We start from the raw sequence: 251602 nt of genomic DNA on the forward strand, positions 1-251602 counted from the left end.
ACACCATCGGGGTAATACACACCCTACGTGGGTCCACACTATTACTGTTGCTCACCTATACACAACACTAACCGTCTAACAATGATGGTGCTGAACCGAGACCACCAACAACTATCTAGCAGCGCAATATCGAGTGAAGACGACAGCGACGATGGCGACGAGATGGTAACGGCGCTCTTGAACAGCACGACGGGGATCTCACTCCAACAACAGCCCCGAGGTCCTTCACAGGGGCCCTTCTTATACTCTCAGCGTGGCCTCGCTCCGCCCCGGCCACGCCCCCTCTCTTGAACCTTCCAGCAGGTTCCTGAGGCTTCCAGATGGGCCATACTTCACCACGCTGGTCAATGTGGAATGGGGAGCACAAACGTGTGGGCAAAGAAGTACAGTACAAAAATGAATGTATTCAACTAACATTCTACGTGACTTTACCGAAACTACAAGAAACGTCTGACCTCTGTGATTGCCAACAAGGGTTTTGCCACCAAGTACTAAGTCATGTTTGCAGAGGGGTCAAATACTTATTTCCCTGATTAAAATGCAAATCAATTCATACACATTTTGACATGCGTTTTTCTGGATTTTGTTGTTATTCTGTCTCTCACTGTTCAAATAACCCTACCATTAAAATTATAGACTGATCCTTTCTTTGTCAGTGGGCAAACGTACAAAATCAGCAGGGGATCAAATACTTTTTCCCTCACTATATAATCTTCTCGGGTTCTGGTGTATTAGTTAATTCACTGATTATGTCTTTTAAGTGGATGCTGTACCTAGGAATGCCAACTGTTCTGGCTTTCCAAAGGTCGCATTCTTTTGAAGGAGGTATAGATTAGCTGCTGTCCTCGGACATTGCAAGTCTACTCGAGACATTAAAAATTTAACCCGTAAAAACAAAGTTTTTCACTATAAATCCTTTATATGCGTGGCGGCTACAGTCCTCTCGTCCTCTGGCTTGAGATGGCTGCCACCTATGGGTCAGATGATTGCCTGCCACCATTAAGCAATTGGTAATTAAATATAATTATTAATTTCCTAAAAAGTGTACAATTTTGGAAAAAAGATTTCAGGAAAATTAATTGTCACGCACAACGAGTATGTGTGCAAAATGTCAGCTCGATTGGATCACGGGAAGTGGGTTAAAAAACGACCGAAAGATTTGCACGGTCGTAAGCGCGCAAGCAAGCAAGCAAGTGAACTTAATATAAAGGATTTAAAAAGGCCAGCCTCTTGTCAGTTGCAGAATAATACACCACCACTCTGGAAAATACATTTACATGTACAAGTAGTTCTGGGTTTTTTGTAGCTTAGAGGTGGCAACCCCTGCCTGTAACAGAGTGGTATCTCACCTACAGCAAACAAGTTCACGGACATGGGCAATACATCCCTTACATTCCTGGCCACGCACGCAACAATCTGTCCTTAAGTCTATCGAGTGACGATGCGTGGTGACTACGGCTGGTAAGTGGCAAGGTTCAGGGACATGCTTAAACATTGTGGGAAATGAACATTTGAGCCGTTAGGGTTCCACCCACCACTCACACAGAGGCCCAACCCACCCATCCACTGCGCCCACCACCACGCACAGCAAAATTATATCCTTCAGGGAGCTCCTGCGGTGCTGTCTGGTCATGCCGAATCGGTTCCTTGTCAGGCCTACGTAGCGGAACCTCTAGTAGATGGTGGATTGCATCAAATTATTGTACGAGGGAGCGTGTGGAGCAAGCGGGGAGACGAGAGTGGTTGCAGGGCAGGGGGAGGCGAAGGCCTGGGGCTTGAGCACAGAACGACTAAGGCGGCGCAAAATTCAAAATCAGTGTCACGTCGACATTTTGTTGTTGCAATGCGGGCTCTGCCACGTATTTGATCTTTGGGAAAATGAAAGCAATTGTAATTTATTAAAAGTTAGAAAAAAACAGTTTGCATAAATATTTAGTTATGGTTTAACATTTACCGTCTACACCCCAACCTCCAATCCTCAACATTTTTACCGCGACTATTACCCCGCTGGTATTGCAGGTGTTACTCTAATACACCCTTTGTGTCGTTCCTTTGAAGGATGGGGATAATTGAACAAGTAGGTTATGCCCCACTGCTTGATCTCGACAGATTTGTTTCTTGTAGCCCGTAGTGGCCTCCGCAGGTGCACCACCACCACCGTGTCTCCATGTCCCTGCAGTGTCTCCTAATCCCGGGGGATTAGGAGACACTGCAGCTGCTGCTACCTTCACAAGACAGCAGCACTGCCACTGAGACAAACCGAGCGAATTATAGTGCATTCCCGAGAACTATAAACTAATTTTAGTTGACCAGGTAAGACCCACTGAGCTGTATATCTTTAATAAGCGACCTGGCCACACATGTCTACAGGAAAAGTCCCATGGGACACTCTTCTACAGGAAAGCCACCCATACTGATGCCTACCTAAAACCTGACTCCCACCACCATCCATCCCAGAAGAATTCCCTCATCAAAACTCTACACCGTAGAACTCGATGTGTTTCCAGCCGTCATCACCTAGCCAGTGAACTGAAACACGTACACCAATCCCTCAAGATGAATGGATATTCAGACTACACAATCCGTAAAGCTATCACCCCAACCATGGTGAAAGAACCATCTGAGGACCCAATCTAAACCATCACCTTGCCATACATAGCAGGGGTCACTAAAAAGATTTCCAAAATCATGAGCAAACACAAGATCCACGTTCGATTTAACACAGTACATACAATTCGTGATCTGATCCCATCTGTGAAGGATGTGATCCCTGACATACAATACCCCGGCGTCTACAAACTAAGCTGTGTCTGCGGCAGTAGTTACATTGGGGAAACTAAGCGACATGTCTCGGACCGTGTTCTTGAACACAAGGCAGATCTGAAACATGGTAGGACCAATACCTCGGCCGTGGCTGATCATTGTTTTAATGCGGTGGGCTCACACGAAATTGATTTCGCTAAGATGAAGGTACTTTGCAAGCCCGCTGGATATCAATAAAGATTCGTTCATGAAGCCATCCAGATATATGTAGAAACAGACACAATTTCAACCGAGAAGATGAGTACAATCTGAGCATTCATTGGAAGGACGTTATCAACCAGTTTAAATCATAACTGGATATGATGTTCCCATCCTACCACCTTTCGATGTTAGTTGTGCTTTACGCCCATTTCAAACTTGCGCTGTCAAAGCCACTTCGCTAATCTCTCTTTAACATGCTAATTTCCCATTAACATGCTAATCTCTCTTTAACATGCTAATCTCTCTTTAACATGCTAATTTTCACCTGGCAGCCCTTTGATTGGTGGAAAACCAACCACCGTCGGGTTGGCTGCCTACCACTCACATTATCATTGGCTGGTGACATTTGGGCTACGCCCATTTCAAAACCTTATAAACAGTTTACCTTGGAAGCTAACCCCCCTTTTCCTGAAGACGACCCCTTGTGTTTCGATCGAAACGTCGTCGTTTTTTTATTTGAACCTATCTACATGACTTTACCGAAAGACCCAAGAATATCTGTGAACGTTGTTATGGAAATGCTAGAGTGTCACCTATGGATATTTTTGAGAACTGTAACAAGAATATGTTTGCATAGGCCGTTAAAGGCATGGAACAGCTGACCCGTGGCCTCAAATCTTCAAAAGTTTTGCTAATGTTCTACCGTGAGCACAAATGGACAGGCAGGAAGACAAACGGAGTCAGCAGATAGACAAACATAGAAAATTACATAAAGACAGATTGGCTGAAGGACAGACAGGTAAACACAAGTCAAAGTGACATTTTGCTTAAGTGAGCGTTAAGGTGGTGCTCTTCTCTCGCATTCTTATGTTAGGGGTGAGTCTACCCACAATCTCGCAGGGATGATTGGCTGGGCGGCTTAACATAACCTGTTAGTTGATTTTATTTTTGCCTTATGGTGGCCAGAAAAAGGCCTGCTATGTTAGTCTTGTGTTGGGCCTACAGAGCATAAGAGCAAGGTAGAATAATCTAATGAAATGAGATAAGCCCTGCTATCTCAGGTAAAAGGCTCATAGCTGACCTTACTGAAGTTTTAGAACAAGCACATGTGCTACATACTTTTAGTTCTTTCGGTAAAGTCATGTAGGTAAAAAATGAAATTAATAAAAATAAAACAATAAAATCACGACGTTTCGGAGGCAACACAAGTCTCCGTCATCAGGTGAGACCGTCACTGCATCACTTGATGCAGCAAATCTGGCTGTGACGGTCCCACCTGATGACGGAGACTTGTGTTGCCTCCGAAACGTCGTGATTTTATTGTTTTATTTTTATTAATTTTAATTTCATTTTTTACCTACGTGACTTTACCGAAAGAATTAAGAGTATGAATCATTGCAGTCACGAAAGCTTCAAATCTAGAACACATGTGCTACATTTCAATATTTTACGAGATATTTGTTTTTTAAGTCTCCGAATGAGATTTCAATTCTGCTATTTGCATCATGGCATGAGACGAGAGATGCTTCCACTGAAAAGCGACAGATCGCAGTACATCGCCCAATGTCAGTGTAAAACACCTTTTAATGCCATGCAGAAATTAATTTTCTGATGAAAATCACACTGAAGTTTGTTTGTTAAGTCTCAGACTTGGAACAAAATAAATGAAGTGATTTTTAAAAATATATATTAACCTAATGATTTTTTTTGTGCGGTCATTGGTGACTGGGCTTAGACCATCAAGTCCATTACACTTGAGAACCCACTTTAATCACAATGTTATTTCCTGATTGTGTTATCCTATTTAATATGCATAGAGCGTTTTTCCTCAAGGCGCTTAACATAGTTTAGAAAACTGTACACTGTGATAAAAGAATGACTTAGAAGATAGAGGCGTGCTAGGGCTGAGGAATGGATGACCGTAATAGAGGGTGTGTGGGGGTTAGGGGAGGGATTGGAAGACGTGGAGGGGCGAGGGAAGAGGAAGAGAATGGGCAATGGAAAATAGGTGTGGCTGCAAGAGAGGAACAGAAGGAGGTTAATGTAGAGGGAGAGTTTTTTTTTCTAGTTGGATGCAAGAAAGGGGGACCGAAAACGAGATGGGGCACATAAAGAAAGAACAGAGAGACACAAAGAAGACTGGGAATGAAGAGGACGAGAGGGGAAATAGGAGACGAGAGAGGCAAGATAAGGTGGGGCTATGCTCTGGTGAGATTTAAATACCAGCGTCAGGTATTTAAAAGACAGCAGTCCCAGCTCAGCACTGATCCCTGAACAGATTCTGCTGGGCCTCGTGAGAACACATCCTCGACTTGTCGAGGATGTGTTGCTCACACGATGCAGCAGGGGGCACTCGTCACTCGTAATTAGTGGCAGCACAGCGATGCGTTGCACCACCGGCACTAAACTTCGTTTTTGTTGCGTCTCAATCTTCTAATTACAGACATGGTAATGCACTCTTTTACGACTCAAATTCTATTTTCAATTAGAAAATTAGACCTACATAGCAATGTTAACTTAACACGTATGGATCAAAGCCAAATTGATGCCTGGTTTACATATGAACGGAATAGTCACAAATGGAGACGAGACAGAGATTAAATGCTGGCGCTCTGATAGGTAATACAGTCACTGTTTTAATTCACTATAAATGCAGGCCTAGATGCATATTCAGAATAAACACTATCCTAACTATATATTTCTTATTATTTATATTTTACCAGGTAAGGCCCACTGAGCCATATAGGTGTTTTTCAGACGCGACCTGGCCACTAATGATAGTTCAACAAAGTGGCTCATCATCGTGTGGAAATGTATAGCGGCCAAATACTCTAAACGCATGATGTTGACCCTCCATGCAGAGGGAGAAACTGGAGGACTCGGAGAAAAATCCACATGACCACGGGAAGAACATACAAATATACAACAGGTGTCAGGGTCGGGATTAAACCCACAACCTCCTGTATAGCAGGCGAAGTAGTCAACATCTCGCCACAGCGGTGAACTCCTGCCACAACGGTGTTATGCATAGAGGAAATTAGTGTGGTTGCAATGTGGTCATGCTCGTCAGCCGAGCAGTAATTAGTGTGTCTATCTGGTGGTGGCCTCTCTAAGAGTGACTCAACATAAGATGAATATCGGTCAAGGTGTGTCAACGCCAGCACGAGCTAGGAAAGACAAAGAAAGGCTGGTCATGCGTGGTGACAGTTCCGCCGCCGCTTTTTTGCAGACATCATGAATACACAGTCCATCAATCCACTTCTGGATGAGGTCCTATCAATGCCTTGCATGTCGCGGAGGCTATTTGACCATACTTCACCACATGGATCAGTGCAGGCTACGGGGGGAGCATATGTTGAGGACCATAGTACCGTCCAACAAAGGCTTTTGCTGCACTGCCCTACGGCACCTGTTTCATGTACGACAGTCTCCCACTATAGCCTTTGTGCATAACCACTTTAAAAAAAACCATTAAACACATTTGCCACAACGTCCTTCAGACGCCCTGTTGAGCTGACTTGCTTCCAATTGCTTGAGGACTTTGGGATCCCTAAACGCTGTTTAAATTGTTGGACGATTTTTTGTCAGCGACATGGCCTAATTACAGTGCAGCGCGCGCCAACAATTCATACCTTATGCCCTCCATACAACCAAAGCTGACTTCTGTAAAGGTTGCTCTTAATTTAGCATGACATGGCACCTGAGCGCATAAATATACCTAATATATAGGTTCTCCGTTTCCCGATTCGAGGTCATCATTGATAACAACTTCATACTCTAGAATCCTTGACATTAACACAAGCTCTAAAAGCCTCATGGCTTGAACTAAATAATAATGGGGAGATGTAAGCTTAAAGTAGTTAGTAGGCCATTATAATGGAAAACGTGAGAATTAAATGCTCATTTTGTTAATGCATATTGAAATATAATAAAAATTGATAGTACATATAAACCAAACTATGTTTATTTTACCAGGTAAGGCCCACAGAGATATATAGCTCTCTTTCAGAAGCGACCTGGCCACAAATGATAGCTCAAGTGGCTTATCACATGGAAATTTATCCCAGCCAAATAATTGCATGTTTCTAAATGTGGAGGGAAAACACAGAGGATCCAGAGAAAAATCCATGCAATTATGGAGAAAAAAACATGCAAACTCCAAATACACAGGCATCAGGGTTGGGATTGAATCTATGACGTCCTGTATACCAGGCAAGATAGTTAACATATCGCTACTGTGGCACCCTTGACTGTTAACCAAAACGCAGACAAACCCCCACATAGGGAGGGCTATGACATTTTTCTGTGTCTGTTTTCATCTTATAATTAGAATCTTTATTTATCCTGGAGAAATCTGATGAGCTATGAAGCTCTTTTTTCACAGATGTCCAGTAGGGGCGGGTCATAAGGTTGCAAAAAGTCGCTCCAAGTGTCAGGCAACGAGGGCAAGCAGCTGAACAAGCCACTTACACGTTTGGAGATCTGAATTCTTTTTTCAAAGATGCTGATAAAAGTGACAGGATTTCACCGGAAAAATCAAATCAAGTTCTTTTCATGACGACTCGACACGCTGCAGACCTGCTGCCGCTTCCTGGTTGACCCAGGAATGTGAGTCAGCCCTTTAGTAGTTGCGTGAATCTTTAGAGCCGGCTATGATCGAATTAGCTGCTCAAATGTGTGTGTTTTGTTGTTGTTTCTGTCTGCAATCACGAAGAACTGATTATTGAGGGCCTTCAAAATATGATGCACTCAAGAATACGTTTTAGGTTCCGCATAACACTGCTCATTTTCCCACTGGTCCCCTTCAAAACGTCTGTTCCAACGCTAATGGCTTCGCCCTCCACACATGCACCTTTGCTGGTGAATGCTCCCAGTGTTATTAGTTTTATCCCATCAGTGTCGATCTTTGCCTTTAAACGCAGCTATCAAAGTGTGGGGTCGTACTGTTGCGTAACCAACATCTGCGGCTGAGAGTTTTTGTTACATACATAGAGTAGAGATGTACGCAGTGCGCGCAGCTGAGCGGGTGCAATCTAGGACGAGCAGGTGTGCGAGAGGTGCCGTGGAGGCGACAGCTTACGTGGGGAGCATGTGAGGACTCGGAATGAGGAGGGGTATATAAGCGGTAGTGTGCGTGAGCAAAGTTGAGTTGTTCGGGGACCAAGAGAGAAGACATCTCGCCGCTGCCGCTCGAGCCGTCAACGGGACCTCGCCCCTCACGCCTTCGCCGGGCGGTGTTGGCTGAACCCCCTGCCCGGGACAGACGGGTGAGTGGGTACGGGGCAGCGTAGGAGAGGGCAGCGGCGAGATAGGATAGAGTAGGTGAAATGCAGAGTGGGTGAGGTGCGGAGTAGGTGAGGTGCGGAGTAGATGAGAGCGGGTAGTAGGAGAAGCAGAGTGTGTGGTGACAGTGGAAGGCAGTCATAGGAGTGCCTACAACGGGTGCGAGAATAGGGTTAATAAAGTGTGAGCAGGTGACCTGTTACTCCGTGACACTACACATATAAGACTGCCTTTTCAAACAAGTACAATACAATCACGATGTGGATTAAGTGCTTGAATTGGATTAAACTTGTTTTTTTTTTATCAATGCCGTAATTGGACTTGCAGCAGAAACAGAGGCAATGCTGAATTGCAATCACCGTTCATAATTTTTTTGGCATGGAGAGAAAAGTTTAATTGATTCTAAATATACATTATTTATTGGGCCAATATGCTTGAATGTGTAGCGACATCAGGGATGTTACTGTATGGTGCCGGCCCGGGAGGGCCATGATGTGCGATGCACCATCATCGCGTACACCCCGTAGGTGGGTGTAGTACCAGCCCTATTGGGGCTTGGTGAGCGCTGGGGGATAGCGCAGGCACCGCGCACAGCACGCAGTGCGGGCTCACACAGAGTGTCAGCCCAGGGGCAGGGTTGCCCCAGGCCATGGCACTCTGGTTGACCCCGTAGACACGTGATCTGGATTGTCCACAGAGGAGGCTCCAGGTGGGGGGCTAGGGGGTGATCACGTGTCCAGGGAGAACTCTCGAGAGGGATCGAGAGGGAGCTGGAACGCTCGAGAAGGTGGGCGGGGCCTGGGCGGAGCCGGCCCCGACCCGGGAGGATATAAGGTGGGTCCCTGAGAGGGACCGGGGTCACTTCGTTCTACAAGCTGGAGGCTCCACGTCTACAAGCTGGAAGCTCCACGTCTACAAGCTGGAGCTCCACGTCTACAAGCTGGAAGCTCCACGTCTACAAGCTGGAAGCTACACGTCTACAAGCTGGAGCTCCACGTCTACAAGCTGGAAGCTCCACGTCTACAAGCTGGAAGCTCCACGTCTACAAGCTGGAAGCTCCACGTCTACAAGCTGGAAGCTCCACGTCTACAAGCTGGAAGCTCCACGTCTACAAGCTGGAAGCTCCACGTCTACAAGCTGGAGCTCCACGTCTACAAGCTGGAAGCTCCACGTCTACAAGCTGGAAGCTCCACGTCTACAAGCTGGAAGCTCCACGTCTACAAGCTGGAAGCTCCATGTCTACAAGCTGGAAGCTCCACGTCTACAAGCTGGAAGCTCCACGTCTACAAGCTGGAAGCTCCACGTCTACAAGCTGGAAGCTCCACGTCTACAAGCTGGAAGCTCCACGTCTACAAGCTGGAAGCTCCACGTCTACAAGCTGGAGCTCCACGTCTACAAGCTGGAAGCTACACGTCTACAAGCTGGAAGCTCCACGTCTACAAGCTGGAAGCTCCACGTCTACAAGCTGGAAGCTCCACGTCTACAAGCTGGAAGCTACACGTCTACAAGCTGGAAGCACCACGTCTACAAGTTGGAAGCTCCACATTTTCCAAGCTGCAAGCTCCACGTCTGTGAGCTGCAAGCTCTACGTCTACAAGCTGGAAGCTCCACGTCTACAAGCTGGAAGCTCCACGTCGACAAGCTGGAAGCTCCACTTCGACAAGCTGGAAGCTCCACGTCTACAAGCTGGAAGCTCCACGTCTACAAGCTGGAAGCTCCACGTCGACAAGCTGGAAGCTCTACATCCTACATCTGAAGAGGCATCAACACGTGGTCGGGGACCCGAGTGAGGGTCCGACCCTTCGTAGCTGTAACCCCTACGTATAGTGTAGTTAGCTGGGTGGTCACCACCCCAGGCTGTATCTGGTAAAGGGGCAGTAACCTCTTTGTATAGACGCGTTACAATAAATGTGTTGCCTCTGAAGAATAACGTCTGCGACTCAGTTGGACTCACTTCAAATGCATTCAAATATCATGCTTGTGTATTCCCAGCCATCAGCAGGGAAAATGCCTGATTGATTAATTTTGAGAATTAGCTGGATAAGAGGTATTTTTGCATTGGCAGTCATTACGTTGAATGTATGGGGTTTGTTTTGGAACACTGGAATTAAAACTCCAGGCCCCGAATGCTAGAGGTAATTTAGACAGTGTTTTTAATTAAAGAGAACACATCACGTAGTTCCTACATTTGTACATGTACCCGTAGAGCCCCCTTTTCAATTCATTGCTGGACAATGTCCTCACTACACTATGCTGTGCAGATGATTGTTGATCCCATACTTCACCATGTCGGTAGGTTGGTGAAGGCGTGGAGCAGAGACATTGGATATTAGCAAAGTGCACTTTGTTCACAATGTAGCCACACAGCAGGCTACTACAACTGTGTTATGTATGTATGTTGAATTTCTTTCACACCGTACGTAGCCAACCGTGCTAATCGGATGTGCGGGGGAAGGACAACAAACTAAACTGTGTGTGTAAGTCTATTTCAATTTAGATTTTAAAATGCATAGCTCCAGCGGCTTCCTAATATTGGAAGAAAGAGAGTTCCAGACAGCCACAGAACCACATCTGAAAGCAATGACCTTCTTTGTTCAATGGTTAGCTAAAAGCTGCTTCGAGGATGACTGGAGTTTGTATGATGGTTTATGCTCCTTGACGAGATCAGCAAGGTATTGTGGTTCATTTGTGGCAAGCACTCTGTGTGTAATGAGCGAGACGTTATGTATTCGTTCAGCAACTGGAAGCCATAAACAGTCCTGGTCGAGTATGGTGCCAAGGCTCTTTAGAGGAATATAAAATTGAATCCTGGAGTCTGCGACCGCCAAACCTTACCCTTCCATAAATGTGTTCGCCTGAGCCCGAGTGCCAACCAGCAGAGCCTCCGATTTTTCTGGTTTAAGCAGCATCTCGTTTCGTGCAAACCACACGTGCACCGCTCGCCTGCAATCTTCGAGGTTACCGAGGCTCTCCATATCTTACTTTCACTGCATTGTAAAATTGCATATCATCAGCGTATTGATAGAAGTTGATGTCATGCGATGAGATGACAGCAGCGATTGGAGAGACGTATTTGAAAACAGTAAGGGCCAGAGGAAGGACCTCTGTGGTATGCCAACTAGGCACGGCATAGGTAATGACTCTTTGTCTTCCAGCATGATGAACTGTGAACAGCCATGTAGGCATGATTCAATCCACCCCAGTGCCGTACCCTATCCACCGAACCTTGACCTTAGCTCTTTATGTACGTCAGTCACCCATCCACGCACTATCCATGCTCTGAAATGTGATGAAATTGGGTACATTTCTCACGATTTAGTCATCGGCGCCTATATTTAATATAACTGTAGGGGTGTCAGGGGAAGGATTCCCACCAATAGGAGGGGGAGTGGGACGGTGACAGGAGAAGGGGGAGGAGCAAGCGAGGAGATACAGTATAAGGGAGAGAACGGGCGGGAAGAGGGGTTGGTTGGCGGGAACGAGAATGGGACGGCTGGGGACAGGTGTGGATGGGAGAAAAGGAATAAAAGACGAACCCCCTGCAACCTTGTGTCGGCTCTCCTTTACAACTGTAACAGGAGTTTGTATTACATCAAAGTATAATTGAATAAAATGTTAACTCATTTTCATAAGGGTCTGAATGTATGACAGCTTCTCTTTTATAGTATTCTTACAAGTGGGATAAAATTGTCGTGCCTGGAGAAACTACTCAGGACAACAGTCAAAACTCCACAGAGAGCAAATTTGCTGTACTGCCTCCGACAAGCAACACATCATTGCTCTGCAGAAGGTCATGTTGTGCACATCCCAACTAATTTTTTTGCATGATTCACTAACCTCATCTCCAGGTTTTTTGTATGCCAGGTGTATGTGTGTGTGCGCACGCCACTACACATGGCACATCTAATTATTTTTTTCCTCCTACTCATTCTTTCATCTCAGGTTGGGTTCAAGAGTTTTGACCTTCATTGATTCACAATAATGATGCGGCCGTTTCGATGGCACTGAATTCTGCAGCTTGTAAAATAGCACGTGTCTTTATGCAATGGCCACCGAAAACACACCCAACCCCACACACGTGAAAAGTGTCTGGTGGTCAGCTGTGGTCGCTGTAGTCAGGTGATGATGCTCAAGAGGCACTTTCTGTAGGCTGCGGCGATAACAGCGCGAGTCGAAATTAGGTAAAATGCCGCACTATAACACATTCCTGCGGAGGGAGCTGGTAGGAACGTTGGGTTGCTCGGTCAATGGCCAGGGTCAACGGCGGCGTGGTGTATTCCGCAAATATGGCCGACTGTGAGGGCGGGCACAAGCCGGTGTGAGTAGGTTAAACGTTGAGTTTTATAAGGGCACCACGGGGTGACCAGCCCCTCCCCACCCATCCCTCCCACCCCTACCCAGCCCCACCCTCCCCACGCAGCCCCTCTCCACCCTCCCCTCTCCACCCAGCCCCACCCCTCCCATTTTTGGATGCACGACGGACGGACGGACACAATAATCCCCTGTGGGCTGGTGGAACCAGGTGGTTCCTACCAGTATAAGAATAAACCAATACTGCAAAGCTTTCTTAGCTTGTGTGTACAGTATTGTATTTATTTAGGTTAGTGCGCACATCTTTACGTGTTTGTCACACCACAGCAAACACAACCTTCCTAATAAATAAAAGTTCAAATTGGTGACGTGGACGCGTAAGTTATGAGTCTGAAATACCTTGTGTTTTCACACTATAAACGATATTGCGTGTCACAGGGCTTGATTGCAATTTATTTGCTGATGACTTCCCATATGTCCTGGATAAATGAAAATCATCTGGAATTATCATAATGACTGGGAGGAGACTGCGGGTTCAAATCCCAGCCAGGGCTAACGCAGCATCCATCACCATCATCAGCGTCCTGCTGAAGTCGGTACAATAATTACCACGTGGTGAGGCTTGCCACTGTTTCGGAAATCAACAGTGGGCGTCCACGAGCGATACTGGGAGCTGCGCCAAATTGTTATTGAAGACAGCCAGAGCCCTTGTAAATTCAGGGTTTAGCTCCGAGAAATGGTGAGAGATTTGGGTGAGCACCAATATAGCCAACAAGCACTTGATCGCCAATCCCACCAAAGAACCTACAGGATTTAATCTACCTCGACAATAATGGTACACATTCAATTTAATCTGCAATTATCACACCACATCTGCCCAGTATGACCTTCACAAGTGGTAAATCAAAGAAAACCTGGCATGCGAACTCTAATTTTATTCCTGTTTTTTTTTACGGAAGCATTGAAGCAATCCACAGCAAATGCAATGTAGCCATTCCCTCGCTATAGGTTGCTATTATTCAACCCATGCAAGAGAGTCTATGCCCCATGGTTGCTGCTGCTGTGATGACCACTGCCCCAATTTAGATTTCAGCAGGGGTAGACCTTGACTAGACTAGACGAAACTCGTTTATTTACAACTAGCATGAAGTACCCGGCGTTGCCCGGGCAAAACATATATTTCAAAACTGCTCTTAAAAACATAACATACATTCACAAATACAGAAAAGTGTAATGTATGTAAGCTTGAAATCAAGATTGTAATGTATGTATAAAGTATTTGTGTATACATTTTATGTGTTTAGGAGAATACAATGTAGTGCAACAAGTCCCCACTGGCCATGTTACTACTCATCGCAGCAAGTTCTCATTTAAAGCTGATTAGACATCGGGGAGGCACAGGACCGGGTTAGATAATCGTCACCGGTGTTGGCCGTAAGCGGGAATCGAACTCGGGTCGCCGGGTTCGTGGTGCAGCGCGCTTACCACTACACCACTGAGACACACACACATCAACTTACACACACACACACACATGGACTTACACACACACATCGACGTAAACATAAACATACATACAATTGCACACACACATATGGACTTAAACACACACATATGGACTAACACACACACATGGACTTACACAACAACAATTGCCATTCGCCACTAAGTGACGGTGACGTCACCACGACGTTTGTGCCAGGCCATATGCACCTTGAGGCCATGTGAAGTGTCGAACACCCGCTGGCAGGAGGTCATGGGGCAGAACCAGGTGCTACGGGTCGACTGACTGAGATGACTGAGATGACTGGCTGATGCACCACCTGTGCCCCCTACTGTGCCAACTTGCTGTGCTTTAGCCACCCAGCGCTCCGCTCGTTGTTGTGAGCGTCGCTCCTCCGCCCTCCATTGTTGTTGGAGGGCGACTGCCTCCAACTGCCCAGTAGCGTCCTTCACGAGCCTCCTCCACTGAGGCCGATCTTGACACCGCTGGTACCAGTCATCGGCAAGTCCACTCAGATCCACATCCTCCTGTACCACATCACTCCATCTCTTTCTAGCCCGTGCCGCGCCCGTTTAGCCCCCTCGATCTGCCCAAACAATAGCTGTTTAGGCATGCGGTGGCTGGGCATGCGGGCTACATGACCCAGCCAACGCAGCCTTGTCTGCCGGAGGGGCTCACCAATGGGACTTTTCCCAGATCTTTCAAGGATTTATGAGCTCCTCACACAATCCAGCCTGGTTAAACCGAGGATGGATCGTAGGCAAGCCAGCCTAAATGTTTCTAACCGGCGCAGATGCTCCATTAGGGGGGTCCACGTTTCGCAAGCGTAGAGAAGGGAGGGAATGACTGTGACCGAGAAGACCTGAAGCTTCGTGCGGAGCGACAGACCAGGTAGCTGCTGTTAAACTGGAGCCGGTCATAAGCACACTGCCCAGGTATGGGAAACGCTCCACTCTCTCCACAACTGCCCCATCACCGATTGAGAGTTGTGGGGGTGGATTGTCCGATGGTACAAAATACCCAGGCAGGTGCTTAGTTTTGGTGGGGGTGATAGTAAGGCCCCACCTCTTAGTGGCACGCTCCAGTCTCAGCAGCAGCGTCTCCAACTCTTCCTCTGAATGAGCAGCTATTACCAAATCATCGGCATACATAACGTGGTTGACCAATAGGGAGCCATCCCTTGATCGCACCCGGGCATCGATCAGCCTCCCATTATATCTGTACCAAATGGAAATCCCCCCGGTACAGCTATTGAAGGCTTCACGAACTACGTGGTCAAAATAGATGTTAAATAATGTGGGAGCCAGAAGAGATCCCTGTCGCACCCCAAGGTGTACAGGGAATGGCTCTGACTCCCGGCCACATCGACGTACACACACATCGACTTACACACAGACATATCGACTTACACTGAACACAGAAACTCACACACACACATAGTCACACATACATGGATGTACACACACACAGCGACTTACACACACATACATGGACTTACACACGCATACACATAGCAACTGACACACACACATCGACTTACACACACACATGGACACGAACACACATATCGACTGGCACACACATATCGACTTACACACACACATCGACTCACACACACACATATCGACTGACACTTACACATCCACTTACACAGACACACATCGACTTACACACACATAGAGCGACTTACACACACACACATGGCCTTACACATACATACATGGACTTACACACACACATATTGACTCACGCACATATTGACGCACACACATATATGGACTCACACGCACACATCGACGTACGCACGCACACTATTACTTTTATATTAACTAAGTTTTTTAATAATACTTTTATATGTATGTGACTTTAGCGAAAGAAGCAAGGGAGAGGGGAAATGCACGCATGTATAATAAGTAAGTAATTAAGAGCGACGACGAGGTTGTTCCGCCATTTTAGTGCAAACATTTGCTGCGAGCAAAAGCGTTAAATAAATAAAAGGCGACGAATAATAAATAAACCTGTCCTACCTGTAACTATGACGAGTTGCGCACCAATGAAGCGTAATTGACATGACGTCACTGCTCAACCCCCCTACTGAGGGGGCAAGTGTAAATATGTTAGAATGAAGACGTAATAGCAATGAGTATTTTGTATTGGTTTGCCCCTGTGCAGTAAGTGATATTCTGTGGCTGCTGATGCCTCAGGAGTACAGAAAACGGCGATGCTTCCCCTCAAACTTGTTTTTTGTGAGCAGGGCAGTGATATTTAGAAATGTACCTATTTTCAAAGAGAAAACGTGTGCATAAGTGTCATTCTCTCACATAAAGACGTGGTTGCTAAAGCATAGTTTGTGGGGAATAACAGGCATTTTGTATATAACAATTTAAAAGTAGCACTAAGTATTTGTACCTGATGATGGTTGCTTGTATTGCAATCGAAACGTCGTATTCTATTATTATTTAATTTCTTTCTACGTGACTTTACCGAAAGAAACAGAGACTAATTCGAATCTCGTTTTAGCACTAAGTACTCAGGGAGAAAGATCGTGTCACTTAGGGTAACTGTAATCAAACATTGGTTAATCCCTGCCATAAAATAGTTCATAACAGGAATAGTAATGAGTAAACAGTCATGGTAATACAAGTTTGAAGTGAGCTGTAAATCTTTGTGTCACCTTGTGCAGTGTCCACATGAAAGAGAATTCCCCTCTCACCCCCACGGAACGCGTGTGACTTGGTAGGGGGGCCCTCCCCACACCGTGTGACTTGGTAGGGGTGAGCATGCACAGACGCGTGCTTTGGCGCGTGCTCGGAGGCACGACGTAATAAATAAATAACCAAAATCAGCACTATATTGCTCATTAAAGTAGTTCAAAGGACGCGAAATCGGATAGCGCTGGCTCACCACGGGGCTTATGGCGTGCTACCTGGGTACTTGTTTTAAATCGTTAACCCCACGGTTCGCGAGCCAAATCCCTTGCAAGTGTTGGCCACACACAGACATGCCTTTTATTGGTCAAACAAAAGATATGCTAAGGGCCATGTCACTGCAGTTCTTTCTCATTGCTTTAATTTCTTCTCCAGGCTTAGACACAACTGCCAGTTATCCCTGAAGGTTATTCTGGTGAGAAGTATCTGCAGCCAAAGCCTCCCGTGAGTCAGAAAAACGATAGATGGTGACGACACCCCGAGCGAATTCATAAATTAGACATACTGCATTAATTTAAGGAGCTCAAATGTATTGGCCTCAAAGGAAGCATTGTGTCAGATGCCCTTAGCAGGGTGATTTATGAGTGTTGAAAGTTTCGGTCTGAGTTCTGCAGTTGAGATTACAGAAACTAGCACGCATCTTGAAGGAGGGAGGACCCTTCTAATTTAAATGGCAGTATATATAAAGCTTATTTCATCACTCCATCTTCTGGGTGGTCTTCCTCCCAAGCATATTTCCTTCTTTGGCTGCCATTCCATCACCAGCTTCATCTCATGGTCACCATCCTTTCTCGCTATGTGTCCTGCACAGTGAATAACATGTCAATAATTTGCATTTGTTCTCAAATCCACGTGTTCTTCTTTCTATCTCTCAGTGTACATTCAAGAATGCACCTCTCCATACTCTTTTTTTTATCTTTTGTTCAATTTGCTTGGTCACGGTCCATGTTTTCAATACCCACGGCATAGCAGGTCACATGCACTTATTGAAAATGTTCTTGTTGAGGCACATTGGTGCATTGCTTTTCACGATCAAATGCAATTTTCCAAAAGTGCTTCATTCTGCCCTTATTTACCTCTTCATGTAATCACGTTCATGCAGTCAATATTTGCCCTAGGTATACACATGCGGCTGTTTTTCAGGTTGTGTCCAGACAACATATACTTCCTTTTATTCGGCTTGCTTGTTTAACACGACTTTTGTTTCCATCATATTTTAGCTCCACTTTGCAGCCTTTGTTCGGTTATTCCCTAATTTCCTGTCAGTCACTTCTATTGGTGGTGGTAATAACGATGTCGTCAACAAATCCCAGATGGTCACTCCTTTTTCCATTCATGTCTATTTCTCTATTTGATTAATTTATATACGTGATCTTTGTGTAGAGTTTCCATGATTACAAACGTTTTGATAATTATGTATATTTTATGAAGCTCTTGTTTCGTGAGAGTTTGGAAGACTTAACCAGTTTCCACTACATCATATGCGTTTTCATAGGCGTAATGATATTTGATAATCATTTGTCTGTATGCATGTGGTCCACCATAGAAACATCTTTTATAAATTGTTCATTATTCAATTCACTATGATATTTGTGACCAATTTGCTACATGTTCAATTTTACAGACTCATTACCCTTCTCATCTGTAATAATCACAATGACAGGTTCTATAGTGGTGCCGTAACGTGGCAAGCCGTTACAAGAGCGCTGATAAGACGGTAAAACTGCACCTCTGAAATGTCTTGCTCATGCCACTGCCGGATGGAGTACCCGCACTTTACATGGCCTAATCTTCCACGCTATCAGAGATCTTGGAATAGGTGAGAGTACCCACACTTTACCCCACCACGCGCGACCTGCCGGTCAACTCTAGTGTGCTTAATTATACTTCTGGGCGGACAAAGGTGACGGGGCGGGGGGGGTCCGGGGCAGGTTAAGAAACCTGGATATTTGTTTCAACTGCCAGGAGGTCGAATTGAACCGGCAACCTCTAGATTACAAGTATGGTGTACTCACCCTTACAACCATGGTAGCATCTCATATATAGTATTACTGCATATAGGTCCAATTGCATAATGCTGCAGAGTGAAGTTCTAGTCAATGGCAGACACCTCCTGCAGACAACTGAGACAATTGTACAGCCACAGTGGACAAATTATACGTAGTGACGTTAAGGGTGTCACTACGGCGCCAGGCACTGTCATCAGAGTGCGACTGGGCGCCTGGAACCTCTCTCTGGGGCCAGAGTGAGTGCGACATGCGAGCAGGCCCGAGGGGGCATAGTCCTGGTGACGGCCTCAGAGAGGTCAAGTCAGGACATGGTAGTCTGGGTGAACCCGAGAGGACACGTGACCAGGACAGGGTAGTGAGGGGGGGCTCCGAGGGGACTTGAGGGAAACGTGATGCTCGGTCGAGATCTTTCGGGATAGGTCTCGAAGGGGGCGTGGCCGAAGGCGGAGTGAGGCCTCGCTCAGGAGCATAAAGAGGCAGTCCCAAGAGCGTTCTTGGCTGTCTCCTGGAATCATCCCGTCATGCTACGTCTCGTCGGTCTGCGGTCTTCAGTCTTTGCGCTCGGCATCGTGGGTCAGGCAACGTGTTAGCTGACTGACCCGGTTATGTAGTTACCCCGTTGGGGTCTAGTTAATTGTGATCGCTGTAACGTTTATGTACCCCTGTTGGGGCCGTGTAATAAAAGTGTTGCCTCCAAGTCGAGGTGTGTGCCTCCGTGTTCAACACTCCACGTGTACAAAATCCATAGCCGTATGTTTGGTATCCTAATTCTTATATTTTATATACAAAACACCTTGGTTTTGCATGGTCTCAAAACACACCACGTGATCTCTAGGCAAAGTACAGAATGGACAGCATTAAAGTATGAAAAACCACCATTATATTTACAAGCAAATACAATTAAAGATACTTCCGAAAAAGGGAACGTTATAAAAAACTAAAACCTTTAGTGTATATGCATTGCCAATGAAGAGGACCCCTTATATAATTTAACTTTGTTAAAAATTCCGTGCAGTGATAACTTTTCCTTCATAGGCAGTACAGTAGTTATATTTTCACGCTGTTATATTTATACATGCATTTATCCTGGATTAATTTCTAAGAAATATATCTCAAGGATCTCTTAGCCCTAATTAAAATAAATAGAGGAAATAATAAATTAATGAGTAAATATGAATTATATATTTAAAACACTTTTTTAAAACGCAAGAGCCCTGACGTTTAAACGTATAGTGGTGCAAATTTAGTACTGGTGTAGTGGTGATACGCGCTGGGGTAGGGATCGTGTACCAGCGCGTAGTGATTGGCTGTGTGTGTTGGTGACGCGCGCTGACGGTGAAGGATCAGGGGTCAGCGCGGGGTCGGGGGTTATGAGGCAGTGATTGGTTGGGTATCAGTGACGCGCGCTGACAGCGATGGGATCCTGGGGCAAGCGCGCGGGGATTGGTCAACTAAGGGGGATGCTCACGTCGAGGTCCGCATACGCTCCGTCTCCCGTGAGCGGGGGCTATATAAGGTGGTGCGCACAGGCGCACGGGGAGCGAGTGACCAGCGAAGACTGAAGACGGAGGAGGAAGAGATAGGCCCCTGGGGTACCTAGTCCCGCTGTCCTGTAGGGGCCGGGGCTCTGTGTTACCCAGAGGCAGAACCCTGGGACCCGGGGCCGAGCGTCCGTGAGAGGGCCGGCCCTTGGGACTCAGAGGTTGTGGCCCACGCCCAAGCTGGGGTGGGCCTGTAGGCTCCACGGACGTTACGGGGCGGAGTGCAGTGTGAGCATGCAGTGTGAGCCATAGTAACTACACGTGTCAAGTGAAGTGTGTGTAGTCAGAGGCATAGTAACTACACGTGTCAAGTGAAGTGTGTGTAGTCAGAGGAATAGTGACCACACGTGTCAAGTGAAGTGTGTGTAGTCAGAGGAATAGTGACCACACGTTGTATCGTGACAAGTCAAGGTTTAATAAAAAGTGTGCTACCCGTCAAGTGGTTTCCTGCCGTCATTCCAATACTTCACTGGTAATACTGAGCAAATAAAACAAAAATCCACATTTTTTGATAGGGCCAGTCCATCCGTAGGACAATAGAGGTTTTTTGGGTTAAATCGCTTATATTTAAGTAATTTCAATGTTCTATTTTCGATGTCTATTAGATGAATGCCACTATCTTTTCGGTTGTCATAAGCACGTGACATTTTCACCAATGGTGCAGGGCCATCAACAGTGATGAGGGACATTGTTTAGGGGCCATCCATTTAGTAGGTACGCAAACATCTGTCAAAACTTGACCCCTCCCCCCCTCCCTGTACGCACGCGTACTTTTTACACACACCCCCCCTCACCTGCGTATTTACGCTTGACGCACCCCCCCCCCCCCCTACAAATCCTGTAGAACGGCCGATATTTAATCGACGCGGAAACGATTACTAATATTAACGTGTTTCAGCAAACAGATAGTCCACCGCCGGACTATCTAACTCATTTGAAGGCCAATGTAGACAAATTATTATCGAGGCTTAATTCCCCCCCCCCCCCCCATTTCCTAAGCGTATGTACATTGTCAGTAGACCCCACATACGCAAGCGTACACATTTGGATTAACCGCCCCCTCCATGTGTACATACTAAATGGATGGCCCCTTATTTGGGCACATTTTCTCTGCCTCGGTTTGATATGCAATTGGAGCAAGCACAAAACAAAGAGCCCCTGTGTAGACTACGTAGACTGTTGGGGCACGTGGTGTTAGCGAGTACTCTACCTATCAAGGCCTTAACCGGGCATATACAAGTGTAGTGGCGTAAAAGGGGTCACATTGTCATTAGCGGCAACTGCTCTCACGAGAGTGGAAATGCACGTCGGGAGGTCTCTCTCTGCCACCAGAATAGGGTTGACATGGAAGCGGGCCATAGGGGGCATAGTTCTGGTGAGGGTCGGAGAAAGAGCAAGTGAGGACGTGATACTTTGTGTAAACCCGAGAGGGCACGTGACCGGGACATGGTAGCGAGGGGGCCCGAAAGGGGGCTCGGGGGACACGTGATGAGGGCCGAGAAGCTTCTGGAGAGAGCGGGGCAAGGCCACGCTGAGTGGCATAAAGCCAGGGTCCTGAGAGCGACCGAGGCTCTCTGGGGGAGGTCGGCGCGTCCTACAGTCTTCGGCCCTTGCTCTTCGGTCTTCACTCTGGGTCGTCGGTTGCATACGAGACGGGATGATCGCCAGTACGTTACCGACAGACCTTGTTATGTAGCTGCCCTGTTGGGATCTAGTTGAGTCATAACCCTGTTGGAAAGCCACCTATACTGATGCCTACCTAAAACCTGACACCCACCACCCCAACCGTTGGGAAAGAACCATCTGAGGACCCAATCAAAACCATCACCTTGCCATACATAGCAGGAGTCACAATTTTTTTTCCAAAATCATGAGCAAACACAAGATCCAGGTTCGATTTAACACAGTAAATAAAATTCGTGATCTGATCCCATCTGTGCAGGATGTGATCCCTGACATGCGATACCCCGGCGTCTACAAACTAAGCTGTGTCTGCGGCAGTAGTTACATTGGAGAAACTAAGTGGCATGTCTCGGACCGTGTTCGTGAACATAAGGCAGATCTGAAACACGGTAGGACCAATACCTCGGCCGTGGCTGATCATTGTTGTAATGCGGTGGGCTCACGCGAAATTGATTTATCTAAGACGAAGGTACTTTGCAAGCCCACTGGCTATCATCAAAGATTCGTTCATGACACAGACACAATTTCAACCAAGAAGATGGGTACAAACTGAGGAATCATTGGAAGGACGTTATCAACCAGTTTAAGTCATAATTGGCTATGATGTTCCCATCCTACTACCTTCCGATGTTAGTTGCGCTTACGCCCATTTCAAACTTGCACTTTCACAGGGTTCACACCAACAGTCACTTCGAGCACCGACCGCTGGGTTGCGGCTCGGCGATCTCCCATTAACATGCTAATTTATCTTTAACATGCTAATCTCCCATTAACATGCTAATCTCTCTTTAACATGCTCATCTTCACCTGGCAGCCTTTTGATTGGAGGAAAACCAACCACCGTCGGATTGGCTGCCCACCACTGACATTATCATTGGCTGCTGACATTTGGGCAACGCCCATTTCAAAACCTTATAGACAGTTTGCTTTGGAAGCTAACCCCCCTTTTCCTGAAGACGACTGCTTGTGTTTCGATCGAAACGTCGTCGTTTTTTGTTATTTTTTGTTATTTTTTTTACCTATCTACACGACTTTACCAAAAGACCCAAGAATATAACACTACACAAGTACATACACTGCACATAAAGCACTGGGCGAACACAATGTGCACCCACATGCAGGGAGGACACACACAAAGACAAACAAATCTCTATATATCCGCACATAATGTTGGGGAAAGTACTATTTCGATAATTTACGAAGGCCAGCACTATACATGAGGGGTGGGTGGCCAGCACCACGCCCGACCGCCTTTGTCTCCCTAATGGCGATGTTTACACTCCACACCAAGTACTCAATTGAGGCTGAGTCGACCTATGGGGGGGCTCAGGACCGGTTCAGATAATCGTCACTCATGTTGGCCGTGAGAACAAAGACAAAGATCCCCTGTATAGCCTTAACAGACTGTTGGGGCAAGTGCTGTGAGCGAGCACCACGCATTGAGAACATGCACACACACGCAGGCATGTGCGCACAACCCGAGTGTGTGCCCATCCCTGAGCCTGTGTGCGTCACAGTTCCAACCGGCAGGGGGGAGGGAAGGATGGGGGTGAAGGGAGGGATGGGGCCCACGTCATTCCTGACTCTCTCTCTGGTCGCCCCAGCACCGCACGCACACACACACAGAGAGAGCGCACACTGCGTGCAAGCAGCTCATCAGCACTCCACTTAGCAGCAGCAGCAGCAGCATTCTAAACCAGCACAGCACATAGAGTCTGCGTGTCAAGGGCACCATACTGAGCATAGCCTGCTATTACGCGTGTCTGTGGTTACAGCAGCTGCAACATAGCTGAAGTTATAGAATTGCAAGATTTTTGTATGAATAGCATATCCGTCGTGTTTGTATTGGAGTTTCCACAGCATACTGTATCTAGGTGTATATCTCAGGAGCGTAGCATACTTTAATCTGTGCAGTGTACACACAAGTAGCAGCATAGCCCATTCACATGCAAAGAGTAATTCAGCAGGATAACGTAATGAGTGTGGTCGGAATAGTGATATACATGCATGTCTTGTAACGGCGTAGGCTAGAGCATATTAAACAGAACCACCATTGTCTATAGATTTTGTATATTCAAGATATGAGGCTCAATATACCCGTGACTTGTTGACAGTTTTATTCCGCTGTATACATCTGGACCAGCATTTTGTAGAGGTCAATCTCTCAGGAACAAGTGTAGCGTATGTGTGTGTATAACGCATTACATGTCTGCATCAGTGCAGCCTAATCCTCTGTGTATGTTCGCTACGAAGGCAGGGATAGCCGACTGCCTGCTGCTGCTGCTGGTGGTGGATAGTGGCTACATAGCAGCTTGAAGCAAATGAGCCTCAAGACCAAGCGGGGAGGAGGAGGAGGAGGAACATCCATGCGCTCATCTTCATGTAATAAGTTTGTGTCATTTATTATCTCACGATTTGTCTCGTAGTACTTCGTTGTATTTATTGAGTGTGCGTTTCGTTGATGTGTTATCCACTCGTAGATATATATTTTTTTCCATACATTAAAATACTGCAATGATTGAGTGGTGGTGGGATAATTGTACCTAAGCAACATCGTCATCGGGTGAATGCTATTGTACGGTAAATAGTGTGTACATAAATGCGCTGTTTAATTGTGTATATATGTACGTGTCACTTAATGTACACATTGCGTATATTACTTGCACGATATATAAATAGTCCGAACAGAATAGCATATGCACTGCATGAGGAGTAGTGTCATTATATATTGCACAGAGCGACGTGATTTGTGCATGTAAATGTCACTCCACGTGCAGTCTATGAAACACGACGATTGCGGCTCTGTCTGTCCACGGCACAAGCCCCATGTGCAGACCTGCCGCGTGTGCATGCCGCGTGTGCATGCCGTGTGTGTACAGGTCGTGTGTGTGCCACTATCCATACACTTACACTGCATAGCACTTGACTCTGCATGTGCCATATACATCACAATACATTCACATAAACGCAGTATCGTACCCTACTATTTATACTACTTTTGCGTTGTACGATTCAACCAATTGGTCAAGCGGTCACTGTGAATGTTCCTTATTAACGCCTTACCTCTCAGCCTAATCCGGGTCTATGGCCCCCTCCAGTGGCTAGGTATCAACGTTGTTGTTGTTATCTCAACGTCGTCGTCGTTGTTGTTACCTTGGCATTGCGTTCGCGATTGCCATAGATTTGTACATCTTGTGCCAACACCCCCGTTCGCAACCCAGTCGCCGGCATACACACGGTGGGTGCACAGGAGTGTGCGTAGCGGAGTGGCGGCAGCAGCAGCAGCAGCTCTAGACACAGACACAGAGGTGGAGCTATGGCAGAAGGGAGCAGTGGAGGAGCAGCAGCAGCAGCCGCTGGATACAACTCAAGCACAGAAGCCGCCGCCGCTGTCGCTGCTGCTGCGATTGACGATCCCCCGAACATGATCGTTTACCGCAAGGTGAGATACGTGCACCCGCATTGCATTTACATAGAACAAGGCTCGGTGTTGTTGTTGTTGTTGTGCTGCTTATAATATAGTGGCGGCTACGTCGCTCGCGATATATAATACCACTGTCGTGTTAATGTGTGCGCGTCTTAAGTCGAGAGTGAACGCCACGAACAACGTGAACATGTGACACCCCGTCGCCTATTGTGCGTGTGCTGCTGATGACATTGACATGCGGGACACATCGTTTATTATTTATTTAACATGTACAGTGTACATACGTACACGTGCATGCACTTATACACACTCGCACTGACACACACACTGCAATAGCTTACACGCGTGTGCATGGATGCACGCACTGACACACGCACATACAAAGACAAAGGTCCCCCAGTACAGCCGTAATGGACTTAGGGCAAGTGCTGTTTGCGAGCACCTGTGAAGGCCGGTACGGCACGCGAGAGGATGGGTGGTCAGCACCACGCCCGGCCGCCTTTGTCTCCCCAATGGCGATGTTTACACGCCTCAACAGGTACCCATTTGAGGCTGAGTCGACCTTGGAGAGGCCCAGAACGGTTCAGATAATGGTCACGTGTAGGTGGCCGTGAGCTGGAATGGAACTCGAATCGCAGGGTTCGGAGTGCAGCGCAGCGCGCGATGCGCTCCACCACGGCCCCCACTACGATGCGTCGTGACACCGTGAGACGATGCACGCAGTTCCATGCACATCGCTACAGCCACACACCACGGCGGAGGAGGCGATGCGCGGATGACAACACCGCTACCCATCAATGGGAGGAGCGGTGGCGCAGTGGCGAGCGCACTCTGCCGACACGGCAGCATGCGCCGTGACCACGCCGTGACCACGCTGTGACCACGCCGTGACCACGCTGTGACCACGCTGTGACCACGCCGTGACCACGCTGTGACCACGCCGTGACCACGCCGTGACCACGCTGTGACCACGCCGTGACCACGCTGTGACCACGCCGGTCAAGGGGACTTCAGCACCGACTCTGATGTCACTCGCCACTGATGTTTGCCGTTGCCCGAGAATCGAACCTGGGTTGCCGGGTTCATAGCGCAGTGTTAGCACCACGGCCAGCACCACCGCTACACTCGTACGGAAATACCGGTTTGTTTAATTCTCTCGGCTATATTGACTTACATAGCAAAGTTAAGCAGCAGCATTTATTTAAGCACACAAACCCTCGGACGGGTTCTCTCTTCTGGTGATCATCAACAGCGCTCTGTGATACATTAATATTTTATTCTATATTGGGTTTGTTCGCGCCGACGGCCCATGGCAGGGCACTGACCAATGGCATCTGGTACATCAGCAGTGTTTGCTTTGCATGCCTGACTGCTGATGAGACCTCGTGAAATTAAACTAGTCCAGGGTCTGTGTTTAAACAAATTCTGCTGGTGAGCACATGTGTTTGGAAGGCCAATAAACTAAGAGGCTAAATTGTGTTATTGTTTGGGATGTCACATGGACTTGAAGGTTATGGTTATGCAGTCGCTTAAGCAAATGTCGGACATATGAACCTTATGGCGGGACTCCGGGGTCCCGAAATAAACGGGAGTCAAAATCGTAATTAATGTATTTATTTTGACGACTCCGTCCCACCGCGCACATCAACGCCGTGACCCACCTGGCGCGGATCATTCTGTTGTCATGTCATGTCCAAGCACAGCGAGGACGAATGCGCAGAATATACAAAACTTTGATGAGCGCATCGTGTAGAGCTCGTCGAGAGGAATAGAATCCCGTATCGTTCGCCTTCAACAGACATAAAATTACGTCGCAACGCAGTTTATGCGAGAGCCGGGGGTTTATGGGACCCCGGTGTCCCGCCATAAGGTTCATATTATGGTGAATTGTATTTCCAAACGCATTTTAATGGTCAACTAATACACGAACAATTATTAATAATACTGTACTGGAGTGATACGTGATTTACACAGGTTTGTTTTTCAAAAGAATACAGTTCTAGAATTCACCTTTGGGTCAACCGGTTATTAAGATTGATGATTTGCACGAATAACTGCAAAAAAACCCTGGATGGCAGATTTTAGCAAGATTCATACTCTTAGTACTCATAGCTGGTTAAACAATCGCCAAAGTGCATTCATATATATTGTGGGCAAGAACTAAGCGTACAAAATGGAGCCATTTGAAAATAAATAACTATTAAAGCTACAAAATGTCTTGAAGGCTCAACCAGGGCACGTGTTCAGCTGGCAGCCCCTCTCCTGTCAGTTCTTCCCACTTTTCAATCACCACGTCCACTCAGCCACTAGCCAAGCCGCTCGCAGCGAGTGGCTTGGCTCATGGTGATGCTGACCACACCCATCAGTCATCGGCCAATGGCTTCTCCACTGCCAACCATAAGTCAAGGATGCGGCTAAAAATCACAATATTTCACAAAAGCATTGGGACACCTGGAGCAGCTATTCTGAAAGCACTTTCCCGGCCTAACTCATACGTTCGGTAGTTTTAATTAATGCATGTTTGACTACCGAACAGCATTTTGATCTTAATGTTACCATTCTCAATATTAATAATCTCTCATGAACTGCATTCTATGGAGGGACTGGCTCCCACCATATGAATAAGGAATTTCCCTTCCTGGCTCATGGATAGGCATTTCCACTTTGAGCAGAGTAACACTTTGACCTTTTACACAAATACATTCTATATAAACTGCTACTGTGTACTGTACTGTGTAATCTATAAATAGGTCAATAGTTTATTTTAAGCGAGGATAATTACCTTATAACTTGCTATACTTTATGACGACAGTACAGAGATATGCTTTGACAGTAATTGGTGAAGCTGCTGCATTAGGAGTGGTGCATAAATTGTGCTATAAAGAAGGGCCATTGCCTAAAACGTCGCTGATTACTTTTACTTTGTAGCCAATGTTAGTGACAAATGTGTATAGTTTATATTTTACACAATATCAGTTTGACAGACTAGTCAATTTTGTGCGTCACTCTTTTGTTTGTACTGTACAATAGTCCTAAACGTGCATTCATAAAATTGCGTTTCATATCACCTGCTGGTTTTAATTAATTTACCAAAGAAACAGATTAATTCCATCTCAATAGTCAAGTAATACAATTTATAAAATTGGCAATTCAAGAAAATTGTGTAATAAGTATAATCAGATGCATTTCATTCGTATATTCTTGTGTTTTATTCAAAATCAGAATCATTATTTGTCCTGAAGGAATCCAATGCGCTATCGAGCTCTTTTTCATAAACTCACACAGAGCTGGCCTCTTGAACGACCTGTGCTGACTCTTGTGTGGCCGCCAATATACACTTGCACAGTGAGCTACATGACAAACATACCTGTAGAAAAAAGTACTGGTATTAGGATTCTTAACGGTATATATTGTAGCTTTGATTTCAGAATCCAGGCGCTGTATAGGACGCGTAAGTGTGAACGATAGATTGAGCCAAAACCACATTTTGGAAGTGTTTAACTTAAAAGCTAAAGATGCAGCCCGAAAGTTATTTGTTCACACCACTGCTGGCAAACGTTCCTCCCTGAGAGTGTTTGTTGGCTGATTGATCAATGCTGAGTATCATTTTCATAAATAAAGAGTTTTAGTCACATGTGGCATTTCCTTGGAAAATAATTGTTGTGTTAAAGTCTTATCACAAATGTTTGTATTCTGGACACTATCGTGTTTTCTGCATAGAAATTATAAGAGTAAACTGATATATTAACAGATGCCTTTCTGTGGGGTGCAACAGTGCCTTTAGCGTTCTGTACTATGAACCCGCCAACCTGAGTTTGATTCCCGGCCATGACGAGCATCGGTGGCGTGTGATAACTGAACGGGAGAGTGCACGCAGCAGCAGCACAGTACACGGTATACGGGTTCACCGCAGTAAGCAGGTCGCGTGGTGGTGGGGTATTGTGTGGTTACTGCCATCTCTTGAAATACGTCTTTTCAGCGTGGTAAGGAAGGACAAATGCACTCTGGAGGGGCTCTCCAGAGCTCCGTGTATTGGAGGCCCTTCTGCCGTTCGTGTGACCCTACCCCTGAATTATCCCGGTGTTTCAAGGACACTATTTAAGCAAATGCTTCTACTGTAGTAAACATGGAATGATGGTCCTTTGGGAGGCATGATGATTGTCTCTGAAAACTACTGGGGCTGCGTTTATTAATTAGGGTACGATAATGTCTATATGTGACTCCCATTTCATCAACGCAGAGCGATATATTTAATTTGCAGGTAATTGTTGTCTGCTCCTTGTTTTATTTATCAGCCGCACAAGACCAAGTTGATTAAATCCAGGTGAGAATGAGTTCAGTGTTCTGGCTGCTGCCTCCAACGCGATGGCATAGGTATGGGCAATAAATAAAACACTAACCCTGTTTTCCAAAAAGGGTCTCTCTTCACACCTCTGCTTTCACTCGCCCCCGTGTGCCCCTGAGTGCACACAGCTGGCAGGTCTGCGTGTCCTTGCGGGTCGTGCTTTTAGGGGCGAATGTTGAGCCTTTTGTGTCTTGGGACAATCACCCCACATGAAATTGCAATTTTAAACAAACAGAATTTCCACCACCGCTGAGACCAAATACACGGGGGACGTGTTTGCCTGCCGGAAGATCAAAGATTCCCCTTCACACAAAAAGACCAAAAAAAATCTGAACAGCGATGACTTAACAGACGGCAGCAGCAAGGCATAAACAATTACTGAGGGTTGGAGATGAAATAATCCATATTTAGTTATAGTGTACGTCGGTGGAAGTGGAGAGTGTATAAGAGGTATGTACTGTTGTAGCACGTACAAGTCATAATTGTTAAAACACGAATGCAGAGTTTGCTTGTTTAACGATGGTAAAAGTGTCAGGTTGAGGTGCAGCCCTCCAATTTCCTGCTCACGCTATTGCTGGCAGAAAGGCCTCCACTAGAGGTAGCTCTGGAGAGCCCCTCAACGGGATATATTTGGTTCAGTCTTCAACACTGGCCAGACGTCTTAGAAAAAGTGGAAGTCCCCACACTTTGCCGTGTCACGTGCGACCTGCCGATTGATAAACGGTGGTGAACCAATTTATATAATGCATGGTCGACAGACGCAGGGTAATTTAAGACATTTGCACCATTGTTTCAACTGGCGCGCTGTACACACGTAATATAAAGAGTACAGTGCTATACTATTGTGCTCTGCTTATTGCTGGCTTTTCTCTCTGTCCCAAATGTGATCATATTTTGATTGCATCGTGGGCTTTGTTATCCTTTCACAGCTAAACTCCCACTACACCGCTCACTTTCTCCAACCCCAACCACCAATGCAATGCCTATCCTGTCATGTACAGCATCAAAACACAATATACAGCTGAATCGAGATGCTTTATGAATCCAAGTTCTGTTTTATTGTGTTGCTGTGTGTGATAGTCTAAATGGCATTGATAATATAGAAGAGTACCATAGAATACAATTCATTCTCATCAGTTTATATTTTTTACGCGTGCATTTCTTTTCTGGTGAGGCTCCCTTCGTCTGGGACAGTCCTGGTGTCAGCAAGGTTATCTCAGTGTCAGCAAGGTTATCACAGTGTCCTGAAGCATTTTCTAAAATAGGGATTCTGTCCTTGTTGACAATTTTCAGGCTTCAAGTTCACTCACGATATGGGCAAAGGGCGAGGCTACCTGGGATATGGGTGGGGTTGGCAGTGAAATGGGCAGGGTCTATGGACGATAGGTGGGGGCCAGCATCAGGAATGTCGAGGAGGCCACTCACTGAGTGGGGGGGCTAGTGGTTGAGTAGGTGTGGCTAAAGTCGGCATGGCTAATTGAGGTAGGGGCTCACAGCTCACCACGTCTCCTGTTTGAGCCTCCCAGTAATTTGGTCGCTCTAGGTTTGAGCGGTGCAGTGGTTTGATGAGGGTACACTTTGGAATCGCGAGGATTTGGGTTCAAATCTAAGTTTGAATTTGACTTGGCCCGTTTTTATACTTCCAGAGCTAATTAATTGAATACTGAACCACTTTGTGGGAAGTCGCTAGTGGTTGTACTGTGGATTGACTTGCCTTTGCCATAAGATGCGGTAAACAGAATTTGACAACGTGCCTTTGAGTGGGAAAGCACTTTGACTTCGATACATTTGTAAGCGTGCTAAGCTGATTTTCAGACAGATGTTGTTTTTTGCGAGCTGAACAGCCACAAGTCAGCAAAACCACAAGGATGAATAAACGAAACAGAATTAAAAACGTACACAAACTGTATAATAAAAAGACAACCCCCCCCAAATATGGCGTCAATAAATACAGTATTCATATAAACAAGGAATCAGGTACGTTAATGATCAGATAAACACATCATACTAGGCTCTATAAAACATCATCTAAATATTAGTCACACTTTTCTTTTTTTGTCAAACCTGATCAACAGTCAGGCACCATCTCTGAATCATTCATGATATTGTCACAGCATCCCTTATGAACTTATTTACCCACACCCGAAGCAATCCACTCACCTTCCTATTGTCCGTGCACCACCAATTCCCGGTTAGCTGAAGCCATTGCGTGGATAAGAGGAAGTGACCAAGAAGTGGCAGAACATTATTCGCACTGTATGGGCCATGTTATACAGAATATATAAGTAACCAAAATGCCCGGTGAACCAGTCCAGTGGGCCGATATGTGTGGGGAAATTGGAAATATGATCAGAGTATTTTATTTTATGTCAAATATTTTATTACTACTCATTTGTAAGCTTCATTGCTTACTTATGCCCTCAGTTGGCATTGGTTCCTCATATTCGGCAGCCCCAAAGATTTTTCCTCACCGGTTTCCTTTTTTTGTATATCCAACAGAGGACGCAGTTGATTAATAGGTCACAGGTTTTGTGGCCAGTGTTTTACAAATAAGCTAAACATACCATTTTGAGTGGCTCTCTAGATCTTCCTCGAGTGGAGTTGCAGGCCTGCATCTTCACATATTATCCTGTGAATATATAAATTATTCTAATGCATTGTCACATACGGTGTGTGTCACAATATTGGAGCTGGAAGGTGAATGTGTGTTTACTGAAACAGCAAATTCTAAGGGTTTGATGGCTGCATTCAGCAACTGTCACTTGGCCTCGACAGAGCACACTTTTACAGCCCCTAAATAGCAATAGATTGGTGATATGGCCTAGATTTGAAAAATAACTGCAAATACAAAATCGTGGTAACACATTAGTGTAATAATAAAAGCATTCCCCCCTAGGCACATGTCAGGCCTGGATTGAGGTCACCCTGGTCTCTTCCTCCCATACCTAGACAAGTGGCGGCACCAGGCACAAGCAAACCCAAGCAAAAGATTCGGGCACCAAGTAGCTCAAGGCATCCCGGATTGATGAAAAAATAGGGGCACATGAATTATTAGCTCAAATTCAAATCCTAATAAGTAAAACAAAATACAGAATTAACTTGAAACAGAAAAACATCTCTCATCTCTATCTTGAATGCATCTCTCTTTTCTTATCTCACTCACACATTTTTCTTATCTCACTGCATTTTTGTCGTCTATATATTTTCTGTCACCTCACCAGGAGTTTATACATTGAAGGGGGGGGGGGGCGGGGACTCCCCAAATACATTTCTGCTGAGGGCCCCCAATGGATTATACTTTCACCACTGCTGTGCCTGTGGATCTGTGCTTACCCAACCTAACCTGAGCACAAGGCCCTTAAGCAGCAGCCAGGCCTGATGGCTGATCGACTCATCAGGCCTTGACCGGCATGGCTTGCGAAAGCCTCACTCTTGTTGCTCGGAGCTCATCATTGAGGTGGACAGTGTGAGAGGCCCGAAGCTGTTCTACTTTGGGGCCCCAGGAGAGTCAGGCCCTGCGCTAAAACGGCAAACTCAGAATAAATGGAAAATCCTCGCCTATGCTCACCAGGGTAGGGATCCCCCTGTGATGAGTGAGGAAGAGTTATTCTCTCAGCCAAGGCAATTATTCGCATACAGCAGATGAGATGAGATTATCCGGTCATGTGGCTTTTTAAAGTGGAATTGGTTTTACGTTTCGACGAGTGATGCCGTTGCCGTGTGCGGAAGGAGATTTCCACAATTGAACAACTCGGGCGATACACGTAGTAGGAGTGGGCAGTGATGGGGGGTGGCGTGTGGAAAATGGAACAAGCGCAAGCGTTGGCTGCGACGAGCAGGAGCATTATGGAGTGTACTAACTCAAGGTAAAAGGGTTTTGTGATACCGTTGTACAGGTTTTCGCAGACGAGCCTCACATCTCTCCGATGTGTTTACGGGTTCCACCATGTGCTGTTCGGCGCTCCTGGAGACGCTCCCAGCTCATGGAGTGAAACGTTGGACACATGGTACAACCCGAAAACCCATCAGAGGGCTCTTAGATATTTGAAGAAGTGGAGTACAGATCAGCATTCCGAGAAATTGACTCTTTGTTTCCTTTTTGTAATTCTCGTCGTTGTTTGTTTGCAAAATGTTGCTCGGAAATTATTTTTGTTAATTATTGTTTCATAAAATTATATTCGTGGCAATGCATTGACGGGGAGGGTGCTTGAGTGCCCATGTCTCATTACCGTTCAATGAAAAGTCACTCCCACTCTTGTCAATTACGATGCTTGAGCAGTTACTGCACACTAATTTCCCTTAAACGATAATGTGCTTGCATAATAAAACGGTATATTTTTTTCCTGAGCTGCAAATGTCATAATGTGCTAATGTCGACTGTTCTGTGAATAACAAAAACCATGTAAAGTAGGTGAACGCCTGCCCTGCGTACACTCCTCTGCAGGTGCAGGTCAGTTCCATTGGAGGGCATTTGACATTTCGCCTTTCCATGCAGGCCACGCCCATTCCTAACCCCACCACAGAAAATCTGCCAGACATCATTACTCAACAGTGGCCCCAGAATACCTACCAACATCAAATTGACTCGCAAATTAACTCATGACTGTACCTCAGAATTGTGATGAAAGTGTGCAAGCTTGAACAGCAAGCAGCAAATAACACAAGTGTGTTTAATAGTAATAATGCATGCATGCTTGCAAATATTAAAGCTCTGTCGCAAAGTTGTTTACACTCTCTATAAGGTTCGATTCCGACCCCGACGCATGTATATTTGGAGATTGCATGTTCTCGCCGTGACATTTTCTCCGGGTCCTCTGGTTTATCTCTCCACATTTAGAAACATGCGTTTAGAGTATTTGGTTGCTAAACATTTCTACGTAATAAGCCATGTCTTTGAGCTATCATTTGTGGCCACGTCGCTTCTGAAGAAGAGCCACATAGCTCTGTGCGCCCTAACTGGTAAAAAAGAAAATAGTATCCAATTTATTCGGAGGGGTTGCAAAAAACTTGCCCTGTTGTGTCTACTGCAGCTGAATTGCAGATCCAGTGTGCGAACCATTGCACCACGGCATCGTCAGTCTGTATAATGTTGCGAAAGAATACATAACCATAAATGCATGAAATATAAAAATAAATGTTTCTCGCAAAATCATACATATGTGTCAAGAAAGAGAATGGTTGTGCTGTACTAGTGACGAATTGGCACGTTCTGTTTACGTGACAACCCTTACTAGTTGGCTGTGTCGGGTGGTGGCGGGTTTTAACGACACATTTATATATTTACGCGATCTAACCCAAAAACCTCTATTATGGATTATTTAACATTCTGTTACCAAGCAATTCACCACAGCTCATTGTTCTTGCAAATGGTAATGTCACATTCCTCAGGTTGCTCATGCAATGCTGTGGCTGCGAGTGCCCATTATAGAATAATTTAACTTTCATGTGGAGGTTTGTTGTGAAAAAATTCCAATGCATTTGCCGTTGACCTTTGCACGAATCGCGGTAGATGTCTCTGCTGAAATTATTAATCGTGTAGGAATTTCATGGATTGCAGGGTCAGCAATACAGAATGTGTGGGAATTGCAGGAATCTCAGAAATGTTAGCATTTACAGAGTAATTGCAGAGCAATTTCACAATATAATTGAATTACTTTCAATCTGAACTTAAACATATTAAATACAAATTGGAAGTAAAAACAAATGCTAGTTGATCAGAAAAAGGGTCTTTGAAATAATTAATATTTAGCGGCAACGTGGTTAAGAATGTGAAATATAGTTTTTTTTATTTACTGGAGGAAATCGCTGTTGCAGACAACACTGTAGAAGGCACGTGGACGGTTTCTGCACTCATCACGCAGCTTGAGCGGTGACTTTGACTATCAAAATCAGTTTCCCTAAACAGTGCAGAGAATAAAAGACTTGAGGGGGGAAAGGCACTTACGCCCAGTCGAGTCCAGCGATGTTTTGTATGATCTGAAGAATAGAATTGACCCAGCCGAGGAACATCCTGTATTTGATAATGCCTGCAAACACGCTTGCGCACACTGAACAAAACAGCACATCCATAGCGGGATCCGGTAGAAAAGCCATACAAGCAGGTTGTCTCTCCTCACCATTGCATGAATGTTTATGTCCATCGCACTTGTTGGCCTGATCCACAAGTGTCGCCTTAGTCGGCATAGATACCTCAACTGCGGATTGTAAGAATAACAGCCCTGGTTGCCAAATAAATAAAAACATTACAAATTAGCCAAGTGGCCATCTATGCAAGTAAATAAATAACTAACTGTTTAGTCCACGAGCCTATGCGTCTTTTGGAGCAGTGTCTTCCCACTGCAATGATGCACTCACGCCATGGGCCTGTTTTACAAAAAACGGCAAAACCGTTAACGAAACTAATTATGTGCCTTTATAGAGGATTATGGGTAATGTATACATAAACAGACAAAAATCCTCTCTCTGTGTATAAATAAAATAATCCGCATCAATGATTTCCAGCAACGTTAATTTAAGCTGGTAATACTCTGGACTAATTTTATCTGAAAAACATACACAGCTGAGTTTCCACAGTTGCAATAACTACCAACCATTCTTTTAAACTTCCATTAATTAAATTGTGTTTCTTTCTAGGAACACATTGAACAAATAAAACGTCCATCCTGAAGAGGTATTTTTCAGGTTTGCAACCTTCGCTTTTTACAGTTCCAACATGGCCGACGCACGTGGGAAACTCATTCTAGAAATTAGTGGCGAATTTGCGACTGTTCGATAACGACAATTCCTGCATCGGTCATTCGCTAGCAGCGTCTCAAGACATTCACAGCATTGCTCAGGAAGCCATCCACTGGCTCGTTAACCTCAGCATCTACAGATAATGTTGCCCATGAAGCCTTTATTCTGAAAAATCTCCTTTAATATATAGAGATCCTCATCCGTGGTGACGTGGGGGACTAATATTACAGATCTTATTATCTGTGCAGTTATCCACAGTTTTACTCACATGGAAAAAATGCGCATAATCGTGTATAACAGAAGAATAGGGTCAAGGATAATAGGAGTTTTTAAGGACCAAACAGATTATAGCATTCACAGGTAATCGGGTATAGGGTTGCTGATATGAGTTCTCCTGTATCACTGCATTCAATCGAGCAATTTCGCAGCACCCGTTTCCCAAGTCATTGGTGGAAGTTACACATTACCATGGCAGGGCCCAATATTGTAGGATGAGCTCAATTTCCACAAAGCGCTGCATCATATTATGAACCCCTATAAATGATGGGTTGGGTTGACTCGTAGCCAGGAATTTAACTCGCAACCTTCCTATTATGAGTCAAGCCTTCTCACCCCGTAGTGCCACCCAACTGACATTTGAAATACAAAAACAATGTAAGCATATAGAGTAGAGATTTTAAATCGTAAATGCTGTGCACAGAACATACCGTTTTACAAGCGGACTTTGGGTTTACATTTGCTCTTTCCTGCGTAGCCCCACATATTATCACTCAGGCGGATGAGGTCTGCGAATGATGATTTTTCAGACATTACGCTTGTAGGGATTTGCCTAAAATATGCCGGAATTATCTCCCCGCAGAAGGATATCTCGCAGTGGAGCTTGGCTTAGCTTATGAGTGAGTCATGTTGCTATGTTTCGTTAACCCTTTATCCAACGGTATCCTGTTATACTGTGATTGTACATACGCGTCATCATCAGTGATACATGTTAACTTATCAGGTTGTTTTATGTCTATGTTTCTGTCAGTCTATATTGCAGAGCTACAGTATTCTGTCTATAAATCTGTTGCAAAGATGAACACACATTTATTTTCCCTTCTATTGTTAATGCGTTGAAAATGTTTCACCTAATGTGTTTTGTTTGTATGGGGGGGACGGGGACGTGAATTTAAGCTATTTTAAGCCATGTCTTAAAGTTGCTTCCTAATAAAAGAGTGTAATTGTTTATACATCATCAAGTTTATTTACCTCACCTTCCGGTACTCTTAGCACCTGTGTGCGCTAGCTGGCATAGACGCAACATCCACCTATAAACCAGCTTAGCACCACATTGCCTCTGCACTCGTACATACCTCGACAGCACATGTCCTAGAATCACACAGGGCACAGCAATGTTTAACTATGGGCGCGCTTCATCCACCAGCACCGCTTGTTTTTATTGTACCTTTCCCACTCATCGTTAATGTAAATTGGCACAAGAGATAATGAGAAACAATAACACGAATAATTTACAAATTATAATTTACAACAAACGGGAAGTGATGTAAAGCAATGAGACCACAAATAATTGCTTCAAGGCTTTATTTAAATGTTTTTTTAAATTATGAAATAAGCACAGGTATTGACTTGATAGCTGTTATGGGAAAATTCCACTAATTCCAAGACTTGCACGGGAAATATCTGAAGCGAATACTTGGATTAGAGGACCAGACTTCCAAATGCATTGAATTTGCCGATTGAGAAAGCCTGCCAGCTTGCTAATCGCAAAGATCGTCGCGTGAATATTGACAGCCTGAGGCGGCATCACAGATACGAAGGGTGAAATAAAGAATCTCAAATGCGTTTCTGGATGCAATGGAAAGCCGGTGGTGCCTTATTAACGAGAGGCTGACATGGTGTGATCTCAAAGCATTTTAACGCGAGCTTTCTGCTGAGATTTAAGTTTTACGTACGTGCAGAGGCGTAGCTAGGATATTTTGCGCCCGGGGACGAACTATAAAATTGGCGCCCCCCCCCCCCCCGTTTAATCACATTTTCCTATTACATCGAATAAGGAATAACAATTTAAATTTTAATGAAACATTGTATTTAAAGAAGCAAATTTATAGAAATTATATTACATGGCTCACTCAGTCACTGTCATAGACTGGTTGACATAGTCTACAAAAGATACATTTTTCTTGATTTCACTGTCGCAAACTGGTCAATCACGTAATCAAATCTGTTTTTTCCCATGTTTCTCTTTCAACGCTAAGAAGAGCAAGATCGCTGAGACGATCTTGTCCCATTGAAGCACGCAAATACGACAAAATAAGTTTCAATTTGCTGAACGACCGCTCACAGCTTGCAATTGAAACTGCTATTGTTAATAAAATTTGCAGAGAAATTCGCAAATTCGGAAATGTCGTCTCCATAAAACACAATAAAACTAAGAAGATCCAAAGAAGTTTCTGGTAGAACTTCATTCCGGTTACTGAGCAGCATTTTGCAATCTCCAATTTCTGTGAAAAGTTCGTGGTCATTGATGTCGGTGTCATGGAAATTTCCAAAATCTGCAATTTCGGCGAATTGCATCGACATCTGTGTCGGATAGAAGAGTTTTGACGTCCAGCAGAAATCCATATTTTGTGTTCAGGTCTTTTAGTCGTAAAAACCATGTTGACATCTCCTGTTGAAGTCGATAAAGTATGCTCTTCATAACGCGCACAATTTCTTCTTCTGCTGAAAGTCCTGCATCTCTTGCCAGTTTTCCTGGCATCTTCTTCTGTCCACATTTATCCCCCAGGCTGTGCATCTTGTTTTGGCGTTTTCTACAGCAACTTGGCTCAAATAATCACGAAGCTTGACAAATTCATGCTCCAAAGATTCAAGATCAGTTGCTGCTTCCTTGAAGTTCATAGTAGGATCCTGTTGTATCTATGCCCCGTTTTCCAAAAATTCCTGTAAGCGCTTCTGAACACGATACATTTTTCCAAGAATGACATTCTAGAAATGTAATAAAACTATGAAGTTACAATTGAATACGTATGCCTGTAACTGTTCTGCATCGCTTCTGGTTTCAGACGTCTAGTTACGTCCTTCGATAATGTGTCTAGCAGCCCTACTAGTTCATCCAGTTCTTCATAGATAGCTTTAACAGCTTCTGATCGTGCACTCCAGCATGTTTCAGACTCCCGCTTTACTGTGATGGGCACATCTTTTTTTAACTCTTCCCAACGAATTGTTGAACGAGAGAAAAACAAATATATACTTTCAACTGTTCCAAAAAATGTGACGAAATGTGGATCCTGTTTAGCTGAGTGTACTCCTGCTAAGTTTAAGCTGTGGTTGTCACAGTTGACAAACAATGCTCTGTGATTTTTGTCACATATTCGTTGTTGAAGGCCGGATATATGCCCAGTCATCACAGCAGCATTGTCATAACATTGTGCCCGACAGTCGGCTAGAGGTATGTTGTCAGATTTTAGTCTTTCGACGATGACTCTTTCTAGGCTTGCTGCATCTTTTGCATGTATATCGATATAACCTAAAAAAATTATTTGATAGTTACTTTTTTAGTTTGAAAATCCACATCCACAAATCTTATGACCTGAGAAAGCTGTTCACGATGTCCTAGATCAGGAGTTGAGTCAAGTAAGATACTGTAGTACTTGTTTTTCCTGATATCACTCAACAATTGGCTCTTTACAGTCGACGCAAGTATGTGGATAAATTCATTCTGGATTTCCGGTGACAAATAAGAAACTGATCCCGGATTTTCTCCTGCGTGCTGTACGTGTTTTGCTAACAATGGGTCATACTGCGCAACGAGTTTGATTAGTGCGATAATTTTTCCAACATTTTTATCCTCATCCGCATTCAAATTTTCCTCATGGCCACGTAGTGCCAAATTTTGTGAAACCAGAAACTTAATACAGGTGAGTATTCTTTGCAATATATCTCGCCAACGTTGTTTTTCCAAATGAATCTGAGCTTGAACCACTGCGTCAATTCCAGTACCACCAATTATCCTTCATTCGGCTTCCTTCCATGCAGTAAAAGCTGTGCGGTGGCTAGGATTGTTTTCATGAGAATTTAGTTTTTCTGGCTTTCTCCACTTGTTGAAACCGTTTGTTAACTCAAACGAAGCTCGTGAGTTTGAACTCGATGATGTAAATAATAGACAACAAAAACAGTAAGCAGCTTTATTGATTGGTGAATATAATAGCCACGAACGATTCACTTCCTCTCCGTTCGCTAGTCGGCGTTTAAACCATGATGATGTAATTGAACGAGCGTGGGCTGCTCCGGCTGCTGCAACCGCCTGGAGCGTGGTGGTGTCACTAATAAGAACTAAAAATAGGCCGTCGTAGTTTCTGCCACCAAAAAACAGGCTAGTGACTAAGCCTGAAAGACTGCGCCTGTCTGTTGTTTGGGACGTTCTTCCATGTAAGTTCTTAATAGGCGCGCGTACCAAAATGTAATTACATGAAATGTAGGCTGTGTGTAGCGGCATATATAAACTTTTAGGTTGAGGTGTAGATTTGTGCAGTAGTTTCAGGCTGCCGCGCCCGCCGCAATAGGTTATAATGTAACGTTGTAAGCCTCATTTTGGCGCCCCTTTACCTTGGCGCCCGGGGACATATGTACCCCCCTGCCCCCCCCCTAGCTACGCCTCTGCGTACGTGGATATCACAGCCACCGAGTAACGAGTTATTACAAATAATCATCATGGCAGGAAATGTTTCAAATTGCTCTTTTTTGTGAGGTGCTTCCTTGATATGGGCATTGTCTCGTGGGCTTCGCATTGCTATAATGTTCTCCGCTGTCAATCAAGGCGGCGTTTGCAGAAACGTGGTGCATGCAAGTGCTCCCCACACCGAGGCTGCTTTGTCAAATGCGTTGGTCAGGGGTGGACGTGTGGGGCCAGGTGCATTGCTGGCAAGATCAATATCAAGGTCAAGAGGTCACTACTCCCACTTTCATTGATGCCACAGCACCTTGCCATTGTTTCCTTTTCTTTTTTGTTAGAGCTCACCGCTCTTACAAAGTTAACACCTGTATGTTTGTATGTTGCCCCCATTGATTTCTGGGCTCTAGGTGTGTGATGATGTGAAAGAGAATCCCCCCCCCCTCTCATTGACATAGTTTGTCCAGTGTGTGTATGGTGGTAGGATTTGGAGCATGCCAATGCATGTGAGAAAATTTGGAAGAAATCTGGGCGCGGCCCATTCCACATATCATTCAGATCAGATCCCCTTTAGCTTATGCAAATGAGGGTGGTATACAAGGTCGCAGAAATAACACTACAGGGGCAGAAGGAGGAAGGCAGACTCGCATGGCAGGAATCAGCCACAACCCATCGGCGAGAAGGCCTGATCCACTGCTGGATGATGCAGCAAGAAGGCCTGATCCACTGCTGGATGATGCAGCAAGAAGGCCTGATCCACTGCTGGATGATACAGCAAGAAGGGCTGATCCACTGCTGGATGATGCAGCAAGAAGGGCTGATCTACTGCTGGATGATGCAGCAAGAAGGCCTGATCCACTGCTGGATGATACAGCAAGAAGGGCTGATCTACTGCTGGATGATGCAGCAAGAAGGCCTGATCTACTGCTGGCGTGTGCAGCAAGAAGGCCTGATCCACTGCTGGATGATACAGCAAGAAGGCCTGATCCACTGCTGGATGATACAGCAACAAGGCCTGATCTACTGCTGGATGATACAGCAAGAAGGCCTGATCTACTGCTGGCGTGTGGAGCAAGAAGGCCTGATCCACTGCTGGATGATGCAGCAAGAAGGCCTGATCCACTGCTGGATGATACAGCAAGAAGGCCTGATCCACTGCTGGATGATACAGCAAGAAGGCCTGATCTACTGCTGGATGATGCAGCAAGAAGGCCTGATCTACTGCTGGCGTGTGGAGCAAGAAGGCCTGATCCACTGCTGGATGATGCAGCAAGAAGGCCTGATCCACTGCTGGATGATACAGCAAGAAGGCCTGATCCACTGCTGGATGATGCAGCAAGAAGGCCTGATCTACTGCTGGATGATACAGCAAGAAGGCCTGATCCACTGCTGGATGATGCAGCAAGAAGGCCTGATCTACTGCTGGATGATACAGCAAGAAGGCCTGATCCACTGCTGGATGATACAGCAAGAAGGCCTGATCCACTGCTGGATGATGCAGCAAGAAGGCCTGATCTACTGCTGGATGATACAGCAAGAAGGCCTGATCTACTGCTGGATGATACAGCAAGAAGGCCTGATCCACTGCTGGCGTGTGGAGCAAGAAGGGCTGATCCACTGCTGGCGTGTGGAGCAGCCACACCGAGGGCAGCAAGAGTCTCGAGCAGTGCTGCCCCAGAAACTGCGAGTGCTGTACCTGGAGCTGAGTACTGTATTGAGAGGTGTGGATGCAGTGTCTACTGCTGGAGTGCTCGGACACGCAATACCAAGGGCCATGCCACACCAAGAACAACAAGGACATCAACAGCTGCAAGAGCCTCATCAGGGAGACGGACCACGCCAGGAGCGGTGAATGCTCTTTCTTCTGTTAGTTGTGAGAAGACCACGCCAAAAGTTACGAATGCTCTATCTATTGGTAGAAGACCACACTGAGGGCCAGGGGAGCCTCGTCCACTCGTGTGGGAACACAAGTACATGAAGAACTGTGAGTTGCAGTGCTCCCCGGTCCTGAGTGTTGTGTGCCGAGAGTTGTGTGCCGTGTGCCGAGAGTCGTGTGCCGTGTGTCGTGTGCCGTGAGCCGTGTGCCGTGTGTTGTGGGGCCAGTCAGTGGGTTCGTCAAGTCGGTTGGGACATAATAAATGTTTCTTATGGTTTGCGGTTATATATACTACTTTTTGTAAAGAGCTGTAAAAGAGTACCGACACTTGATTCAGTAAGTGTATGGTACACACAGATCACGAGGGTACCTGGGAGCCAGGGTCATGGTGAAGCGCTGGTTCACCAATGGAACCCATTAAACTTGTAATGCCACAGCTGAAGCAATATTTTATAAAGATTTCAAAAGCTATACATCACGTTTTGTTGGTTATTCCTTTGCACGGGGACCACACCTCCCAACCTGCACTAAACTATATTCTGATTCGATAATAGTTTTTTTACCCTTTTATCTGGCAACAAAACTGACACCTTTTTTTACAAGGAGTCATGTTTGCATTGACCACAATACCTGCGGTCGGAATGCAAACAAAAAACACAACTCTGATAATGTATGCACTGTCCTTGAAATTGATTGGTCCACACCCGAGACAGCTTTTCTTATAGCCTAGTCTCACATGGTCCTTGAAGTTGATTGGTCCACACCCGAGACAGCTTTCCTTAGAGCCCAGTCTCACATGGTGTTGGACCAGATGACGCCAAAAGGGCGCACAACAAAGACAATGCAGAGTATGAGAGCTCGGGGTAAGCATTTACACCAGATAAAAGGGTAAAAAAACTATTATCATATTTTGCTACTGGCAAAGGAGGTTCCAATGGTGTAAATGCTTACCCCGAGCTCTCATACTCTGATGGTGCATTGTCTTTGAGTTGTGCGCCTTTTGGCGTCATCTGGTCCAACACCATGTGAGACTAGGCTCTAAGGAAAGCTGTCTCGAGTGTGGACCAACCAACTTCAAGGACAGTGCATACATTATCAGAGTTGTGTTTTTTGTTTGCATTCCGACCGCAGGTATTGTGGTCAATGCAAACATGACTCCTTGTAAAAAAAGGTGTCAGTATTGTTGCCAGATAAAAGGGTAAAAAATCAATTATCATATTTTGCTACTGGCCAAGGAGGTTCCAATGGTATATTCTGATTCGTTAGAAGGTGCTACTGCATTTGTAAGAAATATTAAGTGCAAGGTGGAAAATGTAAAATGTTCTAGGGCAGGTAAACTCTGCTTGTCATCCCACTGGGGCCGATAAGTCACCAGCGGACCAGTGGCCATCTTAAGGATAAACTGGCCCTGTCATGGGAATGAGGAATTTCTAGCACAGGCCCTGCACTGTCAATAGAGATGAGCACTGCCCAATTGCTCAGTTAGGCAGGGAAATACTTTGACTGTTTGATTATTACACTGTCATCAACATCTGCCGTGATCAGTCCACTGCTGAATTGAAGGCGTGCCCAGACCATTACTATCTCTCACGGTACTACACTGTATGCAAGGATAAATATAACACTGAGCAGACAGCACTGTCGCCTTTAAACTAGGCTCCAACGTCACTGCTCCAATGTCACTGCTGAACATTTGATTTCTGGGAGAAATCAAGCCAACCCAGTCACTGTCTTCGAATTACAGTAATACAATAAGAGCTGTGAGATATTACATGATGTGGAGTTTACTTCTAAATCTGAGATCCTGCCAATATTGGGTCCTTTGAAAAAAAATAGCTTCATTTTCTTCTTCCCGTCATTATTACAAATGTTCTCGTGGAAACTGCCGCATATATTCGCCACTGCCGCAAGACAAATTACATTCTCGTACCCTCCTTCTTGCAATACCGCTGGGAGATTTCTACAGGAATTACATTCGATTAACGTATAATCGCTTTTGATTCCTGTGACGTTTTCCTCGCCAAATGCTGCATGAATCACAATTATTTGGTGGGTGATGAGTTTTGGATATGTACTGTATGTAAAAAAAAAATTGGATAAAATAAATGTTTATTTTCAGGCCCAATTTGCAGATTTTATTTATTATTTTCAGATATTAATTTATTACATTTTACGTTTCCTGCACTAAATGTAACAATATAACATCTGTTATAATATTTTAAAACATTAATCAGTGAATGTACATTCTTAAAATTTACATCACCAAAATGTTTTATCGTGGATGTTTTTTTATGTGATCATGTAAGCAAACGTCACGTCATGTATCATCAAAATTACTTCACTTGGTGGCGCGTGTGGTGATAAAAGCAGAGGTCACATTATGGAAGTGATGACTTCCAGTGACGTCACACTCTTGGCACAACTGAAACATTGTGTTTTTTTGGATGTTGTGAAATTCTGTATGCTGGCCCAATTTTGGTATTTTCAGATTAATCGGAAAATCGAGAACATGTACCTAATCTATATACATGGATGCATGCTTGCATGTGTATACATTCAATAGTGTGCATCCAATTATGTAATTGCCCCAGTGGTCTGCGTGGTGTCCTGGTGGACCTGCTGGCAGTCCCAGTGGTCTGCGTGACAGTCCTGGTGGATTCGGTAGTGGCTGTGCAGTCCTGATGGTCTAAGTGGTACCCAGAAATGCTGGTAGTCCAAGTATTAGTTCTGGAAGTTTCAGTGTTCCAAGTGTTAGTCCATGTAGCTGCAGTGGGCCAACAACGTATTGATTCATTGACGGGGAATCTTAAGATCACGATACATATATTGAATTGCGCGTGTAAGACTTTATAGGTTGTTTTCCATTCTCATGTATGTAGGGGGTTCACAAGATCCCTACAGGGAGAGAGAGTGATGGTGACGTAGGTGTCAGTGGCTGACCTCTTTACCTTGACCATCTCTATTAGTGATTCTGAGCCAACATTCTGAGCCAGAATTACCACTGCATTTCATAAATGTCTTCATACGGCTCATGTACCTTTTACATAGCCTTGTGTTCAAGACTTTCATGGTACAATGTATCATACTAGCTACAGATAGACTTGTAACAGCTTATAACCTCATACGCTGTATATAGAGCATGTGTTTTCATGATAATATATAGTATTCTTTAGGTGGTTTGTAGGTGGTGATAGAGTGAGTGGGAATAATGGAGGGAGAAAGATATAGAGTGTGAGAGAGTGTCGAGAAAGGCGCGGTAATTTATTTACCAAAAAAAAATCAACCAGCCAATAACATCGGCTTTCTCTCAGAAACAAGGGAGCCCCTCTATTTTCACCAACGCATTAACCACATGGCACCCAATGTATCCCCAGTGGACAGGTTCAAGGCTTTAGCCGATGACACGGTGAAATATGGGCAGGCACCTCAAGTGATGGCCTGCCTTCACTACTCAGATTAAGCACCCGGGTTCGGGCAGTGTACATCTATTTCAGGGCATTGCTTTTAACAGAATGCATCTTTTTTTTAACCATTCAATCTGAGCACAACTTTACGCAAAATTCTTCCACCACTCCACGTACAGGGACAGTAATCATCTCCAAACGTTGTTTTAATCACTTCTGCCACTTTACCACTTCTTTGTACAGCTGATGGAGGTGTAGAGCAACACCTGTAATTTTAAATTGAGGTGGTTGAGCCAGATAATCGCATCAGGAGTCATGGAGTGCATCATCGCTGTGATGGTACCTCCTTCGTATTTGTGAAGAGGGCAATTAGTTGTTATTTTTTCCATGGTTCTGTTCTGGGTGAACACAGTCCTTGGACACTGCCGGAGAGTTTTTAATTTTCCATTTATGCGTTTAAGTGTCTGCAGCTGCTGCCATGGTTTGTGTGGATGTGGTGGTTTAGGGTTGTGGGTCAGAAGCTTCGTGGAAGATATTTGACGAGGTGGGCTGGTGGACGCATAACTCGGCTTTCCTTCTGCAGTGGATAGACAATGCTCGCTATATGTATGTTGAACTTATTTTCGCACCGTACCTAGCCAACCACGCTAATTCGAGGTGCGGGGGAAGGACGGCAAACAATACAAAAAGCAGTTCTAAAGAAATACGTTTTCAATATAATAGTGTCTGTTTGACGCCAAAACCTAGGTTCTTAGTGTTGCCGTGGTAGCTCCTGACACTGCTTTTGATCAGCGAGCTGCTCAGCCAGCCCTCAGTTTGAATATTACGCAAGGCTGGATAATGCATAAAGCATCATAATGAGCTAATGTAAAACAGAGAGCGAATTCACACGAATTATAGCATTGGTCACTTTCCAAGTGGTTAATATGCTTGTCACTGAGATGTCAGATTGAGACAGTACGGTAGTTAAAATCTCAATAATTTATAACAAAACATTCAAAAAAATGGCCCATTTTGCTCTTAAGGTAGGAGATTAAAGACCCTACGTTAATCTGATCCTTCTGGGCAAGATGAAACGTAATTGCAGCCACCAGTGCAAAACTAATCTCATTCCCTTATTGTAAATATATTGCTGGCTGAAACTATGAGTGTGCTATCCTAAAGAACCTGGGTTAATCACAGTTAGCTAAAACAAATCTTTAAACCCAGGATCTTGGTGATGTCTGATCAGTGTTTGGTTACAGCCATAATGAGCCCCATGGGCCAAAAGGCCAGGTTATCAGATGACGGACGTGATTCATGTAAAGGTTTTTTTTGCCTCTACATGTGAGAAAAAATGGAGCAAATTCACAATTTGCAATTCGTATAGGGACCATTTGGCACTGCAAAGACACCAATCTGGCACTTGCCATTCTGCAATTGTGGAATGGCTGAGCAGCCATTCCACAATTGCCGTCAAGTACGCTCTTGGGGCGTAGTTTGTGCAGGGAGAGTTGAGAGGGCATGTTGGCCAATTCTACTTGAATTCAAGTGCAAGTTAGATGCCTCCATTCTGCAACATTTTCCAATTTTTCGATTTAAAGCTTTCGTGACTGCAGGGATTCATCTTCTTGATTCTTTCGGTAATGTTTGAATACGCTGTCTCCCCGACAGACCTGGTCTTCACCTGATGACGGCTGCTTGCGTTGTGGCCGAAACGTCGTGAGAATTATTTTATTATGTTTTATTTTTATTATTTTATTACTTCCCTTCTACGTGACTTTACCGAAAGAACCAAGAAGAATTTTCCAATTTTTTGCTGCTAAAAATATAGCCAAAATTTCTAAATTTAGGTAAACATTGCCAAGAGGAAGACGACGGCGATGAGAAACATGAAGATGATGCACAATAATATGATGATGCAAATGATGTTGCAGATATTGAATATGTGATGATGATAATGATGTTAAAAACTCTGATTGCTGGGACCGCCGTTGTTGCCGCTGATATTGCTTCTTCTGTTGACGGACATTAAGATTGTGCGGAACAAGCAGTGTATTGTCAAGGTAGAACAACCATACGGTCCACCGAATTGCATTACACAACATGCGCACAAGCAACAACGTTCGTTTGCGATGCAACACGACGACTGTTCGACCCGGGTTCCGCCGTTTAAACGTAATCTGGAAACTGCCACAGCTTGGCGGGTTTTTTCCCTCTTCTTCTCAAATCCGTTGCCACGGCGACGCTGCATGGCGGCTTGACGCTCAGCTGTTGGCCCTCGTGGCCTGGAGCCTGTTTTAAAAAAAATCTGGCATGGAAAGATAAAGGCTTTGCAGGAAACAGCAGCTCAAACGCAGGCGCTCAGAGCTTCAGTTAGGCTTAGGGCCAGGTAATCCTGACCAAATACACACAGAGAGACGCCACCTGGCCCATAGAGACACACACACAGAGACAGAGAGGGCTGCGTACCTGTTAAACACTGCTGCCTCTCGGGGTCGCTGTCACTGTGGGTGTCATGGGTGCACGGGCCCCCCCAACCCACCCCACCCCAACGTTGACATGCATAGCTAAGAGACACCGCAACATTTTTGCACAACAATTCTGGACTTCTGGGCCCGCGACATTTGCCCCCCGTTCGACAAAGTCGGTGATGAACGCTGCTAGTGCCAACGTGACAGCCTTTAAAACACTGTACCCGGTAGGCTCAGTAGAGTACCGACTCGGGGTTTGTTTTGTATTCTCTGTGTACGGAACTGGATAATTGATGTGCAGCGTTGTGGGATGCAATTGCATGAATGACGCTTAATGAAATGATTATTAGATGTAATACAGTAATGCAGAATTATCCGGTTTTATGTGACGCTCCGGAAAGTAAAACTCACCATGTGTCAAAAAAGTTATCAAATCCGCATGCACGCACCCTCATGATTGTACGATACACCCCCGACCTTACATTTCCATTTGTTTTAAAATTTCATCTTATAAACCGGAAGAGTACGGTAACATATGTTACAATAGAATTCCACTTAACCCGTGGATTTATTATAAGCGACTCCTCTGATCTCTGGCACCATAATCTAACTAATAGCTGACATGCTCAGTGTTCACACGTTTTAAATATGAACAGGATTTAATTGTCAAATGAAACCTGTGTTCATTGGGAAGATATGTTTAAAAAAATATAATAATTACTTAAATTATTTTAAATTTAAGAAATGGTGAACCGATTTTTTCTACTTAATTGTATAGAAATATGGTGATTTTATATTATTTCAAGATAACTACAAGGTTAGATTCTCACTTAAATACAGAGGGATGGCAGGGTAGCACACAGTGGCAACGATTGTGTCTTACAGCAAAGAAGGCCCTAGGTTCGATTTCTGATTGAGCACCATTTCTGGATGGAGTCTGTATGTTCCTCCACTGTTCTGCAAAGGTTTACTCCCATAACAAAAAAAACACCATACAATGTAATTGGTATGGGCTAAACATGCCAATGCTGAAAATGTACCTAAAACGTACTCGTTAGGGGTTCTAGACAGCAGAAACAAGACCCTTCTGAAAAGTCTGGAGACTTGTTGAGGCTTTCCTCGGTAAACGAGCATGATGATGATAAAAAGTACCCCATGTGCTGTGCAACTGATGTTTATGATCCTGTAAAAGCTCTCACTAAGAGCAGGTGAGAGGACTAGAACCTGACTTATTCAAGAGGCAACCTCTCCTTTGCCTATTTACCAGGTCGTGGGATCCAACTTAATGCTCACCTTCAATAATCCAGTGATAAAAAAAAAATCAAATCACAATTTGCTTAGTGCAGGCCCAATGGCCCCAAAAGCCAAGCAGCCATCAACAAACAGCACAGCACTATTGAAGGTGTAATAGATAAGAGATAATACATTGCTTGAGTTGAGTAAGGGTATTATAATTTCTTAGGAAAATAAGCGATGGGAGGGAATTGAAAAGTTGATCAGTGCGAGGGAAGAGGCAGAACCAGGAGTGTTTTCATCCGGAGTACGATGGTTGACCTACGGTTGGGCCAATCGTTTGATGGGTGTCACGGTGGCGAGATGTAAAATACCTCACCTGCTATACAGGAGGTCGTGGGTTCGACCCCGACCCCGACCCTGACGCCTGTATATTATGGAGTTTACATGTTCTCCCTGTGGGTTCGTTGATTTTCCTCTGGGTCCTCCGGTTTTCCCCTCCATATTTAGAAACGTTCGTTTAGAATATTTGGCTGCTATAAATGTCCACATGATAAGCCACTAAGTTGAGCTTTCATTTGTGACCAGTCGCTTCAGAAAAAGAGCTATATAGCTCAGTGGGTCTTACCTGGTAAAATTAAATGAAACATTTTGGCATAATACAAGGACCGGCTTATTGAGTAAATACCTAGTTGCTTAACGGCCCATACCAACCCTGTACTGGACATGTGTGACTGTAGCCCTGATTCAGTGAGGCGTCTATGTGTGTGTAGTGTCAACATGCGTTCGTACTATCTCTGCGAATGCCCGCTCATCTTACAGTCGGATTGCCTAATCGTCCACATGGCTAAAGTACTGCTGGTATCAGCGACTGCCTCTGCAGTAGCTGTTGCCGTAGCAATAGCTACTCAAGCGATACCTTGCCATCTCGGCTCGCGTTTAACGTTTTTTCTGTTCTAATTTTGTTTCTTAATTACCCGCCGAGGAACAGATTGTCTGGGGGATAGACACTCCACCGTCGATGAAGTGTGCAGTGGTGAATGCGACCCGTCACTTTGTCTTTATTTTAATTTGTAGAAGGGGCCCGCTGTAGCTGCTGTTGTGCTTGAGCTCCGCGCATGCTTCACGCAAGCAGGCGCCGTCATCTCGGGCGGCGACGGGGCTACAATTGGATTTCAGTTTAATCTGCCCTTCCTTAAATACCATTCTCCATTGCCAACAGGGCCCCCGGGAGCATCAAATGAATTTGCGTTAGGTGCTTCAGAAGTGAACATTATGAGGTTTTTTATTTATTTTGTTTATTTATACGGTTTGATTGCGTTAACGTTTCGAGGCGGTTGTGTGTGGGTGGAGTGGATGGGAAGGATTTAGACGATGACTGACCGGAGGGCGGGCGGGCGGGGGGCGCACAGGGCTATCACAGTGGGGAGAGAGGTGGGAACGTCTTGCAAGAAGAAAGCCCTTTTGTGCCCTTTTAATAGGCGAGGGCATAATCAAATCAACACACTCATTGTGGGTAATCATGCGCAAACACATGAAGGGGGAGACTATACTTTGCACTGTTATAAAAATGTATCTGGCTAACGATGATTGAGCTGTACTCTTAAGAGTACAAATTAGGTTGTCTTTGATAATTAGAGGTCTTTCAATAACATTATCTGTCACCATTGCACAGCACAATACTCAGTACACGTGTTGTAATCATGTGTACAACTTCATGACAGTTATTTGATATGTAATTGCCATTGTTTCATAAAGCGAGCAAAACAAAGTCCGTCAGTTTAAGTCAAATGACAGATACAACGTTATTCAAGATTCAAGTTTGAGATTTAAAAAGATATATACAACATACATACAAAAATATCTGTAAATGTCCATGGGTAAGAGTTGTTTTCTTATTCTGGTGCGTTAAACGTAACAAAAATACGTTGCTGAAATTCGCGTTACATGTGCGCTCGTGTGATGTATTATTAATGAAGGTGACAGCGCGTGTCCTTACACCGCTGTGGCTGTGCCGAAAGTTCGTGCTGCCGTTGTGGTGGCACTGTGCCCTGTTGTTGTTGTTTGTTGTTGTTGTTTGTTGTTGTTGTTGTTTGCTCGACGATAAGTCACAGCTGCCGTGACCTCGTGCCGCCCACTCGCAGTGGAGCCGTGCAATCGTGCGACCTTTGAATTTCTGAAATAAACCACAGCTGTCGGGACGATAATGCAACGACATTAATAACACCGCAATAAAACATGCTCACGTGCGCTGCGTCTCCTGAATGGGAATTGATGCAGTCGGCCTCTAAGGCATTTGCCCTGTCTATCTGTGTTTATATCTGGATACGCACAGTACCGCATATGTAAAAACTCACACATTCGTCAATGACACTGCTGTAAATAGTAAATATATATACATAACACGCACATTTATGGCCACGTTTTTTGACGAATGTGTTGAGTTTTTGTGCTTGCGCGAATCTGTTCACGAGGCATCGCAAATAAATGTTATGTATATTTGATGTCAAACGATCGATATTCAAGTCTTATTTATAACCACGTTAAGAGACCATTGAGATGAAATACGTCTCTCCATCAAGGTTGAACTGGGTTGGAAATTAGTTCAGCTGCTGTAAGTGTAAAGTGAAAAACAAAGGAAAGCAGAGTAGCAGCAACACTTAGCACAATGTAATCACTAATGGCACAAAAATCAAACTAATATCTAATTATAAAACAATTACTTAAAAATAGTAATCGCCTGTACTGTACTGGATATACTTTGGCGAGAAGGCAAATGCAGACTGGTAAGTATTTGGGGGATGGATAATGGATGGATGCATGAATGTACATATACTGTACAGGCCGTTATGCCAATCCACTGCTGGACAAGGACCTCCTCATGCCATGTAGGGCATTATTTGATCTTCATAATGTATGTACATTTGCAAAGCAGAACATTTGCATGGATGTTGATGGTATTTCACAACAACACTTGCTCGATACAGGATGGCATGTTCAGTGGATGCATTTTTGCATAGATCTCTGTATAAGAAATGTAATGTCATCAACCACCAGAGAATCGATATTTTTCATGAGCAAGGTAATGTTCCATCTGTCAAACATCGAAGAAACACATGGCACCGATTCACAGCTGAAGAGAGGGAAAGCTCCTGAACCAGATGGCATAACTGGGGACTCAATCAAAGAAGTGGGACCAGCTGTTGAAACAAAATCAGCTGCATTATTGAATGTGTTTACCTAGCAATGAAATGCCTCAATCATATAACAATACCATTTATCTGCTCGAAAAGGCCAACAACACGGATTTGAACAATAACAACAAATGGACACGTATACAATTTTTCACCAAAAATTCCATGGAACTGGATTTGTGGAAATTTTAGAGGTCGACAGACCGGTTTCTAGATCTTCCCCCCCACTCTATCGTTGATCACATTATCTCCTAGCAAAGACAAATGGAGTATCATATACCACTGTGCCTGGATTTGATTGATTTTGTTGACTTTCAATTTGATCAACTTTATTGATTTTTAAAAGGTATGTTTGATTTTGTGAAAACTGAAGCTATCACTCTGTCCACATAAATGATCAAACTCACTTACAAAGGAAGCATAACCCCTCCACTACATTGAGAGTCAATTAATAAAGCAGTGCAACATGAGCCGCAAAAATACGTTGTGGAGGAGATCCTCTGTCACCAAGGAGATACTCTGTCACCATGGAGATACACTGTCACCAAGGAGATACATTGTCACCTTGGAGATACACTGTCACCAAGGAGATACTCTGTCACCAAGGAGATACACTGTCACCAAGGAGATACAGTCACCAGGGAGATACTCTGCCACCATGGAGATACACTGTCACCAAGGAGATACTCTGTCACCAAGGAGATACTCTGTCACCATGGAGATACACTGTCACCAAGGAGATACACTGTCACCATGGAGATATTCTGTCACCAAGGAGATACTCTGTCACCAAGGAGATACTCTGTCACCATGGAGATACACTGTCACCATGGATATATGCTGTCACCAAGGAGATACACTGTCCCCAAGGCTATTCAAAGTAACCAGAATTTTTTTCCAAAAATTGGATATGAGAAATTGAACATGGCTGATGGAGAGAACAATTTGTTCATAATTTATCTGCGAGTTTCTATTTAGCGTTTCTGATTCTCATCGAAATCCGGAAACAACATTCATCTTCATATTTCGTGGGTTTACTCTGGGCACTCCCATTACCTTCGAAAAACTTAATTGACTGAACTTCCTAAACATTACCCTTCTGCACACGGGTCTCAAAACTTTTATGGGTGAATATAGCATGACAGTGTACCTCAATTTGTTATTACATTTGAAGTATTCGGAATGACGGCAGGAAACCACTTGACGGGTAGCACACTTTTTATTAAACCTTGACTTGTCACGATACAACGTGTGGTCACTATTCCTCTGACTACACACACTTCACTTGACACGTGTGGTCACTACCTCTCCCACTACACACTCCACCTGACACGTGTAGTTACTATGGCTCACGCTGCAGGCTCACACTGCATGCTCACACTGCATGCTCACACTGCACTCCAGCCCGTAACGTCCGTGGAGCCTACAGGCCCACCCCAGCTTGGGCGTGGGCCACAACCTCTGAGTCCCAAGGGCCGGCCCTCTCACGGACGCTCGGCCCCGGGTCCCAGGGTTCCGCCTCTGGGTCACACAGAGCCCCGGCCCCTACAGGACAGCGGGACTAGGTACCGCAGGGCCCTATCTCTTCCTCCTCCGTCTTCAGTCTTCGCTGGTCACTCGCTCCCCGTGCGCCTATGCGCACCACCTTATATAGCCCCCGCTCATGGGAGACGGAGCGTATGCGGACCTCGACGTGAGCATCCCCCTTAGTTGACCAATCCCCGCGCGCTTGCCCCAGGATCCCATCGCTGTCAGCGCGCGTCACCGATACCCAGCCAATCACTGCCTCATAACTCCCGACCCCGCGCTGACCCCTGATCCTTCACCGTCAGCGCGCGTCACCAACACACACAGCCAATCACTACGCGCTGGCACACGATCCCTACCCCAGCGCGTATCACCACTACACATTGATAGAGGAGAATGGCAAGGAAAATTGTGGTCAAGAATATAAATCGAACCAACCATCAACATGATTCCTGCTGAATTGAGCATTGAGTTGGTGCTCATATCCTGTTTACAGCCCGGAGTTGACACCCTCACAAAGTAGTCGTCTTTTTTAATTGACCTTGGAGAGAACATCGGCCAGGATTTGAACTCGCGACCTTCCGATTGCTGCCAGGCCACCTGGCTGGCTGATTTTCTTAGCAGAAATGGTTAAAGAAGGTTTGTAATTAACAAAGATACACTTGCCATCAGTATGTTGGTCTTTGATCCTACCGGGGACATATGAAGGCGAATTGCAATGCAATCACATGAACATTAAATGAAAATAACAACAAAATCCAACACACATCATTATTGCACGTTTTAATGTATCAATCAATCATGCTACCTCCTTATTCATAACCATGAATGTATTTATTCAAAGTCACCACACGATAAACTGTTGATGGTTCTTACAAAGTCATTCTGATGAATAGGATGAATTTTTTCCAATCCCTGTTGGCATGAACATTAATTAGACTTTCGTTATATTGGCTACTATTCACACTTCATTGTTAAGACACGTTCGCTGTTCAATTAGCATGGAGCCAGTGTGAAAAGAACATTATTTTCACCTTGTCATGAAGTCCGTATCGTATCCTGTTGGGATTTGTAGCAGGATAAATCACTTGTTATAGCCATGAGTTTGGAAGCTCAAAGCAACGGGGTGTTCTGACATTGTCAATGTTTTGTGTGTCTGCACGTGTATAAGTGTGTGTGTGTGTGTCTGCACCTGTGTAAGTGTGTGTATAAGTGTGTGTGTTTGCAAATGTATAAGTGTGTGTGTGTCTACACGTGTGTAAGTGTGTGTGTCTGCACGTGTGTAAGTGTGTGTGTATGCACCTGTATAAGTGTGTGTATAAGTGTGTGTGTGTTTGCACATTGTCCGGCAAAACAACCTCCTACCTCCTCGCGGTGCCGGACGGGCAACACTGTCGTGGGCAGTGCTGTGGGGGGAGGGCCAATGCCCATTGGCCTCTCCCCTCATGGCGTCTGTGACCACCACAGTGGCTAAACGGGGGCTCTGGACGGGTGCGAGGGGCTGGTAACCCCTCCACCTTCAATTAACCACCACTAAACTACGAATTAAACATAAACCTTTAACTAATAAGCTTGTGCGGAGGCCCCGGGGGGTCAGGCTTTCATGACGTCTCCTGGCCAAACCCCATTTGGCGGAGCCAGGAGATTGAATTTTCACCCTCGGGGCTCCTCCAGAAACAACGAAAAACCATTGCGGATGGCCACGTGGAATGTTCGAACGCTCACTGCGGAGGAGAGGCTGCCACTCCTCTGTCGGGAGCTGGACCGGTACCGCCTGGATCTCTGTGGCATTCAGGAGGTCCGGTGGACCGGTTCTGGATCCTGCCACCATGAGGGGTGGGCAGTCCTCTACTCGGGGCAGGAGACTGCCAAACAACAGGGTGTGGCTCTTCTTCTGAACAAAAGAATGAAGGGGGCGTGGGAGCGTGGCGGTGAGGTGTGGGAAGCTGTAAGCCCCAGGATACTTTGGGCTCGCCTTCCCATCAATCAGAGGCGAGGAGTGGTGGTCGTGGTTACTTATGCCCCCACCGAAGACGAACATTCGTGGAGGGATGCAGGCAAAGCCGATGAGTCAGACGCTTTCTATGACCTCCTGTCACAGGTGCTGGCTAAAGTGGCCACTCGGGACAGAGTCATCTTGTTGGGTGACTTCAATGCCCGAGTTGGTCATGATGCTGGCACCTGGTCTGGAGTGATTGGAAGGCATGGGCCAGATCAGCTCAATAATAACGGTAGGAGGCTGCTAGATTTTTGTGCAGCCCATGGGCTTGTAATTACCAACACGCTCTTCCGGCATCGGCGCATCCACACAACATCATGGATACATGCCGGGTCCAAGCAAGAACATCTGCTGGACTACATAGTGACGGACCAGCGGATGCGAGCCCATGTCCTTGACACCAGGACCTACCGTGGAGCTGATCTGCCCTCTGACCATCGACTAGTCATCTGTAAGATGCGCCTGCCATTCTTCCACTCCGGTGGTGGGTGTACACCCAGGATCCCATTCCAACCAAAAGTGGCCTGGTTTCAGTTAGCTGATGAAAGTTGCAAGCGAGAATTTCATCATCGCTTGCAACTGGGGTTGGCATCGTCCCCCACTCCACCTGATGTCGAGGGTAAATGGGCGAGGTTTAAGACTGTGACTCATGCAGCTGCAATGGCTGCTTTGGGTACGCGGTCCAGATCTCCCCAGAAACCCTGGCTGACAGAGGAGGTGTTCAGGTTAATTGAGAAAAAGCGACAGGCCCACTCTCATCGCCTACAGCATCCCACGTCAGAGAATGAGGAGGTTTACCACAGCCTTTGCTCGGAGGTTCGGAGAGCCGTAAGGCGCTGTAAGGATGGGTGGTGGTCACGGGTTGCTGAGGAGATGGAGTCTGCCTCAGTGGCCCGCGATCACAAATCACTATTTAGCTCCATCATAAAAGTAACCTGCAGCGCCACACCTATTACCATCATTAGAGGAAAAAACGGTGATCCAATCTCCGACCCCCAGGAACAGGTTTGCAGATTTGCTGAGCATTTCTGTGAGGTCCTGGGGGAGGGAAAATCTCTCAGCCAGGGAAACATCATGGCACAAAGTGGGGATAACCCTGCTGAGGCTGCGGTGCCTCAAATATTGGAAGAGGTCACCCCCTGTGAGTGGCTGGCTGAGGTACCAGCTGTTGAGGAAGTACTGAGGGCGATCCGGAGTCTGAGACCAGGGAAGGCACCGGGCAGAGATGATCTCCAAAGCGAAATGCTGAGGGAGGGTGGCGTTTGTGCACAGACTGCCCTATATGACATCATAACAACAGTCTGGACCACTGGACGGGTTCCGCAGGACTGGAAGGATGCCCTGGTGGTCCCCCTCTTTAAGAAGGGGGACCGTACCGACTGTAACAACGACAGGGGCATCTCACTCCTCAGTGTGCCGGGTAAGGTCCTGGCAAGGATTATTCAACATCGCCTTGCTAGGCACGCTGAGGAGAGGCTTGCGGAGCCCCAATGCGGTTTCAGGAAAGGGCGGTCCTGCACAGATGCCATATTTTCTGTCCGTCTGCTACAGCAGAGGTGTAGGGAATTCCAAAAAGACCTACATCTCTGCTTTATTGACCTGGTCAAGGCCTATGATACCATCAGTAGGACTGGGCTCTGGGTTGTTCTTCGTGCTTTCGGAGTCCCTGACCCTCTGCTCACGATCATTAAGGACCTTCATGATGGTGAGCGGGCCCGGGTAAAACTACGTGGCCGGGAGTCGGAGCCTTTCCCTGTACACCTTGGGGTGCGACAGGGATGTCCTCTGGCTCCCACATTATTTAACATCTATTTCGACTGCGTAGTTCGTGAAGCCTTCAATAGCTGTACCGGGGGAATTACCATTTGGTACAGATATAATGGGAGGCTGATCGACGCCCGGGTGCGATCAAGGGATGGCTCCCTATTGGTCAACCACGTTATGTATGCCGATGATTTGGTAATAGCTGCTCATTCAGAAGAGGAGTTGGAGACGCTGCTGCTGAGACTGGAGCGTGCCACTAAGAGGTGGGGCCTTACCATCAGCCCCACCAAAACTAAGCACCTGCCTGGGTATTTTGTACCATCGGGCACTCCACCCCCACAACTCCCAATCGGTGATGGGGCAGTTGTGGAGAGAGTGGAGAGTTTCCCATACCTGGGCAGTGTGCTTATGACCGGCTCCAGTTTATCAGCAGAGGTCTCACTCCGAATCAGTCGAGCGGCAATATCTTTTCATCGGTTGCGTAACGCTGTGTGGAAGCTACCTGGTCTGTCGCTCCGCACGAAGCTTCAGGTCTTCTCGGCCACGGTCATTCCCTCCCTTCTCTACGCTTGCGAAACGTGGACCCCCCTAGTGGAGCATCTTCGCCGGTTGGAAACATTTAGGCTGGCCTGCCTACGATCCATCCTGGGTTTAACCAGGCTGGATTGTGTGAGGAGCTCACAAGTCCTTAAAAGATCTGGGCAAAGTCCCATCAGTGAGCTCCTCCGGCAGGCAAGGCTGCGTTGGCTGGGTCATGCATGCCCAGCCACCGCATGCCTAAACAGCTTTTGTTCGGCCGGATCGAGGGGGCTAAACGGGCGCGGCACGGGCTAGAGAAGAGATGGAGTGATGTGGTACAGGATGACGTGGAGCTGAGTGGACTTGCCGATGACTGGTACCAGCGGTGTCAAGATAGGCCTCAGTGGAGGAGGCTCGTGAAGGACGCTACTGGGCAGTTGGAGGCAGTCGCCCTCCAACAACAACGGAGGGCGGAGGAGCGACGCTCACAACAACGAGCGGAGCGCCGGGTGGCTAAAGCACAGCAAGTTGGCACAGTAGGGGGCACAGGTGGTGCATCAGCCAGTCATCTCGGTCATCTCGGTCAGTCGACCCGTGGCACCTGGGTCTGCCCCGTGACCTCCTGCCAGCGGGCGTTCGACACTTCACGTGGCCTCAGGGTGCACATGGCCTGGCACAAGCGTCGTGGTGACGTCACCGCCACTTAGTGGCGAATGGCGGTTGTTGTTGTTGTTGTGTTTGCACATGTATAAGTGTGTGTGTGTCTGCACCTGTGTAAGTGTGTAAGTGTTTGTGTCTGCACCTGTGTAAGTGTGTGTATAAGTGTGTGTCTGCACATGTGTAAGTGTGTGTGTCTGCACGTGTTTAAATGTGTGTGTCTGCACCTGTATAAGTGTGTGTATAAGTGTGTGTGTGTCTACACCTGTGTAAGTGTGTATAAGTGTGTGTATTTGTGGGAAGTGGTGCTGCAGTGGTTAGCTCGCTGCACTTCGAACCTAGCCACCCGAGTTCGATTCCCGCTCATGGCCATCAACACCACTGATGATTATCTGAACCGGTCCTGGGCCTCCCCTAGGTCAACTTAGCCTCAAATTAATACCTGGTACGGTGTGTAAACATTACCACGAGGGAGACAAAGGCAGTCAGGCGTGCTGCTCGCCACACAATGCCTTCGTGTGCATTGTCGGGTTTCATAGGTGCTCGCTAATAGCCCTTGCCCCAAGAGTCTGTTAAGGCGATACTGGAGATCTTTTGACTTTGTATGTGTAGAATGCAGACCATTTAAACATGCTCCACCTGATAATGTGCGTGGATGTGAAATCGACATTAGAAACGACTTGGTCAACCAGCAATGGTTCATGAGAAATTTGCTCCTGAGCTCTTGGCAAAGGTGAAATGACCTTCGTGCAGAACAGGGTGGCATCTTAGAGAGGCCAAGCTGCGACAAGGCAATCGGTGCCGGTGGTGGTATAGACGGTGACAATGAATGTCGGGACACGAAGACAAAGATACAACAATCCCCGGTATCCCGTCAACAGACTGTTGGTACAAGTGCTGTTAGCGAGCACCTATGAAGGCCGGGATGGCACACAAGGGGGTGGGTGGCCAGCACCACGCCCGGTCGCTTTTGTCTCCCTCGTGGCGGTGCTTACACACCACAACCAGGTACTTATTTGAGGTTGAGTCGACCTAGGTGAGGCCCTGCACAGATGCAGATATTCGTCACTAGTGTTGGCCGTGAGCGTGAATCGAACTCTGTCGGAACACGCGTACGCACGAATGTATGTTGAACTTATTTCGCCCCGTACAGAGTCAAGGTGCGGGAGGACAACAAACGACGTCCATATACATATTCTTAGGTTTTTTCGGTAAAGTCACGTCGGTAAAACATCAAAATTAATGAAAATAAAATAAAAACAAAAATCACGACGTTTCGGAGGCAACACAAGTCTCCGTCATCAGGTGGGAACGTCACAGCCGAATTAGCTGCATCAAGTGAGGCAATGATTCAAGAAGTAATCCCTTATAAGCAAGTTGAAGGGGGGAGGAGAGGGGGGGGGAGCTCATCAAAATGTGGTAGCCAATGAATGGAACGTATCGGGAGGGAGGGGGGCGGGGCTCAAAGACAGCACGGAGTGCTAAGTACAACGCATCGGGAGGGGGGGGGGGCCAAAAAAATGGACGACGGCTTGGACGCGGTTGCTGCTGCACACGCCAACACAATGGACAGAGAGGGGGAGGGGAGGTCTGATACACATGATAGACAAAAGAACGAAAATGCCCATGTTTATACCAATGCTGGCTGAACAATGAAGAGAGCACTGTTAAAAAATAACTGGGGATGTTAACACTCGGTAAAGTAAAGTAAAATAGTGCCTGTCAGATAAGATGGTCCAAAAAAGTCTAATTAAGTATTTTTTGCGTGGTTGATAACATCTTTCCAATGATTACTAAGTTTGTATCCATCATCACGGTTGAAATTATGTCTGTGTTTGTATATTTGTATGGCTTCGTGTACAAACCTTTGATGGTAGCCGGGAGGTTTGCAGAGAACCTTGGTCTCGGAAAAGACAATTTCATGAGAGCCCACCGAGTTGTAGCAATGATCGGCAACGGCAGAAGAATCAGTTCTGCCGTGTTTCAGATCTGACTTGTGCTCGCGGACACGATCAGAAACATGACGTTTCGTTTCTCCAATGTAGCAATCACCACAAATGCAACTCAATTTGTAGACTCCAGGATACTGTAAGTCAGGAACGACATCCTTCACAGATGGAATCAGATCACGGATTTTATGCACTGTACTGAATCGGACTTGGATCTTATGTTTGTTTAGAATTTTGGAGATCTGTTTGGTCACGCCTGCTATGTATGGTAACGTGATGGTTTTGGTCGGAGTTTCATGTGGCTGTTTCTGTGTGGTGGGAGAGACAGCTTGGCGGATAGTACGGTCAGAGTATCCGTTCATCCTGAGGGCCCGATGTACATGTCTTAATTCACCGGTCAGGTGGTGTTTGTAAGAATGTATTCAAAGGCACTTTTAATACAAGATCGTGGCTTCCATTATTCATTTGGCATTTAGTGTCAATGAGCTGTCCATACAAGAGCAGTAGTCATGAGAAAGACCTGTCAGTCGAAACACTGAATTGTATTCCCCATTGAGGAAATGTCCCACATTTATTTATTTAAGACACACACACATATAGTATATATTTCATAAAATGTATGTCTGGGTGCTAAATTAGTAACAACTAATTTCTTCACATATTTGTTGGTAACAATACTGGTAATTCCACGAGACAATATTTTTTATATATTGGTGAAGATATAATACACTGAACACACGCGCAAATTTAAAAAATCAACACATATTAGGTTCACTCCAGAATTTGAAATGCATATCATTAACACTGTCATGGGTTCGATCCCGACCCTGACGCCTGTATATTTTGAGTTTGCATGGCTCTCTCCCCGTGGTCGCGTGGATTTTTCTCCGGGTCCTTCGGTTTTTCCCACCACATTTAGCATAAACATGCGTTTAGAGTATTTGGCTGATATAAATGTCCCCGTGATGAGCCACTTTGTTGAGCTAACGTTTGTGGCCAGGTCGCTTCTAAACAAAATACCTACATAGCTCAGTAGGCCTTACCTGGTAAAATAAAAAATAGTTTAAATAGTAAATTATACAAGCGGCATAATAGGGAACGGAATGTGACTGCGTTCACGCCGATGCCCGTGATGCCCTTCGCGTTACCTTTGTAGTGCCGCTAGTTCTCAAGAGGCTTCTCGAGAGAGAGCCCCCCCCCCCCCGTGTTCAGGCCGTGGCGGCTGAGTGCCTCGTGCGGGCGTGCTGCACTCCGACGCCTCGCAGACCATAGGGAGATGTCCCGACGCCGATAGCTAGATGAGAAAACTATTTTTGTTTGTTGGTAAAGTCGAGAAATGTCACGGTGTATCTGCGTTCATACGAGCAGTCGGATAGTGCTGTTCTCCATTTGGCTGTGCCCTGAGTGTGTGGTGGAAATTCCTCATTGGCATGGTAGGGGCCAGTATAACCTTCAAAAGGTAAAGGTGCAGCCCTGAAATTATTTGCTCACGCCCTTGCCGGTGGAGGAACTTCCACTTCAGAGAGCTCTAGAAAGCCCCTTTAGATTGTATTTGGCCTACTTTTCCATGCTGGCCAGTCGTCTTAGAAGAGGTGATAGTAGTAGCCACACCGTATCCCACCAGATGTGGCCTGCCAATCAGCTAACTGAGGTACAGCCATTTACCCTGCTGGATAGACAGAGGTGGAGGAGGATTTAATAAACTAGTACCATTGTTTCAACTGCCGTGCCTGGAGATCGAACAAACAACCTCTCGATTGCAAGTTCATTGTGCCAACCATTATATCACGGCAGCGTATTTGTCTTTACCAGTTTCTCCGTATATAATCAGCAACGTTTAAACTTCAATATCGAGGTTGGTGAGTGAGCCAATGTCCAGTGGACGTCTTTAGGAGTAGGCTGATGAATGTCTGAAATTCTGCTCGTGACCAATCGAAGCGACCAGTGGATTATAACGCTCGGCACCACAATTTGCTCAAACTCTGGAGGAATTGCGCGACATTATGTTTGAAATGCAGTGCAGGGTTGGACTGAGTCACAGCGCAATCGGATGTTCGTCCTGTGAGCTGATGCTGAAGGTTAGGCTGCCACACAAATTTGCCCAACTCAACTTGAATCATTAGCTGGCCGATTAAAGTTGGGTGCCACGGTGGCGAGATGTTATCTGCTTCGCCTCATATACAGGTCGTGGGTTTGATCCCGACCCTGGCCATGCCCGTATATTTGAAGTTTGCATGTTCTTCCCCGTGGTCGCGTGGATTTTTCTCCTGGTCCTCTGGGTTTTCCCTCCAAATTTAGAAACGTGCGTTTCGAGTATTTCCCTTCTATACATTTCCACGTGATGACAAACCACTTAGTTCAGCTATCATTTGTGGCCAGGTCGCTTGTGAAAAAGAGTTACATAGCTCAATGGGCCTTACCTGGTAAAATACATATTTTAGTTTAGAAGTTGAGATTGTCATTGGGTCAGGTTTGGTACAAATGCCCGGCTGGCCAGTAGCCCAGTCAAACCCCGGACGTGAAAACTCCATGGCATTTCTCCTGCATGCACATCCTTTTGCCAATCCACTGGTGGAGTGAGGGCCTCCCCACTTTTCTGAAGGACGTTGGGGTTTTAAAATCATACTTCTCCATCGTGCTGGTCAGTGTGGGGTTGGTAAAGGTGGGGAGCATTGATGTGGGAATATAGACGTACAGGACAACAGTGGATGTTGCTGCACTGTAATGCTCGGACCACGCAGCCCGACGGCATGCGACGAGCCGTCTGTGCGTGGTGGTCGCCCGTCCAAACGCTATCCAGGCTCAGCACTGCTTAGTTTGTGCGATCTCACGAGTTTGGGCACATTCTGAGTGGTTTCGGGGACCACTCAACGCCAAGATTTAACAACTCAGGGTGTCTGACTAAATATGACTGCTTGAGCCGACGAGACTAAGAGAATGGCTAAACGGAATCCACGGCCTAAGCGTGGGCTACAACTCCACAGCTCGTTATCGACGAGACGAAGTCGAATTCAAGAATACAAAAGCTGCCGCTTGGAAGGCGCCGCACGGGAAAACGAGTGCAGCCTCCGTGACGTCGCCCTTCGCTGACTGACAGTGAACGCCGCAGCATCATCCCCGTTGCCTCAGCCTCCCCCCCTCGTTACCATGGCAATGCGGCTGTGATCCATCTGTCAACGTAACATCATCGTCGACACCTTCCTCCCCGCGCCCTCCGCACAAACGCGCTCGCGCATGCACAATTCGACGCTTGCACGCCGCTAATTACCATCCGCAATGACATCTCTGTGCTCTGCGCCATTATTTATTTGCGTAATTTTCACTGTTATGAATTTATTATGCAAATGTGATTGTAAGGTTAAGATACGGCGTCGGGATTTAATTTTAATGGTGATAATTATGCAGTACTTGTCACACACATGCGTGCTATGCTACAATGACATACCGTCCCATTTCACCGTACACACTGCATGGACAAGCGCCGTTAGCGAGTAGCACCGATGAAGGCCGGCACGGCACACGAGGGGGTGGGGGGCCAGCACCAGGCCCGACCGCCTTTGTCTCCCTCGTGGCGGTGCTTACACACCACGCCAGCTCCTCATTCGAGAGAAGTGGTGTTCTATCTCGAACCATGTACGTCGATTTATTTTTCACCGTACGTAGCCAACCACGCTAATCAGAGGTGCACAGCGGCCTCGGTGCACTAACGGTGTTTGAATCGTCAGCTGTGCATGGCTCCTCCAGCTGACGACGCGGATGAGCCAGGCGGCATTGTCCGCTCTTTACGCAGACGCAGCCCGCCCGCCTTCCGGGCCTGGTTCACGCTGCAGCAGCCGCCAGGTGTACGGAGGTGGTTCAGGCATCGCCCGCAGATCGCCTCCCGGCTCTCCACTGCTCTCGCAGTCTCATCCTATAGCAGCTGCCGATGTTGCTTGCAAATTATACCTTTTGGCGGGCAAGCCAAAAATAATTAACAGACTTCCCCCCCGGGGATTTCTGGCACTGCTAGGACCTTCTTGGTAATGACAGAAGTGACTGAGTGCGCTAAAAATTAGAACGAGGTGGCTGCCACTGTGTTTCAAGTATTTTACTCCTCGAGTACCCAATTAGTGTGGCTCCGGTTTCGTGGCAGTGATGGATAAATATCGTTTGTGGGCCATTTGGAAGTGGCAGGGACTCTTTTGGCCATAGGCCGCGTACTTATTGACGTTGCGGGCCGTATTTGGCCCGCGGGTTCAGAGATTTTACACCCAACCTCAAGATTCACTCCAACAACAACTCCGTCACCATGGCGCTTGTGCCATGCGAGGTGCATTTTGAGGCCACGTGAAGTGTCGAACTCCTGGCGGCAGCTCTTGACAACTGCTGTCTGGCTTGACCACCTGAATGTCATATTGTAGTTGTTGCTCTGCATCTACATCAGCAGTCACGAGAAAGCAGAAGACGGCCCAGGTGCCAGGGGTTGACTGAGATACAGCAGATGCCCCCCCCCCGCCTGCCCCTCCCACACCAAGCTGGTTCCTAAACGATTCGCGCCACGAATGCAATTGCAAACTGATATAGTTTACCTTGTTCTCTTTGTACATACACTTAAACAAAAACAAATCATCAAGGGAGGTAACACAGGTGACACTGCATATGCCATTGCTTACGATGTAGACAAAGAAGATAAAATGCGTGGCAGTTTTTTGGCCTTAGATCCCGCGTGTGTCTCGCGTCCCCATGCCTGTCGTTTTCCTCCCTGTAAGATCACGGGAGGAGCGATGCCCCTTACTATTATGGAAATTGGCCTCTGAGGGAGCTCATCAGCCTGGCCTGTGGCGTTTCCTGGCAAGCAGCAGCTTGTGCTGGGTGGGAGGGTTGGGGAAGCTGACAGCAGAGGTTCATTAGCAAGGGTCAAAGGGCATCGTATTTGGGGGTCATATGTCGAACCCGCTGCCCTCCCACCAATTAAACAAAAACAAATCATGGTGAGCCATTCATGAACACTCCACTGAAGTGCTGTAATAGAAGGTAACGTTTTATTTCGAAGCCCCTACATACCTCCTGAGTGGGTGTCTGCCGAGAAGATGGAGTGATGAAATCAGTTTGTATGTGCAGGTGTTTGGTTGGATGCTTATATCCTAGCATCGTGGAGGTCTGTAAAGGCCTTCATCCAGGAGTCAATTGGCCATGGCTTATGAATATTGTACATCCCCCACCAATTTCAATAATACACTTATTAAATCTGTTAACGCCCTCTGTAAGATATTTAGCCGTCATTTTGACAATATTCCATCACCTTTTGGGAAGAAAAAGGGTAATTGGAAATCATTGGGGTGACTACAATTGGATTACTCTGTGTATTAAAATGTTCCGTTTATATATTCATGGTCACTGTAGGTCAGTCATAATTCTTTGTTTGCCTGACCCCAGTTATATGATGTGCAAATTGCCGGAGCAATCTTTAGTGGCAATAATGGGGTGGAGCAGTGATTCGTGAACTGCGCTATGAACTCGGTGACCTAAACTCGATTCCCAGCATGGCTAACATCAGTAGCGAGTGATCTCTGAACTGATTCTGGGCGTGCCACTTCACCAACCCGCACCTAGCGGGTCAGACAGCCCCGCCATGATTGACGTGGCATGGGAACTTTTATCCAAAAGTGGATTGAACAAGGGCTGTGCAATGCATGTTTTGTTTTTATATTATAATTCATATTGCGTGATCCCCTGAGAACCCCCTGTATTATGGAAGGTACAATGTATTTGTAATCGTAAATAAACGATTAAAAGTTGTATTTGACTCCACGATTACCTAAACATTTTCGGCTGCCCCCTCACCCAACTTCCTGAAGGTGGGAAACCCCCTACAAGTCACGCCCAGCGTGACGCGACTGGTGATGCCGATCATCAAGTCACACCCATCACCTCCCATCCAGCGGCACACGTGGAAAAGGGGTCAGACTTTTTTTTAGTAACCCCCAACCATTTTCGTCTGATCAGATTAGTCGATCAACCGTAACCGATTATCAGTAGAGCAATCGGTTATGGTACGGAAACCTAAGTGATCAGCCCTGCTCTAACGGCGTTCACAATGACGAGGTGAAATCGTTTGCATGAACAAGGTATGTGTGCAACAAAGTGTTTTCAAACGTATGTATCATCATACCGTTAATGTGCACCCCCGCACAGGTCTCATGTGCTAAAGGGCTGGTAATCGCACCTCCGATAAGCACGGTTGACTACGTACAGTGCGAAAAAAGTTCAACATACGTACATTTATACAATCGGTGCATTAACTGTAGCCTCGTGTTCCTGATAGCGGTCAGCAGCATTATTTGTGCAAAACGTGCGCAGCTGCAGCGGCGTCATGGGTTAATGCTTTATTGATGATTATTGATTTATATCAGCTTTTGTTTAAGTGGTTCATTCAGAGTCATGTAACAGTGACCCAAGGGAGTCCCTGCTATTGCAATACGATTAGAAAGCACTAATTCCCTCAAATAGAGCCACTACCTTTTAACTAGGTTTTTTCCATTCATCGACTCAGCGATGGTGGATTGGCAAACATTTATTTAGCCCTTATCCGTGAATAAGTGCTCAGCACAACATTCTTTTTTTCCATACAGAACAATGGCGATTCATAACAAAAGTGTGAGCAGTCACATTTCACTTTCATAGAATGTGTCCAAATGGAAGATTTGAGGTGTTTTGTTGGCATGAAATATATTCGATAACGTTTCAGCTGTTTGGGCAATTTTATTATATTATTGTATCGTGATTCACATCGCTCCGTGGGTTATTTTGTTTGCAAAGGTTCCACGAGTTTGTTGACATCCGTGCAGAGTTCTGCTGTGCGCATCGTGAGCGCTGTTGGTTCTATTTCGTTATTCAACTGCAAGATCTGACCATGTCCGTCCAGTGCTCGTCAAGCTGCATTGGCATCTGGTTGCCAAACGGATACATTTAAAGGTTGTACTCATTACACACAAAGTACTTGCCACAAATACACCACAACACCTTGCTAATCTCAAGGAGCATACGCCATCACACAAGCTCCGGGCATCCCCGCAGCGGCTTTTGGCTGGCCATCGAATTAAGACGGCCACTGCATCGCGCGCTTTCAGATGCGCTTCTGCGGTCGTCTGGAACGCTCTTCCGATATTCGGAAGCCACTGGAGCTATGCACTTTAAAATCGAGATTTAAAACCCATTTTTTTTAACTGCTTTTTGTGTTTAGTTTGTTGTCCTTCCCCCGCAGTCGGCCACGTACGGTGCGAAAAAGTTCAACATACAGTACATACGTACAGCACGGAGAGTGAGCGAGGATTTGCAGACGAAGCTTAGGAGTGGATGGAAATGTCGCTGACACACACACGCGCACACTCTCTGTAATTCTCAGTGGGTTTGCGGTGCCCGTGGTTTGTAATGCGCCGAGTGTTTGTGAGTTTCCCTCCCACCCCAGCCTTGCCACCTCTTTCTGCAGCGCGACACGACATGAAATGGAGAACATTTTAATGAACAGTTAATTAGCATCCGCCTTTGTAATAACACATTTTTTCACAAAGTGCAATTATCGGTAGCTTTCGCGGCAATTAATTTCCCTTTTAATTTATTCGTTTTATAACTGTAGAAATTAACCTACAAACAGACAATTATAGAACTTTATGCGAGAATACCACAACTGTAAGATGAAGTACGTCACATTTTCTTGCCACTGACTGCCCTGCAAAATAACTCAAACCAGACTTAAACTTCGTTTATTCGATTGACAGTCTACAGTGTAGCTAAAAGCTAAAGGTGCAGCTCTGCAATTGCTTGCTCACACCACTGCTGGTGTAAGGGGCCTCTACCAGAGCGAGCCCTTGAAAATCCCTCGAGCAGGTATTTTTGGCCTACTCTTCCATGCTGGCCAGACGTCTTGAAAGAGGTGGGGATACCCCCACGTTTCCTCACCACACCCTGACATGCCGATCGACTCACAGTGGTGGTCCCCACTAATACTGCTGGGTGGATGGGGGCGGGGGATTTAAGATTAACCTTTTCACCATTGTTTCAACTTCTAGGCTGGGCGATCGAAAGAGTGACCTCTGGATTGCAAATCCAGTGTGCAAGCAATGTTACCACTATTGCATTGCAGCCGCCTCCCTGTGTTGATATGGTCGACATCAGGGGTCGGCAATCTGCGGCTCGTTTCTACTCGGAGCAAAAACAAATGCACTCGAGTCAACAATGTTAAACACTTACTTCATGTCAGTATGTAATCACACGGAAGCGACCAAGTTATTTACTTTTCCCTTTTTATATTTTCGCGACTCGTTCCATATCTAGTAATAATACTTACATTGTATACAGCGTCATCAATGCTAATATCATTTCATAATGCTGTACATTAAATAAATAGAAGGTACAAATCCCATATACAGCCACTACTACCAGGCAAATGAAAACCCGAGTACTGCTACTACTACCAAGCACAATAAAACATTAATAAACAAATTTAGAAATGGCACCAAAACTAAAATAACAAACAAGTCATCACAACAAAGGAACAAAGACGGTCGTGTTTTGTGGGTTCTGAATGTTTGCAGGCGCTTAGGGAATAAGAGGGCGTGGATCTTGGGAGGCACTTGGCACCGTTTTTAAGAATGTAGTGAAGCAGGGTTGTTGTTGTTCTAAACACAGCTGCTGTGCACGGGCCCAAAGGCCCAATACGTTGAATAGTCAGCAACACACTTGTAATTAGACAGTCAGTTTTTTTTATATCACTTAACGACGCCTGTCTGGTATAGATCTGCCATTCAAGGGGCAGATACATCGAACATAAAAAATGCAGCAAAAATAGCTTTGTGAAAATAGAAATCTTTTTTTTATTAAACTAAAAAGCATGAAACTGATTACTTTCTTCAAACAATTCCCCGGCACGACGATCCTCGCCGCTATCATCACCACAGAGTTCATTGTTGTAGGTGAGCGATCAGATACGTGTTGGTAAGTTGTAATTTGAATCTAGTGATGGAGGAGTCAATTGAGATAATTATTGTCTCAGGGAAGTTATTCCATAGATGTGGTGCCGCAAATGAAAATAATGGCAGAATGAGCACGTTGCATGAATTAGCAAAGCTGACGAGAGCTTGCCTTCATTATCTGTGCAATTCTGATGGCACAAGGCCAGCCGTCACGAAGGCGCTGTGCTTCACAGACATCGTCTGCAGTGGGAGAGATGTTGCTTGTCTGATGTCGGCTCGAGTGGTTGAGTCATTGCCTGCACATCGCCCAAATTTGGCAAGTTTGGTCCGTAACGGCAACTCCTTTTGGAAACACCAACTCAGAATATTAAACGTCCACCGTACATTTATTCACGGCTCGTTCACCCGCAGTATTAACCAGGACTGCTGGGGGGGATTGGGCTCGAACCGTGAACCTCCGCTACAAGCGGCACACGTGCTGCCTGCCGCTGGGCCACAGGCAATCCTCGGACGTGCGTAAGTGAGCATCTGAAAACCGGCCCAAGCGTTGCCATTAAAAGCAAGGTGCTATGATTGATGTGTTCCCATAGCTACGATTGATGTATTCTTGTGGCGACGGTTGATGTATTCTCATGACCGACTGCAAAGTGTTTTGATTCATAAACCGAATACCTTTGATAGGATAAGGCATGTAAACCACTTATGCAACCCTTAGCGCAGATCGCGATGCAGCCTAATAGGCTCTTGTTAATAATTCGTTAATGTGCAATAGGCCGTAATGCGTTTATGTGTAATGCGTTTATGTGTAATGCGTTTATGTGTAATGCGTTTATGTGTAATGCGTTATAGCTGTCCAATGACGCGCCAAATGTTTCGTGCCTCGCAGCTCGTCGGTAACGCGGAAGGAAAGGCACATTGCCAGCTCTGCAGAGATTTTAACCTGTGACCTTTTTACCTACACGACTGTGACTGTCCAGTGACAGGTAGTGCGTGGATACGAAGAGTTTAAAAAAATTACTTTGCGGATAAACGAGAGAATTAAGGTAAAAGGTTGTGGTCATGTTGGCAAAGTTGCAGATTTTGCTCATAAAGAGTGTACGTTTCTCACCATTGCATGACTGTAGCAATGTAATCCTTTCATGTGACATCTATTACGGGTGAGGATGATGTAATTTTTCAGTCTTCGAAAATAAACACACACACACCTTTGAGATCACTGCTGCGTAGGTTCTCAATTGTGGATGTGCCCTACATCTTGTGAACTCTCGTGCTCTTTGTTGCTATCTGCTTGACGTTTTGACCCTTAATTTGGGCTGTGTTCTGCAACTGCGTTTACATTTTTTCTTTAATCTCCCTGATGGTTTTCTAGTGTTGTACCGCGTGCTGTTTACTATGGTGTTCGACGTTTCACTCCACGTGTTGCAAGCTACTTCAGGAACTGAAGAAGGTTCTAGCACGTGGAGCAAAACGTCGGACATTGTACCGAACAATGCGTCATACAACCCAAAAACATACCGGAGAGTTTTTGTGGGATTGTCATCTTACACGCAGAGCAAACAGACCCACACGGACAGAACATGTGAGAAACGTTTCATCACAGCAGGCATTTTCATATTAAATTAATCACACAAAGTGATGTAACAGAACCCATAGCACTATCTCGGGACACAGCTTGGGCTACAGTTAAGGTGTTAGTAAAGAGTATCTAATTTAAAACTGTAAGTTGATGCAGGCCTGTATACAACTCGATAGAGGGTCGGTGTTGCCACAGTGGTGCAATGGGTAGAACGCTGGACTTGGTGGCCGGTTCGATTCTATCTCCCGGCGCGGCAGTTGAGAAACTCTGGAGCAAGTTCATTAAACTCCCCCTCCCCACTCCTCCTCTGTCCACGCAGCAGTATAATGGGTGACACCACAGTTAGTCGACAGGCAGGTTCCGTTTGGAGGGGTAAAGTGTGGGTTTACCCAGCGTCCAACGAGCATGGAAGACTGGAAGAGTTCGCCAAACACCTCTCTGCTTACACCAGCAGGAGCAAGGCATTGCAAGGCGACACCTTAACCGGTCTTTCAGAGAGTGCGTTTGAAAGCCCTCCACTGTTCCCACTGTTTCTTACTTCAAGGGGCATTTTTATCTATGCTGCACATAAATGCGTACCTGCGATCCGTAATGGGCTGCCGTAGTGTGAACAGATTAGCGTCAGGGTCAGCTGTAAGGGTTATTTATTTGACTGGCAGCAGCTGCATAGGTTGTTTAATGGCACTGAGCGACGGACAGAGTAGCCTTCATTAAAAAAAACCTACTGACAAGTGGTGAATGTGGATGGAGGTGAGTGGAAATAAACTGGGATGTTTGGCCAAGTATAAACGGTTCTGGAGCAAAGGTTAATACATGAGCAGAATGAAACGATTGCATCTGAGCCGTCTAGCGTAGGCGTGGGGGACCTACGGTCCATGTGCCGTACCCAACCCGCGACTTCATTTCCCGTGGCCACATGAAACGGTCCACTGATAACTGTATGCCGTTAAAGCATCGTCGCCACACTAATCGGGTACTGAAGGGGAATATTTTTAAACTTTGCAACGACGCTAATTTTAGTGCACTCAGAATCAGAATCTGTATTAATCCTGGATAAATCCGATGAACTATGAAGCTCTTTTCAGTCACCTCTGTCACTGTGAGGGCCTCAGTTCCTGAATTGACTTATGTGTGTGATAATGTGTGGTGGCGCACCAAAGATATTCGAGAGTCGTATCCACCCCCCCCCAAGAAGGATTCGGTTCCCCAGTTGTGAGTTCTAATACAGCTTCGGCTTTTGACTCAGGACGTCATCCATCCGAGGTCAATCAAATCAGTGCCACTTTGTGGAACGTCAACAACAGTTGTAGTGTTGATTAAATTGACCCCAGTTATTTAAGAAGTGCCAGGGTGGCGTGATGTTATCTTCCTCGCCTGGTATCGAGGTCGGGGGTTCGATCCCCACTCTGATGACGCCTGCTGTATATTTGGAGTTTACATGTTCTACCCTTGGTCGCGTGGATTTTTTCTCCATATCCTTCGTTTTTTCCCCTCAACATTTAGAAACATGCGTTTAGATGATTTGGCTACAATAGATGTCCACATGTTAAGCCACTTCGTTGAGCTGTCATTTGTGGCCAGGTCGCTTCTGAAAAAAAGCTAATAGCTCAGTGGGCTTTACCTGGTAAAATAAAAGATTTAGTTTTTAGTGATTTGCTAACCTTTCCTATACTTTGTACTCCTATCCTGTGTTCGTATGGTTTGTTGTTGTAACGTTCTCACCCGCCCCTTCTAGAGATCTGTGAAAATTAACTTTTATCGCTCATCGTATTTCTCCAGTACAAACAAAGAGTCTGATTCTGAACGTGGATTTTCCACCTCGGTCTTTGGGCTGTGAATGTAAATGCGCCGTCTGGAAGTGCGCCAGCGATGCACTTCGCAGGAGGAGTTTAAACTATCGCTGCTGCCGGGTGCTGTCAGCTGTAGTGTCGGAGAGCAACCGGCACCGGGGAGGCGATGGAAATGTGCGTGCAGGTCGCATTCTTCCTGCGTGCTTAGTTTGTTGCCCTTCCCCCGCACCTCCAATTATCATGATTGGCTACGTACAGTGCGAAAGAAGTTCAACATACATACACACATACAAGCAACACCCCGGGCACGATCGCCATGCCACAGCCGTGCCAGCTCGTTTCTGTTTATTTGCTCCCCTCTATCCTCACGAGACGATGGCATTTTTGGAGCGCCGATGAGGCTCCGGAAATAAAAATGCGAGGCAGCGACTTGTGAGCAGTATGTGCGGTGGAATAAAGTGTGGGTACCTCCATCTCGTTAATACATTTCATCTGACCTGTGGCTCTGGGCCAGAAGAGTGTAAATTCCACATGGCTATGGCAGTCACCTGTCTGTGCTCGCTAAAGGCATGTTTTTGTCAACATTGGCTTATTTCAATGGTTAAACGCAATAAAAAAAAACTGGCCAAGGCCTCGTTCATGTAAAATATCCGTCCATTTCGAGACGCTTACGATTTGTCGGATGTGTCCGATCGTTTGTCTCCTCGTGCTGTTTGTCAGGTGCCGTCACTCGTTTCCGTGATCGCTTCTGCGTCGATGGCTGACAGCCGCCATCCCCACCGGGTTGGCGAGAACTTCCTCGTCTGTCTATGCTGCCACGAAATGCGCCGGCAGTCGCTAACCGTTCGCTCCCCGCCCTCCCCTCCCGCGTTGTCTGTCCACCCGTGTGTCTGTGTGCGACTGTGTGCATCCGTGCGTCCGCCAATTTTGCCTGTTTGTGCCGCAGATGGAAGAGATCGTGACGCGGATGCAGGACGATAAGTCCGGTGTCCCCATCCGAACGGTCAAAAGCTTCCTCTCCAAAATCCCCAGCGTCTTCACCGGTGCGTGGACCTGAGTTTGGAGGGGGGAGGAGGAAGGGGGGGGCCTCAAATGTCAAGATTTTTAAACAGGACCCTTCATTAGGAATAACAAAAAAACATTCAACGTACGTTTTCTGGTAAATGTCAATGAAATACGAATTTTCTGAGATTTCCAGGGGGTGGGCGAGATGCGGGGGGGGGGGGGGCGCAATTGCCCCCATCGCACCCCCCCCCCCCTGGATCCGCCACCGGTGTGGGCCTCGGGGGCGCAGCCATCGATGGCGGCCTGACGGACGCCTTCTTTATTGCGCGTGGGTCTGCAACGCGCACTGACCTCACGGTCACAAGGTTCTGAGACAGAGATATTAAAAGTACATACAACACGAGGGGAAAAGACGCGTTTACAGTTTAATTTCCACTCGTCATCACGTAATCCTGTTTGACAGGTACATTTTGATGGAAAGGTTTCACAATAACTGTGACGCAAATTCAGTTTTTATCTTCGGTGCAAACTTATTTTTGTAATAGCCACATTTTACATGACTTGTTTGTGTTTTTATCACAGTTTTCATCGTCTGATGTTCAGCATGCTCACGGAAAACAATTTTCTAATTAACAAAATACCCGCATGTGGTGGAGCAAGCCAATGTATTAGTTGTTTGAAATGGTTTTGTTATTTATTTATTCAATTAAATTAACACATCAAGGCCCCTCGCCTTCGCCCGAAAGGCACATTTAATTATCCATTTCAAATATATAAATAAACGAGCAAAGCATCGCAGTGCCAATCGGCTGAATGCCTTTGCGGCATGGACAAGAGCAAGTGCGACGATTCAGACTTCTGTTTGACCACTGGCCTCGTGACCTGGTTCCACAAAGAGAACATTCCGGTGTGAGCTCCTCGCTCCGCCAGTCGTGCGTTCCCGAACGCTTCCTTCGGGGACCAATCAGTGCAATTCATTTTAATGCAGTGATTTACGACCGTCTCAGTAACCTGTGCGGGGAGAGGAGCTCTCCGGCTATCCAGCGGACAAGATGACACGAGTGTGAGTCACCGGGGAATGACCGCAGGCGATAAAGCCGCGCGCAGCACTGACTGAGGCTGGTTCGTACGTTGCATATTTGTATGTTGAACATCTTTGGCACCGTACGTAGCCAACCGTGCTAACCGGAGGTGTGGGGGAAGGACAGCAAACGTAACACAAGAAATTAGTTTAGAATCTAAATTTAAAAGTGCTAAGCTCCAGTGGCTTCCGAATAGAAAACCGCAGGAGGTTCACAGGGAGAGATGTCATCGGGGTTCTTTACCTCTCCCCACCCTCTTCCTGTTCTGTCGCTTCCCACTGGACCTGTTCCACTTTCGTCATCAATTGTCAACCTTCATCCATCATCATCACAGTTGGCTCCGTACGGTGCGAAATAACATATTCATTAGAAATTCATTGCAACTTTATTACCACCTTCGTGATCCTCTGCATCATCATCATCGTCATCATCATCATCAAGTTCCAATCATCTTCAAATTCCAGTCCAACTTTGATTCATACAGCATCGAAATGTAACTGTATTTCAAGGTACTATGTAGAAAAACAGTGGAAATATTTATTTTATGGAGACAAAGCATCAGAGAAAGAGATAAAGTAATAAAATGAGCAACATCTTGAGCCTGGATGTGAACCTAGGCATGGAGCAAGGATGGCTGGAGAAGGGAGATCCAGACCTTCGGGAGCAGTAGAAGAAAATGAGCGACCTCCCACTGAGTAAAGGTAGTCTTGAAACGTTGACAGACGACCTCTGTCTCTGGAGTGGAGAGTGCATCGAAAGGAGTTGATTTGGGATGACGGGGGAGGGGTCGGCCGGAGCGAGTCCACGAAAGATCTTGAAAGATAGTAAATGCAGTCTCAAAATGGATCCTGGATTTGCTTGAGAGACAGTGGAGGGATCGAGGTGTTGGGGTGATGTGGTTCTGTTGTAGATGCTGGCGAGGATTCTCCCAGCAGCAAGATCATCTGGAGTAGCCATTCTCATAATCGATTACCGGTTCCAGTTGTCAGAAACTAGGAACCATTTCCTGTGCAATTAGCAATTAAAGCACTGGTTGGCACGCGTGGCCATCTTACAGCACCTAAACTAAACTATACAATTTTTTTAAATATTTGAACCAGGTAAGGCTCACTGAGCCATAAGCTCTTTGTCAGAAGCGACCTGGCCACAAATGAAGCTCAACGTAGTGGCTTATCACGTGGACATTTCTAGCAGCCAAATCCTCTCAACGCATGATTTTAAATGTGGAGGGAAAAACCGGAGGACTCGGAGAAAAAATCCACGTGACCACGAGGAGAGCATGTAAATTCCTGTACACCAGACGAGGTAGTTAACATCTTGCCACCATGCCTATACCCATGACAGACTTAATTGCACGTGCTGCAAAGCGGCAACAGGCTATGGGTTATTACAATGTGGTTACTGGTAATGAAAGTAAAACGGTTTTAACAGTAAAAATGTGGAGTTAGGAGCCGAGGGTTTTGGCGAGGCCGTTGAAGAGTGGCAGTGGTTGAGTGGGGATGCGATGGAGGCATGGACGACGAGGTTGCTCGCGACAGCTGGTGGAAGGAGTTGGCATATTTGGGAGATGTTGGCGCAGACTGAGGGAAAGGATGCTGCAGACTTGAGCTACGTGAGAAGAGAACGAGAAATTGGGGTCAATGACAAAAAGCTTCACGCGCTTTCGGATGCGCTTCTGCAGTCGTCTGGAACGCTCGTCCTTCCGATATTAGGAAGCCACTGGAGCCATGCACTTTTAAATCATCTAGATTGAAAACGCATTTATTTAAAACTGCTTTTTTTGTTTAGTTGTTGTCCTTCCCCCGCACCTTCGATTGCCATGGTTGGCTACGTACGGCGCGGAAGAAATTCAACATGCCTACGTCAGAGCTTAGGAAGTGCGTTATCATTCCTCGTGGTATAGTATGTGCCGGGAATGGTGAGACTGCATCATTCGGTGAGAAGTCAGCAGTGGTTTTGTTATGCTACTTGTCAGTAGTAATTTCCACCACTGACACAGGGACTGAATGCCACCAGAAACGTGTTGTCTCGTGTTGCTTTGTGAAAATGGAAACTTTGCCATGACTTGCCAAACGCTGTTAGAAAGACTGTACCACGACAATCGAGTCAGTGTCTCTGCTGCACCGAGCCACTGGGCCATGCCCGTCTCTGCTGGTGGTTGGTGTTGGACAGTGCGTTTAAGATTCCTGGCGGCCACTGCTGGAAATTCCACATTTCCATGGCAGGAAAGTTGTTCATCCTTGGTTACCGGAAGTACCAATTGTCAGTCATGAATGTGGGGCTTGTCTGCATGTCCCCAAATAAACATAACCAACGTGTACACACGAGAGCACTGAGACGTCATGATATGTGATGTCAGCGTGGCCATCCACTTGTATGGATCCGATTTGGCAGCTCTTTTAAATCTTCCTCTCTCGGACTTTCAGAGAAGCCAAAAAAATAAAAATGCAGGGATTTTTTCTCCGGCGCCATCATCGATGCGGCTGTGAGGCCGCGCTGTCGTCATTGATTGTGCACGGCGACATGCGGCGATCAAACCCCAACGCCGCCGCCTCCACGCGAAGCGCAGTCGCGCTCCACAGAATGCCGCGTTCGCTGCCGCGCCACGCAGAGATCGCTGCAGCTGCCGATGCTAGCACAAGCCAAGCGCAGCACATTTCACAGGCATTCTGTGGATTCCTATCGAAGGGGGCAATTGCAATGAATTACGTGACTTGCCTTGGCTCAGAATGAGCTGATCAAGACAGTGGCTGAAGTAATTTCAGCACCACGGTCGTCTGCTCAAGCCGATAACTTTCCAACCTCCCCCCCCCCTCACCGCCATTTGTTTGGTGCCATCCATCTGTGGGCTCCGCCGTTTCTTCTCTTCCCGATTTGTTGGTTTTGCTGCTCCGTTTATTTCCGGGGCTTTTCTTTCACAGATGGCATCTGCGGGTGGTCCGTCCTGCAGGAGGCAGCGTGTTGTTGGATCAGTGCAAGGGGCTTAGCACAGCGATGCGACGACATTTTATGAGGCGGTTATCTCCTCCAAGCTCCTGCCACCAGCCTTGCTGCCTCCGCCACTGCCACTCATCTCTGTCCGTGTTGCTCCTCCTCTCTCCTCCCTCGCGCTCGCTCGAACGGAGCCTTGCTTGTAAAAACTGGCCTTCATGCAAAGTGTTGTTCGGTATGTCCGACGTTTTACTGCACGTGCTCGGAGGCTGTTTGAGTGCCGCACAATGTGCGGTAGAACCAGACAAATGTGCCTGCGAGCTGGGCTAGACCGCATCTGGGGAGTAAACGAGTGGCGATGAGTGTGTTGGTGTTTGATTGCACTCTTAATGCTGTCCTTTGCTGCCAACAGGTGCAGACATTGTGCAGTGGCTCACAAAGAACCTGATTATTGATGATCAAGGTGGGAATACATTTTGCATTTAAATGAAAAATGATGCACCGCAGCACGATTGTGTCATGAACTAACATCCTGCGATCCTGCACACAGCTGCCTGCCTGCTTGGGCGTCCGTTGCATTGATGATGACGACCTCGGTGAGGATGTCCCCTGCTTTGTGCGCCAGTCCGAGGCTAAGCAGACTCAGCAAAGACTCGTATAGAGACCCCCAGACTCAAAAAGAGACCCATAGACTCACATGGAGACCCATAGACTCACAGAGAGACCCACAGACTCACATGGAGACCCAGAGACTCACAGAGAGACCCCAGACTCACATGGAGACCCATAGACTCACATGGAGATCCATAGACTCACAGAGAGACCCCAGACTCACATGGAGACCCATAGATTCACATGGAGACCCAGAGACTCACAGAGAGACCCATAGACTCACATAGAGACCCATACACTCACAGACCCATAACCTCATGTAGAGGGCCATGGATACACCTACAGACCCACAGACTCACATAGAGACCCCATAACCTCTTATAAAGACCAACAAACTCGCATGGAGACCCAAAGACTTGCACAAAGATGCATACTGTGATTCAGTGAAGACTAGCATACAGAATCCATAGACTCACAAAGAGATCCATAGACGCATATAGAGCACCATGGACTCACAAAGAGATCCACGCTGCAAGGTGAGCCCCAGTTCGGTGTCGAAAGCCCCTTCGTCGACGTCGCAGGTAGCAGCGGGGAGGCAATCGTCGTGAGCCGGCTCGGCGTGACGTCACTCCCTCTGGGTTCGGTGTCCGCCTCATGCTGCACAATCCCATCCGATAGCCTCCAACAATGTCCCAGAGCCGGCTCGGGTTTCACCGTGTACTTGAAACCTCATCTCGCCGAGCAAGCTTTTGTGCTGCAAAGTCTACAAAGCTGTTTGGTGCACGGGTGAACCCTTGCAGAATAAGATGTCGTGGATAATGGTGAAATGTGTGCAATGTCATTCCTGCGCTACGCAGCAGTCTGAGAACAGTCGTTCACTCGTCAGAGAAACCCTCGCCGATTCTAAAGACTACTTGCACCGAGGGTCCTGCTTGGAATACGTGTTCCCTTCCTTACACTGTTGTGCTTTGCATGTGTCAAGCAACTGTGGTGCCTGAAGAAACATTTGGGCCACCGAAGCTAAAAACACCCGCAAATCTGTACAAATCGGTCGGCATCTTGCTTGTTAAACTGCGTTTCTACCGGCGATCTGAGTCCCCCCCCCCCCCCGTGAACCACGGCCCCCCTGCTCCGGCTACACCCTCGGCAGCTCCTGCCTGCGCCACGTCGTGCCGGGTCGCTTGCTCGCGTGCCTGACGCGCGCGCGCTGCTGCTGCCGTGCAGAGGCGCTGCACGTGGGCACCCTGATGGCGGCCCACGGCTACTTCTTCCCCATCTCCGACCACGTGCTCATGCTCAAGGACGACGGCGCCTTCTACCGCTTCCAGGTGCCCCTCCACGTCCCCCTGCCGCTTCCACCGACTCTGCGGCCGCGCTATCCCCGTGGCCAGCGCTGGCTGTGGCAGGCAGACACTCGGAATCGGGAGGGTGGCAGTGTAGAATTTGTTATTTATGTCACGGAGGTTCATAGTTGGTAGAGGAGAAGGAAAAGTTGTTCCTGAGGCTGGACTTGAACCAGGGATAAGGAGTCACCAGCTCTCATAGCCGGGAGTGAGGGGGGGGGGTAAGACATCGGGGCAATAGAGAAGGAGCAACCTCCCATGAAATGAAAGTTGACTGGAGGCTGTGATGTCTGGTAGATGGAGCACACTCCCCCGTGTGACCGGAGGATGAGAGGGAAGGAGTAGACACGAGCGAATGTCTGGAGGATCTCGACAACATTGAGGGCGGACTTCAATTCGATACAAAACTTTTATAGACAGCCAGTGGCAAATCGGAGAAATATTAGTATATTACTGTATAACACGCAGGCTTTTCAAGACCGATATTGTCTCATGATAAAATTTATTGGGTTGGGTCGGGTGAATGTAAAGCTGTCGTACACCCACCTCCACCCGACACAGCCAATTAGTCAGGGTTATCACGTGAAGAAAACGTGCCAATTAGTTAATAGTTCAGCACACCGGTTGTGTTAGAGAGCAAACCCACAACACATTAACAATTGAGTACAACGTTTCGCTGGTGATTACAACCAGCATCATCAGGCGATTGCCATACAATTCTGGTAATATGTTTGTATTATATGCCAGCACTGCCACGCTGGCCTTCATGTGAGACTCTTCTAATCGGCGATTGCGCCAAAGCAAAACTATTTGCTCAAGGGAGTGGCCTTCTTTGGTGTTGCCTGCAGTGAGCTACTGCACCACAATGGGTGTTTCAATGTGGCTCTTTCTTTGATCACTCAGAATAATAATTTGCGTAGTTTTGGAGAATGTAAACAACACAAATAAATAAGCAGACAATGTTTCCTTCACATATCCTCATCTCCACGTACAACTTAAAAGTATTACTTACACAACCCATCAGCCGCACGGCCTTCTGGGAACACTGGATATATTAAATGCAGTGTCTCATCTTCTTGTTAATAGTTCTCATACCGTTGGGTCCTGGGTTTAGTTGGCGACTTTTGAGCTCTTTGCGAGCTGAGCCTTATCTGTGTTTGTTTACAGACACCATTCTTCTGGCCTTCAAACTGCTGGGATCCAGAGAACACAGACTATGGTACGTGTTCTTTCTTCTTCTGGTTCATATATTACAATTTTATTCGCAACTGTCAACTCTTTACCGAGGAGATTTCTGCTTGGAATATTTGCCAATTCTGTAAAGAGTACATTGTAGTTTGTGTGTACGAGGACAGCAGCGGTGTCTGGAGAAAATGCATGCACATGAGGGGATAACACAAACAAATGCACACATAGGGTCAGCCACATAAGCGCAAAGTAAAGTTCAAATCCATACCATGCCTCAAGTGCTGTTTGCAACTATAACACCGGGTGAATATGACACAGTGGAGGCCCTTCTGCCAGCAGTGTTGTGATCAAGAAATTGCAGGGCTGCGCCTTTGCCTTCATCAGTAATTGAGAAACGAAGGCACCACGTGGGGGCGGGGGGGGGGCTCTGCAGCTGAAGGTGCTGTAAGGCCAGTCGGAGTCCGCCTCCCCGTCCCGCTTGAACGTCCTCGCGTGCCAATCGGTGCAATCTTCGTGAACTTTCCAGAGGAAACGGTCGCCGGTTCCTGATGGTTGGAACCGGTAATGAATCATTGACCACCACTTCACACGATTGGAAAAATAAGTATTTCGCCACCGTCACCATTTGCTTGAGTGTTAAAAATAAGTCAATGCGCCAAAAAAAGCGGCATGAAATGTGCGTGCGTTTAATCTCGTGTGTCGCCACTCTCCCTCTGTGTGCGTGCAGCCGTGTATTTGTGCAAACGAACCATGCAAAACAAAGCTCGTCTCGAGCTCGCCGATTACGAAGCGGTAAGTCACCCGCAAATTTAAAATGGACAGTTATTGAAAACAGAGAATATAATTGAAACACGTCACTCTGTTTTGAGATATCTGGAACTGTTGTTGATTTCACTTGCGTAGCGCATTGTTCCCTAAATGCGTCATATTAAATACCAAATACTGCAAAGGTTCATCTATATATTGGTCCAACAGAAAACACCATCTCGCTATGGAGTAGTCAAAGTAATTTATCATAAAATGGGCATTTTACATTTTTTTATAGTTATATCACACCACCTTTTACAATATTTTGTTATCATGTTACATTATTATTAACTTGGTAATCACAGTCGTCATTTTTATAACGCAAACATTTTTAGTTTTTTTTATAGGATGTGCATGCTTTTGTATAGCTTTGTGTACGTGTAATCTCTATACAAAGTTTAAGCTTCTAATCTTTTTGTACTTAATCCAGATTTCCCTTGCAAAATAGGTATAAATGTAATTCCCATATATTGATGGCATTTTGTTATAAAAAGCCTCTTAAGGGTTCATTTAGGTCCTGCTTATGACATTGGCACTCTCATCTGCCGTTTGTGTTTTCACAGGAGAGCCTGGCGAGACTTCAGCGAGCGTTTGCCAGAAAATGGGAATTCATCTTCATGCAGGCCGAAGCGCAGGCTAAGTGAGCCTCCAGTTGGTTTTTAACATTCACATTTTACGTTCGGCCATTCCCCGGCGCGTTTCAATTTTTCCTCTCTACAGCATCTGTCTGTCGCCGCTGTGTCCATTGAATGGGGACTCATAATGGTCACGTTAGAGCACTGAGTCGGAATCAGGGCTTGCACAGTTGGCCTCAGAAGGGGGCCTCGTCTGGCATTTTACCCCAGGCCTCCAAAAACCTTTCAGCTGACACCACTGATCCTGAGTTCGAATCCAGGCATCCATCAGTGTTTAAGCTGGCTTTTCAAGAATTGTGAAGCACTGGTCTTAATACATGAGTTCAATTGTTGTATTTTCTTACTAGTTTTATCCTAACCCAGTTATGAGTGCCAACACGTGTATATTTGATGGTTGTTAAAACATTGTGACCCACGCAATACAGCGTATGAAGGAGACCCATCGCAGTAAATCTGAGAGTGGTTCTGTGGTGCCGTCTTACAGGCCCATTCAATTGATTTCAGGCTCTGCTGACTGAAGTCCTGGAAAGATATCTTTTTTTCAAATACCTTGATCACAGCAAGATTGATGGTGAAATAAAAAAAACGGTGAAACGTGATGCAGTTTTATATCCTACGGAGGAGCAGCCATTTGTTACAATTTGGCCCAAGATTAAATGACAAATAATAAATACAAAACAGTCTCCAAATTGCTTTCGGAATTCTTTTCCCCTCTGGTATAACGGCTTCATTATCTGACTATTCGTGGGTTGCTAAGCGATGCTACAAAGTCACACACATACAGTGAGGAGCAGAGCTTCTTATTAATTTATGTCAGCTCACATGGCCTCATTTTTTGCCCACAGTGTCTCTCAGTAAAGGACATTGCTCCCCCCTCACCTTGTACTTTTGTGAACATCTGACTGGCAGAAGACAATTAATAAGATATATGAGCTCACTCTAGACTCTGCCCTGCTGTGCTTTCTCAGACAAAAAACCCCCAAACATGTCACATTTCCCAAGGCCGTGGCGTTCACAACATGTGTCATTTCATCCGATTAGAGTCGACAAAAAACGGGACAAGATTGAGAGGAAGATTCTGGACAGCCAAGAGCGTGCGTTTTGGGACGTTCATAGACCAGTGGTAAGTCTTCCGTCCGTCGGGTTGATTTATGACAGGGTGGCAAGCCAGGCTGTTAATGGAGTCTCCACTTAGTTGAAAGATTCGACAGTGCAGAGCGACGTGCGCATGGAGGCATGCAAGCAAATGGACGCGTGAGCGCGCTCCCTCCCACTTCAGTTCCACGCACGTGCCAATCGTGCTTTTACTCAGGATGACATTAATTATTCAGCCCCTCTGATTGCCTGGCGGCAGAGGCAGCGGCCGGCCATCAGAAGGTCGCGAGTTCAAATCCTGGTTGGAGATTGACTCAGCAGATCATCCTTATGAGGTCGATAAAATCAGTACCACTTAGTGAGGATGTCAACAGTGGTTGTCCTCTGGATAGCCTTTCTCCTTCCACAGAAATGAGGAATTTCCACTACGAGCTCAGGGCTTTAAAGAGATGAGTACTGAGGCAGTACTATTGGTTCAGTACAAGATGCTGCTGAAATTGTGTACGCTCAGAAGGCTGTGGGGCCAATGGGTTATGTAATAAATACTTTTATTTTCATGTAGAGAGACAGAAGGAGACACATTGTTCGCTTATGTATGTTATTTATATTGCCCTAAATGAGGCTTTAGGTTATTTTGAGTTATGTTTTTACAACCAGGGTTACTGTTCCAATTAACTTCACTCAATGATTTTTATAAAGATGTTGAGGTCTGCCAGACAATTTCTGTCGTCGTGCCATTCATTTTGTGTTCAGCCACCAACACTGCATGTTGCAACAACCACTGCCTTCTGCTTCTCTCCTCGCACTGCTCGACTTCGAGTGGTTGCTACGAGTTATTGTTGCATATTTCACCTTTGGGCGTGTGGTCAAAGGCCCAAAAACGTTACCGCGATTAAACAAAGCATTTTTGGGACTGGACTGGTACAACCGCGTGGACGAACAAACTCTCCACTGTCCTTGAATCCACTTCTCATTTCTCTCCAACAGAGTTCCACTCTTTACGTTAAAAATAAATAAATCTATATCCTGCTTAAAAATAGAGTTAGACTGTGCATAATCAATTCATTAAGTGACGACGGAATGACTCCGTGTTGAGTTTCCGTTGTCACGACGACTCGGTTAAAAAGTGGTGAATTCATCTTGTGCCCAGCCTGGCTGTGTGAACACGACGGAGATGGACATCAAGAAATCGTGCCGCATGAAGAACCCACACAAAACCCGAAAGGTGAGCTCCAATCCCCTAGGGCAGCGTTCCTCACTAACTTTGAGAGAGGGCCCACTTTCTCCAACATCAGAGTGTGAGGGCCACCACACATTTGAAACCATTGGGTTTGACAGCACGATGGGGGGGGGGGGTGTTTCACATTTGTGTATTGTCGGGGACCGCCCCAAAGGCCACCAGGGGCCGCCCGTGACCCACGGGCCTTGCAATGAAGAACGCCGCCTTACACCTCAGCCAACTCCCCATTATTACATTATCCGAATTTCGGATTAACCGTGGTTTGTGATAAAATATATATATTCAAGCATGGGCTCGTTTAATTAGTAGCTGATCCTCACTCATTTATGGTCCTGTTATCTGTGGGTTTATTAGCAAAATTACTTCACGTTTCCGTGACACAAAAGTTGTGGATATCCCACGGCTAATGGGATGAATCTGTCATGTGTCTCCACTTGACCGCAAAATAAGTGCAGATGAATAGGAGACCGTTCTATGATGAGGAAAAGAGACAAAAACACGGTCAATTTGTGAAAAATATGGGGGCCCATTTTTTTCTAGACCCAATTGGTCCCATGTAAAATAGAATTCAAGGTTAATAGGGCCACGGATAAGTGGAATTCTGCTGTGTATGTCGCATATTGTCAATTCGTTGTGTACATTTGCAAGCAATGGAAGCAGCTACATTCTCCACAATGTCAACAAAGATTATCGATTCTTGAATGGAATTGCAGCCTGGATCCGTGAAATATCGATTCTAGAGAGTTGCATGCGAAGCTCTTTTACCCTAGGAATATGGAACACATTTGGCTGGGAACCCGAGACTGTTAACACCCAGATTGCTGCAGCCTGAGAGGCACGGGAGATGGATCGCACGTACACGTCGCACGGCTCACACCTTTCTGGGTCACGTCTAATGATGTCTGCTGGCCGCCTGCTGGGTGGGACACTGTTCACTAAGCCTCGCACGCAAGCCTCACAGCAAGCGATTTCGTATAACGAACGAAAACCGAGCAAAAGTAGACCCCAGAACAACTGGGAAGCAAAATGTGTATGACTCGTCGATTGCGATGTAATATCGAGGATCAGAGCTCCCTGTTGTGAAACAGTAAGGTTTGGTAATACAAACAATGTATGTATATATTGCAGTGCTGCCTGGTTTACAATATAGTGCGTTTAGAAAAAAAAAATCTACTTTAAAAAAGCAGCCTGAGGGTGATGGATCCGTCAGCCTCAATTTCGACGAATGGCTCGCGAAAATATTCAAAAGTGCCACCTATTTGATGATTAGGTCTCTTCAGAGAAAACCTTTCACCTAAATGCTCTATTGTAATTCAAATAGGGTATAGGAAATGGTAGCTGCTGTCAAATGCATGAAAATCACTGAACAAGGCGTTTTTTTTTACAATGTCACATGTCACCAAAGAAAAACGTCCAGAAAATGTTCATTCATAAATATTTTCAAGGCTGAAGCTTTTCCTTTGAATAAGAGACTGTTGATTTCAGCGCATGCAAACACACAAAATACAGAAATCCCCCGTATAGCGTTAACATACTTTTGGGGCAAGTGCTGTAAGTTAGCAGCTATGAAGGCCGGCACGGCACACAGAGAGAGGTGGGTGGTCAGCACCATGCCCGGCCGCCTTAGTCTCTTTCGTGGCGACGTTTACATACCCAAGGCACTCATTTGAGGCTGAGTCGACCCCGGGGATTCCTGAGACTGGTTCAGATAATCGTCACTGGTGTTGGTAGCCATCAGTGGGAAATAAATTCGACTCACTAGATTCGTAGTACAGTGCGCTAACCACTGCACTACCGCTCCTCCGATTAGTACGGTTGGCTACATACGGTGCAGAAAAAGTTCAACATACATACAACACACACAACAACAGCCGCCATTCCCTACTAAGTGGCAGTGACGTCAACGCGGTGCTTGTATCAGGCCAGGCGATCTTGACACCGCTGGTACCGGTCTTCGGCAAGTCCACTCAGCTCCACATCCTCCTGTAACGCATCAGTCCATCCCTTCTCAGCCCGCCGCACTAATTTTGTCCCCTCTATCCAGCCCAAAGAAGATGCTTGGGCATGCGGTGGCTGGGCATGCGGGCTACATGCAGCCTTGTGCACCGGAGGAGCTCGCTGATCGGAATGTGTCGTTTAACCCAGGATGGATCATAGGCAGGACAGCCTGAATGTTTCAATCCGGAGCAGATGTTCTATTAGAGGGGTCCACGTTTCGCAAGCAAATAAAATGGAGGGCATGACAGTGACCAAGAAGAGCCGGAGCTTTGTGTGGAGCGTCAGTTGAGATAGCTTCCATACAGCGTGGTGCTGGCCACCCACCCCCTTGTGTCCTGTGCTGGCCTTCATAGGTGCTACTCGCTTGCAGCACTTGCCCCAACAGTCTGTTAAGGCTATACCTGGGATTTTTGTCTTTTTGTGTCCCACTTGTCTTATCTAGATTTATAGAGCGCTTTAATTCAATGCTTTACAGCAATTAAGAAATGGTACATATGATAAAAGTGTTTGAGATAAAGTGTCATTATTTTGAAGTTGCGGTGGAGATTTTAGTGATTTTATTTAGCCGCTTCTCGATACCAATCGGTGTTCCATTGTATGTTAAAATGTAAATGACAAGCGACTGTCCTCGGGCGAGTTCTCATGTTTAGCCATTCAGCACGATGTCCGACACATCGCCGCACTTGCTGGTAGCTTCTTCTGGAAGTGAACGTTGATGAAATGAATGTTAAAGAAGCTCCCGGCATCTGGAGCGAAACGCTGGACATCGTGCCGCAGCGGAGAAAGGCTGCACGACACAACCATGAAACCTCACTTGGCAGTCGGCCCGTTGTCGTGTGTTTCCTGGGAGTCACCCCGTTGCCGTGTGTTTCTTCACAGTCGGTCTACGGTCTCCAAGGCGACTCGCACTCCCAGAGTCCCACGCACGCTCTGCCTGTCGACGCCAAGCCCCCCACGGAGGACGAGCTGAGGACCCAGGCGAGTGCAACCGCTATCTTCTCATTGTCTGGGTTATCGACACAGAGCACCTATCACCGAACAAGTAGGAGGGAGCATTAGATCCTGCCAGAAATAGGGGAGCCTCTTGCAGAACATTTTTTTATTATAAAATATCTTCACATGCTTTTTTATTAATAATACTTCATGTTAAAGTCCTAAAAGCTATTCAGGTCTCAGCAAACGCTGCAATACGTTGCCCACAGCCGTTAAAGAACCCTTCGTTCGCTCCCATTGGTTGGGACGATCCCCTTGCAGTGTGCTAATCTGAGATGGTCAATAGTTCAATGTGAATGTGCAGTTTTATCGAGGGACTGTGTGTTGTTGTCTTGGTGTGGTCTGGAACTGTTTTTGCTGTTGTTTTGCTGCCTTGCCAAACCTTTGGAATATATGCACTTATGCAATTTGAGCTTATATACTTTATTTACATAAATAATTTTATGTATTTATAGTGATTTTCTTAGCTTTCGTATACTTTGCACTCCTATAGATTGTGTTGTATTGTTTGTTGTTGTGACTTTATGACTCGCCCCTACTGGACATCTTTGAAAAAGAGCTTCAAGTGCTCATCGGATTTCTCGAGTCTAAATAAAGATTTTGATTCTGAGTACAGTTTACATTTATGCTGATGCCACTATGTCTCCAATGGAATTTCTGGAAAACGTCTTCTGACGTCGCTGCTGCGCGAATAGTGTTCAGTGGAGAGCGCACCTCCTCGTCTGACTCGGTGTGTAATTGGGACGTTGTTGCCACCTTCACGAAGTTGCAGCGTAAGCTGCTCTATCCACATAACTGGTTTCTGTACATTCTGAAATAAACGATTAAGCAAATAGAATATTCAGGCAGCTACATTATCCAGTCAAACACCTGCTTCATGGTCTACAAAAGCCAGCCATCATGAATGGTATTTAGTAATATGGTAATTTGATGTACAGATTAATTAAATTGAACACTCAACGAAAGATGTGGGATTCTTAACGAGTAGCAAATTAGTGTTAAAAAAGCAGAAGATAATGAAATGGTGTTTACTGAGAATGCAAAACTCTTCAAGATAAGCTTTTAAACACTTGGTAATTAATTAAACCTACACTGCTGTTGTTAACTACTCAAGACACACATCCTTGCGGGTAAACAAAATGAATAAAGTTACAATCTTGAAGGCTGAAATCCCTCTAGTTACACAGAGATATAACATCTGAGATATTTTAACATTTATTGTTTCAGTTTAGTTCTCATCTGAACGCCTTAACTTTGGCGGACCTGTTTTTCTGCTTAAACTCTGCAGATCATCTTTCTCAGGGGACAACTTGACCGACACTGCATGAAGATGTCAAAGGTTGCAGAGAGGTACGACACCGTCACACCCACACCGTCACACCCACACCGTCACACACCACACCGTCACACACACCACACCGTCACACACACCACACCGTCACGCACCACACCGTCACACCCACACCGTCACACCCACACCGTCACACCCACACCGTCACACACCACACCGTCACACACACCACACCGTCACACACACCACACCGTCACGCACCACACCGTCACACACCACACCGTCACACACCACACCGTCACACACCGCACCGTCACACACCACACCGTCACACAATGCACCGTCACACACCGCACCGTCACACACCGCGCCGTCACACACCACGCCGTCACACACCACACCGTCACACACCACACCGTCACACACCGCACCGTCACACACCACACCGTCACACACCACACCGTCACACACTATTCGGCGCACGTCCCTCTGGTCCTGCCGCTAAAGCAGCGATGGTCGCTGCTGCCGTCATCGCCGGTGTAACCACCTGCAAGCGAGGATTGTGCTTTCATAATATTATTTCGCTTTAAGTCAAGGCACGTATTATTTCATGATAATTTAATATCGCTGCACTTACGATAAAATCACTTCCCCAGTGATGGAAAGTGCCATCCAGAATGATCATATATAAATTAATGATGAAACATTATTTAAAAGGATTCATACTGTGAGTGTGAATATGCATTGTCCTTTAAAGTAAGCCAAATGATGTACAACTATGCTGCTAGACTATAGTTTCAGTTGTTCTTGTTGTTCTTATTGGCTAGAGTAGCTCACGTGCCGAAGCACTACCCTTATTGTCATCATTATTGTCATGACCATGATGCCGATTCTGACAATGGTGATGATGGTGGACATGAAGATGCTGATGATTCTCATGATGATGCCGATTATGAAGATGCAGATGGTGACATTGATTACACTATGTAACACAATTTTTGTTTGTGGGTAGTAAGTGTTATATCGTAATTGCTTATGCCTAAAAAGTATAGAAAATGGCTATTATTCCTCACAAACTTTGCTTTTGTGACCAGGACAGTGATATTTTGAAATGTACCTATTTTCAATGAGAAAACGGGCGAATGTGTGTCTTTTTGTTCACATAAAGTCAGGAATTAACAACATATGAATCAAAATTAACATGTATACTAAAGTAACACAAAAATTACTACAAAAAATGTAGAAGTGAGTAGTTTTTCGAGATTTACGATTATACTGTAAATCACTTTCACGAATCAGCCCCCAAATGTAGTCTCCCATCATGTTCTTGTTATACTGTCCTTGGTAGCGGCGTTCAAAGTCCAGTATATCCTGGTGGAAGCACTCGCCTTGCTCCTCCGAGTACGCTCCCATGTTCTCCTTGAATTTATCAAGATGAGAATCAAGGATATGGACTTTGAAGGACATCCTACAGCCCTTTGTGCCGTAGTTTTTTACCAGAATTTCAACCAGCTCCACATAGTTTTTGACCTTGTGATTGCCCAGGAAGCCACGAACCACTGCGACAAAGCTGTTCCAAGCTGCTTTCTCCTTACTAGTGAGCTTCTTGGGGAATTAATTGCACTCCAGGATCTTCTTTATCTGTGGTCCGACGAAGATACCGGCTTTGACCTTTGCCTCAGACAGCTTAGGGAAGAAGTCTTGAAGGTACTTGAAGGCTGCCGACTCCTTGACAAATTGTTTCATGAGGCCCAATTTGATGTGCAGTGGCTCCCGCCTGTGGTAGTGCGCCTTGGTGTCCCTGCTGTCCCAAAGGCAAAGATAGCAGGGAAACTTGGTAAAACCGCCTTGGAGACCCATCAGGAATGCCACCATTTTGAAGTCTCCGATGACCTCCCAGCCGTACTCATCATACTTCAAGGCGTCCAGCAAGGTCTTGATGCTGTTGTAATCCTCTTCGAGGTGCACCGAGTGAGCCAGGGGAAGAGACGGGTATTTGTTACCATTATGGAGCAGCACACCTTTGAGGCTCCTGGATGAGCTGTCAATGAAGAGGCGCCACCCATTCTGGTTACAAGCGATTCCGATGGGCTCTGCTGGCAGCAGCAGAGCCCATCTTGACGGGTGAAGAAGCTGCACAAATTCTAGATTTAAAGCTTTCGTGACTGCAAGGCATCATATTCTTAGGTTTTTTCGGTAAAGTCACGTAGGTAAAACATCATAAGCTGCAAAAAGGTTGCTGACGCTTCATCTGATCTGCGACTTGCACACTTTTATCCAACATTGGACTTGGTGGGACCAAGATTTCTGATCAAGTCGTTGTGGTCTTTTTGGTTGGGGTAGTATGGGTTTCTCTCCTCAGCTCCACCTCTGAAATTGTCATCTGGATCTACAACGTCTTCCTCGCTCTCTGACTTGCTGCTCTCTTCTAAAAGACGACTGCTCTCTCTCCGGAGGAGTGGGTACGGGGAGATCATGGCAGTATGGCACCGGGGCGATGAATGAAGGAAGGTTCGGACACGTGATAGCAGGTGCATTCTTGACAGTCCGACGTTTGGAAGGGTCCACCATGCAGAAGTAGCAGTTGCTTGAGTGGTTAGTGGGTTCCCACCAAATTCTTGGGATGGCGAACTTCATGGCTCTCTTTTCCTCTCTGTACCATCCTACAAAAAAACATTTATTTCACCCATGACTAATGTGTAAGAGATTCTCGCAACATTTCTCAATAACATTGAAAATTGTAAAACATTTAAAAATTACAAACTTTTACAATTTAAAAAATGTTAACTAATTTTATAACATAATATTTCTAGCAACAATTGTCCATCTTACCTTCCAGAGTTTTTTTTGCATTGCTCGCAGGTGAAATGAGATGCCCAGGGTTTGTCTGCATTTATACTACTATTTATATTACTGGAAAGTTCTAGAATGTTTTAGAAGTTACTCCAAGTTTACTCAGCACTGAATCTATCTGGAATGTTCTGGAAAATAGTTTTATAATGGTAATAACCTGAGTTAACCATGTTCAAGATTCAAATTCTCGACCAGGAACTCTGCTCCTTTGCCGGCTGGAACAAACACCTGAGCCAACTTATGTTACAAAACATATGTTACGTCACGTTTATTTATGTTCATGCAATATTTTCAATTTCTCATGTGACACAGCCTGTGACCCAGGTCACTTGCAAACAAGACTGTCCCGGTCTCTGACTTCTCATCTGGTCAAACAAACAAACCACTTGACTTGACCTGTTTGTTTATTGAGTTTCTGTGCCAGCTAGCCAGGATTGGGTCAAGAGACCCAGGCAACTGGAGAGAACAGAATAGATGTTTCTTGACTTATTGCTTTAGCAAGTACGCATGTGCAAGAACCCACAATAAAAAACACAATTAAGAAGATAAAAATAAACATTCATACTGTCTGGGGACATGATTCCAATATCCAACTGGGCTATTTAAAACACTGCCACTGGCATTGCTGATCCATATTTGTACTGTTGTCCTGTGTTGTATTGGTGCTGTGTTTCCACCACAGCCTCATCAGCTACAGGGAGCAGTACACGGAGTACGATCCCTTCCTGACCACGCCTGAGCCCTCCAACCCGTGGATCACGGACGACACCACGCTGTGGGAGGTGGAGGCGAGGTGAGCCCCCCTACCCCGCCCCCCTACGATCTCCGCCCCCCCTACCGTCCCCCCTGGGACGATCCCCTCACTCCCCCCTAGGATCCCCACCACCACGATCCCCACCCCCCTACGACCCCCCCCCCCGAATTATCCCCCCCTACGATCCCCCCCCCACCCATGGCCCCCGCTACAACCCCCCCACCCCCCCCACGACGCAAGTGTGTCCCTCGGAGGGCCGGCCAGCACGCACTGGGTGCAGCATGCGGCACCCTGTCACGTGCCTGCCACGTGACAGGGTGCAGCATGCGGCACCCTGTCACGTGCCTGCCACGTGCCATGCGTTCCCACCTTTGTCAGACATCTTTACTAACCTTGACTGGATAATAATTGAAATAAAAAACAACCCGAAATGCTCGACTGTTTAAGGACAGAGAACAGCAATACCCCCACCTGATACCAATGTGCCTGCCGAGTTAGCAAAATAAGTAAATGTAGGTTATATATTGAGTGAATAAATAAATTACTGGCGTTTTCTCGAGATCTCTGTGATTTGCCCATCATTTGCATTAACTAAATTTCATGACCATAAGTGGAATGTTAATGGTGAGGCCAGGCAAGGACTCGCGAAGAACATCTGTTTTAAGCAGTCTCACTACGATTAGACCAGAATGTGTGGAATATGTCAGCTGCAGCGATAAAAGCGAGCTGGCCCTTTGTGGAAGGACAATAATGTGAATGAAAAGAGGAATCCAATGAGCTACGGAGCTCTTTGACACAGACGTCCTCGCAAATCCCCCTTTGTAAGGGAGACAGATTCAGCTTCTGGGTCTCATGCTCAGGGCTCTGGCCATTCCGTAACCAAGCAAACACTCTGTGGTGCTACGGTTCCGTGGGAATTCAGATGCTCTCTCGTTACCTTAAAAACAATACCATCACCTAGGCGAAATGGACATCGTTAATTCGAAGTAGACCTAAATGCTGACAAAAATCCCCTCTCAGGGCCAGAAACTGATCAGACGACGTATTCGAGTGACTTCCTGGTCAGAAGCCCGATGAGGCATACAGAGAAGTTTCGCTCGGAGTTTGAGTCGCCAGTAGCAAAGAGCAGCACGATGCGCCACATGACGTATGTACGGATGTGTGCATGTTGACATTATTTTTGCACCGTACGTAGCCAACCGTGCAAATTGGAGGTATGGATGTTGTGAACCTGGTTTTTGTACTCACGCGTAGACTCCACTCACGTGAACCCCAAGATCAATGCTCCGATGAGGCGTTAGCTTCCTCAGCCACCTTGCCAGCGTGCTCCTCCGGTCGTGTTTTAGCTCGGAGTTTGCGACCACTCGCCGCTCACAGGAAGGTGTTCACGTCGTGCCGTGTTGCCGTCTCCTCTTCGCAGCAAAGAGCCAAGTCAGCAGAGAGTGAAGAGGTGGGGCTTCGGCATCGACGAGGCTCTCAAAGACTCGGTGGGCCGGGACCAGTTCCTGCGGTTCCTCGAGTCCGAGTTCAGCTCCGAAAATCTGAGGTGGGAATGTGACTGCAGTGCAGCAAGTAGGCTCTCGTGACGTTTAAAGGAAATGGACGAAAAGTTCCAAGAGGGACCAAAATGTTCATCATCATCTTTCTCATAAGCCATGATCTATCCACTGCTGGAGAAAGTCCCCCCCCCGATGCTGTCGCTATGAGTCATGGTTCCATGATGCAAAATTCCATCACGAGCTGATCTCATCGCTCTAATCTCTCCATTAGTGGGCGCCCTCTGAGGCATTCTCTTCTTTGGTAGCCACTAGTGGCGTGTCCTACCCAAGCCGATGTAGTTTTATATAACATGAAATACGATGTCTCTAAATTACTGTTTCATGTCTTCCTTTCTGTCTCTCAGTCTAATTTCAAGCATGCAACTCTTCATGGTTTAAAAGTCTTTAAAAAATTCTCAGCTTTTTTTCAATATAGGAATGATGGAGAGATAATTCTATTTAACAAAAATAATTCCTGTGCAAACACTAATTAAAGACATCATCGCGTGAAAAATGTGGTTAAACTAATCTAGCCACATTGAGAGATGTTGCCGGGGCTGGAATAGTTCAATGTAAACCGTGAGGCTTTCCCACACATGTCAGCGCATGTCACGACAGCGTGATAAGTTGCCAGTGATTATACATTCATGCAAATGTGTGCCGCGCTAACGGGTCAAAATATTGGGGTCATTGGCCTCATCCGTCTCAATTACACTCAGTGCTGCTCTCGCGCCCGGCTCGGTGCACGTGGGAAGGTGGTCAGGAAGAGCCGAGCATCGCACACGCGACTGGCGCACACTCGCTAACCCTGTAGGTTTAAGCACTAGGGCTGCCAAGTTTGCTTATTTTTTTTAAATGTATTTCTTTATTCACATTTTCGGATGCATGGTCCATTCCAAGGATAAACCCGGGGTTACAGGTCACGCGCGTCCTCGTGCATAGAGCTCGGAGTTGGGATTTTCCATCGTTAGCCGTGCGTTTCTTAAAATAAACAGGCGAGGGGTGCGGTAAAACGTTTGTGGTGGTGGGGGGTGAAATGGACGGGGGGGGGGGCTAGCACGTGGGAGGGTAAAGAGCTGCTGCGGCGCGCGTTGGCTGAGGGTGGCTCTCACGCGGTGAACAAGAAGTGCGTCCTGGTGTCACTGTGCCTGAGGGTTCCAGACATGGAGAGAGGGGGGTTTAAATGTTTTTTTAAAGAATGGATCCCACGATCTTTTTGAAGTCTGCCTCCTTTCCAGGCTGACGAGTTTTAAGCCCATTGAATTCGATGGCTCTCAGAAAAAGCCAAAAATGAGTTCTTTAAATATATTTTTTTTACTTTGGAAAGTGGTATGATTAGCTTTGAAAATCGGTACGTTTCAAGTCGTTTTGTTTCAATTTGAAAGTTTCCTAGCCATAGAAAAGGGTGGTGAAATCGTTCAGCGGGAGCACGTTTGTCATTGGTTGCAGAGGTTCACAGTTCAAATCCATTGGCCACCCTGATTAATACTGCAGGTGTATTCACCGTCGACATACGCTATATGCTATTTGCTTCACAGTGAACGTTACAGATCCCGTTATGTCATTTACAAGCATGGGAACATTGTGTGCTGGCATTATTGTCCAATTTTGAAAACGTTCTCACAAATTACTCATTAGGAATTTACACAGCAGTCATCGTCCCCTACTGCGAAAAACTTGCTGAACCCTCATGAGAAAGAGTCCTGAGACTCGGTGAAGCTTTCCCAGGTAAAACAAGCGTAATCATAATGTACCAGGTAAGGCCCACTGAGCTATATCGCAATTTTTCAGAAGCGACCTGGCCACAAATAATAGCTCAACGAAGTGGCTTATCACGTGGAAATTTATAGCAGCCACATACTGTAAACGCACGTTGATTCTAAATGTGGAGGGAAAAATTGGAGGACCCGGAGAAAAATCCACACGACCATAGAGAAAACACGCAGACTGCATATATATGGCAGGCGTCAGGGTCACGATCGAACCCACGACCTCCTGTATACCAGGCGAGGCAGTTAACATCTCCTAGCCACCGTGGCGCCCCTGCTCCACATGCTACTACAGCTGTGCGTGTCTGGTCGCACAGGTTCTGGCTGGCGGTGCAGGACCTCAAGTGCCGGCCCATGCGGGAGGTCCCCGAACGCGTGCAGGAGATCTGGCGCGAGTTCCTGGCGTCGGGGGCGCCCAGCGCCATCAACCTCGACTCGAAGAGCTACGACAAGACGCTGCAGAACGTCAAGGAACCCGGCCGCTACACCTTCGAGGACGCGCAGGTAGCGCACTTGCGGAAATTAGTCCGGTCGTCATCATCGCCATCGTTGTCATCACTGACAACATCGTTTCATCATCCTCGTTATTGTTGATATCTTTGTCATCGGCATCATCATTGTCACCATCGCTGTTCGTTGACACCATCGTCTCGCTGTCACCATTGACGTTACCCAAATCATCATCGCCATCGTTTTCTGCGGCAGATATCATCACGGCATTGTTATTGTCAGTATGACATGCAGTACAGCGTGCCATAAGGTGACCTAAAGGGGCAATTGTAATTAATTATTTGGTCTTCCTACACAGTCGCTCATTAGTTGTTAAACATGTAATTTGGAGATGTATATTTACTATTAACTAATTAATATAGATATAAACACACAAGGATAATGATCTCCTGCACAACAGTTTATTGGTTCTCACTGACAAGTATTGTGAGTGAGAACCAATTAAGGTCATAAACAGCATACAATCGTGACTGAAATAAATATAACATTGGATGGAAGTTGCCTTCCTCAGTGCATCCTTTAAATGACACTTCTAAAAGAGGTCCTGCCAGCTCTGTTGAAATTTAAGACCCCGTGGCCATCACTAATAAAGACCAGTGGGTGTTGACTCTGGTGGGTGTTGACTGATGGGTGGTGACTGATGGGTGTAGACTCTGGTGGGTGTTGACTGATGGGTGGTGACTCTGGTGGGTGTTGACTGGTGGGTGTTGACTGATGGGTGGTGACTCTGGTGGGTGTTGACTGGTGGGTGTTGACTGATGGGTGTTGACTGATGGGTGTTGACTGATGGGTGTTGACTGATGGGTGTTGACTGGTGGGTGTTGACTCTGGTGGGTGTTGACTGGTGGGTGTTGACTGATGGTGGTGACTGGTGGGTGTTGACTGGTAGGTGTTGACTGGTGGGTGTTGACTGATGGGTGTTGACTGGTGGGTGTTGACTGATGGGTGGTGACTGATGGGTGGTGACTGGTGGGTGTTGACTGGTGGGTGTTGACTGGTGGGTGTTGACTCTGGTGGGTGTGGATCGGTGGGTGTTGACCCTGATGGGTGGTGACTCTGGTGTCACTGACATATTCCCATGACAGCTCGATGACATCTTTGTTCAGACCGTGCTAACCGTGCTAACCGTGCTAACCGTGCTAACCGCGCTAACCGCGCTAACCGCGCTAACCGCGCTAACCGCGCTAACCGTGTTAACCGTGCTAACCGTGCTAACCGTGCTAACCGTGCTAACCGTGCTAATTGTGCTAACCGTGCTAACCGTGCTAACCGTACTAACCGTGCTAACCGTGCTAACCGTGCTAACCGTACTAACCGTGCTAACCGTGCTAACCGTGCTAACCGTACTAACCGTGCTAACCGTACTAACCGTGCTAACCGTACTAACCGTACTAACCGTGCTAACCGTACTAACCGTGCTAACCGTGCTAATTGTGCTAACCGTACTAACCGTACTAACCGTACTAACCGTGCTAACCGTGCTAATTGTACTAACCGTACTAACCGTACTAACCGTGCTAACCGTACTAACCGTGCTAACCGTGCTAACCGTACTAACCGTGCTAACCGTGCTAACCGTACTAACCGTGCTAACCATGCTAACCGTACTAACCGTACTAACCATGCTAACCGAACTAACCGTGCTAACCGTGCTTATAAAAACAGACAAAAAAGCGCCGACTATAATGTCTAGCCCTGTACTGATTAACCTTGCATGCATCACTTCATCCGTTTAATATTTTATTACTTACGATTTATTTAAGCTGTATATACATTACATGCTATTGCTACAATGAGGTTAACAGAAAGGATGAAAGTGAACATATGACGGACCAAACGAGCTTCGCAGAAAAAGCGAGACAAATTAAAACATAATCGATTCTCTAACTGAGCCATGACCTCCAATCATGACAAATCTTAAAATTGCGAGGGGGTTATAACCTGCCTAATAATGCCCTCTTACTGTTAATAAAGCGCCTGAAACCCCAAGCAAACATACGCACACATCGCTTCATAGCTTGCCCTGCAAGTCATCGATGAAGCCACTGAGAGGATATGTGGCATACTCTTCCACGCTGACCAGTTGTCCTGCAACAGGTGGGAATACCAGTTGTCCTGCAACAGGTGGGAATACCAGTTGTCCTGCAACAGGTGGGAATACCAGTTGTCCTGCAACAGGTGGGAATACCATTTGTCCTGCAACAGGTGGGAATACCAGTTGTCCTGCAACAGGTGGGAATACCAGTTGTCCTGCAACAGGTGGGAATACCAGTTGTCCTGCAACAGGTGGGAATACCAGTTGTCCTGCAACAGGTGGGAATACCAGTTGTCCTGCAACAGGTGGGAATACCAGTTGTCCTGCAACAGGTGGGAATACCAGTTGTCCTGCAACAGGTGGGAATACCAGTTGTCCTGCAACAGGTGGGAATACCAGTTGTCCTGCAACAGGTGGGAATACCAGTTGTCCTGCAACAGGTGGGAATACCAGTTGTCCTGCAACAGGTGGGAATACCAGTTGTCCTGCAACAGGTGGGAATACCAGTTGTCCTGCAACAGGTGGGAATACCAGTTGTCCTGCAACAGGTGGGAATACCAGTTGTACTGCAACAGGTGGGAATACCAGTTGTTCTGCAACAGGTGGGAATACCAGTTGTCCTGCAACAGGTGGGAATACCAGTTGTCCTGCAACAGGTGGGAATACCAGTTGTACTGCAACAGGTGGGAATACCAGTTGTACTGCAACAGGTGGGAATACCAGTTGTACTGCAACAGGTGGGAATACCAGTTGTACTGCAACAGGTGGGAATACCCACATTTGCCCCATGTGACTAATTGTCGTGTGCCAATGAATGCTGCTGGGTCGACAAAGGCGCAGCAGCGGTGGGGGTGTGGGCGGTGTGGATTTAACAAAAACCTGCAATGTTGTTTTAAACCCCCGTTTAAAAAACAAAAACTTGCATCTTAAAAATAAAACACTTTTATAGCAAGTTAAAGAAATGAAAGGAGTGACACGCACATCGGTCGTGCGCTGTCATCGCGTCAAGTGAATTCCCACCTCGTGTATTCAACCACGAGACGGGCATCTTAATTCTCGAGCATAACGACACGCTCCTCATTCTCCCGTGGCAGGAGCACATATACAAGCTGATGAAGAGTGACAGCTACGCGCGGTTCCTTCGCTCCAGCGTTTACCAGGAGCTTCTGCAAGCCAAGAAGAAGGTAAACACCACCACTGCCGTTGCTCTCGCAGCTGTAGAACATTTTACTATCACGGCGGGGGATTGGTTGTCAATTAAAACATAAAAATGGACACCATGCGGAAACATTATTAATTGATACTTGCAAATTGTTTATACAGAGCAGTGCACCTCCAGAAACTGTGATATCTTAGTCCACCAAGATGGCATGGGAATGGGCCCGAATGCGATTGAGAGTGGACAACTGTACTCTTTGGTTTTATTCGGTAAAGTCACGTAGGTAAAATATTCTATTAAAATGAAAACAACTAAATTAAATTACGACGTTTCGGGCGCAACACAAGCGTCCGTCATCAGGTGGGGACAAACACAGCGAAGACAGTTGCTGAAATATGTCAAAGAGATAGATGGCTCTAACACGGGTTTATATAGCTGAGGAGGGTGGGGGGGAACGAGGGCAGGGTGAGTATGGGGGCGGGGCGTGGGCTGGGGGAGCCAATCCCAAAGCTGGGAGAACCCGGAGGAAACCGGCGCAGAACAGGGGGTACCACTGGCTGACTCCACACAGAGAGGCTCCCGCTTGAGGAATCGAGCCCAGGGGCTTCTAGCTATGAGAATACACAAGCGTGATGACCACCACCGCGCTGCCACCAAGATGTAGCAGGCGATTAGAAGAAGCACAGCACACTGGGCTTGGGATTGTGGAGGAAGGGATGGGCAGTTATGGACGCAGCTCAATCACCACTGAAATATATTTTTTACCTTGATTTTTATTTTACCAGGTAAGGCCCATTGAGTTATGTAGCTCCTTTTCAGAAGCAACCTGGCCACAAAGCATAGCTCAACAAAGTGGATTATGTGTACATTTATATCAGGCAAATACTGCTATAAATACGCATGTTTCCAAATGTGGGGGGAAAAACTCGAGGACCCGGAGACAAATGAATACGACCAAGGGGAGAACATGCAAACTCCAAATATACCAGCATCAAGGTCGGGATCGAACCCACGACCTCCTGTATACCAGGCGAGGTAGTTAACGTCTTGTCAACGTCGCACCCTGAAGCCAAGCACCATCACATTGCAGATCCTAACAGCTACTCTACCGCTCCCCACACACACAACACAGGCTGTGAAAATGTTGTTCACATTCGACGCGTGAAAATCCGCGCTGGGAACAACTCGCCTGTTGGCACGATGCCCGGCTAATTTTTGACATGTGCCACTTGCCTCGCTGCTGCTGCTGCTGCCATTCTCGCTTCCTCGTCTTTGTTTTCACGTTAAGTTTGACTTTGAGCAAGACCACCGAACTTCGTTTGAGAAAATCACCCAAGCGGTGACGAGTGGGACAAGGCTCGGTCCGCTTCATACTCTTCACCCCACGTGGGCTGGGGAGGCGTGCAAATACAATTACCCGTTCATGCAATGCGTGCCGCTGTGCCACTTGGGACGTTCTGTATTATATATATTTTAAAAGTATATATTTAGCATTTATATTCACAAGCAAGCAGGCTTAGGTGTAAGCCACATTCACACTTACCAACAGGAAGTGATGTCACTTCTGTTCTTTTCCACTTCAGGGTTCCGCTGCGGTCTACTTTGTGCATGAGACAAAATTCGAAGCTTTTCTGTAAATCCCCGGCTTCTGAAGAAATGCACCGCGCCAGATTCCACGCCCAATAACTATTTTCAAGGGTCCCTGGCCTAATTAGAAACTAAAAATCAATGTTGCAACACTTTTGACCTGTTCTTTGACCCTGCAAACACCTGAAATAATAGTTTCGTGTGAAATCGGATAGGGGACACCGGTAGACGACATCACGTCGGTTATTGTTTATTTATAGACTATAGACCGAGTATAAGGTCACACACGTGCACGCTCGCACACCGTTAAATCTCACACTCGCAATGCCATGATTGACACTGTTATCCTTCCAACTGAGTTGAACTGAAGTCACATGGCACTTCTCAGTATATTTAGTAAGCAAGTAATTATGCATTGATTCACCAATCAAAATCAAATCTTATGTTCACGACACATGTATCTGATCATGCGTGTAAGATTTTATTAGTTATGATTTACACAAAATATATGCACATAGCATGGAGCGTGGGCGCATTGGTTTCACGCATTGCGCTGTGAACTCAGTAAGATGAGTTCGAATTCTGGCCACGGCTAATATCAGTTGGGCGCCGTGGTGGCGAGATGTTAACCACCTCGCCTGGTATACAGGAGGTCGTGAGTTCGAGCGTGACGCCTGCTGTATATTTGGAGTTTACATGTTTCTCTCCCCGTGGTCACGTGGATTTTTCTTCGGGTTAATTTGCGACAGAATCGTTACGTGAGCAATACGATCATATTCATTCCCATGTAGTCCGCTCGACAACATCAACAACCAAACAAATACACAAAAACATTCGTACATTCACGGCCGACTTTCCAGCAAGAAAAATAGCTAAAAACCCTGTTGGTAACTGAAACAGCGTTAAGGCAAAGGGCGTGAAGATTTTAAATGAAACAGAGTAAAATGTGGATACCGGAACTGACTTGGCATTTTTATTTGAAAGCTCGCGACGTCATTCAGACCGCAATCAAACAACTGACTGAGACTTGGGGAACGCTTTTCTGTGTTTATGCAGCGCCACGAAGCGCAGTGCAAGTGCGCATCCCGTTCATTGAACCTGCTCCTTCTCTTGTTTTTAAAGACAACGACACGATTCCTCTCTTTGTCCTAGGACTGGCTTGCTCCTCGCTCGTGGTCTCACGAGTTTTTGCCCTTGGTTCCGTGATGTGTTGAGAGCCTCAATAATGCATGCTGGCAGGCGCGTGTTGCCGGAGAAAGATGTTAAGTCATGCGTACGGCCGATTGGATGTGACAGATTTCCCGACAGGCTGAATTTCACCCATTCCTGGTGTTTCTTGACTAATTCTCTTTGCCAACGAATGAATTGATGTTATTTATGACTTCACCTATATATATATATTGACGTGCGTGTGTAGGTGCGCATGTGTGTATGTATTTATCTTGTCCTTGATCAAAATACCTGGAGTGCACCAGATTCTCGTCATAATTCGGAAACTAAGCATGAGGAAACAGGTGCTGTGGGCTTCTGCTGGACCACGTGGTGAGCAGAGGGCAATGCAGCAAAATCCATTGTTGTACTGCACTGTTCTCAATCTATACTCCCTACCTTCACCAGCCTACACTGGCCGGCATGGTGAAGTGTGGTCAAATAATCACTGCCACCTGTACAGCGTGGGGAGGCCCTCATCCAGGAGTAGATTAACAAAGAGCTAATACATGGACGTTAATCTGTCTATCTAGTACCGACCTTAGCTGTCTATCTTTGCCATCTCTCTGTCTGTTTGGCTGCCTGCCTTACTACGCGCCTCTGACTTGGTCGATTACCACCTGCACTTATTATTATGACTCCTACCTGTATCTGTCTGCCTGCACATCCATTCAATCAGTCTTCCCGTCACTGTATCCATCCTCTTAAAATAAAATGTTGCCGCTTGAGTGACTGTGCGTAGCTAATGCAAAGAGTAGGAAAGGGCAGAACTGACATGTCAGCCAAACAAGCTTCTCTGGATTAGAAGTTTTCTACCTATTTATTTATTTATTTACATGAGACATAGGTTTTAAGTAGACCAGCAGGGTTTGTAGTCTGGAGCAGTGATGTGAAATTCAATCAGTTCAGAGCTAAATAGGTCAGAGCATGGAATAGAAATTCCTCTTGCTAATGCACCTATTCATCTTATTCAATTTAATGTACGCGTGTCTTCTTTTTTACAAGATTCACCAGAGTGCAAGGGCTCGCAATATAGCATCTCGCTTGATTAAAATTATTAGCATTTGAAAAAAGATAATTCACCATTACACCCGAAGCATCACGCTTAAACACGGTCTCGTTTAAATACGCGATGGCCATGTTATCCGTGGTGACCTCTCGACCTTCACCTGTCAGTACCAACAATGTCCCGTCGGTCTCATTGCGGTCTTGCGAGAGTCATTTAAAAATGCGTTATTACGGCGGCGACGACGACGGCGACGTCATCACCTCCACCTTGCTACAGTTCCTCGAGCCCCACAGTCAAACAGACGCAGGGCTCTGCACCCCCTCGGGGCCCACATTAGTCACCAGGTGAGGCTGGTGCAAGGGGAAGGATACCAGATGGCAATTATATTTATTTATATTTAGCACCAAGCGATGGGTTTTTTTCGAGAATGTTTTAATTGCTAATTTAAATAAAGGCCAGCCTTATCCATATATTATATTTATGCTATTCACCAGGTTTTTAAATGTATTTGTCTAACTGTATAATATTGTCATTTGCATACAAAATTCAGTATCATTTGTCAGTCCCTTGGTAACAAAATTTCAGCTTGGGACACAATCACACAAAATTACGTTTAGCAAAGGCATTTTTGGTCTTACATCTTTACAAAAAGCATTCCTCTTATCACTGTGGACAGTGAGTTTCCCAGGTCTATCACCATGTACAGCATTTGAAAAGTAAATTTTCATCATCACTCATGTTCTACACATTGATAATTGAAGGCCTATCCATGTCCTCACTGATCACAATCAATATGATCTCATCTCAGCGGTCATCCACTCTGACATGAGTGCATATAGACGTGGTTTGCTTCTACCACGATTCGTAAAATCGCCTCCGAGTTGCAGGTGCTAAGGACGCAGCTCAACGACCCAACGCAAAGGGCATCTCGTGGAGTGGATGAGGGTAGAGTGAAGGGGACGCTCGGGTCAGCTTGAGTGGCAGTCCGAGTGTAAAGGTGTGCCTCTTTATCGAAATGTCAAACCCGCGTCATTGCACAGAGCTAATTATTCTCGAACATCTTTGTTTTGCAGGGGAAATCCTTGACCTCCAAGAGACTCACCAGCCTGGTGCAGTCGTCCTGATTAAAACAATGTACCCCCCTCCCCCCCCCCCCTCGGAAGCGGGGAGAGTCACCGTGCTCCAAACGCCTCCCACACCGTCGTCTCAAGAAGCACCAGCCTCTCAACAGGAGCGGTCGAAGACCGACTTTACAAAACTTTTCACGAATTAATAATCACGGTGTCCGATTTCTGTGAGAATGGTCGGTAATGAAATGTGGACATCGTTGAGCTCTTGGGACCAGGTTTTGCAAGACCAAGTTTTCTGCACTAACGGGGGGGGGGGGGGGGTGGTTAACAGAGCACGTGGTGCCCTTGAAGAGACTGGCTCTTAATACGCAAATTCCATTCCACTTAAACTCACTCTGGTCTATACGTCAATGTCAAGCAATTATTTAAAGCCTTTACCAGAAGCTCTCGACTTGATGGTAAATTAGTGGATGTGCAGCATGTACCAGTTAGCAGGCACGCCGAAATGCGCCGAGTGTTGGAAGAACCATTGCGGGGAGTTTGTCAGATTCAGTAGCTTAACGAAACCCTACAATGGATCTGCTCACCTCCGTGACTGAGTTCGTCGGCACACATGCACGCCCCAGGAACAAACGATGCGAAGACTTCGTTGTAACGGAGTTTTCCTGCGGGACATCCCGCCGTGATGGTGAACGTGGCGTGAGTTTGCAAATGAAAGCCCTTTTCTCGTTTTCAGCTGTTCGGGTTTCGTATCTGCCGGATGTTGACGAATTCCCAGTCGATATTGGTCGGGTTTAATGCCATAGTCCCGTGTAACAAGTGGGCAGTGGAGAAAACCTAGATTAACAACCCTGCTCTGCGATCATTAGGTTTTGATTTTATTTATATTTTCAACAAAGCAAAGGTAGAAACACAGAACAGGTATACAAGCGACCACTACGTACGGTTTAGACGAATGGCAACAGTCGGCTGTGTTATATTCCAGCGGTCGACTTGGATGCAACACACGTCATCCATTCTTCCCCTGTACGCATCTACAGTACATCAGACGTGTCCTCCCTTGCCAAACATTCCGAGACCTCTCCCTGGAGAGGTCACCTCAGAGGGAGTACAGAACCACGTGGATGCAACCACAACGAGAGCGTTCCAGCGTGCGGCGCCGTTCGTCTGGGAGGAGGCGTGCAGCCCTGACGCCCGGTCAAGGCACCCCCTCGACTTCTTGGTTTTGGTGTCTGTAACGAGGCTGCTGTTGTGCATCATGTCACCGGCCACCCACCGAGCGATTGGTCTGGCCGTCCCCAGGGGCTGGAGACAAGCACGTCACCTCGCTCTCTTGATCTAAATCTTCAACAGCAGTGTGTTTTTCACATTTGTATTTCAGTGGCAATATTGAAACAAGTAAACACTTCTCACTATTGCAAAATGGAAATGGGAAGTGTATATGCCAATGCGGCAAATTCAAACAGTTGGCTCCAAATGTTATAAATCCATGTCTGGCTTTTGCAGTTCCTTCATTTAGTGCCGAGCCAGGCAGCAGCAGCAGCAGGAGCGTCCTCGGACCCGCCGCCCGGCTTGGTTAGCGGACGTGGTCTTCAGACAACGTGTGTCGCGGTCTGTCTTGCACCACAGCAGCTCAAGGTCGGTTCGTAACGTCAGACCCACAGGGGGCCTTGGCCTGGTCACAGACTGTTGAGCAGGGCTTAATTCTAGATTTTCTTCAGTCATTCAGCACCGATTCCCTGCTAATCGTCAACGCTCTGTGTTGATTGTATTCACACAGCAGCCAGAGCAAGATCATCTTCCTACCTATACTTACACAGCTCGTCGCTGAACATCTGCCAACACGATATCACAGAGCTGGTTTAAAAAAAGGTGTTAAATTGTACAATGTACATTTTTAATATTCGGTGGATAAAATTAGTAAAGTGTATAAAGTGAAAATATTTATTTGAGATGTTTCTGCTGTTGAGGTTTTTACACGAGCTTTTAAAGCGGCGAGACAATGAATGAGCGAATGTTTGGGAAATGTTCTGTAGTCGAAGGCTATGCAACAAGAAATTGCGCATGTTTTGTTGCTACTGCTTGTTTTAACACTAAAATGAGTGAACCTTACAACATGGCACGTAGGAGGAATACCATGTAAACACAGACCTCACCCTCATCACCATCTGTACATTAAAGATTTACAAAGTCGCTGCTTTTTATGTCAGCTGTGGGTGTTGACTTAGTGCAAGCTAGCCCAGATCGGCTGCCCATTAGTGCAGACTATCCCAGATCTGCTGCCCATTGTTCGTGCAGGCAAGCCCAGATCTGCTGCCCATTGTTAGTTGAGAGAACCCCCACTTAAAGTGACTTCAGCAGTGGTTATGTAGTGTTCTCTTCTTGGGCCGTTCCCCAATGTGATGCGGTGCTCTGTTGGCTGTGAGAATTCCATAAATAGGTTTATTCACCTCATGACATAACATCCATGGGCCGATTGGAATAAAGTCGGTCATAAAATATAAGATGATGTATCTACCAACGGGCACCAATTAGCAAACTCCTGCACCATGGTAGACATGACAATCTGTGCAGAGGTGATGCGCAAAGGGGGTTGAGAGCCTGTGTAAAGTGAGGAGGGCACATTACATGCAAATGAAAGAGGAAATAGACACGAATTTTTTTTTTAAAGTCATGCTCAGGGCAAATGGAAATCCGCATCAGCACTGACTCCACATACAACAAATGGATCGTCGCTGTAATAAGCCGAAGTTAAAATGAAACACGCAGTGAAAAGAGCGCACGGGAGGCTGCTGTTCCAAACAGCCGCTCGCATGAGCTGCCACGGTGTTGTGCTGCCACGTTGTTGTGCTGCCACGTTGATGTGCTGCCTGCGTGCCATGAGCCTCAGTCCAGATCGCCCCCATTGACTGCAGTGTGCAGGTCATTGTGGTGCACATTCGTGAAGCGTCATGTCTCCTGCTGGGATCCATGCCTTCAAGTTTATTGAGAACTCCAGATACCAGGATAGTCCCGTTTGCAAGAGTGACCTGAGGCATTAGTCCACCAGTAGGGGGCGATTATTGGTATGTATAATCCCAATTGAGCATTTTGTGGGATTTTTTTTAATTTGGCAAATTTGGACCGTGATACCGACACGCAATGGCCTACTCTTGCAAATGCCATAATTGGATCTTTAACATCCACTTTGATTATGGTTACAACCACAGTAATAACCAGGGCGGCCGCTAGATTCGAATGTGGTTGAGGGGGCCCGGTTAGTGAGGCGCGGTTCACTTACGTGGCCATTTGGCGTCTCTCGTGAATGCTCAAACGTACTGTACCGACACTAATAATTAGAAATAAGAAAACATTACGTGCAAGTAATACTCCCTTTGATGCTATTTATTACTTGATTTTCTGTGAGACACTTCCTCTGATGCGTTATTCTTCGTAGTGTAATTAATTTTGAAGCAGGAGGCCTTACTTTTTAATTATTTATCAGTGGACTGATGCACGCGAATGTACAGCGTTGAATCGGCAACCGTAGATAAAGAACACGAATTCCCACATTCTGTAGTTGATGGAACATTGTCGAAAGCTACGGCCACCACCACCCACACGTAGTCTCTCCCCCACCTCTTGTTCCACCGTGATTGCTATCACTGCTCCTGCATTCATATTACAGTACTATATTGAATGTGTGGTGAATTTTCTAGGTCTCAAATCCTATGTAAATAAATAATGTTATGAAACAACGTAGACATCATGTAGAAAATGTACTTAATCAATTATTTATATGTTCTTGCACTCCCTTTTTGGTAATTTATGACAAAGTCAATAGTCAAGTCAACATTCTCCCCGCTCCAGTGAGCTTGGGACATTCATCATCTCTCTCAGCAGCCTTGAGCCAATGTCAGATATTGTATATTGCCAAAGCAGGATCCAGGCATATACCAATTGTGCTCCTTCAGTCAGATCAGGGCTGCCACTTCTGAGGCAAAAAAACAGAGCTTAAAAGTCAAAGTCAAAGTTATTTATTGCCCTGAATGTCCACTGTTTACTACCCTGAGCCAGTGATTGAAATGCAACATTGCTATGGTGGGGGCGAGTCTATCCACAGTACAACCACTGTTGTCGACTTCCTTACAAAGTGGTACTTATTTACATTACTTCGGAGGGATCATGAGCTGAGGTACTCGGGGATTCCACGGTGAATTGAAGCACCTTTAATGGCCGTAGGGATAACGTGATCCTAGTACATTTAGTATCACGCACCTCGAGACGCTGTTAATCAAGGAATTGAAGCGTAATTCCATCCTTCCAGGTGATTTCTCCTCTATCTCTCTTACCAAGATACCAAAGGGCACTCCATCTCGTACTCCCTTCAATTAAGAGTATTCATTCAATATAAGGAGCTCAGTCAGATATATGTGCGAATCAGAAGTTTGCTCAGCTACTGTTATAACCAGGTTGAAGACATCAACGCACTACTCTTGAAAAAATGGTTTAATCACCGTTGGCTGCTCGATTCGAACCCATGATCTCGACAGTGTTGACTCTGTGCTCTTACCCAAGAAGGGGTTCGTTGGCTTTCTCGTTGTGAATATTATTTTGTTTGTTTCCCATTAATTAACTAAAGCACCTGTATTCGTGTGAGGGAGGAAGCTTGTTTTAGAAGGGCGGTCTCACATGATGCTTTGTCTTCGGCTTGTTTTTGCAGAGTACTTTGACCCATGGATGAGAACGCAAAAGAGTGCGTAACAAAGCACTTGATAGCAGACACAAGGTTGAGACCTTCTATCATGTGACAACGTGGAAACTACTCCCAATTATTGAGCGGCACTATATTCAATCAATAGATGCCTTTTTACGTGGGTTTCCCCCAAGCTATGGTATCAATTCCTCACACTTATTATTTAAATACCCTGCGTAAAAGTACCGAATATACCATGCTCAATGTGATCATATGTACATCTATATGCCCACACTCGTATATGAGAACCACAGTACTGTAGTGTTATGTATGTGCAGAGGATAAATGTATTCAGCCTATATGATGTGGTATGTTATCATACACCTGGCAAATGCAATACTACCTTGTGAGTTTGACTCCAAAGGGTCATTGGCACAGAAGCACACGTGTAACTGTATATCTGTATGTGTAAACACAATGTATAGTTTGATGGGGCAATAAAAGGCAACACTTCAGTGAATAAAGCTGAAGTCACTCAGCCAAAGTGTCGCTACCGTCTCTTTTGCTAATTGAAGACAAAGGCCCCCATATGGCCTTCAATCGGCTGTTTGGGTGAGTGCTGTTAGCGAGCACGTTATTAAGGTTGTCATGGCACACGAGGGGGTTGGTGGCCAGCACCCCAGTGATGATGTTTTTACACACCACACCAGGTGCTCATTTAAGGCTGAGTTGACCTAGATGAGGCCCGGGACCAGTTCCGATATGTTTGTCACCGATGATGGCCGTGAGCAGGAATCGACCTGGGGCGGCCCGGTTCGTCGTGCATTGCGCTAACCTTACGCTACCGCTCCCCATAATATCACGCATTATAAAATTGTTTGCTAATACCACACACTGCATGCAAATACCGTATCCTGCTGTGTGTGAACATTAGGCAGATGACAGATTAAGAAAGCGCATCATATTTAGGTGATGTGCCCTCGTGCTTTAGAGGCTATGTATCTCCTCTGGGCATGCAGTTCTGGCAGCTACACTCAGTACCCCATTCGTTCTTAAGTATCACCTCGTGTCACCTGGACATTCACCTTTCGCATACACCACGGTGCACTTTTAGATTTTAGAGGACAGATCTTTTTAAAACACATTTTTTCCAAAACTATATTTAGTTTTCAATTCAGGATTTGTATTGTACATTCAAACTAATCTCAACTGTGACCTTATTACCCATTATCCGTAGGAGCTTTAGGATCTGTAAAAACTCAAATAACAGTATCTGCAATTATCTGAAAGTATTGTCCAAACCATTGAAAATCTACTTCCTATTATCCGTGATTTTTTTGCAAAAAAGTGGAGTTTGAAAGCAAATTTATCCCATCATCCACAAATGTTTCATGGTTAGGTTAAGTGTCTTTGTAGATATAATTCCCAAAGATGGATCTGCAATGTTCGTCCCCCACATTGCCGAGTTTTCTATTGTGTTATGATTTATGTGGGTGAAAACACACACATGGTTTATATGATACAATTTCACGAGACATGTACTGCAGTTGATTTAACCGTTGTAAGGGTGGCAGAGTGACGTAGTGGTAACCCGTGTCCCTCACTGCTAGAAGCCCCTGGGTTAGAGTCCCGACTCGGGCACCTTTCTGCGTGGAGTTTGTATCTTCTCCCCCTGTTCTGAAAAGGTCTCCTCCGGGTTCTCCGGTTTCCTCCCATACCGAAAAAGACCAACATACAATATAACTGGTGTTGGCCAACTGGAAAAGACCTGAAAATTACTCAATTGAGTTGATACATAACATCTTCCCCTTCTGTGAATACTTGACAGGACCCTCAACATATTCTTGAGACTCAGGCTTTCTTGGGTAAACACGCAGAATAATAATAATGATACTTATTTGAGGTCTGTGGAGGTGGCTTATAGGCAATCACAATCAAGCAACAACCATTTGTGAATCCACCATCGTGATATTTAGCAAAATTGTGTGATAGTGTGATATTATGGGGATCGGTAGTCTTAATGGTCAATGCAATATTTGCCAATCTATTACTGGATAAGGCCTCAGGGCCTCTTCATACCGTGCAGGTTGTGGGCGTTATATGGACACTCTCACCATGCTCGTCATTACAGTTTGGTAAAGGTGAGGAGCATCGAAGTTGGACCATTGTAAAGATCATCAGTGAATATTGGTGCACTACCCTCTGCTGACAATGCACTGGTGCAAAATCACATTGGACCTAATGACTAAAGCAAAATGCTTTTGTACTTGTGGTATAAGAAAACCATTTGCACACTGTGGTGATATCACCAGAATCATCCATGCGTTATTGGTCAACCGAAGACAAACCTTTGCCTGTGTCTTCTCGTTCCCTTTTGGTTATGGCTTTGAGTAAGGATTCAAGGTGCGCTTAATCAGAATGATTCGCTCGGGTTATTTCAATTACCATTGTATATTCAGTTTTGAAAATAAACATAAATTCAATCACATGCCCAATATATAGTTTGTGTAAATAGACAAAGGTTTCCCTCAGAGCCTCAACAGACTATTCGGCCCAGTTCTGTAAACGAGCATGGAGGCTGGCACGGTACACGAGGGGGTGGGGGATCTGCACCACCCCCGACCGCCTTTATCTCCCCAGATTGTTGATGTTTTACACACCGCACCAAGTATTCATTTGAGGCCGAGTCGACCTAGGGTAGGCCCAGGACCGGTTCAGATAATCGTCACTGGTGCTGACCGTGAGCGGGAATCGAACTCAGGTCGCCGGGTTCGTATGGCAGTGCGCTAACCACTACACTACCGCTCCCCATGGATGTTGTGTTTGCGTTGATATCCCAAGCACAATTCCTTATCCATCGTATTTATCCAGCGAACCTGATACCATTTCTACATTACCCACCCCAAACATATACAGCAGAAGTATCCAGCATATTTTGAATGTTTCCATTGCAAGTCTCGTTCAAATGGTCCCGATTCACAAATGAACCCGATTCACACATGCTAAAGAGTGTGTGCACAGTAGCACAACTGTTATCCGTGGTTGTTCATTCCGATGATTAGACTTTATATGTAAAACATCTACATTATACTGTCTAGTGAATGCAAGAATTCAAAAAATATTAACCTGAAAATAAACAGTTTTCCAATCCTGTACATATAATCGAACTGCAAATCTACGTCTCTATGTAAACATGGTTACCCAGCTTCCCTTTGTAAGAGAGATAATGTACTCGGACTCTTAACCAGGTTTTTTTTTAATGTGAGGACAGTGATTTATGTATGCAATTATATTTGGCATACAACATAAAAGTAGCCAGTTTATTCATCGTACTATTAAAAGCATGGTACCATGGTTATGTATGCGATGTGTTTGAACAATTTACAAAAGCCAGAGGTTGAATCACGGCTTGTTTACATTCCAGTATTATTATCGGATTAAGCAAACGTTTGCATCATTGTGGAGGCAAATATAAAACGTGGCCTTGACAAACACCGACACATTTTTCCACACGCAAAAGAATGCATGGGGCTTTTCCATATTCACAAGCGCAGAGGGAAACAAGGACAACGGGGGAATGAGTATTCTACATTATACAAGGGCGCCGTGTTTGTGTGATGGTTGGAATATTGATGCTCCCAAAGGCATTGATGGTGTCCAAATGCACCCACAGCAGCACAAATGAGGGATGTGTGTTGGTGGGGAGGTGTCAGCTGCAACTGATTGACGAACGCCTCCTCCTCCTCCTCTGCCCCGCAACGAGGCTGATGCGCACTGCTGCCCCCCCCCCCAACTCTCGCAGCGAGGTTGGGGGGGGGCAGCAGTGCGCCTCAGCCTCCCTGTGCTGCTGCGTGGCCACATGCGGGCGTTTTCCGCAGCCGATAATTGCAATTCGTGATTGATTTACGTATTAGGCCATGGACAGTAATTATCTGGCCAAATGTCAGTGGCAGGACGCTCCACGACAAGCCGACAGAGCCAAATGAATTACTTCGTCACCACCGCGTGGCAAACGTGCAAGGCACACAATGTTTGATTTTATTTTACCAGGCGAGGCCCACTGAGCTATGTAGCTCTTTTTCAGAAGCGACCTGGCCACAAATGATAGCTCAACGAAGTGGCTTATCATGTGGAAATGTATCGCAGCCAAATACTCTAAATTCTAGATTTGAAGCTTTCGTGACTGCAAAGATTCATACTCTTAGGTTTTTTCGGTAAAGTCACGTAGGCAAAAAATATATAAAAATAATAGAAATAATAGAAATATTATTTTATTTCTAAAATAATATAAATAATAATAGGAATATTACTATTATTTAATTTGTATTATTATTTATATACATTTTTTATTTTATTTTAATGTTTTACCTACGTGACTTTAATTTCTATTATTATTTCGATTATTTATTATTTATTTTTTACCTACGTGACTTTTATTTCTATTATTATTTCTATTTTTTTTACCTACGTGACTTTACCGAAAAATACTCTAAACGCGTGCTTTCTAAATAAAACCCGGAGGACCCGGAGACAAATCCACGCGACCACTCCAAATATACAGCAGCAGCAGCAACAGCAGGCGTCACAGGGTCGGGATCAACCCAAGACCTCCTGCAGGCCAGGCGAGGGAGTTAACAAGCTCGTAGCCACCGTGGCAGCACCCAACGTCGTTATCAAGCGAGACCTTCGACTTTGCTAATTTTTCTTAATTTCAAGACGCTGGACGCACTTTTACGCGGTGGTCTGTTTGGTTATGTCGGGTGGTGGAGGGGACTTGTAACACAAACGTGACCAGATCATTGCGTGGCCTAATTCCAATCCCCCCCCCCCCCCCCACAAAAAACATAATCATGAAATGCAGATATGCGATTTCCCATAAATATGCTAAATTCCTCTTGATATGCAAATTATGTTGTCAAGGCGCTCTTCTCCCCTCCATCCCAGCTTAAATAGTCGCTCCAAGCCTGGGGCTTGCCATTCAGACTCTGTCTCCTCGACAGACCTGCTCTCCACCTGAGGACGGCTGTTTGCGTTGTGGCCGAAACGTCGTGAGAATTATTTTATTATGTTTAATTTTTATTATTTTATTATTTCCATTCTACGTGACTTTACCGAAAGAACCAAGAAGATGTTCACATCTATTTGTGACATCACAAATCCACATTGAACATTCCAGCGTCCACTAGAGGGCGCTGTAGCAAGGCGGGCGCTGATTGGTCGCCGCGTCGACCACCGACAGCAGCCAATCACCACGCTCGGCTTTACGGTATGGCGTACTGTACCAACAGTTGCACTGTACAACACTTGACGACATTAATCGCGACTTTTAGAAACATTAAAAGTTTAATTTTATTTATCAACATGCGCTGCTTGGTGGAGCTGACACGGCAGTGGCTTTATTTGTAATATAAAACGCGCTTTATTTAAAATGTGCGTTGCTGCCGTTGCGTAACGTTGAGAGCGCAAGTGTCGAGTTCGATCTCTCGGCGCGGCAGGCGATCCGCCGGGCCCCACGTGGGGGCAGCTGCCTCCGCCGCCGTTCACCCGGCAGTGTGGATGGCCACGGCCCCGTTGATTCCTTACAGCAAGTTTCTATTTGGTGTGTAGACGCCTCCTGCTGTGTTCCTGTTGTGCTACTTTGACGCCGGCAAGCAGCTCCCATTATCTGTCGGGCACCGACAGGCCGCGCTCGTGTGTCGGCGTGCAGCGTGGCTGGTGTCCCCACCTGCAAGGCGGCGACGGCGGCGTCTCGCCGGCGAGGAGCAGGAGGAAGAGCAGGAGGAGGAGGCCACCCTCTCTCTCGAGAGAGATCGGCCTCGAGTGGAGGAGGCTTCCTCACTCAGCACGCAGTGGCGTCAACAAGGTTATCCAACACGGTGATTTAATGTAAAGTCACACTGCCAGGCCTCGTTAGAATTTCAATAATTAACATATTAAGCACTTAAATAATATCTCATTAAATAGTTGTATTAGCTGAGACTAACTTGCAGCATGAGCAGGGTGCTTCGGCCACACTGGCTTTAGCGAATTCATAAACTCTTGGGCATTAACACTTTGGGGTTAGCCTTCAGCTTCAATAAGCCTTAACTTGTAAAATGTAAACAAAAATGTATATATTATAGCATAATAACTAGTGGCGTTTATTATACTATCATTGTGCTGGCAAATTAGAGCTGTCAGTAGTTTGCCTGTGATGGCCTCGCCCCCGCCATAGCAACGTAGAATTTCCGCAACTGCCTCATGGCTGTAAATGGGGTATGAGCATCGCCTCATGGTCATTTGAAAAGTAAACCGCTCTAATGTTGTGTTTAGCCCGGGATGTTAAGCCCCTAAACCAAATACATCTCCCCTCGGGCTCACCAGCACTTGGTGCGGTGCGTGTTGCCTGCTCGAGACGCCCTCACCCAGCAGTGGATAGAGACCGGGCTGTGGATGCACTGTGCACGTTGCTGCTTGAAGCAGCCGATCGATCCTACAGCACAGGTGGCAGGTGACCACTTTCTGAACCATAGCAGAGCTTTGTCCAGTGATGGCTGGGGTACGTCGGACCGTATTAAGTTTCAAGTCAAATTACGATTTTGATTTAAAGCTTTCGTGACTGCAGGGATTCATATTCTTGGTTCTTTCGTGACTTTACCGAAAGAACCAAGAATATCAAATTACGATATCAAGTACCCATGTGGCCGTCTCAGGCCGATATCAGAATCTGTACTTATATTGGAGGAATCCTATGAGCCATGAAACTCTTTCACAATGTCTAGTATTTTCACAGATGTCCATATCTTGTCAGCCATTGTGATAATTGCGGTGAGATTGTAACGTATTCAAATTCTGTGTCGTGTTGCCTTCTTTGTAATGTGATGACCATTTTTGAAATAAACAAATTGTTCACGTGTGACACACTGTGCCCCACTTGTCGAATGGGTACAGATGAGTGGAAGGTGGCGCGGAGGAAGGAAGCGAGGCCACTGGGTGGCACCAGAGCCTGGGCACAGGCGGTGAGGGCGGGCCTGCAAATCATGCACGATGGTTCACGGATTTAGATTTAAGCCACGTACTAATACACAGGGCTGAATTTCTCAATGAATATATTCTAGGACACTGGTAGACTGGAAGAAAGCACGTGACTTGTAGATAGAGTCATTGAGAAAGATATACTGCGTGTGTGCCGTGTGCGGATAATTGTTTGGGTCACTGACCCAGACAGAACCAACTACAATAATTGTGCCTTGATAGGACATAATCGTTCATTTATTTAAAAATATTTTGATGTGTAGATACATTGGAGTATTTGTGGATATAACTTTACAGTAAATTCTATGCTAAAGTTTTCATGAGATGTATAGGGCGAACAACAACAAACGAGACAACACATACAATACAAACGAGACCATACAAACGAGGGGAAATTTTTCCTAATGAATTTAATTGTTACAGGCACATTGCATATGCTTGCCAATCTTGGTTGTTTTTTTTCAGTCCAATAATAGCTGTGGCCATTATCACACAGAGTAGAGATGATTGCAAGGGTTGGTGGCTCACATAGATTTGTGAAACTCCCGAATATCTTGCACTGTGAGTTGACGAAGAGATGGCAATACAGCAAGTGGGTTTATGCACCGATTTGTGTGGACGTTTGAGCATTATTCCCTAAATATGAATGGGGTTTTTCTGCAGTTTGCCTGGCTTACTCCCAAATGTCCAATTCTCATAATTTAATTGGCACAATATCCCAATCCAGGACCGTAATTATAAATAGACTCAATATTCACTGAGACTTTTCTGGATAAATAAATGACTATGGTGTTGATTAAATCCTTGAAGACTATTCAACTTTAACCAGGTGGGAGCTCATTAAGGTCCAAGTAAAAATGTTGCAACGCAGACCTTGACGTCTTTAATTGCACTTTAAAATAAACGTTTTAAATTCTTAATCTAAATGCAACCACATTTGAAGTTACTTGTGGGAAGATATTTTACTCCAAAACCCACTGGGTTCACCCTGGCTGATGTTTGAACCCTTAAGCGGTTGACAGCTTGAGAACTGAACTACAGTTTGGCTACATAAAAATTTTGCTTCAGAATAAACTTTAGTTGTAGAAAATTGATTTATTTTTCACAGTCACGGATCCCATTGCTAGCGAGTGCTCACACCAAAAACACGGTAAAGCAAACGTATTTGATAACCAAGGCTGACTGCTAATGAGACCCAGAATGTCAAAACAGGGACAGAGTTTGCTTAAACATATTCTGTTGTTAAATATATTCTGTTGTTTAATATAAGTTTAAAAGGCCAATAGGCTGATGGACTAACAAATGTATTTTTTTTTCTGAGCTAGAGAATGAAAGTTGATTTATCTGATCATTATTGATTGCCCTGGTATCAACAGGAGGGATGATTGTGGGTTCCCTCTCTTGTCAGGATGAGACACCGACACCGACCGAGTGAAGCACATGGGGAGGGCACGTCTTCAGCAGCTGCCGTCTCACAGCTGGCCCAGACGGGGGACACGAGCGACGCACCAGGTCAATGCCGGGGGTGCTGTGGCGGCGGAATGTTAATTACCTTGCCTAGCATACAGGAGGTCGTGGGTTTGAGCCAGACCCTGACACCTATATATGTGTAGTTTGTATGTTCTCATGTTATCGTGGTCGTGTGGATTTTTCTCTGGGTCCTCCAGTTTTCCCTCCACATTTAGAAACATACCTTTAGAGTGTTTCGCTGCTATACATTTCCACATTATAAGCCACTTCGTTGAGCTATTATTTGTGGCCAGGTCACTTCTGAAAGAGAGCTCTGTATCTAAGTGGACTTTATCTGGTTAAAAAAAACATAGGAGTAAGAGTCAGGAGTGGCCAGCAATAGCTTTCTAAAGTAATTGGCTGTGGAAAAGGGGCTTTTGTATATTCGGTTAGCCGTGCTGGCCACACTGACTGAACATGCCCGCTGTTGCAGTGAGCTGATCGTGGGAGGCATGCACACACCTCTAATCCATTGTTTTGGAGACAAGGGTCGGGGGATCGTAAAGATTTCTGAAACTCCCAAATCTATTGTGCTATGAGGAGGCTCGGAAATGGCATTACAGCAAGTGAGTGGCATTGCAAATATCTCGGCTGCCTATGATTGGGATAGAGTTAAGAGGTTTTCGGTAGCTAAAGCATATTCCATCCTGTGCATATTCCAAATTCATTTTTGTAGGTCACAAACTGTACATGCAATTCTGTCCTTTAGATTCATTGCTGGTGGTGGTCACAGTACGAAAGCACACTCTAGTGGGCGCGTTAGAGGATTGCGGAATAAACTTGCAGCTGCCACATATTCAATTATAATGTTATACAGCTTGGATCATATTATTAACTTTTTTACTTTTTCTTGCCTATGTCTTTGTATAGCAAACTCGTACGTCCATGTCTAATAGGCAAACGAACAACCTTGGTGGAAGCTGAATTTACTCTACTCTGAAGGTTATATTTTGTCATCTGAAAAAGATTTTCATAGCTAATCGGATTACTCCAGTCTAAATAAGTATTCTGATTCTGACAAACTATGCTTTTTGATTGTTTCTACTCATTGCATGTCAGTTGTGCTATCAGAGTATCAAAGTGAAAAGGTGATGAAACATGTTGTCACAACTCCCCAAGATAGCAAAATATCACACCTTGTCAGGGAATGGCCATAACCCTGAAAGATCTCACACCACAGAGAAGACACTTATAGTCAATCGGCTGCTCACCTCACACCAGATCGTACACCTTCATACGCTATTAAGATTTTTTGACTGCTTGCCACTCATTCTTTATTCACTATTTTAAAAGTAGAACACCGATGGCTACATTAGACTGGATTAACAGAAAAATGCTACAATTAAATTATAATGTGCTGAGATGAGTGAACTAAACTGAAGTGTAACATTGTGCATTGATTTACCATACTGTATACTGGCCACATTGATCTCAAGAGTTGTCCAAAGTTGTAAACAAGGCAGTGCAAAAATTACGACAGCAATCCCTCGCCAACTGCGGGGGTTTGGTTCCTAGAAAAGGCCGCGGTAGGCAAAGCCGCCGTTGGTAAAGCACAAGGGGCTTATGGGGGCACACAGATAGTAAACCGTGTATACATGAATTCCGTGGTTGACAAGTTTGCGTCTGGCGACGGATTGCTGTACTTGCAAATGTACGAAAACATTTTGTATATGTTTTGAAAATTAAATATTTACGAAAAAAAATAACCTTGAATTTTTTTCCCCATATAATCCTGGATTTTTCATATTAAAATTCACGGTAGTTCTTTGTAATTGTTTCAGAACTCCCAGGCTTCTACTTTGACCGCGAGAAGAACCGTTACTTTCGACTGCTGCCCGGCCACAACAACTGCAACCCCCTGACGACGGAGAGCATTTGCGCACGAGAGAAGGAGCGCCAGCGTTTGCAGCTGCTCAAGCAGGATGAGAGCACCAACAGGGTAAGGGTCAACTGCCCACCCATGGTCACCCGCTCACCTGCTCACCCGCTCACCCGCTCACCTGCTCACTTACCCGCTCACTTGCTCATTCGCTCACCCGCTCTCACCTGCTTACTTACCCAAAACTGTAGAATGAAAGGTAAATTATCAATTTGTAAAACTACAATCATGATTCTAAAACTGAAATTACCATTAACAGGATACCTGAGACAACAGTTTGTATTTACATTGAGGAGTGCAATTGAAATCAAAGATTGAGGGACTACATTGGGAATGGTACACAAGCAGGATAAAGAAACATTCACGCTGTTCACCATTCACATTGCATGATCACTTTAAACATGTTGTACGCTTTTGTTTCATGATGCAATATCCATTCTTCGGACTCTTCACTCTGAAGAATACCGAATGCCCTATAACCGTAGCCAGTTTTCACAATGCAGTGTTAATGAGTGACGTGGTCAGTTTTCTTCTCTTTGTAGCTCAGCTGAGCTGCCTACAGCTCATTTGCAAATAATGGCCACGTTCCATCTGCTGGTTTTATACATGTGGCATGAATCACACGGCCATGTGAATGATTCCAACTGGTGTAAATCCACCGCTGCTTGTGACTCTTGCGTGTGCGTGTCTTAACCTTTCTCCCTGCGAGGTCCCTCAAAATGGAGTGCCGGTCACCAGGGTGCTCAACGAGCGAAGAGCTGGCTTCCACTCGACACGATCCTACAGCAGGTCCGTTCAACTTTGTACGGCACCTTTGTGAATCCACTGCTGGCTGAGGTCCTCTCTAAACCCTGTGCCGGCCGTGAGCGTTATTGGACCATATTTCACCACGCTGGTCAGCACGGGTTGGTGAAGGTGTGGAGCTGTAGATGTGGAAGCATCGGAGTACAGGACAAGGGATTTTTCTGCTCTCAACCTCTGCTGCTCATTGTGTAGCTCTGCAAGCCCTATCTATTATGATAACTTCTTTATGCATAGTGGTCACCCCTCCAAGCACTATCCAGGATCAAGCCTGTTTAGCTCCAAAATCTGACGAGATCGGGCACATTCCGTGTGATTTGGTCATCGGCTAAGGCTATTAAACTTTTACTTTTAAGCTCTATTATTGGTTAATTAACCGCTTGAGTAATACAGTGATCTAGTGGTTTTGACGGGCCTCATTCACGCATTTGGTAACCTCTCCTCTCCCATGCAGGTTGATGCACGAGCTGAAGCTTGTGGCCATGCAGCGGCGGGTGGTGCACTCCGTGAGTGGCGACTTCGGGCTATTGGAGGTACGGCTGCCCCGTTACCGGTGACGGAGTGGTCCGGTGAGCTGTCCTCTGGGTCCAGGATTAACCGCTGTTGGAGCTCTGCCTCATGCTGTTTGTTTAACTTCGTAAATGAGAAGCTTAAAGTTGCAGCGAGGAGGCCGTGTGCAGGCCAGGCATTTGGCAACACCAATTTTCTATGAATGAAGGGAAAATATTGATGATTCTGGAGTCAGGCGAAGTTATCACTCTGATGGTTTTGGTTGCAGTCCATGCCTGTAATCTGGATGCTGTATTTGTGAATCACAGAGAGCGATTTGAGTTATTGTGTGTGTAGTAACACTCACCAGCCGATCAACAAAGTGATGCTCGTATTATGCAGTACTGCAAGTAGGTTTGCTGACCCATGTTCCGTTTTAAGAGGTTTATCTCTTCTACTAATGTAGACTTGCTCGGAATTTCAGATTCCTCATACGAAAGGAATTGGCCAAATTTAGCGAAACCTTTTCGCACCTTCCTGAAATAAATCTTGTCAGATGTATTAACACTTTTCTGGGTGAATAAAAATGTCCGTATGGGTACAGTCATGGTGCAATGTACAGGGTGCATTAACTGCAGGTCACACTGTGCAACTGTTGTTTGACCACTCTTGTTGGGACTATTACAGTGACTAAGCTACCATTCCTATCTTGATAAGGAACGTTTTTTCCCTATCCACATTCGCGGTGGCTGGTATGACGCGACTTGGCACGTCCTATTTGCTACAGCTCGACTCAAAATCGGAGCGCATCTTCGCTCTGTACAACGAGCACACCCACTACAAGTATGGGCTCTTTGACCTGTCCTGTCGGGAGGGCAAGCTCCATACCAAGATATACGGTCTGCTCAAGGCTTCTCCCTGCAAGGTAGGGATGTCGCCAAGGGAGCGCTTGATTGGCCACGTGCACTGCAGCATTCTGGAGCGTTCGTGTGTCTATAGAAAACTCGGGGACCATGTGACCAAAAAATATTGAATTGTGCTTAACTTGCAAAAGAGAGTTTGGTTTCATTGGTTCTCACCTTCTACATATGTATCATGATCGTTTTATTTAAAGGAAGACAATCCCAAAAAAAATGTGTTATTTAGTACATACCCATATAAGCTTTGTGTCTGAGGCTGAGCAAAATAATTTCACATTGTTGTGTACGTGTTGCTGTGTGCGCGTGTCTGTCTGCCTGCCTGTCTGCCTCAACAGCTAAACTCCATGAGTTGGGCATCGTTCAATGGGAAGGACTCTCATATTTTGTATCCTTTACCCATTATTACAAAGTGAGGACCATTTTGTCACTACACAATACATTGTGGTTTAATCTTGATTATTTATGATGGGTGGAAATGGTGTCAGTTGTATGTTCATATGCTCATGTCGGGATGAGTGCGCCAGTGGATAACTTTAGCAGTTGCCCGATGAATAAACAAAATGCTGATTTTAAGCTTTCGTGACTGCAGGAATTTATACTCTTTGTTTCTTTCGGTAAAGTGACATAGATAGAAAAAATAACTGAAAGATCACGACGTTTCGATAGCAACACAAGCCATCATCTTCAGGTGAAAGAATACAGCAGGTGGACTGCTGAGGAGGAAATGTAGCGAGAGAGCTACCTCAACCAAAGGTTATAGACGTCTGTGGTGGGTACAACCCAAGGGTAAGTGGGCGGGACGAGGGATGGAATTTGCAAGTACATGTAATCGCAGAGAGGGTAGGGGTGGGTGACCGGCTAATCCGAGGAGGGGGGAGGGGGGGCTGCTGCAACGGGCGAGAGGGTGGGGGTGAAATTTACAGAGGGAAAAAGGTGATAGAGACAAAAAAAAGATATAAAACTTAGCAACATTTAGAAATGTAATGAAACTCAGAGAATCGGCCAACACAACAGTTAACACTATACAGTGATACCTCGGTTCACGAACGCTTCGGTTCACGAACAACTCGGTTCACGAACAGAAAATTTCATAAAAATATGCTCCGGTTCACGAACTCCGCTTCGGTTCACGAACAGGAGCCGCGGCCATTTTAATGCTATTTCCAGGCTGTCACATGGTCGTGACTTCCTGTAGGAAGATCGTGGAGAGAAGAAGAGACACAGAAAGAAGTACTGTGAGTACTGTGAAGACACTTTCAGTGACTTTGATTTTTGGTGTGCTTTTTAGCACATACAGTACTGTACTGTACTACTGTACTGTACAATACTGTACTTACTGTATTGTACAGTTCACCCGTTTGAGTGCTTACTGTCTCCCACCCGCCTCCCACCTGCCTTCCTCCATGCCAGAAGTCATCTCAAGCAAGGTTAGTGTTCTCTTTTTATACATTACTATACTGTACAGTACTACAGTAATGTGTATTGTCATTTGTTTCATATTTTTGTGCTTCAAAAACCAAAAAAACAGGTCATAACGGATTAACCGGATTTACATTGAACCCTATGGGAAAATGTGCCTCGGTTCACGACCAATTCGGTTCATGACCAGAGTCAGTTCACGAATTAAGTTCGTGAACCGAGGTATCACTGTACTTGGTTGATCAACGTCCTTCCAAAGATAGCTACATTTTGCATCCATCTTCTCGGTTGAAGTCATGTCTGAGTTGTGTGGAACCGATCGAATTGGGCAGCAGTGTTCCTTTGTGGGCCATGGTTTGAGATTGGTGACCGCAGTCGCACTGTGGGCTGTTGGTAATCGTCCATCGAGGTGAGAGGTCGACGCACCTGCCGTGCGATGTTCCGTAGCGGTTCAACACAGACCGTTGTCTGCAGGGTAAATTGGGACTCCACTGGGATGACTGCATGCTTAATGCCTTTGCCAGAATTCCATGTTATACATGCTGTTGGAACATAAGCAGCATTCGTTGCACAGGACTTGAGTTGAATTGTCTGTCTGTCTGTCGAGAACCTGTGCACCATTCAGAAACACCTATTATAACTCTCCTTGCTACCTGACCTGGTTTCTGGTTACAGTTTCTGTTTACTGCTGTAGAGAAATGGTACGTGAGTAGTACAATGAGTCACTGCGGAGTCACGTGATCGTGGGAGCTGGGACACCGAGCCTTGACACTGCTCTTGAACAACAACAGAGTGCAGCTCGTTCCAGTGAGGTCGTCAAACATTGACATAGAAGTCAAAGTAGTTTTCCATTTAAACAAGCTCAAAGCATCTAAATTAGACTGTTTTAATTAGTGCATATTGCCTGATCAGGAACATGGACACGGGTTAGTATATGGAACATAAGTTCATAGAAAGATACATTCTTGGGACTACAATGACAGACGAAGAGGAGTATATGGATTAGGAACATGTACGTTACAGATGTAATTTTACCTGTGAATAAAACTAAGTGGCTTTGGGCCGGACATGTCGCTAGTGAGGATGATGGCTGATGGCAGAACAACTACTGAGTGGCAGGCAAGGAAGGGGATGCACCCAAGAAGTCATCCTCCTTGGAGATGGTGCAACGAGGTTGGCTGAGGCACAGGCTCTGGATGGGTGGTTAAAAATATTTGGCTTCTGCTATAAATGTCGACATGATCAGCCACTTCGTTGAGCTATTATCTGTGCCCAGGTCACTTCTGAGAAAGAGCTACACAGCTCAGTGGGGGGCTTCATTGGTGAAATAAAGAGCTTAGTTTTAGTAAGTTTAGTAAACCCGAGTATTACTGTACATTGACATTTCTCTTCATAGGCCTAACCCTGTTATTTGCCCCCACTCCCCTCCAAAACGAGTGTCACTGGTTAGCTGTTCACCGCTCACGCCGTGCACTTTCACTTCCTTGACCTTCGCCTGTATCGTTCAGAATTGCTCGCAATGAAGTGGCGGTGAGTGACGGTGCGATGCACGCGTCGGTGGAGCTGGTGCCCGTCTCGTATTTCACCGGAGAAGGCACAGGTCCTGCTCGTCAGCCGCGTCTGCTTTAATTGATTCTGCTTGTACAGAATTAACCCCATACACCTGCTGGAATTTTAACATCATGTTTATATGCAATAGCGTATTCTCAGAATGATAAAATGTTATGTCTTCCCTGTATTTTAATTGGGAGTACGTCTTATCCAGAGAATATTTTTTTTTCGATGTTTTAAGTACCGGGAGTTCAGAATCATCTTCCGGTAGATGGTTTTCCAGAGCAATACATAATCACCCAGAGGAGAGATGACACCCACCAGCTCTTCAGAATCATCTTATGAAAGACATCTCCCGAATTTAAATTGGCATCTTCATAATCCTGTTATAGAAGATGGCTCTTTGTCGTACCATATTCTCCCGATTTAAAATATATATTTGAAAAAACATGGCTCCAAAGTTTGTGGTGTTTTATAATCTGGAGAATATAGAAAATGTGTTGTCTTATATCTTGTGGCAATTTTGATTTGTGGCATTTGTGTTGCCTGCCTCGTTCTATCTCATACCATTATATATTGTAAATAAATTATCTTAATATAATTTGCATATATTGTAATTTCTAGATATTACACAATTTGATGTATGTTGAACTTATTTTGCATCGTATGTAGCTAATCGTGCCAACCGCGCATTTATTGTAACTATGGGAATGGGGCGGTGTGGATTAGTCGCCTGCCATGCTCTTAGGTTTCCTCCCACGCTCAAGTAACACAAAAGCAAACCAATCAATGCTCCTCCGAAGCAAGACCTCCTAAATAAGAGGCTTTTGAGACCTGTATTGCTCTGCCTGCTAAAGACAATCAGGCCAGACGATTCCTCGATGATTCTCTCTCACTCCACAGGCGTTGATGCAATCTTCAACTTCACCATCCTGACTTTTTCCTGCGTTTATGGCCGTCATCCTCAACACAACCACTGCTTCAGTGCAGGTGATCCTATCCCGTTGGCATGATGCAACACTTACAGATGTTCTACTTTAATAGAACTCTATGCAGTCAACTCTCAATTATCCAGGTTAATGGGGTAGGAGTGATTCTAGTAGAACTTAAAACAACTGGACAGGGGTGAAGATATAGGACGTGTCATCTGTATGTATTACTTCTTAAAGTGATTGGTTTACTTACTGACATGTTTGCAGTAAAAAATAAACAATAGCTACATTGCATACTTATCCTTTGTTCGGATCTCTCCCAAGGTCGACTCGGCATAAAAGGGACGGCTTTCCGCAGTGTTCTTAAAAGACTGTAAAGTCTTTAGCTGTGGTTTGTGACACGGGATGGAGAAAACAATTTGGAGAGAAAGAGAAATGAGGGAATTCCAGAGCAGCTTCAGTAGGAGACAAGTCTAATTAGAACTATCTAGAAAGCAAGATATGTGGATTGGGAGGCACATTCTCAGAGGTGACAGCTTGATGAAGGAAGTTCTGGGAAAGAGGCCAAGAGGCAGAAACGTGAATGTTGCTGAATAACTTGAAGGCAGCGGGGGATCCACACCGTGAAACGAAGAAGAATAAAGCTGAAGACCAACAGGTTGGAGGGAGTTTGAGCCAAACGCCTGCCGTGCAGCGGATGGCTTAAAGAATACTTCCTGTCCAAGCCAGATGGCAGATGTCCCCCTCTCTGTGTTCACCCATCTAGGCTGCTCGGGGAAGGCGGTGGTGACGGATGTTGTTACCGGGCACCAGCAGACCATCCACACACACAGCGACGTCTTGGCACAGTGCTTTGCAGAGCAGGTGTGTGTACGCCCACACACGCACAAACACAAAAGCATTACCATTGATGTTTTGTTTAATACATCTTGAAAACTAGATCCGACGCCTTCGTGACTGCAGGAATTACTCTTTGGTTCTTTCGGGAAAGTCACGTAGAAAATAAAAAAATAATAGAATACGACGTTTCGGTTGCAACACAAGCAACCATCATCAGGTAAGAATGAATGATAAAACACAGACAAGGGAACAGCATAGGCAGACACACATGCAGAGAGAGACACACAAAGACACAGAGCGAGTCCTGTTCCCATGTCTGTGTTTTATCATTACGTGTTAAACCGAGGTTGAAATAACAACACATTTGGTCTGTTCTAACCAAGAGGTATGTGTACGTACGTGCCGCCTCTGCCCGTTAGAGCCCGCTGCTGTACTGCGGCTGTCGGTCGGGCAAGGTGTGGCGGGCAGACCTGCGGGACGGGACAGGGCCCAACGGCTCGCGACGGCGACGCTCGCTACTCCGGCACGAGTCGGCCATCGTGGCCCTGCGCACGCTCGCCGATGAGAACTACCTGCTCGCCAGTGACATGGCCGGCAAGGTGCGCTGTGTGTGTGTGTGTATGTTGAACTTGTTTTGCACCGTATGTAGCCAACCGTGATAATCGGAGATGCGTGGGGGGAAGGACAATAAAATAAACACAAAAACAGTTCTATGGGAACCTCATTTGCCAGTAAAAATATGATAATTGGTTTTTTACCCTTCTATCTGGCAACAAAACTGACACCTTTTTACAAGGAGTCATGTTTGCATAGACCGCAATACCTGCAGTCATAAATACAAACAAAAGACATAACTCTGATAGTGCAAGGACAGTGCACATTATCAGAGTTATGTCTTTTGTTTGTATTTATGACTGCAGGTATTGCGGTCTATGCAAACATGACTCCTTGTAAAAAGGTGTCAGTTTTGTTGCCAGATAGAAGGGTAAAAAACCAATTATCACAAAAACAGTTCTCAAGAAATGATTTTCAATCTAGATTTAAAAGTGCGTAGCTCCAGTGGCTTCTACTGTCGGAAGGAAGCTTGTTCCAGATAGCTGCAGAAGCGCATCTGAAAGCATGCGATGCAGTGAAGCACCACAAGTGGAAAGCAAACTCAAAGTTAAAAGGCCACGTTTGGCGATCAAATAGAATCATCAATATATTTGGTATTCGTGCCATTATAGCACGATGCTATCACGAAGGCGCTATGTTTCACAGACTTAGTCTCGCTTTGTGTAATGGGTGGCTCTGGTAGTTTAGAGGGATGAGTGGCTTAGGGGGATGGGTGCCTGAGAAGGGTGGGGAGCTTGGGATGGGTGGCTCAGAGGGATGGGTGGCTCAGAGGGATGGGTGGCTCAGAGGGATGGGTGGCTGACTTGGCAGCTCAGTGGAATTTGTAGCTTATGGGCTGGGTGGCCGAGGGTAATGCAAGACACATTGGGCTCGGGAGGCTCATGGATGTTTCGCGCCCTCGTAAACCTCTGCCCTCCTGCCTCGCCTGTACATTCAGATCAAACTGTGGGATGTGCGGACGCAGAGAAGCGTGCTTGAGTACCATGGGCATCACAACGAGCACGCCATCCTCCCTCTGCATGTCAGCGACGACGAGAACTTCATCGTGGCCGGTACACACACACCCACGTAGAGCACTTTGTCAAATCGCATTCTTCAGTGTGGAATACACAGGAGAGATGTTTACTCATCCAAGGCATTGATGCATGAGTGACTTAGGGGGATGGGTGGCTAAGATTTGTATTTGCAGTGTTCAAAACATCCCAATGCCCGATGGCAAGGGGATGTCGTGTTTTTGTGTAAAACGAAAACGCATGGGAGTGCAGAGCAGTTGTAAAGCTGCCTTGGAACAGGAAGTTGTCCGTGAGTGCCAGGGTGTGGTGAGATGCACTCCACAGGCATAGTGCACAGGTCATCATAGTTTGTAGTGTATGAGAATATCCTATTGTTGTGCGTTGATTGAACAGCTAGACTGGCTGCTCCAAAGTCACCAAGTGGACATTCATCATTTGTGAATGCACTCGTGCCCTTGTCAGTGTTAAACTGAGGTTCACTTCCAAGCGATAGCGATGGCAAATGCCAGTAGTGCGTCATAATTAATATTTTCGTAGGCCTACCCTGGATCGACTTGGCCTGAAATGTGTTTAAATGTCGGTACTGAGGGGACACAGGTCGTCCAGCGTGGTGTTGGCCGCACCAACCCCTTGTGCTCTGCACCAGCCTTAAAAGTAGCTCGTAAACAGCACTTGTTCTTACAGATTATGTAGTCTATACTGGAGATGTCTTTTTGAATACAATCATATTTTTGTGCATGTGCACGTCTGTCATTATAATAACCGATTCTCCTGCTGCTTTGCTGCTGCTCTCACAGATTGCCGACACCTCTATAATTCTTATTTCGTGCTGCTCATACCTTTGGTTACTACTGTTGGGTGGCTCAGAAGGGGGGATAGGTGGCCGAGATAACTGTTGCCCATTCTGCCGTTGTCCGCTGCTGCTGCTATATCTGCGCATCGCTCAGTCGGACAGGACAACTCCACGCGCTTTTGGCGGCTTCGCGACGGCCTCCTCCTCCGCACCATGCCGTCTGCCGTGCCCGTGTCCTGCACCAAAGCCGCCCCGAGCGTGGCACTGATGCCGAGTCTCGGTGGCCCCCATGGGGCGCCTGGTCTGCTCGTGGCCGCCGGCCAGCGCCTCTTCCACTATAGCTATTGACATCGCGTCCTGCTGTTGCCACAGGCAGGTTGGTGAGACAACTCTTCGTGTTCCAGTGCGCACCCTGTTGAAAATGTTTGTACGTGGCTGGTGATTCAAAAACCGCTGCGGAACACAATTCTGTTTTTAAAGACAACCCTGAAAAACTAGCGACGTGCATGTACATACCTCATAGGCATAGAAGTCAGGGTGCAGTGGGGAGCCTACTGCACAATGAACTTGGCTACCTGAATGATCCCAGTCACAGGTAACATTCAAATTATATTCCTGGCCACAGCGAAATCCCATCCTGTTCAGTCTCCCACAGCTCGTCTTGGACAGTTTACCGATTTGGTGTCGGCAAGGGGCGATCTCAAGCGTGTTACACGCTCTCAACACTCATCCATGACCAGCCTCCGGTTTAATGTTTGTGTCCCGATTGCCTTTCCTTCCAGAACCCACCCTGCCTGCTCTTCTGCTATTTATTCATTTTACTATTCTATTGATTAATATTTAATAGTTTAAGCCAATTGTTTTATATTCGTAATACAATTAGTTCCACTTTTTTGGTATTGTCACAAACCTAATTTCCTCCAATCCTGAAGCCGTTTGTTCCCATTGATACACATCTGTTTATCCAGCTTATCTCATGGACTGTTGGCATAAAGTGAATACCTGGTGCTTTCCCTTTCTCTCGTTCCTACTTCTTCCTGTAATGGCTCCATCCCCACCCAAGTTTCACTGTAAATCTTTAAAATCCTAACCCTTCAGTTTGTTCTGGCGGTTAAGACAAATCAGCTGACAAAACTGTTTCCATCTTTTAAATTCTTCATCCTGTCAGTATCCCTGTTTTTTAAAATCAAAGCTTGTCCAATCTGGTGTAGATTATTCGAGTATTAATTACCTTGCTCTTGATTTGAAGTTGTATGGAATAAAAAAAAATTAGTTTCAACCATTTGCACATTAAAATTTGCTTTGTGTTCCAGGGAGTTGTGTTTATGCAATGCAAGATTGATTTTGCCCACATTTTTGGCTTCAGTTTACATTTTTATGAACAAACACCGCATCATGTAGACTCACAGCCTGTAAAAAAATTATTGTGGAAATATTTACATCACTGTACATAGATAAATGATTTATCTTACATGTTTAGGAAGAAAAGACACAGAAAAACCAGTTTGTAATTTTTTTTAATTTTCCACCTGGAAGTGACAAGAACTTGTAAAATATCACTTTTGACAAGTTAAAAGCTTAAAATTGTATAATAGTGCATCTGAGAAGTTTTATTAGAGTTTGTCGCAAATTAAACTCCTTAGTTGATAAGGAAATTAAGTATTCGTGACCGAATGCTAGGTTTTTGTGCTCCATACCAGTACCTCGTATGAACACGGATGGTGTATTCATGAAACCTACTGACAGTGAAGAAAAAAGAATCCTAATTTGATAAACCTACAACTGGGGGGCCACACATGAAGAGACCTGGCAGTGAATCCAGCTTCAATGCTGGACTTGATTTTAAATACATGCCTATCAACCACTTTTTATTTTAATGCCAAACCCAACAAAAAAATTAGCCCAAGATTAAGATAATGGAAATGCAGGGCTGCAGGTTAGTTTATTAAAACATGCTGATGGAAATGTTAAATGTTGAAAGTTTCGCGTTGTTGATAGGCTTTGAGTCGATGAATGATGATGAATTGGTTTAAACAATGAGCACTAAAATAAGCTAAACATTTTGTTTAAATGACAAACTGTAAAATGAAAAGAGAAAATAAACATCTACACGGGTACATTACTCGTGTAAACACACGCCATTGAAATTGCCACGACCAAAATTCAGCACTTGTGAAAATGTAACGGCAACGTCGCTTGCCATCCTGTCGCTGTGATTCAACATTCTTCAAAAGTCTGTCGCTCACCTCTCTGCTGCACTGATGGATGATATTCTAGGATGAGATGGCAAAACAAATGTATTGGCTGGTAACCCATATTGGTCATCGGGCTCATCATTCTGCTGAATAAGGAGTGGCAAATTCGAAATCCAATTTACAAACAGCAAAAGGTCTCAAATATATTTCAGAGGTTATTAATTTACATATATTTCACTAATAATTTAAAGTGTGCCTTTTTTGCGCAACGGAACTCGCGTGTTAAAGGAAATCTAATTCACTAACAATGCAAGGTGCGTATCATTTACCACTTAATCTGGGGTCTCGCCTTCATAGCAGGTAACCATTAACTTATTTTTGTGTTGTATAGTAATTCTATCTTAACATTTGCATCTTATTGTATTTCACCTGAAAAAGGACAAAGGTAGAACGCAATGTGTATATATAGTAAGTACATCCTCATGAACGCTAATATAGATACACTACAATTATCTTACAAAATCACAGCCCCCCCCCCCCCCCAAAGCAAATGAAAGAGATTGCTTCCAGAACATACAATTTGTTTACAGTTTACCGTGATTGACAATACATCATAGTGATGACGTGCTGGACATTGAAGCGGTGCTCGTGATCACACTGTGACCATGGGGTCTTTGCAAGATGAAGTCACAGAGAGAAATCTGATCATTAGAGAAGAGCACCAAGTTGGACGACGAACCCGTCACCTCGTACAAGAGCCCCCGATTCGTGGGACTTCCCACAAACCGACTTTACGTCTTCTGAAAGCTAGTGCTAAGAGTTACTGCAGAGCTGCTAAATTAAAGTGAATGAAGCAAACCCATTGCTTGTCCCCACATCGAGACAGCACGACACACAAATAAAATATTTGTGCAAGCAAAAATGGGTCTTTGCGTGGTTTTTATATATACCCCACTTAACAGCTGCTGGGTCCAGGTAGGACTGTCTTAAAACTTCAAATGTGATCATTTGAAGTCTCCCTTCCACGGCCTGTGGTGCTTGGTATGCCTGGGTTATGCACATAAGTTGTGAACTACTAAACAGGGAAAGAAATGCAAAGCACACGCATGCCAACACTAAGTCGCCGCTCGCGGATTGTCAATGACAGGGTCGGACGCTGGGCATGTGCTCTAAAGGCTTTAGATATGTAATCCTTGAGGTTGTATAGGGATGGAGAGGAGTTACTTCCTAGAGGTCAGATAACCCACAGATGTACCCCCATTCTCTAAAACAGCTTAGCTGAAATGGTATGGTCATCATCAGCGTCTCGTTAGCCGTTGATAACAAGATAAAATGATACTCGAAAAATATTATGAATTAGCCCCATAGGTGGGTCAGCTGCAGAGTGAACTGAGTTGTTCACCATGTGGGAAAGCAGAAATATCAATCATTAAATACATAATACATTGCTTCATGGGCCAGACTGGATTTTGAAGATGTAATGCTATCATTGCAATTATCTTGTGCTCATCATAGTGGGCACAGCTGATGTCTACTCATTGCAAAACCTGGCTCAGACTTTGCATAAATTGACACAGTTCAGATTTTAAACAATAAATGCTGGTATGATGATTCATGTACTTTAAAAATCCTGGTACCATGGCGACTGGATAAATGACCTGCCAGTCTTTCCCAACACTAATCACTTGACGAGCATGTCCATTCACTCGAATAGCACTGTGGGGTGTGGTGTTTTGTATTGTTGGGGTTGCCAACAGACATTCACACCAATGATAGACTACATAATACATATCCATTTAAACTTTAGCACGGTTGGCTACATACGGGGCGAAAGAAGTTCAACATACATAACAAAACCACGGCCCTTGCTACGTAACAACATGTTAGGTTATCTCGTACAAGCGCATTTGATTTATTTGACTCGTCTCAATATTGTTTCCACATTAGGAAGACAGGAAAAAGCAAGTGTTGAGTGAATGATGGGAGGAGATACAATACTGACCTCTAATGTCTGTGACAACACCCGATAAAAGCAATTTTGAGTTTAGGAATAACTATCTTGATGAAAATGGACTTAAGATTCATGTGCATTATGTCTATGCAATTTGCACAAGCAGTAAAAATGTCCACATTGCATTATCGTGCTTTGTAGAGTGCCCAGAGCCTAGGATGAGTGCAATTTGTAGAAATAATGTTATTTCCTTGTTTACATGTATACAGATGATCAACTGTCTGCTGGTGTCAAAACGGTGTGAAACTTAGTCATACCGATGTCAATCTGTCGCAGCCAACAAAGGAAAAAGCGAAGTTGGTCTAAAGAGACATAACTGCAAAAGGGAGGAGTCGGAGGGAGAGGCGACGCATAAGGACAGGAAGAGCTTAAATTGCAATCGATGCAAGCACCTACATCAACCTCACAACTTGGAAGATACGACGGCTCAGAGAGGCTGTTTGGTTTGGATAAAAAGTAGGCAGATCTCGTCACACCGCAGATGACAAGAGGTAAAGAAATGCAGTTGGTAAGTGTCAGTGGCAATGTGAATGGTGAGTGATTTTGAAAATGTTTGGCTATCCACTGGGATTATCACCCTCCCAAGTCATCATCCTTGGTCACTCTCTGCTCAACAACTGTTAGCAAATGCAGTTATTACAAAGCCGTCTTCACGAAAGCAAGCATCATTGGCTTCCTGCCCACTACAGAGCCAAGTTCCATCACGTCAGTGGTACTTCCCTGAATACGAAGCGACGTCCCCCTTTCTGAGAATTATTTTCAAGTCCCTGCAATTAAGCGGAGCTGCAGTTCTACCTTTTGTGCAACTGCGGTCCTCTTTAGCAAGCGATCGATGGGCTGCAATAGGAAGGAAGCAAAGTCATGGTCCTCGTAAGAAAGATGATAATCTCCCAAATAAACCAGCCATGCAATTATTCCACCACAACTCTAAAACAACTAATGCATCCCCAATGAGTTGACTCCCAAAGCAACCATGTGCCACCTAATTCGCAGACTCATTAATTCCCCTGATTGAATCCATCTCTATTGGCTTCCCTTATTTATACACGGGGGAAACACACGCACGAGTCTTACGGGGTATTGGAAACCAAACACGGGGTTCCCTGCAGTGATTCTTGAATCGCATTAACACAGAAAAAGTCACCGCACAACCATTCTCACGACACATCCAGACTTCTCCACTTGGGGAGGGGGATCAACCAAACATCGCCCCTTGCTTCCAACAGTTACAAGAATGTGAGTGGGCAGGGGGAAGAGCAGGAGAAGGAGGAAGGCAGAAGTCAAGAGGTTTAGAGTCAAAGGATCGTGGAGTAAGAGGAGGTGGTGGTTGTCTCAGAGCTCCCCCTTGCACTTGCTGCAGGTGTTGCACACCCGCACGGGATGGTCCCACCCTCGTGACGGCACCGGCCGGCGCACCGTCGAGCACTCGTTGCAGAAGCCCTTGCCGCAGGCGCGGCAGTGGTGCTTGGCGAGCTTCCCTGAGGTCATGTCCTTGTTGCAATCCTGGCAGGATGTGATCTCGTGGTCGGGGACCCAGTAGGTTGGCCGCGCCACGTCCTTCACCAGGCCTGCAGGGGAAGCAAGCAAGTGCGGCCACGGTCGGGAAATAATGGCTGTGTGCAAAAACATCGCGTCGCTGTACCCCAATTGCAGTGATGGCGCTCGGGCATGAGAACACGAAGCAAAGGCGTAGGCTCCCGAGTAGCTCCAGGGCCCCCAAACTCATTAACGAAATGTCATCCTAAATTTAAATCCTAATCATTATAAAGCATCTAATTAATTGCTCTCATCCCCATCTTGTGTATTCCTCATGTAATGTCGTGTTTGCGTCTTGCCTACATCCGTCTCATCTATTCTCTTATCTCTCAGAACTTAAATATTTTTGTCTGTATTTACGTTATATTATTACAGTTCTATCTATTGTCTACATCTCTAATGTCACCTCACAAGGAGTTTATACAAGAACACCGTTTCATACCCAGGCAATGCCTTTATTGGGCAATACTAACAATGGCAGAGTACAAATCTTTTCACAACATCGCAATAAGCATCTCGATCCTGTAGCGGTGTCTCCCAGTGACTGAGCAGGCGCAGGTTGGCAAGCGAGGATGTTACAATAATTACTTATTTACACAGAAGAGCCATACTTGAGTAGTCTGCAGACTCCTATTCAGGAGAGTCCTGCTACATTGGGATGCTTGGCACACAACAATTTCATTGTGTGTGTGTTTTGCCAAGGTGGCAGGGTGCACACGTGGGATGCCAGTGGGGGTGCGTGTTGTGGTGCTCACCCAGTGGGTAGTTGAAGGTGGTGGCCACGGCTCCCAGCGTGTTCTGCACCACCTCACCCACCTTCCGCACCATCACCTTGCCCGACTCGTCTTCCTCGCCCCCCTCCGCCTGTTGTTTTTGTTCTGAGCAGACCGGGTTTGCCGCCACAGCACATGCACACACACAAATTAATACAAAATACAAGGGAACCTAGTAGTCAGCCAGGCTATCGACTCCAATTAGCATGGTTGGCTACATATGGTGCGAAAGAAGTTCAACAGACATACATATCAGGGAAAATGTTATTAACAAGCACATTAAATAACTAGTTTTGAACGATAATAGTCATATTAGAACCATGCCCAAGTGCCTCTGTTCTGCACAAAAGGCTGGCAATATATTTATTGAGGTCTCCGTTACAACTCTGCTGGACATACATGTATAGGGATGCTGTCGTGGTGTAATGAATAGCACACTGGAGTTCACCGGTTCGATTTCATCTTCCAGCAAGGCAGTTGCAATGATAGACAAGTTTCTTAAATCTTCACACTTCTGTCTGCCCAAAAGTATAATTTGGAATACTCCTGGACATCTGTGAAAAAGAGCTTTACAGCTCATCGGATTCCTGCAGTATAAATATTCTGATTCCGAGTCGATCGGCGGGTCGTATGTGGTGTACAGTGGATGTACTCCCTCCTCTTCTAAGACGTTTGGCCAGCGTGGACGAGTTTGCCAAATGCCCCCCCACAGGGTCTCCATAGCTCCCTCGAGTAGAGGCCCTTCCGTTGGCAACTGCAAGGGCTGCTGCATGCCTTGATATCATCACAAGTGAACAAAACGTGATTTTTAATCCAGGATCACAGTGTTTCTGGCTCACAGTGCTCCAACACATTGGCACCATGAAGAGCCTCATCCCAACAGGTCAGATCAGATCCGACTGCTGGCACAAAATACGGGGGGGGGGGGGGGGGGCACCAGGGTGTTTTATTTTCTCATTCATACCCCTTATTCATACCCCAGGCAAGCTGTGCTGGGAAGTGGCTTGACCGTGGGGGCTTCCCTGGCAGCAAGCTCGGCTCTCACCTTGGGGCCGGGCGAGTTGGAAGCAGGCGTCGCACACGCGCACGGGGTTCGGCCCCCACCCTCTCTCGGGCACGGGCCGCGAGCGGGACGAGCAGGCGCCACAGAAGCCCTCCCCGCACGCCCGGCAGTGGTGCTTCGTGTCCTTCTCCTCGAATTGCTTATTGCAATTGTGGCACGCCTGTGTGTGATACGACGCCACCAAGCGAGGATTTTCGTCATCAAAAATCGTGCCGCGGAGGATTATCGATAACACACATTTACTGTAATTGTATTACATACAATTAGAACTGCTTGTTTCCAATGTAGTACTAAGCCTACTATTTTTGTGCCGCTTTGTGTATGTTTCCAGATTCCATCATTGGCATAATCAACATTTATGTCGATCACTTTTCTGAAAGGCAGAAAACATTGGAGTCAAAAAGTTTGTGGGCGTCTCTAAGCCACACCTAAATATTCCTGGTGCGTCTAGCCAGTTTGCCTCGTCACACCGATGGAGACGGGTACGGGCCTGTCTGCTCTGCAGGTATGGAGTGCTGCGAGTGGCCAACAAGAGCTGGAGGGCGCTACGACCCATTGCAGATCTGGTGCGATAGCAGTAGAGGTGTCCGGACACTCACAACGTCTCGTGGCCGTGCCCCCACCCTCTAACCTCACCACCCCGGATAACGCCGAGTCGACAGTCGGTGGCGTAACGACATTTTTAGCTCAGGGGGTGCGGCAATCGGTCAGGTGCGGCCCCAATATTTGATTTGTCACTCATGGTGCTTGTCAAGGGGGCCCCAACTTGTAGCTTTGGCGCCCAAGCTCGTTACGCTGTCGACTGCGTATAGCGTGCGTGTGTGTGGGCACGTACGATGACGACCGCGTTGGGCCTCCAGTAGGCCGGCGCAATCTGGTCCGTGAGCCAGTCGGAGACGGCGCGAGCCGGGCCCGAGCTAATGTCCGACACCGACTGCGCCACCAGGTTGACGCCGTCCAGCAGCCGCTGCGCTGCATTGTGGTTCTCCCGGATGAAGCCGTTCGCCTGCAAAGGAGTCGTGATGCCGTGACAATAGACAGTGGCAGGGGTCTTGATAACTACACCACCCAGAGCTCATTCAGTATGTCGGCGTCATCTACTGGAGTTTCAATCATTTTTTTTTATTGCAACTCAACGCGAGCCCAGTACAGTACGCCAATCGCTTTATTGTCAAGTACAGATATATAAATAACTATTTTTTTTACTTATCTAATGGATTCGATTGAGGTGCACACTCAACTTGGAGGCAACACTTTATTAACGCATAACAACCAACGGGAACGTGATACACAGGGTGGTGACCACCGTTCCTAATCTCACTAACACTCGGGGAGGGAATACGACATAATGTGACCAGGGCAGGTTAACGGGCTGCCTGGTCACGGACGAAGGTCGGAGCCTGGAGGAGCGTTGATGGCGTCTTTATCCCGGGGTCGAACAGCCCCGCTCTCTGTTCACACCCCGCTTATAACTCCCGTGGCGTGGCCGGCTCTGCCCCAGGCCACGCCCCCCTTCTCAATCCTTCGGGAAGGTCCGGGCCCCCAACCACGTGACCCCCAAGCTCCCCCCTGGGGCCCGTAGCCCCCCCCTTTATCCGGTCACGTGTCCTGTTGGGTGCACGCAGAGTGTCACGGCCTGACACACCCCCGTGACAACCGCCTACAGTACCCATACCGAGCCAACACAGTAGTAACGTCATATGTCCCTACGCTCGTAGTCCCGACACAGTAGTGACATCATATGTCCCGACACTTATATTGCCTCAGTATATTACCGTGTTATTTTACGTAAATGTCTTATTTTACATGTCCTGAATGTTAGGCATTCGTGTCAATTTCATTTTATGTCAAGCGATCCTGAGATGCTTTTATTGATAACGAGCGGGAAATACCCGGCATTGCCCGGAGGGAAAATATATTTCAAAACTTCTGTGGTGAGGCCTAGTTCTGTGCAGAGTCCCCGGCCTCGCCTAGATTGCCCAGCCGGCCGAGGTGGCACCTTGGCAGGCTGGGGCTGGGCTTCTACACCCCCCCCACCGCCCGCTCTACAATTGCAGTAACTACAAACTCTACAATAGTATCTACCGACCCTACAGTAGTAACTGCACACATTGGGGTGGGGGAGGGAGAAGAGGACATCACACTTTGAAGAATTAACCTCAGCGTTGTGTATTTTTTTTGCATTTTTAACACGAATGAGAATTATTCCCAGCCCCCACTGATTGTGTGTGCGCGTTGCTATGGGAACCACCACGTCAGCGTTTTGCGCAGATGCGGGCTTTGGCGCACGCTCAGCGTAGTAATATAAAAATGTATAGTAATAAATTGTTAATTTAACTACTTTAAAGTTGACGGATGTGAAATACGAATAGCGCTGGCTCACCCCGGGGCTTATCGTGTGGTATATGGGTACTTTTTAGAAAAGTAAACCCCACAGTTTGTGAGTTAAAAGCGTCGCAAGTTGCGTAGACAGACAGACGGACAGACACAGCCAGACGGACAAAAAATGACGTTTATAGGTAAAGACAAGTGCGCTATATAAATATTCATGGATTGATACGGACTATCGTCTCTTTATTTGTTATCCATGATCCTCTATGTCAGCGCATAACACATTGTATTCTTCTACAGTTTTGTGCTGAATGGTCCCTAGCTTAAGTAGATGGCCCTTGCCAATGACATCTGGCAATACAGCTGTATTGGTTGAACAAGCCTGACTCTATTATTTGTTTCTTTCGGTTAAGTCACGTCTAAAGATAAAATAATAAATTAAATTAAATAATAGAATACGACATTTCGATTGCAACACAAGCAATCATCATCATGTATAATGAAATAGCGACATAAAATCTAACCAGAAAACTATAGACAGACATATTAGCAGACAGATATCACCAAGCCTGACTCTGCTGATGAGCCCTACAAATAAAAAACTGGTCCAAAGGTATGCCTGATTAAACAAATGCTGCAGTTCACCACCGTTCCCTAAGGCCAACAGGCTAAGTGACAAATGATAACATATTTTCAATGTGTCATTGCTCTGCAATGAGGTGAGATGCTCTTCAAATAAATACGTGAAGTAAACACTCTAATTCCAGATCTTATTGCACATTAAAAGCAGAGCTGTGGACGTGATCAGCAGGACATACCCCGGGCCACACGTGTTTCAGCTCCGTACGAACGACCGTGTCCTCGGGATCTTGGTTGCCGTACCAGAACTGGCGGCTCCGGTAGATCACGCCGCAGTTGGGACACTCCAGCACGTAGCTGCGGGGGACACGGCGAGTGGACAATGAACGAGGGGCACCGATCAGCACTGCCAGGAGGCACAGCGAACCTGGGTGCGTGCCCTTGTATGTAACAAGGCAGACGTGTAGGCCGGTGTGCCAGGTTTCTCCCGCAAGCTTTATAATGCACCGTACGATGCCTTGGTTTGATAACATTAAAATGAAGAAACGTGTACACTAGGGGTGTAACAATCCATCGATTAATTATCGAATTCTTACGCTCACAATACAGATATTAAATCATGAGTGTGAGACATTGTTCTTTGTATAAGTTGAAAGTGATTAGTTCACGTGGCCTCTTCTGAGAATCATAATATTTATTTAGACTGGAGGAATCCGATGAGCCATGCAGCTCTTTTTCACAGACGTCCAGTCGGAGCTGCAATGCACTGAAATGTAAAATAAACAAACCTTTAATGGAATTATGGCCTTAAATCTTGATAAGTCACTCAGTCGCCAGGGGAAATTTGTCACAGGCAAAATTCACACATGCACACACCCATATGCCGGGGTGGAAAAACCATGCGGCTCTCGTGTAGTTAAATTGCGGTTCGATCGAGATGCAGCAAATTTTTTTTCTTTATGTATGTCTGCTTGAAACGGGAATAAATCTGCGGAAGTGGGAGTGGCATGAGGCACAAAAGTCCGTGGCAGCGGAGCCAGACATGAATACTCCCACAGATTTTTCTAGATTAAAAATTCCAAGGCAACCAGTGTAACCAACTAACGTGACCTGCTTGGTGCACGTTTGTCTTGTGGTTCTTAGCCACGTGAAGGTGATGGAATGCGACCCAGAGGGTACATAATTTGGCCACTCCTGACGCACACTGCAGCACCTTGAGATAGTCACGAGCTCCTGTGTTGGAGCAAAATAGGCAGAGAAGTCAACACATCTGGCCTTTGAAGCTTTGGGTGTTTCTACTAAACTCTTAAGAATTTTAAGTGACTTACCGTGACATAGGTGTGCCTTGTGGTGACTCATGCCTCATACATAGCAGTTATCGAGCTATGTATTGCTAACTTAATGAAATATGAGAACTCATGAATAAACCATAAGAATGTGCCCTACCTTGTCAGTTCTAAAAAGCTATGAGGAATAAGCCTGACGAGTACTCGAATGAGTGACCTCTACACACAAACAGGTTGACGTAGGGCCTAGCAGTTAAGCAAAATGTATTGCTGTACTGTACTTATATGTCTCCACATTTATGCTCCCCTGCCTTCACCAAGTCGCACTGACCAGAGTGGTGAAGTTTGGACAAGTACGGCCAAGTAACCCTCACGACCTGCACAGGGGAGGGGATGCCCTCATCCAGCAGCGGACTGACGCAAAGGGTGTGCACATACGACCATGGCACTGTCAAGCGGGAGTGCGTTTTCCACTTTTTGCAGAGGTTTGCGGATTTAGACCACCGGCACCCTGGGTCAATACGGTGGGGGTATGAACCATAAATACACGCCGTTCATATCAGTGGAGGTAAAAAAAGAAATCCAGTAATGTTATTTGAATAAAAACACTTTAAAAAAGCACATTTTTATTTTACCAGGTCAGGACCACTGAGATATGTAGCTCTTTTTCAGAAGTGACCTGGCCACAAATGATAGCTCAATGAAATGGCTTATCATGTGGAAATTTACAGCAGCCAAATAATCTAAAAGCATGTTTATTAATGTTGAGGGAATAACCAGAGGACCCGGAGAAAAATCCACACGACCACAGGGAGAGAGAGACACGCAAACTGCAATTGTGCAGGCATCAGGGTCGGCATCGAACCCACAACCTCTTGCATACCAGGCGAGGGAGTTAACATCTCGCCACCGTGATGGGTGCCGGCATCATTATCCAAATTTGCCAAATTAGTGTAATGAACTGGGTAATATCATGCTCAAGTTGAAAAATTACCAGATAATTACTTAATTGGAACAATGAACTGCAACATTGCCCCCCCCCCCCTTACCGGCAGACTTGATGTCCACTTGCAGGACAGTGCTGTGTTCACCTTGTGCCACATAGTGCTGAACTAACATTAGGGGGTCTCCTAAGCTAAGCAAACTGCGCTCCAAGATATTTTTTTTACGTTGTGAGTGCAGTATAAATGCTAGCGTTAGTATTATTACTCCCATTATTAAAAGTGCTGCGTAATTACTAGAGTAGTGGAATGATGGAATGGCGCTGTGAGCAGGACTGACACTGCCAGTACTCACCCGGACCAGGCGTACTTCGCGAGGCCGAACCACGGCGATTCATTTGAAGCCGATGTCTTGGGGACCACAATGACCTCCTTCCCATTCTCATAACAATGCTGTGGAACAAAGATTACAGCAGCAACCATGAGCGATGAGCGCGTAAGAAGAGTACAATGGCAAGACACAGCAACGCACAACAAATGTCAATCAGCCCACAGAGTCTGCTATGGTGCAGCCCTGCCAATGCTGGCTTGCGTCACCGCTGGCAAAAGAGCCTCCAAAACTTGGGGGAGCTCTGGAGGGGTATCTGGTCTCCTCATCCAGGGTGACCAGACGTGCCGCAAAAGGTGGGCGACACGCGAGCTGCTAATCGACTGGCTTGCAGGTCCAATGTGCTAACCATTACCCCCCCCCCCGGCAGCATCCACATACACACACGTATAAATCCAGCAGAGTTGGAGAGGATACCTTTACAGATGTGTCTTTAAGGTTTTTCATGATGTATTAGATTTGGTATTTGATTAATCGCTGTGTTACAAAACGTTATGACCTCTCTGCATTTATGGTCTCTACTCTAAATACCTATTGATCAAATAAACTTCATATTATACGAAAGAAAATAAATAGTTAAAGCGTATCTGATACCCAACAATAAAACATGAACACATCAAGGAAATGCATTGCCATTCACAAAACGTTTCAGCTAGGTTACTGCATATTCAGCTACTTGCAGAACTCATAACAACTTTATATTGGCGTCATCATCACACTCCACATTTGCCAGGGTACTTGTTGATGTGGAGAGTATAGCAAAGCAATGTGAAGCTGTAGGCTGACCCTGCCACATGACTGAAACAAATCGATTTCCGGGCCACCATTCCGTAGCCTTTTGCGGTCGTGCTGTACATCTCCGAACGACACACGTGTTACACACGTGTTAGCACCTGAAGAACATATCACAGAGCTATCCTCTGGACTGTACTTTTTGGAGGTCCAAAGTCAAACATTTAACCCTTTAGGATTGTTATATTCATAGACAGTGTGCCACATCTTCTTCTTCTTGGTGTGCCACATGTCAGATTGATAGCCCTTCCAGAACATCATGACTATCTACTTCGCCCGCCGAGTCACAATCGTCTGTGTGTAAACGATAGGCAAAGCAGCCGCAGCACCCAGGCACCCCTATAAAGCCAGTACGAGTTTAAAACCTGGCCAAGCTCAAGCAAGCCTCACTGGCTAAAATAAGCAACGCCTGGTGGGACTCCAATAGCGGCCGCCACAAAGAGACAACTTCCACCAAAGGAATGAGTAATTTCCACAATTGGCTCAGAACATTGTCCAGTGCTCTTTCGAGCGAGTGAGGGGGGGGGTCACTGACTTTTGACCACAGTATTTATGGTGTAACTCGCTGGCTCAAAGTTATCTTGAAGCAACTCCAACAAAACTGACGATCTGACGCGGTGTTCCGTGTAATGTTACCATGCTTTGGTTACTGTGTGTTCGGTATCATGTTTTTTTTGCGTACGAGGGAGTTAAAACTTGTACATGAATCGTATTAATGCAAGTAAATAATCAGGACAATCGATGAATTGTCACAATTCCAGATCACAATTTGATAGAAAACTTAATGACCGTCTTTTTTGTACTGTACCTCTTGTATTGTCCATCTCGTGTGTTTTGTGTTGCTTATTCCAATAGGCTAAAGATAGACCAGGATGGACATTTGTATACACCATAAACAAGGCGAGATGTAGCCCAGCTGTTTGGGCCATGCCACGATGAACCCACAGATCCGTGATTCGACTCCCAACCGCAGCCGACATCACATCACCGGTGAATGATATCTGACCTGGTCCTGCGTGACCCCCTTCATCAACCACCACGACTGACACAGGGTGGGGGAGGGCTTTCATCCAGTAGTGGATTGACAAAAGTCTGTAAATTACAATGAAAAGGAGTCATTTTTTTATCATAACCGATTCTGAGGCACACAATTTGCTTAATGCGTGGATGGGGTATAAGCGGATTTTTATCGATAAATCCCTTTTATTATTATACTTCTAAAACTGTTCTTACGTCCATTTTCTTACGATACAGACACAAATCCACATGCAAATCAGATCCAGCATCCTTCTTCGCTTGCAATCCTAGCCAGAGCAGCAGCCATGTGGTCCACAGCTGCTCTACTACCCAAACACCACCGCCTCTCATGGCATCAGTGACATGCAGTGTTGTTCATCGGAGACCGCCCCAGGCCAAAAAGTCACGCAAGCGCTGACTCGACAAACAGGTGCTGTGCCCGGCACACTCAACTGAGCACAGTGTAATGCATGACACCGCTACATTGACAAGGCCATCGCGGACTTTATGACCTGCCGATTGCGCACTTTACAAAGGTCACGCGCCACTGCACTCTCCAAGTCGTGAACGGTCGAAATTCACGGGAAGTCGTGATGATATAGAGCTGGGCGGCACAGTGGTGAAAGCACTCATCTCACTGCTCTCATTCGGTTCTGGAAGAAGCTTCCAGCACATGGAGTGACACTTTAACATCCGAGGGAACAACACGCGGTACAACCCAAAAAAAAACTACCATCCCCCGCCCACACCGTACCAGATTATAGGCATGCGCAACCACTGCCGGGTAGCACAATGATCACGGAGCAATCCACAAACTCCATTCCACGCCCGAGTCACAAGAGTTGGAGACGTACACAACAGAACCCAGAGGAAATCCAACAACGCAGCCTGAACCTGGTCTTCTGGAGCAGCGTCTACAGCCATTGATTCGTGCTCGTTTCTAGAACACTGGGGTATGCGCGTGTATGGAGTCGTGTGCATATGGGGAGCGGTAGTATAGCAGTTAGCGCGATGCACGACAAATCTGGCGAACCGGGTTCGATTCCTGCCCACGGTCAACACCAGTGACGATTATCTGAACCGGTCCTGGGGCTCCCCGAGGTCGACTCAGCCTCAAATGAATACCTGGTGCGATGTGTAAACGTCGCCACTAGAGAGACAAAGGTGGTCGGGCGTGGTGCTGGCCACCCACCGCCTCGTGTGCCATGTTGGGTCTTTTGTAGGTTCTCGCTAAAACAACACTTGACCCAAGAGCCTGTGTAGGCTACAGGGAGGGATCTTTGTCTGTGTAGGTGTGGGAACCTCACCTTGCAGGTGAACACGCGATTGTCGCACTGGTAGTTGTACTTGCAGCGTCCCTCTGCCAGGTGCTGGACCCCGTCCTTGTGGTGGTTCATGCTGTTACGGCAGCGAAGCCTGCATGGATGGCAGCGGTAAGTGGGCGGGGGGGGGGGGACGGCAAAATGGGATGTAATTTACATTTATGAATATTTAATACAGATGAGCCCTGTCATGGTAACAGTATTTCACGACACTTTGTCAAAGCACTGCTGGATGAGGGGCTCCATGTCACTTCACCACACTGGTCATTGAGGGTTGGTGTAGGCGGGAAGCATAGACACCACAACATAGCACAGTACAACTTTGGACTTGTCTGCACTGCCCTCTGCTGACAACACACCACCACAGCAGTGGCCCACAACAGTTGTTTCATAGATGTTGGCCCATCCAAGCACTGTCCATGCTCGTTTCTGCTTAGCTTCCGAAACCTGACGGTATCAGGTGCATTGTGGGTGATTTGGTCACAGGCTGTTTGTGTACGATTTGCATACATCGTAATTAATCGATGCTCACATACACGTATAATGACCTTAAAAATCGACTGACGAATCGATGCGTCGTTACGTGCTTAACAACAAGACGCAATAAGCCAGTGATGAAAATTATACATTCTTATGGCGGAGGCCAGGCTCTCCACTGTTGAAGAGATCAGTTGGTGGCAAAAGATGGAACACAAACCCGCAGCTCAGGCAGGACGCGGAGCAGGTGAAGTACTCGTCTGGGAAGAAGGAGCTGCGAGCCATGTCACCAACAGGAATCTCTCCGCTGAATCGCTCGCTCAGCGCCTGCACCCACAACAGGCGACCGCACGCCGTGACCAAGGGGACGCAGCCTCTGTACGTCACAGGTCGACTTTGAGCATCGCCGAGCTTCGCAAAGGTCAACAGTGAGAATCCCTCAGCACCCCGTGGGAGACATAAATATTCTTGCTCCAAACAGAATACACTAAGAATCTTCTAGCTCCTCACAGGTCACATTCGATAAGTTCCTTGCTCCCAACAAACCACATTGAGGGTCTCCTAGTTCCTCATGGGTAACATTGGATACCTCTCCTAGCTACTGAGAATCTCCAAGTTCACCACGGGTCACACTGGGAATTCTCCTAGCCAACTGAGGGCTGAGAGGGTCACACGCACGCACGCCAAGCCATGCCGCTCACCTCCAGGGCCTTGAAGATGACACCCGGGGTGCGCGAGGCGCGATTGCTGTTGCTCTTGAGGCGGTACTGGATGACCCTCAACAGTCCGCCAAAGTCTGTCGGGGGGTTGAAGGTGCGCGTGCCCACGTACTCCACCGTGCTGAACGCCTCCGGCGTGCACTTCAGCTCTTTGAAGTTGCGCTGCAGCAAGACCTCAGGCGTCTGGCCTTCCCCTGTGCAGACGAACAACCGAATGTCGCGCCATCGAGTGAAAAAGCGGCATGCGCACGTCACAAGTCAACCTTCGTTCGACTTTCGTTTAGAGAAGTTGTGAGTTGGCCGGAAATAGGAGTATAGTATATGTGTTGAAAAGTCCATTTGCGTTGAACTTTGGAGAGTCACTCACGTATTTGATCTTTATGCTCACAATACGCATCCTAAACAATGCACGCAAGATTTATGATCTTCAACTTATGAAAATATAATTAAAATGATATGGTATTTATTACGCTTTGGCTAATGTTGCAAACAAAACTGTAAAAAAAACAAACTGAAACAAATTATTCTTAAATTAAATCGCGACGCCAATTTATGACCAAGAAATCGTTACACGCCTGGTGCCTCAGCAGTGCAGCGAGGTAGGATGGGCCCTGATGCACGGAATAAAATCTGTGGCTCCCTTTCCAATGTTGCCCCTCATTCAAAGGCCGGCAGCTGGGCCTCTCTGGCCCGTGGGCCCCAGTGCAGTTTCAGTGTCATTGCACTGCCTGCAAGCTCAATAGTTTAATGCATAGCAGTAGGCTTTCGTGATCAATATTATCCAATATAAAGGTTTATCTTTTTTTTTGGGGTTTGATTGCGTAAATATTAATGTGTCGTTAAACCCGCCACCACCCAACACAGCCAATTAGAAAGATTTGTCATGTAAACTAAATGTGTCAATTAGTAACTAGTTCAGCAAACCCGTGTGTTGGAGCGTAAACCCATTTATAAATGTTGTGGTCTTACTCTCCAACACAACGAAGGCTGACCGCGACCCAATTCGCACAAATCACCAAGGCACTCACCCTGCCCCAGCAGGTTGGTGTGCTGGGTCTCGTGGAAGATGATGATGGCGGGCCCCAGCACGGAAAGGGGGCCCTCCATGCCGCAGCGGGCCGACGTGGCGCGCAGCTCGCCGGTAAAGTGCTTGAGGTACGCCTCCGACGCGTTGCCGAGGAACTTGAAGAGGTCGCTGTGCAGTCGCTCGGCGCGTGTGCGATACAGCACCACGTCCGACACGGCCATCACCTGGTGCGTGCGTCATCGAGTGAGACACAATTCTGCGCACGCTCGCTCCAGTGCGGTCCTACGTGTGGCTGCTCTGCTCATGATCATGGCTTTGGCCTCTGTGTCGCTTCATGTCCGGCCCTTCATCTGGTCTGCCCAATCGTGGTGGTTCGAGGGCAAGAGTGGGAAACCGTTTCCTTACTGAGGGCCTAATTTCTGTGGTGGGCCACACATTAACACACTCCTCAGATCACTCCTGTAACTGCACGCTGAATTTAGACACACAGGTGTTGCCAGATCGAATATATTTTCCTCTGGAATCGGATAAATGCGGCCAACATGCTGCAGTGACAGATAACTATTATTTCAAAATGCTAGTCCTCATGTGGCCATGGCCATATGAACTAAATTCGCAGGCCAGTTACAATCTGGTCTATGGGGGCTGGCCACTACCATGTGAATGTAAATTTTCTACTGTGCTTGGCTGAGAGCCTCTGAAATGAGAATGGATATGCTTTGACCATGACTTTTTTCTTGTTTGGTTTATTCATCTACAGCTGAAATTGTGGGTCTTATAATGGGATATTACAGGCATGCTGAGACTCAAAACAATCAATTTATGTTTCACTATCCAAGTCGTAGGGCCATATTCACATGACAACGAATGCTCCTTTTTGTCTGCCTTACGGTGATTCCTCCATTAACACCAATGGGGGCCATGTAAAGTCAATGTATCTTTGTCTGTTTCATTTATATGTGAATCTGACCCACAATTTATCCATCTTCAGACAACCATTGGGCAGCAGCAGCAGTCATCTGCATTGGTGGTCCTCTCAGCCAGTGGTATCAACTCCAGAGAGCACGGCACTCTCCCATGCCTCCATGGCTCAGTGCTCCCACAACACCAAGTGAAACTCATTTTATCGACTCGGGGATAAAGGCCAATCGAGCCCGTACTGAGACTGACAAGTAGTAATTAGAATGCATTTAAATAATCAAATAATATTGAACATTTTATGAAAATAAACAGGGCCTTACATGTCACTGCTTGAACAATCACAGATTAAGAGCTCTACACTGCTCCGCACAAAAGGTCTTCATAAGACAGATTCTGTGAACATCAATCTGATGGAATAAAATGTCCCTAACGACCATTCTCCAAGACAGTCTGTCTCTTCCTGTCACTCGGCGTAGCTCAGCGGCTATAAAACTCCATGCCATGACACTCCGGTGGTAAGCGCAGTCACATTCATCAGTGCTTCAGGCAGTGTCAGCGCAGCACAAACAGCTACAGTCCTTGGTTGCTCCTGCGACAAGTAGCAAGTGAATAAGTGCTCCGAGTGGACCGGTGGACAGATGAATGATCCCCGAACGGCTAAAATATCTGCCTTTCATAAATAACTCCTTTATTAGTCTCGGTGAGCCTCACCGACTATTAAAACTCTATTTTCAGGAGGGTTTTGCATTGAGATTATGGGACAATTCCTTTGCAATTAATATTCTGCATGTCAGCATGAATCAAGATTACCCAGAGAAAGTTTCATAACAGGATAAGATGCTTAAGAAAACATATAGAAGGGTTCCAAACCTAATTGTTTTCTACTGCCATCTGCTGGCCACCTATTCCATCTGGTTTGGCACTAATGATATTTGCGTGATCAACCCTACCTACAAAGCTCCAGAATATAGGTGTGCATACAGCCTATAACCAAATCAACTGGAATGCGCCAATTTCATCATATCTTGGAGCCTTAACAGCGTTTGCTTGGTTAGGCGACCGCAATGGATAAATCAGGTGTTGTAGTCTCCTCGGGGGCGCTGCCCATCGACTCAACTCTAAACAAGCGCGTGGCATCTCATGAAGCACACAACCTAAAAGCGAACCGCTGCTCAGCCTGCCCATCAAGGTGTGAGCAGATTGAATTTAATCAGTTGGAGTGAGGGTTGTGCATTTCTTTCCCTCCCAATATTATCTTGTGAGCCAACCCAGATAAAACTCAGTAAATCTTCTATAATGCACATACTGCCAATTACCAGTTATATTCTTCCTCAAGTCACCGCAGTCTTGACGAACGTTGCTAAATGAACTTCGTCTGCATCTTCATGAGACTAGTTAATTTGTCTCGTCATGGTTGGTCATACTTTCGTCTTTGGTGGGCAGTCAAAACATCTCGCCATCAAGGTGTTATCATCTCCCACACCTGGTAGACAGGAGGTCGTGGGTTCGATCCTGGTCCAGATGGCTGTACATTTGGAGTTTGCATGTTCTCCCCGTCATCTACTCAACTCCAAACGCGAGTGCGAGCTATTTCACGGAGCACGTGGGGCCTGGACGCCGACTATCTTTGGGGCCTGCCAGGGAAAAGCACTTAAGGAGCCCACCTTGAGCAGCAGTCGCGTGCGCTGACTGCTGTTGGCCGTGACACCCAGGAGCCCCTCCGTGTCGATGGTGAGCAGTTTGTTGTTGCGGTCGTATGCTGCCCACACGCCCACCGTGCACGACTCCTGCGTGGCCGACGTATGGAAGACCTCGGCTTTGTGGAAGAACGTGTGGTTGAGCGTGTGCGACTTTCCATCGCCCGTGTTGCCTATGATCGACACCACCTTGAGCAGGTCTTCCGTGTGGCAACGGAGCTTCTCAATCAGCTCTTGCTCTGAGGAGATCTGCCGATGAAACAACAAAAACATGGATAGGTTAAGGTCGAGATGTTGCAGCCAACGTGTACATTTTTAAAAATGTAACAAAGATCAGGAGGTGGCGACAGTTGGCTCGGATCACTGAGCTGGCACGGCTGCTAATCCCGGGTTTGATTCTGGCAAGACGTGTGATTATACCGGGTTCTCAAAGGTAGCGGCCAGTTGCTTGTCTCAGTCTGGTTACACCAATGACTGCATAAACAACTGCTCATATTAAATTTGGGATTTCAATTAATTTGACTATACTCCAGCTCTGGAGACTTAACAAAAATTGGTACGTAAAAATATGGAAAAAGAGGCCTCTTGAACTGACATTAAAAACATGTACCGGGGCCATTCTCTGACAGAGTGATACGCTGCTCGCCAGAGGTGTGGACTCGAGTCATGTGACTTGGACTCGAGTCAGACTCGAGTCATGAATTTGATGACTTGCGACTCGACTTGGACTTGCATAACAATGACTTTGTCCCACCTATGAGATGTGGACTCGAGTCATGTGACTTGGACTCGAGTCAGACTCGAGTCATGAATTTGATGACTTGCGACTCGACTTGGACTTGCATAACAATGACTTTGTCCCACCTCTGCTGCTCGCTGACATATTGCAAAAGACCGTTGAGTCATCTCACGACATGACACCGCTAACACGATTGGAATGTAGCTGGGGAAAAATAATAAAACTCTAAAAACCCACATGCACACTGTCCGAGTTGTTGCATGGCGTCCAGTGACTTAAAAGTTGCGGGACACATGGATACGGAGCCATTATGTGCAAAAGCACTAATCTTCTGGGCAACATATTGCCTGTAGAAGGTAGTGCAGAAAGTAGATTTCCGCCTTGTCTGCAGATGTTGAGCGTTAATTGGATGAATTTGTGGGTTTTCTTTGGACATCCTGGCTTTAGCCCGTGTAAAACTAAAATACTAAAAATTCAGCCAAATACCAGTTTTTTTATCACTTGTCAACCACGAATTAAAGTATGAATGGATGAGCTGTATGTCAATCCATCTGTTTTGGGGGGGTTTAACTCTTGTAAAGATGACCGAATATCTACCAACTTGGAGGAAAAGCGGTGCTGCTATGAGGCACTGACCCTATTGAAAATTCACCAAATTGATCAAAGGATTTCCAAAACATTCAGCGCAACAATGACAAAGTTAAAATGTGAAAATGCATTTTGCCCTGGCAGCTGCCCGTCTTCTGCTCAAGCGTTAAACATTCCACATGGATGCATGATTGTAACTTATTCAGCATTCGATTCTCTATCTATAAAAGGAAGAGGTGGAGCCTTCAACTACTTGCTCACACCACTGATGGCAGCAGGGTCTCCTGGAGTGTAAGCAACAGAGCCCTTCTAGAGGGTATTTGGCCTACTCTTTCACACTCGCCAGATCATTCTGGAGAAGGTGGGAGTACTCACACTTTACCTCACCACACACAACCCGACGATCGACTTACTGTGGTGAACAACCCATTTATACCGCTGGATGGACAGAGGCAAGGGAATAACAACAAAAAAAGTGTGCACCGTTATTCTTAAGCGTCACGCTCGGAGATCGAACCGGTAACTTCCGGATGACAAGCCGAGTGTGTTAATGATTACACCACGGCAGCATCCTCTCTATAAATAAGTAGTGAAACATATTAAGGCAGATCTTAGGTTTGAACACCATAGGCCAGGATAGTCATGTGATCACCATGGATTTGCGGGTGGGGTGAAAAGGGTACGGAAGGAAGAGCTGTGATGGCAATAACAACCCCCACCATATGAACACATGGTCAGGGAGAGAGAAAAAACAAGAGACACGTAAGAGTGGGAGAAAGCCAGGGATAGCGAGAGACAGAAACAGAAACACAGAGGAAGTGGGAGGCGGACGGTTGGATATTCAGGGAGACAACAAGTGAGACAGAAACAGAGATAGCCACAGACAAAGCAAGACAAGACAGAGACACAGAGAGATAGACAGGGAGACAGAGATAGGGGAAGATACAGGGAGATACAAAGAGCCAGAGAGCAGGAGAAAGAGACACAGGCAGAGATGCAAAAACACAAAGGGATACAAACACATTTAGCAACTGAGATAGAGACAAAGATAGACAAGTACACATAGGTAGATCAAGAAAGATGGCGAAATTAACATGCACAGTTAGTAGGAGGCGAAGGCAGAAGGAGACTGGGCGGGGAGACACAGAGACAAGGAGTAACATAAACAGGGAATGGCCAAGCTTGCGAAGCAGTACATTCCGTTCTATCATCAGGTCGACTGAAGTAGAATAGGGCGTATGACACTTGGTGGGACATAATGTGTAAATTAGTGTATATAGTATTCACGTTAGACGTACACATGTACAATACTGTATAGCCATATACATGCGTGCAGTGTAAAACACAACTGTAAAGTGGGCTCGGGCAGGACACAGCTGGAAGAATGTTTCAAGTTTATTTTGTGTAACCAGGTGAGAACCAGGAATGTATCACTTGCGAAAGTCACCTGGGGCTGTCGACTGCCAGAAGAGGTCTGATTGCTATTTATACTGTCACCACATTTTAGCAATTTTGTGGGTAATTTGCCAAATTTTAATGACTGCCAATGTCAATAATAAAGGAATCGCAGCCAAGGAATGGAATGTATTCAAGAGAATGCCGCCAAGGAGATGGAGCAATGAAATTAGGTCATGCACAGAAGCTTGGTGAATATTAGATCGTATGATCATGAAAGATGGTGGCGGGGCTTGGAGAGGCCTTCTCATCCACCAGTGGATTGACCATCGTTGATTATGATGGTAAAATACCTGTTGTATTTATATGCGTGTTTTACATGGATACAATGTTATAATTGTTTTATGCTGTTGGAGTAAGCAAGGGTGCAGTGTGGCCATCTCCAGACACCCTTCTTTTGCCGGACCCCCATTGCCGAAGTTGCTGACCCCACGCCGCCAGGTATTGATTTTATTCTCAGCTGTCCTGGGAGCAGCCGAGGCCAGGTTCACATACCACATGCTCAAACAGTGACGAAGCAAACTAAACTCAAACATCCCGATTGCAGCCTTCGTAGCCAGCTGTGTCTCTTAGAGCTACCATGGTGTAGAAACGAATGGTGAGGCCAGGAGCACGGCACCTTCACCTTGCACAACACTGCTCACTGAAAGCTGAGTCGACCTAGGGGAGGCCCAAGATAAAATCGTTAGCCGCCGTGCGTAACTGGTTGCTAGCGCAGTCCGGGAACCACTGCGCCCACTTCTCGCTTCAATAAACATGTTCTGTATAGAACCGTCAATCCACGAATCACATCGCACGCTCCGATGTAATGCAGCGGAGTGGGTGACAGCGGCTCTGTCAGCGTCACATGCCTAGACATGTCGCAGAATGTACCAAAGTGCCTCCCTGTTCCGGCACAGCCTCGATACAAACAAAAGCCAACAACACAACGTGCTTTCTTTCACTTTGTAACAACAGCACCTTTCTCTTCGTGGCTACCTTATTATTGTTGAAGCTGTGGTTGCTGTCGTTGTTGTTATCGCTACAGCAGTCTCATGGAATATAGAATGTTGACACGGAGCCTGCGCTGGTACACCAGCGCTAGAATAAACATAGCCCGATGTACAGTGCATACACAAACGTACCACACAGGAACAAGCCAACACCGTCTTTGGAAATAACCTTTCTGAGGTGTGTGAGCAGACGTCACAATCGGCACGTGAAAATGCACATCCTTTAAAAGGATCCTAAAGGTTCTAAGAATGTAAACTAAACTTTTTTATTTGGCCAGGTAAGGGGGGCTAACTGAGCTATGTAAGCTCCTTTTGAGCAGCGAACCAGCGACAAACGACAGCTCAACAAAGCGCCTCATCACGCGCGTGTGGAAATGTACAGCAGCCATAGACTCTCAAGGCACGTTCATTCTAATTGTGAACTCCAAATATACAGCAGGCGTCATGGTCGGAATTGAACACGCGACCTCCTTGATAACAGGCGGGGTCGTGAACATCTCGCCACCGCGTCTTACGGCCTTAGGTCCAAACATGATCAACACGCACCACGCCCGAGACGGGGACGAGAATGGTACTTGGGCAACAAACTTGATTGCTGCAGTGTGATGTCATGCAGTGTTGTCTTACAGAGCTTGCCGTTTGGCCACATTCGTGACATGGCCCGGAATATCGCTACGAACTCCGCATTCCGAATTCAATTCCCGACCACAGCCACCGCCAGTGGCGAGTGGTATATCTGAGCCAGTCTTGGCTCCTTCCACTTTCACCAGCCTTGCACTGAGAAGCATAGTGAAGTATGGTCAAGAGGTGGTTTGACAAAGAACGGTGCGTTAATAAATATGAACGTATTCTTTGGACCCTTCGGTAAAGTCACGTAAATAGGTTGAAAGAAAATAACAAAAAACTACGACGTTTCGATCACAACACAAGCAATCGTCTTTCAACTTATCTACGTGACTTTACCAAAAGACCCAAAGAATATGAATTCCTGCAGTCACGAAAGCTTTAAGTCAAGGTTTAAATATGAACGCTCATCCATTGCGACGACACAGCTTTACACCGGTCAGACAACATTATACAAACCCATCGATTATATACGACTGAGAAAACTAAAAAAGGATGCCTTTTTTTACAATTTGAACACGTGACTCAACTCCAGTTCTAAATGACCCAGAGAGGCTGATATATTATTTAAAGCAACGACAAACATCGACAGTTTACAAAACTCTTGCCAGGACAATTGAATATGCCCTCAATGCAGTGTAGAGTTAAACGTCACGCGACTCTAAAGGCACAAAAGGGGATGGAGCTCGTCTCCGATGGCAGCAGCCCTTAGCCAGTCGTGGAAACTCCACATTCCCATGGTGGGTTACAGTTCTTTTCGGACGACCACTATCGTTCACTTTCATTTAAAACGAGCACAGAAACACGGTGGCCAAGTCAACAACCACGCAGGATTTGAACCCATAACCTTTCCAATTGTGAATCAAGCACACCCAGCGTTGAGCAATTCATACTGTATGTGGTGGGTAAGTTCAATGTTGTTATGTACACAGTGGACCTACTGCGTAGTTTTTGTGTGGGTTATTTCTCTGTGATAATCATCCGTTGGGCCAATTTTACTGCCTTGTAAACGTCTGCAGTGAGAGATAAATCTACAGTGTCTCAGTTCAGGACTCTCTCCATTCGGACGTATGTTGGTATAGTACAGTACTGGAAAACAAAGCTTGATTATTATTTAGTATGTTAAACCCATGCTGCTGGTTACATAACGGAGTGCACAGCTCCAGCAAGCTTTTTGTTTTGTCCAAGACCCCAAAAAAAAACAAATAATAAAATAAAGCCACACATCCTGGGTAGCCGCCCATAACTCCCATTACAGATTCAAGTGGGTAAATATGGTTACTACAGTAGAGCCCATATAGGACGAAATTATTTCGTAACAACATTGATACGCTTTAAATTACAATCATGCACAAATGATGTCAAGAACTAATTTATGTATCTGCCCTTAGTTGTCTAACAGAATACGCTAGAGTATGTACTCTGCTGTTAATATGGTCCTATGTTGTCCCCCCATATTTATGTTTTCACCAGCATAGGCCCGTCGTTATTTGAAATTGTGACGGCATCTCTAAAGACACCATGATACATATACTATCTACAAATACAGATACCTCCAGACAAACAAAGAAATGTCTGCAGATACAAAGAAATGTCTAGGACTCTAGGCATATGGATAAGGAGCCCCGTTTCGACTCGAGGTACAAAAGCCTTCTAAAGAAAACCAGTTAAAAGTGTTTAACTTGAGATTAATTGGGGGTACTCTATTTGCAGTTTATCGTACAGCGATACTAAGCAACTGTAGTCTGTCGAAATTGTAACCTATCTAAATATGATCATCAAACCAAATGTGTCTCACCTGATTTAAAGGATATCAAATCCAGTACTGTAGGGTATCTAATTGACCCAACTGGATAAACATGCGTCTCAATTGACTCTCCCCTGGTTCAAATGACATCAGCAGCTAAACGAGGTATGCTCACTGGCACTCGCATAGTTTAAACAAAGGAGACGCCAACTGCATGGAATGGTTCTCACCTGATTAACAGATAAGTCACCTCAAATGGTTCCCACTTGGTTTAAATAAAGTACAGTACTGCATCTGCAGTGAAACGCATCGGTGTATATCTCAACGCACCATGATCTGGCGAACAATCACTAAACCACACCCGGGGTTACATAAAGGACAGCTACTCAAATCCATATCTCAATCGACTTGCACCTGGGTAAAAAAACGGACATTCACTCAAACCCATGTCTCAGCGGCCTCCTACCTGTATATAGAATCACCTGGTTAATGAATCTTAACACTCACCTTGCGAAAGATGAACAAAAACAATGGCCTTTAGCCTTGGTTAAATAAAGGACACCTCAAATGTGTGTCTTAATTGGCCGAGTAAAAACAACTGTCACTTGGCACTCACATAGGTGAAAGCACATTCAATAAAGTACAGTGCATGTATCTTAATGGTTTCTTAGCTGGGTTATATGAAGGACAAATTCAAACACAGTAAGTACTGTACATCAAATGATCTCCTCGTTAAGGATGCATCTTCATGGACTGATATATAATTAAATAAACCAACCCAAATACAAACTCTGTGGATGAGTTCGCACTTTGAATAATGGTAATCAATCTCATTAGCCTCCGACAAGAACTTACCAATATCAACGAAGCATTTCACTCCAAGTGGGACTCCCCTAGAGAACATCACTGTACATAAATATCAATAGGCTCTCACCTGAATGAGACAAAGAAAGCCACCTGAAAGATCCATATCAATGGGCCCTTCAACCGGGGCCATACAAAGAGAGCCATCTCAAATCTGCATCGCAGTGGGCCCTCGCCAAACTTAAATGTGGCACAAAAACGGACACATTCATCCCAAAGGACTCGACCTGGTTAAGGATGCCCGATCTCACTGGCATCTGCACCCTTGGCCAAGCGAACACCGCGATTTAAAAGCACAGAACCCAATATACTTAAACCCACCAACTCACCTGCAGCCTCTCCGTCTCGTCCACCAGCAAGAAGCTCTTCGCATCCACCGCATTCATCCGGCTCTTCCTGGCCATATCTCCCTCCTGCTCCATGGGCCCGTCCAGCCGCCCACGGCCAGACAACGCCACCAGGCTGTGCTTTTTTCGTCCGTTGTGCGCCTTGTCGGCACAAGCACGGCAAATGTTGACACCGCACGGCTCGCAGCGTATGGTGGCCCTCTGTCGCGGCCGGCACGATTCGGCCTCGCAAGGCGCAGGGCCTTGCCACCCTCCAGGTCCTGCAGTCGCCACAGCTCCAGCAGTTCCACCACCACCACCACTAGCAGCAGCAGATGGGGTGGCCTCAGCACGGTGCCCTGGCTGCAGTAGAGGTACGAGGCGCCGCCGGTCGTGATTGGCTACCTTGGGCTGGTTGTGCAGCAAGGTGGAACAGTCCCCACACTGCAAGGAGCCACACTCGTCACATTCGATCTCGGCCAGAGCGGCCCCCCCACAGGCGTAGCGTTCGTGACAAGGCGGGCCCCACGGTGATGTCTGCTGGGTGGTCGCTGCTCCAGCCACGGGGATTCCTCCTTGATGCTGCTGCTGCTGGGTCCTGCTGGGACGACCACCAGCAGCACCTGGAGATGATGTCGATGTGCCCGAGGGTTGGAGGATCTGCTTAAGTTGCTGCTGCTGCTGTTGATGATGGCCGCTGGAGCCACGGCCAGTGGAGGTGATGCTGCCCGAGGACGGTGGAGCTATTGCTGATGTCGATGTTGAGACGGTGGTGGACGTCGCTGGCTTGGTCGGTGAGGCCGAGGAGCCATTCGCGTTTTTGTTCACTCCGGAGCTCATTCCGATCCACAAAAACAAAACACCAATAACAGTCGTGGTAGGAGTAATAATAGCAACAATAGTACACGTTTATAAACCTAACACGATATATAAATTATACTTATCACGACAGCGCTGTTAAAGCCACAATAACAACCCATGCCCATGAATGTCGTTATTCAGTTTAACACTGCCTACACGCAAACACATCATCATCATCATAATGTCCTAGCTACTGCTGGCTGCTGACGGTAACGCCGAAGGTGACAGCGGCGTCTGTGTTGGCTGCTGCTCCACAGCCCCTACTACTGACGACGGAGGCAGCAGGCCCGGTCTGGCCGCCATCAGCTGGGCGGCACGGCAAGTGACGACACGGGAAGTGACGACACGGGGGGGGGGGGCGACCCAGAAGCCCCCACCACGACTTCAACAACAACAACCGAATGGCGTGACGTAACAAGGTTTTAGCAGTGGGGGGGTTGGGGGGGTTGGGGGTGTAATCGATTAATCGACTTAGAAATGTTTAGATTTTCTAAATCGAAAGCCTACGTGTTAAAATGTAAGATATAATGTGAAAATAAATAATGTATTGCCAAGGAAGGAAGTCACTGCTAACCCACAACAACACGATGGTGTTATCATGGACAATGTTTCAGCAGGTGGGGGCATAATCGATTTTCGACTTCTAAAATATATCCATAAATTAAGGGAGGCAATGATTGCGAACCCACACCAATACATTAACAATACAATGGAGGTATCATTGCGTTCAATGTTTACCAGCTAACAGTCGATTCATCGACTCTAAAATTATACTGTTACAGTAATGTAATAAAAAATCGATTACCAAAGGCAGTGACTGCGATCTCACACGGATACATTAACGCACACATCACGTTATATATTTTGAAAGATGGAACGATTAAATCAAGCGAACATTGTACAAAATATAATCGATTAAGAATGTACCCTTTGTTATTGTCACCTCCCGTCCAGCGGCACATATGGACATTGACGTGTTACTTCCACCCACCTCCCTCCAACATTATCGCGTTTTCGTTTTATCCGATTAGTCCAATAATCCATGCAATGCTTTGTAACCTATTAAGTAATCATATAACCCAGCTCATACCATGTTTCCTTTCCGACTGAACAGTTTTGGTTGTGCTGTACTTTGTATGGCGCTGGGCTATCGCTGTTCTGTGTCACCTGACAATAGATTTGTTGAACAGCCCCCACTCCCTGCTGGTGACAGTCAAACAAAGTAGAAACCGGTCAAGGGTTGACCAAGGTCGTACAGTGCCTATACAAATGAGGGGGCGAGACTTGCGACATTCTTGAAGAAATCTCACTTCGTGTTGACGAAAGAAGCATACAACAGTGGACTCTAAAAGAGTCACTTTCTCACGCAGTACACATGTCCATGATTATACACTTTTACATTTCTCGTGTGACAACAGTTGTGTTGCCACTGATTTATAATGGCGTCGTTATGTTATGTGCTTTTGTTTGCTGTCGACATTTTTGTGACCCAGCCCACTCGCAATGGAGACTAATCCTCGCCTCTCACCTGGCGATACAAAACGCGATGAATAACATTCCACCAGCTATAGTGCGGATGGAAACCCTAGAGGGCCTAGACTGACGGTGTAATGTACTCTGTGTTGATGATGCTCATAGCACCACTGCATGTATACTCGCCTATTTTTAACCATTTTTATTCTATTCTTGCGTTTGATGATGGCAATATGTCCAGGAGCTAAATGTCACGTCGTGTGCTCTGCTATCCACAACGAGAAGGGCTTCTTCAGGAGAGACTTCGCGTCCTTTCGCGATTCCTTCTCTGCTGAAGGAACCCATGGGGGTGTACAGGTTGGTCCAAATGTCTTGTGACCCCCAATTTAATTCTCTAAAACTTAATTTTAAAAGTAAAACAGAAATGCAACAAAAGTTAGGGGTCACAAAACATCTGGACCACCCTTGTACAGTGGTTGAATATCTGCTCCGTAGTTTGGGTTGCATCTCTATGGGTCCCTGTGCATCTAATTGTGTCTCCGTGAGTCTCTCTGTAGCTCTGTGTGTCTCTGGGTTTACTAGGTGGTCCATAGTTTTTGGTGCATGGCCACAATCGCACGACTGTGGCTTGTCTTTAATTTTCCATGATCAAGGAAATGTGTGCATCGGCCTGTTGATGCCCTGCTGCGGTTGATGGTGACACCATCAGCGTCTTCGAGGAGAAATGTCAAATCCAGGACGAGGTACGATGATGTTTGGGTTTCGATTGACGTGTTGATTCTGGATGTCCGCGCTTTTCCATTCTGTTCACACAGCAGCAGCCTTCTCCTGGATCTGGGTGACAAAGACGGTCACTCTACATGGCTCGCCATCAAACAAAGACGGTCACTACGTGGCTCGCCATCAAACAAAGATTTAAGATGCGCTTCTGCGGCCGTCTGGAACGCTCTTCCTTCCGATTTTAGGAAGCCACTGGAGCCATGCACTTTTAAATCATCCAGATTGAAAATTCATTTTAGAGCTGATTTTAGTGTTTAGTTTGTTGCCCTTGCCCACCACCTTCGATTACGGCGCGAAAGAAGTTCAACATCCACTCATTCAGAAGGGATGGGATCTTACAAGTGAAACTACCCGGGTCTGTCGAGTTCTCCCATGGTTAAACAAAATAAAGTTTAACTTTTAAAACTAGACAAGGAACAGTGCAAAGGGAAGCCACAGACGTATACGATGAGATAATGTACTCCGTGTTGATGATGTGACATCACTATTGCACGTGTCCTCCCTCGTCTGTTGCGAGCCATTCCTACTAATAAACTCGTTCGGATTTGCATTGAAATTCAACATATAGACTGTGTCAGGGTCACCCACGCCTTTGCTGTAATTTGTACAAGTCAATCCACTGCTGGATGAGGGCCTCTCCAAAGCGTGCGAGTTGTGGGGTGTTATTGGACTAAACTTCACCATCCCGGTTAGCACGGTGGATTTAACTGTTGACCTCGTATAGCCATATAAAATCATAATTAGACAATGATATAGTACCGTATGTCTTGCCAAAGTTGTTCATTTATTATCGATGTCCTAAACCTATGCCACAACCAAGGTATATAAATCCAAATAAAAGCATAATTGCATAATGTGCCTCTACATGAATACACACACGTCTTAGTCGACCAGCTCATTGGCTTTCCAGATCAATGTTATAATACAGCATCTGTTTATGCAAGTGCATTGAGCAACTTATGCACCTGTTTGGACCTTCTGAGTCTCATCAGCAGTAAGGGTGGTTAGTTAAATGCTTCTGGAATGTTATTGGCAAGGGCACTCCACATACGAGGAACGAATCGTTTGTTAAACTACTCGGCTCTATGGGACTCATCCGGACGTGACTCTGACTGACCTAAGAAACACTTTTATTTGTCTTCGTGGAGAGACACATACGAAGGAGACACATCCCCTGCTGGTCGAGTTTTGGTTATCTTCTCCACAACGACGCTGATTGTCGCTGCTCGAGGTCAAGGACCCCTCTCGCTCTGGGCGATGCGCCCCCTGCTGGACATGTTGCGGTGACTCGGAGCTCAGCCTCGAGCTGCTGTCACACAAACCACGCGGTGACCTCGCCTCACGCCGGGTCGGGTTGTGCGATTTCGCGGTGTATGCGGCTCATCTATTTACTTCCAAAACTCGCTGAATGCGGTTTGAATCCACTCAAATGCGGTTATGCGGTCGGACGTGGGGCAACATTGTGTACCGTGTACTGTGTGTACCGTGCACTGTGTGTGTACCGTGTGTGTACTGAGTGTGTACCGTATACTGAGTGTGTACTGTGTGTACTGAGTGTGTACCGTGTACTGTACTGTGTGCGCTACTGAGTTGGCAGCTGTCTCGTGCGGTTTCGCTTTGCGCGCCCCTTTTTTGGAACGCATCTACCACGTAAAACGAGGGAAACCTGTCCACTACTTGATTTGTCATCGGTGTGTGATGAGTTTCCTCCGTTGGTTTGGTGAGCGTCTAAAGGCGACGAAGCCGTTGACTTGCGATTGGCAGGTGAGTGGTGGGCGGTGTCTGCGGAGTTGTCAGGAGAGGAGCTTCTTGTCTGGCGTCTACCGAGTGGAGCCGTGCCGGGTGTCTGGTGGTGAGCTTTAGGTGGAAGCCGGGCGAGTGGCGTCGTCTGAGGAGTGAGGTGTCTGGTGAGTAGTGCCAGATGTCTGGTGAGTGTTGAGCGGCCAACAGAAGGGCGGACAAACTTGTACGGAGAGAAGAGTTGTGACAAGGGGACTGGGCCGATTGGGAAGATCCACCCCGTCCATAGGACGGGCGGTCCTCAGATAATAAGTAGCAATTTAATGATATAAATAAAAAGTACGGGCTTTTTATTGATTCAGTATCTTTATATTGGCGAATGGATCCCAGAGCTATAACTCAGTAATTCTAGATTTGAAGCTTTCGTGACTGCAAGGATTCATATTCTTAGGTTTTTTTCGGTAAAGTCACGTAGGTAACACATCAAAATTAATAAAAATAAAATAAAGATCACGACGTTTCGGAGACTTGTGTTGCCTCCGAAACGTCGTGATCTTTATTTTATTTTGATTAATTTTGATGTTTTACCTACGTGACTTTACCGAAAAAACCTAAGAATATAACTCAGTACTTTGGCATTCCATTGCTGAATAAGTCCTCTCCATGCGATTGTGATCATGGGGTTTGTTTGCCAACAGCATCTTAGCTCATAAGGATTGGGATGGGCAGCAGCATTTCTTCATTTCCATTGTCACGTGGAGCAAGCCCGGTCAGTATTGTGCGTGTATTGTAAGGTGCAGTTTAAATGCAGTCACGCATCAACTTACCTCTATAATGGACACCTTGCAGTGGACATCACATGATGATGAAAGGTGGTGGTGACAATGATAGGGAAGGCACCGTGGGGTGATTTACGGCACACAGGAGTGCAGGTGAGATACAATACTGTCACGAGGCGGCAATAACCCTGTGGGAGAAGAGCTGAGCGACATAACAGCACAAGCATCGCCCAGATTTGGTTTTACCGTATGAGTTGGGAGACTGGTTTAAAGCAGCTTACTTTGGTGATCAAGTGGTTTTTTCGTCTTTATTTTCAGCAAAGCCATTAGGTGTTTCTTAAAATGATACACATGCTTTGAATTGTGGTAGCATCTTGTGTGGCCATTCAAGATGTTAAGCTGTTGGTTGTCCTTTGCATGGTTTAAATGGAAACAGAAAATATACAGGGCGTCCATAAAGTCCCTATTTTATTGAGCTAAGGATCGATATATAGAAGTCTCTTTGCAGGACCCTATGGATATGACTGTACAGGAATGTGATGGTAGTAACTCTTTAAATAAGATGGGGGCTCCTTGTCATTACGCAAACATCGTGTCTGGAGTACCTGAATGAACGTTTTCAAACCGCTGGATTCGGTGGCGACAACAGACCCTGGACAGCTCCAACTCCGGATTTAACGTCTTCTGATGTCTTTTCACGGGGCTATATCAAGTCAGGTGTGTCAAACAAGAGCTACAGATCCGCAAGATTTACGAGATTGTACAAGTGCTGCAGTTACAAAAACAACTCCGGATGCTTCAAAAATGTGTTCCACAGTGCAGCTGACAGATTTGAGCTGTGCAGAGATTGACGGTACTCATGGATAATCCATTGCTGAAGTGTTTCTAATAAATATACATCTGATTACATTGCATAATTTACCCTAAATTCCTTTGATTTCAATAAAATAGATATGGACTTTATGGACACCCTGTATTTGGCAATTGGTTAAAGTCTCCGTGGTTTGTGATAGCGGGCCATCTCTCAGATCAGCTTTCAAGGTTTCTTCTAGGCGACTGAAATCTTACGTATTGTTACATATCTGCATCGGAAAAGTGCCTGGTTGTGGTTTCCGAGGACATTTGTGAATAGGTTGAAAAGTATCGTTGCACAAAGTTACCCCTGCAAGTAGGTCGATGTTTTAGGACCTCCAGGAGGTGGAGTTTTTTAAAAGTGAATCTTGGAACTAGTTGCCTCTAAGCAAGTTCCACATCCAAGACAGTCCAATGTGTTGGAGGCATTCTTTGAAGAATAACCATTTAAAATAATATTTGCATGCAGTTTATGAAACCACGACCCGGTAGTTGGCTGCATGTGAATGGTCGCCCCATCTTCGTTTTTTTAGTAAAATGTTTATGTAAAAATAGCTTTTTGAAATGATATGTTCTTGGTAATGTTTCCCACTTTTTAAGCAGTTATCGATACAGGATTTGGAATGGTCTCCACGATTTCTGCAACCAAGGGGAAGACCTAAGACCAGATTGTGGGATACTTTTAGGGCAGATTTTGGGAGGTCACAGCAGCTGTGGGATCTAGCAAGAAGGTAGAAAGCTTTGGCGAGTTGTGGTGGTGGCATCAGCATCTTGGCTATGATGACATATGGACCTTGTCTGTTCAAGGCCATTACCATAAAGGGACCATGTAATTGTATTGTGAAATGCAAAACTCGGTATACCCATACGTTCGCTCCATTTATGGCAGTTTAAATGTGCATATAAACAAAATGCTATCTCCAGACAAATTAAAACACACCGGCGAAGTATCGAAGAGAAACATACAAAGGTGCATTTATTACAAAACAAAAAAAAATCAATGCAAAGTCATGACAACTTATTTAAAAGATTACAGTACAAAGACACTCAATTCATAGACATAAAGGCCAAAAGAGATCACCAAATGTAAATTTACTATATTCTAGCAAAGCTCAAGTTGCAAAGTAGATTTTTCTGGCCAGACAGTGGCATATCCACATGGCCAGGTAGTAAATGTTAATATTCGGCTATTGACACAAACTCCAAAGTATTTAGTAATAATCTTTAAGAAAGCTTACTGTTCAATTCAGTTCCAATTAAATTCAATACATTCCCACAGTGCCTTCCATGGATACACCACTATGCATCCAAATTGCTGAAAACCAGCGCTTCCCAACCATGAGTCGACAACTTCAGGGGCATCATCATTATCACCGCCTGTAGATCAATCCACTCCGCTACCTTTGTGGCAGTTGAATCAATTCGAATCCCTCCAAGATTATTATGGGCAAGAACACAGAATCGCTAACCTGGTAACACTCCTTCAGATGATGCATCATTGCCAACAGGTTAAAATGGCTTGCTCTTGTGAACAATTTAATGGCCGTTTACGTGGACAAAATCAGATGCAGACTAAATGAATAGAATTAACTCCGAGCAAGCTTATAACGGCTCTACCATTCTCCTTCGTTGATTTAAAGTATCTACAGGACAGGAACAATAGTGTGCAGTTACTAAAGGACAGCATGTGGTGCGAGCAGGTACCTATTTAACCTTTTTTGCAAGCAATCATGTGGGGAATAAATTCCACAAACGTGACGGGATCCGATGCAGTGCTTATTCATTCCCTTCCTTTAGTTACGTATGAACGGTTTCACTCATTTTAATAGGCTTATGCTAAGGCAGCTTCTGAGTTAAACAGGGTTGGAACCATGAGACTAATGGTTTAGATTGTACAGACTCGGTAACTGATTACTTTTTTCTGACCACAATACTCAATTGATCAATGGGCCATTATCTTGTCTAACCTATATGAAACTTGTGCAACTTTGGGTGTACAACAACAAAGATTCATTTAATTAGTTTCCTCCCCACTTTATACAAGTCCAGATTGAATGCCACGAGACAATGGGCGATGTGCAGCCAATCACACGCAAGCATTTGAGAATATTTTACATATGTGCGCACTGTTATGTTACAAGGTTGCACTTCATAAAAATACAAAAGTTCTACAGTCTCCAATGCTCATGTGATTGGTTGCATGGCCACTCTGTTTTAGATATTTGATGTAACCTCTTAAGACAACACAAATTACAAGTGATCAGTTTAGAATGTTTAATGCATGGAAACTTAGCATCTCACCTGCACTGCCCAACTTCAGTTTGTGCAGTGAGGTACTCACACTTTATACCATATTGCCTGTTGGGACATGTAAATATTTCCAAGCTAACAAAATAGAATCGGTCATTAACAGGTAGTATGGTGTGCACTTCCAGATAAATGTAAAGTTTAAGATGAAACATGTGTTATTTATTTATATTGCCTGTTAAATGTGAGGGTTGAAATATGTTTCAAAGAAAAACAGAACATCACCAACACCCAAGAAAACAAAATAATGGACTTTAAAAAAAATCTGTAAACCAAAGAACACGCGTCTCACACCGGCTTTAAGACTAGAAAATGTTCTAAAGTTTATTGGAAACCCAAAAAAGAAACAACTCCAGAACAGACATCCGTTACAAAAATATCATCCCCAATATGTAACGCATCCTGCAGGTTATAAACGAATCGCGAGGAGGAGAGAGCGGTAATGGAATGGAAAAGTAACCACTGACCGATCTCTTCCCCTACATCCGTCTCTCCCTCCCTGGCGGGAGAGGGAGCCAGATATACAAAACCTGCAATTTGATTTATTAGTAAAATATATTACAGACCTTCAGGTTAAAACGAAGAGGAACGAACAGAATAAAACAAATTAAATTTTAAATGTTTAAAACGGACTTACGGAATTATTTAGGATGAAGTGAAATAAATACATCTAAGAGGTCAATGTTGGATTCCCGGCTGCATGTGTGACGTTTTAGGAGACTCACGTGGGGAGGCTAACCAAGCACAGGCCAAGGCAAAGTGTTTTTTTAGAAAAGAAATGAAAAAAATAGTTAATTCATTCGCCAGAATTATTCAAGTGTACAGGCTTGAAATGTGTATGAGGATTAGCGTACGGTAGCAGGTTAAGGGCAAGCTGATTTACTCTCTCACTTTAGTCCTAATGTAACTGCAACTTGTCAAGCTGGTAATTAGATTAGATTGTTCAACGCCAGATGGCGGAAAACATAAAACGGTGTTTTCATGGTTATACCATGACTGCAATGCTGCATGCAAGTGAAAAGTGATTTCTTTATTTCCAGCTCTAAATGGAACTGCTGAATAAAAAGTTCATACACTCAACTCCCCAAAAAAAGGATATTTTACAATGCTTTTTATTTTATATTACGGAAGCTTTAATGAAGCCAGGCATGGCGGAATATGATGCATCAAGCTTTGTTCACACTATAATTCGAAGGGCATAAATGGATTCTAAGGATGACCAGCTCGCAAAAATATTGCATAAATGCTCCAAACAATGGATCTTTCCAATGGTTCCAAAGAAGTTTACAAGTCATCTTAGTACACACAAGTGTGAACGGAGCTTATCATCATCGTCAATATCCACTCCCTGTGCGGCCATGGAACACGCAATGAAATGAGCCAGATGGGAACTCTAGCAGTGAGTGAATGACTGAGAGGTAAAATCAAATCTGATCAAGAGTAGTGGTAAAACGAATATTACACTCATGACAAATAGTTCCCTTCAGAACAGGAAACACTGAATATGGACACTGAATATGGACACACTGAATACACATTTATTTTCAAATGCAGAAGTGATGTCTTGTAAAAAGAGTAAACATTTTTACACGAATACGCCAACTCCAATGAAATTCCCATTCCTTTGGAGAAGACGCGGCTAGTTTTGGAGAGCCACTGTAACAGTTCATGGAACTGCAAGACACAGCCAACTGTGCATTCCAACAATTGCATTCGGCCATCCTGATAGAATAAGTGAGACAAAGCAGAGGAAATCAAGACGTGCCCTCTTTCAAGGACCCGCCAGTGTTTCACAGAAGTTAATTTCGGCCGAGGCAGATTGGCAAGCGTCAACGTGGCCAGATCGATCCAGTCTAGCAGCATAAGCAGCAATGAACATTAAAATGAATGGAAAAAATATATTCTTTGCTCTAATGAATGATAAAAAGGGAGAAAATGAAAAAATAATTGTCCACATATACACACACAAAAGCATGCACCCTTTCAAGCATCAAATAATGCCACTGTGTGTATTCATCCACATCCCACGCCGCTCATGTCAAACATTAGAATTCATGGTGAAATTTACTGAAAACTGTTTTACTGGAACTATGAACAGGAGCCCTTTTGAGGGCATTTATATTCAATGCTTTTGAATGTTTTCCTTAATAAATTGCACAGTAGTATGCATTACAAAAGTGGCTTCTAGTCTTTTTATCGGGACATTTAAAAGTGGGGATAACATTGTTGTCTCAAACTGTTAATGGGTAGGATTTTTCATTTTTGAGTCTTTGTAAGCAAAACCAAAGGCAAATTTAAAAAAAAAAGAAAATGATATGCTGCACGTATGTAGTTATTGAGAACAAGAAAACAATTGTTTGCGAAAATGTGGCTCGATCAATGGCAAATTCAAGATAAGTCAACAACATGAAAACCATTAAAACATTTAAATGGTGGGGGGAGCTTGGTGTCATGATGGGAGACGGGAGAGATGGATGGGGTCATATGACCTCCCCAAATGTTTTTTAGATTTTTGTTGGGTCTCATTCCATGAGAAATAAAACCTTGCTGTGTCCAACCAAATCCACCCTGCACCCCTGACACCCCTTAATCCGTTCCGCCTAAAAAAACAAGTTTGCTCACTTGCTCACTCCCAACACAAGCCTCTCGTGTTCAAATAAGAACAGGAAAGAATATTAAATAATCACCAACTTTTTACGTATCAACATTTTTAGCAGAAATGTTCCTTCTTAGTTCGGCCAACATTCTCATGTGCACGAGGCCTTCTTACCACCGCCGCCGGAGAAGAAAAAGTGGAAGCTAAAAAAAAAAGACCCGGATAAAAATAAAAGTTCTGAAATGATTCCAGCAGCTCTTTATGTTGCGCCATTTTCAGGTTTCCTGTGGCTTCCAGCATTTCCGAAGAACGTGTGACAATATGCAACGAAGGAACATATTCTAAAAATGTTTTTGAAAAAAAGAAGTAATGATAGCAACACAGCCCTCCAGGAAGGGCGACTGGTGCAGCGAGTACTTTTGGCAGGGCACACGAGAAGGGGCAGCGTTACCTGCCTCTACCGGTTGAGCTTGAGACGGATGGAGTTTTTTACAACCTTCACGGCGGTAGGAACTGGCGCGGAGCCATCAGACAGCTCGTTGCTGGCCTGTTTCTGCCAACATAAATGCACCAGGTGGTCATTGGATTCATGACACTAAATATGCTTCTGCGGGTCTCAAAAGGCACTTGGTATAACTTTCAAGCAAAGTGACCCATTTAGGATGTGATCAAGACCAGTATTCAGTCGTCAAAATGTGCAATAATGTATCATGAATCGTGATAAAAATAAGGCGACCTACAGAAATATTGTTTTTTTCCACATGGCAGCATGTGAACAGCAATAACAAATTGTGAAAGAGGTGCGGTTATTAAAACCACACCAGTCTGTACAAATTCCATTCTCCAAAACACGTGGACACGTGCAAATGTTCACACGCGTGGGTTGACAATCTCTAGGCATGAGGTTTTTCTCCCCAATTATAACAAATATACACACTGGATGTCACCAGTCACCCACACTTGAGCATACATTTGAAGGTTTCCCAACAACAGAGCTTTTAAAACCAGGGTCAGGCACTGTCATAGCGCTCAAGAGATGCCGTTATAAAAATAAATCGGTAATATTGCTCGAGTACCATAATGACACACTGGACTCCAAACTTGATTTGTTACACATTAACAAAGTGTCACACGTGTCAGACGGACTGGGACACACATATTAGGTGTGCATCTGCAATATGGAACCTATTTGTTTTTTGGATCGTCTTATAATGTACAGTACGCTTCAAGGGATGTTGATGGTGTGTGCGTTGGAGGGTGCGAGAAGCCCACCTGCGTTTCCGTTTGCACGTCGGTTGTTTGTATAGGCGTCGTCTCCTCCTGAAGTTCCTGCTCACGGGACGGCAGGCAAGGATTAAGCGCAGCACCTCAGCTTCCATGCTTGCAAGAGCTCAAAATGTACAGCCAGGGGCACCATGTTGCCCTACCAGTGGCTCTCATTGTCAGGTTGTTGATGCCCCTGGTCAACCTACAAGTTCTGGCCAAAAGAGTAACAAGCAGCTGCACCTCCCATTCAGTAACTGCACATAGAGTTCTGCAATTGCTTGACCAGTTCTCTATAAACCACTTGCACATCTCCCGCGTACCGCATCCGAGGTATGATTTGAGATGTGGTTAAATGTTACGGTGAGGATCACATGATAGCTACAACTCAATATCTTCTTGTACGATTTGATATGTATCGAATCCCAAAATAAAAATAGGACAATATATATTTTTTATCTAATCACGGCAATGCTTTGCAACAATTTAATTCTGGGCCAGTGGGAGGGGATGGGTAGTTGTTGAACGAAAGGATAATTAATCGAACTCGATGGGTTGCTGTGGAATTCAATGGGCAACTGTTTGAAAACAAAACCCCACCTCGGGGTATAGAACTGTAAAAGGAAAGCCTCTCATGATTATGTATTGCAGTGAAAACCTCACTTGTAATGTACAGTGCAGTACAATGTCTGTAAAAGGCTGACAGAGCACGTTAATACAAGTGAGGCAAACTGGGATTGTTTGTCACAACTACAGGAATAGGCTGAACACTTTACTTAGTTTCAGTCAGATGAAATGTATGCAACACATGGGTAGTGCTGTGTGTGCAGACACCAATTACTGATTCAGAGAATGAGGTTGACAGCTTGAGTCGATACTTTGAATGAGTTTATAAAATTCAAGAGATCATACGACTTAAGCGTACATTAACAAACATTTTATTAGGGTTAAAAAAAAAAGCAGAACAATGTAGAATGGGGTTCACTAAAACGTTAAAAAACATCTAAACACATCTCCAGTATCACTAGAACAGTAACATTAACTCTTACACGTCCCTGAGAAGTATTTTCTCTTACGTATTGTATGTGTAAACAGTACTCTGCGCGGCATGAACTGCTCTAGGAAAATTTATCAAAATGCAATCAGGAGCTGGTTGCCAGCATTGGAACCTTTGAAACAATGTGTAAAAAACGGCTATTTGCCATCCAGGATCCACGAGTTTGTTATCTGCAGAGCTTCCACAATAATTTCGACAAAGTGCAGTCCCCAACTTTGAATTATTTTCTGGAGCTTTGGCCGACAAAGGTCAATGCCTTCCGTGGAAACTGAAGACATGTCGAGCAAGTATTATTTTTATTAGGATCTGGCAACGAGCTCTTGTTTACACAAGCCACTTTAAACACATTCACACATCTAATGTACAGAATTTCCATTTGTAGTACAAAACTTTCAAATCCCCAAAACACTGCAGATTATCTATACAGAATTTCCCAGCGTGCTCATATCAAGAATGCAAATTAACTGCCGACTTTTTTACAATAACAATCCATATTAATTAATCTAGACATGGGTGCACGGGGAAATTGGGTCTGCCCTGGTTTAAATAAATAAAAAAATTCAAATGTTCCATGGCCACGGATGAAACGTGTCAGTGCCATTTAGGAAAAGCCTTGCTGTTGTGTTTGCGGAAGATCATACCAGAATGTCGCTGTCCTCAGATGCGCCAGTTTTCGTGACAGCGTTGCCTGTGTCACTGTTTTTCAGTGGCTGCTGCGCAATGACAAAGACACAGGTACTCTCGTTACCCTAGTTAACACTGCAAGGAAATGTCATTTATTTATGCAAGCCAGAAAGTCTCATCGAGCCTCAAGACTCTTTCAGCTGGTTCCCGTGTTGGAATGTTTGACGAATTTTTGTTAGAAGTGTTTTGCGTGCAGGATGAAACCGGAGTACCCGGAGTAAACTCACGAACCCATTTTCTGTACTGCCATCTCCTGGCCACTTGGTATCCCAGTGGGTTTGGGGAGTCTCACACAACTGCATGATCCACCAATCCTCGATTTTCCAATGTGCTGGATTACAGGCGTGCACACCACAACTGGCTTCGAAGTAATGGAATGTGCTTAACACACTTGAAAAACCAGTTTGGCCCAAAATGAAATATCCAGACCAACAAAGCACGGCATCTCACTGGGACGTTTGTAATACACAAAATACTCTCATTTACATTATTAGGTCTTTCTTGCAATATTTACAAACGAATTTCAATGAACTCTCACTTGTAAGTAAAATCAATCTTTATTTTGTACAGGTAAAATCCCATTACGAGTTTCATGGAATAAAACAGGAATGCAGTGAAAAATGTTTATTAACAAATGAAGCAAAAAATCCCAATAAAACGTGCAGAAAAATAAATCAGCCCAAAGCAAAACATTCGATGCAAAAAAAGACACATTTTGTATATCGATATTTTCTTTCATAACCTACAAGTCCTTTATCATGAAAGCCTCAACGAGAGTGTCAGACTTTCAGGAGGGTGCTGCATGGGCGAGTGTTACCCTGTTACCTCATTGGTGCAGTGTAAAAATGTAAGAAAACCAGAGAACCCGCATCAAACCCATGTAATTACATGGCCACACTACAAATAATCTTAGAGGTAGTATACGATGAATTGTAAGTTGAAATTGAACACAATGGGAATTTTGTGCAGCTATTTGTGAACAGGTGGAGACTGTTCACCAATGACTCAACAACTGGGAACACATTTTAAAATAATATGCAACATGAAAAGCAGAGGTTATTATTTGTAGTTACTCACCGAAGCTGTCCCAGGCTATTTTACCCAAGTGTGAAGCTTCGTTCATGAGACGGGAAAACAAAGACTTAAAAAAACACCACAGCACTTTAGTGATGTCATTGCACTGATGTATTAAAAGTACATGGTTATGTCACAATACTCCTATTCTGGTTTGCTTTGTTAAGTTGAAAGTCTAATTTTCCGATGAACAATGCTTCAAACTCACGTTGGATAACCCAGTACAAGCAACCTAGGTATACTTGTAAACACAAAAAGAAATGTCCTTCGGGTTACAAATTCAAGTGTAGACACAGCTGCTGGTCTCAGCCTAGCTGACAATGACTGCACAAAAAACCCATAAGAATAAATTAGGTTGTTTAAGTTGCGCGTGGCTAAATTCCATAGCGAACCTAGGCCCTCAGCGGTATCGGCTCATCGTTCCATAACGGCCATAATGAGGCTCCTTTGGCAAGCGGCCACCTCTGTTTCTTATTTTCCAGCGGAGGTCGTCATTGACCAGAGTAAATGTCCGATGATGGTGAGAGAGGCTCACGGAGTCAGTGTCCATATCCGAGTCGCCAGCCGGGGCAGCCTCGCTCGGGGGGCTCTTGTGCCGCTTAGGTGGCGACGTCTTGCTTCCGGGCGACTGCGGCCGCTTGACTCCCTGCGGCGGTGTGGGATGTCCGGCAGTGGCGGCGGCGCCGGTGGCCGGCGGCGGCGTGTTTACGAGCCGCGTGGGCGTCACCACCCGTACGACCGTCCCCGATGGGACGGAGGCAGCGTGGAGAGGCCCTGTGAGCGCAAACGTGGCACGGTAACTCAGCCGTAACACTTGAAGGGAGGGGTGATGGGGGGGGAGTACACGCACAAACCCTGGGGGAAGGCGGAAGAATCTCACAATCAGAATTCATCTGCTTTAAGACGATGCGACACTAAAAACAAATACAATTATTTCTCCCGTACGAAGATAACAAAGATGTAGCTCAAATAATATACAAATTAATTAATATTCTCAAATTAACAATGCAAAAATTGTACAACATACGATGTATATGTCTTGCATGAACATCAAGCCAAAAACAGCAAGTTGTTTCGTCTCCTGTCTGCAAAATCTACTTTATACACATTTATCAGATACTGTTCGAGTGGCATGAAATAGTCAGTTTGTGCCTTGATGGCAATGCAGTGATGTCATTAGAACATGAGGATGGAGCACGTGACTGCTTTTAAAGTAAACATTTCCATCGATGAAGCTTAAATCTATTTTTTTTTAAATTCTGTAGAAATTATTTGGGTTTAGTTTGTTGTCCTTCCCCCGCACCGCCGATTAGCACTGTTGGCTCTGTACGGTGTGAAAGTTCAACATACATAAATACAGCGCAGCTGCAATTTTACAAAATGAAAACTAATCGTGTATAAAACAGAAATATGAGCCACAATGTGAAACAATAAATGTATGATCGTGAAAGAGCGCTATCATACCACTGTAGCCTGCGCCCCCTTCAATGGAGGATAAACAGCAAAACTCGTGGACCTCTCTCCTGAAGCCCTCCGGTCGTGAGCCAGTCGCTGTCGACATGATCATTTAACTCCTGAACATATTGCCACACGCTAGACTAAAACTGCCGGAGAATTAGGACATTTTGGCGCAGGTTTTAACTGCCGTGATGAGCAAGCTTACTGGTGGAGATAACCGGGATGGCATTGCCGGCAACGGGCATGCTGGGGTTTTCTGGCGACGGCGTCCGAGGCGAGGGCGACTTGTCGTCGGCCGCCACGGGGGGCGACGCCGAAGGACTGGAGACACTGCCATTCTCACCGGTCACCCTGTGGGGGGCCACGGGGAATCGGGGTGATGGGGGGCGGGAGGGGGATTGGGACGGGAAGGAAGAGAGATCGGATAGGGGGGTGAAGGGCGAGGGTTGGGGAGGAGAGGCACGCGTCGGTGTGAACGGGGAAAGACATCAACGTTAGCGGTGCTTTACCGGGTGCCCAATCATCAACTTTGGCCTTTGCCTGCCCCTTTCTACAACAATACCCTGATTTACGTCTCATCCTTTTTCGTCGTCACTTTATGAATACCACTACCTGATTTCTGTTGCCTTAACCCACACTTACGTCTCTGACAGCATCTGTTCTTTCTTGTATCCATTACCTCAGCCTTTGCCTCCACCAACCCTGGTCAAGAACTACTTTGTGTCGAGCATAAAGAAATGTACAATACTGACGAGTGCAATATAGTATTTATGTACTGTATTTGTGTACTGTATTTGTGTGTTTTTTTTTATAGTGGACTGCATCTTATTGTACTCTGGATGATTAATCATAAAGCTTACTGTTGTACATTAATGTGGAATACAGCTGTGGGTATGTCTAGGATGAAGATGCACACATTAACACAAAGCTTCAGCATGCAATCCGTTGTCGTTTAGCTCTTTTGTAAAAATTGCGCTGATTGACGTCGGTTCGATATTGGTCGCTCTTTTCAGGAACGCATCCCCAACATAAAGAGAGTTATTACTGTAAAAACAAACTGTATTAAATAATTTAGGCAGATTAACTCACACTTCAGTGTAAAGGCATTCGTCTTTGTCAAATGGCAGCCAACAAGACTGAGATTTAAAAAATCTGATTTAACAATTTTTATGCGATAACAATTACCGACAAGTGTTGTCTGCTAACACATCAACCAATATTTTACAAAGTAACTACAGCTTGGTCTGTTGAGCCACAGGGAGACTGACTAAATTCATATTAAGTATTGTCATGTACAGCTACTTTTCCCTGTCATGGACTACAGCAAAAAAGATCAAATCTACAACGGGGACCATAGCGTTCACCAGAATAAAACAAAACAGCAAGTGCTCCTTGTGTGCCGACCGCTATACATGCGGCTCCACAAATGTCTACGCATGCGGCTCCACTTAGCAGCAGCAGCATCAGAATCAGCAGCGCCTACGCACGGAGAGGACGGCTGGTTGCTGTCCGAGTTGAGGACACGGATGATGGTGGGCGACGAGAAGCTGCAGTCAGAGTCCCTCGACGAGTCGAGCACGCTGCCGCTGTTCAGGGAGGTGCGCGCCGAGCCACTTCGCCCGTTCTCCTGCCAAAGCGCAAGCCGAGCCGTCGGTGGGTTAATCATGAACGTCCTTGTCAGAGCTCATGTAGAGTGGCCCCCGCCCCCCCTCCCCCCATGGCCAGTGACAACGTTTATGCTGGGACGAGTGACAAGTGAAATGTCTTGGGAAGGTGAACAAACTAGCAAACATGACCATATTTATTCGTGGTTAAGCTGGATAATAGGAAACTTAGTCAGAGTTTCGAAAATATGCAAGTTCAACATGAACTTTGACATAGCAATATGAACTTTGACCTACTGGACATCTGTGAAAAAGAGCTTCATAGCTCATTGTATTTCTCCAGGATAAATAAAACAAATACTCTGATTCTGAATGAATGTGGGGGGTTAAACGATATCAGATACATCACTTAAAATGTATATAAATACAAGCTTAAGCTCTAGTTGAATGTTTGTTATTAATGCTACATTTTTGTATTTTTTACAATGTTGCAATTTACATTTTAAGCAAGTGTTTACTGTTTTTCCTTTGATTTAACCAGGTCATCCTTGAAAAGGTGATGGTTAATTGAAATGGGCTCTGACCTGGCTTTAAAAAAGTACACAAATCAATGAAATTATGCTGTGCTGTATGCTATGGATCATGTGAATGAAACCAGTTACGAATGAATTCGAATTTAAAAAGAAAACAAGTGCTGGTGAGGTATGATGCCTGAACCACAACAAAAGAATGGTATTTAATTTTGTAAAATCCTTGATGTTCAGCAGGTACCTTTTTCTTTTTCTGAAGAACATCACCGGGCAGAAACTGGCTGAGCTGCTTTTTCTTGACATGGATGGCCTCGATCTGCATGCCCTCTTTGAGCATACTGATGTGTGCAGCTTGCCTGTAAACTGCAGCACGCAAAGCCACGGTTCATGTAATGTCCGTTCTACAGTAATCATCGACCTCAACCACTTCACAGAAGAGACCAGGGCCGTGGGTGAGCACTCACCCGTGTCGGTGAATGACTGGATGTCTAGCGTCAGGTCCACGTTCACATTCTCCGGGTTCTCCAACTTTTTGAAGATGATCCCGATGAACCAAACCGTTGTCACGCCTTGCCTGTTGAAAACAAAGTTATAGAAATCAACAGCTGAAATACCAAAACGAGAAGATATCTAAAATGTTTTATGAAGATTAGCATCCTTGCTTTTAAGATTGTGTGTGAGCACAAAACTAAAACAATACAAATCGTTACAACTTTGCACAATCATGTAGTTTTAGATACAATTCATGAAGAACCTGCCAATTGGAAGAACTTCTCAAACTGGCTGCCTACACCTTCAATGTTTGTAGTGTTTAAAGTGAGAACTAGATCAGTTTCAACCTTCATGGTCTCATCAGCAGTCAGATTGTTAAAAAAACTTCTGCTGGGATGCTAGAAATGTTATAGGAAAGCATATTCCAAGGAAACTGCAGAGAAGATTTGTATCTTCTAGGCAGCTTCAATAGTTTGAAGATGTGGTGCCATAAAACAAATTTCGTCATATTTTAATCCACTTCTGGATGGAGGCCTCCCAATTTTACGTTGGTAATGGACATTGTTTGCCCATTATTCACCATATTGCTTGGTGGAGGATGGATCGGTTTAGATATCACTCATCACTTAGTTGTGGCCATAAAACAAACTCAGATAACCAGGTTCATTGCGCAGTGTTTTCACCACTTTTCTTCGCTGCTACCAGTGAGACTATAAACCCACGTTGTACTGCACTGTGAAGCAGACTCGGCACTTGCTGCAAATCAGTGTGCAGGGTTTGCCGAGAGAGGGAAGGGGAGCTCAGCACGCCGCTTACTTGTCCGGGTTGTCCTTGGGGCCGGGGTAGGACTGCGGGTTGATGTGAGCCAGAGTGATGTACTCGTTGCGCTCAAGGTTTCCAACGAGGATGCGGATCTTCGACTCCACGAGTCCCACCCTGACACACGGTCAAGTTAGCAGCAGTGTCACGATTTCATTAGTTGCATTACCAGCTTGTGACGATTAAAACCTATTTCAGTTACAATATCACTGATAGAGATACAAGCGCTCTGTCCTTAGGCCTTCAACAACATAAACAATATAATCATTACTATTTGTTAATGTCTATTATGTAAACAATTTCACGCACTTCTTTTCATGCGTTCAAACTTCAAAATTTTAAAAAGGCAATATAAATTAAATTACCTCCTGCAATAACCATTATTGGTATTTAATGTCAGATCAATTTGACTGTTGACAAGACATCGTAGAGGATGATAGAATGGCTGCCTGTCATTAAAACAAACTACTATTTATATATTATCGTGTATAAGGCAGTATTCATTCAAAAGGTTTGTGTATAAATAGACCGAACGGTATCCAGGACTTACCACTCGAGGTGCTGTTCTTCCGTGAGTGCACTTGCCGTCAGTACGATGTAATGCCTACAAGATAATGAAAACTTTTAATCATGGTAAAAGATCCAAGATGTTTTAGAAAACACACTTTTTGTATTTCTATAACTATATCTTGATAGTGCTAATGGAGCCATGCTAGGAGGTAAATAGACATACTTCAAGGACTCCTTCAGTCAAGAGAACCTTGTATCACCTCAGGAAAGGGCCCTGGAAAATGACACCACAGAACTACTTCTGGAGTCGCTTCAATAGGCCTTTCTTATCCAACACCAGAAGCTATTCCTGCATGCTCTGATAAACTTTCTAATGTTTACACATGTTCATGCCCAAAGCCTAATTCAAGTAAAACACCAAGTTATATAAAATCATTATAGTGCAGTTAATTGTGGCCAGGTTTAGACCATCAACTTTCGAGAAACAAACCCTGACACAAAGGAGGTTTAAATTAACCTGTTAAAAAATACAAATGTATTTCAGGAAGATGCCCCTTGAAACGTTTTACACATTTGAAACTTACTTGTACTTGAGAAAAAAGTTTGGCGACTCAAACAGCTTACTCCATTCCGCTTTGCCCATCAGAATTTCATCGGTGATGGCGAGTCCTGCAAAATGACATGAAAAGGTGAAGGTGCAGCCCTGCCATTTCCCACTCACGCCACAGCCGGAGGAAGGGCCTCCCCATTATTGGGAGCTTCAGAGGGTAGTTGGCCGACTCTTCAACACTGGCCATACATCTTAGAAGAGGTGGGACTTGTCGATTGAATAAGAGTGGTGAAACCATTTACACAACTACAACCGAGTCACCCGCAGAAGTTACAACAGGAGAGGTAATCGTCGTTCCCACGAGCACCCTGTTGCCCACCTTGTTTGAACTCCTCCACCATGACGGTGCGTGTGGACATGGTGACATTGTAGGTGGAGTTCTGGTGAGGGTACGCAGGTGTGATGATGGGCATCACGTGGTACCTGTCTGTTGGGTTCACCTGGGTGGACAAGAATCAAGGTGGCCAAACAAATGTGTTAAAGGCTGACCAGCAGATGATGACATATAAGCTGCCAGTGTAATGAAAGGAATGGTCTGCCAGAAATGGGGAAAAAAATCATGGAAGGGTCAATAAACAAAGTAACTCCTTGCGAAAAAAATAACACATCAATGATATAACGACCAACTCATACAAAAAATATATCATGCTAAACATACATGCATGTGCAGGAATACAAGATTAATTATAATTCCAAAACCAGTGATGGAGAGACAGCCAAGTTGATCGAATGTGGAACACAACAAGCAAACATGACAGGATATCTGACCTCTGAGCTGTGACAAGCAGTGCTTACCCGTGGGTCCCACACAGGCAGGTTGAGGTTGCATTCCTCGGGCTGTTTCAGAAGGACAGGCTTAGGCCACTCCCTGCAGAAACACAGGAATTTACATCATCACAGCTGAACATTTTTATTTCATTGGAGACAATGGTATCACATGAATGTAAACATTATTTGGTTTTCATGCTTTGCTTGTTTGTACTATAGTCCTACTAAACTGCAAAGTGGGGCAGTCAACAGCAGTCATCCTATGGAGAGGCTTCAACCATTACGGTAATGTGTAATTGCCACCATCGGCCCAAGAAATGCACTTTGAATTTTATTGCCTTGTTCTATTTACATTGTTGTGCTCTCTCGACTGATTTTCTACGTGATAATATTTATCCTGTACTTACAAGTGGGTCTCCTTTGCACAAGAGACCTGGCGTCCACGCACTCACCTAGCTCTTAGGCTATTAATTAAATTCAAGAAAGCCTTGCGAGGCAACAAATTACTGCACCTAATCAAGTTCACTATAATAAATTACTCACTTTCAACAACGCACTGTCAGCTGGTTTACAGAAGGCATATGTATTGAATAAATGAATTAGCGAATGAGCAGACGAATGCAGCTGCCACTCACCACTTGGAGAAGACAAGGAAGAACTTGTGCACGAGGGTGGAGGCGATGGCGTTGGGGTAGAGCTGGCAGGTTCGTGCCACAAGCATTGCCCATGACACGCCACCCAGGAAGCCCAGCATATTCGAGTAGATCCCACGGCCTGGGCAACATCGGGCAGGATAATGCGCACACGCCAACGTATGTCACCATGGCGTCGTTAAACACGTGCAAACGTTGGTGGATGCATGGGATACTAGGAATTTCATTGTAGGATGTGTTAAGTGTTAAATATGTAATCAGGAAGAGAAGATTGGTATGGGTGGAGCAAGTGTACAGGGTGGAGAACAGTTTATTAAGACAGGCATTGCAGTTAGGTAGTGGGATACTGTAAGGGAAAACCTTAAATGTCGGGTGTTGACAGTGCAAAAGAGCTAAGAGACATAACAGAAGGAAGCAATGATGAAATGTGGTGGTATCAATGCTACCTGGCATCACTAGCCACTTCTTTTATTATAAAAAAGTTACTCCTTGTTCGAAACTTGAAGTGTAATAGCATTTTGTGCTAACATTACGTTAAGTCGGGAGAGTTATTTAAAACGGATTCAGTCAACATTGACCGGGAACACTGTGTACTCAAACGTGCATCAAGATCATGGCAGTGTACCCGAGACAAGTTGGATCGCTGTGTGTAAACACCAGTAGGGGTTTGTCAGAGCTCTCGGTCGGGCAAGAGTAAAAGCTTTGCCTCTCACCCTTGGCATGCTCTCTGTTACTGTTGGTGAGGGTTATACACCTGAGCAGTGAACTTGCTGCGTCGGCGAAAATAAGTCCCACCGTATGTACTAACGGCCATCAGACGGTAGCTGCGGCATCTACAAATTAGACTAAGAAGCCAAAGCATTGATGAACTATAGCGTATGTCTGTTGAACTTCTTTCGCACCTTACGTAGCCAACCGTGCTAATCGGAGGTGCGAAATAATGAATATAAAGCCGATTGTACAAGTGACATGTTGAAATACAACACTCACGTTTTGCCCAGAGCTTGATGGCGCGCAGCGTCATGCGGAAGTGTTCCACGTTGGGCACGAGGTGCAAAATTTCATCCGTCACGCGGCAGCCTACAAGAGAATAACAACGTGGTTATAAATGCAGGATTCACTTTCTCCGAGGAAAATACACGCCTGCTCAATGGCTGGAACGCGAATGTTACTATTGTGCCCAAGTCAGTGATCTCAATGGAATTGTACCACTGCGAATTCCATTATTTAGGTACATAGCATATCAAAAATCTGTTCCAAAGAAGTTTATTCGGTTATGTCACAAACTACTCTATCTACATTTTCAATCAAATAATTTAACAGCAGACATTTAATAAATGCAATGCGTTTTTTCACAACCAAACATATAAAACCACATTAAAAACACCTTAAAATGAATCAACGTAAGCACAGGGCAGACTGGGCAACAACAAGAAATATCTGGGTGTAAAACAGAAACTGAACAGAGCAGCCTGTTACACTCCAACAAGACTGCAGCTCACTGCTGCCACACGTTACCATTGAGGCTGCGGATGCATCGGATGTCGAGGTTTTTGAGTAGTGCGTTGTCACGGAGGTTTAGGTTATCGGGGATCACCTGCAGAGCCAGCCGTGCGAACAACACGTCGATCTAGGTGTTTGGGGGGCGAGGCGAGACAAGCGATAGTGATGGCGTGCAACAGATGCACGAAATTAAACAATGAGAAAGAATCGGCACACAGCCAGGATGGCACAAAACTACTTCTCACTGCATTGAACGGCTTAAATAACGTTTTCATACTGTTGGGGCGAAGGCCGTTACAAATAACTGTGCTGAATTCCAAAGCTATGTTAAGCCGGAAATGCATTTGAACATCATCCAGCATATGCTGCAACAAGGACAGTACCAAAATGTTGTCTTGCAACATCCCACAATGAAAAGTAATTAAACTATGCAATGATTATTTTCCATGCAGTAAAATCTGTCCGCGCAAATATGCACAAAAGTTATATGGCAGAGGTTTAGTGTGTTTCTGGGGAATAACACTTGTATTAAATATTTATATTCTGCTACTTATCACTTTGTGCAACTAAAAACACGGTGGATTTTCATTTCTTACCTCAATGTGGTCAAACGTAAGCTTGATGACAGGTACAAAGGCATCCTCCACAGACTGTAGGACAAAAGGTCATAAATTAGTTTCACTGCGTCCATATTGGAAGCAAACCTGCACTATGAAGAGACCAAACATCTACGTGATTTCCTGACTGAGTATCTTATAGGCTTGGGCCAACACAACTGGCAAAATAATCACATTCACAATGAGCATAATACAGGACTTCACATTTTGTTCAAACCTCATCGGAAGTCATGAACTACATTTAAGAACATCAATATGGCGATATACCGTATTTTCCCGTATATAACCCGCGGGGTAAACCACTTTTTACAAACAAAACAAGACCCCGAGGGGTTTATGGAGGTGTGGGATATCCCAAAAATATTTTACACGTGTGACATGTCAACTCGTTTAATGTTTTCATGGTGGGACTATCCACTATGCAACACTTTCCTTTGACTATAGCACTGCTGAATAAACCACTCACACTAAAATTGCACATGTTATCACGTTTTAAATGATTCGAATTGTTTGTACAATGAAACGACAATGTTTGAAGTGGGCGCACTTTGTTTACCGGCGATGGGAGAGCTGGGAGAGAGGTGGGGGGTTGGGGGCGAGGCGACGGAGTTACCATAGTGCCGCTATTGTCTGGCAATCTACCAGTGCTAAAACTGTACTTATCTACCAGTTATGTGTTATTTATTGGATATTTACTTTTGTTACTTATTTACTGTTTTAAGTTCACTCGTTTCCGGTTAGTTTGTTTTCTTTGTGCACATTATGATTTTAATGTTAACAACTGATAGTGGAATGTATTACAAATGTAAACTTCGTATTAATATGATGGAATCAAGTTGCGGTAACGACGTTAAAGATACGAATGCATGCGGGGTATATGGAGGTGCGGGATATCTGATTCTTTTTTACACAAAACGCTATTTGTGCAGGGTATATGCGTCTGCGGGTTATATGCGTATGCGGGCTATATGCGTGAAAATACGGTAATTTGGGGTTCTCTTTTACACTCTGCCACAGGTACTAGCAGGCTAACACAGCTGTGAAGCTAAAGGGTTGTGAGATATTAACAAGGCCTACCACTTCCATTTGAAAAACATACAATGGGTGACTCATGTCACTTGTGACTCAACTACAGTTGTGTTGACACTAAACATTCATGCTGAACAATTCATGATGAGAGACATCCAGATCAAGACATTTGTGTTGTTTTATTATTAGCAGTGTGAATGGAAAGAGGTGATCTTAAATGAAGAGAGGAACAGCATGGTGTGTGCTTGAGGGTGCAGCTGGAGGAATGGATTCATACTGTACACCTGATCGACCAGACTAACAGTTGCCATTAAATGCATTCAATACAGGAAAATGTATGTATTCCCCAACGAGAAAAAGAAACTTGTGAGGTGCTGCAGAAGTTCTCACCCGGAGGTCTTTTACTCCCTCCTGATTCTTTAACATCTCGATGAAAGTCGAGAAGAAGTCGATTCGTTCCACGTGTCGCGGCGAAACACACAGGGCGTCAATGTCGGCACCTATAAATACATCAGCGGCGGGTTATAATTATAGATGTGCTACGTCACTTTGTTTATTGATATGAATCAATAACCATTCTTGAACAAGATGGCTTTTACTTACAACACAGGTTACTCTTAATTGTTAAGTGAGTGAGTTCAATATTTGACACAGACTAGGTCAAAAATTATTGTATAACTTTTCCTCATTTTTGGAAAAAGTGGGTGGCATCTTTCCTTTCAATACAATTATAATGAAGCTTCAAAGAAGACGGGAACAACAATTACCTTTTGTGTGAACTCCCAGCCGATAGGACCCAAACGTAAATATTTTACCCCCGCCATTCTCCAAAATTGCTGGTGGAAGATTCTGCAGAAGAAAAAAACATCACCATATCAGTGCATTGGCTTAAACTGCACCCTAACTTGCACCAACTTGTAAAATTGCAACTGTGATAATTTTGTTTTATTACAATTGTCTTAATATTGTAGCTTACCTTGCTTTCACCAACTTCTCGGACCCATGCTTTTGCCAAGTTATTTAATTTCCCCAAGACAACCATCCTGTAAAAACACACGTCTAATAGTTAACAATCTTGAAGAAAATGTAAAATCCAAACACAGGCTTATGCACTGATCCCACTTGAAATTTTCATAGCAGGTTTTCCCTGGGTCAATGGAAGTTGCATCGCAATATATGCAATGGTCAAGGGTCAGACAACATCAATGTTTTTAATAAGGCTTTATAATCATATTAATCCTATTCCATCATGACATTAATCATATTCCAGACTATATCAATAATGGTCTCTTCCACGAGGACGGACCACGCTGAACCGCACTCAAACACAACAGGGCAGATGCGTGTACACGTTCCATAAATAGAAGATCAAAGAATCGCCCAACAGCGACCGTGGAGAAGTCCAAACCATCAACCACATCACCGATGAATGCTCCATCCATGCACATTCTGGCGGTATCGCCGAAATCCACACTGTGTCAACAACCACATCATTGGACTGGATGAGGAACCTTTGCGTTCAACTATGACGATCGTTAAGAAAAACTTTAAACCGTTGCTTTTCACAATGCCATACGAAAGAAGATGGTCTAATAATGCCTGTCTATCCAACAATCTGTGACAAATGTACTGTCCTTCAATAAATAAAGCAAATAATAATCACAAGACACGAAAGCAGGTAGACTTTCACAATGGGCATTTTCTGTACTAGCCAAAGTTTCCGCAACACTGCATGATTTGCATTTAACAACACTCGATCTGCGTCTAGCTCCACGTAATAACATCAAGTAAAGTTTATGGACGGTAAGAACATCTATTGTTACTGAACTTCCACACAAGGAAGTAAATGTTCAGTATAAAGCTTAACTTTGACCACCTTTTAACTTTTTGTTAATTTGCAATGAGTAATATAGTTACTGGGGGTTAAGGGAGGGAGAAGTGATGGTGTCATGTAATGAAGACGGAACATTTTACAATTTAATTTTTGTTCTGGAAGGGAACTTCTTACACAATTGTATGCATTGCAAATGAACAGGATATAACTAATGGAAAAAATAACAATCATGAATTGTTTACACAAATGTTGCTTTGACATTGAATAAGAAACAAATATTATTCAAGTTTTTACATCCAAGACAATGAAAGAGTGAGTAAATTACGTTTGTAATAGAAACAATTTATTTTAAGGGAAATGGTGGTACAGAACCAATGCAATAAAAGCCATCGCACTAAACCTTCAAGGCAGGATCTCTCAAACTCCAGTCTGTGATGCACTGCAGTTTTAATGGTAACGAATCATAAGGTGTGTTGACAGTGGCTTAATGTGCGTATGAATGAGAGATTGTTAAACAAGGAATAGTAGATCATAATTCTTAAAGCGAGAAGAGCTTGATAAGCCATGGTCATGGTGGATACAATCAATGATACAAGTCAGATGGACCTTCAATTAAAGATGCAACCAAAAGCACAATCTACTCCTTTACCGGTGGTTAAGTTCCTCCTCCTCTTCAAAGACCCCAAATGGCAGAAGAGTATTCATGAGGTGTCGTGTGAGAACACGGTCGGCTTCGCGTGGCTCTGCCAGGCTGATGGGCGACGTGATGCCATGCTGCCTCCCTGACTGGGAAGACTGAGATCCCTGCATTATGAGAAGGCTGCAGCAGCAGACAAAACAACAAAAAATGAAGGTCATATTTTACATCTAACTACAGGCACTGTATGCAAGTATTTAACATCAATGATATTGCTAACACATCATTTACCCAGTGGTTTCAACAGGCAAAGTACATTTTTTAGAGGCATTCCATATCGTTTAAATTTTTTATCGGTGATGTATTTTATGAGAAATACGTCAAGTATTAAACCAATGAATGTACTTATTGAACACATTTTTTTATATTGATAACACTCACAGAAACGGAACATCAGATTCACAGGGTGCCCAATGAAAGGCTTTAAAGGCCAGCCAGTCTCCAAAGCAAGCCCAGTTATCTTCAACCACGTAAAATCTCACTGCAACCACAGTATTTAAATGCTTTGATGAATAATGTAATATATGCCTTTTCAAATTTTAAAAATCTAATGTATACAAATTGTACATTAAGATGTCCACAAAGTCTCACACAACGCCAATTACGTAAGTCACTATTTCATAAAAAATTGTTAAAGTATACAAAAAAGACGTCATAACGTGAGTTGAGGTTACTAATTGTGGGAGTTCACTGCAAACGCATTGTCATTCAGCTTTGATGATTTTATAATAGCGAAATAATAATTTACATCCATTTGTGAATACACTAATGGCTGAAGGTCTCTCCATCAGGGGTTGGTCTTAGGTTCTTTCACCATACTAATAAGTGCGGGTTGGTGAAGGAAAACGACCAAGGACCAGTCAGGAAAGATATCACTTGCCATTGTTTGCTATGGCTGTGAATCAAACTCAGGTGACTAGGTTCGTAGCAGTACCTCTATGCCATTGATTTGCACACTAGTAATTGGATTCACAAGACACCTGTATCCATGAAAAAAACCCTTCAATATACACATTCGGTTTAAAATAAAATTAACACCAAAAGTATACAATTTTCATTCACATTTGGCATTAATGTGATGCAATTTGTACTAAGAATGTAATCAGTACCATAGTGTACAACCATGCCATGTTGTTACAACTTATTTATCTTCTACCGTAACTACTGTCCCCACATAATTCTTCATCCGTAGGATATATTTATTATCACAGACCTTCCTTGGGTTTTTACCCATGAGTGGTCCTATTTAATTCACGCTTTAGAATTTCGTTGATAAAATATGAAAGCATACTACTTAAATTTTCGTGAGGGTTTGTGGGGATTCGTATTTAGGGTTTCGGATGGGGATTAAGGGTTAGGGGAGAGGGTTTGAGTTTAGGAGTTAGAGATAGTAATCCATAAGATTGCTTTTTCTGCTCCATATGTGCAGGGAGAGGTAGTCTCAGACCTACGTTCTATGCAACCAGCCACAGGTCTATATGAATAGCTTTTGCAGGGGTACAATGAGTTGCATTTTTAAGAATCTTCAGATTGTATTGAACAATCAGTTACGCGTAACAAATGTAAATAAAGTAATAAGTTATGATTTTCCAAACAAATAAAAACAGCATTTTAAAATTAAACGAATTCATCTCCAGTGTGCACATGTTAAAGTGATACAGCCTGCGATTCACAGCACCATGCAGCTCAGAGGGTTGCCCAAAAGTCAATACTGGTATTAAACATTTTAATTGTATATTATTTAAGTTAAAATTGTAGCCATTATAATTATTGATATATATTTATCTCCTTTCTTTTGAGATGACATTTACAAAGATAGACCAAGAACATTGAATGAATTGAGACAAAATATAATTGATGATGCTTAAAGATTACACATGTGGTCTTAAAAAAGACCTACATTAATTTCAAATGTCCTACATGAATCAGTGTTCAAGGAAGTGAGTTTTAACATTTGTTAAAATAAATGGTATTACCCTATGTGATTTGTTAAAATAAATAAAACATCGTGTCCTGACTTTTGGGCCACACTGTATTCCCACACAAGTCCGATTACACAGGCATGAACACATTCCACGTTTGTCATCGTTTAATAAATAAGAATGGTAAACAGCACAATGCCGAGGACACGCTAAATGCGTTTGTATTATCAGTCACGATCATTCAACTGCTGGATGAAAGCCTCCCAAACCCGTCGCCCTGACTTCGTGTACAGCATTGAAACAAGCTCAACCAAAGTAAATCGTGACGTCTTTTGTTTATGTAACCATGCAACTACAGGAGAGAACGTCTTCAGCATTCAACAACTCAATACTATTCTTATAAACAATTAGGTTAAGACATTTTAGCTAAGGTAATGATTATAAACGTGGTATCTTAAAAAAACACTTTCATTTCTCAAGCAACAAACAATGCCAGCGAACGACCCTTACACAACACACGCGCTCTAAGAGCCAATGAAGATGTAAGTCAGTTTTCACAACCACTACACGTTAAATAACGTGTATAAGCCATTCAACAATAACTCAGTGGCTTAACAAATTAGATTTGTTGTTATTAAACGATAAAACTACAAATACTTACCACGCGTGGCCTACACCAGCGAGTACCACTAGACTAGCGGCCCGAACGCGGGAAGCTTCACAAAGCGGTCCCGACTCAACGACACACCTCGGACTCTACAAATATAATCATTACAAAGCACAATACATCAGAGCACGACATCACTCGAAGAGTAAGCAGCTTCTCCCACAATCCAGCGATGTTTGAGATACACACGCGTGATTTAAGGAAGCCCCTACTGCGTTGCGGCCTAGGTCCACTATTGTCCCGTTCAACAGCGACTAACGCGGCTTGAGAGCTACCGTCTCCAAAAGCAAACACTTACGATATTATTGTCGTCTTGTCGAGCCTCCCCAGGCGGCCGAGGGAGCTTTGTCGTTAAAATAAACCTTAAAAAACCACCATGGTCGCCGCCGCGTCTAACCCTCGCCTTTCCAACATGGCGCCTCACCAAACGCGTTTCTCCCGCGGCGTGCTGACGTCACGACGGCGGAAGAGAGCCGTGACGTCATCACGCACGGAGAGCAAGCTTTGTGTTCAGCGGCGGTGACGTCATCGCGAAAGGGCGCGTCGCGCAAGTTAAACAAAGATTCGAGCTGATGACGTCATCGCGCACGGTTACCGCCGTCGAGCGACGTCCTCTCGCGCAAAAACGCGGCTGAAGTTCAAGGTGGTGACGTCATCGCGCACGGCAAGCCGCGCTGTTTTAATGAGGGTGACGTCACCACGGAAGGATCGTCTATTTTAAACGAAACAAAGCGCGTTGTGATGACGTCATGACGCACGGTTCGCAGCGGCGTGACTGTCCTTATCTCGCGTAAGAACGCGGCAGAAGTTCAAACGCAGTGACGTCATCACGCACAACGCGTCATTACGAGGTTCGTGGGAACCGAAATGGCACGCCTGTGTATGACGTCATCACGTACACCTTGGAATGGACGTCACCTTAAATGACGTCATGTTTTGGGTGGCCTTCATCCAGCAGCGGATATAACTTTTGCCATTTGGGTGACCCAGGGTCGCTGTCGAAACACGAGTTTTGTTTGTTCGCGTGATTATTGAGCTCACCTCCATCTACCACGTTGTGTGTGTTGTGTGTTCAACTATTAGACAAAGTTCCCCCGTAAAAACTTAACAGACTTTTGGGGCAAGTGCTGTCAGCGAGCAGCACCGACGACGGCCGGAGCGGCACACGTGGGGCTGCGTGGCCAGCACCACTCCCGGCCGCCTTTGTCTCTCCAAGGGCAATGTTCTTACACATCGCACCAGGTCGAATCGACCTCGGGGAGGCACAGAATCGGTTCGGATAATCGTGACAAGTGTTGGTGGCCATGAGCGGGAATCGATCTCGGGTTTGTCGAACAGCGGCGCTACCCGCTTGGCAGCACGAGAGGGCAGTCTACCTCCATACGCCGTGCCACGGGATAGAGACCACGGTTCGATTAATACCACTCACATGTTTATATCTTTTGTTGTTTATTCTATCTACGTGGCTTTACCGAAAGACCCAACGAATAAAAATGGGAGTGGTATTTGTATTCCCCGTGGTATATACCACGACGTTTCGATCGTCACCTCGTCACCTGATGACGATTGCTTGTGTTGCGATCGAAACGTCGTGATTTTTATTTTATTTTACTTTTTAATGTTTTTACCTGCGTGACTTTACCGAAAAAACCTAAGAATATTAAATCTTTACTTAAAGCTTTCGTGACTACAGGAATTTATATTATTTGGGTCTTTCGGTAAAGCCACGTGTGCTGTACTAGTGGCGAATTGGCCACCGTTCTGTTTACGTGTCAACCCTTACTAGTTGGCTGTGTCGGGTGGTGGCGGGTTTTAACGACACATTTCTCCATTTACGCGATTTAACCCAAAAAACCCTCTATTATGGAGTATTAAACTCTTCTCTGCACAATATCTTATGCGCACAATGCGTCACAGAACAGAGAATTCGTCAATTCGCTACGAGCGGTGGCACAGTGGTTAGCTGCGAGCTCTGGGGAATTCTAGATTTGAAGCTTTCGTGACTGCAAGGATTCATACTCTTAGGTTTTTTCGGTAAAATTACTTTTATGAATTTTTCATTTTATTTTTTACCTACGTGACTTTGCCGAAAAAACCTAAGAGTATAGCTCTGGGGAAGTTTGGTCAAACACTCCCATGAGCAACGCGGCGTAGACAGACATTTGTCCAGCAGTAGATTGAGCAAGGGCTGCACGTGCATTTCAACGTCCACGTCTTCACTTGTAAACTCTCAACTGGCGTGACACTGATTCTCAAAGACGCTGGTGGAACCATTGACCGCATGATAACCTCAACAGGCCGATGTGCACATCTTCATGAATAGACAATTAAAGACAAGCGATTGTGGCCATGCAACACAAACTATGCACCGTCTTGTAACCCCCAGCACTGTCGTCTGCGCTAGTTCCACGGAGGAGACGAAGCAAAACAAAAACTCGCTCCTGAAGCCCTCTGGTCGTGGCTAGAACATTTGCTGTTTAGCTCGTAGGCAAGAACAGAATAGATGGAATGAAAACCAAACTGCCAACAAAATTGAGCCACTCTGATCAAATTCCACCACCCGGTGTTTGCGGTTGTGGCTTCTGCTGATTGTTCGGTTCGTGATTGTGTCAGCCGGCAATGAACAGTGCGCTTACGTGGGTTGCCAGCGACCAAAGGTCACTTTGAAGCCCAAGAAAGACTTGCTGCTGCGCGTTTCTGTCTTCGTGGGACGTTTCCTCGTGTGGGCCATGACGGGGCCGCCCGTCAGCAAGGCTCTCCTGACTCTTGGTCTTCTTCTCTCCGTGACATGGAATTCCGCCGGCGCTCACAAGTTTTCTGATTTCAAGCTGTGCGCAGATGAAGACTGCAATGGTGAGTGGTGACACAGGGCACCCCCCCCCGCCAAGCGCACTGCGTGCGTGGCGTGATTTGTTAAACGAGATGAGAACTTAAAGACGACAGCACGAGTCTCATTTGCAAGAGTGACCTGGGGGCATTCGTCATTCAATAAGGCGGTGTTCTTCACTGATTTTCAGAGGAGGGCCACTTTCGCCGATAAGACATTTGAAACCATTGGGGGTTTGACAGCAGCACGACGATGATGATGAGGGGGGTGTTGTCACTCGCTGTGTCTTGTCGGCGGCCGCACGTCAGCGGCCGCACTCAAGGCCACCGGGGCCCGCCGGTGGCCCGCGGGCCTTGCAGTGAAGAATGCTTCAGTCGGGTGTCACGATCGCTCTGTGTATTCCCAATTGCATAAGTAGCGAATTTGGTAAATGTGGACAAACAACGCTGGCACACAATGGCCTACTACTCTTGCGAATGACGTCACGCGATCTTTAACGCCCACTGTGAAGCGGACGGCGTGGAGTATTATGGTTGATACACCCACAGTATTAATCAGGGCGGCCGCTGGATTCCAACCGTGAACCTTCTTCAAGCGGCTAACGCGCTACTGCTAGGCCAGGGGTTGGCAACTTGCGGCTCCGGAGCCGCATGTGGCTCTTTAAGGACTTCTTCGTGACGCTATTTGTGAAGGACCATCGTCTCGTGTTCACGTGGCATTGCGGCTCATGAAAGAGTTTTTTAAACCGAATTTGAAAAAAAGTCTCTTCTTGTTATTTTGGTTGCCGACCCCTGTGCTAGGCAATGTAACTGCCCTAAGTGTGGTGTGCTTCCAGAATTGTCTTTTCGTACACTCACTTGTGTGTGACCAATGGAGAAAATGTAAATGCTATTTAATATTCGACAACTCGTATACAACACTACCTTGCATGTGTTTTCACGGTTGTGCTGTACAGTTCCCGAGTGTGTGTTCAGGACGTACCACGTGTGGTTCGGCACGATGTCCGATATTTCGCTCCACGAGCTGGATTGAGTTCGTAAAAAAGTTCCCAGCATGTGGAGCGAAACGTCGGACATCATGCCGAACATCGCGTGGCCCAAAAAACAAATAGGAGCTACGCACATCTATGGGCTAAATTAATGGCCATCAGTGAATTTAATTATGTTGACGCGTATGTGTGTGTACATGCTATGTGTGAAGCCATCATGAGCCATGTGAAGGCGCTCAGGGATTACGAGGCTCCGGATTGCCGCTACCTTTCCTTCAAGGCCAAGCAGAGGATTCAGGTGTTCATGAAACTCACCGGCGAGTCAGACTCCCTCTGGGCTGGCAGCGTGAGTGTGAAGCAGGCCTTGCTTTGGGCCAAGTAATCATTATCATCTCGACACACTGACCCTCACCAGACAACATGTACCTGACGTCACCACACAACTGACACTTATCTGTGATCATCATCTTTATATTTATTAGCTCTGATCAACTCACTGCTGGACGAAGACCTTCCCAAGCCATGACCACCTCTCACGGTTATGCGATGTAGCAAACCATCTAACACCTGCGCACCAGCTGATCTCATTGCTCCATCTCATCGGTGGACGTCATCTCGGACGCTTTATATTCTTAGGTGCCACTCTGTCATTATTATTGATCACCCGCCATCATACCTTTCAGTTTCGTGTCCTGCTCAAGCCCACTTACTTGTCTGAACAGTTTGAATGATGCCCTTAGCCTGTGCATGTTCTCTCATCGATGTGTTCCTCTTTCTCCCTCTTAATGTAAATCCAAGCATGCATCTCATCATCCTTATTTGTGCACTGAACGAGTGAACCAATTTTCACTTTCAAGTACCAATGGTGGGCCACACATTAACACACACTGTGGCGTTATAAAATAATGATGCAAAAATAATGCTCTCCTTTCACTAACACATCGAGGCTGGGTCGCACTTCCCAAGTCGACATGGCTTCAGTGTTTACAGTGACAGTATGGTTTGTGGAGGCCGTTTTAAAGTAGTTGGTCTTATGTGGCCAAGGGCCTAATTAAATGTAGTCTTGGGTCACATCTGGCTCATGGGCCAAAGCTTGCCCACCTCTGGTGTAAAACCTATTGTGAGAAATCTTGTAAGCAGAATGGCCCAGGGGAAAAAATATATATCTGCATTTTTCGATCAACTATCCATCTTCATTTGCTTGTAAACTGCAGTGGTGGACTATGTCAATCATTTGGCTGTGGAGATGTTGTCCATCCCATAATACCATCATGTCGTTTATATTTCAAACACTGACTGTTTTTAATCGTTGTGTTGTAGTGTCAAGGGAAGATTGGATTTTTCCCAAAAGATGTTGTCAAGGAAGTCCAGCCATTTCTGAACGCAAAGGAGATCACATTTCCGTCAAAGGTAAGCCCATCACACACCGTTTGTACAACGATTGCGATACTTTAACTCTTAACAGAATGAAGAACAGGTTTATTAAAACATGTTTTACTCTTGCTCCAGATTAGCTGGAGGAGATAATATACCACTTTACACGTAATTTGACTCAGGGCTCAAATCCTCATGTTGCTGGGTCACTTGTAGACTGGACTAGGCACGTCGAGCAGGTCACAACCCCACACAGACCCCACACTAAATTAAGCCCTGATCCCATTGCAAACAATTCACTCCCGAAAATGCATGAAAATAACGATGCCAAGGTACTCTATAATGTTTCCTGCAATTCTGTCTGTGTTCAGGAGAGGGACTTTCGTTGTCTCGATGGAGAATATGTTGGGGAAGAAAACGACAGCAGTGAGGACATTGAGGACAACTCAGCTGAATTGGACTCGGCCGAATTGGCTGTGGGCAACCCTGAGGTTGAGGAGTTCATTGAAGACACCTCCTCGGAAGAGAACATCATCGGTCCTGGAGAGGACGACATCTTGGCCGAAAGGGCCGACTTCGTAAAGCCTCCAGAGAAAACGTCCACCGGCATTACCGCCACCATGCAAGGGCTTCTGTCCAACACGGGAGGTATCCTTGGATGGTTCAGTGGAGACAAAGCTGCATCTCAGTTCGAAACGGGCCCGACGGCAGGTGACGCTGCAGGACCAGGAGATGCTGCTGATCTGCTGAGCCACGTCGACGACGAGCAGCGGGCCCCCCCAGGTGGCAACGCAGAGCTGGCAAGCGCCGTTGCGCAGTCGCCAAGTGGGGACAGTGGGGACAGTGGTGCCGTCTCATCCAAGCCAGGTGACGTCGCGGCGGAACAGGAGGTGAAAATCGCCGTGGGAGTGAGAGAGCATGCACACCCACACGATGCGCACTGTGCGGTGTTAAGTTTAGAGAAGAGGGCGTGACTTCATTTTTTGCTAAGCTGTGCCTTGTGTTGCTGGTGAAGGTAAATACCCAAGGTAAACAGCAATCTATTTCTAAATTACCCTCTAAGGTGACTACCTCAGATAATAATCACGTATAACCAGGGCTTAATTTCAGCCGAGTCTGTCCGGATTAGCGTCCTTGAAAATATATTCGCACCTGGCACACCAAATCCAATATACCTGAGATTAACACATAGGCTTTCACGACCAATATCATCCACAATACAGTTTGTTTGGGTTAGATCACGTAAATATGTCAATCTCGTTAAACCCACCACCACCCGACACAACCAATTAGTAAGGTTTGTCACGTAAAAAGAACATGCCAATTCGTCACTAGTACAGCAGCACACTGGTGTGTTGGAGAGCCAAGCTACGACATTTACAATCTGAGCATGACGTTTCGCCAGTAATTACAACTAGCTTCATCAGGCGACAGCCAGATTTTTGGAGAAGTCCACCTGTTTCGTTCCTTATATAGAGGCGTAGATGCGGTGACCACGCTTGTGTGCTCTTCTTGCGCGAAGTTGGGGGGGCAATTAATGAAGGTATATTTATTTAGTAATCAACGAACATTATACATGCACATTATGGGAGCCCATTGTTCTTGTACTCCCTGTCAATTGTATGTACAAAAATAGCCTACCAAAGGTAATCTCTAATCCCAAATAATACATTTAATTTAAACAATGTATTATTTAATGATTCGCTTCCAAGCAGCACTAAGTCTGTAGCTATCCGAACGGTTAAAAATATTTTTATTTCTCTCAATTTGGATAGATTCTCTAATTTGTCTTGGCCAGTAGTAACTAGTTTTGCACAGAACTTCAACATTATCAAAATCAATTGAGTGTCCTTGTTGGCACGTGTGTTCTGCTACTGCTAACAGTTGTATTTGGGAGTATTTAATATTTCTTTGGTGTTCTTTTAGTCTCGTGCTGATCATTTTCGTCCAGTTTTCCCAACATAGCATTTGCCACAAGTTCAATTAATCCGGTGCACACCTTCTGTTGATAGCTTCGGTAATACATGTTTTATACCAGACATTAATTCTGTATTTTATGTACCGTTCCAAATCTGACTCGGATGTTTTGTTTTTCCAAACATCTGGCTAGTTTATCAGTTACTTCTGCAATGTACGGTATTTTAATAGTTTTCATTACTTGGGCAGTTTCAATGCTCGTGTTATTTGATTTGGTTTTAGCATTGAATGCCAATCTACCTCTCACTATGGCTGTTTTTACTCGTCGCGCACTACATACTCCAGTCTACCACCGTAATTAAGTGGGTGGGTAGATAGGTGTGCAGGTGGGTGCATGGATAGGTGGGTTTCATTATGTGTATGCGTGTGTTTGTGTGTTTCACTGGCCCAGCATGAGGTGCCTACACCTGGAGATGAGATCGCCAAAGTGCCACCTGTGCCTGGAGGGTTCCTTAATAACGTGCAGAGTCTCGTGAGTGGTTTCAACTTCTTCGGATCTAAGCCGACACCAGACGACAAGCCCGCTGGTACAGGTGGGATCATTACAAGTGAAAGGAGTGAAGAGACAATCTTGCAAGACTGTTCCCCGACTTCTCAGCCCATAGATGATTCTCAGGCCTCGGTTGAGGCTTCAGCCCCAGATGAACTCCCAGCTGATGCTTCATCAGATCTGAGCAATAATGCGAATGTTGAAGTGATTACAAAAGACCCACAGCTGCCAAGCTCAGAGCCACTGGCGGATGGGAACACGCTTGTGTTAACAGAGGAGAGCAACGGTGGGGACATCAGCGTATCTCCCGACACCTCTTCTACTGGTGACCGTGGAGGTAAGGTGGATTCCACTGATGGTAGCTTTTACAATAATGCCAAATGGATGTTCTCAGGGTTTGGAATGTTCCCCAACAACAAAGCCACTGGCCAAACTGATGGCGCTAAGCAGCAGTCGAGCATTGACGGGAACTCTCCAGAATATCTCTCAAATGTGGAAATAACTTCCGAAAAGGCAATACCTGAAGACACTGCGCCGACAGCCAGTGAGATTATGCCAGTGGCTGGGCAGTCACTCACAGGGCATGATTATTATGTCATCTCAGAACAAGATGATGCTTTATCTCAAGCTGAAAACCACACTTTCGAATCGGAAGTCCATGACTATGTTCAAATCGAAAAAAAATTGGATGATGGCAATGGAGGTGACAGCTCGTCTCAGCAGATGCAAGACCTGGTGGTGGATACAGGAGATGGAAAAGCAGCAGCAATGCCTCTGGATGGGGCAGAGAACAAATCTCCTCAATCGGGGTGGTTTCCTGGCTTTTTGAACCATGCCCAGGAGGTGACTAAACTGTTTAAAAGAAAAACGGCCAAGGATAAGATGAGCTCAGATGCAAAGGACATGGCGGCACCCGGTAAAGTGTTTGAAACAAATGGCCAAGGGCAACCACCTCAGCTCGCTACAACTGGAGGCATGGAAAATGAAGGTGATCAGAATGAAAACACAACCCTGTGGCCAGAACCTACACCTGCCAACAGCTCACAGGTTCAAGATAGTATTAGCCAAGAAGAGCATATTTTGCAGGTCGAAAGTCACATGCAAAATGAAACGGAGGATACCATGGACGTTGCTAAAGATGAAAATGGTGACTTGGATGGCGATCCAACTTCTGTTGATGCTGTCACAACAGAGTCAAAGGATTCTGCAAATGAAGAGGAAGGAAAAATATTATTGGAGCACCAAGATATCGATAATGACAAACAAGATGCGACTTTACATCATGAGAAATCTGACTCTGACGGATTGAATGTTGAAAGTGATGAATCAGTTGCTGTCAGCGATGAGAAAACAGAAGTTGGTCATGGTTCTGATGTTTCAGATGATGCACTCCTTAGCACTGATAGCGATTGTGCAAAGAGTATTGATGAAGTGACTGATGGCACAAGATCTGAGCATGACAGTGCTTCTATCAATGATATTACCCTTGAGAATGATGACAATGCACTTGTGAATGAACGCCCGCCAAGCCCAAATGAGGATAGATACAGGTCAAACGGTCTGTTTGAAGGCCAGCTGTCATCTGAATCGGTAACAGGTGACAATGCCAGTATCGTAAAAGATGGCAGTGACCTTAAACCAAGTGAACAACCTTCTCTGGAAGAATTTTCACCAAGTGAAGATAGCCTTGAAGAAAGTTCACTTGAGCTCAATGCAAATCAACCATTTGAATACCAAAGTGACTCTGTGGACGACAGCATTGATCGAGGTGGCACAGAACCTCTACCAACTCAACTTGAACCTGAAGAGAGTTCTCAGGACCAAATTGAAGTACAACAACATGCAACATCAACGGTTGAAGACACCGATGTGGAGAAGATAGCTTTGCATCGTGGAGAAGATGGCGTTGAATCTGTGTTTGAAATGCTTCCAAATGTAAGTCAGCCTGAAGCCACGCAAGGTGAAGCAAAGGAAATTTTGTCTTTCGAACAAACTGAAGCTGCTACAGAAGGTGATGGTGTAGGTGAAGCCTCGCATGTTGAAGAAACTCAGATTGAACAAAATACGCCTGAAGTTGATTCACCAAAGATATTGGAAGGCAATGTATATGAAGAATCAACTTTTAAGTATCATGACGGTGTTGCCAAAGATGGTGGTGGGCATGAAGATGACACATCGTTGGTTGATACATCTCTGCAACAAGCGCTTGAGCCGGAACATGGCTTAGTGGATAACATGGAACACGAACATCATGAAGGCCTGGCTTCAAAGCCTGACACAGCTGATGTGGAAAGCGATGGTATTGATGAAAATGAAACATCGCCTGCTGATGAACTTTTGCAATATCCACATGAGACTGAAATAATTCTATCCGATCCACGTGAAGAATCAGATGTGGAGCTTCTAAAAAATTATGTCGAAAGTAATGGAGCAGAAGATGGTGAAACTTTTTCTGGTGACGAGACTCTGCAAACTTGGAATGAGAATAAAGAGACTCCATCAGACCAAGGAACCCAAGTAGGAGATGGCCCGCATGAAGACTTAATTTTGCATCAAGAGGACAATTCTCTAGAAAGTGACGATATTAAGGAAGAATTACACATCAAAACGCCACCAAATCCACTTGTCACTGAAGATCATATTGGCGAAAGCGTCAATTTGAAGAACGATACCATAGCTGAAGAGGTTAAAAACGAAGACACTATGCCATATGTTGAAGTGGTTGCACACACAGTGAACGAGCCCGAAGATGACTCAAGCAGCTTGAATGTAGCATACCGAAATGACTTTTCAGACGAGCCACAGGAGTTAGGCTCTGTTGCTGATGTTGATGCTGAAAATGAACACGGCATCATCGACAGCGCACAATTTGTCCCTGAACCTGAAATGAGTGGCACCACATCTCAGTACGCCAACGCCAATTTTGATCCTGGATTAACGGATCCTGAAATGATGACTGGTGAGCGCATACAGCTGGATGAGCATGTAACATCAAACCAGCAGGACAATGCTGACACCAGCACAGTGATTGGGTCGCGTGACCCTACTGACGCCGAAGTGATGGATTATATGGGTGCGGGTGCAGGAACGGTTGACGTTTTGGTCGTTAGCGATCAAGGTAATTTGGCACAAGAGGAGCCGACTGTAGATGCTGTTAAAGCGAGCTACACTTCCACAGGCAGCATCGTGGGGGAGAACGACGACACGACGAGTGACGCAGTCGCTATGGAAATGCAAAACCAAAATGATGGCTCAGAATCTGAGATTATTGTTGCACCGGTACGAGATATGGGAATGGTGAGCGAAAGACGTATGGACGATGATTTGGTGCCAGAAGTCAGTGTTGCTGAAAACGTAGATTTAATAGACACACGCAGTTCTCAAGACGCATGCGACGCGTCTCAAACACTGGTGACAGCAGAAGCTGAAGTTCTGCACGGCGCATCTCAGGAACAAGAGGACCAACCCAGCGACAGCTCTCCGACATCCGGAGAGTCCCAGGCGATGCTGGAAGAACAAGACATTGTGAAGGAACGTTCAGTCACGAAGCTAGGAAATGATGACCCCATTGTGGCTTCACATAGAACTAAGGAGCAGGAACCACGGTTGACCAACTCAGAGATTTCAGAATCAATAGCAAAGGTCGGAAGGGTGCACCGATCTTATGTGAAGGGTAAGTGTGTGGTGGGATTGTTATGACGGTCAAAGGTTGCCTCTCTTGACCAACAGCCGTTTTGATTGTCGCTGGCTGTGGTGGCGCAGAGATTCAGAGATGGGGGTTGTGGACTATACAGAGATGAATCGTGTGTGAGCTGAGATGCCAGCTTACAGGGGCAAGAGGAACCATGGGGAAGGTAGCGCACAGGGCAGCATGCGACTGCTTAAGCCATGGCCACAATGATTCATCAACAGTGACTCAGCAATCATGAGCACCGATTACATTCACAAGTGAGTTTGGTTATGTACTGTAGGATTTTTACGTGAAAACATCATACAACAAGTAGGTTAACCCGAGCGCACGTGCGTGTTTATATCCAACACGCAGCGTGAAGGCTACTGATTGGCTGTGGCACTATTTTTCTGAGCAGTTTGACTTTACAGAGCCAATTCAGGCCTCGAGATTGAGAGATTGGTTGCGAGGTTAAATCCCGGTGAGGGTCGACACGGAAAAATAATTAATTTGAGGCGAAAAAAATGGCGTTATTACTTAATGTAAAATGAACAGTGGTCATACATCATTTCCTTAAGACTAGTGGCGTAGTGGATTAGCATGGGCCATAGCGTACGGAATTAAATCGGGCCTCCACTCCAATTCCCTGCCCTCTTCATAGTCCGGCCCCTCGGCCCCTCTGGCGTATGGGTCCCGGTGCAGTTGCACGGCCTGCACACTCGATATCGTCGTCACTGGCTCCGGTCACGAATGGAAATGAGCACTGCCCCAAACGCATTCGCACAGGGAGACATCTTGATATTGCCTAATCACCAACGCACTCTCCAGCATGGGGAAGTATGGTCTAACAAACCACATGAATGACACGGCGTGGCAAAAACTTCATCAGCAGTGGATCGACAAAGCGCTGAATATGAAACAATTTATATATATCTTGTGGCGATGATGTCATATGCATGCCGGTGCGTCAATGCCTCCAGCAGGTCTTTCCGAGTCCTTGGACGAACCGATGTTGGATGTTGGGTCGCTGCCGGTGCCATGGCTCGTGTCCAGGCTGGACCATCTGCTCCTGAGGGCCTCCACCTCCGTGTGGCCATCGCTGGCACCCACAGTCACCCTGGTAAGTCCGGGACCTCCTCCCGATGTCGACGCACGCAGAGTGGGGTCCCGGCACCGAGGGAGGAGGCTGAATCCTCGGAACTTCTTCTTGTTTCGTATGGCTGATGTAGATGCAGAGCAACGACTACCAGTTCACTTCAGACAATCACGCCAGGAGCCTGTGTGGCGCATTGTTTGTTCCTGAAGAGGTCAATTGGCGTGGCTTGTGTTGTTGTTGCTCTGCTGGCCGGGAGAACGACGATCGATGTTCGGTCGCTGTGTTGATGGCATTCGCCGTCATTTCTCACTTGACAGAGTGGGCCACGTGAAGGCTGCCATCTTCCACTCTATCCGTGGAGCTGATTGGGCATGACCCTGCATACTTAGATTGCATCCTCGTGTATGTTCGTTATGTTATGCTTGTTTAGCCAGGAAAACCTCGCTTAGTTTCATGCATCCCCTTTCAGGAGTGTCATGGCAAATTGTTTGCAGTGGGGGGCGATGATTGCTCAGTCCACGATATATTCTAATTGAGCAAGTGGGGGTACACTTTAAAATTGGGAGAAACGTGGACAGTGACGCCGGCACACACAGTGGCCGTGCCGTAGCTCCCTGGGGTAGCGTGGAGCGGCTCCCAGCACACACCGCGTGATCTTGGCACAGACCGAGTTTGAGTTAATTTGATTTGTTACACGCATGATGATGATGATCCCGTTTAGCCAGTTCTCCCGGCGGCGTGTGATCCTTGCAGCCAGCAGCAACACAAAACAACAATACGGTACTACCTGCAGGGAACGGGTATGGCAGCAGGGTCCTGAAGGAATATCGCACAGCGACCAAACGAGGCGTTTTACGGCTGTAAACGAAATGCACGCACATCGAGGGAAAAGTGCAAATACAACAACGTCAGAGTGAGAGGCGCCAGAAGAAAAAATCCCGGGTCACGGGGCTCGCACCTTCTGTGTGTATGTTGTTGTTGAACTTCTTTCACACCGTACGTAGCCAACCGTGATAATCAGAGGTTCGGAGAAAGGACACCAAACTGAAGATACAAAGTAGTGAAAAAGAAATGAGATTTCAATCTAGATTATTTAAAAGTGCATAACACAAGTGGCTTCTTAATATCGAAAGGAAGAGCATTCCAGACGGCCGCAGAAGTGGATCTGAAAGCGTGCAATGCAGCAACTATCTTTGTTCGATGGCAGCCATGCAGTGACCGGAGCTGAGCGGCCCCAGCAGGGTCTGTGACTTCCCGAGTGGTCGGTGTTGCCATGCGCCTCGCAGCGACATCCAAATGCTCTGCTCTCACAACAAAGCTTCAAGCGCTTGTCAAGATGGTCCCATGACACGCGACCTCGGCAGTACGTGTGTCTGTGTCTACAAAACAACACGAAAGAATCACTGGTGTCATGGCGGACATTTTAAGTTACTAAATATGTAAGGAGACGTTGCGTCTCCTTCACGTATCTGTCTCACCACGTGACATAAATAAAAGGATATTTTTCTACAACTTACCGGCCCCACGGCCTTTTGGGAGTGCATCATTTCAGCAGCATTGACTCAGTACAAGCAAACTCTGCATCGGTTTTGATATTCAGTGTCTCAGCGAAATTAGGCTTGCTTGAATTAATGAGGCTGAACTGACCGATGTAATGGGCAAGGTTCCTACAGTTTGACGCGAAAGCAAGATTTGTTTGTCCTTTTTGGTTTCGCCTCATGTCAATGTGCGTGTGTGTTTGTATGTGGAGATGGTGCCAGACTGGGTGTGCCCAGGTGGAGTGAAGAACGCTGGGCAGTTCACTCCGTTGGCCATGGCCGCCCTCGGCGCTCTGGGGGTCAGCAGCCTGCTCCTGGGCTTTGTGTTCCGCCTCTGCTCTGTGGTACATGCAGTCGCACAGCGACGGACACCGGCTGAGTAACATCGTGCAGAGCCTGGCTCCAAACAGAATGTTTCCGCAATCGATTACTCGACCAATATAATAAATTCAACTTGTAACGGACACAGCGTTCGCTCACTCTGAAGAGAGAGCAACTGAGAGGTGTAATGAAAGTGTATGTGAGTGGATGTGGGTATTATTCCATTCCGTGTATGGTAGATAAATGGCAATGTCGATGTCTGCTGGCCACGAGAGGGCTTTGGGAGAGAGTTCGTGGAGTTGTGATATTTTTCCGCTGAAGGAGCACAGACTACAGTGGTCGACTATATGGCCCATAGTTTGGGTAGCATGGCCACAATGCAACTGCTGAGGTTTGTGTATTTAAGTTTCCGTTCATGAAGGAGATGTGGTGCACGTTGGCCTGTTGATGTTTTGATGCGGTTGATCGTTCCACCACAATTGTCTTCGAGGAATGTCAAAGGCAGGAGGTGTGATGTTTGGGTTACAAATGACGTTTGCGATGTATTTGTGTCTCCAGATAAAGAATAGAAGATGTCTATGTGAGTACAATATTTTAAATTGCCACATTATAATAAATACTGCTTGTATATTATAATTAACCTACATACAGTAGAAATATTCAAATTCACAACGTAGACTGTTTGTCAACAGGTTAGAGCCCAGATACACCAAAAGTCGTTTAACGGAGACCTAAACACAGCAAAATAAATCTCATGAACCTCAAGTTAAATTACATGTTAAAATAATTCCGTTTTAAAATGTTTAATGCACGTGGCAGTCTGTAACCCAGCACTGTGGAGGCAGCAGCGAGGGTTGGTGGATCACAGAAACGCTGTGAGCCTCCCGGTCCGTGAGCATCGAGGAGGGAGCATACTCTGGCTCGCCAGGAGGAGGTGGTGCAGCAGAGTGTGGACTAACCTCCATCTGCCCCTTCTGTGTGGGATAGAGCGTTGCCCCCCCCCCCACCACACACGTGTGTTTTCTCCGGATGCTCAGGTTCCCTCCAAAATATCTAAATATAATTATGTGCCTGTAAACATCTTAATATATAGAGGACTGCAGAACGTAGGCAATTGGTGGTAGTGTCGGTGTACCACCTGGCTGCTGCCTTCCAGCCTCTATGTTGTTACTCAGTGAGTGTGAATGCACTCTGCATGAATCACAATGCGATATAAAACTAAACATTATTAAATGTTAAGCGTCACATTCCAATAAAGATATGTTCCTTTATTTGAACTAGTTGAGTGTTCACTAACACAGTATTGTAATGATGGAAGATAGATGCCACAGACTGCACTGGGTACAAATAATATTCGCAATTGCACGAGGGCCGCATCGTGGCAATGCATGAAGCAGACAAATAATTACAACCCGTAAAAAATACAGACGCGCATATTTTTCACGAAAGCATCCTTCTTCAGAATAAATGAAATGGTTGGATTTAACGCGTCACAAAATGAATGAGCAGGGTATTCGCCTCCTTCACATATCTGTCCTTCCATGTACAAAAAATATATCATGTTTTACACATTCCATCAGCAATACGACGGCCTTCTCGGAGGGCATCATTTCAGCACCATTGATTGCTCCACTCTCTATCTCTGGACTGGTGTCAACATTCAGTGTCTCATGAGCAGAGTGAGGTTTTCTGGAACCACTGCTGGTGAACTGACAGATGTTAATAGGCAAGGGCCAGCTCTGTCAAGAGACAATTAACTTGTGATTGTCCTGTCTGTGTGGGAGCGAGGGAAGCAAAACTGATGTGCCAGGTAGCTGCTCTTCTCCAGGAAAAATCAGCACTCGCCCTGGAAATCAGCGACTGCACTCAGAAGGTCGGTGCTTGCATTAGAGATCAAACGCAGACACATTTGCCCATCAGCCTGGGTCTATTATCATCTGTGCAGTGTACCCAGGGCCGAGTTTGGGGATGAACGATTTGGCGATTTTTTTTGACAGATATTGTGATTTGCGATTACATTTGTTAAAGTCAAGCTTCAGTTCAATATTCACTGCGTAATAGATTTAAAACGTGATGGAGCATTACCACATGATAGCATCAAAATATGAACTGCTCTATATATTCTAATGCAAGGATAAGAACTTAAAATATATGAATTGCTTCCGACATGTATTTATTAAAATGCTTTAATTGAAATAGAACAATCAAATTATAAGAATTGTTAAGTTAATTAAATAAAGTCATTTATAAAAAAATAAAGCAATTCCAATAAGTAATAGGACTTTTCAAATCGCTAAAAATCGCAGCCTTTGCGATTTGCTAATCGCATTGTTTCAAATAGCGATTTAGATTTGAAATCGATTAATCGTTCAGCCCTAGCCGGGTGAATCCATCGGCTAATGAGGCCTGAGGTGTGTGTTTCGTCGGCCCTCCTGGAGGCCCGACCTTCCATGTTGAAGTCACAGCTGGGAGACGAGAGTGCGGCCATCAGAACCCTTTGTCTTTGAATTACAATGACATCATTCATGACTCCTTCCACAGCAAAAGCTTGGAAAAAAACAAATGTTTGAAGAAATTAGTGTAGTGAGTGATATGTGTTTGATGAATTTACTTTGAGTTAATTTTACATAGGTAAATAAATAAATGTTTGCTGACTTCAATTTTTGCAACATGTAATACATACTTGGTCCCTTCCTTCATATTCGCCTTTAGGCCAAGCATAACCTTAATGCGGCCCTGAGTATACCGTAATAAAGTTCAATACAACGGCACTGGTACCCGATCTCGGTACAAATCCATTCTGGATACCCGAACACAGAGGTCCACTCCCGGACTGCCCGGGGTCAAAGGCAGACAGGTGGAGAGCCGAGTGTGCGTGGATATGCCGGTACCATTGGTGGCATCACGAGGCCACGAAACGACCCTTTCCAACGCATTTCTGTCGGCGGAGCATAAACGTAACGTCGGGAAACAGCCTTGGAAGATGACGCTATGGAATGAAAATACAGCACATGGTCCCATATCCAACATTACGTATCCACCCAGACAGATGAACTGCCCAGATCCAATGAAGCATTTGTGCATCGTATAACTGTAATTTCACATAAATATAAACGCAACACATTCATCAATGTGGCCTTAAAATAAATATATAATAGGTGACGTTTCGTGCAATGGCCCTTCTTCATGGCACGTTGCCCAGAGAGAAAGAATGGATGTGTAATTGATGAGTATGTTGAGCTTTTTGTTATCTGCACATTGTGCACCACTGCCAATGCAGTATCACTGCGTCATTTGCTCAAAATGTTGTGCGCTCATTCTGTTGAATAGTTGGCAGCAAAGCAAGACGCCGAGGAGGAGCCGCTTCGTCAGGCGGGCTCGTCGGGACGTGTGGCGGAGCTGCGGGTAAGCAGCACCCAGAGCTGTCGCCTGCGTTGCTCTGCGGCCTTCGCAGCAGGGAGAGGCGAGAATTTTTGCGCCCTTCGTTTTGACAAAATGATGTTGCCGATTAGAAAAACAAAACAAAAGCCGCTTGCATGTTGGCCACACCGCCCTCGCCCCATGACGAACAGGAGTCGAATGCTGAGCTGCGGCGCCTCGTGGCTGAGCTGCGGAGCGCCGCGAGCCAAGTAACCGCGGCGCTGAGTGACGTCCGCAGCGAGCACCGGGGGCGCCTAGACCAGGTGAGCCGTGACCACGTGAGCCGTGACCACGTGAGCCGTGACAGGGTGAGCCGTGACCACGTGAGCCGTGACCACGTGAGCCGTGACAGGGTGAGTCGTGACAGGGTGAGCCGTGACCACGTGAGCCGTGACCACGTGAGCCGTGACCACGTGAGCCGTGATAGGGTGAGCCATGACAGGGTGAGTCGTGACAGGGTGAGCCGTGACAGGGTGAGCCGTGACAGGGTGAGCCGTGACGGGGTGAGTCGTGACCACGTGAGCCGTGACCAGGTGAGCCGTGACAGGGTGAGTCGTGACAGGGTGAGCCGTGACAGGGTGAGCCGTGACAGGGTGAGCCGTGACCACGTGAGCCGTGACAGGGTGAGTCGTGACAGGGTGAGTTGTGACAGGGTGAGCCGTGACCAGGTGAGCCGTGACCAGGTGAGCCGTGACCAGGTGAGCCGTGATAGGGTGAGTCGTGACAGGGTGAGTCGTGACAGGGTGAGCCGTGACCAGGTGAGCCGTGACCACGTGAGTCGTGACCAGGTGAGCCGTGATAGGGTGAGTCGTGACAGGGTGAGTCGTGACGGGGTGAGTCGTGACGGGGTGAGTCGTGACCGGGTGAGCTGTGACGGGGTGAGTCGTGACGGGGTGAGGCGTGACAAGGTGAGTCGTGACAGGTCCTGTCGCCACCGTCGATGCTGTCTCACGGATCGCTCCATTCACCCTTTGGCTCCACTCAGTCGAGGATCAAGAGTTCTGCTTCGATGCCTTTGTGAGCTTTCTACAGATTCAGAATCTTTATTTATACCGGAGGAATCCGAGGAGCTGTGAGGCTCTTTTCCCAGCAGGTATCCAGTAGCTGTTTTTCACAGATTCTCTGATTTCCTCCCACATGCACAGTAAACAAACACACACGGCATTGGACAAATATCACAATGTCAGACCCTTCTCGAAAGAGATTCTTAATTTGCAATAAGGGTATTATTATTGTTTAATATGTGTGTATTAAAATATTGTCAGTCGGTTCCTAGGTTTGTATTGTCATCTTATATAACAGCATTGAGTAATGGTATGACGAAGCTGGGTTAGACCCCGCGATAGGCTTTTAAACTGTGGCTCTTTCTCTCGTTACTCAACTGGCAGGCGTCACCAACGAGGGACGAGGAGGACGAGGAGGAGGAGGGGGGAGAGAATGAGGATCTGGGATCTAAGCTCGTTGAGGTGTGATTATTGTCATCTGTTCAGGAAAGAGCACTGTGTTTATTGCATTGTCAGTATCATAGCCAGCTTTTACTTGCCCGCAATGTATCCCCGCAGCCTGTAACAAGCGCAATGCACGGGGGTCGTCCGTCCAAGCACGATCCCCCAACTTACTTCCCCCAGCCACCAGTGATGTCCACTCCCTGCCCCATATTCCTTTCCTGGCTGGAGACCTCCTTCCTTTCCCTCTGCCGATGACCGACTGCACCTCGCTACAAACTAAATACGGCCACTGAGACGCGGTCGCATCTCTAGACGCCGCTGTACAAGTCCACATGGTTTAGCATAGTTCATGAAAGCTGGCGATGCAGACGGGTGGATTTCTCGGGGTTTCTGTTGCGAGCGCGACGACGGTTGTTGTGTGCTGGTGGTGGTGGTGGCCACGCAGGCAGAACATCTCCTGGCTGCCTCCCAGAGCAGAGTGGACGTCCTTGCTGCCACCCTGCAGACCTCGACCCAGAGCAGAGACAGCCTTGTGGGTGGCACCGAGCAGGTACTTGGAGTGTGTGTGTGTGCGTGTGTGCGTGCGTGTGTGTGCGTGAGCGTGTGTGTGTGTGCATGTGTGTGTGCGTGTGTGCGTGTGTGTGTGTGGTGTGTGTGCGTGGGGAGCGGTAGTGCAGCAGTTAACGTGCTGCGCTACGAACTCGGCGATCCCAGTTTGATTTCCGCTCACCGCCAACACAAGTGACGATTAACTTAACCGGTTCTGGGCCTCCCCTAGGTCGACCCAGCCTCAAATTAGTATCTGGTGCGATGTGTAAACATTGCCACTAGGGAGACAAAGGTGGCCGGGCATGGTGCTGGCCACCTACCCCCTCGTGTGCCGTGCTGGCCTTCATAGGTGCTCGCTAACAGCACTTGCCCCAACAGCCTGGTAAGGATGGTGTTTTGGCTGTGAGTGGGAATCGAACTCAGGTATCCGGGATGGTAGCGCAGCACGCTAACTGCTTTACTACCGCTCCCCACAACATACATATACAATCGTACATACATATTCAATAGTACATACATAGTACATACATATACAGTACATACATACGATCTACGTGTGTACAGGAGGCCCTGGTCCGTGCGGTGAGTGCTGTGGGTGAGTGTCGTGGGTGAGTGCCGTTGAGTGCCGTGGGTGAGAGTCGTGGGTGAGTGCCGTGGGTGAGAGTCGTGGGTGAGTGCCGTGGGTGAGTGTCGTGGGTGAGTGCCGTGAGAGTCGTGGGTGAGTGCCGTGAGAGTCGTGGGTGAGAGTCGTGGGTGAGTGCTGTGAGAGTCGTGGGTGAGTGTCGTGGGTGAGAGTCGTGAGTGAGAGTCGTGGGTGAGTGCCGTGGGTGAGAGTCGTGGGTGAGTGTCGTGGGTGAGTGCCGTGAGAGTCGTGGGTGAGTGCCGTGGGTGAGTGCCGTGGGTGAGAGTCGTGGGTGAGTGCTGTGGGTGAGAGTCGTGGGTGAAAGTCGTGGGTGAGTGCTGTGAGAGTCGTGGGTGAGTGTCGTGGGTGAGAGTCGTGGGTGAGAGTTGTGGGTGAGTGTCGTGGGTGAGTGCCGTGGGTGAGAGTTGTGGGTGAGAGTCGTGGGTGAGTGCTGTGAGAGTCGTGGGTGAGTGTCGTGGGTGAGAGTCGTGGGTGAGAGTCGTGGGTGAGTGCCGTGGGTGAGAGTCGTGGGTGAGAGTCGTGGGTGAGTGCCATGAGTGTCGTGGGTGATAGTCGTGGGTGAGAGCCGTGGGTGAGTGCCGTGGGTGAGTGCCGTGGGTGAGTGCCGTGGGTGAGTGTCGTGGGTGAGTGCGGTGAGTGCCGTGGGTGAGTGTCGTGGGTGAGTGCGGTGAGTGCCGTGGGTGAGAGTCGTGGGTGAGTGCGGTGAGTGCCGTGGGTGAGAGTCGTGGGTGAGTGTCGTGGGTGAGTGTCGTGGGTGGGTGCCGTGGGTGAGTGTCGTGGGTGAGTGCGGTGAGTGCCGTGGGTGAGAGTCGTGGGTGAGTGCGGTGAGTGCCGTGGGTGAGAGTCGTGGGTGAGTGTCGTGGGTGAGTGTCGTGGGTGAGTGCCGTGGGTGAGTGTCGTGGGTGAGTGTCGTGGGTGAGTGCGGTGAGTGCCGTGGGTGAGAGTCGTGGGTGAGTGTGGTGAGTGCCGTGGGTGAGAGTCGTGGGTGAGTGTCGTGGGTGAGTGTCGTGGGTGAGTGTCGTGGGTGAGTGTCGTGGGTGAGTGCCGTGGGTGAGTGCCGTGGGTGAGTGTCGTGGGTGAGTGCCGTGGGTGAGTGTCGTGGGTGAGTGTCGTGGGTGAGTGCGGTGAGTGCCGTGGGTAAGAGTCGTGGGTGAGTGCGGTGAGTGCCGTGGGTGAGAGTCGTGGGTGAGTGTCGTGGGTGAGTGTCGTGGGTGAGTGTCGTGGGTGAGTGCCGTGGGTGAGTGCCGTGGGTGAGTGTCGTGGGTGAGTGCCGTGGGTGAGTGTCGTGGGTGAGTGTCGTGGGTGAGTGCCGTGGGTGAGTGTCGTGGGTGAGTGTCGTGGGTGAGTGCCGTGGGTGAGTGTCGTGGGTGAGTGCCGTGGGTGAGTGTCGTGGGTGAGTGTCGTGGGTGAGTGCCGTGGGTGAGAGTCGTGGGTGAGTGCTGTGGGTGAGTGTCCTGGGTGAGTGTCGTGGGTGAGTGTCGTGGGTGAGAGTCGTGGGTGAGTGTCATGGGTGAGAGTCGTGGGTGAGTGTCGTGGGTGAGTGTCGTGGGTGAGTGTCGTGGGTGAGAGTCGTGGGTGAGAGTCGTGGGTGAGTGTCGTGGGTGAGAGTCGTGGGTGAGAGTCGTGGGTGAGTGCCGTGGGTGAGTGTCGTGGGTGAGAGTCGTGGGTGAGTGCCGTGGGTGAGAGTCGTGGGTGAGTGCCGTGGGTGAGAGTCGTGGGTGAGTGCCGTGGGTGAGTGCCGTGGGTGAGTGTCGTGGGTGAGTGCCGTGGGTGAGAGTCGTGGGTGAGTGCCGTGGGTGAGTGTCGTGGGTGAGTGTCGTGGGTGAGTGTCGTGGGTGAGTGCCGTGGGTGAGTGCCGTGGGTGAGTGCCGTGGGTGAGAGTCGTGGGTGAGTGCCGTGGGTGATTGTCGTGGGTGAGTGTCGTGGGTGAGTGTCGTGGGTGAGAGTCGTGGGTGAGAGTCGTGGGTGAGTGTCGTGGGTGAGTGTCGTGGGTGAGAGTCGTGGGTGAGTGCCGTGGGTGAGTGTCGTGGGTGAGTGTCGTGGGTGAGTGTCGTGGGTGAGAGTCGTGGGTGAGAGTCGTGGGTGAGTGCCGTGGGTGAGTGTCGTGGGTGAGAGTCGTGGGTGAGAGTCGTGGGTGAGTGCCGTGGGTGAGTGTCGTGGGTGAGAGTCGTGGGTGAGAGTCGTGGGTGAGTGTCGTGGGTGAGTGCGTGGGGGAGTGTCGTGGGTGAGAGTCGTGGGTGAGAGTCGTGGGTGAGTGTCGTGGGTGAGTGTCGTGGGTGAGAGTCGTGGGTGAGTGCCGTGGGTGAGTGTCGTGGGTGAGTGTCGTGGGTGAGTGTCGTGGGTGAGAGTCGTGGGTGAGAGTCGTGGGTGAGTGCCGTGGGTGAGTGTCGTGGGTGAGAGTCGTGGGTCAGTGCCGTGGGTGAGTGTCGTGGGTGAGAGTCGTGGGTGAGTGTCGTGGGTGAGAGTCGTGGGTGAGAGTCGTGGGTGAGTGCCGTGGGTGAGTGTCGTGGGTGAGAGTCGTGGGTGAGAGTCGTGGGTGAGTGTCGTGGGTGAGTGCGTGGGTGAGTGTCGTGGGTGAGAGTCGTGGGTGAGAGTCGTGGGTGAGTGTCGTGGGTGAGTGTCGTGGGTGAGAGTCGTGGGTGAGTGCCGTGGGTGAGTGTCGTGGGTGAGTGTCGTGGGTGAGTGTCGTGGGTGAGAGTCGTGGGTGAGAGTCGTGGGTGAGTGCCGTGGGTGAGTGTCGTGGGTGAGAGTCGTGGGTCAGTGCCGTGGGTGAGTGTCGTGGGTGAGAGTCGTGGGTGATTGTCGTGGGTGAGTGCCGTGGGTAAGAGTCGTGGGTGAGTGCCGTGGGTGAGTGTCGTGGGTGAGAGTCGTGGGTCAGTGCCGTGGGTGAGTGTCGTGGGTGAGAGTCGTGGGTGAGTGTCGTGGGTGAGTGCCGTGGGTAAGAGTCGTGGGTGAGTGCCGTGGGTGAGTGTCGTGGGTGAGAGTCGTGGGTGAGAGTCGTGGGTGAGTGCCGTGGGTGAGTGTCGTGGGTGAGAGTCGTGGGTGAGTGCCGTTGAGTGTTGTGGGTGAGTGCCGTGGGTGAGAGTCGTGGGTGAGAGTCGTGGGTGAGTGCCGTGGGTGAGAGTCGTGCGTGAGAGTCGTGGGTGAGTGCCGTGGGCTCTCTCGCAGCTGGAGGTGGAGGAGCTGCGACGTTGCAGGGAGGAGGTGGCCGCTCTGCGGCGAGGCCTGGAGGAGGCGAGGTCCACGCAGGGCGCCCTGGACACCACCCTGGCCGCCAGGTGCTCCGAGCACCAGGTCCGTACGCGCACCCATCATCATCAATATTTTTATTTCACCAGGTAAAGCGACTCGCCACACAAGATAGCTCAATGATGTGGCTTATCACGTGCGAATGTTACAGTAGTTGATTCTAAACGTGGAGGGAAAAAACCAGAGGACCTGGAGAAAAATCCACGCGACCACTGGTAGAGAGACACGCAAACTCCAGATATACAGCAGCAGGCGTCAAGGTCGGGATCGAACTCACGCCCTCTTGCTTACCAGGCGAGGGAGTTAACATCTCCTAGTCACCGTGCCGCCCCAATAATGCTGCTCCGCACCACCTGATCCCGCACTTGTTAAAGCAACGCAACCCCACTAATAATCGCGGTACCTATTCCAATATAAACTTGGGATGTCGCTGCCATTGTGTCATGGTTAGCATGCCGAACTTGCAACTTGGAGGTTGCCCGTTTCTTAGACCCGGCCCTCTCCCCGAGGACTCCATACGCCGAGCGGTATACCTGGCTGGGTACCACAGTTGGTGAATAAACAGCAGGCCGAGTGGGGTAGAGTGTGGGTATGCCTAGCTCCTCCAAGACGCCTGGCCACTGTAGAAGAGTAGGCCGAATACACTCGAGTGGTGGCTCTTCCCCCAACAGTGGCGTGAGCAAGCACTTGCAGGACTGCACCTTTTCCCCTATTATGCAATACAATTGGGGGGGGGGAGCATAGCATTTAAACATAGCGTCTGCTGAGATGGGGCACAGCTGGTGATAACACGAGGAGATAAAATGGATCACGTGGTGGTGGTGGTCTGTGCAGATGATGTCGGAGGGACTGCAACAGCTGGAGTTGCTGGGTGGGAGCGCGCTGGGTGCCGACGGCCCGGGAGGCTCCTATCCGGTGTGGGGGTCAAGCGAGCACCACGCTACCAATGCTCTGCTGGTAACTGTGGCCACGGCGGTGCCAATGTAGGCAGCATGTCATCGTATGAGTCGAGTCAACGACAACCTATGGAGTCTTAGTGCGGTCTTAGTTTGTGGATTTCATGTAGGCATTCGCTTAACAAGCGGCAATGGGTCCCGGTTGCCATCCCCCATTATTGGCAGGTCATTCAAATCGTGACTCTCAGCTCACTCGTGTGAGTGAGACTCATCCTGGTCTCTTGAGTGCTCACCTGGCCCAATAAAAAAATACACTTGCAACTTGTGTGAACTGAGTCCTGCTTTACACATATTATAGGCACTTACAATGTTTGGTCTTCCTCAGTGCGCATCAGTTTCCAGTAAAGTTCATACATCACCTCAGTCTGCTTCTTCACTCAGACTTAGTTAATTTTGTGACAGTCAGTCACGTATCCGTTTGCTATTTCTATACTTTTGCGTCTGTATTCAACAACCTTCAATTAAAAAAATGTACTCGAGTTTCATCATAGAGAGAACATTTGTGAAATTAGAATCAGAATAATGTATTTATACTGGAGGAATCCGATGAGCTATAAAGCTCGTTTTCACAGATGTCCACCTCAGTGCCGGAGCTCATCGCCTGAAATCCCATCGCGGTCCACCTACACCCAGTTGGGAGTGGCTGAGCGAGCACTACCGTGTGAACAGGCGGCAGCAGGCATCAGGAGCTGCAGCTGAGCGGGCGAGGTGTTTCATTCTCGTGCAGATGAAGGCCACGATTGAGCGTGTGGAGGGCGAGACTCTGAGACTCGGGGAGCAGCTGCTGAGCGAGGAGAGAGCCACCCAGGAGCTACGAGGTGCCACCGCCACCACCACCGCACGTGCCCCCACGAAGGGCAAGGGTGGATAGCTCTTTTTTCACAGATGTCCAGTAGGGGCGGCTCAGAACATTACAACAACAAACAGTACACAAACACGATAGGAGTGCAAAGTACAGAAAAGGTAAGCAAATCACCTAAAACATTTCAACTAAACAATTTGTTTTAATCTTACCAGGTAAAGTCCACTGAGCTGTGAGCTTCTTTCTCAGAAGTGACCTGGCCGCAAACCACAGCGCGACGAAGTGGCTGATCACCAGCAGTGCTGCTGTGCTCGCTGTGCGTGCAGAGCGGGCGAGCTCCTTGAGGAGGGAGTGCGCGGCGGTGCGGCAGGACGAGGAGCAGGGCCGGAGAGGGGCGGAGGCGCTGCGCGTGCGCCTCCAGCTGCTCACCGACATGCACCGCGGCACGGACGCGTCGCTCAAGAGGTTCGCTCGCCTGCCACCCACCCGGCCGCCCACTCACCCGCCTGCCCGCCAACTCACCCGCCTGCCCGCCCTCTCACCCATCTACTCACCCGCCCGCTCACCCACCCACTTGCCCACTCTATGGCTCACCCGCCCGCGCATTCTACACAGCAGACATTCGTCTGACGCTAGCCGCTCACCAATTCGTGTGCGGCAAGGGCTGCCTTCTAGCGCAGCGTAGGTGGCATGCAACAGTACTTCCAAGTCTAAAAAGTGGCACACCACTCATTGTTATATCTAGATCAAGAGGCATAGGTCGTACACAGTTTGAAGTTAAATACCAGAGATACCGCAATGGAAACTTCTCAAGTCAACGTGGTGGCCGATGACTCATCGAGCAGACAGATCGGATAGGCCGTGTGTAGTTCCATTGGCCTGCCCCTTCCATCATTGGCCATTCCCCATGGGTCCAACCCTTCCAGAGAGCTCTCCACCACCTGGGTCATGGTTTTGTTTACATCTGTTAAAGGTCATCCACAGCTCATCTTCATTACCGCAGGCCCCCAATTTATTCTTATCAAAACGAGTTACACACTGACCTTGTACAATGGAAATGACTCAAGTAAACACTGTGACAGACTGGTAGACCGACAGCCCATTGAAGTTGTTGATACATAGACGTGTACAATATTTCTCCAGCTCCGATCAACAGTCACTGTGTTTCCCACGCTTTACAGGGAGTTGTCTGAAAAGGAGAACTCTGGGCAGACGAAGGCTTCTGCGTGTTCAGAGGCTGAACAGAAAGCATTGCAAGCGACGGAGGAAGCCACACAATACAAGTACGACTAAAGCAACGGTGGCCAACCGGCGTCTCCCGAGCCGCATGGGGCTCTTTAATCCACCACACGCGGCTCTTTCGAAGAGGCATAATGTAGAACATACTCCTATCGCAGTCGCAAAGAATAATTAATTAAAGTTGTATGGTATAATTTATTATAGAAACACTTCCAAAACTCGTGGGTACTTTTTCGCTCTTGGTCTGTTCAAGGTTGGCCACCCCTGGGCTCAAGGGACCAACAACTATTCGAGATTTGTCTTCATTTAACCCTCTGGTTGAAGATAAATAAATATGTAATTCATTCATTAAGGAAAGCCACACTGAGTCTCAATGCTTCTTTTCAGGAGGATCTTGCATTTCAAAGTTTGCTATGAAATTTTTTAAAGGGGTGTTTTGCATCTGATTAAAAAGTTGAGCGCCTTGGAGAAAGGCCACACGTGCATGGGGATAATTCTTAAAAGATCTGCACAGACGGGTTCATGAACCCATTTGTTGGACAACTTTCTGTCCAGCGTTCCACTAACCCTGAAGCTCCAAAGCACTGGACTGCATGCATTCACCCCCACGCCTGCCTTGGCTCGGTTTTCAGTCAATGTCTACGATTCCCTGCTGTAAGCGGCAGCCTCAAGTGCCACACCTATCAGCTGAGTTTGTGGGATAATGTAGTCGTGGATTTGGAGCAAGTGTAGTGACAAGGCTGTGTGACTATAAACGTACAACTTAGAGGTGGGGGGGGGGGGGTTAGTGGGTCATGCAGGGATGGGAGGAGCCATGTGTGAGATACCCTCCTGCAGTGCAACCGATTGCATGTAGAAAACAGTGCAGTAACCAGTTTGTCAGTGCGAGGTTTGAGTGTTCTCATCGTTGGGCGGTGACGTGGCCTAGCGGTCGCGCGCTCGCCGCTGGTTGCAGAGGTTCACAATTCTCATCCAACGGTCCCGCTGATTAACGCTGTGGGTTTAACCCTTTCCCGCTGCGATGATGTATGTGCACGTCATCGGGTTTTTTTCCGATCCCGTTGCGATGACGTACGGAACAGAATGCGGGAGGGGGTGTGGTACAGTTTTCCGCCAGCTATCATGGAGTGCGGTCGTATCACTACAGTTCACTGCGGTGAGTACAATGTCTTTAAAAACAACGGTGCTACGCCTATCTAAATCAAATGTATACTGAACCACTTGTGCATTGCGAGATTCTGCAGTCAGTGGGAGGCCCCTGCAACTTGTAGATGTTTCGGAACAGGAAAGGGTTAATAACCATGTGACCATGATAGCGTTGTGCAGTACAACCACGTGGAGACGAGGAATACTGTAACGGCTGCCGTTATTAAAACACTTTCTCACTCGGCATCCTCTACTCACACCAGTGGAGGTGCACTCCATCTCCATCCTTCACACGGACACTGACTCACTAATTGGACCCTACCCCTCGGCTATCCCCTTGGCTCTCTCACTCGTCTGCCCGGGGCGGGGGATCAGCCAACACCGCCCCGCGACGAGCAGAGAAGAGACCCCACTCCAGCCGCTCATTCGCCTGGCCCCAGACGACGACCACGCCCCCGTCACGTGGTCCCCTTAAGAACCCCCTGGGCGGCTCCTCTCCCCAGCTCGGCCTCGCCTACATTCCCGAAAGCTCTTTATGTGACGTCATCCTTGGCCCCGCGTGACTCTCAACCCGCTCGCACCTCCTTCCGCTCGCCCCCTCATTGGTTACTCACAATGCTCCTCTACACGAGTAGTAGTAACAATGATACTACACACAAGTGGGCAGAGAAGATCCTGTTGATGCCTTACTAAAAGCAGGCCGGTGTGTATGGGCGCCATGGTTGCGCCACGCGCCGTTTGGCACAATGTCCAACGTTGTTCTTCCGCATGCTGGACTCGCTAGCTGGATCTTGTTTCCCTGGAGTTGCCATGAACCGTGCGTGTTGCCATGAACCGTGTGTGTTGCCATGTGTGCGTGTTGCCATGTGTGCGTGTTGCCATCCACCAGGCAGCGCGTGAGTGACCTCAAAAGGGAGCTCAGGCAGATGGAAGACTCCTTCAGGGACCAAGTGAGCGACCCCCAGCAGCCTGCACGCAGCGGCGCTTCCCAAACGACTCCAAAATCATCGCCGCTGTCCTTCCTTAGACGAACGGGGACTGCCCAGCAGTGGATCCAGGGGGGAGGGTGGGGGGTGATCGCCAGCCCTACCAGAGAAAATACATTGAATGGTTTTATGTACATATTGTTGTAGGGGATTTTCTTCTGCATATGGCTGATGTCGGTGTATGGCAAGGACTGTAATTTTACGTTGAGGTGGTTGCGCCGGTTAATTGCGTCAGGAGTCGCGGAGCGTATCGCTGCGATGATGCCTCCTTTGTGTTTATGAATGGGACGTTGAGTCGTCACATTTTCCCCGGTTCTGTTCTGGGTCACCACCGTCCCCGGGCACTGCCGGAGAGTTTCACATTTTTATTTGTGCGTCCGGTATCCGCATCCGCTGCCATAGTTTGTGTCGATGCGGTTGAGGGTTGTGCCCATACGCTCAGGGGCCCGATTTAAACAGTCTGACATGGGAAGTTGCAAAATCCACGTCTTGGAATGCTTCACCCTCCAGCTATTGATGGAACATCTATGAATCTGTATATTGTATGTATGTTGGACTTCTTTCACACCGTACATAGCCAACCGGTCGACTCAGACGTGTGGTTGTGAGGTCAGCGTTTGTTTTGTGAAATATACGGGTCTCTGTGTGAGTCTACGTGTTTCTGTGCGAGCATATGGGTCTCTGTGTGACTCTACGGGTCTCTGTGTGAGTCTTGGGGTCGCTGTGTGAGTCTACGGGTCTCTGTGTGAGTCTACGGGTCTCTGTGTGAGTCTACGGGTACTCTGTGTGAGTCTATGGGTCTATGTGCGAGTCTACGGGTCTCTGTGCGAGTTTACGCGTCTCTGTGTGAGTCTTGGGGTCTCTGTGTGAGTCTATGAGTCTCTGTGTGTGTCTATGAGTCTCTGTGCGAGTCTACTGGTCTCTGTGTGAGTCTTGGGGTCTCTGTGTGAGTCTACGGGTCTCTGTGCGAGTCTACGGGTCTCTGTGTGAGTCTATGGGTCTCTGTGCGAGTCTTTGGGTCTCTGTGTGAGTCTACGGGTCTCTGTGTGAGTCTACGAGTATTATTTCTGGGACGGTGCCTTTGCCCAGCAGTGGGAAGTTGCAGGCTGACGACAATGTCCCTGAGCAGGAACAGTCGCCACTGCAGCCAAATTTGTCTGGTCACATTTTGTCATGGTAGTATGCTCTGAATGGGCAATTTGTGTGAGATGCTGGAGTTCATGTCCTCATGAGTTATTTTACGATTTCAATTTGTTTGATTATTTTGCCTCTTGGAGTGAGTCGCCTTGTGTCGTTAAATGGCACTCGTCAGCCTTTGGCGAGTGATGCGTGTGTATATTTGGTATGGCTGAAGTAGCCGAAGCAGTCCACTGGGGCAGTGCACACAATCACCAATTCCACACCCAAAGTTGCGTGATCATTTTTGGACATAATTATTACCAAAGCACATCATTAATCCATAACATCAATAGCTATCACAAATCATCGTTCGTCAGAGTACACCGTTATGTGGTGAAATTTTCGCTCAAATCTTAAATTTGTTTATTCACAAAGTAAAATGGAAAAATCATGAATTTGCCCAAAAGTAACTTGAATTGCCGATGCCTTCACTGTAAAAATAATAATGCATCTCTAAGGTGTCTCACCTGGTTAATTGAATTATCAAAACCTGCTAATTACGAAGAATGTTCTCTGAGAAATATGACATTTATAGGTGAGCAGACAGCAGCCTTAACATCCTCTTCTGGAGGCACGACGATGTTCCTGTAGCGCAGTGGACACTGCTGTGATGAGTGCGCACGCTTAGGTCATGTTCATCATTGGGCTCTCATTGCAGATTTCTACGCAAGAGAAGGACATTCACGAGCAGTGGGTAAGAAAACAGCTGCACCTGGGATATGTATGCAACAAAGTAATACAACTCGGCCATATTAACATTTCTCAACATTTTTCTAATATAAACAAAAAACTCAATACATTCGTTGATAACACTGTAGCCTTAAAGGAAACAATATATACAATACTATGCATAAAATACATAAAATAAAATACACATTTTTTCAGGTTTGTGCTATGTAGAAGGGCAATTGCCTAAAACGTTTGCTTCGTATATAATTTTCCACTTCAGGCCACAGTGTTGTTGACAAATGTGTTGACTTCTGTGTTATTTGTGCTGGTGTGCCGCTGCCAATGCAGCAGCATCAGCATCACATAATCTGCTTAACAAAATACAGATTGCTTTCCTTTAACCAAGTGACAGTTCATTGATATGCTTTCTCTATTTGCGATGGACACATGGGAACCATTGCCATGTCAATTCAAGAGGTCGTCACGGCCATTGCCATTGATATACTGACACTTCACCATCGCTTCCTTCGGATAGATCTCATGGATGGTGTGAGCTCCACACCTGACCTTCAATGTCTGCCGTGAGAGTAACCCTCCATCTGGCTTTTAGCTTTTCCACTTGGTTACGCCTCGGGGTGTCCGCTCCGTTGCCGTCATAAGCCACCGTCATCCACCATGCGGGCATGCATGCATATCCCACTCATCGCAACCTCTTTCTCCTGATTACAGATACAACACATTCCTGCCAAGTACTATTCTGAACTTCCGAGTTGTTTACCTCGGCATTGCAATACATTCCTAACAACCGGCCCACGTGCTGCCCGGACCAGTGGCTCTGACACTGCATGTCAGAGCCACTGAGTCGCAGCCATCACTCGAAATGACCCGCCTTGTCAGTTGCCACAAGTGACTGCAATAGACTTGTGGTTAATGTTTTCGTTGCTTGCTTAGCACCCTATAGGAATTGTCATCATTATTATGTATGCACCTGGATTCGAAGGCCAGACGCTTCTTTTCCAGTTGTTTTGTTAAAGACGATCTATCTCTGGACAGTAATGCAAACAATTATTTAAGTTTCGAATGCGCGTATTCTTTTCACATTGCTATGTAGGTAGAGCAAACTCATTCGGCAATGTGTGTGTACCCCGTAGTTTGCTGCTTGCAAGGCCAAGAGGGAGCTCGTGGAGGTCAGGAAAGAAATGAGCGTGCTCCAGAGGTAACTTGACCTCGAGTCCAATTCCCAGTGTCTCTGAAGTGGGGCCCGATGGCGATGCGATGAGTGTGGTCAATGTGGCGGGTGTGTTTGTGCACTCCGGTGGACGGAGCTCCACTGTTCATGTTCTGCTCTGGAACTTTTGGCTACACGAGGAAGCACATGGGCCTGATGCTGATGATAACCGAGAAGATGTTTTAAGCCGAACGCGTTAGAAATGTTTTAAACTAATTTTCAAGTCAGGAGCAAACACAAGTTTGGCTGTCCCGAGATCACACTGCGTTGGTGACAACGTTATTGTCATTATATTTTAATATTGGCCATTCCCTTTCATCGCTGTTACCCCCTCTGTGTATGATGCCGCTTTCCAGTTTAATGCACTACGGTAGACACTAGCAGGATTTTCAAAAACCTTTGGTTGGGTCACACATGAATACATATCCAAGTCACATCTCTCACGACAAGATGCTCCTGTCGAGTCAGAGGTGACTGAGTGCGGTGATAAAATTCGAAGCGCAGCGATGTTACCAGGTCACAGTATCCCTGACAGACTCGCGGGGCTAAAATAGTCGCCGTGACGGACAATCACAATTCTGACAAATCGCCTCATTATGCTGGTTGTTGTAATCACCAGCGAAACGTCAGACTCAAATTGTAAATGTTGTGGGTTTAATCTTCAACACACTGGTGTGCTGAAGTATTAAAAATAATTGGCACGTTCTACTCACGCGACAAACATTGCACATGGGTGGTGGTGGGTTAACGGCACATATTTATGCGATCTCGCCCAAAAAACCTCGATTATCGATATTGGTCGTGAAAGCCTACGTGTGAAAATAATTTTAGTTTGTGCACTGCTGCAGAGTGGTTGGTCTCGTGTGAAATTAAATCGAGGGGCCGGTTTTAAATTCCCCATATCTGGCGAATACGTTTGTTGTCCTTCCCCCGCACCTCTGTTTAACCCGGTTGGCTATGTAAGGTGCCAAAGAAGTTGAACATATCTACAGGACACAGAGTGCGTACTCCGTCTCACGTCCAGATTCGCCCCGCGTGACCCGCCGCAGGTTGTCCGAGGTGAAAGGCAGCGCCCCCCAACTCGTGCACCCCACGCCAAGTCGCCCTCCCGCCGGCCCGCCGCTGGGCGCCTTCCCCCCCGAACCTACAAGCGGTAAAAGGGTCGCACTCAACGACAGCGGCCCATGCAGCGTGGCACGCGTGTGCTTTCGTACCACAGGGAGCACCCACTCCTAAAAATGATAAATATCCTTTATGATTTGTTTTATTCGGTTTGTTTACCCAGGAAAGCCTCGCTGAATCTGACGGCTCCTTTTTAAGAGGGTCCTGCCAAGAGTTTTGCAGTCGGGTGCGATAATGGTTGTGCATATTGAGCGATTAATTACAGCTCTCCGATGTGTTAGTCCTGCCGCTTACTCTTTGGCACATTGTCCGACGTTTCGCTCCACGTGCGTGGAGGTTCTCTTCAGGAACCGAAGCTTTGTCTGGGCCACCGACACAGACAGACCCAGTTAAAATGAAACCCTGTCTAAATGTAGCACATAGGCTTCGTATCTCCTATGTATCTCCTAAGTGCTGAGCTCCAGCGCTATCAGCGGAGGCTACTCCCACTGCTCTCCTTCAAGTCCTTGGATTTGTGCGAACCGCACGCTGCCCCCCAGGATTGGTGCCGGACAGAAGGAGGAGCCTTCCATCTCCTGGCCCCCTTCAACACAGGGGACCCCAGCACCACGGATCCAACAGCTCCCTGGCATCCAGCTGCAGTCTGGACGTCGATAATGGTGAGCACTAATCTGCAGTTGGCTCCTTCTATATCCAGCGAGTCCCCTATCAAGTATGAATTGCCTAGTTTGCAGTAAATGATGACAGCGAGTGCATTCGGAGGGTGATTTGGTTGCGTAAAACTGTGCGTGCGCGACACAAATGACCCAGCTCTAAATCCACATGCACTCGGAGTCACTCCTCTCCCTTCTCCATCGCGAGAGCAGACGGACGCCTGGCTGTGGCGCCACCACGACGGCCATCCTCCCACTGCGGAGCTCCGCTCTCGCCACCGCCCACCCTCGGAGGCTCCTTCACGGAGCCCTCGCCTTTCCGACCTCGCCGAGGAGGCCCTCTTTCCCCGCTCCTCGGAGCTCCGCGCTGGTGCCCCGCTGCACCGTGGGGACCGCTCTCGCCTCCAGGGGGCGACATGGGCCCGAGGCGCAACCTCTCCCCGCTGATGGACCCCCGCACGCTGCTGCTGCTGCCCAGCCCACCTCCTGCTGCTCCTCTTCCACCTCCGCACAGGGGCTTTGCGCAGCCTCCTAGAGCGTTTCCTCCAGCACGGAGCCCGGCTCCGCTGTACGGCCCAGCTCCGCTGTACGGCCCAGCCCCACCGTACGACCCACGCCACGTGCCTTGCATTCAGGGCCGGGCAAACCAAGCTGAAGGTACACATTTGTGTCATCGTGAATTCCCTTTGGTTTACCTGGGAAAGCCCCCGCTAAGTCTCAAGGTTATTTTTCGTGAAGGTCATTCATTAGGATGTTTGGCCCATCACAAATGAGTGTTTGGCCCATCACAAATGAGTGTTTGGCATGTTGGTTTGAAACCAGAGTGCCTGAAGAAAACCCACGCACTCAAAGTTCTGCACAGTTCGATACAAAACATTGCCAGACTACCATCTGCTGGCCACTCCGCAGCCCAGGCTACAACACTGGCATTCCCAGCCACATCTACCAATCAGGCTTCGTCCTGAAGAGCCCTGCGGTACATGACTATGTCAGGTGCATTCAGGGCGATTTGGTCATTTTAAGTTTCATGTATGACTTTGTATACGATATAAACTCATTAATGCGCATTATGAATTGAATAGTATCCAGGCGCTGTTTGTGCAACAATTGTATAATTTGTTTGAGAATATATGGTGATAAAACATATAACCTGGCATGTGCAAACAATATGCAACAATTGCCCATAGTACATACAATTATATGAATTGGTTTAGTGCATTTTGGCCTAGATGCTAAAATAAACTACCTCTTTGACGTCGGTTATAATTCGCTACACTATACGAAATAAATCGCTATTTTACATGGTTTAGTAAAACCCTTTGCATTAAGTCTACCCATCTTCCTTCACGTAAAGTTCCCATAAGTATGATGAAATATTTAGAACTGTAAAAAAACACAAAAATATTGAAAGACATGAATGTGTTCTGATAGTTACCACTGACCTTGCTTTTCGTCCAAACAAGAGCAGTATTGTTGTTTTAACAAATGAAATCTGCCCGGCTGCTCGTGGCGCTGTCTCCGTTGATCGTTGCAGGCGCGAGAAGCCGGGCGATGTCACCGCCTCCTCCGGGCCCTCGGAGAAAAGCGTCCACCCCAAAGTAAAACTTCCCAAGGCTGTAGTGGCTCTCATGGAGCCGTCACAGCAAGCTCACAGTGGTTTTCCTCTGCAGAGGGTGACCCAAGGGAAATGTGAAATGTCCCCGCGCTCTAACCAGTGCTGGATGGTGGTATTGAGCCACTGGTGAAGAAGACGCATTGCGACGGCGGGGGCCAGTTTATCCACAGCACAACAAACCGCCGACTTCTCACCAAGTGGCGCAGCCTCAGCGGGTGGTGGATAATGAATGGACCGAGGAGCGACGATGATCAATGTTGTCGACTCCGCTCTGGGTGCGAACTTGCAATCTAACCTTCGGAGGGCCTGCATCTTTACCAAGGGAGTTCCCCACTCTTCACGGCAAGGGTTTATACAAGCAAGACGATTAGACGTTCCCTCGTGAATGGAATACTCCCGTGCGCCAATTTCCTAAGAGCGGTTCCTTCACACAAGCCAGTGAATGTGCACTGCTGTTAAGGAGACTCTGCGTTTTCTCTCAACTCGCCAGGTTGGTCAGGGAAGTTTATAAGATGCGATGACATACCCCCCCCCCCACTTTATCCCACCACAAGCAAGTTGGCAATCAAATTCAAGCCATATGACATGGGTGGAAACTAAAAATGTGCCAAGGTTGTCCATCAGAGGTTTTAACTGACATGACAAGGCAATTAACTGGGGAAGCTTGGATTGGGGAGTAATTTACCAACATTTACACCACATTACATAATGAAACACTGCATTTAATAGATATGACAGTTAACTCTCTATAAACCAAAGATGATTCAGGTTGTCTAATTGTGCTCATTCGTCGTTGTGCTGTAGAGTTCTCCAAATTGTTCGCTGCTATTCATTCGTTGTGGGTTGGTGCCCATGTGACCACAGACATGTTGGAAAGTCAACCAATTACATTAAGTTTAAATAAAGCCAAGGCGTTCAACATCTTGACACCCATTCTACGTAGGCAGAACAAATGTTGTAGAACATAGTTGACTATTACACATGTTTTTGTTTTATTTGTGCCATCTCACTCCATTGACAGATAGTGACGATGAGGCTGTCAGACCTGTAAGGTCGCAGGTCGATTGTAAAACAGCTGTGAGTTGTGACAGAAGGAAGTGATGGCAAAGTGACGTGGCATCGACTAAAATGACCACGATGACTTATTGTATGTTGATTAACTGCTTATGTGTATTGCTGAATAATAAAAACATTTTAAAGGAAACAAAGAGACAAACTGCAGTTTTGTTTCAAACAATTCTTATATAAGAGTATTTACTATACAATATGAAACTCAAAGCCATAGAACAGTTAAATTAGCAACATTATCACACTTTAAAAAAAATATTACATTATTCTGGCATTACAATATGTACACACGTGCATCCACAAGGGAAGTGATTGAGTGTTTACAACACTGCGATATGAACCCAGGGACCTGATTTACAATGCTCGTCACAATTTGCTTTGGTGATATATGAACAGGTCCTGGGCCCTGCCTCCACCAACTAAGGTGAAGTCAGGTCAAACAACCCCCATGAGCGACACAGTGTTCAGACCTTCATCCAGCAGTGGAATTAAGGGCTGCACATTATTATTAGGCAAAGTCAGTAGCACTGAGGAAGAAACAAAATCGCCCATTATACAGTCATCATAATTACAATATTTAACAATATGGTTTATGTAAACCAAAATTAACAGTAATGAAACACAATGAGATGGAAAATCGACTTAGATGTCAAAGCAGAGGTGTCAAGGTAGATCATTAAGTGAAATGTCCCTTTATGGGCAGAGTATTGGCATGCGAATCTGAAATTGCTCTTTGCGACAGCGTGACAGTGACTCACATCCCACCTGTCCGATGGGAGGTCCGGTGTCAAGGTTGCCAATTCCCCATCCAGTCGCCGCATCCACTGCCAAACTTCCTCAGCGATCTCCCCTCGACCCTTTTTCCTTTCACATCTCCCCAATTGGCCAGCTCATCGCGCCGCGGTGCTATTAAAATATATGCCGATGACAATTATACCACAACCACATTAACCTCTGCTCAGGGTCCACTTAACCTTGCTGATTGCACCTCAAACTTACAGCAGTGGTTCTGGTAGAACCGGCTATTAAATGCTGAAAAAACCCGCAGCCCTTTTTACACCCAGGCAGCAGCTAATGACAGTGTCGCCACCTTAAAGTCGACTTGTTGCTGGTGTCACCCATTAGCCTCTCATATCACCTAAAAATCCTTGGCGTTTCCTTGGATGCTACCTTTTCACTTGACAACCAAGTACATACAATAAAGGCACACGGCCATCATCTTGAGGCCCAATGGAACATCCACTCAATGCTGTCTACGCCTACAGCAAACGCCGAGCTTGTAGCATCGTTGCCTCTCTGTAGGATTCCTGCAATGCCATCCCAACTTGTATATCGGGGGAACAAAACATCTGAACTACTCAGACTTCAAAACAACACCTGTCAGGTGCCATCCTTCGAGCGGGCACATCCTTATGGATGTCATATGGCCGTCCTAAATGACATTGTATGATCAAAGTTGCTACGATAAATTTGATCAAAGCAAGGGTACATGGTGTTACCGCATCTCAGCATAACTGTCGGAAGGAAGGGAAGCAGGGGGGACGGGGGGGAAGTATAGAGAGGTAGGGGTCTGGTGAACGTGGGGGGAGGAGGGTACGGGGGATAGAGGCGGGGGGGGGGGGGGTCTGGTGAATGAGTCCAGTAACGAGTGCAGGTTACGGATCGTCCAGGTCGGTGGTGGCAGGCTCGTTGCCATCGGTCACCAGCACCTCCCGGTTCTCGTAAGTCCAGAAGCCGTTGAGGTCGATGAGGATGCTCACCACCGTGTCGCCCTGGTTGCTGGAGATGAGGTCAGCCAAGGTTATATGGAGGGGGTCCTGCGGCTTCACCATGTCGAACACTTCATCCTGCAATGCAACATATCATCGTCGTCGTTATACTCATCCTTAATCTAGGAGCTGCCAGCATCACACAAACCCAGATGCTTTGGTCTCCCAAGTGCTGATGTTGGCCTCACCATCAATAACTTATTTTAGACTGCGCTGAGCCCAGTCAGGTGGAGGCCAGGTTCTGATGTTGTTTGTCACCGATGTTGTACAGCGTAGCCAGGAATTGCACACAAGTGACCTGGATTGTAAGAGTGTTTTAAACGCTGCAATATTACTTGAAATAGACTGTTCAGCACAAGGTGGCCAATGCTTATAATCCGGCTATTTGGAGGCAAGGGTTGTTGGCTCAAATTTGGTTTCTTCAAACTTCCAAAGCAATTGAAGGGAGTTGTCCAAGAGTCAGTAAGGGGACTGAGAACCCATCTCTGGATCTGTATGCGTTATCCCCTCGTGAGTGGTGGTTTTCTCTGGGTACCCGTTATCTCCATACACACAACAGCAACACTCCTTAAAATGGAATTGGCCAAACAATACAAAAGTCTGCTGGAAAAGATAAGACTCAGAATTTCCTCGATATGACTTAATTATTAACACAAAGAAACACGCGTGATGTTGAATGGGCAATGCTGAGAAAACCCCGGAACGGGGGTATACACACGTTGAACCTGCACAGGTACACACAGCGTCAACTTGTTAACATTAAGAGCTCAGCACTCGTGCCGCGTGATTTCGTATCGTGGGAGATAATTTTATGGACACATGTCATTTACACAGCAACAAAAGGGCATCACCTTTACGTCTTGAAATGAGACGGGTTCCTGCCCGTGCGCCCGCATCTGGTCCTGGATGGCCTGGGACAGGAACACACCACTAAGCCACACACGCTCAGCGCAACTCAACACTGCCTTGTGCCATCTCGCACATCAATCGATGACCTTTCTTTCAATTAGGCGAGGGTCTATTTAGAAATGTCCCTGGTCGTCTTACGGGAGTGTGCCTATTAGGTTTATATTACACTCGTGTCCTGAACAGTATCGCCATCATCACTTTATATATATATATAAATAATAATGTTCCAGGCATGCACACAAGCCCTCCCTCCACTCGCATAACTGTAATAATGGTAAAACACAGCAATGATTTTCACTCCAACAACACGTTTGAGTATCCATGAGTAAAAAATTCACTTCCCGAAGTGGGTAACGGACACTTGCCACGACTCCCGGCTTACCCGGAAAAAGTAGTTGAGGGAAAAGACGTTGAGGTAGCCCTTGCTCTGGACATCGAGCAGCTTAAAGAAATACTGCAGTGCGGCGGGTTCCTTGCGGCTTTCCAACGCCAGGACAAAATCCAAGTACGTCTTGTAGTCCTGCTCACATCGAGGAACGCAGTGAAAAGATTTACACTCAAAAGATCCCCCCTATAGCCTTCACAGACTGTTGTGGAAAGTGCTTGTTACAAGTGGGAGGGGTAGCCAGAATCAAGCTCAGCTGCCTTTGTCTCCCCACTGCTCATTCACAGAGGTACTTATTGAAGACCAAGCAACCCTATTCGATGCTAGACTCAGGACAGGCTCGTAGATCACTTTCCACTTGATGTTTTCTGTACTGCTAATCAGCCACAGGTCACTGGGATCATAGCAGTGGAGAACGACACATATGCACGTACACCACATACATCACAACCGCCGACATTCAAAACTAAGTGATGGAGACATCACCACAGTGCTAGTATGGGGTTGGGTACAATTTGAGGCAAGGTCAAGTGGCGACTGCTCACTGGCAGGTCATGGGACAGACCCAGGTGTTCAGGGTTATCTGAGACAACTGGCAAATACACAAAATGCGCCCTCCACTGTGCAAAATTGCTGTATTCTAGTCGCCGGCGCTCTGTTGTGTTGACCGTCGCTGGAGAGCAGCTGCCTCTAAGTGACCAGTACTGTCCTCTACTCGCACACACACCACGCATTCCACTCGGGGCTAAGTACCATCTCTCCGTCGTAGGTGAGGCACTCCTGGAAGAGGCGGTCGAGGAAGATGCCGGTGAGTGTGCCCGTGCCATAGCGTGACAGCTCCTCCTTGCTCAGCATCCCATTGTGGTCCTTGTCCAGGTTGAGGTACTGCCCTGTCACACAGAGAGAGCACGGACGCCGGCGCATGAGAGAATGGTAGCAGTGCACGTCTTTACACAATGAGAAACATTCACATTTTACAACTGAGAATACAGATCGTGCAGAATCTTTGCAAGTCACCCCCATACAAGATAACGTAAGTTTCTGGTGCGTAGGTTTCACGGTTGTGCCATATAGCTCCCTGGTGTCTTATCAAGTTTTACTGCGTCCTGCTCGTGACGGTGTTCGAGATTTTCGCTCCAAACACAAGTGGGTTGCAGCCAGGCTGTGTGTACAGAATCTTATTGCCATCTCCATGCACACGTGGGTTTCCCTCCTACTTGTATAAAAATGTACACATATGGGAAGGCTGCAACAATGTAAATCAGGACCCTCCCAAAAGTTGGTCTTTTAACTTGGTGAACCTTTACTGTAACAGATAACGCTTCATCAATTCAAAAGTTAAAATAGATTCTTATACTGAGGATACACGCAGAGATTATCCTTGTAAGAATCAATTACTTATATGATTCATGCCAGTAACATGGATAATTGAGTAATGAAACAGAACAAATGAGAAACAATGAGACAGCAAAAATAATTGGGAAAAAAAATCTACAATTCGATCAGAACTCCAAATAGAGACAATTTACCATATCACGTGGGGCTGAATTGTTGTATGCCGAGTAAACATGGGTAATGTATGTTGAACTTCTTTCATAGCCAAGTGTGCTAATTATACACGGGGGCTCTAGTGGCAAGCGCACCATAGACACGGAGGGCAGACGGTGCAGAGAACCAGTTGCAATCTTGACTCTCTTTGGATAGATCTTCATCCCTCAGCTGTTAACAAAAAAAAACACAGGCAAGATGAGCCTGACAAATAATAATTAACAATCGCTAACACGTAGAAATATTTTCACGTGAGCATGTGTGGTTCAGACAGAAGATATGAAACATATAACTTGCATGTGCTCACACAGCAGCGGTTTCTTACGTCACCCTACTTGTGTTGCACAATTAGCATAGTTCATGCTAAAAACTGAAATGTAATCTGATCAAGAGGTGTAATAGTTCAAATGGTGGTATCTTAGGTGGGAGTTAACTTAGCCCATCATAAAATAACTACTGTTATGTAGAGCAAAAGAGTGAATTCAAATATTCTTAGCGTCTCCACCATAGCAATGTGGAATTGTCAGCACTGGGTTCTTGCCGACCACTCAGTGGGGGGCACTGCTCAGTCGAGTGGGGCGGCACCTGTAAATGTGAACCTCTTTAATGATCAAGTAACAATACGCATGAATATGAATCTTTAAATATACATTTAAAAACATGAAAAATGTTCATAGTAATGTAATTTTTGTTGTATTTTTATAACACCGAGAATATTTACACTCAAGAGCAATAAATATCCAAGTGCGTGAAAACAAGCCATCAGCCCGATGTTTTGTGTTGCAGCTGCAGTTCACATTAGGCATGTACATTAATGAAGCTCATTCCACTTTGTAATTGCAAAGCAATTTCCAGGCAATTATCCACAATTTCACTTCATTAAAACCAAGTGCTACCTCAATCTCCTTAAGTAAGATTTTATGGATCTTTCCCTCCATTGATTCAAAAATGAGTGAAAGCACGCAGGTGCTCGCACTGACTCGCGTACGTTTACATCAACGCGCATTATAATGACATTAATTAATGTTTAAGGCGGAATGTGCGGTGCCCTTTTGAAAAACAGAAATACACTCGGGCATTGCGTTCATGCTTTTTAAACAATGCACAACAATAAAAACATGTGTATCGAATACATTGTGCACGTACAGCCCTTGTGTCAATCCACTAAAAGATGAGGGCCTACCCTTGTGCGGATTATTTGACCACATGTTCTGGTCTACACCAGGTAGCCCCCGAGGCCTATGGCAGCCTGTCTGTGCATGGTGTTCCCCCACACGAGCAGGATACAGGCCCAGACATGCTCGGCTTGTGAGACGACCACTCCAGGAGATTTGGTCACAGGAGGTTCCAAATAGCATGGTTGGCTACCTCCAATGAGCACGGTTGGCTACATACGGCGTTAAAGAAATTCAATATACAAATTATTTTTATCTTCTTCGGAGGTGCGGGGGAAGGACAACAAACTAAAAACTAAACATACATGCAATACATACCTTTAAATGTTTAAAACTAATAAAACAAAACACACTACTGTACTGGTGTTTCTATTTTAAAGCCCTTGTCTAAATAAAAAGTGTATAATTGAACAATACAAACCTACATATCGAAATGTACTTTGTTTATAACCAGGTGAGTCTATGAAGGCAACTGCAATGAACATTAAAATGCATGCATAATTTAAATTGTTCTCAAAACGTTGTGAATGATGCTAGATAGTTGCCTTTTTGAGAATCTGGAGAAGTGCAACGTGTCCATCCCGTAACCCACCACTGCATGTTGTATGCTCACACAAGAGGTGCCCATTGCCTTCCTCTTCCCTCCCCTCGCCCCGCCACTCTGTCCCGTACCTCCCCGATAGCCCTCTCGTGACCCTCGTGTGCCCTCTGCTCCGGTCATTCATTCCCAGACCCTTGCATGCCCCTGCCATATAATCACTCGGTTGTTGTTACCTCTTTTTAAACTATCTTAAGGCACTCGTATACATATAAAATACGATAAGGTACGAACGCTAAACATCAAGCAACTCCTCATGCCATCAAATTGATTTCCAAACTCACACAGTTGTAATGCTTTGTCAATGGCTTTAAAAATGCCAAACAAATAATGACAGATACAAACTGCAATGGATGGTCACATATACACACTTACAGGGTCTCGAATTGGACAAGAGAGGGGCCCTTCAGATATGATTTGAATTTTTTTTCAAGCATTTGACACCTGTGCTACTGCAATCAACCCAGGTGGAGACTCACCTCGAGCAGATCGTCCAAGAACCCGCACGCGAGAATGTCCTGGATCTTAATTCTACCTGCACAAGGGGAAACACGGATACAGCTCCTGCTAACACCACATGCATGCAGATAACATGTAAGCTATGTACACAAGGGATGGATTGTTTCTGCAAGGGTCGTTCAAGGTTAACCTGCAATTAAAGTTCAAGATAATTTGAAAGTGAAATGAAGTAAATTAAATTTGCCCTATTATTCAAGGAATTCCCCTGCTGCACTTGAGCATGTGTCCCACCAGTGTTGTAAGCGCTTGCTTTCAGTTGCGTAGAATTCTTTAGGACATGGGCGCAGCTGTTTCAGAACATCTGCTCGCACATCCTCATCACATTTTACTGACTTGTGCCCATTTTTAAACCTTTTTTCACCAACACACTGCTGCATGAGACACACACATCACCAGACTGGAGGCTAGCCTGAAAATTTCAGCTGGTTTGACATTTACCTCCATCAGAAACGTCATTGCCCAGGTATTTATGTCATTTATCCAGGGCATCCTATTACTTTGCCATTTGTCTCATTGGATTGGTTCCTCTTTCTCAAGAGTGGAAAAAAGCCCCCCCCCCCCACCCCCCAGGAGTAATTCTGGCAGCCGGGGCTGGGGGTACAACCAACACAGCCCCTTTAGTTAAAATGTCTCAATCTCTGTACACAACAATGAGGAGGAAAGCAAAAGGGATGAGGACTGTCTCGACAACCGTAAGAATCCTTTTAGCTAAAATGGGCTTCAAACTCGTTCAAAATGGAATGTTGTCAGGCCCACTCTCTGTTACAGGTGCAGAAGGGGGGCGGAGGCAACTCGAGAAACAGTGCATAGCTGGAATCACCCAGAGAAAGATATCTAATCGTGAAAGCATAGGTTCTGCCAGATCATTTAACAATAACGTATTTATCGATTTAAATGAAATTATTTGCATTGCTGACAAACAAACACACAGATTCCGTACGAGAGACAACACACGGTTGCGCATAAATACACGACCACAAGGAAACACAAGCGGATGTTGAGGCACTAGGCCACGTCCCTCTACCTGTGCGCAGAGGATCAAGGAAGAAGAAGAATTTCCTGACGGCAGTGCATACGTAGAAGGAGTAAAATGATTTCTCAAGTCCGTCCAGCTGAGGCAGCGTGGGGATCAGTTCCAGGATGTAATTTTCAAGGTCCTGCATGAGCCAGGAAGGGGCAGGGTAAGGATGCAGGGCAAAAGGACAGGCACAGCTTATCCACAGGGCATTAACAGCTCAATGTCCCACACCTCCGATTAGAATGGTTGGCCACATACGGTGCAAAAGCAGTTCAACATACACACATACAATTATTTTAATCACCACTGAAGTTTGGTAAAACTGCACGACTCACTGTAATTTCTGTTATTCTTGATAGAGTTGTCGCAATTTCATTATTTCATAAACAAATACAGAAACAAATGCTTCCGATACAGATTTAAAAATGCATATCATATGAATGTCAAACATTGTGTTCATACCACACCTTTCATGAATAAACAATCAATGCGCCCTATGGTATACATATTTTTCACACACTTTGCATACTAAACTGAAATGGCTCATTAGCAAATTCAGGCAGGTTATGCATTCAACCACTGATGACACTCTCTTTCCATAACCAATGGCTCAACCATATTATAAGAATCATGGTTTAACGCAAGACTGAAAACTAAACGAAGTGCATGAACCGATGAAGCAATGGAACATGGTTCTATAAAACATGGAGTCTTTCGGCCATACTTCATCACGTAGGTCAGAGCGGGTTGGGCGGCTCCAGGACTGGCTCAGATTTATGTCGCCAGTGTTGTTAGTCATGGCTGGGAATCAAACCGGAGTTGCGAGGTTCAAAGGATAGTGCACCAAGCAAAAGTTCCATGTGACCAGTGCCGTCCTGATAAGTTGACAGGACTGTCATAAACTAAGACAATGCCACAGTAGCTATGACGACTGATATTTGAGTGGTGATATTTGTGTCCGGTCACAACGACACGGCAGACGTACAGACTCCCGGAGGTAGCCCTGCCCAGCAACATCGTAGAGGCTCAAGCCGATCCGGGTCTGGTGCAGCCAGACTGCACTCACAGACGGGGGAAGGGCGGCGACACCACGAGAAATCAGATCACGTAAGAGATAGCAGCGGAGTAATTAGGCAGATATCGACAGAAACAGAATGTTAATGTACACGACATAGTACCAGCTCAAATATCCGCATTTCATTCCTATGTACACGCAATTATATGTGGATGAATACACACTCATTTTAAAGTACTTTAATTATCACACGATTCCAAATTTTCCAATGGCGTCGAGTGATGAGAGAGAGCAGTGGATTAAACATGCTTGATAATGGTGATGTTTTTAGTAAAGAAACATCTTTTTGGAATGATCTCATTCAGAAGAGTGTCACAGATGACACCTTAAAGATGACACCACAGAACTACTTCTGAAATCACTTCAACTCTCTCATAGCCAACATTGGACATGACTTTTTCATGCTCTGCACATAGTTGTTCGATGTACATTCATTAGAATATGCCAATTATTTGCCCACTGTGTCACGAGACGTTTTCAGTTGGGTCCTACATTGGGATATTTGACTATTACCATTAACGAGCATTTGCTGTCTGGAAGCTGGAATACCTGGAGAAAATCCACGGACAAGAGGGTAACACTCAACAATGGTAACTCCGAGCCCCACCTGGCAAGCCGTAGTGGTTACCCATCCAAGTGCTTGACCAGGCTCAACCCAGCATTCTGAGTTCCGTTCCCAGCCATGGCAAAAAGCTGAACTGATCCTCGGTAATTGCCCACCAAACCACTTTCCCAACGTGCATTGACCAACGTGATCAAGTATGATCATACTACCCTGTGACCGACATGATGCGTAGAGTCCTTCAACTGGAAGTGGAATTGACATACGGCCATAAATTATTATTTAAAGCATGGCCATGTGGTGGTGGTGACGATAGGAGACACACCTTTGCGCATGACATAGTTGAAGAACTGCATGATGGAGATTCTACCGTAGGGGTCACGATCCAACAGCTTGGCGAACACTTTGGCTGAGAAGAACTGTCTGTGGACGTGACACAATATCACCATTAAACGCTCAGTGGTTTGAGGAACTACACAGTATTTCTAGGAGCAATACATGCCTATGACCAAATCACTCAAAATGTGCCCAATCTTGTCAACTCTCGAAAGCTAAGCATGGTGACCACCATGTAAAGAACAAGCAGGATCTTATTGGACTTTGAGATTACATGGTGAGCAGCTGAGAGAACCACAGCAAAATACATTGTTCAGTACTTCGATGCTCCCACATCCATGCCCCCCATAGTCACCAACCCACACTGACCAGCGTGGCAAATAATGATTAATTAACCACCACAAGGGTTTATACCCCCCTGACCTTACTTACTAATATGAATGTCATCAGCATGATTATCACAAACGTATGTTGCAATCATCAAAAGTCAGTGGTTCACTGTTTAAATGAGCATTGGGTGTTGCTCATCCCTGTATAACACGTAGGCTTTCGCGACCAACATCATCCATAATAGAGTTTTTTTGGGTCAGATCGCTGAAGTATATAAAAGTATCATTAAAATCATTCGGATAGCTACCGCTCGGATAGCTACCGCCTTAGTGCTGCGTGGAAGCGAATCATCAAATAATACATAATTTAAAAGCATACCTATGCAGGGCAGCATACTTCAGTAGAGATTACCATTGGTACGGCTATTTTAATACACACAATAGACAGGAAGGACAATATCAAAGGGCTCGCATAATGCACATGCATAATGTACTTTGACTCAGTAACCCCCCCCCACCACTTTGCGCAAGAGCGCAGAAGCGTGGTCACCACATCTACGCCTCTATATAAGGAACGAAACAGTTGGACTTCTCCACAAGTCTGGCTGTCGCCTGATGAAGCTAGTTGTAATTACTGGCGAAACGTCGTACTCAGATTGTATATGTTGTGGCTTGGCTCTCCAACAACCGGTGTGCTGTGCTAGTATACTACACTATAGACTAGTGCTGTACTAGTGACGAATTGGCACGTTCTGTTTACGTGACAACCCTTACTAGTCGCCTGTGTCGGGTGGTGGCGGGTTTTAACGACACTTTTATATATTTAAGCGACCTAACCCAAAAACCCCTATTATGGTTGCTCATCTCTGTTGGCAGACCTGAGCCAGTGGTGAAAGTTGAATATCCCTTTGGTAGTAGTTAGTGAATATGTACGGGCAATGATTTTGACTGCCTCCAAAACATGACCTATTTTAGTCACCCCTGAGGGCTGATAGGCTGATTGGTCCAGTGAGTGGCATTGGAGTTCATGAAGATGTCTGCCTTAGTTTGTCTGAAACGAGTTTAATATCTTCATTAATGGTTAAAAAAATACTCTAAAGTTACTTTCTGTCACTCTCTAGTGATGTCTCTGCAGTGACACTGCATTACAAGGCACAGCAGCCACGCAACCTCTAGTCAATTCCCCAGAGCCTGCACGAATCACGTCGGAATGTCTTTGTAATTAACAAGGCATCAACATCATGCCAGAATGGCTGTGACACACAACCTTGGTCTGTATCTTCAATATAACAGCTCATTGTGTTTCTGGTTGCATCTTTCTTTAAAGAAAATAGGCACGTGTATTCATTGTGCCTTTATAAATAATTACACTCCAGACCGACCTATGGGCTATTGCTAGGGACAGATATTAGGGGCAGCAGCTCATGGTTCACCCTAAACCGCATCTGCAGATATCCGATGCATCAATAGAAACTTAAAAACTCTCCAGCGTGCGACTGTGGTCATCTAGAACAGACTGCACAACACATAACGACGCAATGCCCCGATCCACAAATACGAAGGAGACATCACAGGGATACACTCTGCTGCTACTCCTGGTGCGGTGATCTGGCTTGACCACCCGAATGTGAAATTGGAGTCGTTGCTCTGCATCTACATCAGCCATACGAAAGAAGAAGAGGCAGATAGGGTGGCCTACTGACTTGCACTTCATGCCAGCATTCTCTCCGACTTTCAGGAAGCTCTCGTAGTTGATCATCTGCTCCTCACCGATCATGGGCGGCGTCTGGTGCTTATCCAGGAGGAACCACAGGTTCTGTGCAGAGCAACAAGTGTCAAGTGTTGATCACGCCCACGCTCGTTTACACCAGGGAGATTGCGTGCGTGTGCACGCACTTTACTCCAACTTTTAAGATATATATGTGACAGACAGTTAAAAGTTATACATTCATGCATTATACCATTAATAATAAAACATTAGGCAAAATAAACGACAGTGACCATCCAACATTGACATTCATCCGCTATTAAGAAGCGTTCGTTACAAATGATAATGTATTACAACCCACCAGTGTCGCTGCTATTGTTTTCTGATCCACTGCCGGTGGTGTAACTAGGGCTTCAACTCAGCATGGCCTGTTCAGGTCCATGACATGTAGAACTAGTTACCCAAACCGGCACACGCCATCCAGTATATCTCCCACTATAGCTGTGGCTAAGTCACGTGCCTATTCCAGGCTACCATCGACCCAGAAAACGTTCAGTGACAAATTGAGCCTAATGTTGTAACAAGGGACACGTGTGTACGTTCGTGCTCGTACGCCCCTCACCTGTAACTCCTCGTTGTCGAGAAGCTCGCGGCTCTTGCGCTGCAAGAAGACGGCGCGCGATTCCTCCCGCAGCTTCTGCAGCAGCAGCTCATCCTCACCGGGCAGCTGCCGCGTGAAATCACACGAGCGGCAAGGTAGGACAGGATAAGCAACGCCAAAGTTCGGAGCAGAACGTGGCAAGAAAGTGCTATAGATGTATACGGGAATAGTAGATTGTGATTTGTGTGGAATATGCATACAGTAGGTCAGTAAACTGCTGAGGTAGTGCGGATTCCATTTTGCATGTCTGTTGCTCTATGCCTCTGCAACCATTCCCGCTCTGCTGCACTGATGCCTACTCTATTGAGGGCGATGTTGGCACGTAAAATAAAGATTGATTGGCAACGTTGGCATGGGCAAGGAATGCCAGGAAATGACTGCCTGCCCACCCGGTAGTAGAAGCGAGGGATGGCCTTCAGCGTTTTGTCCTCCCTCTTGGTTCCCTTCCAGGCAGTGTAGAACTTCTGAAAGAGCTCGTTCTCCTCATCCTTCATCTCCTGCTCCGAGCGCCACACTGAAGCCACAACAGCAAGGGCAGTGTCAGCGTTCGCGCACCATCAAAGCAAGACACATCAAGTGTCAACTCAATGCGTTACATCATTAACACCTATACTTCTCTGCAGGATGCAATTTGATCCTGCAGAATCATACCAACAGAGATGTTACATATACAGTACCTGTAACCCACAACGACGAAAAATACTGATTTGTAACCCAGAATCAGGACAACGAAATATAATAAATAGAATTGTTACGTCTCAAACGCACATCGTTATTCCACAATAATGGCAAACATTGACTATTGCACATCAGGACTTTAATCAATGCCCAATCAGGTTTCAGGTTCGAGACACGATCAGCCATTCATCCCTCCGTGATGATTAAAATCGGTATCACTTGATGGGACGTCGTACGTAGTCGCCTTATGTACGGGACTTTCGCCTGCCATATGAATGTCGAATTTCCACCCCTCCATAAGACTAGCCGTTGATGATCAACAAGACTATAACAATGCCAGATTAGAAACCATAACATTATGAATTTAAACTTTCAAATGTTATTTTATGAGAGTAAGCTAGAGTGCTCAGGAAAAAAACTCAAGTGTAATGAAAAGCAACATACAATTTAGTTGCTTTACCTGTTATAAAGTAACCGCTTTATAAACGTGGACAATTTCAAGCAGCAGGGGACATTGACAAGTGCGCAAAGAAGCGTGGACGTGAGACGAGACGAGCGTCTCGTGGGAGGTGCAGAGCACGGGCCGCGTGCCCCGGGAGACGCCGACGTCGTCGTGGCCGAGTGTGGAGAGGCGCGGGGGGCTGAGTGGGGGGCGAGTGGGGGGCTGGGGGCGAGTGGGGGGCTGGGGCCGGGGGAGAGGTGACGAGAGGCAACGTGAGGGGGTCAGGAGGGGATGGGAGCCAAGACGTCGAGACGAACTCGTCCACGAAGGAGACGGAGCGATGAGATCGGCTCGTGCGCAGCTGTTCTCTGGAACCGCGACGTTGCAGGGCCGCGCGAGAAGTGGCGGTGGCCTCTAGCGCAGCAGCAGCAGCGGCAGCAACAGCAGCAGCAACAACAGCAGCAACAACAGCAACAACAGCAGCAGCAAAAACAGCAACAACAGCAACAACAACAGCAGCAGCAACAACAGCAGCAACAGCAGCAGCAAAAACAGCAACAACAGCAACAACAGCAGCAGCAACAACAGTAGCAGCCTCCACGTCCAGCAGTGGATCGAGCACGGCCCATGGCGACTCGCACACAGGGCCTAGTCGACGAGGCCTCACCGTGTTTAGAGGCAGCCAACCGGTCCTTTAGCAGCTGCTTCCAGTCCATAGTCGCAGACATTAGCACGGCTTCAGTAAACTATATATTTTAGAGGAATCTCCCCGTCGCAAGGTTCACTCAAGTGTTGATGTTAAAGAGTTAAAATTTTACTCGCTTGGCGACGCGAACCGCCTCAGACTGTTGCCAACGGCACTTCCCCTTCGCGATGACGTCACGGTGACGTTGGACCACAGCGCGCGCGCGAGTTGGGGGCTGACTCGCTGTGAAAACTAGGGCATGTGTCAGATTGTACTAAATTTCGATTTAAAGCTTTCGTGACTGCAGGGATTCATCTTCTTGGTTCTTTCGGTAAAGTCACGTAGAAGGGAAGCAATAAAACAACAAAAATAAAACACAATAAAACAACTCTCACGACGTTTCGGCCACAACGCAAGCAGCCATCCTCTTCGCCTGAGGATGGCTGCTTGCGTTGTGGCCGAAACGTCGTGAGAGTTGTTTTATTGTGTTTTATTTTTGTTGTTTTATTGCTTCCCTTCTACGTGACTTTACCGAAAGAACCAAGAAGACAGATTGTACTAATTAGTAATCGAATTATCTAAAAATTAATAACTACTTAACTATACACGAAATAATAATATGGTGATGCTGCGTTGGTAGTGGTGCACAATAAAAAATAAACCCAATGAGTTTGTTAATGACACTGTGTGTTATTGACGAACTCATTGAGTTTAGGCGATGTTTCGGGCAATGTCCCTTCATCATAGCACGTTGAGACGCCAGAAAGGGGGTCACGGTGGCTCGGAGATGTTGACTGCCTCGCCTGGTATACAGGAGTTCGTGGGTTCGATCCTGACCCTGACGCCTGCTGTATACAGTATTTTGACTCTGCGTCTCTCTCCCCGTGGTCGCGTGGAGTTTCTCTAAGTTCTCCGGTTTTTTCTCTCCACATTTAGAATAAACGTGCCATCCGGCGCAATCAAACGCTCTTTCAAGGTCTCATTCCGCTCCACTTTCCTCGCTCCAATGACCGTGGCAAATTGCCGCGTCATGCGGATCACGTAGCGAGATGTGATCTTCCTCGCCTGGTATACAGGAGGTCGTGGGTTCAATCCCGACCTTGACGCCTGCAAATTTGGAGTTTGCATGTTATCCACGTAGTCGCGTGGATTTTTCTTCGGGTGTTCCGGGTTTTCCCTCCACATTTAGAAACGTGCGTTTAGAGTATTTGGCAGCGATACATTTCCACGCGATAAGCCACTTTGTTGAGCTGTCATTTGTGGCCAGGTAGATTCTGAAAAATATAACTATATAGCTCAGTGGGCCTTATTTGGTAAATGAAAAGGAGAGTTGAGAGTTATTTGTATAGTTTATATGTAGAGTCGATAGCAATCTGGCGGTCGCCTGATGATGCTAATTGTAATCACATGCGAAGCATCGTCCTCAGATTGTAAATGTTGTGGATTTACTCTCCAACACACCGATGTGCTGCACTAGTAACGAATTGGCACGTTCTGTTTACGCGGCAAAACTTACTCGTTGGCTATGTCGGGTGGTGGCGGGTTTAACGACACATTTATATTTATGCGATCTAACCCAAAAAAATATTGACTTAAAGCTTTCGTGACTGCAGGATTTATATTATTTGGGTCTTTTTGGTAAAGTCACTCTAGAACACATTTTTGGTAAATGTTTTTGTTCTACGTGACTTAACCGAAAGCTTAGCACTACATTCACAAATCTTTCTAGCTGATGAACAGCTAGAAATTTGCATATGAATAGTGAATTACCTGTTAACAATCAACATGTATGACGAATCAGCTAATTTGTATTAGAAGCAAAATGTTCTCGCTGGGGCTGATGTTGGCGATTCTCATGCTGCTGACGATGACGTTTACCAGGTGGTGGCAGCAGACTCAAACCTGCCCTGCTGCTGTTGGCACCACGTGTCACTTCACTCTGTGCTCAAGGCTGACATCTCTCTCAGAATAGAGCCATCCCCATCATCACCATCAAGCGTGGTCTATCCACTGCTAGATGCAGGCTTCCCCACACTGTTGCCAGAATACAGTACAGTAACTACGTCGTAGTACCGCTTGCCCTTGCGATTTGTTAGTTACCTCCCTTACTATGCTTGCCTTTATTTGCCCATTTCTTTTGTATGGCTTATTTCAAATCATGAATGTATCAAGGATGCATTCGTAAGTACACACACACAGTGATCCATAGCACCAAAATAAAGCAGTCATCCGATGGAGAGACTGACCACCACCATGAGAACGCGGAATTTCCACCAGTGGCCACACGAACTCATTTGAGCATCGCTTAGATTAAAACAAATATATATTTTATGCAAGGGTGACCAAAAATGGTACTATCAGAATTGGTGGAACCACTGCTGGATGAAGACACCACGATCTCTCACAATCCTGCGATGCAACAATCCACCTACCACTTATATACAAGCGGATTTCATCGCTCCATATCCGTGGCGAATGCCCCCTCGGATGTGAAGAAGTGGCAGGAAGGCTGCTACTTCTTTATTATTCTTGACTAGCCTTCATCATCCCTTAATTCCAGGTGTCCTGCCCAAGCCCACTCGTCTTAGCCATTGGAATGATGTCCTGAGGCTGGGTATGTTCTCCAGTGATAAATAAAAAGGACATTTCTGCAACATCAAAAGAGGCATCTTTCTGTTGTCCATCAAGACAATCTTAGCGCGCAAAAAAAAGCTTAAGCTCCCCCGTATAACCTTAACAGACTGTTGGGGCAAGTGCTGTTAGCGAGCACCTACAAAGGCCAACACGGCACACGAGGGGGTGGGTGGCCAGTAGAACGCCTGACCAACTTTGTTTACACATCACACCAGGTACTCATTTGAGGCTGAGTCGACCTAGTGGAGGGCCTTAACCGGTTCAATGCGCTAACCACTGCGCCACTGCTCCCCACTAGCACAAACATCTCACACACACACACACAAAAGTCGTGATACATTCTGGCAGTCAAACAATAACTGCACCACCGCCAACAAAACGATATTGAGCGCAAAAGCTGTCTGGAAATCTCACAATGGTGAAGGTGACGACAGGACTCCTGTGAGCCGCCAATGCAGTCGCTCTCCGTTGTGTCACCAACGCATCGGCGTGTGAACTCGACATATAAAGCCGACTTGTCTCGAACGAACAAACATTGCGCACAGCTAATCCATGTCGAGAGGTCTCATGGCTAAGTACATTCAGCCGAGATGTCCGTGCCCAATAAAAAAAATAACACGACACACACATTGTTCTCTATATAATTTTATTTTAAAATAACCGTTGTGTAGAGCTAGACTAAAGCGGGGAAGACAATGAGTCCAAATCCTATTTGAGGGTTGCCTTTGAAGTAATTCACTCCCAGAAGGCTGTGTACGCCTGATGAAATGTAATATTTTTTAAATATAATTATGTGGCGGGAGAGATATGGAGATGTGTTTTGTTCCTTTCTTGGTCTCCATCTCCCCCAATTGGTCGCCGCATTGGCAGCCACGGCGGTTACTATCACACCCTATGACGGTCGCACTGAATTATACACCACACTAACCTCAACCTTGCTGATTGTACCTCCTCAACCTTACAACTCTGGTGCTGGTCAAATCATTCCTCCTATTGAAGCCCCAGCAATCTGTGGCCCTGTCTCGAGGCACGAGGCAGCGGCTCGTCGCCGCGGTGGCACTGCCCCAATGTCTCCTCGTCGGCGGCTCCACCATCAGTCTCTCAAGTAATCGACTGGACAGTTGTGAAAAATAGACTTTTGCATTCGGCATCTCGAGGGGTTAATATTGCCCTCCTGTTCCACGATGGCCTCACGATGTGTGCATGGCACTGGGTCAGAAACTCAATGGAGGTGATCAGCGTTTGCTTTACTTTACAGGTCTAGTCAATTTGTTTTGGGTTAACACGTGGCGCCTTTTTGGCACAAATCTGCCACCCAAAGCGCCATCACATCAACACTATGATACCTCCTTTACCAGTGGCAAAATATAGTAATAGATTTTGTATAAAGGTGTCAGTTTTTGTACCAGTTGAAAGGGTAAAAACCTATTACTACGCCATCACATCGTTACACACATAAACATAAAATAAACAATTCTACACATGCGTTTCAATAATTAAATCATGAAACACATTGTGGCTGTGAACTAGTTGTTGTACAGGCCGCCGTTGTAAATCCACTGCTGCATGAAGGGCTGCGTAAGCATCATCTGGCACGGGGGTTGTTGACAATCCGTCACCACGATGGTCATGACGACTTGCTCCAGGCGAGCTCAGCGGCAGAGTGAGCAACTTGTAATGGGAAAGTTTCGAGTTCAAATCCAGGTTGCGGGTTGACTCAACACATCATCCCTACGTGGTTGATAAAATAGGCTAACACTTTGGGTGGAAGACAAAAGCGGTTGTATAAAATGAAGGGTGAGCGAAGAAGCTTATCACCAAACTTGGTTCCCTTTCACTGCTTCTCCTCCAGTGGGCATTGTTTTTAAGCTCGTCCATTCGGGCATTTAGGCACCCCCACCCATCTCCTTCTCCCCCCCCCTCCCCGTCCTTCCCCGAGGGCAGCGTTCTTCACTGCAAGGCCTGCGGGCCACTCACGGCCCCTGGCGGCCTTGAGTGCGGCTCCTCATGTGCGGCCCCCGACAATAGGCAACGAGTGAAAACACCCCTCATCAGCATCATCATCGGGCTGCTGTCAACCCCCAATGGTTTCAAATGCGTAGCGGCCCTCATGCTGATGATGTCTTATCGGAGAAAGTGTCCCCCCTCTGAACATTAGTGAAGAACACTTGCCTAGAGGGTGATCCGAGTCAAGGAAGTAGACAGCAGGTATGGAGTGTGTATTGTAACACACAGATAGGTTCAAAATATAAAACGTTGGTAATAATAATTGTACTTTGCATTGTGTCTATCCTAGTGTCAATTCCCATGCATGCCCTCCGTGTGTACCTGAATCGTTTGTTCAATAAAATACTTTTGGAAAAAAAAGAATACTCCCACATGTCATAGGAATGTGGAATTTCCACCACCGGCTCAAGGATGTAAACAGGAGATGAGCACCGATGCCTCAATGCTTTTTAGAGCAGGAAGGAAATCCCTTCTGTGTTTAAAGGTGGGCAGACCCAGGTCCAGTTAAGATATGTTCACTCCCCACTGATATTAGCCATGGCCAGGAATTTAGCTCGGATCGCTGGGTTGGCAGCACTGCACCACTACTCTTCATCAACCCTCCCGTTACCCCTTTGACTTGGTTCATTCACTCGATAGTGCTCGGCACCTTTCCTCCTTCCCTCTGTCCGATGCCCTTGTACGCACTGGATGTGAATGAGGCCCCTTCGCTGATGGAATGCGCTACTTTATATAGCGAGCTGCCCGGGGCTTAGTAACAACAGGAGACCTGGTGCAATCTGTCCCTTAATTGGTGATAATTTAATTTCCACCGTTCCTGTACCTTAGTTGTAAGCAGTTTCGAAAATAAATGATTTTATAAGCAAAGCAATAACCTACAAGGATATTGGAATGAAAGCAGAGCAATGCTTCGATATTTCAAACGCCCTTGCACAAAGTTTACTCCCTCTTCTAAACTGAAAATAAAGTGGTAATTTATCTTAATGAAATAAACACAGTATTTAGTCATACAACGCTGTAAACAAAATTGAACGCACGTAATCGTGTGAAAATACAATGAATTACATAACCATTTTCACATGGCTGTTTATTAGCTTACAACTAAACAATTCCATTAGCCTACCTCACGAGCTAAGTTAAATGCTGCTGTATGTTTTATCATCATCATTATCTATGCATTACTGGATAGCCATCACCATCCCTCAGTTTTTACGATGCAGCAAGACGTTTACCGCCCGCACAGGAGCTGATTTCGTCACGCCATCTCCCTTGTGGAGGTCCCCCCCCCCATCTCTCTAAGGCGCATTCCCTGAGAGAGGCAGCGTCCCGTCGAGCGACGTGTCCTGCCCGAGCCCCCGACTTGACTGCACGTCCAGTAACGTTGTCTCTGAGGACGTTAGCAGTGGGGTCGTTCGCTTCCTCGGTGCCATTCCACGCGGGCAACTCTCCACGCTTCTTTGCACACTTTTTAGCTCTCGGTTATATTACTGTCGTTGTCAATCTCCACGTTCCTCAACCAAGTAATAGCAAGTCATACGCAAAATGATGAAAACCGTTCTTAAGTAGGCACAGCACTGGCATGTTGCTTTTCATGATCATGTATTAAAATATGATATCTTCTGCCTCTTAATTTCACAATTGTAATCCTGGTTCGCCTTCAATAACTGGCTCAGGTTGACACTGTACTCTGGTGATTTTTTACCATTTGTGTCCTTGCGATATAGATATATTTAATTGCATTGAATACTTGTCCATGTCTTTCTTTTTCTCATAATTAGCGTGAGCCAATGTTTGGAGGCTCTTATACAATGTTTGAAAAAAAAAATCATAACAGAGTGACGCTCACTCTGTTATGCGGATAAAACACAGCAAGTTAGCAGAGTATGGAGCACAGGTAGTGCATCGGCCAGTCATCTTATTCAGTCAACCCATGGCACCTGGGTCTGTCCCGTGACATCCTGCCAGCAGGCGTTCGACACTTCACGTGGCACTTTTGCAAGATTAAACTGAGCAAAACAGTTGGGCCAACTGCCACCAATTGTTTTAACTGCAAGTAGATTTACAGAAATGATCCTGGGAAATAATTTGTTAGGAATAATTTTATTTGTTATGTGGAGAGACAGATATATGTAGGAGACGTTGTCTGCTTATCTATATTGCTAGATAATTATGGCCTATTGTGTACGATGTACCAGGCTCCGCTAATTCATCCGCGGATACCTGTTGAAATGCCCTTTATCAGGGAGGCCACGCTGCTGTGGTTCGTGGCGCCGTTAGAAGAGACGCAGCGAGATATTTTTCATACTTTTCAATGCAAATTTCAGTGAAACTCGAAGAGGAAAAAAACATCTGCGGAAGCAAAATAGTGGCCACTCGCCTCTGGCAGCCAAGCTAGACATGAGTACGTGCTCCCGTAGAGCTCCCGCAGATGTCTCAATTAAAAGACTCCACAGACAGCCAGCACGAGTGAACCTGCCACACGATTCACCACGCGGATCTTTAAAATTGTCAAAAAAAAATCTGAAAACGTCTTTTGAATCTGAAGCTCATTCCTAGTGGTAGCATATATATACAGTACAACAATATTTTTTTTGTTGCACTGCCCTCTGATCCCTTTCACGTAGACCTGCAGTAGCAGCAGCAGCCTATAGCAACCTGTTTGTCCATGGATCATGGTGGTGGCCCTCATTAAAGCATTATCCAGGCTCAACCATGCGTAGCATCTGTGAAGAGATCGGACTCACTACTGGTGATTTGGTGTCAGCATCAGAATCAGAGTATTTATCTAAACAGGAGGAATCCGAAGAGCTATAAAACTCTTTTGCACAGATGTCAAGTAGGGGCGGGTCAGAATGTTACAACAACAAACATCACAACAAACACGATAGGGGTGTTAATTCTGGGGAAGGTAAACAAATCAAATAATCCACCGCCATGTTGGCAACTTCAAATACTGTAGTGCCTTGCAAGTGAAGAGAAAAAAATAATCGTAATTATACCATGTGCTGTCTGTCTAGGCGGCTTGTGAGTAATGGAATAATGATGATTTAATCAACAGGGGGAGGAGTCTGTTTTATTGCCAGAATTAAATCCAGTGAAGTAAAACTTAATTCCATTAACCAATGGGCCTTCTGGAACAATGTGATCCAGAAATAGTTGTTCACGCAACGGAAACCCGAGCTGGTCCACCGAGTCTCATCAGCAGCGTTGTAGCTTTGCAGAAACAAGCGGTGATCCAGTCAACCCAGCAGGCCCATACACTTCGATGTTACGTTACGTTGGAGACAACCCCGCTGTTTAGTTCTTGTTCTTCAAAAATAAATACATTCGATCGGAAAAAAGGATTTATTGATGTGAACACAGAGGAACGGCCCAATTGTGTGCTTGGCTTGCCCAGCTTGCTCCTTCAAGCGTGGCGCATTTGAATTGCTCTGCCTCTGGTAATGGTCATCCGTGTTGACCCCCTCTCTCGCACAGCCTTTTGCTTCGCTTTGCTGTTTTTTTATCCTCCCGCTGTCCAAGGGATATTTAACGACACAGACCGAGCACACAGGAGGAAGCTGCAAACGAGTTTGGGAAGGACTTTGAGGGCAAACACACGCAGCGATGAAAGCGTGCGACAGAACAAACCACACACACAGAGATCTTCCCTCTTACACTACGCAGATAAGAGACGCTGTGAGCGAGCACCTTGCTTTTAAAGAACAGTGTCCGCCTGACCGCCTTTGTCTCTCCAGTACTTATGTTGCCAACACTGTCTGAGATAACTGAGAGGTGGCCCAATCTCAAGGCTCGGGCACCACTTGCCAATTGCGGTATGGTGAGGTGCCGGGTGGCCCATGGAATTCTCGAAAACAGAATATGTTTAAAGTAGAAAAGCAAAGGAACACAAAAACGTTAGGGGTCGATTCATTGGGGATCACAAGACATCTGGAGCACCCTGCACATCGCGGCCGAGAATTGAAGCGACTGTATGTCGTCCAGATTTTGGAGCAGTGCTTGCACACGATCGAACACACAGACAGACATGCCCTGTTTAGCTTTATATATAGCCTGGGAGGTAAGTGCTGCTAGCCAGCGGTAGATGGACGGACTAATGTGGCCAGAAAATAGTGTCAACTCGGCTTCTTTGACTCCCCGGTACTGATGTTGACCACGCCACACTGAGTGCTTATTTAAGGCTGAGTTAATCTAGTGGGGCCCAGGACGGTTTAGTAACCACTTACCACTGGTGTTATCCATGGCGAGCAATCTAACCCAGGTCAGTGAGTTTGTAGTCATTGCTCTCCACCACGCATAAATACGTACACACATCGGCCTGCCCACGAATTGAACCCAGGTTTCTGAACTGTGTCCATCGATTTGCACCCCCTACATTCTTTAGCACTGCCACTAAGCGTTTCTTGTAATTGCTGCACAATGGGTCGTGTGGAGTGGTGAACTGTGTAATGTTGCTTGAATACACCTGAGCGATTTCATTTTGTCCTGAAGACGCCACTGGCAGGCGTTCAGAGATAAGAATACTAATAATGAAAACACCACAATCGCTGTAAGGTTGGGTGGCTCCTCCTGAAGCTCGCAATGGCCATGTTGTGGCACTCTGCCTCCACCACTGAGATCCTGAGTTGTATTCCAGTGTCAGCTCTCCACGTTTAAACCGGGTTCTCAATTTCAGGCGGTTGGTGGGCACGGCCCGGTCAACAATTCCTGCACGAAACATAGATGCCCCGTATAGCCTTAACAGACTGTAGGGGAAAGTGCTGTTAGCGAGCACCTATAAAGGCCGGCACGGCACACGAGGAGGTGGGTGGCCCACACCACGCCCGGCCGCCTTTGTATCCTGAGCGGCGATGTTTACACATCGCACCAGGTACTCATTTGAGGCTGAGTCGACCTAGGAGAGGCCCAGGACCGGTTCAGATAATCGTCACTGGTGTTTGCCGGAATCGAACCCGGTTCGCCAGGTTCGTAGTGCAGCACGCTAACCGCTATACTACCGCTCCCCAAACACACACACAACAACAACTGTCATTCGCGACTGAGTGGCGGTGATGTCAACACATCGCTTGTGCCAGGCTATGCGCACGTTAAGGCCACGTGAAGCGTCGAATGCCCGCTGGAAGGATGTCACGGAACAGACCCAAGTGCCATGGGCTGACTGACTAAGATGACTGGCCGATGCACTACCTGTGCTCCATACTCTGCCAACTTACTGTGTTTTATTCGCCCGGCGCTCCGCTCGTTGTTGTGAGCGTCACTCCTCTGCCTTCAGTTGTTGCTGGAGGATGACTGCCTCCAACTGCCCAGCAGCTTCCTCCACGAGCCTTCTCCACAGAGGCCGATCTTGACACCACGGGTACCACGCTTCGGCAAGTCCACTCAGCTCCATATCCTCTTGCACTACATCATTCCGTCTCTTCTCCAGCCCGTGCCACGCCGGTTTGCCCCCCTCTATCCGGCCGAACAATAGCTGTTTAGGCATGCGGTGGCTGGGTATGCGGGCTACATGATCCAGCCAACACAGCCTTATCTGCTGGAGGTCACCGATGGGATTTTGTCCAGATATTTCAAGGATTTGTGAGCTCCTTACACAATCCAGCCTGGTTATACCAAGGATGGATCGTAGGCAGGCCAGCCAGAATGTTTCTAGCCGGTGAAAAATTTCCATTAGGGGGGTTCATGTTTTGCAAGCATAGTGAAGGGAGGGCATGATCATGTCCGAGAAGACCCTAAGTTTCGTGTAGAGCAACAGACCAGGTCGCTTCCACACGGCGTTACGTAGCCAATACAAATATAATGCCATTCTACTGATTCGAAGTGAGACCTCTGCTGTTAAATCTCACACCTACGTCGCTGACAGCATCGTCGTCCGTCCTCTCTCTTGCTATCCGTCACCTCTCAGCCTTCTCCTCCACCACCACCCACTACTCCCCTGCACATCGCTTCTTTGATTGACGTCGTTTCGACATTCGTCGTCGCACCAATCAGGAACGCGTCCCCGACGTAAACCACCGTGGTATTATTATTGCGTAGTGTAATAGCGCCGCTTGTTGTCCAGCAACGGCAACTGCGGTGGACAAACAGCACACACGCCGGTGAGCAGATACATGGCTGTGTGTCGGCGGGGCGGAGGAACTGGGGCAAGGGTCACGGAAGACCCCATCTGGAAGGCCCTGGAACCTGCTAGTTGGTTCGAGAAGGGAGGCGCGGCCAGGGCGGAGCCAGGCCGCGCTGGGAGCATAAAAGCAGCTGAGAGCGGGGAGCTCGTGGCTGCCGGTTCTGGGAGTGGACTCGTCCCGTCGTCGCTGTCGTCGTCTTCGCCACCTTCGTCACTGTCGTCTTCCAGATAGTTGTTGGCCGTCTCGGTCAGTGCAGTCGGTGTTACACGGTCAGGGTTGTGTTTAGGCGGCTAGGGAGAGCGCGAGGGCGAACCTGTGAATTTCGAAGGTGTTGAATAAAGAAGGTGTCTCCTGAAGCCCTTGTCTCCT

At 46.2% G+C, this 251602-nt stretch overlaps 6 protein-coding genes across 12 annotated transcripts; 3 read left to right on the forward strand and 3 right to left on the reverse strand.

The window, feature by feature from the left end:
- The first annotated feature begins 23647 nt into the window (after positions 1–23647).
- LOC144943092 (regulator of G-protein signaling 7-like) lies at positions 23648–110949 on the forward strand. Of its 4 annotated transcripts, XM_078870256.1 has the most exons (18): positions 25081–25445; positions 75018–75114; positions 79502–79552; positions 80926–81029; positions 82212–82263; positions 82960–83024; positions 83603–83679; positions 84716–84797; positions 85920–85994; positions 88887–88985; positions 90289–90350; positions 93827–93937; positions 95319–95444; positions 97523–97709; positions 100845–100934; positions 102198–102248; positions 103149–103151; positions 105788–110949. In XM_078870256.1, the coding sequence occupies exons 1-18, from the start codon at positions 25320–25322 to the stop codon at positions 105836–105838; spliced, it is 1509 nt and encodes a 502-aa protein (XP_078726382.1). In that variant the 5' UTR covers positions 25081–25319; the 3' UTR covers positions 105839–110949. The 4 variants fall into 4 exon arrangements, with proteins under 4 accessions (XP_078726379.1, XP_078726380.1, XP_078726382.1 ...); XM_078870253.1 differs by lacking the exons at positions 102198–102248; positions 103149–103151 and adding an exon at positions 23648–24385 and having other exon boundaries at positions 25225–25445; XM_078870254.1 differs by lacking the exons at positions 102198–102248; positions 103149–103151 and adding an exon at positions 24371–24392 and having other exon boundaries at positions 25225–25445.
- Positions 110950–115705: 4756 nt separating this feature from the next.
- DCAF4 (DDB1 and CUL4 associated factor 4) lies at positions 115706–132337 on the forward strand. The gene is made up of 15 exons (XM_078870258.1): positions 115706–115725; positions 116142–116322; positions 117390–117457; positions 118882–118985; positions 120764–120921; positions 121571–121650; positions 122117–122195; positions 122939–123076; positions 123407–123480; positions 125999–126090; positions 126945–127031; positions 127740–127837; positions 128233–128412; positions 129366–129480; positions 130389–132337. The coding sequence occupies exons 3-15, from the start codon at positions 117390–117392 to the stop codon at positions 130580–130582; spliced, it is 1467 nt and encodes a 488-aa protein (XP_078726384.1). The 5' UTR covers positions 115706–115725; positions 116142–116322; the 3' UTR covers positions 130583–132337.
- Positions 131830–159819, reverse strand: ZFYVE1 (zinc finger FYVE-type containing 1). Its single transcript, XM_078870257.1, has 12 exons — positions 158648–159819; positions 151277–151558; positions 148693–148915; positions 147647–147858; positions 147166–147272; positions 146454–146562; positions 143305–143402; positions 140962–141079; positions 138648–138818; positions 137795–137972; positions 136732–136854; positions 131830–136008 (listed from the first exon to the last, which is right to left on the reverse strand). Exons 1-12 carry the CDS (start codon positions 159482–159484, stop codon positions 135773–135775), a joined length of 2694 nt encoding a protein of 897 aa, XP_078726383.1. The 5' UTR covers positions 159485–159819; the 3' UTR covers positions 131830–135772.
- A 6260-nt stretch (positions 159820–166079) lies between these two features.
- On the reverse strand, positions 166080–190282 carry LOC144943095 (poly(A) polymerase type 3-like). 4 transcript variants are annotated; one of them, XM_078870260.1, is made up of 22 exons: positions 190122–190282; positions 187187–187357; positions 185680–185746; positions 185471–185552; positions 185094–185203; positions 183654–183707; positions 183073–183184; positions 182545–182634; positions 181537–181675; positions 180929–181001; positions 180453–180573; positions 180108–180192; positions 179564–179617; positions 179011–179130; positions 178167–178276; positions 177944–178065; positions 177056–177195; positions 175774–175919; positions 174646–174884; positions 172994–173065; positions 171305–171361; positions 166080–170579 (listed from the first exon to the last, which is right to left on the reverse strand). In XM_078870260.1, the coding sequence occupies exons 2-22, from the start codon at positions 187345–187347 to the stop codon at positions 170490–170492; spliced, it is 2244 nt and encodes a 747-aa protein (XP_078726386.1). In that variant the 5' UTR covers positions 187348–187357; positions 190122–190282; the 3' UTR covers positions 166080–170489. The 4 variants fall into 4 exon arrangements, with proteins under 4 accessions (XP_078726386.1, XP_078726385.1, XP_078726387.1 ...); XM_078870259.1 differs by having other exon boundaries at positions 166080–170585; XM_078870261.1 differs by lacking the exons at positions 166080–170579; positions 171305–171361; positions 172994–173065; ... (5 more) ...; positions 179011–179130; positions 179564–179617 and having other exon boundaries at positions 180104–180192.
- Positions 190283–205905: 15623 nt separating this feature from the next.
- Positions 205906–226039, forward strand: LOC144943340 (uncharacterized). The gene is made up of 17 exons (XM_078870714.1): positions 205906–205977; positions 207435–207509; positions 207677–207787; positions 208913–208990; positions 209418–209522; positions 213333–213458; positions 214248–214370; positions 215097–215187; positions 215498–215636; positions 216353–216454; positions 218446–218506; positions 220380–220415; positions 221542–221606; positions 222668–222771; positions 223280–223399; positions 223607–224050; positions 224928–226039. The coding sequence occupies exons 1-17, from the start codon at positions 205906–205908 to the stop codon at positions 224993–224995; spliced, it is 1920 nt and encodes a 639-aa protein (XP_078726840.1). The 3' UTR covers positions 224996–226039.
- Positions 226040–226163: 124 nt separating this feature from the next.
- PPP2R3C (protein phosphatase 2 regulatory subunit B''gamma) lies at positions 226164–240654 on the reverse strand. The gene is made up of 13 exons (XM_078870264.1): positions 240456–240654; positions 239058–239182; positions 238630–238734; positions 238003–238115; positions 235960–236057; positions 234983–235053; positions 234004–234136; positions 232940–232995; positions 230783–230858; positions 229893–230029; positions 229137–229274; positions 228697–228756; positions 226164–227923 (listed from the first exon to the last, which is right to left on the reverse strand). Exons 1-13 carry the CDS (start codon positions 240514–240516, stop codon positions 227732–227734), a joined length of 1365 nt encoding a protein of 454 aa, XP_078726390.1. The 5' UTR covers positions 240517–240654; the 3' UTR covers positions 226164–227731.
- Between the last annotated feature and the right edge of the window lie 10948 nt (positions 240655–251602).

The sequence above is a fragment of the Lampetra fluviatilis genome, chromosome 30, assembly GCF_964198595.1.
Source record: "Lampetra fluviatilis chromosome 30, kcLamFluv1.1, whole genome shotgun sequence".
Classification (NCBI taxonomy): Eukaryota; Metazoa; Chordata; class Hyperoartia; order Petromyzontiformes; family Petromyzontidae; genus Lampetra; species Lampetra fluviatilis.

What these genes read in the sequence shown, in the direction of transcription:
- LOC144943095 (XM_078870259.1), bottom strand. Translation starts at nt 187,347, where the DNA reads ATGCAGGGATCTCAGTCTTCCCAGTCAGGGAGGCAGCATGGCATCACG. An exon ending in TTCCTTGTCTTCTCCAAGTG is followed by an intron (nt 181,002 to 181,536) that starts GTGAGTGGCAGC and finishes GTGTTTCTGCAG; the next exon opens with GGAGTGGCCTAAGCCTGTCC. An exon ending in GAAGAACAGCACCTCGAGTG is followed by an intron (nt 179,131 to 179,563) that starts GTAAGTCCTGGA and finishes ACCGTGTGTCAG; the next exon opens with GGTGGGACTCGTGGAGTCGA.
- PPP2R3C (XM_078870264.1), bottom strand. Translation starts at nt 240,516, where the DNA reads ATGTCTGCGACTATGGACTGGAAGCAGCTGCTAAAGGACCGGTTGGCT. An exon ending in TCGACAACGAGGAGTTACAG is followed by an intron (nt 238,116 to 238,629) that starts GTGAGGGGCGTA and finishes TGCTCTGCACAG; the next exon opens with AACCTGTGGTTCCTCCTGGA. An exon ending in TCACCTACGACGGAGAGATG is followed by an intron (nt 229,275 to 229,892) that starts GTACTTAGCCCC and finishes CGATGTGAGCAG; the next exon opens with GACTACAAGACGTACTTGGA.
- LOC144943340 (XM_078870714.1), top strand. Translation starts at nt 205,906, where the DNA reads ATGTGCCAGGTAGCTGCTCTTCTCCAGGAAAAATCAGCACTCGCCCTG. An exon ending in TGGGATCTAAGCTCGTTGAG is followed by an intron (nt 208,991 to 209,417) that starts GTGTGATTATTG and finishes GTGGCCACGCAG; the next exon opens with GCAGAACATCTCCTGGCTGC. An exon ending in CCAGGTGCTCCGAGCACCAG is followed by an intron (nt 213,459 to 214,247) that starts GTCCGTACGCGC and finishes TGGTCTGTGCAG; the next exon opens with ATGATGTCGGAGGGACTGCA.
- DCAF4 (XM_078870258.1), top strand. Translation starts at nt 117,390, where the DNA reads ATGAGTGGAAGGTGGCGCGGAGGAAGGAAGCGAGGCCACTGGGTGGCA. An exon ending in AGGATGAGAGCACCAACAGG is followed by an intron (nt 120,922 to 121,570) that starts GTAAGGGTCAAC and finishes TCTCCCTGCGAG; the next exon opens with GTCCCTCAAAATGGAGTGCC. An exon ending in CACAGTGCTTTGCAGAGCAG is followed by an intron (nt 127,838 to 128,232) that starts GTGTGTGTACGC and finishes TCTGCCCGTTAG; the next exon opens with AGCCCGCTGCTGTACTGCGG.
- ZFYVE1 (XM_078870257.1), bottom strand. Translation starts at nt 159,484, where the DNA reads ATGAGCTCCGGAGTGAACAAAAACGCGAATGGCTCCTCGGCCTCACCG. An exon ending in TCATCTTCAAGGCCCTGGAG is followed by an intron (nt 147,273 to 147,646) that starts GTGAGCGGCATG and finishes TTGTGGGTGCAG; the next exon opens with GCGCTGAGCGAGCGATTCAG. An exon ending in CACCTTCAACTACCCACTGG is followed by an intron (nt 136,009 to 136,731) that starts GTGAGCACCACA and finishes CTTCCCCTGCAG; the next exon opens with GCCTGGTGAAGGACGTGGCG.
- LOC144943092 (XM_078870256.1), top strand. Translation starts at nt 25,320, where the DNA reads ATGGCAGAAGGGAGCAGTGGAGGAGCAGCAGCAGCAGCCGCTGGATAC. An exon ending in CTGTGGGAGGTGGAGGCGAG is followed by an intron (nt 93,938 to 95,318) that starts GTGAGCCCCCCT and finishes TCCTCTTCGCAG; the next exon opens with CAAAGAGCCAAGTCAGCAGA. An exon ending in TTCAGCTCCGAAAATCTGAG is followed by an intron (nt 95,445 to 97,522) that starts GTGGGAATGTGA and finishes CTGGTCGCACAG; the next exon opens with GTTCTGGCTGGCGGTGCAGG.